Below are 288,358 nucleotides of genomic sequence, written 5' to 3'. Positions count from 1 at the left end.
AGCAGTATTTGTGCATTAAAAAATAAAAAAAATAAAAATTAGGCGGGAGGATCAAATGGGATAGTTGGCAGGCAAGACTTTATTAGGACATCTTTATTTTGCAGACAAGCACATTTTAATTACATTAATTTGCAAGTCCCATGCAATGTGTCTGTGCAAATGATCCTTGAAAGTGGTGGATGGTTTTCTACTTAAGTATGCGCATTGCTGTAAATGATTTTACATTGACATTTTTATCTGGTCATGTTTGACATTTTGCATTGTTTTTTATTTGCAATGCAATTTTATATATATTATACACTGATGTGCAAATTGTACTACTTATTACAATGTTGATGCCATTATTATTATTATTGACATTTATTTATATACTGCCAGTATACACTGCAGCTGGGAACACAGTTGTTCATTAATCTATTCTGTAGATTAAACATTGTAAAACATAGGTAAATACAGTCATTTTCAGGTAAAACAATATTACAATGAATGAAGATATATCTTTATATACTGCTTAAACTAAATAGTGTATTAATTACAGAGTTGGTGACCTAATTATTTTGCCCATTGTCTACAATTACCCTGTTGTACTATGATGGGTTTTAATTTATTATTATTTATTGAAATAGGATGTTGCATGTACTTCATAAAAATGCAGACCCTTGATGCATATGCAGATTTGTTTTTTATTATGAATGAGGCAGTTTATAATGGAAGTCCATGCGAGTCAAGATGTTGGCTAATGTGAAAGTTTGATAAATGTAGGCTACTAGCACTCACGTGCCTCCTATTGCATCCACGTACGGAATAAAGATATCAGGTGTATTGTTAGATTCTTAAAAGACCCATGACAAATGCTGACTACTTTCATAGCTAATTTCACAACATATGCCGGCACATTGTAGAATCATATAAACAAATATTTCACTTTAATTTAGCTAAACTGAAGTTGAAAATATGTGACTTTCAAATATCATCAAGTCAACCAAAATTGTTCAACCACACCAATCTAAGATATACTTGTGACAGGTTGGACCGCCTATGCCACCCTGTCTGTTATTACTGGGGACCGGCTGGGCTTACTTTGCCACTGTCCCATTTCGTTATTCCAAATACGCGCCTTTCCTGGCACTCAGAACCACGTTCCTTCTGGGTAACTGACGCTGCTAGTGTACCTCATTGCTGGTGTACCTGCAGGGCCGCCGAGAGGGGGGGGGGAGCGGGTACAGTTTACCCGGGCCCGGCCATGCCAGGGGGCCCGGGCCGGGCCCTCGCTGCTAATTAAATTTATTTATTTTTTTATTTTATTTTTCTCTCTTGCGCTTTTTTTTTTAAACTTTTTTTATTTTTTTTCCCGCGGGGGGGGGGGGGGGGGGGGGGTGGTCTTGGGTTTCTTGGGAGCTGTAAGAAGAAATTAATTAAAAAAAAAAAAAATACTCACGTGATCGCGCGGCGCCGTGTCCCTCCTGTCCTCCATTCACACTGACTGCCGGGCGTGACGTCATCAAGTCACGCCTGTCAGTCAGTGAGGAGCGCCGCAGCCAGCAGGAAGAAAGAAGACAGAAGAGGAGACAGAAGAGCAGAAAAGAAAAGAAAGAAGTTGACAAAAGGTAAGTAAAGAAACGGAGAGGCTAGGGGAGGAAAACAGGGAGGGACAGTACTATAAAGAAAGGGGACAGAGAAACAGAGGAGGAAAAAAAGGAGAGAGCCACAGAGTAATAAAAAAAAAGTGGGAGAGAGGAACAGAGGAGGAAAAAAAGGAGAGAGCCACAGGGGAATAAAAAAAAATTGGGGAGAGAGGAACAGAGGAGGGAAAAAAAGTGGGAGAGAGGAACAGAGGAGGAAAAAAAGGAGAGAGCCACAGAGGAATAAAAAAAAATTGGGGAGAGAGGAACAGAGGAGGGAAAAAAAGTGGGAGAGAGGAACAGAGGAGGAAAAAAAAGTGGGAGAGAGGAACAGAGGAGGAAAAAAAAGTGGGAGAGAGGAACAGAGGAGGAAAAAAAGTGGGAGAGAGGAACAGAGGAATAAAAAAAGTGGGAGAGAGGCACAAAGTAAAAAAGAAGGGGGAAAAGCAGCATGGAGGTCGCAGTGTGAGCATAAGGGCAGCCTATGGATGTGTGAAAGCACCTTGCGCACCAGAAGCTGTTGGTCCACGCTGACACTTTCCCCTGCTTGCAGTAGCTAAATTGGGGCTGTGAATGGGCGAGTATGGCTGGGGACCCATCCACCCTCACTATCACCTCAGTGCCCCAAGGGTCAGATATTTTGTATTTGTCTTACCTATCCACTCTCGGCACCCCTGAGTCCAAATTCTATAAATAATTTTGTTGGCAAATCAATACGGTTTGGGCAAGAAAAAAGTGATGCAGGCAGTGGAGAGACAATTGCACATCTGTAAGATTGTGTTTGCAATCAGTGTAGTTGTGATCAGAGCCGTAACTAGGCAGGTGCGGGCGGTGCCGTCGCCCAGGGCGCAAGCCCAAGGGGGCGCATTAGCCGCCCGCTACCTGCCTCTGTGCCCAGGCTCAATCACTGCACACAGCGCTCTTACATCCATCTGCCTCCCTGACAAGAAACAACCTATTCCCAGCATCGGACGCTGTAGCTGCGGCCGAGCGGCTTCCTGCTTTGGCATTTGGAACGCAAGTTTGCATTCCAAATTCCGAACTTCCTGTCAGTGGAACGCACATGCGTTCCATTGACAGGAAGTTTGGCATTTGGAACACAAACTTGTGTTCCAAATGCCAAAGCAGGAAGCCGCTCAGGAGCAGCTACAACGCCGATCACCGCTGATGACCACTGCTAGAGAAAAGTAATTTTTACAACAAACTGCTCTTATAAGAGCATAATTCTCAATTCTGTTCCATTCCACTACCATTCTCACTCATCCCTTCCACCTACCTCCTCCATACCCAAACTCCTATTTCAGCCCACTTATACACCACTTCCACCCACCTCTACTCCCACTGATCTCACCAGCACCTTATTTTATTTAATCTCTCTCTATTTCTCAACTATAAATTTAATATTAATTTCTATTTTATAATACACATATTTGCAAATTTATGATAATCCAAATGCATCAGAAATATAGATAGAGTTATAGATCTCTCTCTCTCTATATAAATAAATATTATATATATATATATATATATATATATATATATATATATATATTCATTCATGCATCCGGCTTATCATGTATTTGCAAATATGTGTAACAGAATTTTTTCAGTAGCCACACCCCCATATTAGGTTGGCCACACCCACTTGGCAAATGTCACGCCCACTTAGATGGGGGGCGCCGGTGTCCTGTCTCGCCCAGGGCACTAAAGTGTCTAGTTACGGCACTGGTTGTGATGAAGGGGCACAGTAATGTGTGTGATGGCACAGGGGGCTTGTTGCAATGTAGTGTGTGTGAGGTAGGTGGCGGCTAATTAATGGGCGCTATTTTGTTTGTAGGGTGATGGTGAGGCAATTTAATAGTAGGGACTATTAATTTAAGATGGGGTGGTTTGGGGGCTATTGAATCTTGGGATGAGTTTAGGGAGAATGAGGTCTATTTATTAAATGTGACTATGAATTATTTAATGGCAGTGATGGTTGCGGGAAATAGGTATTGCTGGGGCTGTTTGCAGGAAGTGAAATAGGTTTATTTATTAAATGTGAATACTATTATTTTAATGTTGGGGCTGGAGGAAGGCCTAATTATTAATCGTGAGTGCTATTGATTTAAGGCCGGGGCTGGCTGTAATTTTCTAAATGTAGCCATTTTTTTTTCAAAATAGGTCCTTCAACATTCCTGGATCCGGACAAGCCACAACTAAAGAAACCAGCAGCCACAGGTGGAGAAAGTGAGAAGAACAGGTAGGAGAGAGCAGCACAGTGTGTGAAATGTTGTGATTCTAGTAGGGACAATACCAATTTTTGGTGAATGTTGTGCCCAATGTAAGGTGTAGGCCAAGACTGAACTGTTTGTGTACACACTGCATTGTTTGTATACTACACTGTGGTGGTAGATGTCCTGAAAGTCAGGAGTGCTTGAACATATGTGACGCTCCGGCGAATTGAGAGCCTAGTGGTTTTTATGTTAGCCACGCCCCAATGGCACGTTTGCCACGCCCCCAAATGCATGACCACACCTCCCAAAATTTTTGCACCGCCGTTTGGCTAGCCACGCCCCTGAATGTATGACCCTACACATAAATCGTTTTGCGCCGCCGTAAGGCGGCGCAAAAAAATTTTGGGGCTTACTTGAATATGAGGGGGGCCCCATGAATTTGTTGTACCCAGGCCCTGAATTCTTCTTGGCAGCCCTGTGTACCTGGGCTGGTACTCCTGACCTCTTACTATGGATCAGGGTTGCTGTGGATGGATCCCCCCTGGCCTATCAAACTGACCAGGGCTGCATGGGTAGCAGGCAGAGCGGTGGTACTGGAGAGCTGGGTCCAACCTCAGAGTCAGCTGGAGAACGAATTAGATTTAGGGTCTAATCTGCAGGTCACAGGATTACAGCAATATTAAAGAAGTTGTCAAGCAGGACTTTGAAGCAGAGTGATGTTTGTTGTTCAAGTGTCCTGACAACGACAGTTCCACTGATTAGAGGTATCAGTGGTCAGGTCAGATGGAACATCAGAATGATACATTTCAGTGTATAAGTCAGTGCATTTTATACAGATTTGGACACAGGCTATTTTTAGAATCAGGATGTAACCCCATTTACCAAATCATAGATTTACATGCATCGCAAAGTGAACACTATTTACACTTATCTGTGGAATTCTAGAAACACTATGATGTCCTGCATCTTTGTTTTAGATGCAGGATATATAGCAGCACATTTTAAATTTAAACCTTCCTGTCTCCAAGTGAAACCTCACACATCAAAAGGCCTGATTAACATATGGGCCTTTTGTTCCAACAGTTGCAGAATACACATTCCCAAAGAAAGGTATAAACTTCTAACAAGTCATTTCCCCACATCACAATACGCAGCAGACTTTCTAAACAAAGGCTCATTGTATCAGATATGTACATTAGAAATAAGGTATTTCCTTTAGCAAGGGTAAAACAGAAAAAGCTAATTTTCTACCCTGGTCTCAGAAATAACGATTTCCTATCTCAAAATATACACAATATCAAAAGTAAGTGCATTGGCAACTATATAAATAAGTGGCCTGCACTGTTATCTTTAAATAAAAATACATGATCCAGTCACAATACTGATAATTAAGAATGGCTAGCCATTTTTATGGGACATTCAGCATTCAGACTTGGGGGTAAATTTATCAAGCTGCGAGTTTAAAAAAGTAATGATGTTGCCTATAGCAACCATTCAGATTCTAGCTGTCATTTTGTAAAATGTACTAGATAAGTGATAAATAGAATCTGATTGGTTGTTATAGGCAACATCTCCACTTTTTCAAACCCACAGCTTTATAAATTTAACCCCTGGGGGTAAATGTATGAACATGCGGGTTCTTCAACACCCGCGTGTTCGGCGATTAAATTTCAAGCGGCGCTGCATTGTAAAGGGAAACTTCCCTTTACAATGCAGCGCCGCTTGAAATTTAATCGCCGAACACGCTGAACACGCGGGTGTTGAAGAACCCGCATGTTCATACATTTACCCCCTGGTCTGTTAGTGTAATAATTATATATAAGATACAGAATAGAAGTAGAGTATGTCTAGAAACTTTTTTGCCTATAGTCCAGTATATAATACAATAATACCTTTAATACATTTTAAATAAATTAAAATTGAAAAACAAAAACAAGAGAACAGCTGCTGTATTTATGTATTTCCCTGTGTTTTCTCCTTTTTATGCACGATTAATTTCAGTAATAGAGCATAATATTGTGACAATTTACACAGTGACAGCCATATATGCACTCCTGATAAGACTTGTCTACTAATAAAACAAACAAATCCAAGTGTAAATATGTAACATACCAAACACCTACCAAGGGAATCTGTGACAGCAAGATAGTGTTTTGTTACGTGAGGGATGCTCCAGGCCGAGCTTTACTGCACAGAGTGACTCAGATATTTTGCAGTAGTACCTGCATGATCTCTTTTTTATGACAACGATGACATGGGGGCCTTTCAGGAGGGCTTATATTCCTAAATTGTGTTTCCATCCCCTCCTTTTCTGTCTGTGCACCCCTGTTCTACCCATTGCCCTTTCTACAATATTCTCCTTTCTTTTGTGCCTTGTATATCTTTCTCTATCTCTGATGTTCTGTCTATAAGCACATATTTTCTCTTGTATCTTGTCTATACTGCTTTGACAACTTTATACCTCCTTTCTGCTTCTTTTATCTATATTCTATATGGGCAGCACAGTGGCCTAGTGGTTAGCACTTCAGCCTCACAGCACTGGGGTCATGAGTTCAATTCCCGACCATGGCCTTATCTGTGTGGAGTTTATATGCCCTCCTTGTGTTTGTGTGGGTTTCCTCCAGGTGCTCCAGTTTCTTCCCACATTCCAAAAACATACTGGTATGTTAATTGGATGCTATCAAAAAATTGACCCTAGTCTCTCTGTCTGTGTGTGTGTGTGTTAGGGAATTTAGAGTGTGAGCTCCAATGGGGCAGGGGCTGATGTGAATGAGTTCTCTGTACAGCGCTACGTAATTAGTGGTGCTATATAAATAACTGATGATGATGATGATGATGATATTCCCTGTTTATTTGTATGTATCTCTTATCTATCCCCCCCCCCCCACACACACTTCATATATCTTATCTGTGGTCCTCTCTCTTGTGCCTTGTGTGTGTCTCTGCTCACCTAATCTAAATATCACAGAATAAACTTGTGTGTCCAATGAGTCTCCAGAGATTCCTCCTACAGTCAATTCAGTGATAACATACATGAATAAAAAAACAAATAAAATAAAATAGTGTAGTATATTGTGTATATTTAAACCACACCAACGATAGTGAAAAATGACATGTGTGTGTGAGTATTTTTGTTGTGTAAAGCCATGCCCTTCACATCAATAGAAGCCCCTTTTGCAAATGTGCATACAATAAATTACAACAAAAAACCTCATAATTAAACCCACTTTATTATAAACTTGTATCACCAACACTCAGTAAACACATCCTTTTGTGTGTCTGCTTACTTCCAATAGTATTTCAACAAGTGTTGAATCATGAAACCTTTAAGTGTATCCTCCTCTCACACGGGACCTCGATCTCCAAAATCATCCAATTGACAGGTGTAAAAAATGCAAATTAACACTTGTAGGACATTGTATTCTTTAACAAATTGAAAATTGCATAAACACGCATGCACTCTTATTGAAATAAATAATCAATTATAAAAGTCCTCCTACTGGAACCGAGTAAAACAAGGAAACAGAGTCTTTATTCAAACTCTTTAACTCAAGTTCCTTATCTTTTCTTCAGACTGGATTGGAAATCCTACAAATTAGCCCAGCGATGACCTTCTCTTACCTAATGTATTTTATTGTTACCCTTTCTGCTCTGTATTTTGTTTCTCCCCCAAATCTTGTTTTAATGATTTATCCCTTATGTCTTGTCTTTGTCCCCATTGCCTATGCCTCCCTCCATACCTATAGCATACTTGCCAACTTTTCTTCGTTGGCTTCAGGGAGATTCCGGGGGAGGTGGGCATGCAGGGGTGGAGCTTGATGAATCGCATCATTTTGGCACCGCCCCCTAAACCATTGTCACAATTTTGGCCAATTACAGCAGGGGGCCAGGCTAAGATGACGCGATATTTGCATCACTGAGGGCCCCCGCCACTTATCTATTGTGGGCGCGAGAACCTGGAGGTTGCCCTGCTCTCCCGGGAGCCCGGGTGGTCTCCCAGAAATGTGTGAGTCTCCCGGACATTCCTGGAGAGTAGGCAACTCTGCGTTAAAGAAAAAGCAGCTAATGAATCTCTAGAGACTGAAGTGTCTTTTACATTCTGTCTCCATTACTGAAGTCATGTTGTCTTACCTGTCAGTCTTTGATTAAATCTTGGTCTCCATGAAAATGGTCACCTCCATAGGCATCAATACATGGACATAGGACACAATTTCTAAACTGTGTCATCATATCACAGATGGCGAAGCCAACCACGTCTTGTACTGGCTCAGCATCAGGGAGAATGCCAGACTCTTCAGGGAGTGAGGGAGATCACCCCTATTTCAGGGAGTCTCCCTGACATTCAGGGAGAGTTGGCAAGAATGACCTATAGTTTGTCAATGACAACCTGAGTCTATGTCTTGTTGTTGCCTCCTTTATGTGTTTTGTCTATGGTCCATCCCTTCCTGTGAGGATTCTGCTTCTGTTATCTGTTTATGTTCTTTGTGTGTGAGAGCTGTTTGCTTATAATTAGTTTGAGCTGCAATTCAGGTGTTCTACCTACATGTAATAGGATTCTGTTATTAGATGTCAGGTTCTGCTGTATTTCCCTGTGTATAAGAGCTCTCTGCTTTCTCTTAGGCTGAGCTGCATTGCTGGTGTGTTTACTGCGTTATCCTGATTGGATGCCTGCACTATTTAAGGCCTGTCCTTAAACCACATATTTGCCAGTAATATTGTTTTTCTTCTAGCAGTAGCGTTCTGGTTATTGTGCTAAATTATCCTGTATTTGCTTTCTGATTATGATCCCTGGTTATGTGTGACTGCGACTGACTGTTTGTGCTCCTGTTACCTGCCTTGTTGCCAAATACTCAGTACTCCATTCCTGGCTGAGGTGGTGGTGTCCCGAGAAAGTCAAGACAGCAGTACCATTATCCTTTATACAACTGGTTCTGTTTGCTGATGTCTGTTGGTATATCTCTAAGGTGTTCAGCTACTTCACATAGATTCCGGCCTTCATCCTGACCATCAGTTGTGCAGCTCCACTCAATCCAATTGGATTGGTAAGATTTTGCATTGAATTTTATACTGCTTCAAGTGCTATTGTAGCTACTCTGGAGTTTGTTATACACTGCTGATAAGTACACTGTGACATTCTGCTGTATAAACTCTGCTGATTTGGTTTAATCTCCTGCTCTAATATTGGGACTTTCTGTATTCTGCAATTTTGCCTGTGGATTGCAGAGGCATCTGCATGTGATTCTGAACCTGAAAAATCTGCATATGATTCTGAACCTGATAGTCTGTACCTGATACTGTGCTAATCGATTGTGTTATTTAATAGACTGTCATTTTTAGCCACACACCTCGTAATTTCTGCTTCTATCTGTGTGCCTTGTCTGTTGTTTGCTCTCTTCCCTTCCTGTGTCTTGTTTAAAGTTCCCCTCTTACCTCTCCACTTAGTGCACCATTTCTATGGTTCCCTCTTACTGCTTTCTGTATTCCTTTCCAACTTTCTCTTATCTTATATGGTGTCCCTCTTATGCATTATACATGGTGCCCTCTGCCCTCCTCCTTCTTGCTTCTTGTCCACAGTTCCCACTCCCTCCTCCTATGCTTTTTCTGTAGGCCCTCCTCCCCCCTTTTTCCATCCATTTGAAGTTCGTCTCATTACTTATATGAGGCCCCCTCTCCCTCTCCATCTTGTGTCTTGTCTGGGGACACCTCACCCCATATCTGTATCTTGTTTCTGACCCTTATCCCCTCTTCTTGTGTCTTGTCTGTGATCCTTCCCTTTGCCTTGTTTGTGGTTCCCTTTCACACCAACCTCCTGTGCCTAATCTGTGGTGCCCCTTTCTTGTGTACAGCATGCAAAATCATACATTACTTGATAGCACATTTAGCTTTTGCACACCCTGCATACCTCTATTGGTTGGCCACAGTTATTACAAATTTTGTCTTCAGAACTTATACAAACTGATATTCTCTTTACCATAGTCTGGCACTATTATTATAACATGAACAAGTATCAGATACACACGATATGAGTGTGTTTAGAGCTGTGGTGGGATGAGAAGCAGAGAGGCAGCCTGATATTAGACTGCTCAGATGCCTCCCACCCCCCCCCCCCCCTCCTTCCCACTTTGCCAACTATTACTTATTAGAGTGCTGGCTACATCATCAGTGGGAGTCACCAGCTCGGACACAGTCTCCTTTTCTCCACATGGATGAGCCGCAATGTGAGTGGTGTGGACAACCACCTCATAGTCCTTCACTACAGGAGTGGATTCTTTTAGGGGGGCACAAGATAGAGATTAATCCTGACCAATCCCCTCTATGGTCTTGCTTCCTCTCCATTTTTTGTCCTGACTCCATTAACTTTTTATCTCCCTTCTCTGTAGACGTTTAGCCTCCTGTTTTGAAATACACTATTGTCAGTAAGACACTGTACATCTCATGTCACTACTACTTCACATGTCATCTGTCTCATATTGTATCATTTAGAAATCAATACTAATAAAAAACAATTAATGATTGATACATATGTCACAAAAACAATATACAATGCATTTGCCTTCAAAATTAAAAATACACCATACTTACCTACTTTCTTCAGCTCCCTTCCGGGAGCCAGCCAGTGGAGGGGGGCGTGAAGGGGCGGGGTGGCCGAAATCGCGTCATTTCGGCCCCGCCCCCTGTGACGTCATGACGCAAATTGCGTCATTTGACAGCGGGGGCGGGGCCAAACGCCGCGATTCACCGGGAATCGCGGCGTTTGGGATCTAATTCTGCCCACTTCACTAGGAAGTGGGGCACTTCCTAGTGAAGTGGGCAGAATTCGGGAGATTGCCACACTCGCCCGGGAGTCCGGGAGACTCTCACAAAATGCGGGAGTCTCCCGGACATTCCGGGAGAGTTGGCAAGTATGAAATACACCCTATAGTTATAACTTGTCAAAGCCTTATACTGCCAAGTTTTATTATTCATTGGTAAATAACTATAAATGCATCACCACACAAGGAACTGACATAGGACACATGCCACAGGTGACAGTGGGAGGGCTGCTGGGTCATGTCCCACTGTCCTTATGCATGCTCTCATAGCCCCATACATGCACAGATCTGGGGTCATGTCACACCTACCCCTTGCTGGAGAGACAGTGTCCACCCACATATATAGGAGTTTGATCACAAATTTGGTCATTTTAGATCAAACTAGACAGAAACTATTTCTCCAGGTCTAAAAAAATCAGTATAGGCAGTTTTAATATGGAAATTTATTTAGGCTTCTCTGTGCTGCCCCCTCCTTACTTATTCTAATCAACTAAATTATTAATTAAATTAATAGCCCAAAAACACCTAAGCATAAATTAAAGGTCTCATCACCCCACCTTACAATAATAGACCCACTATTAAATTAAATAGCTCCACCATCACCCCACAAATAAATGAATAGTACCCACCATTAAATTATCTGCTCCTACCAACACCCCATAATTAAATTAATAGCCCACCTCCCACCCACATTACAGTAAGACAACCCCTACCTTCTGGCAATAAATAGCATTTACATTAAATAAATATACCGATGATTCCCACAACCATCCTCAATAGTAAATAATTCATATTCTCATTTAATAAATAGCCCTCCTCCCCGAACTCGGCTTCACATTAAATAAATAGCCCCCAAACCACCCCAGCATTAAATTAAATGTCCCTTCACCCCACCTTAAATTAATAGGCCCCACTAATACTTTAAATAGTCCCACCATCACCCCACAAATAAAATGGCAAACATTAAATAATTAGTCCCCACCTACTCTCTACCATTAAATTAATAGACTACCTCTGCGTACATATGGGATGTCAGTGACAACGATAAGAGGAGGCCAGAAAGGAACAAAGGAATAGATCATAAAATCTGCAGCTACATGAAGGAAGGTGGCTCGTCCCAGATTAGGGCTCAGCCCCCAGGTACCACACTGTCCCCCGCTGGCACACCTTGAGAGTACCTATACTTGGTTGCACCATGGGAGAGGGGGACAGTGGGGGGCGGAAAATGGACTGCAGACAAACCACCAGCCCTTGCCTTGACTGCTCTGCTTCATTTGACAGGAAGCTGAGACAATCAGAGAGCTGGGGCTGTTCAGTATCGGGCAGCATGTGCAATATGTAATGTGGTGGCTGGTACGGACCTGACCAGCCACTAATACGTTTCTACAGCAGGTTGTAATCTGTCTCTCTATAGCATGGGGGTTACTAGGATGCTGTCACGGGCACTAGGAGTCTTTACCCAGGGATCACCAGGTGATAGGCTTACCAGAGCAGTATAGGTGGTAATATGGTACTCTGGTAGCAGGGTGATCACGGAACAGGAAATAGCAGATGATGAGATGCTCAGGAAAGTCTATGACTAGCAGCACTGGCAATATGGAGGTAGTAATACACGAGGAACTGTATGGACAAAGGACACGTGAAGGTAGTCAGTGGTCTGCGGTAGCAAGTTGTACCACTGCTATAGTGAGGAGGAATGTCCAACAGAAACGAGGAGGTGATGAGAGTCAGCGGTCTGCGGATAGCAAGTTGTACCGCTGTCTGAGTGAAGGAATGGAATGCAAGTGGAGGTATCCGGGGAGTCAGTGGTCTGCGTTAGCAAGTTGTACCACTGCTATGTGAGAGGATACTGGAACAGGTGAAACTGGAAACAGGGCTCAGTGGTCTGCCACTAGCAAGTTGTACCACTGAATATATATGTGAGGAGGTGCACGGGAAGAGACTGCAACACAAGATATACACGGGCACCTTGACTTTGATCCACAGTAATATGCACAATATAAATGTATATATGACTGAACAACACTGCCAATATAGAAAGTCTCTTGAAGTAATCCAGCACGAGATAACACAGTCAATGATGGCAATAGACTCAGCGGATAGCCAACTCCAGAGGAGAACCAACACAGTCCAGCAAGGTATGCAATACACAGCACAGTCAATGAGAAGTATGCATACTGTGGTTCAGGAGAAGGCAGTCAGACAGGAGTGCAGAGATACCTGAACGGCAGGAGGCCGGCAGGATGCAAAGTCCCTGGATGGGTGAAGCGGTGGTCTAGTAGGTGCAGCGCACAGGTAGGTAGACCAGCAGGGAACACAGGAAAGCGTGGAGAGCGGATCAGCAGTAGATGGATGAGTAGCGCTGAGGAGTAGCAGCAGCGGGTCTCTGCGGGAACACGGAGGTAGCCAATAGCAACCAGCAGGTGCAGTAACGATGGGACACGGGAGAGCAGAGTTGAACTGGAACTGTTGATCACGGAGAGTAGCGGGTAGCAATAGTGGCAGCAGACTCAAGGAAACACGGGAGAGTTGACAAGGACTGAAGACTGAAGCGCACAGAGGCAGCGGATAGGAATCAGCCAAACAGTCACGATGAAACACAGACGGGTTGCAGGTTGAAGACTGTAGTGCACGGAGGCAGCGGATAGGAATCAGCTAACAGTCACGATGATGAAACACAGACGAGTTGCAGGTTGAAGACTGTAGTGCACGGAGGCAGCGGATAGGAATCAGCTAGCAGTCACGATGATGAAACACAGACGAGTTGCAGGTTGAAGACTGTAGTGCACGGAGGCAGCGGATAGGAATCAGCTAGCAGTCACGATGATGAAACACAGACGAGTTGCAGGTTGAAGACTGTAGTGCACGGAGGCAGCGGATAGGAATCAGCTAGCAGTCACAATCATGAACAGGTGAGTGGATGTGAATGAAAGACTGTAGTGCACGGAGGCAGCGGATAGGCATCAGCTAACAGTCCCAATAATACATGGTAGAGTTGAAGTGGTTAGAAGACTGTAGTGCACGGAGGCAGCGGATAGGAATCAGCTCACAGTCACGATGATACACAGAAGGGTAGCTGTGGTATGGGAACCACAGTAGTAGAAGTGGTTTGGAAACCACAGAGGTAGAAGTGGTTTGGAAACCACAGGAATCAGCTGGGCTGAATAAACGAGGAAACACAGGAACACCTTCAGAGACTCATGGGGAATGAGACTCCAAGATCAGGCAACGTGGTGTTGACCACAGGTGCTTAATATAGGGAGGTTGCCTGATCTGCCAATTAAGTTAAAGGAACATACACTGAAGGTTTAGAAAGGGCTGCGCATGCGCAGTCCTTCAGGATGGAGGACGGCCACGGTTCCTAAATGTCCGGGAAGAAGCACTCACAGTCCGGTGAGTGACAGTACCCCCCCTTTTAAAGGTGGGCACAGAACGCCTGGAACCGGGCTTGTCCGGATTTTTGGAATAAAACTTCTTCAGAAGGGCAGGAGCATTAAGATCTTCAGCTTTGATCCATGAACGCTCTTCAGGACCAAAGCCCTTCCAATGAACGAGGAAACGGAGGACTCCTCGCGAAATTTTTGCATCCAATACCTCAGTAATCTCGAAATCCTCCTCCTGATGAACTTGAACTGGCTGCGGTGCTGAGGGAGGAGCCGAGAAACGGTTGATGATGAGAGGTTTGAGCAAGGACACATGGAAGGCATTGGAAATCCGAAGATTCTTAGGAAGAAGAAGTTTAACACATACTGGATTGATAACTTGAATGATCCTATATGGACCAATAAAACGAGGGGCGAATTTCATAGATGGAACCTTCAAACGAATATTTTTGGTAGATAACCAGACACGATCTCCAATTTTTAGTGGTGGAATAGCCCGCCTCTTCTTATCTGCGAAAGACTTATATTTGTTAGATGTCTTCTTTAAACAGGTTTTGACCTGAGACCAGATATTTTTGAAGGTCTGACAAGCAGTCTCCACAGCAGGAACTTGGGTGGGCGGGAGGGCAGGAAATTCCGGAAAAGACGGATGGTGACCGTAGACCACAAAGAATGGGGTTTTGGATGATGACTCATGGTACATGTTGTTATGGGCGAATTCAGCCCAAGGGAGCAATTCTACCCAGTTGTCTTGGTTGGCTGAAGAGAACATCCTAATAAAAGTCTCAAGATCTTGATTGACTCGTTCCGTTTGTCCGTTAGATTGCGGATGGTAAGAAGATGAGAGTGCTAATCGTATGCCCAAGGTTTTACAAAGGGCCCGCCAGAATCTGGAAACGAATTGTACTCCTCTATCTGACACAATCTCAGACGGACATCCATGGATGCGAAAGATTTCTTTAATGAAATGTTCAGCCAGAGTAGACGAGGAAGGTAAACCGGACAGAGGGACGAAATGGGCCATCTTCGAAAATCTGTCTACCACTACCCAAATAGTATTGTGATTCTTACTTGGTGGCAAATCAGTAACGAAATCCATACTAATATGGGTCCAAGGCTTGGACGGAATGGGTAGTGGTCGCAGCAACCCTGCTGGAGTTCTGCGGGAGGATTTGAATTGAGAACATAAATCACAGGAAGCAATAAACTCTTTGACGTCTCTCCTCATTGAAGGCCACCAGTAACTTCGAGAGAGAATCTCAAAGGTCTTGTGTTCACCGGCGTGTCCAGAAAAACGAGAGGCATGGAACCACGAAAGGATTTTCCTCCTCAGAGTAGGAGGCACGAGGGTCTTCCCAAATGGTAGCATTTTGGTGGATGAAGCAGCCAGAGAAATACATTTGGGGTCTAGAATAGCATGGTTGGGAACCTCTTCTACATCAGAGGACGTCACAAAAGCTCGAGATAGAGCGTCAGCTTTCTTGTTCTTAGCGGCTGGTTTGAAGGTTATAATTAATTCAAAACGGGAAAAGAAAAGAGACCATCTTGCTTGACGAGGGTTCAAGCATTGGGCAGATTGCAAATATGACAAGTTCTTATGATCCGTGAAGATCGTCACCGGATGGCGAGCTCCTTCCAACAAGTATCTCCATTCCTCTAATGCAGCTTTGATGGCCAGCAACTCCTTGTCCCCGATAGTATAATTTTTCTCTGCGGGCAGAAGACCCCGAGAGTAGAAGGCACAAGGATGTAATTTTTGTTGCTCCGAGCGTTGGGAGAGAATGGCTCCTAAGCCCACATTAGAGGCATCTACTTCTAGGAAGAAGGGGAGTGTCACATCAGGCTGTCGAAGAATGGGAGCAGACGAGAAGGACTCTTTGAGAATTTGAAAGGCTTGGAGAGCCTCAGATGACCATTGCTTAGTATTAGCCCCTTTCCGAGTTAGGGCCACAATAGGAGATGCAATGGATGAAAAGTCTTGAATGAAGCGTCTATAGTAATTGGCAAAACCTAAAAAACGCTGGATGGCACGAAGAGTAGTTGGCTGAGGCCAATGTAGTACAGCATTTACTTTGTCTGGATCCATCTTCAGGCCAACTCCGGAAACTATATACCCCAAGAATGGAATCTGGGGTAACTCGAATGAACATTTTTCCAATTTACAGAACAATGAGTTTTTCCGTAGTCTGGAGAGGACCTCTGCCACATGTTGGTGATGAGAAGGCAGGTCCTGTGAGAAGATCAATATGTCGTCCAGGTAGACAACGACACATACATATAATAAGTCCCGAAAGATCTCATTGATGAAACCCTGGAAAACAGCGGGGGCATTACACAGCCCGAAGGGCATTACTAAATATTCGTAATGCCCATCTCTGGTGTTGAACGCGGTCTTCCATTCGTCACCGGAACGGATTCTAATTAAATTGTAGGCACCACGAAGATCCAACTTAGTAAATATCCGAGCTCCCTTGATGCGATCAAATAGCTCAGTGATCAGCGGAATGGGATACCGATTCTTGATAGTAATGGCGTTGAGTCCACGAAAATCTATACAAGGGCGTAATGATCCATCCTTCTTTTTGACGAAGAAGAACCCAGCTCCAGCGGGAGAGGTGGAAGGTCGAATGAACCCACGCTGGAGATTCTCCTGTATGTACTCAGATGTGGCTTGAGTTTCAGGTAACGAGAGAGGATAGACCCGACCCCTGGGAGGAGTCTTGCCAGGTAGAAGGTCGATCGGACAATCCCAAGAACGATGAGGAGGAAGACGTTCAGACTGAGCTTTATCAAACACATTGGCAAATGAAGCATACTGAGGAGGGAGTCCCGGGGAGGAAGATGAGATGGAAGATTGCTGTACTTTAAGAGGAATAACTTGAGAAAGACAACGATGGTGACATTCAGACCCCCAAGACGTAACTTGAGGGGTGCGCCAGTCAATCTGGGGAGAGTGACACTGAAGCCATGGAAGGCCTAAGACAATCGGACTTGTCGTAACTGGAAGAATTAAAAACGAAATTTCTTCATGGTGTAGTACACCAATCTGAAGGGTTACTGGAGACGTACTCTGGGTGATGAGACCATTGATGAGACGTGATCCATCTATAGCCGTCACAGTAATGGGTGTTTTTAAAGTGATCACTGGTAGGGACCATTGATTCACTAGTGATTTAGAAATGAAATTTCCTGCTGCTCCGGAATCAATCAATGCCTGTGACTCAAAGGATTTGGTAGCAAAGGAAATCGTAACATCAAAAGCGCAGACTTTAGATTTCATAGACAATGGAGAGGACTCCAGGGACCCTAACTTCACCTCTCCAGAACTAGTTAGGGCCTGGCATTTCCCGATCTCTTAGGGCAAGAGCTGAGCATATGCGTGGAATCAGCACAATAGATACAGAGTCTATTCTTTACTCTTCGTTTCCTCTCCTCTGAAGATAATTTGGAACGTCCTATCTCCATGGGAATCACAGAGGATGGAGCTGGACGAAATTGAGGGTTTGAACGAAGAGGTGCTTTGACAGCCGTTGTTTTCTCAGACTCTCTTTCACGAAATCTCATATCTACACGATGGCAAAGAGAGATCAAATCTTCTAGTGACGAAGGAAGCTCTTGGGTAGTCAGTGCATCTTTAATTTTATCGGAGAGCCCCTGCCAGAAGGCGGCAACTAATGCTTCAGTGTTCCACTGAAGTTCAGAGGCTAAGATCCTAAATTGAATGACATACTGTCCTACTGTATGGGAGCCTTGTCGCAAACGAAGAATGCTGGAAGCAGCGGAGGTCACAAGACCTGGTTCATCGAACACACTTCGGAACGTGGAAATGAATTTGGCACTATCTTGTAGAATTGGATCGTTTCTTTCCCACAGAGGGGAGGCCCAAGCCAGGGCTTGTCCAGAAAACAATGAGATAAGATAGGCCACTCTGGAACGATGGGTAGAAAAATTTTGAGGTTGGAGTTCAAAATGGACTGAACATTGGTTAAGGAAACCTCTACAAGTTTTGGGGTCCCCGTCATATTTTGACGGAGTAGGCAGGTGAAGCGTAGGAACTGTAGACACCTGGGATGGCACTGGGGAAACGGAGGAAAGCACAGGAGCTTCAATATTAGCTGTAACAGTCTGTCCAGATGTTCCTTGGGAGGTTAACGATTGGTAACATTGAAGTAACAGCTGTTGGCGAGCATCCTGTTGCTCCACACGGCTGACCAGATGCTGCAGCATCTCTTTAGCGGTAGGTTCCGTATCTGGGTCTGTCATGGCCTGATCTTACTGTCACGGGCACTAGGAGTCTTTACCCAGGGATCACCAGGTGATAGGCTTACCAGAGCAGTATAGGTGGTAATATGGTACTCTGGTAGCAGGGTGATCACGGAACAGGAAATAGCAGATGATGAGATGCTCAGGAAAGTCTATGACTAGCAGCACTGGCAATATGGAGGTAGTAATACACGAGGAACTGTATGGACAAAGGACACGTGAAGGTAGTCAGTGGTCTGCGGTAGCAAGTTGTACCACTGCTATAGTGAGGAGGAATGTCCAACAGAAACGAGGAGGTGATGAGAGTCAGCGGTCTGCGGATAGCAAGTTGTACCGCTGTCTGAGTGAAGGAATGGAATGCAAGTGGAGGTATCCGGGGAGTCAGTGGTCTGCGTTAGCAAGTTGTACCACTGCTATGTGAGAGGATACTGGAACAGGTGAAACTGGAAACAGGGCTCAGTGGTCTGCCACTAGCAAGTTGTACCACTGAATATATATGTGAGGAGGTGCACGGGAAGAGACTGCAACACAAGATATACACGGGCACCTTGACTTTGATCCACAGTAATATGCACAATATAAATGTATATATGACTGAACAACACTGCCAATATAGAAAGTCTCTTGAAGTAATCCAGCACGAGATAACACAGTCAATGATGGCAATAGACTCAGCGGATAGCCAACTCCAGAGGAGAACCAACACAGTCCAGCAAGGTATGCAATACACAGCACAGTCAATGAGAAGTATGCATACTGTGGTTCAGGAGAAGGCAGTCAGACAGGAGTGCAGAGATACCTGAACGGCAGGAGGCCGGCAGGATGCAAAGTCCCTGGATGGGTGAAGCGGTGGTCTAGTAGGTGCAGCGCACAGGTAGGTAGACCAGCAGGGAACACAGGAAAGCGTGGAGAGCGGATCAGCAGTAGATGGATGAGTAGCGCTGAGGAGTAGCAGCAGCGGGTCTCTGCGGGAACACGGAGGTAGCCAATAGCAACCAGCAGGTGCAGTAACGATGGGACACGGGAGAGCAGAGTTGAACTGGAACTGTTGATCACGGAGAGTAGCGGGTAGCAATAGTGGCAGCAGACTCAAGGAAACACGGGAGAGTTGACAAGGACTGAAGACTGAAGCGCACAGAGGCAGCGGATAGGAATCAGCCAAACAGTCACGATGAAACACAGACGGGTTGCAGGTTGAAGACTGTAGTGCACGGAGGCAGCGGATAGGAATCAGCTAACAGTCACGATGATGAAACACAGACGAGTTGCAGGTTGAAGACTGTAGTGCACGGAGGCAGCGGATAGGAATCAGCTAGCAGTCACGATGATGAAACACAGACGAGTTGCAGGTTGAAGACTGTAGTGCACGGAGGCAGCGGATAGGAATCAGCTAGCAGTCACGATGATGAAACACAGACGAGTTGCAGGTTGAAGACTGTAGTGCACGGAGGCAGCGGATAGGAATCAGCTAGCAGTCACAATCATGAACAGGTGAGTGGATGTGAATGAAAGACTGTAGTGCACGGAGGCAGCGGATAGGCATCAGCTAACAGTCCCAATAATACATGGTAGAGTTGAAGTGGTTAGAAGACTGTAGTGCACGGAGGCAGCGGATAGGAATCAGCTCACAGTCACGATGATACACAGAAGGGTAGCTGTGGTATGGGAACCACAGTAGTAGAAGTGGTTTGGAAACCACAGAGGTAGAAGTGGTTTGGAAACCACAGGAATCAGCTGGGCTGAATAAACGAGGAAACACAGGAACACCTTCAGAGACTCATGGGGAATGAGACTCCAAGATCAGGCAACGTGGTGTTGACCACAGGTGCTTAATATAGGGAGGTTGCCTGATCTGCCAATTAAGTTAAAGGAACATACACTGAAGGTTTAGAAAGGGCTGCGCATGCGCAGTCCCTCAGGATGGAGGACGGCCACGGTTCCTAAATGTCCGGGAAGAAGCACTCACAGTCCGGTGAGTGACAGATGCTCTCTGTACACTATGGTGGTCACTAGTATACTCTTTGTATGGTATAGAGATCACTAGGATTCACTATCTATTGCTTATAAGTCCATAAACTGCTTTATTTATTGCATATCTGACACTAGAATGCTCTGCATATTACATGCTAGATTAAATGTAATTAGAAGAAGTAGATAGCCCACCAACTGTCTGTGTGGTGGCCACTAGAATGCTATCTGTATTGTATTGAGATTACCTGGATGTTCTGTGCATTGTATGGTAGTCAGTAGGATGATATAAATAATATTACAATGCTCTCTGTATTGTATATTTATCACTAGAATGTTTGTATTATATATAGGTAACTAGAATGATCTTGTATATCATATTGTGGTCACTAGGATGCTCTCTGTAATCTATAGAAGTCACTAGGATACTCTTTGCATTGTATGGTGGTCTTTAGGATGCTCCTTGCATTGTATATAAATCCAGGGTCAAAGGCTTTTATTGACAATTACATTAAGCTTCTGCAAAGAGTCAATATTTGCAGTGTTGACCCGTTTTTTTGAAGACCTCTGCAATTCGCTCTGGCATGCTGTCAATCAACTTCTGAGCCACATACTGACTTATAGCCGCCCATTCTTGCCTAATCAATGATTGGAGTTTGCCACAAATTGTGGGTTTTTATTTGTCCACTCGCCTCTTGAGGATTGATCACAAGTTCTCAATGGGATTAAGGTCTGGGTAAATCTGAAAACTAGGATCTTTTACAGATAGAGAAGTCTTCAGTAGCAGCTTACAAAAAAAACCAAAAACAGTGTTTAAAACAAACCAAGACTTTAACAAGAGGCAGACGGACATAGTCCACTACATTTCTTGCCACAAGATGGAAGGACTCATGTTCGGACCATTCACAGTTTGTGTGTGGGTCATTTATTATTATGCAGCTGAAACACTGCATTATTATTGGCCACCAGCACTACTATCTATTAGGCTACTCCTGTGAATACTTGTAAGGGCTCTTTCCTGATTGGCTACTTGGACTATTTAAGGCAGTGAGGACTGAGCCTCACTGCCGGTTATAGCATCCTGTTCCAGTACTGCTGCCTGCTATTTGTTCCTGTGTTTGGTGTTTAACCTGAGAATGATTACCCGTATATGACCATTGCCTGTTCATGGACTCTGAACCTGTGCTTCTGACCCTGATCTATTGCCTGAACCCGGATTCTGAACCTCTGCTAGTGACCCTGATTTTACGCCTGTCCCTGGATCCTGAACCTGTGCCTGTGACCTTGACCTTTCTGCCTGACATATCCTCTGGTGCCCGGCCCAGTCCGCTGACGTCTGGCCTGCCGCTACTCCGAGAGCTACCTCCTATACCTTTGCGCTACCGTGTAAGCATAAACTCATACTACTCTGAGCATAAGACCTGGGGGCATCTGAGTACCTGTGAGCACAACCAGTCTCTAAGGGAAAGGCGGCTGCTAAAGGTGAAGACCTCTTCTACCTGTTCTATGAGTTTATGCCGCACTGGTGGCCATAACACTCCTGCTGCTGTACTCTTATGCCCCTTTTAGCTCTTTTCCTGAAAAGTTTATAAACAGTGACCCAACTGATAAATTTCAACAGGATTCATGTGACGGTCATTTTACAACATAAACACTAATAAAGATTTTAACCACCCCAGTGGATATTCACATGGTACATGGTTATGGTACCGGGTACATATGCTATTTAGCCAACCCCATCCTTTTAATGTTAATTTTCTTGCTACTTTGTAAACTTTGTCCTTGCTAATATATCTTTTTAATAACTTAAATAAGTAATATTTTCAAATTAGCTGAAGCTAATGTACCCTACTGTAAGAGATATGGGAAAATAAACAAATCTGAAAGACAAATTGTAAAACTAAATCATAGAGCTAAATGTATGGCTAAAAGTAGAAAAAGAATGTATATGATAATATTAGAAAGGGTAAAATTGTACATCTTTCTACCTTTCTGTGAGGACAAGGCGTCCATGCTAGCAATCCGCATTATACACACATTAGAACCTTACATGTTTCTCTTTAGGTCCCAAATATATGGGGCCTGATTTATTAAGGAAAGTAAGACAAAAAAATTAGTAGGTTTTCTCCTGAACTAAACCATGTTACAATGCAAGGGGTGCAAATGAGTATATTATTTTGCATATAAGTTAAATACTGGCTGTTTTTTCATGTAGCACAAAAATACTTGATAGCTTTATTTTACACTGAAATTTATCTAGGACATGCCCTTCCCCAACTATAAATCTGTCCTCACATTTTAAATTTAGCTCCCCCCCAATGCAACATGGCCCATGGTGTTTATCTGTAGTAATGTAATACATAACCATACTTGTCAACATTCCCAACTGAAAAATTTGGACAGATTAGCCATGTCCTCAATCAGTCAATCCATGGCCAAACCACCTATAACATGTCCATTTTATTGAACCATACCCCAAATTGGCCAATCCATGCCCCATTCCGACCAATCAATGTGCATTTTATTAGGCCTAATAGGGCACTCCATGCCTCAATCCACCAATATTATGACTATAGCATGCCTCTTTTATGTGGTCATGCCCCTTTCTAACAGAACTTACCCCGTTTTGGAAGCCTAATTATGACAAAATAATTAGACTGTATACAGATATGCCTAAGTATCAGCAATTCATTAAACATACATATGAGGTTCAGCTCAAACATCTTGTATGTATAGCTGTCATAACTATAAATATAGTACCTGATTCTTTTTCAAAAAACAACTTGTACAAATTTTGTTTAAAAAAAGAGCATGGAATTTGAGCATAGTTCTGACAGTATACAAATCAAAGCCTATCTATACGTTTCGATTTCAATCTGGATGTAAGAACACTTTGTCTAAAGAGTACTTGCCTTATGTAGACAGAACAGACTGCAGGAATATGTGCAATATAAGTTTAAATCAAAACGCATACAAAAAATATTATATTATAAAATAAATGAACAACTATTAATAGTAGAATAAGTAATATAAACATGGATTTCCCAAAAATATTTGTAATTAATTTTCTTTTACATAAACAAATCATGTAGCTTTTAATGTGTCCTGTACATTGAATGCATTTTTATAGTCTATCTTACTTGCATACACATATTTTGTGCTAGCTAGTAGCACGCATACGTGTAGTTTTTAAAGCAAAGACTATGCTGTGTCAGTCATCACTTAACCCTTCAGGGCTTAAATTGGCGCATCTGCATTGGAACGCCCTTGGCATGCCCTTACTGTACATTGCCTACCTTAGTCCGCCTCCTTCCTTCCCCCTTTCAACCGCTCAAGTCATGGGTTGTTGTAAGTGACATTTACTTCGGACATGAATTGCATATCAATAGCATTCATTGGCGTAAGGTCCATTTCTGGACATGTGTACAGCAAGATATGGTGGGCAAATGGATGTACATCCGAACATGAATCAGGCCCATAGAGATTATAACTAGTGATGTGCATAGACCCCTGTGTTTTGGTTTTGGTTTTGGTTCTAAAACCATGTTCGTGTTGTAGTTTGGTCAAAAATCCTCATGTGTTTTAGTTTTGTATCTGTATTTAATTACAATGGTAAAAAAATAGATAAAATCATGTAATTTTAAGATGCTTTTGGTCCTACATTACTATTTATAGCATTAACATTCATTTACAGTCATTTACCGTCTATTTTCTAATGATCTCTTCACAACTGTGAAAATTTTCACCAATTTTAGCCAAAGGCTACTGTGAGCTGGCTAAAATTAGTAACAGAGCAGATGCTGATCCCAGAAGTGCAGATGACCATCAAGAGGATGCGGCGATTACCCAGTGACTATTCTCTTTCCATTTTTTTCTCTCTCTCTTGGTGGGGGCCCACACCAGTATATCGGTGAGTAGGGTATTCGGTCGAGATACTTGACTGTCCTGAATATCTGTAGTCCCGCGCACAGACCCAGACCAAATTAAGGTGTAGGTAATAGGAGTAGACAGAGACGTAATGAGGTCGGTGCGGCCGGTGCGACCACCCAGGGTGCAAAGCCAAGGAGGTGCCACGAGCATCCGCAGTTTGTACTATCAAACTCTATATAATATGCACTGCTAGCAAGCTTGCTGGGGGTGCTAGCAAAATCGCCCCCCATATCTCTGTACAATTGGCCGCATGCTGCCTGTTCCTGTATAGAAGCAGTATGCGACCACTCTCGTCACACAGGGGGCATGGCCTCTTCATGTGCACACTGCACAGGCTCACCCTCTGACCTCTCTGCTCCTCATCCACCTGATGCATGGTTCCTGCACAGTTTCCCCTACCATTCTGCTGTCTGCAGACTTCCACCCCTCACTCCCCACCATGTTTCTGTCTGCCTGTCTCTATCATTCACCTCCTCTCTCTTCTACCCTGTTATGTCTTTTTCTCTGCCTGCTCTTTTTGTATGTGTGGCTCCGCCCCCCCCTTTCTGTGTCTGTGCATCTATGTGTCTGTCTGTCTCTTTCTTACCCCCACTTTGTGACTGTCTTTAATTTTGTGCAACTCTGTGTCCCCGAGCCCTGTCTCTTCTCTCCTGTTGTGGTTTCCTCTCTGCAATTTTGTAAATGTGACTTTGCCTCCCCCTTTCTGTGTCTGTGCATCTATGTGTCTGTCTGTCTCTTTCTTATCCCCTCTCTGTGTCTGTCTTTAATTCTGTGCAAATCTGTGTGTCCCCTGGCCTGTCTCTTCTCCCCTGTTGTGTTTTCCTCTCTGTCTGCAATTTTGTATGTGTGTGTGTGTTTTTGCATCTTTGTCTTATCTGTTTGTGCATCTCTTACCCTCACTTTGTGCCTGTCTTTAATTTTGTGCAAATCTGTCCCCTTGTGTTTCTTTGCCCACCCTTTGTTTTATCCATCTCCCCACCTTCTTCTACCATTTGCCCCAACACCCACTTTTCCCCTATGCCCTTCTCAGCGACCCCTTCTTCTCCCCTCTTACTTTCTTCCTCCTCTTCTGCTGACGTCGATGGAGTCCTGGTGGCTGCCGATTGGAAAAGCTGCAGACAAACTTGAGTATGGCAGGTAAGCACAATCTTCTTATTTTAATAATTTTTCATGTATTATAGGGCAGATTCAATTACCCACGATGTTCTGTGAAACATCGCAGCTGCACATTTTTACCGTTACTGCAGTAAATTCTCTGCTGACTTTTCCTTACACCTCATTGGGGCACAAGGAAAAATCAGCGGAGATTTCTTGGAACTATTCCCTGGCCAATATGTTCTGAGAGACATGGCAGCTAAATGAATCTGTCGCCAAGGGTGCTATTCATTAAGCTCATAACCCCATTAGCACATGCACTTTTAAGACAGGGATTCCTCATTGAAGTTGTATGTACTAAAGAGCAGATTTATTAAAAGATGAAAAGCCCTATTACCAGCGAAAATGGGAATTTTTATTCATTTCACCCTATACATCAAAGGTTTATTGCCAGCTATAAACCTGACGGTGGTAAAATGCGCCAGTTTTTATATAATTTTTTAGATTAGCAGACTACTTGTTGTATTGATACATTTTAGCAATAAGATATTTTTTTATCACCGTAATAAGTGGCATTAAAAACTTTTTTTACACATCGCCATGAAAGGGCTGTTCGTGGTAAATAGGCCTCTATATTTTTTAATTGAATCTTTATTGCTTTTCAGGGAAAATAAAATTCAAGCTCCCTGGCCATTTGATAATGCTACTTTAGACTAGCCTTATCAATATTATGTTGATTTAAAAACACAAATAATCAATAAACATTGTTTTAAGTGTTGTTCTTGTGACAGGGGTCTTTTAAAAGAGTGAGAGATCTTAAAATATCAGACTTGTGATTACATAGCATATTTATTTTGTATAGCGATATAAGCTTCCGACATGGATGGACTCTGCTCCCCTGCATAGCTCTGGAAAAATCTACAAAGGAGAAGCAGACAGAGCAGAATACCAGCTGCAAGGTAAGTGGGCCTTCAGTCAATGACTTTTATCGGTGCCTCTGGCTCTTCAGTCTTGTGGAACTACAAAGCACAGCATGCCCTACCAGAGGGCAAGCTGGATCTTGTTGCTTGCAGACTGGTGCAGGTGGCTAAACGTTTAACTGTCCCTCCAATGCCATCACATGGACTCTTACCATGAGATGTGGTAAAAAATTTAATTCTGCTTGAAATGTTGAAGTCATCCTTATGGAAGCATAAATTAAAAACGTTTTTGCAGTTCTTGTATTGTGCACTAGTACCAACACTAAATTCACATACTCCAATTTTGACAATAATATCGCTAAGTGTTTCATAGCTACCGTAATGAAGGCATGCACAGGTATAGCTACATGGTCACGGGTATCGCTAACACCACACAGGCTCACACAGTTTGAAGTGTCACAATCATCTTGTCTAAAATATACAACAAGCTGACAGTCACCATGTTCTTTGGTCCACTTCAGTGACATAACTTTTAAGCTTCTTCTGGCTCCTTTTTTGTGAGACAAGAAAGGATTACAGCATGTTTTCTGAAATTCTTCATATCTTAGCAGCAGAAGCTTTTCATGATGGTAGGAGACTGAGGTTTCAGGATCATTGGTTACTGCACATCTCCAAATGATTGAGAAATTTGGCAAAGAGCCTGCTCCATAATTACAGTGTCTGAATCTAAAATATCAGACTCATATATAGACTCATGGATACTCTTAGGGGATAGTTAATAAACTGCGGGTTTGAAAAAGTGGAGATGTTGCTGATAGCAACCAGATTCTAGGGCCTGATTCATTAAGGATCTTAAATGAAGAGGATCCTTATTTCAGTCTCTTGGACAAAACCATGTTACAATGCAAGGGGTGCAAATGAGTGTTCTGTTTTGCACATAAGTTAAGTACTGACTGTTTTTTCATGTAACACACAAATACTTGATGGCTTATTTGTACACTGAAATTTAAAGTTGATATGTGTGTGTTACATGAAAAAACAGTCAGCGTTTAACTTATGTGCAAAACAGAACACTCATTTGCACCCCTTGCATTGTAACATGGTTTTGTCCAGGAGACTGAAATAAGGATCCTCTTCATTTAAGATCCTTAGGGGTCATTCCACATCAGATCACCCAAATGGTAGAAATCTGAGATGTGTGGTGGATAACCCTGGTTGAACTGACATGGAATGACCCATAATGAATCAGGCCCCTAGTTATCATTTATTTAGTACATTCTACAAAATGACAGCTAGAATCTGATTGGTTGCTATTGGCAACATCTCCACTTTTTCAAACCCACAGTTTAGTAAATATACCCCTTAGACTCTCCTCAGGATTCTGTGAGTGTCCAAGTTGTTCTTCAGCCTCAGTGTTCTTTTCATGCTGTGGCTGTTTTGGAGGTGACAGACTTAAACTCTGAGGTGGTGCATGGGAAGTTAAGGAAAATGCATGACCGTGTTGGGCACTCTGTTTTGCAATGGGAATTCTATTACCTGTACCATCAGTAGCAGGACCCCTACTAGCAAAACGTGGGCATGGTCTGAGCCTTTTCTTGCTACTGCGGGTGAATCACCACATTCATCAGAAACTTTTCTCTTAATCCTTACATCAGGAGCTGATGTTTCCTTTGAGATTGACAAACAGTGTTTTGATTTTGAGGAAACCTTCATACACTTTGTTCCTCCGTGAACTTTTTCTTACTAGTAGCGGTCGAAAAGAAATACTACTGCCAGTACTAGAACTGGGATCCATGGTTGACAAGGGGGTTATTGCTATTTGAAGCTGGAGCTACTTGTAACTGTCACCCCACCAGGTGAATTCCTAATGATATAGAGAAAGGAGGGACTGTTACCTTACAATTCTTCTTCAACTGGTCCACAATATAATTCAAATTTAGACAATTGATTTGTAAAATAAATAAATAATATATATATATTGTTTTTTGGGTGTGAGTCAGAATTAAAGAACACGTTTTTTTGGTTGCTTACAAAAGATATCTCTAACACTGACTCTCGCACTATATACACAGATTGAAACACTTGTGATTTTAAAAGCAAGAAATCTGTTTGTTATTTGGGATGTGCTGCTCAAAGTTATACAGCACTCTACCTTTCCCCACTAAATAGTTCATACTACTCAGTCTATACTATACAGTCAGGTCCATAAATATTGGGACATCAACACAATTCTCATATTTTTGGTGTAAAGAGCCCAAAATATGAGAATTGTGTCAATGTCCCAATATTTATGGACCTGACTGTATATTCTATACCTAACTGATCAGCACACAATTCTAGCAGACTGATCTCTAAATAAACGGCAGTAAAATCCCAGCGATTGCAATATAAATTGCCTCTTTCACCCTGTCCAAACCTCTACGAACATTTGGATCTATTGTATTTCTCTGGATTTGAACTGCTCATCTCTATTTATAACCCCTACTGTTTATTAATGAATATTGTTTTGTTCCATATACTGTAGCCTGTAAACAAAAAGGAAGCAACATTTAGCTGCTTTGAAATAATCCAGTGTACCTCAGTCAGCAGACATAAGAATATTTTTAAAAATGCAAGACAGTTTCTTAGCATTCACCTAGGTAATTCTAGGTCCTAGAATTATCCCCCTTGTCCCTGAAACCAATCAGCTTGTGGGAAGTATCAAACTGTCATGATGGCCCCCACTAACAACTAATTTACATTTTGCCTAGTTATCTCAGAGGCACAGGAGAGACCCAATTTTCTCTAGAATGGTATACTTGTTTTACTTGCAAATACCAAGTAGGCTTTAATAATGTATTATTATTAATTGATATTTTTGTTTTCAAAATCGGATGACAGGTAGACTTCACTGGTAACAGCCAACTACCATTATTTATGACATACCCTCAAAGCTCGCCTTTGAAAAATGGAACAATGCTATGTCAAGATTTAATGCTTTTCATCAACATATCATTTTTCATTGTAATCCCTGACCTGTTTAGGAGAGAAATAAGTAGCCAAAGGTTCTGTTATAATATGGTGTAACAGTTTTAGGATTATAACATACAAAGATTGAAACTATTTTCGATCACAGATTCAGCCAGGGATTTTTTCTTTAACGGTTATTAAATATAGTCATGCAACATAATAACAATGACATTTTTTTCATTAAATACCACTTGTGCTAATCAATGTCTATCAACTCCCGCGCAAGTGCTTGAGAATTACAGGTCTATGAATAAAGGGAGGGATCATCACCAAACAAAGTGAAGAGAGGGTAGTGAGCAGAAACAGTTCAACATCTTTGGAAAGAAGGATGAAGCCAGCTCTGAAGGTGAGAGTATAAGAGTGTATGGGCATGAAGAAGGTGTGGGGATGTGTATGTATTATGTGTGTAAGAGGGAGAGTGAAAGAGAGAGAGAGAAAAAGGGTGTGCAAATCAAATCAAACTAGAAAAAGCTAAGGACAGGGTATCCATTCCCCAGCTCCAGCCCTGGGTGGCCATACAGAAGACCAAGTTTTTGTTTTCAATATCCCTACATGAGCACTTGGTTTAGCAATAATAACTATGTGACTAATACTTCATTTGAAAATGTTAAATCTAACCTATTTTTGCCACAGCTGCTGAATTAAAGACTCACCACTAAAAGTATTATCATTATACTGTATAGTATAATACTCAGCAGCATTACTTTGTATAATATATGTAGTTATTTAAGGATAGACTGATCTACTGTCAGGTTACATAAATAAAGGAAATTTAACTCAGATGAGGAATTTCTATATCAATAAATTTGTATAATATATATACATTGTAGTGTGTATATATATATATAAGCTATATATATATATATATATATATATATATATATATATATATATATATATATACACTGTAGTATATATATAATATATGTATGCGTGTGTGTATATACATATATATATATATATATATATATATACTATTTTTTTATTTTTTATTTTTTTACAAGTATAGTGGTAGAAAATTAATTTGAGATCACACCACAATTTGGCCACCTACAACTCTTTAGCTGTTGTGGAGCTGAAAGTGTCACCATGCTCTTACCTATTGCCTGTTTCTTTACCTCAGTAACAGCTATAGGTACAGGATTACCTCTTTGTCTGTTTTACCCAGTTTGTTTATTAGTTTATTACGTTTGTCCCCAATTGTAAAGCGCTACGGAATATGTTGGCGCTATATAAATAAATGATGATGATGATGATGATGATTAATAGTATTAGTCTATAGTTACGAGCATTGCACAGTTTCAGTGCCGGATAAGCTTGCAATGACAAAAAAAAAATCCTTAATTTGTGACATTGCTGATACTGAGAACACAATTTACCTGTAACTTGCTATTGTGTGTTTTATTGCTACCAGGGCTGTTCTTATTATGAGGCAGAAACAGTCATCTCAAGCAGCAGGTTTTTTTTGTGGCATGTATTTAATTTTTGTTAACCGGAAAAAAAATACTAAAGCTATACAAATTAGGAGTACTGATTAACAAAATATATTTTTATTTTAGAATCTTGCACTAATCAAATAACATTGCTTATGCTACTTGCAGGCCCAGCAGCTTATTAGGAACATTTTAGTTAGAAAAAATTCAGGTGGCCCACTGACCTGGCCCAAGGCAGCACAATATAGGACTGGCTCAGGGGCAGATGCCCCACTGCCACCCAACCAGCCCCTGGGAACCTTCTTTAGACTATTTTATTACCAGAGAAATAAACTGATTGATGATTAGCCTTAAGCTGATCACACACAAATCTTTTTTCTTTTCTGAATAAACAATTGGGTTTCTACATAATCAGTATAGTTTGTCATCACTGAGCTACACTGAGGTTTTTTAGTGCTACCCCTGAAAGTCATCCTTTTTACATACAAACTTAGATAGAAAATATGTCTAAAATATAGACATTTAACATTTCAGGTACATAAATATATTTATCTCAAAAGTTAATAAATGTATCAAACAGATCTGCATGAGTAACGTTTTTTTTAAGAAAAATGGATGAAAGGACTTTGATTTCACTTACATATTGGTGGGATGATAATTTGTGTAACAATAAAAATAATATGTAATCTGAAGGCGTAGCCAAGAAGGCTGTGATATGTTTAGTATAAATGTAAAAGAGATATAAGTATCTGAGGAATATGTCCTGATGTGAATACGGCAGTAAATCACTTACGAGATGTAAATTGCACATAAGCGTAATTGATTTTTGTGGGATTTAGTACTGTGTTGCACTTTTTCACTACATGTATTTATTCCTAATTCACATCTGAAAGCACATGCGTGCATTTCCTTAAATTTCCTTATTAGTCCTAAAACACTGATGTTTCTTGTCAAACAACTGTGGCAAAGAGGCTTATTTGTCACACCTCTCCTATAGGGAAAGAGGTAAAAATCCAGCAAGTCAAAACCAAAACCATTCTATATTGTATGTTAATGTCCTCTCTCTCCTTACCACTGATAACTCAGAGGGACTACGCCAAGGATGGGACACGGATCTGGGTCCTGTACCTGACGAGGATTGGAGTTATATGTTGGACAGTGCTAGGGAGGCTACCTCTTGTACCCGATACAGACAAATTCAACTGTATATCCTACATAGAGTGTCAGGCGCCGTCCCCACACTTCTCTTAGGTGCCGGGGAACTGTCACCTGCTTGACTCTCTGCTCACGATCCGTTGTCTAGCAATGGGACTCTCTTTCGGATTTCGGCCTCCCCAGTGTGTGCATGTGCATTTTAGCCACGTCCTGTTGCAACGGGAAGCTTCCTCTGTGGCTCTGTTGGCGGTTAGCTCTGACCGCCGAAATCACTCTCCTCCTATCAGGGCACTCTTCCTCCTATTTAAGGACCTCACTTTCACAGGCACCTTTCCGGAGTATTGGTTCACCAGTCTCCAGCCTTCAGGTGTCCTGTTCCTTGTTCCTGTGTGTTGCTATTTGGATCCTGACCTCTGGCTTGTTTCTTGACTACCCCTTTAGGCTTTGTGATTCGGTACTGTATTGTCTGTTAGTTCCTGACCTCGGCTTACTCTGACCATTCTTCTGGGATTCCCCCTTGTACTTCACACACTGCTGTCTTGTACTCGTTCGTTCTGCTATCCTGTGTATACTCCATTGCACTGGTGACTAGTTGGGAGAACTGCGACCTGCGCACCTCACGCAGCCAAGCCCTTACCTCCTTGCGGGGGTCCCTGGTGAATACCAGGGACTGCATTAGACTCTGCTCCTCTTAATCTAGTTGTGTCAATACCAGTCAGTATTACCAACGTGACATAGAATATATTACTCTCCACTCTGGTTGCTACGGATGGGTGCCAGATTAGATACTAACTGCCCAAAAAATGCTGATGCTACTGTCTGGCACTTACTCTAGAGTTGCCATATCATTTGGGAATTTTGGTCGCGATTAGTGAAAGATATAAGAAATACAGGTATCAAGATCACATTGCTGTTACCCAGGACATGTATTGTTGGTCTAGGAGTGGACCTTTTGCTGGCTAGAAGCTCCTTATCCTGGCCAAAGTAATTATTGCTAGAACATGGATGGCCCAAGAGAGACCTCAATTTACTAGCTGGGTGGCCCTGTTCAATGAGGTTATAAAGCATGAAAGATTCACATCATTCACAAAATACCAAGCCAAAATACTTTGTCCAGATGGGCAAATTCAAAATTTGCGGTTCAATCTTTGTCCACTGACTTTGATCCAGGTTAAGCACTCCCACCACCCCCTGCCTCCTCCTCCTCTTCTCCCCATTGCTAAATCCATAATCATATATATGTTCTATAAGACTAAGCTATACTGAGACACTTGACTCATTGTCATTCATGTTTTTCGACATCTCCCCTCCAGGGCTGAAGGTACCCAGGATAGATATGCATATATCTCTTAACACATCACATTACAAATCTACTTTGATATTAATACAAGGTTTAACATCTAGAACTGATTTACTTGCTACACTCATTAAATGTGGAATACAATGTACAATGGAACTATATTTGTTATTTTGTTATTTTTATTTCTGTTTTGTTTAGAAAAAAATTCAATAAAAAATATTTGATTTAAAAACAAAACAAAAACAAAAAAACAGCTAGTCTACAGGAGCAGGCTGCAACCAGGGTTAAATTTTCCCTGGGCTTCTCTTTAAGCACATATACAGATAGGTGTTCCACATGGTTGTAATTGATTTGTTGTTTGCTGTGGCTGGTTTGTAGTGCTGGGGTGGATGATAAAAACACTGTTTATATTTGTGGGCGGGGCCACCAATGCCAGTTAGTGGCTGGCTAGTAGTGTGGGAACTACTGTCTAGCCAAACGTGGGACTGTGGGAGAAATTGTGATGAAACTGTTGTTTGCCCTATCTTACCCTCTGCTGTTGGTTTCCTGGAGAGAAGTGTTTTCCTTAACGGTTGTTGGGTCCATTAATAAATGTTCTATTCTTTATTCTGCTTGTCTTTGTGTTGAATCTCTGCTCTGTTGTAACAAGCAGGCTGTAAGCATATGTTATTACTGTGGAATAGCTTTTGAGAATTAGATCAATTTTTCAAGTCCCCTGCACCTCTACTGACGCATTTCGTCACAAGCTGTGACTTCTTTATTGATAGGTGAGCCTATAATGATGTCTCATTTTTACACAGTTGCTGTTCAAAAATAAAACTTACACAAATGTTTTTTAGAACATACTTTTTTAACAAAAACAATGAAATATCAAAAATTACCAAATTTTATAGAAAATAAAATTACAAACAATTGATTTTAGTTAAATCAATATATTTACTATTTTATAATTTTGTTTTCTATTTTTTAAATTAAAATGTGCAGGGGAAATTTTTACCTTCTGCATTGAAGATTTTGAGGGCCCCTTTGAATTTTCACATTAGATACAAAAAGATAAATACAACTAGCATACCTTCTATTTTTTTCAGGTTATGTGTGGGGAGAAAAAGAAAACAAAAACACATTTTATATAATATCATATTTAATTTCCATTCAGTATAATCAAGGGTGTAAAGTTATATATTGTTTTTATTAAAAAAAATAAACTTAGAAACAAAACTGCTAGGTTAATATATACAACTGCCTATATATGATAAAACATTTTTTTTAAAAATGGTCAATGGGCGTAGACAATCAAATGTGAAATGTGAAATGATAAAACTGCAACATTAATGATTATAAACTACTATCAGCTGGAGGGTGCAAAATGCAATCAGCCAATCAAAAGCAGCTAGATAGGACTGCAGATAGTCACCAACATCCAGTACCCACAAGAGAAAAACCTCCTGAAAGGTGTATTGTAGATGTACCCACTTCTAATTGTGTTACAATTATGTAAACACACCCTTAGTGGACTCAGTCTCTTAAGGATTGGTCATTAAGTGCACCATGTGGATATCAATGTTCCACAGTTACTCTTTAAATCTCTGTCCTGATTCTTTGCTTGTATTTAGCCACTGTTTACTTCATAAATAAAGATAAGCATAGTCTCAGTAGTTTATTATGAAATTATTTGAGCCATTGTGAATTCTGTATTCAGAGCTTCTTTCATGCAGATTCTAAGCATTGGAGCAATCCATTGACCCAAATATGTTTTGCAGCAGAAGCTCTTTAAGACTGTATATTAACAGCCTACTTTAAAAAATCAAATAATATCTTTGCCAAAATCCCACCCTACAGTGTCAATTAATACCTCCAAGCATCTAACTATTGGGAGGACTGGATGTTCCAAAACTTTGCCGCCATGTCAACCTATATTCCCAACAATTTCCCCTAGAAACCAACCTTTGCTGGTGCTATTTCTTCTAAATCTTCCTTCATAAATATATGTTACGTAAAGGTTACTAAAATATATGAGGAGGAGGTGATTGTCCCAGATTTATTTTAGAAGGCAGAAAGGAATATTTAAACTTGTAACAAAGCAGACTAAAAAACTTTTAATTTTTATAGTATGTTTATTTTTAATGGCCATGTATCAGAAGATGGATAATGTGTTCAGTATTGGTGGTTTTGTATTACTCAATATCTCTTCAATCCTTGTATTTATGGGTGATTAGTAGGAAGTAGTTGACAGTTAATCACTGCATTGAAGTACTTATGGCATAGGTTTCCTGGTAGCCATGCACAGCTGAGTTATTATGAGGGCCACTAATTGCCTGTGTGTTACCTTTAACATGCTTTAATTTCAGAATAGGAATAATGTTCCCACTGTTGTTGGGCAGGACATCAATGCTTTCTTTAGATCCTTTTTATCTTTAGCAAGTAAACATTTCAGCTTGGTATTGGTGGACAGCCAGGCAAAAACATTAGGTTTATTACACATAGGCTTCTTTTATTGTCATCTGTATTTTTGTTGAAAAACAAATCAAATGCTTCTATCTAATGAATGAGGAGAAGATTCATAAAGACCTGGGCCAAAGTGGTGCAATGGCAAACTGCGTGCTGCATACAGCTCAACCATTTACTGTGTAGGAAATGTATTGAGGGAGGATAGGTCAGCAGAAATTAAAGGCTGGAGGGAATCCAGAAGAAATGAAAAGTGAATAAAATTTATAAAAAAAGAGCAGCAGGGGTGTCCAGGGCCAGCGCTGGAATTTCTAATGCCCCCAATGCACATATGCCTACAAACAATGCTTTGCTCCTGCAAAGTTTGGCTGAGAGTGGAGGAAGCGTATGGGCTGCAATCAGGTGTTACTTGTCAGCCCCAAATGCTGAGATCTACATAGAAATCAGATGTTGCTACTCATTTCTGATTGCTGTTACTAGAGAGTTGTATTTTTGCAATTCTGATATCTCAGAAGCTGATGATGATTATGTTTATGGCGTGTACAATGGATTGGGAAGGGGGAAGCGCACTACGGATACTAATAAGTTCAGCAGCTGAATAACAGGAAAGTCCAACCTGGAGGCATAAATATAGAAACAAAATATTCTGCGCTTGAACTTAAATAATGAGGGAACCCTATTATGTCAGTTAAATCAATTTTATCAAAATTAGTAAGAATATATATTAGTGGCGTGCGCGCCAACCGTGGAGCGCACGCCACTACTACACTTAGAGGTACAGACTACTACGAATCTGCTGACACCTTTACTGGACACCTCATCCTCCATTGTTGAAATTACCCGCTTACCCACTATACCTGTACTAAACTGGACATCTCAACGTATAGGTGTACATCCGAGACCATCTGCAAGCGCAAGTATTTCATCACATTTTTTTGGACATTTATTATGCTGGACATCGCTCACTGTTTAGGACTGTTTATCTGATCCTCTTCTGGATATAAACATCCATCCGTTATCAGTATACCAGTATATATACTGATAGTCACGCCCCTTTGTGTATTGTACTGATATTTTCATGATATGTGTGTTTTTACATCAATGTTTTTATATACATCTGCTGTCAACTTATGTTTTTATATATATTCTTATTAATTTTGATAAAATTGATTTAACTGACATAATAGGGTTCCCTCATTATTTAAGTTCAAGCGCAGAATATTTTGTTTCTATATTTATGGCGTGTACAATGCTGCCTCCAGTCGATAATCAACTTTGCTTTGTATATATCTTATTGAGTGAAGAAGCAGGCTTTTCGCCACCACATGCAAAATTTGGGAGCAGGAGTTAGGAATCCTTGTCCCCAATCGACCCTAATTTACCAGATTACCCAATTTAGTACATTCTGTATAAAAGTTTGAGTTTACATATAAACTATTATCACAATGGTATAGGTGCTTCCCTGAATTGTACTCCATATATTCCACCGGTACCAATTTATGTTAGAGATTTAACACTGTGTACAGGTGACTGTAATGGTGTATGTTTTCTACACTTTGTGATGGGACAGTCCATACATGACTGTTGAAATTCGATTTGACAGGGTTAATTGTAAAGATATTTGCATGTGTAGTTTAGAACTCTGTTTAGATGAAGTTTAAACAGGACATGGCATAGTAATTAAGTATCTGTGCTATGGGCACAAGGAAAATTGCACATGTGCAGATAGCTTATATCAAGCCCCGATTGGCTTTTCAATGTAATTTCCCCCATTTCTGATTGACAACCCTCCTAGCATTACCTCTACAAATGGTCCAGTGAGTTCTATATAAACAGCAGAGACCACTGAAAGCGTGTGTTAATGTTCATGTGTTAATGTTCATGTTGCCCAAAAAGACCCTTTGCAGTACTAGTACAATAGATTTAGCCAGTGAAAATCTAAAACCCTCCCTGCAATGGGATTCTGATGGTCCTGTAAGCATCAGATAGAATCCTTAGGTGTGCTGTCTCACTCTTCTGAGTTGAAAGAGCTGTGTAGACCCTGAAACACCCTAATAAAGCCCTATATTTGTAAAGAGAGATTGTGCACCAATTTTGCCATAAAGCTCAGAACCTCATCACTGAGTGTGCTGTGACACACTGGTCATCATAATGAGTTCTACTTTATGTTGTTTATTCCCCACATCAACTCTATATCTAAATCATGTTACATACACCTAAAGAACTGTTAAAGTAATTTTATCGTTTTCAATAAGCATTGCCCAATCGATTGTATTGTGTTTCTAACGCACAAAGTGATTTATTTTAGCAGATGTAAATAGTCAACAATTCAATACATTATTATATTATGATACAGTACAGCCAATACCAAAAGATACATACATACCGCGCTCTTATCGCATTGCACTCGCTGCGCTAACCACGGGACCCAGTGGACAGTATATCTGTTAGAATACTGTGATCAGTGGAGACTGAGGGCCATGGGGGTGCAGCTATGATTATATACAGTACAGTGTTACACAGTGAACAATAGAGATGACGTAGATTATTTCTACAGGTCCAGACAAAGGGTGGCTCCAGGGTAAACAGGTCATAGGCTGATTCAATCTAAGGAATCCAAAGGTGGGGGTCGTCTCTCCAGGGGGCTCCTTTCATAGCCAGCATCATACAAAGGTTTATTCCCTAATATCAATAACTAAAGTATGCAATGTGCGATCTCTTCGCCGACTGCACCGGACAGCTGCTGATGAATAGGGGATCAATATGATATCAGGCATGACACCTTTCCTATAACCTAAACCTTTAATAACACTAAAATGTACATATAATCATATTCTATAAATGAATAATAAACCAAATACTATCTACTCATAAATTACAGTGTAACGGAACCAATATGAATATGAATTATATAGATAACTAAATGTTGTAATGCGAGTGTGTGCGTGCGTATTTTACCGTGCGATCGCACCACGCCACGTGTTACGTGGCATAAGGATTGCAATCGCACAGCTAAACAATATTAAACCAATATACTTTCGTTCATCCAATTATACGACTTCGACAGAACATTTCCAGAATACGCACATATCTGACACAAGACACCGCAAAAACATTAATTCATGCACTCATCATCTCCCGCATCGACTATGGCAATTCCCTCCTTACTGGTCTTCCCAAAGTCAGACTTGAACCCCTACAATCTATTTTGCACTCAGCGGCTAGATTGATTTTCCTTACAAACCGTTACTCCTCTGCTGAGCCACTCTGTCAGTCTCTACATTGGCTGCCTGTATTTCAATAAATCAAATATAAAATTCTTCTAATAACATAGAAGGCCATCAACAAAATTGCACCGACATACATTTCCTTACTTGTCTCGAAATATCTCCCTACTCGACACCTCCGTTCTGCACAAGATCTACGTCTCTCCTCCACTCTCATCACATCCTCCCATTCTCGGTTACAGGATTTTTTCCGGGCTGCACCCACTTTGTGGAATTCCCTCCCACGCACATTAAGACTTTCCTCTAGTCTTCAAACCTTCAAGCGTTCACTGAAAACCCAACTCTTCAGACAAGGTTATGATATTCCTCAACCATCCTCTTAATTTCCCTAGATTACCCTATTAGCATCCTCTACACTGCTAACGCAGGACAACAACCCTCTGACCAACATTGCAACACACACAGCCCACTCAATACTTTTACCTTTGCAGTCTGGCTGGTCCATTGTGCAATATGATGTAGCACATGCCCTTGTGTTTCTAACTCCCATTGTCCTAAAGATTGTAAGCTTTCAAGCAGGGTTCTCTTACCTCTCTGTCTGTATGTATTACCCAGTATTGTCTTATTAATGTTTGTTCCCAATTGTAAAGCGCTACGGAATTTGCTGGCGCTATATAAATAAATGTTGATGATGATGATGATGATGATACTTTATATACTCTACACTGACAATGGTTTTGCATTGTATAATTGTCACCAGAAAGAGGTCCACTTTGTATACCAGTCTCCAGAATGTAGTCTGCTCGGTACAAGTGGCATAAAATTGGCTCTGCTTTGTATACTGGTCTCCTGAATGGAGTATGTTTTAATTACTTGCCATCATAAAAGGTTCTGTTTTGTATATCAGCCAACCAGTTGGCCTCTGTATTACACGATACACTTTCCACAGATTATGCGCAGTCTGCTGGTCGTTTGTTTGAAAATTTGTGTTCACCATTTGCTGGGTGTCATCTTTTTTCACTGAATGGTAATGTTAATAATCTCTTTAGCTTGAGTACATAAAAGTGACTTCCTTATAGACCACTTTTCATGTTGCTGTGGAAAATGTAGTCTGGTAATGGCAGTTTATGCCCCAGTCATGCTGAAGAAAGAATCAATTAAACTATCGCTGGATAGCTAACAAACAGTCTGTGTTTGATCTGCACAAATAGTCTGTCAACCACCCACTAATACAAGGCTTGCATTGTAAATTAGCCAGTGGAAATGGGCTAAGAAAGGACTTAGTGGTGGATTTACTAATGTTTCCAAAAATTAAAAGTGGAGGGGTTGCCCATAGCAACAAATCAGATTCTAGCTATTATTTTCTAGAATGTTCTATCTAATTGATAGCTAGAACTGATTGGTTGCTATGGAAAACACCTCCACTTTTCTTTTTAGAAGCTTTAGTAAATCTACCCCTTGCTGAAAAGTGGGCATCTTACACATCCACTGAAGTCTGTACATGTTTCAAAAACAAAGCAATGTCAACATTTAAAGTTTTGTATAAACCTTTTTAATTTATTGCATTATTATTTGCTATCTAAAGTGTTATTTTTTTTAATAAAACACCTGCACAGCCAAACTTGTATGACTATGAATTTTAGGAAATGATCAGATGATACATAAACCCATCAGTGGTTATTATTACTGTCTTTTGTGAATATGTGTTATACCTAATTATTAACTATTTGTGAATATGGCCTGAGTTAATCACATTATCCTCTTGCTTTACAAGGTACTCTCCCTGAGGAGGAAACACAGAACAATTATCCACTGAAGTTTAATTTTCAGTCTTTCTCCAGGATAATTGCACTTTCAATATGACTGTAGCATATGTTCTAGGTAATTGGTACTTTTGAGCTGTTGTTCTTCTTGTAACACCAATTATTATCTTTTTTTTATTTATAAAGTGCCAACACATTATGCTGTACATTGAGGGTCTCATGACATAACACAAATTACATACAATAACATGAAAACGGAAAATAAAAATGCTGCCAAATGAGCTTACAATCTAAGAGGTGTACAGAGCACATGATACAGAAGATAGCGAAATAACACCTGGGAGTATATTTACTAAACTACGGGTTTGAAAAAGTGGGGATTTTGTCTATAGCAACCAATCAGATTGTAGCTGTCATTTTGTGGAATGTACTAAAAAAATGATAGCTAGAATCTGATTGGTTGCTATAAGCAACATCTCCACTTTTTCAAACCTGCAATTTAGTAAATATACTCCCTGGTGAGGAAATTGCGGGTAGTTATTGTTATATCAGTCAATTGTCATTTCCGTGCAGCTACCGGTGGTGCAGCTTTGTTGGAATGAGGATGTCAGGGTACCCAGCTCATCTCCACTTCCCCTCCAACCCCCTGACCGAGCACCCACCAATGGTTAAGAGCGAAAGAGCCAGGGGTTTGCCCAGGGAGGGAAAAGCACTGTGAAAATTTGACCCTGGAGATAAGCAACCACTCAAGGGGAGGAAGGGGTGTGCAATCTGAGGATTGACTCCTGGAAGGTGCAAGGTGGCTGGTGTTGAGTTGCTGTTCTCTACCAGTGGGCTACAGCTGTAGCTGTGAGAAATCCATGGGCTTTGGATTCTGCAATTTAGGGCAGCCAAGTGTAACTGTAACTCCTTAAGCTAATGGGGTAAGGGACAGATAATGTGGTAATCTTGCCTGGCATTTATTTTCTTTTTGTATATAAAATTTTAGTGATTGCTTTTATTACAATAAATGTATTGTTTTACTTTCTAACTGCATGTGCCTGAGTGACTATAGGAACCCTAAAAGGTACTGGTTAAGCTTTCCTGGCATAGTAAGGCACCCCTGGGTGGTGAGCCAGCGTGAAGTGGGTAGAATTAGGTCATATAAACCCAGTATCCTCACAACAGGTAATGTCTGAAATGCTGGGAAAACCACAGGAGGTAACAGCAGACACAGAATATGGCAAAATGATCAGAGCAACAGTCTAGACATTATAGGAGTTGTAGGCTTACCATCTTGTAGCAGAGGCTGGGTAAACACAAGTGATAGCCGGATATACCATGGTAGAAGTACACAGGAGGATGGTCAGTGAGCCAGGAGATCCAGAAGAGTACCAGGGGGCAAACAGGAGCATGGTCAAATGAAGCCAAGGTCAGGGTCACAGAAAAAAGATACTTAACGATTAGCCAAGCAGGAGAAACACAGAGATCAATCTGGGCAGACCACCACAGGAGTGCAGGGAGTATGACGAGCAACAGCAACCAAATGATTATATGGCACCAGTCTGCTGGAAAGGCAGTTTTAACAAACTTTCTGATCAGGATCCAGATGAAAAGATGAGAGTTTAACCCCTTGCAGACAGGATCTGGTATATGCAAAGCAGCATCCACAGGAGAGATGCTGAACTGCAGACAGGGGCAGATCGAAAGTACCTCCCTTTGAAAGGTGGATAACAGATGCTCAAAAAACAAGGAAATTTAGAATTGCTCCAAAAAGTTAAGAGTCCCATCCTCAAGCTTTTTGCTTTCCATGGAGCTCAGTACATCAGTTCTCTCTAGTTCGTCACCTCTCAGTTGGTATCCTGTGTTACCTGTTCCACAATCAAGACCTGTGGGATTATTGAAAAAACCTGGTGCCTCATCATCGGTCCTGTTCTCAAGCTATATGATTTCCAGGTATCTCAGTGCAAAAGTTCTCTGCCGTTCACCACTTCTTAGTTGATATCCTGTGTTACTTGTTCCACAAACAAGACCTGTGATATTGTTGCAGGAAACCTGTGCCTCATTATCAGTCCCTGTCACCGTTGGCTTATAGGAAATTGATCTCTAGGTTCTGCTGTACCTTGCTTAGCCCACCCACAGGCACAGAGTCTAACAGGCTGGTGGTTTTTGCCAGGAATCCTCGCAAGGAGGTATGGACTTTGCGGCACCAAACCTGCAGGTCGCGGTCCTGTGAGTCGGTGTACAGTAGAATGGTATGGAGGAACCAGGTGACACAAGCAGCTATAGATGAGGCACAAGGAGAGTAGATGTCCTGAGGTGCAACCAGGAGAAACAGAGGCTGTCTCGAGGGTGATAGGTAGAGGTACTGGAACAGCTGGGGTACAGCACTGGAATCGTGCCGACCACACGAGGAAGTGGAGATAGCTGGGAGATCAGGCGATGAGTCACCGAGGCAGTTGCGGTCGACAGTGGTAGCGGTCAGAGAACTGGGGCTGTCATGATGAAGTAAATGAGAGGTGGTATAACAGTACTGGAGCAACAATAGTTCAATACAGCAGGAGACTGAGAGCAACTGAAGTGGCCAAGGTAACTCGTAGCAACAATAGATGAGGTACAGTAGTAACGGCTCTGAGTGATAGCGGTGAGAGAACGGGAGCTGTTGCGATGTAGTACAGTTGAGATGGTAAATAGCAGTACTGGAGCAGCGATAGTTCAACTCAGGCAGAGACTGAGAGCAGACTGCAGCAGCAAAGGGTAACTCGTGGTAACAGCTGATGAGTCACAATAGTAGTAGCGGCTCTGAGTGGTAGCGATGAGAGAACTGGAACTGTCACAATGAAGTACACTGAAGATGGTAGTAGTAGTACTGGAGCAGCGATGGTTCAACACAGGCCACGAACTGAGAGCAGGCTGGAATAGCGGAGGTAACTCGTGGAAACAGCTGAGGAGTCACAGGTGTAATAGCGGCTCTGAGTGTAGCAATGAGAAAACCGGAGCTGTCAAGATGAAGTACACTGGAGATGGTAGAATAGGTACTGGAGCAGCGATGGTTCAACATAGGCCACGAACTGAGAGCAGACTGGAATAGCGGAAGATCCACAAGGAGCACAGGAACCAGAACCACAGGCTACAGGAAGTGAGCTTGAAGAACAGGCCTCAGACAGGTGAATCTAGGAGGTTTAAATAGTGCTCCAGAAATGCTCAGCCAATGAGAAAAGGAGGGAGGTCCAGAAGTGCAATAGATTTGCACCTGTGCCGAACTGAGTATAGCTGAATGAAATGAATTCATTTGTCTGACGCTGGAACATGGCAGTTTCCAGACCAATGACATGCGGGTAACGGAACAGGTACTACTTGCGGGACCGAAGCGTTACAGTCCCGTTCTCAGCTACTCACTTTCTAAAGACATCAACACTTCGGTTCACTACCGTTCACCTGAACCTCTGCATTCATCTTCCATCAGACCTGATCCACTCCAGGGTACCATCTCACCCCGCTCTAATCCTCCTTAGAGGACCACAACCTGTGGCTAGAGAGCAGCTAAGTCTATATACCCTTGCGGTGATTCCTAGTCCACACCTCTCTGGGGTAAGTCTATCTAGAGCGGGGCTTCGAGGTCTATTCCAAACTCAGGCTCCGAGACATCGTGGAAAATGTATAGGAACCACCCCTGAGGAAAGCTGATACCCAGAAGCCCTTTTCCTCTTCTTTTTTACTTTCCTTTTACGAGTCTTCTTGAAAATAAATGACTGCACAAATTGGACAGAACATATAGGCAATCCCAAGATTGAGATAACTGGAGATATTGAAGATGGCACAGATGAACCAAGTTGGAGCTGCAAGTGACGGGGCAAACTATTCAATCACTGTGTCAGCAAAAACTTGTAAACTTTAAATAAAGGAATCTCTGGTTTCAGTAAAAGGGTTTGCCCATTCCAAAGCTTGCTGTCTAAAGTTGAACAACAAAAAGTATACTTGCACACGTTGTTTATTAACAAGACCTGGTACAGAGGGAAAATAGCACAAATAAAACTTTATACAGGCACCTACCTCTAGTTCCTTCCCACACATCCATCCTTCCCACAGGAGTCCCTCAAGGATCTGTTATTTTCTCTGTACACCTCCTCCCTGTGTGAATTTATTGGTTCTTTCAGCCTCCAGTATCACCTCTATGCTGACAACACCCAACTCTAGCTTTCATCTACTGATATCTCCCTTTTCCTCCTCTCTTGAGTGTTATCTCTCTGCCATCTTCTTCTGGATGTCCACACATTTTCTCAAACTGTCTCCTTCTCACCTCTCTATCACTGTTGACAACACCCCTATCTCCTCTGTTCCCCATGTCTGTTGCCTGGGTGTCATTTTTGACTCCCCCTTCTCCTTCACTCCCCACATCCAATCTCTTACCCAATCCTGTCGCTCGTATCAGACCCTTCCCCTTTCTTATTCTCTCAATGATCATTTCTCACCTCTTCTACTGCAACCTTCTCCTTACTAGCCTCTCCCACTTCCATCTTGATCCTCTTCGACTTAAGGCGGTAGCAAGACTTATCTTCCTCTCTCGTACAAGCCCTCTCCAACTGCTCCCTACATCTCCAACCTCATCTCCATATATACTCCCTCCCACCCTCTCTGGTTGGTCAATGACCATCGTCTCACTTCCTTTCTGGTAACCACGTCTCACTCCCGCATCCAAATTTCTCTTGTGATACCCCTACCTCTGATCTCACTCATTCTATCAGACTATCTCCTAGCCTGCAAAGTTTCAAACACTCCCTGAAAACCCACCAGTTCATTAAAGCCTACCATTCCACCATTTAACTGTTCCTCTACAAAGTATTCCTCATCCTCTATAATCTTCCATCTCATCCACTTTTGCTTCAACCCTTCCTTTGTGATTTTTAGATCCACGTACACTGACCCACCCCCATATGTCAACCATTTTCCTTCCCCTTTCCCTTTAGATTGTAAGCTCTAGCCCTCTAGCAGGGTCCTCTTCCTTCCTGTTGCTCCTCTTTTCATTACCTATTTCCCTGCTCACCAGTAACACTTTGCATCTCCTCCTTGGGCTCTCTGCCCCTTGACTCTACTCCTCTTTTGTCTTCACGCTTCTGTCAGTGACTATGATCCTGTTAGTCGCTCCCATGCTCATGGGCACAGGCTTCACCTTGCTCTGAATATATTCTTGCACCCCATTGCCCGTTTAAGCTATTTTTAGCTGTGTTAAGAGTTGTATTGTTATTTGCTTACTCTATTGGCCTGTAATACCAGGTACTGTTTTTATGTTTGCCCTCTGTATGGCGCTGCAGACCTTTTGTGACAGCCTATAAATAAAGGATAATAATAATAATAATAATAACTACTTACTGTAACACAGGGAGTGGTTTTCCACAGGCCTTTAAGAGAGGAATGCAGGTATAGGCTGCAGACCGGGTTACACACAGGTACAGCAGTGCACCTAGGTTCAGAGATATACAGGTGTAAGACATGTGTGATAAAGTAAAATTATAACGTGTGATTTAACTTCCATGCTTTGGAAGTGTCCGTTCCACAGCTAATAACAAAACTGACAAGGTTTGTCTGCAATGAAGAGGAATTACAGAGCACCTGAAGAGATTTCCTTCTAAAGGCAAGATGGGAGTGTTGCATGTCTGTCAAGCTAAATCTCAACTATAAAAGACTATATATTGCACTTTTGCATTGCGACCAACGCCAGCTGGTGGCTGGTAACCAAAGAGGGAAACTTGGCTTAGCCAGTGTTAGGTTGCCTGGTGTCGTCCTGACGAAGTATATGCTGTTTATTGTGATGGAACAATAAAAGTACAGTTTATTTCAAGTAAGAAGTTGTCCATGTATGAATCACCTGAGGGTATCCTTGTCACACTATTCAACCTTACCAGTTCAACTGTTATCATAAAGCTGAAACAGCACTTTTCGGTGCATGACATCCCACAACAATTAATGACAGATAATGCAAAGCAGTTCATGAGAAAATAATTTATGGAATTTGCACATGCTTGGAATTTCAAGCACAAAACCAGTAGTCAACTATAACCTCCAATAAAATGGACTTGCTGAGAGCTCAGGGCATTCTCCCAAACATCTGCTTGAGAAGTGTAAAGTGTAGTGGCACAGACATATATGTTGCTTTGTTTCGGGAACATGCCAAGGGATAGTATGCCATCATCAGCACAGCATCGGATATCACATTGCACAAGGACCACAATTCCCATGGTCAAGTCGCAACTTCAATCGAGAGTGGGGACAGGGGTCCAGCAGATCATAGCCACAAAGAGGTATCAGAGAAAGCGGCACTGAAATAAATCTTCCAGATGGATGGCCTCTCACCCAGGCCAGATTGTGTGCATGCAGATTGTGTGCATGCGGGTATGGCCGGCTTATGTGGTGCAGGCAATACCTTCAGTTGCTTGAACAGGTGCCCACACTCAGCAGATGTGAAAACCCCATATAGAAACTCACAAACTTCTCCAGTGAAAACAGATCAAACAGTTCCTGCAACCTATGACCCACCAAACTCTGATAATGATAGCACTGAGAGGAAATCTCAATAAACTCCATTCAGACCAGATCTGGGAGGGTATCCAAACCCAAACCCAGGTTCCAAGACATCGCCAGGTAACTACTACAGACAAACTTAGCACTGTTACATAGTTTATTGTTTAAATGTTAAGTTTACATTACCATGTTACTTTGATACTACGGGGTACTATGGGGTTGTACTACGTGTTGTACTATGTTTAAAAGGGGGATGTGGAATATGTGTTGCTGTCTACATTTACCAGCATCCTCAAGGTACTGGTAAATTTTCCCTGGCCCCTGGAGAAATCGCACTACAGGAAAGCTTGAATTGAACACATGGAGGAGGGGCTCAATTGACGGGGATCCGGCACGAGGACATCGCGCCACACACATTGTCGGCAATTGCGGCAGAAATTTCTGTTCATTTTTCCTCACACCTCTATGGGAGGTGAGGAAAAATGAGCAGATATCTCTGTCAAATCTCCGTCACAAAGTGTCCTATGTACATTTCAAAAACAATTTGTGGCTAATTGAATTACCCTGGCTGAGGGACTGTTGTGTTGGTTACTGCACATTCCTAAATGGTGTCACGAGCATAGAGACATGGCATCATCATCATCAGCAGCTATTTATTTAGCGCCACTAATTCCGCAGCACTGTACAGAGAACTCACTCACATCAGTCACTGCCCCATTGGAGCTTACAATCTAAATTCTCTATCAGACTCAGACAGAGAGAGAGACTAGGTTCAATTTGATAGCAGCCAATTAACCTACTAGTTTTTTGGAGTGTGGGAGGAAACCGGAGTACCCGGAGGAAACCCACGCAAACATGGGGAGAACTCCACACATATAAGGCCATGGTCGGGAATTGAACTCATGACCCCAGTGCTATGAGGCAGAAGTGCTAACCACTTAGCCATCGTGCTGTCCATAGTCTCCATTGTATTGAAACCCTGGGCTTCGTAAATTCACAAATAATCACGGAGAATACGCTAGATTAAATTTATTTTAATCCGAAAAATGTTTCCAAGGCTTAGTTACAAAAAGGTTAATAACAAGATATACAATAAGTTGCACAAATAAGTTTCAGAAAATAAAATAGGAAATAAATATACTTACTAGTTATGACTTGGCGCGTGTGAGGAACACAATTGAGAAATATGGGACAGTTCAGTCTTGATAGACACCCCTCATAAAAATGCACAAGGTAATGTCTAAAGCAGAATATTTTAAACCCTTCTTACAGGCATCTTCCCCCCCACCTTAGGAATTACATTTTCAATGAAGTCAGATTGATTCCCAAAATGACACAGAGCTTTCCGAAGTGAGTTATGGATGTCCTGAGATCTGGAATGCTCCAGGACCTGAGTTCTCACCTCTGCTCGTTCTGCTTGGCTGGTTGGGTCCGCATCCTCTGCATACAAAAAAAAACTCCTCAGAGATGCTTATCTATTACTGGGTGTGGCTAATTTCAAAAGATTATTGACACTTGCATAGGTTTAGACTCATGTCATTTAGCAAAGCACACATTGAGATTACCTTACAAGGTTACATACAATATACCCTGTACGGCGCCGCACACACCTACTGGCGCCCTATAAATAAAAAATAATAATAATAATAATAATATACATTGTCATACCTAAATATTAACGGAAAATAACAATAATACATAATTGTCACAACTCCCCCTAAACCTAGTGCACAGAGAACTGTGACCTGTCACTGTCTCTCCTGCCCATTCATCACTTCTACCCCTTGGCGTGAGAGGCCTTCTGCGCCCTTCCGGTGCTGAATGGTGAAGATATATATTTGCGCAAAATTAAACTCCATCTTAAAAGCTTACCATTATCCCCAGAAACTCTATTTAGCCAGCTTAGATGATTATGGTCTGTAATAATGGTAAAATCCCGTCCATACAGGTAGGGCTGTAGCTTTTGAAGTGCCCATACGATGGCTAGGCACTCTCATTCAATGGTAGCATATGCCACCTTTCGGGGTAGTAGTTTTCTACTTAGGAAAATGATAGGGTGTTCCTCCCCCTGTGCTGTCACCTGGCTAAGAACAGCTCCTAGTCCACAGTTAGACACGTCAGTCTGTACTATAAATCTCCGTTTGAAATCTGGGGCCTGTAGCACATGGCCAGAGCAGATTTCAGAGCTGTAAATGCATTCTTACAATCCTCTGTCCAATTAATCACTTGTGGTAATTTCTTTTCTGTTAAGTCAGTCAGAAGTTTAGCTAGGGTGCTATAATGGGGCACGAACATTCGATAAAACCCAGCCATACCTAAGAAAGACATGACCTGTTTTTTCGTGGTAGGGTTCGGCCACGCAGTGATAGCCTCTACCTTGCCTGGCTCTGGGAGGAGGGTACCTCCACCTACACAGTGCCCCAAGTGGAAGGATGCAGGGGCATTTTTCATTCCAAAGGGCCTGACCAAAAACTCAAACAGCCCAAAAGGGGTGAAAAATGCAGAGCGCTCACGTGCCCCGGGTGACAATGGGATCTGCCAGTACTCTCTACTGAGATCCATGATGGTGATGTAGCGTGCCTGGGCAAGCTGATCTAGTAGTTCATCTATCCTAGGCATAGGCTAAGCATCAAACACTGAGGCGTCATTTAACCTCCTATAGTCTACACAGAATCATGGAGAATACGCTAGATTAAATTTATTTTAATCCGAAAAATGTTTTCAAGGCTTAGTTACAAAAAGTTAATAACAAGACATACAATAAGTTGCATAAATGAGTTTCAGAAAATAAAACAGGAAATTAAAACCAGAGTCACTACTTACTAGTTAAGACTTGGCATGTGTGAGGGAACACAATTGAGAAACATGGGACATTTCAATCTTGATAGACCCCCCCTTCATGAAAATGCACAATGTAATGTCAAAAGCAGAAGATTTTAAACCCTTCTGACAGACATCTTCACCCCCACCATAGAAATTACATTTTCAATGAAGTCAGATTGATTCCCAAAATGACACAGAGCTTTCCGAGGTGAGTTAAGGATGTCCTGAGATCTGGAATTCTCACAGGGCCTGAGTTCTCACCTCTGCTCGTTCTGCTTGACTGGTTGGGTCCACATCCTCTGCATACAAAAAAAACTCCTCAGAGATATTTATCTATTACTGGGTCTGGCTAATTTCAAAAGATTATTGACACTTGCATAGGTTCAGACTCATGTCATTTAGCAAAGCACACGTTGAGATTACATTACAAGGTTACATACAATATACATGTCATACCTGAATATTAAGGGAAAATAACAATAATACATAATCGTCACAGAGCACATAAGGGGGAATTCAAAATGTCCAGCTGTGCACATTGCCAGCTGATATAGTACAGAAATCTCTGCTCATTTTCCCTTGTACCACTATTGGACACAAATGAAAATGAGCAGAGATTTTAGTAAAAATGTGATATGTCTGTTTCGGAGAGACAACCCGCCACCTTGCTGCTTGTTACTGCATGTTTCTACACTACTAACAAGCCACATGCTATCTATGCTATTTCTACACTATTGTGGCGTGTAAGAATACCGACTTGCTACACCTGTCATACTTCTGGGAAAATTATACTGCTTTAGCACGTAAACATATTCATGTAAATATACCTTTCATAAGAGGCGGCCTGTCCGAACAGCCGTTAGACTGAGCGGCCCGGCTGCCCCCCTGCCCCCCCCGGTCCAGTTAGCCTCTGCCTTCATCTAATGTCAGTGATCTCACTTTGAAAAAGTTCATCCTATTTCTGCACTTTTCTGCAAAGCTGGAGCACTGCGGTTCCTACTTAGATCTTTACTAGGATTGCCGTCACTTTGGACAACTGCTCCCCTCAACTTGTGCCTTACTCTCTAATTTGCATAACTACATCCCTAAACATGCTAGGCCTGAATCATTAAGGAGAGCAAAGCAAAAAAAAGGAGTAAATGTGATCCTAGACAAATCATGTTACAATGCAAGGGGTGCAAATTAGTTTCTTATTTTGCACATAAGGAAAATACTGGCTTTTTCTTCAAGTAGCACACAAATACTTGATAGCTTTATTTTTACACTGAAATTTAAATTTGATCTAAGACAAAACTCTGCTCACATTTGTGTTCTAAATGGAACTTGCACAGACATGGGGATAACTGATCCCTGTACCTGCGAGCCTCTGATGTGCAGATGAACAGTGCTGGAGACCATGGTTTGGCACTACATACCATAAAATTGATGATTCTCAAAGTTTGCAGCAATTAATATAACAGTATACCTCTTTTGTTCAATAGAGCAGCATAATAGACTGCAGCTGATCCCAAAGCATGCATGTTATGCAGAGCAGTATGCTCCCACCATGTTCCATGTGGACAAAGTTTGACTGAACAGCCCCTTAGACTGTTGGCCTCTTATTCTTCTTTGTTCTAAAAAAACAAACCCATTAGCTAACTAAAGTGCCATTTAACCAAGGTCTTCTCACTGTATTTTATAGTTGGCAGAAATGTGGCATGGGTGATTGGCATTTTAGTCTCACAGCGCTGGGGCCATGAGCACTGTCTGCACAGAGTTTGTATGCTTTCCCCGTATTTGTATGGTTTCCCTCCAAATGCTTAGGTTTCCTCCCACAGTTCAAATAACATACTGGTAGGTTAATGTCTGTGTTGTAGGGAATTTAGACTGTAAGCTCCACTGGGGCAGGAACTAATGTGAATACTTTAACATTCACTTTATCACACTGGTGCTATATAAATAAATGCTAATAACAATGCTGACAAATTACCTAACAAAATCATGAACGATGCTGTACTACTGTATTTAATTAAAGGGTATGTCCACCAATAAGAATAGATTGTTATTGTTAATGTTGCTCTAACCTAGTCATATTGTACAATAAATTCCAACAGCCATTTAGTACCATTTATAAAGAGCATTCACAGTTGACTGCTTATCAAATGCTAACAGCAGTTCCTGTGGTTGAATGCAGCTCTCCACATCATCTGTGATTGGCATATTGTTACATGCATGGAGTGAGAGAGCGCTGTTATATACCCTGCGTAGAGACGTGTGAAAATGCAGTTAGCCTGTGTTCCGCATGCGAACCATATAATATCACAGTATAACTTATTGGAAGCCTTATATTTTGTACATCATATTAATGTATTCCCCAACACATTGTATGATGCAGTTGATTTTTAGTGTGGCTCTTCCTGCGCCTCCAGTGACATGGTTCTTGGAGCTGTCACTCTAAACAATGAAGAGATTACAACTAAATGACAGCCTAGGTTCTTCCAGATTCATTCAATAAGTGTGGGGAAAAAAGCAGTAATAAAAAAATAACAAATCAATGTATATGTTTATGGCTAGGCTGAATTTATTTGAGAAATACAGGGTCACTTCCTAAATAATTACCTATTAACATTTTTTTTAATATTGTCTACATTTTTCTGTCCTTAAAATCTGCTGCTTGAGACAGGTGCCTCTGTTTGCCTCAATATCGTCTGACTCCTGAACACAATTCAAGGAACCATTCGAAATACAGAGAGATAAATATGAATGGCAGCCTAAAAGCAACATTAGGAAATGTGTCTAGCATTTAAATATTGCAATGTAAAGTTGGTGTGATGAAGACAAAGCAAAATAGTTGGTATCTTTGCATGAAGCGCATGGATTTGTGAGACAAGACTGTGGCATCTGTGGGGGTAGATAATTATGAATCTTTTGTTTGCAGAGGCTATGAGGATTGGGCCATTGGGGCACCTAGTTATGCACCAACAAGCAAAACCTGGGTTTTCAGGGACAAGGAGAGGTCTGTGATATTTGGCACACTCTCCTTGCTCCTGCTGCCCTTGTCCTTTTCAGACAGGTAACATCTAATAGAAATATATTCCCCACTGTATTTGCGCATAAATTACCTACTAGAGCGCCTGCTACATAAATGACTAGATGACAGGATAGCTGCAGTGTCTTTCAATGGCTTTATATTGAACCTGTCACTTAGATACAGTGGAGGTATCCTTTTGTTGGCTGAACCAATATGCAACCTATCAATTTGCTACCAACTAGTGACATCACTGAGGCACTGTCTGACCAATATTCATGCAGTACTAGTTCCTAGTAAATTGATAGACTACATTATCATCAATATAAGTTCAAACTGCGTAGATGACCCACCTAGCAAACATCAAAGTGCACACATACTATTTGTTCTCAGACGAGTGTCTCTGTGTGTAGAGGCTCGCTGTGCAAAAGTGTAAACATTACATCAAATATTCGACCTCCTACCACTTTAACACATACTTGCCAAATCTCCCAGAATGTTCCTAGAGACGTGGGCAGGATGGTAGCCTCAATGACTCGATTTGCATTGAATCATAGTGGGGCCAGGGCCACAATGACACGATTGACCGTACCCCATTCTGTACTTCCACCATGCCCCCTGTCTGGCATCTCCCAGGACTCCACGGCCAAATGTTGGCAAGTATGCTTTAACATGACCCCTTTTCATTGCTATTAAATTTCACATTATTCTCCCAAAATATTGCTCAGTTTAGCCTCATTTATAGCTTAAATTAATGATGAGGGGACAATTTAAATGTGTTTATAACATTGCCACTTTTGTAAGTTTTAAAGTTGAACTACATTGGGTAAAGTGCACTTAGAAGCAAGGTTCTCCAATGAAGTGCCAGGGGAAGGCACAAACTGTGTAAACTTAAAAGTATAGGCTAAAACCTGATCGTAGCTGGCTCAGAGCTGGTGCAAAAAAACAAGTCCTTTTACAGAGTGGAAATTGTTGTGTTCTCTTTAACGCATTCTAGTAATCTTGCTTCGAAAATAAAATCTCATTTTTGCACTGCTCTAGAAGACTAGGTGCATCAGTGTGCTTACTCTGTCTGTTCTTTGTAAGCAATGCCTTAACTCTGCCCAATTCCTCCCATCAGCCAATGCAAACTGCTGCACCTCCACTAACGTAGCCGTCTTTCTCAGCAAACCCATGTACTTGCACACTTGGTCAAATCGAGGTCCAGGGCACCACTGGAGTAGTTTTTGCTTTGCACTTTGGCAGATTTTACAGCATAAGTGAGGCCTATTGTGTATAACAAGTCCACATGAATAATAAGAGGTGTGTTTTATGCATATGAATTAGTCTCCCTATATAATAACAACTTATCTCTAATATCCACAGTATTTGCTACTGAAACATTTACATAGACATTTACAAATGTTATTAGCAGCTACAGGTGAAATTCTCAGGTATGGGATCACTTATTATTATAAAATGTTTGGGGCATTTTTGTAAACTTGAGTACACTCTATCAACTCTTTTATCTAAGATAACTATGTTAGGCTTATTGATTATGTGAGATGATCTAACGGGAGAACCTGTTGCATAGAACAAGACCATAATGTGAGGTTTCTCTGACCCAAAAAGTTCTCAGTCCTAGTTACCAGAATTCATAATGAAAAAGAGCAGCATAGCAGGAGAGTGGTGAGAGGAGTGTACCATAGCTGCCAACAGTCCCCATTTCTGGCAACATAAAGGCAGTAACCTTCTGGTGAAGGGTGTGGTCTCAGCAAAATGGGTGTTGATTGGCAGATTGGGGCGGATCAGATGCGTGGCGTAGAATTGACCGGACTTTGCATTCTGGAATGTTGTCAGATGTTATCCACATATATATTTGAGTACATTTATAAACATGTTCTTGAATAACCAAACTAGAACACATATGTAATATAAAATTGTTTCAAAACTAGACATGTTAACAGAAAATTACACATCAGTGGACAAGTGTTACATATTGTTACAGCACACAAAAATGTTGCAAATCCGACTTATGGAGCAACAATTGTTTGTTTTGCTCTATTCTTCCATGAGTAGAACACTTTTTTATGTCCTAATCTTGCAATACTTCTTTGTATATTATGTAAATGCCACAATTATGCTGCTGAACTGTCACACTTCAGAATTTCACCACTTATTTCTATGGTCATACCAGGAAATAGAAAATGGTAGTTAGTAAATATAATGCAAAAAAGTTGAAAAGTTGAATAGACAACTTTGATACCAAAACTATTTTTTTATATATATAAATGTACCCAAATGTTTTCATTGCTTTCTGCTATGTTTGACAACCTATATCTCCACCCATGTCCCAATGCTTGAACTTGTAGTCCCTCAAGAACTGAAGAGCCACACATTGCCAGTCTATGGTTTCTTAGTTATACCGAGCTTGACTGTCAGAAATGCCACCAGTTTCCTGGTCTTCGTTTACCAGTCACCGGGAGCGTTCACGTGTTCAGCAGGCGGGCATACTGTCATGATGTGCTGTGGCCGGCAGGGGGGCCTTGTGTGTCATGATACAGTGTGTCCGGCAGGGGGCCCTCGTGCTGTCATGTTGTGTATGTGCATGTACGTGTGTGTGAGTGTGTGTGGGCGCCGCACGGACTTGTTGATGGTTAAAGTTTTGCTGAAAGGGAAGAGGCGGCTGTGGCACGGTGTGAGGAGCGCCTGTGAGTCCCGGGGGCTGCTGTGACGGGAGTATGAGTCCACTCTGCCGGTTGTGATGGGAATGCCGGTGCCAGGAGGGTGGCTATGTGGGTAGAAGTTGTGTGTCCGCCCTGCCGTTTCGTGTGACAGTGAATCCCCGCTGTGTGTGTAAGTGACGCTCGTTCACGGGAGCTGCCTCCAGGTGCATGAGTGTCTAGTTTCGTCCAGTCTTGTGGGGTGCGGTTGTGTGTTTGACCCGTGTCCCCCTGGTGTCTCCCGCTGGCGGGCCCAGCTGTCTATGAGCGCCCCCCCGGTGATCCGGCCGCCCAGCCCCACGGGCCCCGGCCTCTCCCTACAGATCCAGATCGGCCTGAGCCGGGAGCCCGTCCTACTGCCCGAGCCCGGGGAGCTGAGCCTGGGGGCCGTGCGAGAGATGGCCTGCTCCATCGTGGACCAGAAGGTGAGGCCCGTCTGCTTTCCTACTGAAACATTGTATCCACTGTTGCTGTTGTTCTACTGCTGGCATAACCCTGTACACTGCACTCTGTACAGCTGCTCATTCATACAGTCCTACAACTTCTAGTACAGTTCAAACAAAACAATTATACTCTTCTTAGAAGTGACACTGATGATATGTGTTAGCTGCTACATCACATACCTGGTTTCTATTGGGAAGTAATGTATTTTTATGTCACATTAGAAGTAAATAAACATTAGTCCATAAACTTGTGATGGACTGTATTCAATTTTTCTACAGCTCTGTACAGTAAACCCATTTGTTATTCTTTGTCTCAGTAGGTAAATGATCAAAGTTGTTTGGCAATGATGTTTTATGCACTGTGCCATATAATATGTAATTAGACAATTCTGATCATTGTGAGACCTAGATTAATTAGAAATTATTAGTGACTGGCCATCGTATTATACTGAGTTCATCCACTTCCTTAGACACAGTCATAGGTTTCCACATACTCAAAATGCACTTAGATGCATATATCTGAGCATATCAGCAATGACATTTTAAGATATAGCTAATTATGACTCCAATTGTCACCCCTCACGCAAATTGAACATACAAGAGGGTAGTACATTACTCCACAAAGCAACAACATGTAATTAATCTGTGTCAAGCAACAAGATTGATTAATCAAAGAAAAGCAATTGCTCTTTATTTTGGACAAACACATATATAGTCCTTTTATTGCAATATATCCCACTACACAATCCATGTAAGTAAGTGACAGTTGTCAATTATGTTCTGATAATGTGTAAAAAAAAATAATAATTACAGAACAATATATGTACAAGATTATTATATATTTTTTTAAATTCATGCAAAGGTGCTCCCATGTATACAATGTCGCATTCATGTGTGGTTTATTAATGTAATAGAGAAGTATATATAAACGTTGTGCATTGTTCACAGAATACACCAAACAATGTATATAAATCAAGAGTGTTTGATAAATGGCAAATTTCACAAACCGTGAACTCTATGAAAACCACCCCATTGCTATAGTGCATTTAAATAAGTGTAAAAGTGTTAATTGATAAAGGCTAATGAGCATTTACACTGAGGAGAATAATGATAAATACAATGAAACGTCATATATGGTTGACAATAATCCAATGGAAAAATTGAATGATAAATTTGAATAAACATGAAATGATGAAAACAATAGTTCCCTAGAGAAGCAAAAATCCGCAGTGAATGACACAACACGACTAGAGTCGGGACAGTCTGCTGTGAGAATATCCTGGAATCGCATGGACCCCAGTTGTGTATCATATGTTGTTCACATGCGCTGTTCAGTTTCTAGGGACCTATTGGTTTGGTTGTTCCATGTTTATCATTAATCCTTTTCACTTGTAACTGTGCTGTATGTGGCTTGTTGTGATCTCTCACTAGTAACCTTTTTTCACATCAATGTAAATGATCGTAAGCTTTTATCAATTAACTCTTTATAGTCTTATCTACGCTATAGCACTTTGGTGTTTGTCATAAATGTCATATATTTGGAGGTTGGCATATAGTAGATATTCTTGTATATTATTTATTTAGTCTATGTGAGCAGTTCAGTACTTGTAGTTAGTTACCACACATTAATTATTTTAACATTTTAATGAGGTTCTCCTATATTCATAATCATGTATTTGTCAGATTTTCCTATTTGGCTATTAATTAGATTTTTTTACAGTTGTGGCATTCATTGCATAACTGGGCTGTTTAACTGAGTATTGTGCAATATGGAAGTAAATACATTTACATAATAAGGATATTTTGTTTTTGTTTTATTGATACACTAATGATATTTGATGTTGTTTAAACATACACTAATGTTCTCTGCCGTTTAGTCCTTTGAGTGTATGTTCTGGGTGTTTTTCCCTTCTTTGGTATTTTTTGAAATCAATAGGTCACACCACTTCATAGCTAATATATGACTAGTCACACAAAGCAGCCTATTAGTCAGGAGAAAGCAGGTAGCCTGGATCCCCTTTTGTGTATTATGTCAGGGGAGGAGCATACAGAAGACTGAACTGTATGTAAAAACATGTGCGACTCTCTGAGAGACTTGTAGGAAGAGCTGTCTGTGTGAAAAGGAAGAGAGGAAACGTAAGAGCCGACGTATCTCTCTCCCAAACAGACCGAAAACAAACTGTTATTAAGTGTTCAGAGGAAGTGTGTGCAAAGCCTCTTGCTTCTCTTAGACATGCACTAGTCTGATATGAAAGTATGTTTAATGTATGTAACAACATGTGCAAGTCATTTTAAAACGGCAAAATATATGGTTATATATAATGGTTTTAAGGTTTGATTTGCCAGTGTGAGTTATATAGTATGTTTTTAAAAATGAAGTATTTGGTGGACAGCGCATTATATTTGTACCATTGATGGATGTAGAACTGTTCCCACCAGCCATTGTAATGATGTTGGGGCTGTATGACTACAAATTCCTTTACATGCAGCCCCAACAAGTACACTAATTCCCCCTTTTTTTTTTTTGTATGCTCCAAAGTTGAAAAAGGCACAGACCTGACAGTTAACATACACCCCAGGCATGGGGTATTAACAGAAATAATTCACCTACAGAAATTCAGAATGGTCTACAAATAATGGACAGACTTGCTCTGGAGACTGATATCATAAAAGTCCATTTCAACCTATGCGCTCACAGCAGAGTTTAGATTTGGTCTTACAACCAAAATAGTAGATGAAACCAATGAATGCCTCTGAATCGGAAAAGGGGAATATCACTTTGGCCATCTGGGTCACACATGACACCTGCAATAGCCTCCTACGGACCAAAAGCCACCTTGTGCCCATCAATGCTTTAATGGCCAACTATATTTGTGGCATTTTCTGGTTTATAGGTCAAACCTTGAATTTAAATGTTTATAGTTACTATTTTGTTGTGTTGGTGGCAGACTGTTATCTAAGCATTCACTAACCCATGCATGTCACATTGGAATGACAGAGGAAAGTTTGAGTAAACTTTGTCAAGATCTGCATTTGTTCTGAATTTGTTCTGAAGAAAATGTATTTGTTTTACCTTGTTCGTTCTTGCTATGTTTACATCCTAAATGGACAGGCTTTCAGCTGAGCGAACTTATGCTGAAATCCGCTAAACGTGGACCACATGTTGTAGTATTTGGCTTGGTATATGGAGCCTAGCTGTCAGTAAATTGGGATCCAGGGAACTGACCAGGAACTGTTATTTTATGATTTTCACTGAATCTTTCAGTACTGATAATAAGGAAGACCCAAGACAGGATTCTTGGTTAAAGAAATGCTTTTTTAAAAACCATAATACTTGTTTTAAATGATGTTATGGGACACGTAATACATTTGAAATGTACGCATTGGAATCTATGTTGACTTAAATCGTTTTAGTGCAGTCCTGACATGTAGCTGTCATCACTTAAAGTGGGCAGCACTAAATATATGCAGACAAAAACAAATGTGTATTAATGGATATGTTGTGCTGTTTTTCTTTTGTATGCCCGTAAGCTGTTAAAAAGGTCAACTTTACCATTCATTGACAAGGCAGTTTATTGATTTAATGGTAAATGAGGGACTTCCATCTAAAGGAAAAAGCTAGAGAGTAAGTTCTAGATAGACTTATTTTTTTTGCAATAGATCTGTTCTAAAATTCAAGAACGTAGTTTTCCCTTTGCTATAAAAACTTTGTTGTTTATTGGCAATGGTACCCAGGCAGTTTCCAACCATACAACTGCAGTGTCTATGCGTTTGAAATGTTACTGAAGTTGGACTTCATCATCATTTATTTATATAGCGCCAGCAAATTCCGTAGCGCTTTACAATTGGGAACAAACGTTAATAAAACAATACTGGGTAATACAGTCAGAGAGGTAAGAGAACCCTGCTCGCAAGCTTACAATCTATGGGACTTGGCATGGAGTTATCAATATTGTCTTCCTGTCATACAAAAGCATCACACCTAAAGCACTCCCCTATACCAGGGAAAGTGCTTCCCATTAGTGTCACTACAGAGGTATTCAGACATCCAGAATGCCACATCCTTCTGCTGTGAAAACAATGTCCTGAAACACCTGTGTGCCTTCACCTTAACACTGCTTACGTTGTATAATAAATTAGGTGGGAACATTTTTGCTTGAAGACGCATAGACCAAGGCCTCAAATTAGGATAGGCTTGGATGCAGCCCCAAAATTCCATGTTGACATGTTGGGCCTAATGGGGATCATCATATGAATATCCAAACAGTAACCTTGATTTTAAATTAGGCTCCAACCATTAATTGGGTTTCAGTGCTGCGTTTTTGATCTATAAAATTAAGTGTAACCTTTTTCAGAGAAAGCGTGGTCAGTAGCAAATAGAGATGTGTGAAGTTGCATCAAACTTTAATGCAAGTCATGGCAGAACAAGCAGTTTTGCAGAAGTGCAGAGATTTGGTGATACAATCTTCGAGTACTGCTTTTGCTTTGCCATTCTGTAATATGGCTTTCTGAATTTTGTGTTTTGTGAAGCTTTGGATGCTGACTACATTAATTCATTCTGCTTTGTGGTGTGGTTGGGGGTACGGCTGGGGTCGCCAGCTAGAACAAAAATGATAGGGTAAAAGGCTGGCCCTCCTGGCAACGCTTAAGTCCAAGTTCTGCTGGATATGTTTTTGCAGCCTGTTTGGTGATATATTGTGATATTGATGACATTCTACTTTCCATTTTGTAGCCATTACATTTCAACAGTTTTCTTGTTGACATGCAAATGAATAATTCTTTGGCTCATTCTGGTGACTGTGACTTATGGCCAGTGAAGAGTAGTTAGAATGATTATTTACATTTTGAGTCTGAAATGTTTTTATCCTTCAGTCTATTTGTCTACTAGACTAATCCACTTTGGTCATGTTGCCAAACAGTTGGAAACAGATTGTTCATGTCACACTTGTAGGGACAAACTGTTGCTTTTCGAGTTACGGCAGTGCTCATGCCTAATTTTTATAGTGTTTTGTTTCCCCCCCCAGCTGGTAAAGTGCAGCACTTCTACGTCTTTCTGCCTGTAATAAGGCACTCTGATGTGCTCAAAAATAATGGTGTCATAGGAGAGCATTTTTTCAGGCTCTTCTGAAACTTGTCCAAAGTACGGTTGACAGAATTTTAAAAATTGCACTTGTCAAACTTCATCTTTGTATTATGCATATAAATGAATTATTTTAATTTGAAGTGGTTACAAAAAAACACTGTACTTTAAACTTTTTCCATTCACCTTTGTGACATTCCTTAGTTTCTATGCAGTGTACTTGCTCTTATTCTGCAATAAAGGCATGAAAATCTTATTTACAACAAAAAATGTGAATTTGCCGTTACTTATTAAGATTCAACCTTCTTTAGTATGTGGATATATTAAATCCAAACTTTAGTTCTAGCAGTATATTTAGTTGATGAGCTTCTATAGGCGCACATTTTGATACTACTGGTAAACTTTTTAATTAGTTTGTATGTGCATTTAAAGATGGTTACTCGCAGAAAGTGGAGGCATCAATTATGTGGACTGAACCAGTATTGCAGACTACAAATTTGCTAACAGCTATTGGCATTATTGTGGTACTGCCTAAGGAAGGCCAGGTGCCCACAGGCATTGGGTTTGTGTTTAAATTGAATGAAATGCTTGTTGAACCCAAACATGTTGGCAACTAGCGTTTTCTTTAGTGTTTGCATCCCACAGTAGGCATACCCTTGTAATTGAATATGGGTAGAATAAGATGTGTATCAAAACTAAACGCAAGCCGATCACTACCACTAACAGGTATTGGAGATGGTGACACTAGACATAATGGTTTCTAGTGTCATACCCGTTTACATGCGTTGTATTCCTAGTAATATGCTTGTAACTAATGCTAGTAGACATGGGGCCTAATGTTTGAAGTACTGATATATAGTAAATTGATGGGCTGCATTCTCCTGAATATTAGTTCATCTCACAAATAGACCCTTCCACTGTATGTAAGTAACAAGATCACTTTATACCTGTGAGTTTTTTCTTGTTTTGTTTGTTTTTATGTGCTTGAAACATATACTGGCCCCTTTACTGAGAGTGTGTAGACACATGTATTCAGAAATGCTTCATAGCACGGCTATTACTGTGGGAAGTCGAATAGGTTTCTTGTTTTTGCTGTTTGTTAGTATAAATATGTCAGTTATGTTCTTTATTAACAGCATTTCTGTAGTGCGACTGTTTTGCAGGGACACGTCTAACTATTCTGCTGCCTGAGGCAGCAACTCAGAGACTACCTTTCTCTGTCATTATTCAATATGCTATAAATATTTGTATATGAGTCGTGTGCATTTTAGAGCAGGATTTGTAATTTGTAGGCATCATTAGACCCATCAGGTCTAATAATAACACAAATTTTTAAAAACCCCTTTATTTTATTGCAAGAGCCAGCGGTATTAGGTGACCACTTTATAGGAGCACCCTGTTGTTGCTTTTGCTATTTGTTTTGGGCCACATCAAACTTGCTGACCTCTTCGGAACAGCTGTAGTGTCCTGAAGATGGGTCAGTTGTTTAAGGTAGACGTTCTTTAAAAAAAAACATCTCTTCTTTTTTAAAAGCTTAACGTATCCCAGATAATACTATTCACACTAATACAGTGGGGGTTGGGACAGCTGTGTCTATGTAAGTCAGACTCACCCCAGTTGTTTCAGCTGTGTCTTCTTGCACTTAGAATGTAAGCTCTCTATTGAGCAGGGTCCTAATACCCTTTGTTTTCAACTCTGCACTTATTTTGTCTGCTTTGTATGTCCTTGTTTTATGTATGTCTTGTTTTCCCTACTGTACGGTACTGTGGAACACTCTGGCGCCTTACAAATCTACGATTATAATAATAGGGGTCTATAACATTATGCTGAGAAGTTTATATCTATCATTTATTGTGCTCTTTGTCTTTAGATCCTAGTTGGTAACCTTTCAGTCCTAACCCCTGGAAAATATGTAGCTCTGTGAAGTCTGGGTTGAGCTGGACTTATAACACCCCATCCACTGCAATGTGAGGATCAAAATCGCACCATAACTCTGTAGCAATGACAAGAATTGCTCATTCTGCTAGGTTCTGCTCCCCTCTTCTCCGTCTGGCCTGTCTTCAGGGAGATTACCAGACTCTTGGGAATTTACCTGCTATTTCGGAAGTTGGGCTTGGCATTTGGGAGGTATGCTTTAAATTTACAATGTATCTACCGAAACATACATGTGAATGAATGTGGCTACAGGAAGATTTTACATGGAAACCACGTGTCAACGGTGTAATGCAAAGCCTTCCAAAGAAATATTCTGTAAACCAGACTGTACAGGACTCTGCACACAGAAGTATATTTTGTGGTTTGCTATCTGTATATGGTAGTGTAAAACATATGATGGTGGAAGATCTGCTGAATCTCCAATTGGAGAATGGGATATGTGTATGTTAAGCTGGCAATTTTTTTTTTACTTAAACCACAATTTATTGTTCAGTTTTAAAGGAAGGGTTAAAAAAAACACATTGTGCTATATATGTTTCTAGTATTGTCATGGTTATTACTGCCAACGCCGATACGGAGTTCATTGGTCGTTCTGATTGGATTGCATAGTAACTTTATAATGCAGAATTGGTTCTTGTTGCCATAGGAACAATCTTGACCTTAAACGCAGTTATACATGTTTTGTTATATTGTTTCATTACACTGCTCTGGGTCAAATGCCAAATACACCAGTCCAATGTGTTTTGTTTTAATCTCTCCAATTGTCTCACTTTACACAAATGATTTTCGAAATGCCAACAGCCATAAAGACGTTTTTACTGGGAGCTCTAGGTATTGTGCATTGTTAAGTATTAACTGGTGAGTTGCCATTATGTTGTTAGTTTTATTTATTTTTAAACCCAGTGTTTAGTTCATGAACTTGGCAAGCATTTGCCTTTACTTTCCCTTTCCAGAAAGTCACATGGAGAGATTCCTGCATGCCTCGATATCACCGTAGATTTCAGCCCGTCCTTTTGTGCAGCTTGTTTAACAGGCAATTCTGAGTTTATGGTTTCCTGAGAACATTTTTTTCACCCACTGTTGAATCTTAGGACCTGTCACAGCATTCTCTCATGTTATACATTTACTCATGTGTGAGCTAGGTACGCAAAAACACTTTATTGTGCTTGGGTTTTATGCATGATCTTGAATAACCCACACTATCTCTGATGTATTACAAGATTTTATTGCATTGCAAATTTTGTTCATGCTATAAATAGCTACTCTTACAACATTTCTTATTTTCCAAATGAATTTAAATAGAGCTGGGCAAATGTAGTAAGACCTGAACTGTTAACTTTAACGTCACATTGCAATTAGCTATCAACATGAACAATAAATTCACATATACGCAGTTTTGCAAATTGGTGTATGGAAAATTGTGTAACCTGAAAGGTCAATAAACTAGTTTGCTTTTTCCAAAGTAATTTTTTTCATGCATCTAGGGGAGCTGTGACAGTTGTGCTTTAAGGATCATCAATGTGACAAAAAAGCTGCCGGAAAGGGAAGTACAGAAAGATTATTTATTCACACTGACAGATAACCTTTTTGCAGCACTTGCTTATGTGGCCACCAGTAGGATAGCCACTAATATGGCAGCTGTTTTTGAGCACAATGGATCTTTTTGCACACTTGGCAGAACATAAGAGCTTTATACTACAGGTAAACTTTGATGTCTATGCTGTTTTGAAATTGCTTAGTTCCGTTTTTAACTAAAACACATTGAGATCACAGTTGCAAAGCAAGAGGACATGCTGTATTCATGGTCTGTCCAGGGCTCCCTCTCTAGGCTTATGTGTTCTCTTGGAGGCTTCTCCATAGCTAAGCTGGGTTCACCAATGGGGCACACGAAGAGCATCTCTACATACAAGCCCAAAATAGTACATGCTGCATTTCTGGTGTGAACTGCTTATTACTGAATACAGAGTTTGCGTTACAATAGAGATCTATGACCTCCTACAGTCTAGCTGTCTTTGCTGTCATTGTTTGGGTGTATTGTCAACACTTCCATCATGGGGTACAGTGAACATTGTTTGCAATACCAGCTGAGTAACGTTCTCCAAGCTGGTCATACAGAAGTATTGTGAAGGTGTGACCCTTACACTTCTTATTACTTGTAGATTGTCACTTTGTTTATTGTTTGGGGGACTCTACATATATGTATTGTTAGTAAGTTTTCATTTTGGCTTTACACACTAGTGATACTATTTTACCTGTGACTGATTTGCACTGGTGACAGTAAGGTACATTGTTACCAACTTCAATGAACATCAGAAGGGAGGTTGAAGCAGTCAATGCAGATGCTTTTGATGCTTTTAATTGGATGACTACAGTCCATCTCTGATGGTCAGGGGTTGGCAAAATAATGTAGAATTAGAATTGCAGTCAAATCTAAGAAACCTATTTATATTTTATTTTTTATTTTCATTTAAGAAACAAAGATGTTCAAACATGTCTAAGGGGTGACGTGTTGGGGATTCCTACACGAAGTGGTTTTTCTCACAAAGTGTTTGGAAATGCACAGCAGATAACCGTCATTCTTCTCTTTTCATCTCCAGGCATGTTCATGAAGTACTACTCCTCTCATCCTCTGCTAATTTGAATCTCATTAATTTGTGTGTCTCAACTGTTCAACTGTGTGTGTTTAAAAGTATGCAACAGGAATTTGTTATCTATTATTTAACCTATGTTGGCGCAGTGTTCATTGAGGCATAATTTATGATAGGTGCCTGGCATCTTCTAGCTTAATAGTAGAATAGTACTTTAACCTCTCTACTGTCAAACTTTACCAAGCCTCCTCCTAGCCACAGAAATCTTAACTCCCTACAAACACCTTCTCTCCCCAGTCGCTACATTCTCCTCCGCTGATATGGTAATACCTCATTTTCACCAAACCGTAGCAACAGTCCTTGATCAAGTGGCACCATACGCCACATAGACTTCAGCTGTTGCACACTAAGGTAACACAAAATCTACAACTTTCCTATAAAGTAGGACTCCTATTGAAATGCTCTGGACACTGCACAACAAGCATACTTCCAACGCTCGTCTCGTCCAAGGCTTCTAATCCTTCTAACCCCAAACGCCTTTTCAACACCTTTAAATCTCTTCTCAACCCCCCCCCACCCTACACCCACTGACTACAATGACCAGGATCTTACTTCCCACTTCAAGGACACAATTGAAAAGATCAGACTAGAAATGGTCTCTTCTTCGACAAACAATCGGCTCAATTCCTTCCCAGCACCCTCTGACACACTCTCCATTTGATCACACAAATGAGGATGAAGTATCTACTCTCTACTCATCTTCCTACTCTACCGCCTGTCCTCTTGATCCTTCTCACAAATCAGAAGATCCCTATGTCCTGTGCTACTTCCACTCCTGACTAAAATCTCCCTCTCCCTCTCCCCCACACAGTGATTACTTCTATTCTGAGAAAAACAAACATCATTTTGGCACAAACTCTATAACATAACCTTTTCATCTCTCAGCTCCCATGCCCCTTCAAGCTTCTAGAGAGACTTGCCTGCATTCACCTCCAATGCTTCCTTTCTGCAAACAACCTATTGGATTTTCTTCAGTCAGGCTTTTGTTATAAACACTCCACAGAGACTGCGTTGACAAAGGTTGTCATTGCTTTATCACTGCTAAAACTAAATTTGATTGCTCTCTTCTAATTCTCCTGGATCTCTCTGCTGCATTTGACACTGGTGACCACTCTCTCCTCATAAAAACTCATCAATCCCTAGGTCTTCAAGTCACTGTTCTATTCTGGTTCTCATCCTCCCTATCTAATCGCTCTTTCAGTGTTAATTTCTCTGGATCCACCTCTGATCCGCTTCCTTTATCAGTTGGAGTACCACATGGCTCAGTCCTAGGTCCTCTGCTATTCTCTATCTACACCTGTTCTCTTGGTAAATAAATAAGCTACATTGGATTTCAGTATCATCTCTTTGCGGCTGATATATAAATTTATCCAACCTCTTCTGATCTCTCGCCATCAGTGTTACCTCACGTTACTGACTTTCTGCCATTTTGTCTTGGATGTCCTCTTGCCAACTCTAGCTCAATCTTTCAAAAACAGAATTAATAATATTCCCACCCACCGACAGAAGCTTCCTGCCTGGCTTCTATTTCTGTTGACAACATCTCACCCTGCCAACTCGCTGCCTAGGTGTTATCCTTGACTCACAACTATCATTTGTTCCCCACATCAAATCTATATTTACATCATGCTGCATACATCTGAAAAACATTTCCAGAATATGTACATATCTCTCACAAGACACTGCAAAAACTTTAATTCATGTACTGATCATCTTCCGCATCGGCTTTTGTAATTCCCTCATTACTGGTCTTCCCCAAATCAGACTCTCCCCTCTACCATCTATTTTGCACGCGGAGGTTAGATTGATTTTCCTTGCAAATCGTTCTTCTGCTGATCCATTCTGTCAGTCTCTACATTGGTTGCCTGTATTTTTCACCAAATTCAATAGAAAATTATTCTACTAACCTACAAGGCCATCAACAAATGTGCAACGAACATACATCGCTTCACTTACCTCCAAAATATCTATCAACTCAACAACTCTGTTCTGCACAAGATGTGTGCCTCTCCTACACTCTTGTCACGTCCTCCCATTCCTGGTTACAGGACTTTTTTTTTTTTTTGAGCTGCACCCACTTTGTGGAATTTCCTCCCTTGCACAATAAGACTTTCCTCTAGTCTTCAAACCTTCAAGCGTTCTCAGAAAGCCCACCTCTTCAGGCAAGCTTATAATATTCCTCAACCACCCTCTTAAACTTGATAGGTTATTCTCTTACCACCTTTTACACAATTCACACAAGACAACAACCTTCTGACTCCCTTACCAACATTGCTGTATGACTGGATCGTATAGCATACGAGTCACTTTTTACCTTTGCATTCTTGCTGGCCCGAAATGAAATGGGTAGACTTAACCTCATGTATCCATCTCTCTTTGTCCCATAGATTTTAAGCTTGCGAGCAGGGGCCTTCTTACCTCTTTGTCTGTATTACCCAGTATTATTTCATTACTGTTTTTGCCCCCAATTGTAAAGCTCTGGCACAATATAAATAAATGATGATGCATTAATACAAATAGCACACACAAGTTATGCACTAGCAATAAACATTTATATTGTCAACCTGGCTCCTGGGATTTGCCAGCTCTGCCTCACTTATTTGTAGGTACACTTCATAGTTTTTTGGGGGTCTGGAAATGAATGAGGAAAAACAGTATGTCCTATTTTATCATCTGGGTTGCAATTGCTGAAAACCTTTTTCAGGGATTTTCCAAAGCCTTTTATTTATTGCAGATGCCTGCATACACTCCATGCTAACAACTACTGATAATCTTATGGTACCCTTGTTTATTATGGCATGTTGCAAATGCAGAGTCATTATCTGCACATTTATGAGATCTCTCAGCATTCATCTTTGCACCATTTACTGGCTTTCAAATGCCAACAGTCTAACACAGTGACGTCATTGTCCGTAACTGGGACACAGTATAAGCTTTTACAAGCAGTTGTGTTTCAGCTATGACCTGTTAGAGTGACAACCAGAGGATGTGTGACATTTCTGCTGATGTCACTGGCAGTTATTCAAGTTATTCAAGTAGGCAACAGTGTAGATTTTCCATTTGGAGTGAAATTGCAGCATGAGATACTCTTAAACTCTGTTGCAACCTTAGTTGTACATATCTATATGGCTTCTTGTGTTGCGATTGTTTTGACATTCTGAATTTTTAAGTAACAGCTTATGATCTTGTAATGGAAACACAAGGACAGTTGCTTTTGATATCGCTAGATATTGTGCACACTGTTTGGAAAGTTTAAAATGGGAGTGTTAAATATTTACACCTAGATCTTCCACTCTATCTTATTTAATTTAAACTTTTTATGCTTCTTAATGCTCTGTATATACCTTTTTTTTGTGTGTGTGCGTTTAACAGATCATAACTATTGTCATTTAATTAGAAAAACACTTTATTTTTACAAAAGTTCTCCCTATTTATTGTTGTTTGTAATTTATAGTACTTTGCAGGTGCTCCTATTGTTGCCCATAAGAACTAATTGGTGAATAAAACTCTCAGTAAGCGGTCATGTAAAAAAAGATTAAACATAATTCAAAGTATGCAAATTTTTAAAATTGGCAGTCTAATTATGCCTACATTTATATACAAGATATGCAGTTCTGCACATAGCATACCTAGAAGCAATTTAGCATTTTGTGTAAGTATAAAGTTTGTGTATACTTGTACTTTGCACGTACTAAAAATGTTCAATAACCTTTTTTGACAGAGCAAATCTCAGGAAACTATTGGCCATATCTATCATCTGAGAGATCAGCTGTGAATGATTTTGATAAGAACTAGATGATTAAGATCACATACAGGCACTGAAAAGGGAAGAAATATATTTAGCTACTTCTTATTTTCAAAACCTGCACGTGCTTTTAATATTGCTTTCTAACTTCCTTTTGTTTTTCAGCCTTGTCTTATATTGGTAAAAACCATTTACTTTGCCCTGAAAATCGACACAGCTGTACTCTCTTCATTGAATACATTTTTTTCCAGAGTTTGTGAGGTGGGAGCCCCTTTACATCTTTCCCGACCGCTCTAAAGTATGTCTAAGTTCTGTTGCATGTACCTGGCTGGCTTTTCTACCCGCAACAGACTAGAAATGGGGCTGTCACTGACAGCAACTTGTTAAGGAGTTGTTTCTTTCATCTTCATAACACACAATTAGTAAAACCCCACACAAGAGCTGTGCCCCTAAGGTCATCCCTCTCCTTATTGCTAGTGATCTTAAAATGCAGAGATGCTGGTGAGACATGGATTAGGTCTCGCTGTACCTGGTGTGAAAAACATATGGTTCAAAAACCAAAATTGAATATCGAACAGTGTTTTCCAAACCCAGTCCTCAGATGCCCCTAACAGTACATGTTTTCCATATCTCTTTGCTGGAGCAGAGGTGTATTCATTACTGACTCATTATGAAAGATCCGCAGGTGGTATAATTATTTAATTTGTGACCTGGAAAACCTGCACTGTTAGGGGTACTTGAGGACTGGGTTTGAGAAACACTTATATAGAATATGAAGAAAAATGGCTGTCTTGTCTATCTTGTTAGTGCTGACAGCTGATAACATTTCAGCCACCGTCGGATCCAGCAGTTCTGCCGCTTAATGGCTTTCTTACCAATATCGAAATACAAAATTTCTGTGATCTGTGGGAATATTAATACTTCCCCTCTGAGATATACATAGCGCTCACTTTGAGGTCTGTGGCCAGAACTGTAAGTAACGGCTCCTGGCCACTTCCCTGGAACCGATGGCTGTTGAGTTATATAACTTATGCTCTGGCCATTTAACTTTTTACTAGGGATTACATAGGGTACACTTGTTTGGTAACACTATACTTGGGAGGACAAGCCAATTTAAATTTGGTAGTAACATTCTGGAGTTGCGCTAATTGTGTGAAAGTTTGGAAGAACAATGGAAGAGGGTGTCCTCTGTACCCCACACACACATTTTACTTTATTTTCCCTATTCAAAAAAAAAAACAACTCCTCAAGAAAGCCATAAAACAAAGCTTACCAGGCAAATTATGAAATCTGGTTTTGTCGTTAAAGTATGAAATTCCCTCTGTCATGAAGAGGATAAAACTGTTATGTACCCATATTGCTTAACCCTGGCTTTGCTGTGACCGTGTAGGAAGCTTGCACTGTGGTAGAGGAGAGTAACCGCTTTCAACCAGGACTTAAAAATCATCAGCAGTGATTCACAGAAATTTCTAGTTTGCATTGTTGATGTAAAATATTTAGGGCCTTCAATTCTTAAGATGTTTGGTTTATTCAATCTTGTGATTAGAGAATGTACAAACTAGTACTGAATAAGCTAATCATTGTGGTATTTCAGTGACCATATACCCGTTCCGAGGCAGTTGTTAGCAGACATACCTTTACAGCCAACTGCTCAAAATGTAATTGGCTACCTATATAGTTTATATGCTCGAGATGGCATTCTCTGCATTATAATATTTTCCCTTAATATTTATCACATTTGTTAACAGACCGCATGTTTTACATTTTTTTGTGGAAAGCTATAATGCTATTCACAGGCATACAGATTTTATGAGTTGCACACTGCTGTATGCTTACATTTATGTAATAGACAATCCGAGGAAAACCTTCCATTGTAATAGAATCTCCTTTGCACTCTGCACATATAGTACAGCCTACTTTAAAGCTACACCACAAGCCTAGTGAACACAGCTGTATTTTCCCCATTGCTGTATTAATTTTGTCTGTAATTAAATGCCGGGGGAGGGGATGATTGTTTATTCACAAGGGCCAATCATGGGGGCAGGGGGAGGAGCTTAAGCACTACTACTTTACTCTGGTACTAGGACCAACATGATATCATTCACTCCGCAAAATCTGCAAATCTACAGAGCTGCTATGTATATAAATATGTTGCCAAAATTTATAGGATTTTTCCAAATGTATGATCGTATGATATCAATTATTTATATAGCACCAACATATTCCGTAGCGCTTTACAATTGGGAACAAACATAGTAAACTAATAAACAAACTGGTTAAAACAGACAGAGGTGAGAAGGCCCTGCTCGCAAGCTTACAATCCATTGGACAATGGGAGTTTGACACATGAGGTTAAGTCTACATTTGCAGTCGGCCCAGCCAGACTGCAAAGGTAAAAGTGACTCATAAGCTCAATGATCCTGTCACACAACAATGTTGGTCAAGGGGTAGTTGTATAACAGGTGGTAATATAGGGTAATGTAGTGAGGTTAAGAGGGTGGTTGAGGAATATTATAAGCTTGTCTGAAGAGGTGGGTTTTCAGAGAACGCTTGAAAGCTTGTAGACTAGAGGAGAGTCTTATTATGCAAGGGAGATAATTCCATAGAGTGGGTGCAGCCCGGAAAAAGTCCTGTAATCGGGAATGGGAGGATGTAATGTGTGCATGAGAGACGCAGATCTTGTGCAGAACGGAGTTGCCGAGTTGGGAGATATTTTGTGACGAGAGAGATGTATTTTGGTGTAGGTTAGTAAGAGTATTTTATATTAGATTCGGTAGAAAACAGGCAACCAGTGTAGACATACAGAGTGATTCAACAGAGGAAGAACGATTTGCAAGGAAAATCAATCTTGCCGCAGTGTGCAAAATAGATTGTAGGGGTTTGAGTCTGTTTTTGGGAAGGCCAGTAAGGCGGGAATTGTAATAGTCAATGTGGGAGATAAGTGCATGAATTAAGGTTTTTGCAGTGTCTTGTGTGAGATATGTGCGAATTTTTGAAATGTTTTTTTAGATGTATGTAACATGATTTAGATAGAGTCAATGTGGGGAACAAAGGATAGGTGTGAGTCAAGGTTTACACCTAGGTAGCAAGCTTGCAGGGTGGGATTTATGGTCATGTTATCAACAGAGATAGAAATGTCAGGTATGCTCTTGTGGGTGGGAATATTATTAACTCTGTTTTAGAAAGATTAACTTTGAATTGGCGAGAGGACATCCAAGATGAAATGGCAGAAAGACAGTCAGTTACACGGGACAACACAGATGTCGAGAGATCAGGAGAGGATTCATAAATTTGGGCATAGAGATGATACTGAAATCCAAAGGAACTTGTTAGATTTCCATGAGACGCGGTATATATACATAACAGCAGAGGACCTAGCACTGAGCCTTGTGGTACTCCAACTGATAAAGGAAGCGGAGCAGAGGTGGCCCCAGAGAAATAAACAGTGAAAGAGCGATTTAGAAAGGTAGGATGAGAACCAGGATAGAACAGTGTCTTGAAGACCTAGGCATTGCAGCGTTTGTATGAGAAGAGAGTGGTAAACGGTGTCAAATGCAGCCGAGAGTTCCAGGAGAATTAGGAGAGAGTAATGGCATTTAGTTTTATCAGTGATCAGATCATTGACAACCTTAGTCAGCGCAGTCTCTGTGGAGTGTTGAGAACGAAAGCCAGACTGAAGAGGATCCAACAGGTTGTTTGCGGAAAGGAAGCGTGTGAGGCAAGTGTAGGCAAGTCTCTCTAGAAAATTGGAGAGGCACAGCAGCTGAGAGATGGGACGGTAATTTGAGAGAGAGTTTGGGTCGGAATCTTGTTTTTTTTTAGAATAGGAGTAATCACTGCGTGCTTGTATAGTGATGGAAAGATGCCAGTAGAGAGCAAGAGATTACAGATTTTAGTTAGAGGTGAGATGAGCACAGGAGACAGGGATCTACCAATTTGCGAGGGAATAGGATCAAGAGGACAGGAGGTAGAGTAGGAGGATAATAAGAGAGTAGAAATTTCCTCTTAATTTGTGGGTTCAAATGAAGAGAGCGTGTCAGAGGTTGGTGGGAAGGAATTGAGCTGATTGCTTGTCGAGGGAGAGGATACCAATTCTAGTCTGATCTTATCAATCTTGTCCTTGAAATAGGAAGCAAGATCCTGGGCTCTGATAGTAGATGGAGGGTTTGGGGTGGGAGGATTGAGAAGAGCTTAAGATGTCTTAAAAAGGCATTTGGGGTTAGAAGCCTGAGCATAGATGAGATTGGAAGTATGTTTGTTTTGCAGTGTCCAGAGCATTTCGATAGGAGCGGTAGATAGAAGTATATATGAAGAAGTCATTAGAAGTGCGAGTTTTACGCCAGTGACGTTCTGCTTTACGGGAAAGTTTTTGAAGATTTTGCGTTGCTGTAGTGTGCCACGAATGACATCGAAGTCGACGTATAGAATGTAGTGTCGCTGGAGCCACTTGATCAATGGCTGTTGCTAAGGTTTGGTGAAAATGAGGTACTGCCGTCTCAGGGGAGGAGAATGTAGAGATAGGGGAGGGAAGGTGTTGGAGAGAGGTGGAAAATTGTTGAATATTAATAAAATTAAGATTTCTGCGAGTATGAGGAGGCTTGGTAGAGTTAGACAGTAGAGAGGTTAGAGCAGTGGGGGTGAGCATGTAGCTGATAAGGTGATGATCCGAGAGGGGGAAGGATGTGTTAAGAAAGTTAGAAAGTGAGCATAGTCTAGAGAAAACAAGATCAAGGCAGTGGCCATCCTTATGAGTAGATGATTCAATCCACTGGGAGAGGTCAAGTGAGAAGGTTAGAGAGAGTAGTTTGGAAGCAGCTTTGGAAGGTGGGTTATCAATAGGGATATTGAAATTACCCAGGATGATGGTGGGGATGTCTGAAGATAAGAAGTGAGGGAGCCATGCAGAGAAATCCTCAATAAATTGTTGGTGTGCTCCAGGGGGACGATAAATCACCGCAACACGTAGAGAGAATGGATTAAAAATGCGAATAGCATGTACTTCAAAAGATGTGAACGTGAGTGATGGGACATTTGGTAGAACTGTGGGGAGAGAATTAGTCCAACCCCACCTCCTTGTCTGCCTTCAGGTCTGGAGGTGTGGGTGAGTTGGAGGCCACCATGTGAAAGTGCTGCAGGTGAGGCAGTGTCTGATTGCATGAGCCATGTTTCAGTTATTGCCAGAAGGTTGAGGTTTTTTTTGGGAGGAAGAGATCATGAATGGAGGTAAGTTTGTTACAAACAGAGCATGCATTCCAAAGGGAACATTTAAAGGACTTTGGAAGAGAGGGGAGGCAGGTAATGTGTTTGAGGTTTGCTATAGAGTGGTAGTGTTCTGATGTATGTGTGTGTGAGGAGTGTGGGGGACCTGGATTAGGTGATATATCACCGGCTAATAGAAGCCGAGAGAGAGAAAGATAGGCAAGGGGATTGTAAGATGTGTGACCTTTTATTTTCTGGCGACAGGTGGAGGCTGTGCTTGTTAGACATAATAAATAGGACAACAGTTCATGGGTGTTAACTAGAGGTGAGTGGAGTAATGAAGGTGCAATGTGGACAAATGTTTGTGTTGGTGGAGGGGTGAAAGTTGACACAGTCCTAAAAATAATGCCATGAAAAGAGACCAAGAAGAGCAATTTGTTAAACATTGTGATGAGAGTGAAAGCAAAAAAGTAAGGGGTTTTTAAAGAATCACCTCTTTGCAGTGTTCCGTATAGATAGACAAGTATTGCAGAAATAGACTTTGCAGATATAGCTTATTCCTGGGAGTAATCCAATGTAGTCCAATGTTTGTCTAACTGTGCATTTTCGTCCACTTTGTGAGAAAATCCCACTTAGTGTAGAAATCACACGTCTCACCCCACATACGTCACCCCATAGACTGAAGCTAAGATGTAGTCAGGCTAATTTAGGAACACACTACAGCTGTTCTAATTGGTCAGCTAATCAAAGGAAAAGAAATGGTATCCTCTTCCTCAACAAGCCATCAGCTCATTTCCTTCCCACTACCCTCTGACACCCTCTCTTCATTTGACCCCACAAATGAAGAGGAAATTTCTACGCTCTTCTTATCTTCCTACTCTACCTCCTGTCCTCTTGATCCTATTCCCTCGCAAATTGGTAGATCCCTGTCTTCTGTGCTCATTTCACCTCTAACTCAAATCTGTAATCTCTCACTCTCTACTGGCATCTTTCCATCACTATACAAGCATGCAGTGATTACTCCTATTCTAAAAAAACAAAACTCCGACCCAAACTCTCTCTCAAATTACCGTCCCATCTCTCAGCTCCCTTGCCCCTCCAAGCTTCTAGAGAGACTTGCCTACACTCGCCTCACACGCTTTCTTTCCGCAAACAACCTGTTGGATCCTCTTCAGTCAGGCTTTCGTTCTCAACACTCCACAGAGACTGCGCTGACCAAGGTTGTTAATGATCTGATCACTGCTAAGACTGAACGCCATTACTCTCTCCTAATTCTCCTTGATCTCTCGGCTGCATTTGACACAGTTGACCACTCTCTTCTCATACAAACGCTGCAATCCCTAGGTCTTCAAGACACAGTTCTATCCTGGTTCTCATCTTACCTCTCTAATCGCTCTTTCACTGTTAATTTCTCTGGAGCCACATCTGCTCCGCTTCCCCTATCAGTTGGAGTACCACAAGGCTCGGTGCTAGGTCCTCTGCTGTTCTCTATCTATACCACTTCTCTTGGAAATCTAATAAGTTCCTTTGGCTTTCAGTATCATCTCTATGCGGATGATACCCAAATCTATCTATCCTCTCCTGATATCTCGACATCTGTGTTGTCCCGTGTAACTGACTGTCTTTCTGCCATTTCATCTTGGATGTCCTCTCGTCAACTCAAACTTAATCTTTCTAAAACAGAGTTAATAATATTCCCACCCGCCAACAAGAGCATACCTGACATTTCTATCTCTGTTGATAACATGACCATAAATCCCACCCCACAAGCTCGCTGCCTAGGTGTAATCCTTGATTCACGCCTATCCTTTGTTCCCCACATTGACTCTATATCTAAATCATGTTACATACATCTAAAGAACATTTCCAGAATCCGCACATATCTCACACAAGACACTGCTAAAACCTTAATTCATGCACTAATCATCTCCCGCATTGACTATTGCAATTCCCTCCTTACTGGTCTTCCCAAAAACAGACTCAAACCCCTAAAATCTATTTTGCATGCTTCGGCAAGACTGATTTTCCTTGCAAATAGCTATTCCTCTGTTGAATCACTCTGTATGTCTCTACACTGGCTGCCTGTCTTCTACCGAATCCAATATAAAATACTTTTACTAACCTACAAGGCCATCAACAAAGCTGCACCAACATACATCTCCTCTCTTGTCTCAAAATATCTCCCAACTCGGCAACTCCGTTCTGCAAATGATCTGCGTCTCTCATCCACCCTCATTACAACCTCCCATTCCCGGTTACAGGACTTTTTTCGGGCTGCACCCACTCTATGGAACTCTCTCCCTCGCACAATAAGACTCTCCTCTGTTCTACAAACTTTCAAGCGTTCTCTGAAAACCTACCTATTCAGACAAGCGTATAATATTCCTCAACCACCATCTTAACCTCACTACCTTTAGCCTGTTACACAATTTCACACAAGACAACTACCCCCGGACCAACATTATTGTGTGACAGGATCATTTAGCTTATGAGTCACCCTACCTTTGCAGTCTGGCTGGGCCAAGATGCAAAATGTATACTTAACCTCATGTGTCAATCTCCCATTGTCCCATAGATTGTAAGCTTGCGAGCAGGGCCTTCTCACCTCTTTGTCTGTTTTACCCAGTTTGTTTATTAGTTTATTACGTTTGTCCCCAATTGTAAAGCGCTACGGAATATGTTGGCGCTATATAAATAACTGATGATGATGATGATGATTTGTTGAATAGGCTAGAGGAGGCCAGATACCTATCATAAATTAGGCATCAATAAAAGACTCTGGCCAACCTAAGTTTGAACAGATAACATCCTCACTTGACCTCTCCCAGTGGATTGAATCCGCTACTCATCAGGATGTCCACTGTCTTGATCTTGTTTTCTCTAGACTATGCTCAGTTTCTCAGTATTTGGTCTAATAGAAAAGTGGTCCTAATGGGAACGATACCTTTTAAAATAAACAAAAATTCCTTAATGTCTAACAATTTGTTTCTGTGTGTGGCTCTTTTTTTTTTTTTAGCCCTTTTGGTGCATGTAACAAAGGGAACCATACAATACACAATGAAATATTTAGGAACAGGCAATTCAAATGCTCTTGTTTTCTGTGTTTTATATGTATCTAGTTTGTGTGTCTGTTTGTTTTTTTTTAAGTTGCTAATAAGTTGGTTCATGTAACAGCTTTGCGATAGAAATGACCGTGCTCATGAATTATGCAATTAAATCCCTAAGAGTCATTGCTATGCAGTATTTCAAATATTTAGCCACAGACTGTAGTGCTAACACAGATTGAAGTTTCATTATAGTGCTTTCCCCCCCCCCGTGTGTGTGTGTGGCTATTCTCTTTTAAACTGATCTCCTTGCAAATGGTGCAGAGTGAATGGCCAATATTTTTGAATTTGTTATTAAAGTGCTAAAGTTTGTCAAAATTTAAGGAACATATTGTCTTCACTTGCTGTTTATGCTGCAGGGAGCAGAACAATATTATATAATGCTTGTATTCCTTTTTAGCTCGAAGAGCAGTGCTAGGTATGTCTCATCTTCTTATTCTACTCTTTTTTTTATTTTTGTTTTTAGTGCTACAATAATTTTTATCCTTCGAAGTTTTCCACTTGTGTCCTATGAGTGTCTAATGTCAAGCACTGCTTCCAGATGTGCCCCACCCCTCCTTCTGAATCTTCGGGAATTTAGAGGGGTGGAATACAGTTCATTTTACACTCCTCCCCTTCCATCCGGGATTTTAATCCTTTTGCTGCCAGAGGGCCTACTGCATTGTAGTGCAATGTACTGCTTGCTTACAGCAAAGCTCAAGGTGGTGGTTTATTTCAGAAAATATACACCTTCACCAGAGTCCTTTTTAATACATCCTCCAACTTTTCTTGTACAGCTTACTTGATGAAAAGACGGCAAATAAATGCAGCTTTTGCCTCTAGTGGATTACCTGAAAAATCTGCTTCAATTGTTCTTAAAAGTTTATAATTTGGAATAGAAGGAAACTTCATTGCATGTTTAGCTGAAAGGCAACAACTGCGTTCCTGGATGAAACAAGCCATGCTTATGTTCATACCGATTATAGTTAAGATTACAAACTGATCTGTTTTAGCATAGTGATGTTAATGCACTAAAACTGTTTATTGAAGGAGGTACAAGGGTAGAAAAGTTTAAATGTGAAGCTCTGCAATAGTGGAACTCCTGTGATTCTCCCCCTCTTTTTCCCAGCTCTGGGTTCTTGCCTTCTCTTTCTATGTATACAGTATTCTATCTCCCCTGGCTGTATTCTCCTTTCTGCTCCACTCTCTTGTATTAATCTTTCCTTTTCTGCTCCACAAACCCTTTCCCAGCAGTGATCATCATAAAGCTGTTGGTTTAATATTGTCGTTCTACATTAATATCGCGTCTAACAAATGCAGAGAGTTTCTGTAGCTCTTCCTTTCTCTGACACATCAGAATTATCTTTCCTGTGAGTTAATAGGACATTTTTGTCTATCGATGTTCCTTTGGCAGGAGTTCATTTTTCCTGTGACTGCTTCTTTAGATATTGGTGTGCTAAAATAGAGGTTTAACTGTTCTTTTTCTAATTTTTATTTTTTCCCCCCTGTGTTTCCTTTAGGCTTTGACTGTTACATTTGGTGCCATGCCACCTCATCACCCCACTTTTGTGGAAGGGGTACACTAATTGAGTGAAGAATACTGGCCTATATGCATTATGTAACTTCTGATTATGAATATTTTGCATTATCTATAAACAGTGTGCTATATTCTTCTGTGTTTTTTGCTCTAGCTTTGTGCAAAGACCTGTATACTGCCCCCTATGGAGGTGAATGTCTTTTTCTCTTATACTAGGTTACTATCGTTTCCTATAGTTTTCTAGCAACAACTATCTCTTTGAAGCTGTATTTCCTTCAATAACTATCAATAAAAAACATCTCCCCTTTACAGACGGCTCCACCCCCTCATCCATTTTGGCAATTTTTTAACCACTGCCATGATAGCAGATAGTGGAAAGTGCTTTCCACAGTGGGAGTTTGAGCCATTACTGTTATCAGTAATCAGGGCCGGATTAAGGGAAGGGAGGCCCCCGGGCTAAGGGTACTGTGAGGGACCACCACCCCCCCCGTGAACTCATCTCCCTCCGTTCCACTCCATCATAGTCGCACTCTCGCGAGATCTCCTCAGTAAGGAGATTACTGCGCGTCGCATAAGTCCTACAGTGACAGCAGGCAGCTAACAGCATAACATTTGCTGTTAGCTGCCTGCCATTTTCCTTGAACAGGTGACAGTCGAACAAGGGGCGGGGACGTCCCCGACCCGATGAATGCTGGCGGGCCCCCAGCCAATGTGTGCAGCTGCCGAGAGCTTAATGATGAAAAAGTTAATCCCAAGATGTACCTGACGTCGCCTACCCCTTTCCTCTTCTCCATTGATGTGCCTAATGCGGCCTCTAACCCAGAGATGGAACTAGCGAGCTGTGGATCCTGGTGCAGAGAAGCGGGGAGGAGAAACCAGAGCCTACAGCTCACTAGTTCCTTGTGCAGCAGGCCCTGTGCACCAATGTTAGTTCTGCCACTGCTCTAACTCTCACCTCACAGCTTCCCTTTACCCAGAATCTGCTTTGTGATAAAAATCCCCCAGAGATAGGTAAATTACATGCATGTGTCACACAGATATATTGATTTAGATATTCATTATAATTACGGTTACACATTCATAATGGCAATGTTGCATAACTCTAACTCTGCCTCTAAAATAAAGTGACCTGTGGGGGTGTTATGAATTCAATACCTCCGTCAAAAACCTCTATGGGGGATTGCACTTGTGTGTCCATTTGTAGCGTTTTATCCTCCTTTTCCTCATCTTTAATTAGGCACTAAAAGCAAGTGTTAAACAGACAACCCCTCTGAAAAAACCCCCCCAAAAAACCCCAACCAAAACTGTTAAAAGTAATGATCATGCCCCCAGCTTACAAGTCTAGTATAAAATAAACATAATTTTTAATGTTCATCATTGTGTGTTTAATTTAAAGTTTTCAGTTATTTGCAACTTATTAAATTAGCCATAAACTTAAAATTTTCATTTTGGCAGGGCAAAAATGTATCTCAGTAGATAAAGATGTAAATCTGTCTGTTAGAACATGAAGGTCATCCCAAAATAATTTAATTTTATATCGAGCACAGCAGTACAGTGGGGTTTGTAAGGTCGTTATAATCTTGCATGGAGACGACCTGAAAACAGCTAGCTGCATGCTGTGCATAGCAACGTGTCACATATTTGGGACGGTTTCATTTCAGTTGCTGTATCTGGAGTTCCCATTTAGCTTTTCCAATGCAGGAAAGAAGTATCTTTAAGATCAGTGAAAGTTGTATGTTTACACCTTATTTTGTTTTTTAACGCACTTTCCTTACCAAGGTCCTAACAGGCACACACTGTGTTAAACCAAACACTTCACCGGCAGCATAAACTTTCCATTTCCACATCCTGGGGAAAAAAAAAATCCGATAAAGAACAGATCGGCCAGTTTAGACTTCCCTCTGATCTGGAATATGCGGAGAATGTGATATCCAGCAACCTTATTTGCACAAAATTCTACATTCTGTATATATAGATACACATGAACACCATTGTAGTGACGGTAGTACAATTTTCTAGATTCAAGATTCGTATTAAGAGGCAAAAATGTTTTCAAACTTTAACAATTTTATAGGTCAACGTCCAATGCATTCTCTTTAAAATATACATTGTTACATGTGTACAATTGAACCTTACAATTTATTTCTGGAGAAAAGCTGTGATCAGAAGTAAGTTTCAAGGGGACATGCAAGGCTGGCAAAATGCTGCTCAGATCATCTACATATTTGAATTCTATATATAGATGTGAAATAACTGCTTGTGATTGCATGTTTTGTTATGATGTCCCAGCTCTTTAGTATATTGGGTATTAATCTATTACTTTTGCTATTCTGCACTATAAAGAGGAAGAGTTGATATCTAAATGCTATTTGTAGTATGAACTAGTGCCAACCATTCCACTATTAACAGGTTCTACTATTGCTTTTTAGGTTTATATTGGGTTCTGAAGGGTATCCCCAGCCAAAATGCATTTTTCTATTTTCAGGAGTGTGGGTGAAGTACATATTCTTTATGTTGTGGCCAGGGGCCGCTCACCTCCCACATGGTCAAAATGACTGCTGCATTATCGAACGGGTTAATACCCGATGTTGCTGTGCCGAATGGGTTAAACCTCAGCAGTAAGGGATTAAGGATGTATTAAAGGGTATATTTATTAATTTAAATGTAAATATTTAATATGTGGTGCTATGTAGTAATGGCGTTGGGTGTGTAAATGTATTTATTTTCTTTTTGTTCATGTATTGATTTATGAGGCAATGTGCCATGTTGAAGGAAGCTTGTTTTTGGAAGAAAGGAACGCCCATGCAAATTAAGACTTCATCTGATCAGCATATCTTTTTAGTCTGAATGCACAGCAGGGGGTTGTTGCCTTTCTACCCTATGTAGTTTTTCATCCTGTGTCTTAGAACCTGTCTCAATAATGGAACAGCAAGTGATTTGGGAAATGACAGATTGATGTAAATTTCGTTAACACAATTTAAATTTATCTTCAAGTCTGGATGTTACATCCTGAGGGTAAACATCAGATGTAATATCTCAAACTTTGTGATGACAGCTAGGATTAAGGGGCTTGGTTACCCCCAGCCAACGTGTGTCAAAACTGTATACAAAGAGCCCTGTTTGACTATGTTTTGTATTATGTCAACTGAGCTTCTGGAAATTACTTATTGAGCTAATAAATATCACTGCTTCAAGATCTTGCTTTTGACGCCTAATTACCTGCTGTAATTACTGTCATACTGATTAGACCACTCTAATCCGTTATCCGACTGCTCTGAGGTTGGAACCCAGCATTTAGTGGCAGCAGAGCCTCTCCTACTGCATTTAGAGGGGTGCAATTGGGATAGAGAAAGGGGATGGTGGCAAGCCAGGTCATTCCCCATCAACATGACTGGTTGGCATAGGTGTTCCATTCTGTCACAGATGCTCCCTACACTAAATAGAACACATTTTGGGTAGATATACTCTTATTTTAGTTCCTACTCACTTTACAAACGGCTGATATGAAAACCATATTTTAATGTTTACACTGTGTGCCGCTTCTGTTGTTTGTTTCATACTTTAATGTTTTCATACTATTATTATTATTATTATTATTATTATTATCTTTTATTTATAAGGCACCGCAAGAATTCTGCAGCACACAATACAATCAGTACACCATATAGGGCTAAACAGTACAGAACAATAGATGAATAATACCAAGACTCGAGAAGCTCCAGGTATAGCTATTATTGTGACGCTGAAGCAGAAGAGGTATGGAGAGAGGGAAGAGGGCCCTGCTCGTAAGAGCTTACTTACTAAAACAAAATATCTAGGATGTATGTAGTTACATTTCTTAATTTGCATACATATGTAAACTTATTAAAGTAAGTGTATTATTAATACTGAACAATGGGTTACAAAGCTTGAGTCACTGACATTTGTATTCCAGCCAGAAGAAATGTTTTACAACCCTTAGTTTATAACTTTTTGTAGCAAGCTAGCCACTTGGGGTGCCCACGTTGCATAAAGAAAGATACATTTTTCTCTTTTCGTGGGGGAAGTACTTTGGCCAAAACTGAAAAATGTACCGTGTGGTGTTCAATATGTTGAGATAAAATGTGGTATTTTTACTTGCCTGGGTTGGGCCGGTTGTATGATCTACCAGTGTCCCCAAAACTTGTAGTAGTCCTGCATGTGCACGCAATATACTATGCCTTCGCGCTTGTTTGAAACTTCGATCTTATTGATGCTTCTCCACTGTATATTTCCCAGTAGATGATGATCCACAGAGTTAAACATTGGATTCAAGCATAACTTAAGGAGCGCCTCTCACTACAAAACTTGGACTTCTTTAAATATGTGATTTTCTAGTAAATAAACTTTTTTTTTTTTTTGCCTGTGTTAGGAATTGTGTGTTATGAATTATATAACCTGCTAGTTTGGGGAGAGGCGTTTCAGTAAGAAAGTGTTCTTTAAAACCCGATCATGGAATTTCTTACAACGGATAAGATGGGTACACACTTCAGGTTTTTCACCCAATTGTCGTGCTCATCACACGATAAACGACTGTTGTGTCCTATATTACATTAGTGTGTATGCTCCCACAATCATGTATTTGATTTTATAACCGGTCTGAAAATCACTTAACGATGTCTGGCAAATTCTGAAGTGTGTACTCATTCACGACCAGCAGTGTAGGCAGGTCTCCATGAATCTCACAATCTTTTCAGCAGATGGTTATGACAGATGAAGAGCACAGATTGTGTAAGTAAGAATCGGCATGCTTATCGGGACTTTAACGACTTTACCAACGACTGAAAGATATCGCATTGGTTGAAATTTTCTGTAGTGTGTACCTAGCTTTAATGAGCTAAATTGTAATTTTTTTTTATAGACTTTCATCCAGCAAGAGAAATGGTTTTATTCTGTATAAATGCAGCACTGGACGTATGCATATCGTGAGAATCAAATCCACCATTAACAGAAATGGCACTACTCATACAGAAGGAATAAAACCACTGGTATACATAAAACTAAACTGTGATGTTGTCCATGCATATATATATAGAGCGCCCAGATCATCTTACATCGACAGTTAACAACAAAACAAAGTGTGTACCGTGTTGGCAAAATATTGATAGTCACATCCAAATGATTAAAAAAGAGAAGTGGTACTGAGCAGTTATCTAGGCATGCAAAATATTTTGCAGACTATGAGTAATAAAATGTAAGAGGATATAATTGCTTTCCTCAGTCAGAAGAGTCCTGCAGCATAGAGTTAGTGTCTCCCTCTAACCAGTGATTTAAAAACATCTGAAAACGGACAGGCATTTTATCCCAGTCAGTTCTTATTGCTATTCACATCAGTTCTGTTTGTGCAGAGAGAATTTTATTTATTAGAGGTTTACTGGTCTATTACGGCAAAATTTTTATACTGAAGTAGATGTATTTTTGCTGGTCTTTATGCAGTGAATCCATCTCTGAGTGTGCCACATTAATTTCCCATCACAATCCTATCGCCTACATTCTATGCTCATGTTCTGAGGTTAGTCATTAATTCTGGCCTTTCCTTCCAACCTCGCATAAGATTACTGACCAATCCTTGGCTCACATAAGCAATATCTCTAAAATATAATTTTTTCTGATGCACAATGCACTCGTTATATGTGAGCTTGACTACTCTAAACTACACCTCCACAGGCTGTCTCTACTAGACTCCTTTATGGATGCCACTGCCAAGCTTATTCACTTCACATGCTCTGCAACCTCTGCTCTTCTGCTCTCGCAGTCAGGAAGGACCAAGTTGAAAGTATAATATTTAAGCTGTGCAGCCATCCATAATTGTTCCCAATCCTACACTTTCAATCTCCTTTCACAATACACCATATTAAGCTTTAGGCTTTCAACCCACTAGGATTGTATTTTGCATCAATAAATCAAATTCCGTTGGGACCCGCATGGAAAAATCAATTGACAAGCGTTTCTTAATTGAGGATTGGGGGGGGGGCATTGGAGGTTACTTAAGCTTCTACAATGTGTTTACTTGCAGTAAGCACAAGTTGATGGAAAATTCAGTGTGTGGTGTAATGTCCGATGCGAATGATGTGGTTCCAATGTACAAAGATTTAATAGCAAAATATATCAAAGTATAACAAAATACAAGAAAGTATAACCGTTACATTACACTTGTACATTGGATCCAGTAACCGCTCATCAGTCCTGAATTCTGTTTTCAAAGGGAGTGAGTGATACTGTCCAGTGGCTTTTTATGCAGTTTGCGTTGACAGAAAAAACAGTGATGTCACAATATACACAAAGATAACACTTAAGATAGTTCTTCATTCATTCAGGTTATGATGGTCCAGTACAATGCAGGGCAAAGGTCAGTTTAAACGATGCTTCTTCAAAGGTGGGGGACAACTCGCTCTAACAGCTGTGTAAGTGTCTTGTCTCAAGGAGCTGCCGAAAATCTGGTTTAAACTAACCCATTAATAGAATATCTTTGAGAATTAATCTACTAATCATAACTTGCGACCACAATATGCGATTGCTTCTCCGATGGTACTGGATTCCTGATGGTGAAATGTGGAGTAATATCAGACCAAACACAATACCTTTTATGACCTGAACCATAAATATCTTTAATGTAGGCTTACCTTTATGTAATAAATCTCTAAGTCTTAATAATAAAAGAATGGGAGTTGAATTTCGTATCAAAAGTGAACTATTTAGAAATGTAAGTGTAATTACTGTGTTTTCCTGTGTTTTTTTGATTGTGTATTTAAACTTCATACGCCGATGCGTACAAATCGCAATCACACAGGAAAATATAAAAAACAATATTTATTAATTTAAAAAAACTGCATTAAATTATTTGACATTGGAAACCGGCCATGTACATTCCAATCTTATGAATACCATTAAAATAAGTACACGAGTACAATGCACTAAATTGATGCCAGTGGGTAGCTTTAAGTTCTTGCTGAAAACTTATTTCAGAGAAACTTAGTCTGACTCTTTGTAGTACAAACTTTTTTTTTTTCTTTCATTCCATTAACCACACCTTGTGCCATATTTTCCCCCCTTTTCACTGTAATGAGCAGGGTCCTCTTCATCCTTATATTAGTTTGCTTTTACTATGTAATACAAATTGTATAGAGCTATGTAATTTGTTTGCACTTTACAAATACTGAATATTTGTATAATAATAAAAGAACCTTCTCTGTGCATGATTAAATCTACTCCTATGGCGTAAAGAGTGATCGTGTGATCTTTCTTCAGCCTACTTGCTGATTAGTTTCGTTGATGAGTTTTTTGTTTTGTCCTTGGATATATTATGTAGAGTAATTCTATCTCCTCACAGGTGCTTGCTTTCTAGTATAAACGAGCCCAATTTGACTAGCATTCATGCACCTAATATTTCATACTGCATATTTATGTTTATACTTTTGTTTCATTTCTCGCAATTTAGCCCACCCACCATAATAAACAAACCTATTTATTATAAACCACTTGTTCCTTCTCGTTGTTAACCTGTTTATACAGTGTCTGTAAGATGAATACTACAGCTTCAAAATACATAAGCCATGTTCTATTGTATTTGCTTCTGGGTGCATAGAAGATTGCTCCAAATGAATTTATTTTTATTTTTTTTAGAATAAAGCATATGTGATGGAAAGCGTTTGTGCCCAAGCAAAGAGCCTTGGACTGTGTAAGAGAGGATCAGGTGTAAATCTATAGAGTAGCATAATGAAGAGCATCTTTTGTATGCAGACCATAGGGTAGCATAGCAACTGTGAGATGTATTAATAGAAGTGAGTACTCTATATCCGCTCCACAGAGCAGCACAGGCTTCGTTGGAGGCTCAACACAGGCTTCTTGTACAGGTCATGTGCTATGCTGACACTCTTACTACCCATAAAAATAATGGGCCCTTACAATCCTAAAATAGAAACAGCATCCTTCCATTTTCAACAGTTTCATATATAATGAAAGAATGCAGCTCAAATGGACATGTGGTAGAACTTTAGACAAGCTCCAAGCTGTGCTATCCTGGTATTGCATAAAAGCTGTCCTCCTAAATCTTTAGGCTATTGGATATGTTTGCAGCATGGTGGCTCACAGTGCTGGCTCTGTGTTCTTTTTTTGTGTGGACTGTATATGTTTTTATTTTTGTGTGGGTTTCCATCTACAATCCAAAGATATACTGGTATTTTAGAATTAGTGTGTGATGGTATTGTGGATAATTTAGACTGTAAGCTCCAGTGGGGCACAGACTTGTGTGATTAAACATATCCAATGGGGCAGGGACTGCTGACGAGAGCTCTCTTTACAGTGGTGCTATATAAATAGCCAATGATGATGATAACAATCTGGATCTTTTTTTTCCAATATATTAAGACCCTCCAATGAAACTTGAGCTGTAGCCCAATCATGCTCCAGGAAAAACTTATGTGGTCCGGGGAAATTGGGGTTCAGTGACAATGACAATTAGACAATGAATATTTTTATACACTGTTACATGAGCAGAATCTGGAAAAGTATTCATATGAAAAGTGTGGTGTGCATATCAGTGGTTTAGTGGTTAGAACTTCTGCCTCCCTGCACTGGGGTCATGAGTTTGATTCCCAACCATGGACTAATCTGTGTGGAGTTTGTATATTTTCCCCATGTTTGCGTGGATTTCCTCTTGGCTTCTAACAAATTGACCCTAGTATCTCTGTCTGTGTATGTTAAGGAATTTAGACTGTAAGTTCCAAGGGGGGCAGAGGGACTGATGAGAGTGAGTTCTCTGTACAGTGCTGCGGAATTAGTGGCGCTATGTAAATAGCTGCTGCTTATACTGTGTTGCGCAATATAATTTAGCAATTTATCCTGTCTGCTTCTGTAATCCTGAAGTGAAAGAACATCTCACTTATGTAGTAATTAAAGAAACTCATAAATAGGTTACAATCTCCAAACATGTATTTGCTTTAAGTTTTATCTCTGTTACACAGTACGGAATAGTTAACATTAGACTCTAAGCCAAAGTCTACAACCTATGGATCCGCAATCCAGAAAATGGGTCCCCATGCTATGAGTTATGTGTTTTCATGAGCCTCCTTTACATAATTGTGTACTAGTAATGAATACACTTTTATTTTCTTATGATTGCATAATTCAAAAGGTGTATTATAATGAAACCATATGTGTAGCTACCAATGAAAAAATTTAATGCAAATGCTAGATATTGTTTACAGAACCATGGACGTTGGCTTCTATATTCCTTATATATGTGTGTCTTGCATCTTGATGATTTTAATTTTTCACTTAACCTTTTAAAGCAACATTATAAAAATATGTTTTGGTTGTTACATTGAACATAGGATAAAATCCTGGCTTAATATGTACAAAATGCAACAAAGGTTTTTCTCCTCCTTCTTCTTTTTTTTTTTTTTTTTTAAATTCTTATTTGAAGTCGCTTTGTTTTTAGGTCCACTGTGTCTAGTCAAAAGCCCTGCACAGTAGTCTGGTCTCACCTAGCTATATCTCTTGCCCTGTCACTCTCACTAATACGGCTATAACAGCTACTTGGTCATAAAACTAGAGATGTTCACTGACCCCCCGTGTTCTGGTTGTGGTTTTGGATCTGGATTAACTTTTTGGTTTTGGCAAAACCGCCCTTGTGTGTTTTTGGGTTTGGATCCCTATTTTTTTTTTTTTTTTTTCTAAAATCACAAAATTTTGCTTTTTTTTCCCTACATTATAATTAAGCTTAGTAATACTAATTTCAAGTCATTTGCGGTCAATTTTGGCCACCTCACAGGTCACAATATTATTTTCATACACTTTCAGGCAAAGATTGCAGCGACCTGGCTGGATGATAAGCGACAGAGCAGTGACGCAAACACACGGCAGTTCATAGCTCATCTAGGAAACATTGCCACACAGCAGTGGCTGAAAAAAAAAAGTGGTGCAAGACTGCCCTTGGAATAAAACAGTTAATTGAGGTCCTGTGTCACCGTTACCAAATTCCATCTCGACACCATTTTAAAAGCAATTCCTTACCTGTACCAGGAGGTTACAAAAAAGAAAATTATTGGGCTACAAAATGCCATTCTACCCACTGTAAACTTAGCCACAGATATGGGGACAAGTGGAAATGGAGAAACTGAAGGTGATTTACCAACCCAGTGGGCTGTCACAATCATATAATCCTTATTCAGCAGCAGGAACAGCAGCAGCATCTAACAAAGAACGCCAGAACTTTCAAAGGCAGGCTACTCTGTGTATCATCTGCTTTACTAAGAGGCATACTATTATTATCAATAATATTATCGTCGTAGATTTGTAAGGCGCCACAGTGCTCCACAGCGCCGTACAGTAGGGAAGACAAGAACATACATCAAACAAGACATACTTAAAACAATAATAGGCAAGGCAGACAAAATAAATGGAGACATGAAAACAAAGGGTATGGAGGACCTTGCTCACTAGAGAGCTTACATTCTAAAGTAAAGAGGGCACAACTGAAACAAGAGCGAGTGTGGCTCAGTGTGGAGTTTGGGATAGTTGGGAGGGTGCATAGGGTTATCGAGGATAAGGTCACCTCTAAAAAAAGAGATGGGTTTATAAAATGTATCTAAAGATTTGAAGGCTGGGAGAAAGTCTGATTGAGTGTGGTAGGGAATTCCGTAAGTGGGGAGCAGCACGGGAGAAGTCTTGTAGGCGGGAGTGAAAGGTGGTTATCAGAGACGAGACAAGGCGCAGGTCAGAGGTAATACCGCTGACAACCTGTTTGAAATACTAAGGGATGTCTATGCAACATGGCTTATCCTGCTTGGACTCTGCTGAGGATATGTGATTTCTGATAACGCCACCAATATTGTTAGAGCATTACAGCAAGGGGAATTCCATCACATTCCCTGTTTTGCTGATACATTCAACTTGGTGGTACAGAACTTTTTAGAAAATGACAATGACATGCAGGAGATGCTGTCTGTATCCCGAAATATTGTAATTTTCCGCAATGGCATGTAGGAGAATGCAGCAGCTGCAAGAAGAATAGAATTTGAGGGGAATGTACTTTAGTCCAGCGCAGTGGAGAATACTTTCCGTGTTGTGCAAAGTGCTGAAACCACTCAAAGTAGTCCACTGTGAAGAGAGTGCACACAACGTTTAGCTTGAGTCAAGTGATTCTACTAATTAGACTTTTTGAAAAGCAGCTAGAGAAATTGGAGGAGATGCAACAAAGCAATTCCGCTAACTATGTAGGATTTGTAGATCAAGTGCTTTATTCGCTTCGCCAGGATGCAAGAGTTCTCAACATCTTGAAATCGGATCATTACATTTTGTCAACTGTGCTTGATCCTAGGTTTAAGAGCTATGTCTTTTCTTTCTTCACAACTGACCCAGATCTCAAGAGATGCAATGAGCTCCTAGTCGGCAAGCTCACAGCTCAAGTGGTACATGACACAACAGTGTCTCCTCCTTCAGTTTCTCTGGAAACTGCTGCAAGGAAAAAACTTAGCTTTCTCAAGACACCCAGTGGTGATGCAGATGAGTCTGCACAATGTTTTGACATTTGGTCTTGTGTAAAATAATTGCCCAAAAATCGTGACGGCTCTTCCGTACATTGAACTACAAATTCCATGAGTAATGCCATTAGCGGCAATTACATCAAAGTACACAAACTTCTGTGATGGTTGATTGCAATGGGGATGAATTAGTATTGTTTGAGGATGATGTACACACTGATAAGGGTGAATAGGATGACAGTGTAGATTGCAGATGCTGAGATCTAGCTGAAAGAAGGGAGCTTCCCTGACTTGAAACCACTATGCACTTGAACATAGGCTTTAGCACATGACGTAGAGGGATTAGTATCATCATGACTGAGACTGGTGAGTGACAAGAACAATGTGACTGAATACTGGAGAGTGACAAGGACACTACCACATCTCCTATTTATGGGTGAGCTATGGCACAGTACAATGTAACTGCAGATTTTGAAGAACACTGCCAACCCAATTTTTTCTAGCAATGACAATAAGCAATGGAGCTCTTATGAATGTCACTGGAGACTTTGAAGAACACTGCTACCCCTCCTCTTTCTTTTCTACCTATGACGCTGCCCAACTGCACTAGACTGCCAGAACCGTGCTACCCCTTCTGTGTCCCTCTGTGAAATGACGCTGGATCGCCTTGGAGGGCGGAGCTTATAGAATCCAAAACTCGCGAGATCCGACAACGTAACAATGACGTTTTGCCTCGTTTTCAATTCCGAGGGTGAGCGAAAGTATTTGGATCGCCGAAGTTCAGGTGTGCTCTGTTTTCGAGGGACGGAGCCTGAGCATCTCTACATAAAACAGCTAGCTATTGTTTTCCAGCATAGTGAAAACTGGCCAGCTATTGCAACAATAATGAAACCATAACACCAAATATTCCTTTGTTAGGTTTAAAAATGAATATGTAGCGATGAGCCACTAAACATCACAATGATCACAAGTTTTCTGCGTACTCTCTATGGGTTACAAAAAAAATATATGCAATATTACATCCCCACAATGTTTTTTTAGATATTTTCCCGCTGTCTGTTCCAATATAAATTATAAACAATTTTAATTATGGCATCACTTTAAAAAGTAATGCTTAGTAATACGTCTTATATATAAAATGTATTGGTTTATTTGTCTGTCCAGTTACGCATCTGAACGCTCCTGCACTGATTAGGATGAAACCACTTGGATCCTGGCCAGGTTTTAGGGGGGCTTCTGAGTCTTCCACTGGAATGATTTGGACGACAACTTCACAAACTGGGTAACAATGAATCCCAGAAGACATACTAAGGTGTTGGGGTCCTGGCCGGACCTCCCGTTTTTGTATGTTGGCCAGAACTTTGACCCGGAGAGCCTGTTCTGGGACTTCCACTGGATGGGTTTGGGCAACATTTAATACTAAAACAAAAATGACACTGGGCAGCCCCTGATGGTCTGGAAGAGCTGCTAAACTGATGATTAGTTTTAAAAGGTTGATCGTTACATTCAACCCATTGTAAACTTAATAAATTGAAGATTTGAACCCTTGAGTACTTCAGCTAGTACACTATATAAACAAGATATTTATAGCATATGTCTTTCAGACCATTTGAAGCAGCAAAAGACTTGAAATAACTTATGTCTGTAGAGGAAACAGTATTTCCATGTAATCTTCCTGTTCGACTCTAAATGAATTCTGTAGCTTTTTCAATTTTCATTGTTTTTTGGGGTGGAGGAAGATTGAGGGAGATGTTTGTTGGTTTATTTTATTGTTTTTTTTGTTTTTTTAACAAATTCAAAAAATACATTTTTTTTTCAGTATTAATATTCCAACATGGAAAAAAACTGCATATAATTTGTTGTTTATGCAAGGTTTACAGGGGACTGTGTATTACAGAGTGGGTCCCAAAGCACAGGCTGCCATAGGGAGTGTGCCAGGAGAAGAGAAGTATATTATATATTGCTCTCTCCATCTAAAATGATAAAAGAATAACCTCTGGTGTAATTGTGAAACTGGCACTAATGTTCTACTCCCACTGGGTATCGTGCTACCCCACACTTATCTCCTTGTTATAGGAGAGCACATCCTCTTACATTGTACATTGGTGTCTGAGCCTTGGCTGTATTTAGCCTTTTTGTGGAAGACCCTTGACATTTCCCTGGGATCCCCTCTATGGTTCTGATAGTTTTGCCATTAACCGTGCTGCTGAAACAGGAGGTGGATGCGCTGCTCCCCTAATCTAATTTGTATAACCGTGCAGTATTGGTTGTAGGAGAGGAACTTGCAAAGGTGTTTGTGGAAAATGTGGAATTACTTTGCATGCGTCGGGATGACCCTGACCGGCAAAGCACTTCACAGGGATTTTTTTTTCTGCCATTTTCAGTTATCCCCAGTTAAAATGCAATTGACGGACACAAACAGGAAACCGTTTGAACTGGCAGCCACTAGTACAAATGTAGTTAATATTTGTATGTTTGTGCTATTTGTCTTGACCAGCACTGTTTTTGTCTTATGCTCTTTGACTATATCTATGTGTTGAACTCCAAGAAACTGTGATGGAACCAGGGGGAGGGTTGACAAATTTTAGCCCTCAGGGCAAGACTCAACTCGGCAGCCTATTAGGAACATTTTAAAGGAAAAATAATGCAGGTGGCCCAGTGACCAAGCCCAAGGTAGTCCACTATGGGACCAGCCCGAGGGGGCAAATGCCCCACAGCCCAGACTGCCCCTGGATGAAAAAATATTTCTGATGATACAGCTTATCCAGTCAATAGCACCAGTGCATAATGAATATTTGATGATAAAATACATCGGATATGTCACTGGCTACTAATGAATTGATATGTTGTAATCCTCTTAATATTCGGTCAATACACAAAATCACTGGCTCTACTGTGTTTGTAGGGACACTTGAAATCATATAATCAAGCATTACTATTGCTTTACATTAATTATGTCCGAACCACCTTCTTAACCTCCCCTGGGTATTCTACCTAATTAACACCCCACAGTCAATAAAACTTTAATTTATTCTCTTCAATAGTCTCTGTGCCCCAAAAAAACCTTCCTGTGTGACGGGATCCTATAGACCCACTAAGCACATTTCGCCCTGCAATATGGCCTGTCCAATGTGCCGTCTGTGGCACTGACCCTCATGTATCAATCTCCTTTTACCCTATAGATTATAAACACACGAGCAGAGCCCCCTTTCTTCTTTGTTGTTACTGCATTTGTTTCCATTTGTAAAGCGTTGCAAAATATGCTGACAATATATAGATGCATGTTAATAAAGTCCTACAGTATAGTAATCTGAAGTACATTTTGTTGATACCAGGAAAGCCTAATGTGGCCCATTGCATTCAGGGCACAAACAAGTTCAGTATGATGAAACTTCCTGCAAGCTGACCAGTACTCTTGATTCAGTGCAGGCCTTGCAGTGTGGATACAATTACTTTGCTTAACTTCAACAAAAGAGAAACTGTGAATTAACCTCATCCTGAGGGCCATTCTCCCAATTCCCAAGGCAGTAACTTCTATTCCAGCAATGCAGAATGTTTCCTGCATGGTTTTCCTTTTTTTCTTCCAGTAATTGTAGGCCTATAGCCCTTAACAGAAATTTGATTACAACTATATTTTCTAATGTGTACTGAAATACCATTGGGTAATTATTCATATCACACTGGCTGAGAGAAAAAAATATGGAAGAATGCTGTAGCATTGTTTGAACATGCTTCTTCAAATTTTAAACTTTTTTCTGTATTGTCAGTGCGCTTGTGTAAAATATTATGTAAATTAACAAAAATACAAATTTAGTTTTGGGGGGAAAAAAACAAAGGCAGCCATTTTGTGGGTTGTACCAGTAGTCCTGAAAATACAGACTATACACTCCCTTCAAACATTGGTAAGGCATGAGTAGAGGTCACATTATTGTTAAATAAAAGAATATGACAGCTATGTGACCTGAAACCATAAAATGCACTACATTGAGTAGAAAATGAAGTGAAAACATTATAGGAACCTGTCTCCGCTTATCTTTTTAATTTGGGTGGATACATTAAAGAAAGTGTTGTGAATTAAAGGTGTGGGGTAGAAATAAAAGGGGCTGTCCTGGACACCTCTGAATCCTAAGCATAAGGCACAATTAGATCTCCAGTTCCTGGTAAATAGATGGTCTGAGTATTCATTGGGGATATGTTGCTGTGGCAGGATGGACCTCCTATGCCACCCTGTCATGTTGCTGGGTATCGGCTGGCCCAGCCACTGTCCTCTTTCTTTAATCCAATTGCGCCCCTCTAAATGCAGTAGGAGGTGCTCTGCTGACACCACTAGGCTCCTTCACTGACACCTAGAGCTGCTTTCTTCTGGGTTACTCTCGCTGCTAGTGTTAAACCCTTGCTGGGCACCTGGGCTGGTACCTCTGACCTCTTCCTTCAGATCAGGGTTGCTGTAGATGGCTCCCCCTGACCTATCGCACTGTCCACTGCAGATCATTGGTCCTAAATGCTGGGTCTCGACCTCAGAACAGCAGGATTAGATTGGTCTAAACTGTAAGTTACAAGATATACAGCAGATAAGATGTCAAAGCAGTGATGGTTATTGGCTCTAGGGGTTCTAACATAACCGTTTCACACTGAGGTACTAGTGATCATCCAGAAGTTACATGTGGAATAATACATGACATGATCAAACAGGGCTCTTTTTATACACTTTCTGAAACATACGTTGGCAGGTGGCAATCCAGCACTCTTCCTAGCAGGCACCAGAAAGTCTACAATATTACATTGGATATTTAGCATCTGGATGTAATATATTCTCTAATTTTGGATTTAACAAAATTCAAATCGATCTGTGTTTTTCTAAATTACTAGCTGGTTGCGTTATTTATGTAGTTTGTCTATATTTTTAAAAAGACAGGACAAAAGGTAAAGACCCCCTGCTGTGTGTTCAGGCTAAAAAAGGTATTGGCCACTAGATGAAAAGACTTAATTAGCATGAGAATTAATTTAGAGAAGTTTACAAAAAAACTGATTTCTTCCAACATGGCATATCGCTACAGTTCAATTACAAAAATACAACACAATATCAAAAATCAGTACATGTGCAATGATATACAGCGGCCCACTGTGCCACTAATTGAAATAAATTTCTACAATACATTGTTTCTTTGTGATCCTGCCACAGTTGCTAATTAAATTTGTAGAGTTTTTATGCCAAACTGTCAGTCACTTTTTATTGTTTCCATTCGAATTCACTTTTTGTCATTATTTTTTCCATATCGTGAAGATTCCACAATGGTTATATCATGTTGATGTAATGCAATTTGATATTTTGTCTCTGAAGTCTAGGTCAATGGATATTTTTTTTTTTTATATAAATAAACTGTCACTTTATTTACAACATTTTTAAACATGATTTTCCTTGGTTTTTTTCTGTAGCTTCAAATGAGCCAGGTGGTTCCTGACATCTATTCCCAGTTAATGATACCACACCTATCACATACACTGAGTGTGGCTTGTGTTGTAGATGCAGACTTTCTTCGTTTGCATTCTCTCAGGAGTGCTGCACATTGATGATCATTGCACAGTGCTTCTGGTGTAGAAAACTTACAACTGTTAAACAGGGAGTTCTGGTGATTTTGCAAAGAAATTGAAGGAACCATGCAGTCCTGGGCATGTACCTTATTACCCTTGGCTGTGGATTGTACACTATATCTGCTCTATTTCACTTCAAATATTTCTGTCAACCAGCAGCTTACACCTGGGCTTACTACAAGTGTCCTATAACTTAACCTACTTTGATTTGACAAATCGCAGTAAAGGAATTGAAGCAGAGGTGAAAGGGAGGCATCACTTTCTCTGTCTAGGTCTTCGTGATTTGATTGATCTTGGCAAGTACATGTGATAACAATTGGAGGTGCAAGAAAAATGCTTGGGGGGAAAAAAATAAATAGAAGTTTTACCAGTTCCTTAGCCATTGGCTAATTACAGGATCACATGCTGACCAGTGATAAATGTATCTTCATATCTAAGAGTGCTTTGCCTTTACTGACAGTGTGTTTATTATGGAACACTCTCCAAATGTTTCATGTGACACTACTGTAGTACAGGGTTAATTTAGTAGTTGCGCACACACACACACACACACACACAGGTCTGTATAGTATTTGCCTGTCTTTAGAACCTAAATACAGGGCTGTTTTGTGTGTCTGCTGACTATAGAGATATATGTACACAAGTCTGGTTTATCTTTTTTATTTGTGATTATTATAGAATGTCCAGATTCAAAGCTGTAACCTAATATTAATTTTATTTAGGGATCACTCCCTTTTAATTACATATCAACAGAATAACATGAGAGCGAAAGGTTCTTCTTGCCTTTGGTAAAGCACACCTACAAATACAACATGCAGCTAGTCTGTAAACGAAATATAAATGTTTCTAGAATCCTAAAATAGTACTAGTTGCCTAAAGGCCATCACATCATTGTAACTTCACGATTATTTTTAGAAAAGCACTTCATTATAAAATCCTTCTCGTGTGGGTGTTCTGTGGTTTTTTTTTTTTTTCTACTTTTCTGCGTAAAAACAGCTAATTCAGTTTATAATGACACTATATGCTGTTATCCTACGTAATTTGGACATGCACATAGGGGACCACAATGTACAAGACCTGGCATGTTGCTGGATTAGTTCCGGTATCACTGGTGTCTTGGTATGTTTGGAAGATGACCACACAAGCCAAAGGCAGTCCTTCTGGCTATATTTGCCATGTGTATCAGGTGCTCAGGGCAGAATTTTTAGTATGAAATGGAACAAAAACACTGTGTGTCTTCATAATTACATTTAATTCCTGGCATTGAGTGGTCCTTAGGACAGTTTTGTAAACTGCAGTTGGGTTGTTATCCCGTCATGATCCCCTTTGTAATCACTGATACAGCTGGTCATTGGAAGTGTCATCGGGCTGGGAAGCTTTGTAAAGTTAAATGTACTGTTTAAAAAGAAACCTATTCAATAAGACATTTCAGTACATATTTATTGTAAGTATTGGTGTCTGAAGCTTGTTATCCAAAGGACAATGTTTTGCTTATTGTATTATATTCGTCTGTGTGCAAATGAAAGTCCACAAACACATGCAGCCAGACATGACCTCATAACCCATGCATGCAACTCTGCTGGGAACTGAGAGATAGCTGTGTGATGACAACAGCACACTGCATGAAATAGAGAGCAGGAAGGGACTGGGGATTATACAGACGGCTATGATAGCCTAGTTTGGAAGACTGTTGACATGTACAGTGAATGCTTGGATGGGAATATGATTTGGAATAGTGTTCGGAAAATGCATATATGAAGGACTGATGCAGACTGCAAAGTAGTGTTTACCAATAATAGTGTTGTGACTTCAGTAGAAGGTAAAAATGTTTACTACGAGTATTAATAATGCTTCGTGTTTTAATAAGTTCTAGTGCAGCACTGTGATGTTAGGTGAAGTCCACCTCTTGGAATGTTTGTTTAGAATGACCTAATATACAGTCACTGCTATCTAGAACATGATAGTCGTGTTTTATCCAGTGAGCCAGTGCGGGGGGTTTGTGTAAAGACCTTTTACGTGTACGCGTTTTACGTACCTGAAATGCTGAACACACAGAGGAGCTTATATAGAGTTGGACATTTGTCTGTTTTTTCTTTTCCCTGTAAGATACACGTACACTTCTGTACTGCATATGTGCACCAGAAATGTAACGCATATATCTGTGTATAGTGAAGACTTGCATCTCTTAATACCCATTCAGGGGGTGGGGAAATGTAGAAAAAGTACAATAAGGGCATGTTCCCGTAATTGTGACACAATTAGATGTATCTGCATAGAACGAGGCCTGCCTCCTGCAGGTACTCCTTTTACAATGATTTGCAATGAAGTTGCTGTTTTATTACTTAATTGACATTTACATGTGGACTAGTGTGAGAGAGAACATTTCCCCTTTAAAAAAAACCCCACAAATTTCCCCTTTAAAAATTAATTACATTTTATAATGAAAATGTGGCTTTACTATTTATTTTTACTAATTCTTCCCACTGTCCTCATTATTCTCTCACTCATATAGCACTTTATTACATTTTTCAAATGTCGGGCAATAACTCTATCTAAACGCTGTTGTGCAGGCTCAGTATACACTCTTGTACGCCTGACCTATGCTTGGCAAAATGATTCTGGCTTAACAGATGTTAATGCTTAATTTTGTTGTATTTTTTTTTGCTGTAGACTTGTTGATTTCTTGTTAATTTTATAAATGGCCCCACTACTTAAGGGTTTTCCTCCTCTGCTTTATATAATTTGAGTCACAAGTAAATATTTAGTAAGATCAACACCCAAATCATTGGTATGACTTTGTTCACCTTGTGGCCATTCGGTTTAGTATTTATATGCTGGTGGCCATGTGTTATCAACATTCCCATCTGATCCATCTTTTCTTGCCATCATAGGTACTTAGTTATTTCCTGCCAATAGAGTTGTTCCATTTTGCTTGATTTGATTAGTCCACATAATACTGCTGTGTGAATATTCTAACGTGACCTTTGTGTATGTATGGGCCAGGATTTTGAGGTGGTGTCCTATTGAAGTTAATAACTGACCTGCAAGCCTGAAAAGCAGGGAGTGTCTTTCCCAGCCAGTGAATCATACTGAAAGCAGTCAGGTGTGCTAGGCATGTGAGCCACCCATAACTCACCAACTCTATTTCACTACAAATACTGTTGATGCCTTATTGGTAGGGAAGGCCTGATTTGTTGTGGAATAACTGGTTTTAATCTTCTGTGTTTGTTAAATTAGCCAAATGGACAAATGATGAGTATCCAGGGATCTGTTAAATCTCATAAACTTCAGAAAGAAGATGTTCCTCTCTTCTGCTATACATATAAATCTTTCGGTCCTAAATGCATACTTGCGTAAATAAAGACACGACACAAGTATTTTGGCGAAATAAAGGTCACAGTTTATTGAAATTATATTGACTTAAATGGTGGAGAAGAAAGCAAATTGCGAGGCAGCATGACCAATATCCGAACCAAACAGTGTATGGCCATCTGGCACTAATCACTGGACCCAGGACCAAAGTCCTTTATGATTGTCCAGTGCTAAATCTGGCATCCCACCCCTTCTTCTACCTTCAAAGAAGGAAGTGACCGACGGCCAATCAGCGATAGCACCGTGTGATGTGCCTGCTCTGTAAAAGGAAGGAAAGTGTTAAATACACACGTATGCATATACCAATTATAATGGGAGGGTGGGAGGGATTTACAGCTGAGGAAGAGGATCCAGAATGCATTACCAGGAGATTTAGACTAACTGCTAATATACTCCCCTTTAAAATCCCATTGGCTGAAATAGGCAGTGAACTTACAACCTAATGGTAAGCATGAAAGTTAACCCTATCTTATGCGTTTAAGGGCGTGCAGCTTATGGCTTCACTTTTCATTATCAGAAGTTTCAGTATGAAGACTTTACCCAAAATAAGGAAGAGGTGGAAGAAGATTCTACTTTACAGTCAGGTAATGTGCAAGGTCTACGATAGTTTCTGTTGATAGGAATTAAAAGTTATCTCCACGTTCATGTGGTGTTTATTTAATTTGTGGGTTATACTTGCTTTCCACTGTCTCCTGTGGTACTCCTTCAGTCCTGGCTTCCATATAACACAGACTGCTGGCTGAGTTTATGTACCTGTTTCTCTGAGTAAGGACATCCTGGTAAAACCTCTTGCTTGAGGCAGATGGACATCAATATCATTGAATCTATTCCCTGTAAAGTTTTCATTTGTGATTGAACAGTTTGCAAGGATGGGGAGATATTTAAACACTGTTAATTTGGAAAAGGCCCATGTTTGATGATTGCTGTGACGTACTGTTGGAGCTTTCCAGCTTTTGTTTTTTCTCATCTTGGAGAACGAAGGAAAATGAACCCTGTCATTCTAAGTATGGGCATCTGTTTTGTTCTAGGTATCCATTTAGTTTTTTCAAATTATCATTGTGTTTTTTGTCAGTTTAGATTTATCTGTCAAAGTGCTCTTTCAACACTTGTTGCCATCAAATCGATTGAATGTCTAAGATATGCCATATCACTTCAAAACAAACTGTAGTCACTTTCTCATTGAAATTTACTTTTGAGCAGAATTTAAAATGCTCTTTAAGTGCACAATTTATCACATTTATTTAAAAAAGTGGGCATTCATTTTGCATGACAAATGTAAAGTTAGTGACTTATTTATAAAGGTCAATTTCCTATTATTTTTATAAGACACTAAATATCCAGTGTCGTAAAATGAAGCGTTTCAAACATGTTTGCATTCATAGGGGTATATTTACTAAACTGCGGGTTTGAATAAGTGGAGATGTTGCCTATAGCAGCCAATCGAATTCTAGTTATCATTTATTTAGTACATTCTACAAAATAACAGCTAGAATTGGATTGGTTGCTATAGGCAACATCTGTTCTTTTTCAAACCCTCAGTTTAGTAAATATACCCCATAGAGATTATTTGAGGAGATCATGACACAAAAAAATAAATTTATAGCGTTAATCCAAGTGAGCTGAAGCTTGGAACATATCTGGTTAAGGGGTCCCTCTCCGGTGTCACGAGGCTGCAGCCTTGTACCTAAGTTTAAGCTGCAGAAGCGGGAATCATTTCTCCAATGACTTGTTCCACAATATGTGTAAAATCCGTGCGATAAACAAGTGAAACTGGTAATACAAGAACATTGTTAATATGAAAGTGAGAATCCCTATGATCATCCTTGGATAACTACAACCTGAGTAAATCTGTTTTCAGTGCAATACATATTCTAGCTGCTATGAAGCTATATCAAACCTGCCAAACACTTAATATAATTATTTATCCTTGTTCATTAAAATGCCAACATTCTACATCACATTTGGCTAATTAAAAGGGCCTGCCCTGTGAAAACAAGGGCACATGGGAGCCCTGACTTTTAAAATTAAATATGGGTGCAGGGGCGTGAGGCACACAATGTAGCGTGAACCAGTCACACACACATTCAGGTAAGACACAAACAAAACTAGCGTCAAAAGTAGCACATTTAAAAGACAATACAGAATGCCTTAACACCTGTCTACTGGGGGGGGGGGGGGGTCTTTAGGGAGTTTCAACTTTTTTTTTTTTTTTTTTTTTTTTTGTCTCTCCATGATCTCCTTCACACTCTACTTCACTATCCTGAATATCTAATTCCTGGGTGGGCATTAATCACGTCTCTCTTCCAGCCCTCCCCTATGTGGTTGAATTTTGTTCCCGCTCCCACAAAAATTACTTTGTGATTGAACAGCAGCAAATACTACAGGCAGCGGTGTCAATCATGTGCACATTCGAATACTACCTTAATAACAAGCTTTACCTGGTTTTCTTTAACAATGAAATGTTAGCAACATTATTTAAAACTTAAATCATCCAATCAGTCCAAACATGTATGTCTGTATACCTCTAGATACAGTTTTTTCCTGCTAGTCCTAGGGCTATTGAATGGAATCCTCTGGCAGCTGCTGAAGAGGGACCTCACCTAAATGCTGTTGATGGGCTAAATCGGCTTCAAATGACTGATATTTTATCTTTTTCTCTAAAACAGCTCCTACAGTCTGTGCTGGACTTTACTCACTCCGCTCCCATTCCACAGCTTTTATACGCCACCTCCACAGCTGGTATCTGTAGATGTGTGTAAATGATAATATAAGTACTTTGAATATAAGATGTATTGATAAAGTTATGCTACAGAATGGTTAAACTTGTAGTGTTATTTGTTTACTGTTTTGTATTGTTATACCAGGTACTGTCTTGTTGGTTTCCATTTGTGCGGTGCTGTGGACCTCATGTGGTGCCCTATTAATAAAGGCTAATAGTAACTTAACATACCAGTAGACCTTCTATGTAAGTTGCTTGCAATATTCACAAATATAATTTCTTTTAATTGTGTTAGCTGAGTTTTTTGTTTGTCCCCCCCCCCCCCCCCAAACTTTCTGTAAATTTATAGAGTACTAGCAGGGTAACCTTGTTTTGCCTGTGTACAATTTGTAGCAGTTTTTATACAGTACTGTGCAAAAGTTTTGGGCAGGTATGGAACAAATGCTGCAAAGTAAAAATGCTTTCAAAAGTGGAAGTGTCAATAGTTTATTTTTATCAATTGACAAAATGCAAAGTCAATGAACAGAGAAGAAATCTAAATCCTATCAATATTTGGTGGGACCTCCATTTGCCTTTTAAAACAGCATCAATTCTTCTAGGTACACTTGCACACAGTTTTGGAAGGAACTCTGTAGGGAAGTTGTTCCAAAGAACTAACCACAGATCTTCGGTGGATGTAGGCTTACCCTTCTGTCTCTTCATGTAATCCCAGACACTCGATTGATGATGATGAAGTCAGGGCTCTGTGGAGGCCATATCCTCACTTCCAGGACTCCTTGTTCTTTTTTATGTTGAAGATAGATATTAACGACATTGGCTGAATGTTTGGGGTCCTTGCCCTGCTGCAGAATACATTTGGAACCATCAGACGCCTCCCTGATGATATTGCATGATGAAGTACCTGCCTTTATTTCTCAGCATTGAGGACACCATTAATCCTGACCAAATCCCTATCTCCATTTGCTGAAATGCAGCCCCAGACTTGTGTATGCAAGTGTACCTAGAAGAATTGATGCTGTTTTGAAGGTAAAGGGTGATTACACCAAATATTGATTTGGTTTAGATATCTCTTCTGTTCATTCAATTTGCATTTTGTTAATTGATAAAAATAAGTCAAATATCACCAAGTGAGGGGCCATCTTTAAAGCTGCCAAATCTTACGTTATTTAGTATTGAAAAAGTAACCTATTAGACCACATAGCGACAAAGCAACAAACTTTTATTTTTTAAAAAGCATTTTTGGTCCATTTACCTAAATAATTTGCTAAAATACAATACTGTGCAAAAGTTTTAGGTAGGTGTGGAAAAAATTCTGCAAAGTCAGAATACTGAAAGAAATAATCAGTGATTCCACATCCATGAAACAGGTGAAACATTTTACCTGCTATTCTATTGTTGGTATTTGTGTAGCAATGTACCTTATATTTAAAGGCAACAAGCAGAAAATAAGCATGATAGTGTTCCTTGAAGAATTTTCATAATTTTCACTTGTGACTATCCTAACATGGGGGGAGGGGTGTATTTTAAGTATAATGGAAGCTGGTAGTATAGTTAATTCAGTGGTAAGTGTACTGCATGTTCCATAGAAAAAGAATTTTACTCCAATCTACTACATTTATGTTGGTAAATCTATGGTAAATCTATGGTGAATCTTTAGTGACTATACCGATAGCTGTAACCTCAAGAAAGGGATGAAAGTCTACTATGGGGGTAACCCTTTTGCTAAATTCTGAGACAAACTTGTTGTATAGAGTTAGTGCTTACTCTGGGGCTTCTAATGTAACAGAGTACATATTTAATTCTATGAGGAGGGTTGCATGCGACCCATGAGTCCACCCCTACCGGAAGCCTACCAATAATAAATGAAAGTCTTGCAATGATTAGGTAATGCAAGGCACAATTTCCCGTGGAGAAATAAAAGTGATCAAACTGACTTGCAACTTGCTTGTGCACGCACATTATTTTATGCCGGCTTACGAATTCTGAAAAGAAAAAAGCTTATGATCACATTATTAGGATTTTTTCTAATGTAACACTACATTTGAGGTTTTAAAATACTCTTTTCACATACAGTTTAGAAACCATCAATTGCTCCCTTGGGCTTATCATGTGCAATAGCATAGATAATTTGTGAGCTGTGGCATTGCAAGGATTAAGAATTATACCGCACTGCAGTAAAATGGAGTATGGATACAGAGAGGCTGCTGTGTGTTATGAATAAGAGTTTATGTGATTGTATGTATAATAACAACACTTGTTTTCTTTTATATGGCAGCATAGAGCTTGATAGAAGAAAAATGCAGTCTCTGGCTTTTGACTTATTTTTTTTTTATTGTAAATTTTAGTGTGTGTGTTCTTAGTGGGTAATGGATCACAGAGAGTCAGGTTCTGCTGCCAGTATGCATTGTGGGTAAAGTGTGAGAGCAGGATTTTGTGTGATGTAATCTATGACCTTGGGTTTAAGCTTGGGTAGTTTGTATGTTTTTTTTTTTTCTGTCTGTATCTGCCAGCTTCACCGCTGGAGTAAAATATGCACTAGTTTTTTTTTGTTTTTTTTTTTTGCTAAAATCTTTACAGACCTTATAGACATTAAAGGAGTGTAAGGTGCCAGCCAGTCGATATTAGGTCTTGGCAATAAATAAGCCTCAACTTCTCACTAGTCTCTAGTTATGTTTTTATAGCAGCAACACATTTAAGTACATAAAGGCAGGATTTGACAGCTTGACAATTTCATAAAGAACAGAGCTGAATACCTGAGAAAATAAAGTACATACAGCTTTCATTAAAGGTCCATGTGGAAGATGGAATAAGAAGCCTGACTAATACTGCAGTGCTTAAACCGTGGTGCTCATTTGATGTAGCAATGGAAAAACTTAGTTCACTAACATTTTTTCCTCTCTCTTTTTCCAAAACAATTTCACAGGAGGATTGTATAACAAAAAATGCTATGTGGATGAAAAACGTAAACCCTTGTGATTATTCACAAGCTTTAATTTTATGTAAAAAAAAAAAAAAAAATTCTCCACTGACTGCTTTTTTCAACAGTTTAAATACAATGTGTGAAGGTAACGATCTGAAACCATGCATAAAAATCAGTGTGTACTCTCTAGTAAAAACGAGCACTAATATATAGAAGTGTTAACAGGGCCACGTGATACCATCTATTTATTTTCCTCCTAAATGAACAGAAGCTATAGATGAGTAAATGGATTTGGTCAATTGTGAAATTCATCCGAATTTCAGCGTTTCACAAGTTTGTCAAAATTCGTCCAAAATTTCTGGAATCCTTTCTGGCCACTGGATTATCGGGCCAGTCACGACTCATAGATCTTGGGGAAGCCAATCTGCAAATATGACATGTTTATTAACCTTGTAAAAAGCACTATCAATCTCTTGAACACAAATTCTTCTTAGTTTGTCCTAGGGAACAATGTGGATGCGATTAATGACTTGTGACATGAATGGAAGCTATCATTAGACTGACTATTCACTTCTGTGCTCTCCAAGGAGCTTATTTACAAAGCACATAAGGGTCAGTTTGTAGTACAAAATTCGATTTTGATCCTGACATGTGCTTCGATCCGCACAAGTGCGCATAGACTTATGCCCACACATCCATAAGATTGAGTTCCACTTAGCTTGGTGTCGGGCATTTTGAACACTTGCGCTTTTCGGCTAGAAAAGCACTACGGTTCATAGCGCTCAACTCCGTGCTGAAATATTATAGTGAACAGAGTATGCTCTTCCTCTGTCACATGGAGCGGCTGAGCTCTGCGGATGCTGTATGCAACAGTAACTGAGAGTTAGGTCTACTGTGTGACATAGGATGAGGATATCCCTTTAATTCCAATCTCAACACAGAGCGTTTTGGGCACTATAAATGCTAGCGCTTGTCTAGCTAAGAAAAGGGCTTGTGTTAAGAGCGCATGTCTTAACGCAAGCCCAATTGTAAAATTAGTGACAGACTTATGTACTTATCAAAACTGGGTAGAGTGAATCCCAAATATTGCACCTACAAATCAGCATAATTTGCATATATGTGGGTAGATTTTTGAAAATGCAAATTTCAAGCAGAAATACTTGAATCATAGCAAACAGAATTTCTGGGCTTTTGTATACCTTGTAATGTAGACTACATATTTGGGAAGAAATAGTGTAACCATTTAACCCATTACACAGTCATTTGATTTTAATAACATTACTATTATCATTTATATCGCACTGATCATATTACCCAGTGCTGTAGAGAGCATAATTAATCATTCACAAAATTCCATCCCCCCCACCTGCATACAAGGGTTCATTTTGACCGAAGCCAATTAACCTGTGGGGCAGAAACCGGAGTATCTGAAGTAAACGCATGCAAATACGGCAGGAACATACAAACTCCACACAGATAGGGCCCTAGTCGGAATTGGACCAACAATCTGAGCGCTGCTAACCACTGTGCCACCATGCTGCCATGGTGGTAATGTAAACATAGTAGTCTCCTGCATGTCTCAAATCTCTTTTGGGCCACTTTCCCGGGAGACACAGTAAACACAAACTAATACATTTTAAATAGCTGCATTGTCTTCTAGAACTTATCGTATAGAGATGATCTTTCAATGAGGACCATCATGATTAAAAAGTCATAAGAAAACTTAATTAATTACAGCACAATAATTGCTTTTTATAATTAGCCCACATAAAATCTATTAATCGGACGGTTATAAATCCTTATTTGCAGCACACAGCATATTTGCCTTTAGCGTTTTGACAATGCTGCTGGTTTATGTTTTATAACTGATAATCCCACTCAATGCCAGGACTGAGTCCTGGTTAGTGTTAGATCTGCTTAGCAGATGAAGGCCTATAATAAATAGCAGGTGATGATTTTTTTTTTTCCCCAATAAACTTTTATTTAACTTTTTTACACTCATTCAGCATAACTGCCCTGGGGACTATAAGGCACAAGTCCCTTCTTGTGGTGGTTGCTTCAATACTGTAACCTGTGGGGGATAATTGTGTTTTGAGTGAGAGTGTAGGCAGAATACAGATGATAGATCAAACAATCTCTGCTGCTTCTTTTGATTTGTATTTTTGAAAGACCCTCTGTTCTCCCACTGGCTTTGAAGACTGTTATGACAAACACTCTTAATTCAGTTGCAGCTCTATTGTGTACACATTAGCCGTCAAATAATACCGCTTTCATACTGCCGCCCCGGCAATATCCCAGGTTTTTCAAGCCGGGTTTTTGCCGGGGCTCGGAGCGTCCCAGCTCAGAAACACCATTCATACTGCACCTCGGACCCGGGAATTTTCCGGGTTGACCCCGTTCATACTGTACAAGTCTGTGCCCTGGCAATTTGTGGGAGTCATCACCAGAGCAGTTTTCATTGGCTGAAAAATGGTGATGTCATTGAAAGGTGACTGGTTTTTTGACGCATAAAGATGATGCAAAAGTGGGTGGTGATTGTTTACCAATCAGCTTGTTTTCTGTGCAACCCGGGTTGAAAAACCCCGGTTGCACCATTCATAGTGCAGGCAACCCGGGTCCGACCCGGGAATTACCCCTCGATAAATCCTGGGTTGAAGACCTGGGTTTTTAGACCCGGGATTTTTGACTTGTACCATTCATACTGCACCAAGACCCGGGTCGTTTGAGCTCGCCCCGGCAAAAACCCGGGATTTTGGTGCAGTATGAATGGGGTATTAGAGTGTATTTGGCAGTATGTTTATGTTTAGAAATCCATATTTTATTGCTCAGAAATGCTTCTTTAAAAATGTCATTGGTAAACTTGCATATTAATGGTAATGGTTATCATTGTCGCCCTCTTTTTTTTTTTTTCTCTTTGTGTAGAGACAACATTGCTTTTCGGTAATCCACAATACAGCTTAGCATACATAACCATCACAAGAGTAAAACAACAAAAAGTGTGTGTACTGCTGTCAGTCCTAGGGGAAGATTTGCTGAAGCTTCTAGAACGGAAAAGTGCAGTTGTTGCCTATAGCACCCAACCAGTTTCTAGCTATCCCTTTCTAGAACTTGCAGCCCCAGTTGCTTGTCGCTTATCTAGAATGTGCTAGGTATGCACTACAGTGTGTTCAGCCAACTATCGGGCCAGTCACCCGATAAACAACCGTTCGCCCCAATATCGCATTAGTGTGTACACTTAGGCTAGGTACACACTGGAGCTTTTTCGTCCAATCATTGTGCAAAACAGCTGACATATGACCGTATGTCACCTTAGTGTGTATAAATTCATGATGGTCGAAAGTCGCTCCAAAGTGCCAATTGTCGGTTCATATGGTTGGTTGTACAGTTAATAATCTCCTTCCAATCACCTTACGATTATGTAATGTGAGTAAATTTCCGGTCGATTCATGACCAACTGCAGATAGTTCCTCCAGCTGCAACTCCTTTGGGGGCATGTGTATGTAAATTTCTGATGCCTGTACTTCTCCCAGGTGATGTGGTGTCTGCACATCAATCAATTTGTAATTGGGTGCTTTTAATGGGAAAGTAATAGTAGCCATCTACTGCATTGATGTGTATAGCTTGACTGCTTGTTTAATTATATACCTTTGTCAGTACAGTCTACAAGAAAAGTGCATAGCTTTGCTTTCTGTATATGTGTATTGCATATGTCTGCCTCTATAATTATGCCCATTAGTCACCCTAGTATAGAATAAAGACACATACATTTGAAATACAAAAGATGTGTATTAGATTTGTCTGCCTGCCTAATTATACAACTTGTGTACATGAACTATATAGATGTGTATTGTGTATGACTGCTAGCATATTTATACACCTGTGTACATAGCAATGTATCTTGCACGTGTTTTATAACCCTGTATGTGTATATTTAACATTTTTTTATACTTGTGCCTTTATATGCTTATTAATACATATATAGTACTCTAAAATACACAAAGTAAATTGCACATTCTTTATCCAACAGATTTATTGTTGAACATTTTTTCCTTAAACGGGATCATGGGGGTAACTAGTTGGAGCATATTCATTCACAGGAAATTCCTGAAGTCATCAGGGTTGTTGTTGCATATCTCCTTCAGCAGGGGCATATGAGAGAATGAGTCTCTCCTCTGGAACCACTCTTTGGTCCAAGAAGACCGATTCTTTGTCCTTATTTCCCTTTCGGTCTGTACTTGCACTCTTCTTGCCATAGTGAGTAGCAAAAGAGGAGTAGCTTGCTGTTCTTCAACAGTATCCATAATAGTAAAAGAATATGCTGCTGTGCGGTTGCAAACGAATGTGCTCGGCCTATTTAAATTTCTTGCCCGAGCGATCGGACCTTCAGTCATTAGTAAAATCGTTGTCGGAAAATTCTTCAGTGTGTACCTATCCTTAGACGATGAACGATAGTCATTCCAAATCACCGATCATTGTTTGATTTGAATGTTCAGCAGAACTAAAAATCTTGTTCAGCTATGTAATGACATTCTGCATCCTGATCATGAGTTTACAGAGTCATGATCTTTTCAGTCGACCGTTATGACAGTTGAAGAGCACAGATCTGAGGGCAAATCTTTTAACATGTATAGTGTGTTCACATGATGATCAGGACTTTTTTTTTTTTCTCCTGTTGTTGGTACAGGTGGTAGTCAGCATATCGATGCTGACTACCCTGACAACACTTACCCCGACATGATGACACCGAAGGGCTCCTCGCCGACGAGGACAGATGACGACTGTTGTGGGAAGCAACGTAACCAATCCTGATGAAGCAACAATTCGCTGCGACTTTAAGTCACTTACATCCGCAAAGCTGTTATCGCTGCTGTTAAGGGGGTAATGTATAGTGTGCGCCCATGTAGAATGTACTTTACAAAGAGTTGTACATTCTACATGGGCGCATACGTTACCTTCTTAGCAGCGATAACAGCGTTGCAGTTGTAAGTGACGTCATCAAGTCGCATCGGATTGTTCCTTCATCGGGATTGGTTCCAGTCGCTTCCCACAACAGTCGTCATCGATCCTCTTCGGTGAGGAGCCCTTTGGTGTCGTCATGTCGTAAGTGTTGTCGGATTAATCGGCGTTATTATAACGTACCCCACCCATTGGTACAATCGTTGTCGATAACACATTAGTGGGAAAATTCTGCAGTGTGTACCCAGCCTAAATTGTAGCTAGAATCTGATTTTTGATAAGAGTAATGCCTCAATTTTTTTTATTTTTAGAAGCTTTTGGCTAGATACACACTGGAGAATTTTCCGACCAATCTGTAACCTATGACGATTGTACCTACGACTGAAGGTTCGACCTGTTGGGCGATTTATGCATACACACTATGCACGATTTACCTTCAGATCTGTGTTCTTCATCTAGTCTTATAGTCATTTAGAGAATGACAGCACAGTATGCATTCATTCATTCCTATCACACTAATTAACCACTTTGTTCTAGCTATCCTTATGTCATAACAAATTTTGTTAGCTTCTGTGAATCTGAAAAGAAATATTCAGCGTCAGAGCAAATAAATTCAATCTACAGTACTCTCTACATTCAGTCACCAGAACATATTCATTGCTGGCAACGGCTGAAAAGATCATGACTCCGTGGAGATCGTGAGTGCATACACACTACATGATTGGAAGGTTTTTCGAACGATATTATTAAACCGTACGACCAACCAAATGAAATGACAATCGGTACTTTGGAACTATTGTTGTTCATCTTGTAAGTGTATACACCAGTGATGGCTAACCTGTGACACTCCAGGTCTTGTGAAACTACAAATCCCAGCATGCTCTGCCAGCTATTAGCTAGCTATCTACTGGCAATGCATGCTGGGGATTGTAGTTTCACAACACCTGGAGTGTCACAGGTTAGCCATCACTGGTATACACCAATGCAATATGTGGCCGAGCGGTCGTTTATCTGGTGATTGGCCCGATCGGCTGAAAAACCTTCAGTATGTACATAGCCTTAGTATATCTACCCCCTAGTGTAGGACATGCAACTTTCGGGTCCTTTGAAATCTGTTCTTAGGAGAAAATTAACAGTGACAGAATAACATGATAATTCACAATGAATATATCGACACAAAACGCATGTATATATGCCCGGAGCCTATGTCAGCACTGTTGAGCAGCAGGAATTGTTTAATGGTTTTTTTCTATACCTAGCAACTATTGATTAGAACCATGTTGTCACAGGATCACTATTTCATGACACATTCACTTCTATTGACTTTGGATAGCACAAACCCAAATATATACTGTAATATTGTTCAGCATCAATAATAGAATAATGAGGACTGCACAAGTATGTTGTGAGCTGTCAGCTGAAATTACTCTTATTTAGATCTATAATGTAAATTTGTGGCAATGCCCTTGCTGTTTGTGAATAAGTCATTTGATTTAAGAGTTGAATCCATTGTTGTAGTGGTCTCTCTGTCTTGGCTTGTGTAAAGGCCAAGGGCTGCTGGTGTCTACTCCTTTTGAGGGGGTTACTTAGTGTCTTGTGCATCTTTAAAATATCAGTGCCTGAACTCCATCTATACACAAAATGTCACATCTATTGGCTTTCATCATTGTCTTGGGTTTTTACAGATCTTTCCTTTCTTTCTCTGCTGCCATTAAATGACAGGCTTTCTGCCATAGGTTTTGCGTGATTAAATGATGTGAATGTTGGTTAGCACCTAGTGAAACGTATTCAGGGGCAGCAAACAAAAAGATAAACATCAGCAAGAAGATTAGAAGTTTGTCCCACAATGTCCCTAACAGTCCAGCTGCTTTTACAGCGAACTCACAAATACTCATCAGAGTTTATGTGCAACAGTGCCAGTGAGGTTTATCTATATTACTGAATTAGGTGTAATTTATTAGGAGCGAGAAACACCTGATTTGTAAAGCTGGGTACACACTACACTGTTTTCGTCCAATAATCGGCTCAAACAGCCGACATACGACCGCTCGTTCAAAAGTCGGGTCAGTGTGTACAGTTACACGATGGTCGAAAGTCTGCCCAAATGGACGATTCTCGCCTCATTTGGTTGGTCGTACCGTTTAATATTTTCGTTCCAATCTCGTTACCACTGTGCAGTGTGTATGAACTTCCGACCGATCCACGACAATCCTCCGATACTTCCTCGACCTGGGGGGCGTGTGTATGTCAATTTTTATGTCAATCCCAGTCCCACGTGGTGCGGAATCTGCATCACTGTGTTTTGTATCGATGTATATTGCACCTGTCTGGCTGCAGACCATTACACTTGTGTAAAGCACGTGTGTTATTACCCTTTGCTTCTATGTATTAATATTTACTCTTTATACACTTATACCTTTACAAGTTAACCCGTGCATGATACTCATGCATTCTAGTCAAATCAAGCTACTTAAGGTGTTAAAAAGGTTCTTGTCATGCATTTGGGTCTAGCCCAGGCCTCCTCAGGGGAAGCGCGTTACTTCCCGACGCAAGCTCCCTTTTTTAACGTGGTTTTGTCCACATGTCACCACCTCATCATTTTTCTCCATCACCTCATCTTTCATCTTCATCAAGCTACTTAAGGTGTTAAAAACTCCCCACTGTCACCCCCGGCAACCACCAACCACTCCCAACTGTCACTTCTCCTTCAAGAAATATATAGGTCAGTGTATAACTCTGCCCAGCAGGTGGCGCTGCAGCTTGGGGGTTTTTTTCCCCCCCACAAACGCCACTAGGCATTTATATAGTAGATAACCTATTACATTTATATTAACCTTTATTAACCTATAATTGTGAATTACTCAGAATTAACCACACCGTGTTCAAGCAACATTTTTATTGCAAGAAAAAGGTACATAAATTGTAACACACAGCAGTCAGAAAGATCCGCATGAGAAGTGAGCGCGCCCATACAAATCGCAGAGCTGAATACTGCAGAGTATTATGTTTAAGTTATTTTTAAAGGTGCTACTGGTTTGTGGCAGAACAGGTCTTGATGTCGCTTCTATTCCCTTTGATTTCTTTATCTACGAAACAAGGAAATAAAAAATGTTTATCATTTAACTTCTATATCTGTAATTTGTAATCTACGACATAAATACTCTAATTTTCTCACCTTTCACACTGCTGGAGATCAGTTTATATCTATATTTTGGTCCCTGTGGCGAAATAGCAACAATAGCGGGCTTAAAGACAGCATAAAGGGGCAGAGCTTTCACTATAGTTAACTCCCAAAACAGCATAAAAACAGAAGGCTACACTGTCTCTTCATTCCAATTTATAAACCTACAATGGCCACAGTAGTACAAGAACAAGCAACTGCACACAAAACACAAGCCTGTGATGTGCGGATACTGCACCACGTGGGACTGGGACAGACATCAAAAATTTACATACACACTCCCCCCAGGTCGAGGAAGTATCGAAAGATTGTCGTGGACACTGCACAACGGAAACGAGATTTGAACGAAAATATAAAACGGTACGACCAACCAAATGAGGCGACAATCGTCCATTTGGGCAGACTTTCAACCATCGTGTCACTACACACACTGACCCGACTATTGAACGAGCGGTCGTATGTCGTCTGATTGAGCCGATTATTGGACGAAAACCATGTAGTGTGTACCCAGCTTTACATGGCTCCATATCTTTCATGATCATCCTTTTTATTGTCCTGTTATGTTCCAAATATTCTTATAAGTATCTTACAACTCTAGCATGATAGAAGCTCAGGAGACCAAAGACTTCAGTGGCTAACACTGAAAAATTGAGACTCCAGTGTAACTTCCATGGCGGGTATAAATAGAAAAATGTTATATTCCCTATGACACCTATATTTTCAACCATAGCCTAATCTGAGCTATGTTATCATCCACTAGCAAAATCTAGAAGTGCTCTTGGGAGAGATTGTAGATGTCTCCCACCTTTTGGACCTTACACAACAATCTGGTCTCTCACATTCTTTAATCTTTACTGTTCCTGCTCTAGGTGCGGGTACTGACAAGTTTTTCATCTTTTTCATCTTTTTCATTGTACTTTATGTGTTTTTATACTTATTTTAACACATTTAATAGTCCCTTTGATAAATATAGCGAGCAGGGGAAGGCTGGCAGACTTTAGCCCGGGGGGCAAACACACAGCACTGGCCCATAAGTAGCGGCCCATTCTTAAAGGGTGGTTTTTTTGGTACAATATATGTTTGTCTATATAAAAAGAGGCTATTTTAGTGTTGCTTAATCCATATATATATTTTTATGCCCAGTCCTAGAGTTGGATTAAGGCTCTGGGGGGTCTAGGCACTTTAGACAGGGTAACTGTGAAGATACCGGGTTTATCTGGCCCAGTGCTACCCAGTACCTTCTAGGATTCGTATGGTCACTCAGGCAAAATGCAGTTATAAAAATACAACAGTGTATTTATTGTCATACAAACAACACTAGAATATTATGTACACACAGTAAATAAATGCCAGGCAGATTTACCACATCATCTGTCCCTTACCCCAATAACTTAAGGAGATATTGTCACCTGCTGTCCAGACTTCATGACCCATGGATCCCTCTCAGCTGCATATATATACTCGAGTTAGAAAACGACAATTCAAAACTCCATTTTGCACCTTCCTGAATGAAATCCAAGCATGAACACCCTTCCCCCCTGGAGTTGTTCCTTATATATCACAGGTCTAATTTCCACAGTCTTTCCCCTCCCTGGGCAAACCCCTGCGTCTATTCTACTTAACCATTGGTCAGTGCTGGACTAAAGAGGGGGGGGGGGGTTGGACAGGGGAGTGAAGATGAGCTGTCCTTTCAGAGAACCTCCCCTGTTAGATGGCCTGTCTTGACTAGCCTGGTGAGAACAATGGACACTAATTAGTTTTCCTACTCAGGCACATGGCAACCTGATCCCTACCCATAATCCCCCTGGCTTTACTTTAAATACAATGAATAGCAACCTTACTTCAAGTTATCAATATACAATAAACAATATACATATGTACACTGAACTACAATGTCCCCTTAGCCACATGTTATTGGACAATGCAGTTATAGTCTGGTGAGCTGGGGAAACAAAAGAAGGCTATAAAAAGTATTTGCTATAATTCACATATCACACTCGTTTTGTCACAGTAACGCCCTATGATGTAACATGGTTATCATTTTAGACAAATACACAGGCAATACTGTGAGCACTACTGTTAGGTGCACACAGTTCTGCCTTCACGAGCAGTACACAGTGAAGCGGACATACCTCCCAACTGTCCTAAGCGAAATAGTCACCCAAATTCGGGACTGTCTCACCAGATTCAGGACAGTTGGCAGACTGTCCTGCTCTCTCCTACCTGTTCTTGTCACTGTCACCATTTCTGGCTGCTGGGTACTTTTAGCTCATTTGCTGGTTGTCGGGATCCTGTAATATTGGAGGCCCTATTTAAAAAAAAAAAAAAATCGGTACATAAAGTTTAGAAAACTCCAGCCAGTCCCAGTGTTAAATCAATAGCACCCACATCTTATAATTAGGCCTCTATCCAGTCACAACATTAAAATAATATTCACATTTGCTAAATAGATCTTTCTCTCCAACCAACCCTGACATTAGATAGCATACACATTCAATATAAAACCTATTTCCCTCACTCGAAACAGCCCCAACAATAATTCAAATAGCATTTACATTTAACAAATTTTACATTTCCCACAACAATCACAGGCATTAAAAAAAAATAGATCTCAATTTCCACAACCAGCCCGCAATCAATAAATAGCTGCCAAACCACCCCAGCATTAAATTAAAGGTCCAGCTACTCCATTATAAATTCATAAACCCCCACTATTAAATGAAATTGCCCCACCATCACCCCACAAATAAAATAGCACCCAATAATTAGCCCCCACCTGCACTCCACAATTAAATTAATAGCCTATCTCCCACACTGTGTGTGTGTGTGTGTGTGTGTGTGTGTGTGTGTGTGTATATATATATATATATATGTATATATGTATATATATGTATATATGTATATATGTATATATGTATATATATGTATATATGTATATATATGTATATATGTATATGTATATATGTATATATATGTATATATGTATGTATATATGTGTATATGTATATATATGTATATATATATATATATTACGCACAGTATGCTGCTGACACACACACGCTTAATATACCACCCCCGCACTTACCTTGTTCTATCCGCTCTGCAGTCTTCTGACATGGGGCGGCACTAATCACGTGGTGCGCGTCCCAGCCGGCCAAACGTTTAGTGGGAGGGAGGATGGGCTTTCGGCCGGATCAGCAGGCCAACGAGAAGATGGACGGTCCTGGGGAAGGGGCCAGCCACAGAGTAAGTGAAATTAGGGCCGGCCCAAAATAATGTTTTTGGGTCCAGCCTGGGGGGCATCTGCCCGTCCCTGCTAGTGAGGCAGTTTTTGTTTCTGCAGATAAAACACTCTCCTTCCAAAACATATACCATAAACTACAATCAGTCATTCTTTACCAATTGTGTATTCTTTTACCCCTCCTCACCTTCTCTTCACTATTATTTTTTTTTTACCTTTTATATGGGTAAACTCAGTTTTTATTAGTTTGTTATTCTATTCCAAAGCAAGATCATACTGTTCATCATCCAAACCCCTCCCGCATACGTTTTTTTTTATTATCATTATTCTTCATACAATATTCCATTTTTAATTCAGACCTTGTTTGCTTTGAAGCCCAACAAAAATGTTTCAGTGTGATTGCAGTGCTTAAAGTAAAACAAGTTGCTTATTATTGCTGTACATAAACCTTTCTCATTCTCCACAGCCCTCCCCCTCCATTGTCTCCTTGGATAGTAACAGTGAGTGATGGATCTCTACCTTATGCATGAACACTGTTGCTATAGCACCTGCTCTGTCTTGCTTGCATGCTGCGCAAATGATCCCTTCTGTGGACAGGTCCATGCTCTCTGCAGCACAGTAACTTCCTAAGCCAACATTCTTGTCCTTTATAACCTTGAATTTCATATTTAAAGTAACAGAGCAACGTTATTTTCCGCTTTTACTAAACCCCTCTGTATATAGCTTTTGACAGATCTGTCTCCACACTGCTGCTATAGTTACTACAGTCCCTCTTCACTGCTATACTTACATAGACCACATTGTTTACATGTAAAAGCCAAGGATTTTTATTAGCCAGTTGAAAAAGAAATACCTTGTGTGCATAGTTATTGTTGCCTGTTAGGTTGAAAGTGTAAAAACTTGATTTGCTCCGGTGTTGCTGGAGGATTATTAAAACAAATGCATGAGAAATGCATTTTCAAACATCGTTGCTCACTAAATCCGTGCAATATAGGAAGCCCCAGCAACATATATTTCTTACTATTTAGACCTTTCCCTATTCTGTTTTCTACAAATGATGTTTAATCTTAGCTTCTCCCACTTAAAATAAAAGGTGTTTTTTGTTCAGAATTGCATTTGCAGTGTATTTTACAGAACAGTATGAGAATTAGCAAAAAATATTAACTAAAAATGGGGTACTCATAAAGAACCACTAAAATTAAAATGTTCAGATATGAACCATGGAGGTTAAATTCATGTTAACCTGACATTCCACTGCAGCTCAGTATTACCTTCACACTCACACAATGATAGGAAGCTGCATCACTTGCCATCTCTTTGAGGCAATGTCCTGATGGGACCTGATACAGGTCAAAATGCTGAGAATGTTACAGCAGCTCAAGTTCCATCACTAGTCTTCTCTATGTATGAATCAACCAATGTACACACTGCATTTCCACAGACGGAAGTCTACCATGCTGTCAATCACTGTCTATTTACAGTTGCACCTCCCTCCAAACATAACCTTAATTATGTTACCTTGTGTCCATCACATTTAGTTTGATAACATGTTTATTATTTACTTTTTTTTCTTCTATTATTTTTGTACTGGTCATGCAAACCTGTTTATGCTGTTTATACAGGTTCTATTATCCTGAATTATTGGTAGCTTTCTGTAACTTCGAGTGCCATACCAAAAATATACTAAATTACATTTTGAAATGTCCACCGTCTTTCCTTACAATGCCATAGACCTTATATCCTCATTAAATAGTTTAGTAGTGCTTCTCACAATGACTGCAAGAAGCACTAAATGAGCATGTATGTGTGTTTTGACATGATCACCAAACACCAGCAATGATTTACTTTTCAATACGTATTTCTGGTTCTCTGTACTTTTTGGATAACTGGATTCCCGATAAAATATATAAATCCCATATCTGTAATTCATTGCATTGGTAAGTACAGTAAAATGTGCTGTATTTCATATGTTAAATACATTGCATTCCTTTCTTAAAAGAATGTTCTTCCATATCATTGTCACACTTTAAGGAGATCTATTTAATTTATTAAACATTTTTGCGCCCCTCACCCTAATTTAAAACTTTTTTTGCCTATTGAAAAATAACTTTAGCTGCCAAAGGGACAGGTTATGCATGGCAGAGCACAAAACTGTGTAGGTTAAAGATTACCTGAACACTGTTCTCCTTAACCTTCCTTACTATAAATAAGGTCAAATCTATTCTCAGGGTTAGAAAAATATCCATGAAGTTCACCAGCCAGAAGGAAAATCTACTAATTGTAGTTTTTACTTCCACTTCAGTTATTAATTTATAGTCGTGGAAACCTTTACTTAACTTTTGTTATGATTGTGCAAGTTGGCAGAAAACTGTTTATAATACATGGAATGAGACCCAAATAGTGTTTTCCCTGGACAATTCTGTTGTCCCTTTCTTTGTCTTTTACAAAACTACTGTATATTACAAATTAATAAAATAGTTTTCAATCATGTTAGTATTAAGTATAAATGCCTGGTTAGTCATGTTTTAATGAAAAGTAATGTTCACCTTGTAGCCAACAGTAATTAAAAAGAAACCCCTTTAAATTAAATTCCAACCGAACATGAAATTGAAGCACTCTCCTCTCCTCCAACTTTCATAATAGAGGTGGTCTGGTGTCCCATTTGTGTGTTAGACCACCAGTGCCTCTAACCATCACTTCTGCTCCTGTGAAGGGGAAAAACATTTTAAATTCCTGGTACCTCACTGATGCAGCAGCAACGGTCCAATCATTGGTTGGAGTGCTAGACTTTTTCCTTTTTTAGATTTCCAGTGGCTTTGGTCTGGTGAGTATCTGATAAGCGGTTGGAGATCTCTGACTCAGACCTAAGCTGTACTGCATGTTGTGGTTACCATAAAGCAGATTCCAGAACAGTGTGAAAACAGATCATGCTCTACTGTCCCTGCCTCATTATTCTCTTTAGTGAAGTGTGTGTGCTCTGCTCCAACTTCTCTCCATGCATATTAGTGACAGCTGAGATTATCATTTTTTTCCCTCTGTTCAGCTGTCAAAAAAATAAATGTGAGAGAGCCAAATTCCAAGGAAGTCTTGAACACCTAGCCTCACAGTCATACCTTGTTCTCAGAATTAGGCTAACTTAGAATTTCTAAATAAAATAGTACATATGAAAAGAGGTTTAATAAGTAAACATACAATGTATGCAAAGCCTCAACAGATTTATTTTATATTGTAAGGAGATAGGTGCCAGTTTAGCTCTTTGTACATTTGTAATGAAGGGTGGGACAGTCTCTTTACCATTTATTTTTCTTTAATGTTCCATTTTAACACTCTATTGTTACACCAGCTAGTTTGAGGTAAATACTCAAATACTACCATAGATTACAAAGACCTGGTTGCTGATGTAAGCATGTATGTGCTGCATGCTAGCACTATATTCCATGTTTGGAACATACAACACTTGACTAATAGAAGATACCTAAGCTATGAAACACCCACACAAACATCCAAGCCCTTCCCTTAAAATACAACTTCTTATGTAGGATAGATGGAAAGCCCTCTGTCACTAGAGTGGAAAAGAAATCCATATAAAAAATACTTAAAATTGTCTACACTTCCATATGGACCATGCCACAATGCTTTAATAAATGGAAATATGAGATCGATAAATAGAAATGAATAGGGACATAAATTTATGTTCCAGCTCTGCTCTCATCATTTCATTATTTTGGAAATCACACCAGAACATACCAAAGAGTTTATATTTTGACAAGTCTTTTCCTTATTGTTAATCAAGACTTACATAAAGCTGGGACATACAAGGTAGAAAAAATAAATAGACATGAAACAAATGGCAAGGAGAGCACTGCTGATGAGTGCTTATATTCTAGTTGGAAGCGGGCACAGCTAACCAAGAGCTGAGTGTGTGGCTCAGAGTGGAGGTTGTGGGAGTTGACAGTTGCTTTAGTGTGGTCAGTATTGGGGTGAGTGGGGTAAGCTGTACTAATGATATGTGTTTTCAGAGAACGTAAAAGATTTGTGTCAGAATGGTAGGGAATTGAGAAATGTGTAACGTGCGTAGTGGCAAGGGAGAAGTCATGTATTGCGGGTTTGAGAGGTGGTTACCAGAAATAAGGCACGACGCAGGTCAGAGGTAAATTGAAGAGTATTAACGTATATTGAGATGAAATTTGAGATATACAAAGGGGCGGTGGTGTTGAGGCCTTTTGTAGATGAGGATGAGCAATTTGAATTGGATAGTGGAGGACACAAGGGGCCAGTTTGTGGATTTGCAAAGTGGTGGAGTAGCTAGAGGTCAGTCTTGCTGCTGCATTGTAGCGGGGACAAATGGGTGAGCGGAATGCCAGATTAGTGAAGGTTACAGTAGTCAAGGCAGGATATGAGAGTGCATTAGAGTTTTAACAGCATCCTGGGTATGAAAAGGGCATTTTCTGGCAATATTTCTAAGTGACAGGACTGAGAGAGAGACTGGATTTGAGGGATAAAGTAAATGTCGTAGTCAAGTGTGACACCAAGGCAGCGTGCCTGGGAGACTGAGAATATTGTGGTGTTAATGACGGTGAGGGACATTTGAGGTGAGGTGGAGAAGGAAAGATAATGAGCTCTGTTTTGGCATTGTTGAGCTTTAGATAGTGTTGAGATATCCATATGGGGTGACTTGTTTGAAAGTTTGGTTTCTGCCAAATCAATGAACTCATAATATGGTGCCTTCTACATAGCTCACAGTGTGAACAATGGGCAAAAGTGTGTTTCTTGTTTTTTATTGTTTGTTTACAATAAATAAGGTTTAATATGCAAAATGTAAAATGTGGTCAGTTACGTTGAATTTCATTTACTCCATTTCTGTTGTAGATGAATACAAATCCAAGAAATCCTGCCACATGCCTTTGTTTTAGATACTATTAAACATGTCTCCACAAATGCAAAAAAGAAATTATCTTACTAAGGCGCAGTAATAATTAGGCAATTATATATATATAGATTGAGCTGCTGACTGCAAAACTCCTCTCTTTTTGAATAAATACGATTTATTTTCTACTTATCGCTGTATAAAAGAATAGTTTTGTTTAGTTGTGCCTTGGGACAGATGGGTAATTTTTTAGCGCTGCAGTTTGTTTTGTTTGTGTTTCTATTAAACATGTCTTCTTTAATGAAAGTGGTGGTTCTAAATAGATATGAGGGAGGTATAAACATGAGGTATATTATTATTTCATTCAGTATTACAGAGACTTTAATTTCATTTTTGAACTAGCTTGTTTACTTCTTATTTCTCATCCACTTTTTATTTTGATCTTTGTTATGTAAATTTTGGAATACACCTGATGTTAAAACAGGTGAACGCATCTTTTCTTGGAAGACCCCTAAAAAATGGATCAGTGGGAATTATGTATTTATGCTACTTTCTGCATCCACAGGGCCAAGTGAGTCAGAATCCGTGACGTCTGCAGTGACATAGTGACTGCAGCATTTGCTTTTGAGTTCAAGCTTCTCATGACATATTTCAGTCAAACAGCATTGCTGCACGATCAGTGTGTTTTTGTGCTACAATACTTTAAAAAATGTTCACATGCATTCTGCAGAACTGAAATAGACGCCTCACTCTGTAATAAGTAACGAAGTGTCAACTCCTCTTTGGACCTTTACTTTGCAGTTGTTCTTGTAGACTTGTGAAACCACAAGTCTGTGTTTATCAGACACATCATAAGAAACAATATTATGGAATACCAATGCTTGTCTATGTCAAAGATTTTGTTATATTTCGTGTCAAGCTTAATTGCTTAATTTATGATGACTCAAAAATCTATTATCCTGGTGCCTCTTTTCTACACCCACATGACTGTACTCCCGTTTCTCTTCACTATACCTGTCCTCTGCCGTGCTTCACCACTACTGTCTCTGTTAATTGACTGGCATATCTGTTCTGGAATCCATTATTATGAACAACCCCCTCAATAATAGAGCATAAAATGGAGTAATGCATTCACTAAACATGGATCCAATATATAAAGCATATAACACAGGCAATGGAAGAGACCTATATAAATGTAAACTTCTTCAGAAATTGATAATATTGTAAAAAAAGCTGTCCACAACTCACCGATAACTGATCTAAAATAGGCAGGCTAATGCATTTCATTACAACAAAGTAACTTCATCAGAGGGAACCAGATTTCCCTCTGATGAAGTTATTTGGTTATGAAACGCGTAGGTTATTTTACTATCTTAGTGAACCTATTCTGAATTGTGATCTGCAAGCGATTCCACGAGGCAATTGGATTACTATCATATACAGCCTTTTGAATCCTATTTCTGATTTATATATAAGTGTGTTGTTCGGACAATTTCAAATCATGAGCCCGACAATCCATTGGAGTTATGAACAGAGGATACATCTCGCTGTTGCTGGCCAGCTAGTCTCATCATTTCAAATATGCACATGGATTTTATCAGTGCTGGGAGCATTTTTTCAGTGAGGACAGGGTCTACACTACGGGTCTTTCTGTGACTCAAAGGTTTATTTACATTGGATATCGGCGTAATAGGGATCTGAGTGAATTTACCGGCATGACACAGGGGAAAAAAACGTACGGCAGCTCTTACCTGAGTGGCCCCCGCTGTTTCGTACATCTTTACTTACTACCTTCCATATGCACTTTAAGACAATTGCTCCTGTCATATTTGTTTACCACTAGCCTGCCTATTTTAGATCAGTTATCTGTGAGCCCCTTGGACAGATTTTTTACAATGCTATCAATTTCCGGAGAAGTTTACATTTATATAGGTCTCTTCCATTGCCTGTGTTATACACTTTCCTATATTGGATCCATCTACTCCTATTTTTTTTTTTTTTTGTCTGGTTTGATACATTTATATCAACCTTCGCTTGGGATAAAGATTGTTGCTACTTTGAACTGAATGCCTTTTTTTCTGTGGGCCCACAGTGATATACCAACAAGGATTTCCTAGGTATTCCATAATTATTTGGTAGCATTCTATCCCTTTCAGTTTTATTATAACGTAATCCAGACTGTTTTTATATGTTATCTTTTTAGCTTGTTTTAGTTTTGATTCGCTATATATCTTTGTATTCATTTGATACAATAAATTATTATTATTTTTATATTTATTCGACTGTGTGAGACTATACTTTAATTAATCATCCAGGATGTCAATATTTATAGATGTTTTTAGCGCTGCATTTTTTGTTTTTGTTTATTTCCAAAGACGTCCCTAAACTTTTCGTACTGCACATTATCTGACCATGTTAAGTTTCACCCTCGGTATTTCATGTGATTTTTGATATTAAAGTACATCCGTTTTAACTGGAATTTTCACTGGAAACAAATGCTGTCATCAACAGCTGGGTTCTGGATATGAGACCATGCACTGTATTGAGGTAGTGTTTAGAGGCTGCACCTCTGCACAAAGCTGGTTATAGTGATTATAGATGTATATGATGTTTCTGAGCTTTTGAGTGTGTCTACCTTTTTATTTTCATAGTTGTTAGTGAGTATGTTGTAGTGAAAGCTTTGTTGTTTGACCTGTTTTTTTTATGTTGCTCTGTATAGTTGTCCTATGGCCCAGACCAGTTTGATTTCATTAAGACATTTGTTTAAACGGTGTGGGTTTTTCTTTTGTTTGTTTAGCCATGCTTTATGGTCCTCTATACAAACATTTCTAATTGCATTGATTCCACTTGGCAAGGGTTTTTTCATTATGAATGAACTGTAATGCAGGTAATAAAGAAAAAAGGTTGTCCTTTGCTAACCCAGATTCATTGTCCTAAAGCTTCCACGGTGTCTGGCAGACTGGTAGAGATTAACTATGTACAAATCCTTAAATGCAGAGGTTGGTGCTGCTGGCTTTATAGACAGATCAGGAGAAATAAGTATCACCCTACTGGGATGTAAAGAAAAACTTCTGTTTACGTATAGATAACCTTACTCAAAGTGAAGGTAGATTAGAATTTTAAGCATAGCTACAAATCCATTACCTGTGCCAGACCTTCAAGATTTCATGCCTCAAACTTTACATATGAATAAGGACAGCATCCTAATCAGTGGTGATGAATTTGGTGAAAGGCAGTAGATAGTGTTCAGATGTTAGCTGTGCCTCGCATTCTCTCTCCGATATACCTGTACTGGTATTGGTAATTTAAGTCTATTGTTGCTACAAACAGATGTTGGCATCAAAGTAGCTTTGTGAAAAGTGTGGGGCTTTTTTTTTTTTTTTTTTCTTTACCAATGCCTCCCAGAAGGCATAGCCTAGCTGCCAAAGACCATACTTTGCAATTGTCTGTCTTTTTTTGGTGGTGGTAATTATGTCATAGTGTTAATCCCAATGAAAGAGTTAATTAATCTCCTCCTTTATTATCTTTCCCGTCATTTCCCTGACCTAGGACATTGTAATAAGATTTTATCTGCCTCACAATCACGTCTTGCCTTTCATTTGATGAAGTGGCGGTTACCCCCATACATACCTTTTGCCTGCAGCCATGGTGACGCACACTAGATGCCTGTCCGCTGTCATGGAGACCCTTTTCTGTCCAAAGGATGCAACTCAAGTGCTATTTATTGCAAGAAGAGCTCTTGTTAAGAAGAGGCAGCACGATCCTCTTTTGGCCAAAAACAAAACTACATTAACTCTTAAGCTCCTGCCAAAATGGGTCACACAAAATCATAATAACCCTTATGTTCATATAATTAAGGACTTCTAATGCAACGCTAGGTGTTCATTATACATTGAGCATTTGTATTCTGAAATGTGGTATTGCTAGATGAGTTATTCCTAGCCAGATGAAAAAATGAATAAGGTAACTGGAGAAATGTTTTAAAAGTTATAGTTGACATATAATACACAGTGCAAAAGTACATATCGGCTATGGTTTATTTTAAGAAAACTATTTTGCATCTGTTCCTTTGGGACCTCATGCTGAATTGAATCACCCTCTTTGTGTTAACTAATTCACGTGCCAGATAGGCTTGGTCTTTTGTTTTATAAATGCTACATTTAAAGCAGATTGTTTGGCTTACAGTAATGCTGATTAAATTTGGTTGTGATTGCTGTTTGATAACTGAGGGAGTAAATGAAGACTTTCTAAGCATGTCCGCTCTGAACTGAATCTTCGTGGTGGCAGAGATGTTTGGTTAATAGTGAGTGTAAGAGAGAATTTTGTGGGAATTTTAGACCGTCTTAAGCTCTTGAAATACTACATCAATTCTAGTGGGTGGTTTTATCAGGTTGGTAAATCTGGGAGAGTGAATGAACTGCACTGAGCCAGCTAATCAGTACAACTAGGCCAATGGGCAAGGACCTTTTCCTCAAGTGCAGTTCATTTCCCCCTGGTTAGTCACGAGGACAGACAGTATGTGATTCTCTGATAACTGCATATGCCAACACAGGTTTGGTTCATCAATGGGGTAGCTGCCACTGCTAGCAATATCCTGTCTCGCACAATCACACAAACATGCTCTACATCAGAAATGAGAACCTTTAATACATTTTCTGTATTTACAGTAATAGACAGAAGGCACACTGTGCCATCCATAGAACTAAATGTTTACAATAAATTATTCCTATTTTTTGTGTGGGAGAAGGTGGATCCAGTCACATGTAATATATAGCTGTTCACAGTGGTCAAAGTAGACAATTCAAAGTGGTAGTATGAAAAATGTAATGGGTACGGAAGTGAATGGAATTTGATGAAGGCAGTAAGAGAAGTGATAGTATGGCATACCGCCACTTCGGCCACTGCCTGTTCATTAAAATCACAAAGTTAAACAGACATCCGCTGTACCACCTGCTTGATATGTCCACATATGGAGATCACAGCAACGCAACAGGTTTATAAATAGTAGAATGAGTCTGGGGGGAGCTGGGTAAAGGAAAAGAAACCCTCCAAATGGATCAAGTGAATGATTTTTAATTTTAATAAAAATATAGTAATACTCACAATTTGTAGAAAAGCATTGGATGTTGCAGTATTTAAGTCTGCTCTTCACCACATGAAAGAAAAGACTCAATCTATTAGGGACAGTCTCCCAGCTAAGCATTTCTGGAGTGAATATCTCTTCCACAGGCTTTCAAAAGATGTGTATGAGATACAGAATATATAATCTCCTAAAAACCAGAATATATTGTGTGCATTCTTAAAACATGTGTCTGGGAGACTGTTTCTAATAGATCGTCTTTGCTTTTACTTTGATGTGGTGAAGAGCAGTCTTAAATGGTCTGTCAAATGCTTTTCTACAAATTGCATTATTCCTATGTCTTTATTAAAATGAGGGGGGGGGGAACAACTAATTTGATCTATTGGGATTGTTTCCTTTCATCCATTCAACACACTCTAGACTTCTAAGATTAAGTTTAGCCAACCTGATTTCACTATAGAAAAATGCACCATGAATGAATGGACTCTGTAACTGAGCTGAAGCAACATGGACCTTCGTAGGATGGGACCAGTCAAAATCACAAGGTGACAAGCCGCTTACACAGCTATGGCATTATATTGCAGAAGAGCTAGCCAGGTTCCACTAGACCCAGTAATATTTGTGAGCACATCTGTATTTGCAATTTTAAAGAGGTAGTGCAGTTGAGAAAAATATGTGAGTAAAGGGGTGTTTGTCATTAGCCTTGGTAAACTAGTAAACTAAGATACAGGTTGTGCATTGATGAGCCTGTCCCTAAGCACACCCATCAGACATGCCACAAGTGATTTAATCAGTGCACCAGTACAGTGAACAACACAATGCTTGGTGTGAACAGAAGTGCATCATCTATGTATCATCTATACATGCATAGGCAACGTTTCAATTTAGGTCACACTCTGTGCTGGAAAGAATAAAGGTGTAAATTTGCATGTTTAAATAGCTGCCATAAAAAGTATCACCTGTAATGTAAATTAATTTTCTATTCTTCTAAATCTGTTGCTGATTTAACATTCACTATGATAAGCACACCACATAATCTGAGGCTGTAGTGTAATTTATTTTTTATGTGCCACAATTCCCACAATCTGTCTGGATGCAAATAATTACACTTTGTTTGTAATTGTGCTGTATTTTACTTATGCTTTTTTGTCTCATTCAGTTTCCAGAATGTGGATTCTATGGGATGTGCGACAAGATCCTATTGTTCCGTCATGACCCAACCTCGGAAAACATTCTGCAGCTGGTGAAATCTGAGGCAGACATTCAAGAGGGAGATCTCATTGAAGTGGTGCTGTCAGGTATAATCCCCACTCTTACCTTGTCTCTGCAGTTGTTTATGCATGCAGTGGTATAGTGTCTATTATCCGGAAGCTCATTGTCCAGGAGTTTCCAACAGCCAGAAAGAGAAAAAAAAAAGTTACATAATTGCTTCTGTTTCAGACATGATCACCAAGTGCCTTTTACCACAGTTACTTTGAGGGATCACGGTTAAGCATTTTATTGAGGAGCGGAATTTTTAAATGCATTCCATAAAGAATGTCCCATACCTGTGTGTGTGTATATGTATGTGTATGTATGTATGTATGTATATATATATATATATATATATATATATATATATATATATATATATATATATATATATATATGTGTATGTATGTGTGTGTGTATATATACTTCTCTTGTGGGGAGGGCAGCCTCTCCCTAAAACCAGTGATAATCCGGTATTGCCGCAGTTTACAAGAAACCTGGCCCTCCCCTTCCATCATAAGTTCTGTTAAATGAAATATTTGTTACCCTTATATTGTCAACTGAGAAAAGTATACCTATAATTTTTTCAAAAATATATATATATTTTAAAGTAAAGTAGGTGCTTTGTTTTGGGGGTGTTGTTTTTGTTTAACGATTTTATATAAAAAAAGGTCAGTTTTAAGCCCTACTTATTTGTCTTTCTGCTTTAATTAAATTTCTCTTGAATTAAAAGCAAACAAAACACAAATGTTCATATAATGTGTGGAAATAACTGGTACATTATTGTTCTGCTACACAGTATTGAGACAGGAAGCATTACATGCATGCAAGTGTACAGTGATTCATAAAGGCTCTTTTATGTTTGTTATGATGCTGTCAGTATCAAATCAATTATGTAGCCTCTGGGCTTTGTCACAGCATTCGCTTTACATGATTCTGAGACCGCTGTAATGTTTAAAGTTTAAAGTTTAATTTCCTATCATACTGCAATCATTGTGAAAGCATAGTGACAAAATGCACTTCTGTGTTTTTCTGTTCTTTGAAGAGCTAAGCCTTAAATAGAAGTGGAAAGCCTGAATTTGAGCTCATACATCTGGTGATTTATATATAAATAATATTAGAGATAATGTACAGCAAATTATTTGTATTTTCGGTGTTCTCTATATACCTGTACAGTACTACTACTTCCATGATCTGAGAACCTCACTTGACACAATTCTAGGGGCAGTACCTTAATGTGTGTTTTTCATCTCATTATACATTTGTGGGGGACTTCTATTTATGCACACTGCTAGTTTATCTTCTCTACAGCACCACAGACCATAACCATGGTCTTCTCTGCCTTTTGGCTAAGATCAGGTGTAGATGCCCATGCACGCAGTGATGGGCTTAAAGGCGCCCCCTGTAGGCGATGGGTCGTCATCTGGTCCTCTGGCCAAGAGGCCGGCTGCCTGGAGCCAGAGGTGCTACATGCCCCCGGTGCTGTGTGAGCTGGGGGGTTGCCCAAAAATGCACAGTGAAGGAAGGCACCGCTGCACAGAGTAAGGCACTTTGGACTATGCACCTTTAATTTTCAGGCAACGCAATTTTTCCTTTGCCCTAGCCTTGTGGCCGGGTGCAAGGACAATTTTTATATTCCGTCTGAAAGGCTGGGGTCTTATGGCACCTATTTATTAGAACACATAGCACTTGGCACTGAAGCACTTTTTTCACCTTTTTGATTTAATGTTTATTTTTTGCATGTTTGTAGGGGTTTGGGTATAGACCCTTATGGCGACCCTCTCTCCCCAAGTTATCTGAGACACCCTTCTTCTGGGGGGAGCTGAAGAACCAGTCCTCCGGGGAAGCTTTGGCCAACCCTGGGCTAATGGGACCCTCCGTAGCTTCGGCAAAGGAGGGCCTGAAGATTTCCTTTTTTCCCCCCTCTGGGGCCTTCTGGCTCGTAGGGGATGGGATAGCACAGGGCCCTATCCCTTTTGGGAAGGGTCTAAAGCCCCAAGCCCCCAGCACATTATTGCACTGCACTGGGTGAAACCAGTGACACACCTTGGGCTTCAAAAAAACAGACCATAACCATATTTCACCTCCATGGTTTTGCAGAATTCTGATTGAGAAACAATTAAATGTCTGGATACTTTGCACTTTCATATAATGTCTTATTCAGTGTTTGTACCTGTCTTATTTTCCATGATACAAATAACTTGCTCATATAATACAAGCAACACATGATCATGGAGATTGTCTATGTGCCACACAGTTTTACATTGAAAGCTACTCTAGCACTGTCGTGTTAAGTAGTGTGAGTAAAGCCACAAATTGTGAATATAACTGTATTAGAGGTGGATCTGTCAAAATGACGCATCCAGTTATGATACCTCGTCCATGGGTAGAGATTCTGAAAACTTAATCTGTTGCTTGGGCAAGGTGAACTTATCAGTATGATCAATGGCTGTTAATGAAGATCAATCAGAACATGACAAAACTCTTTACTAAGTTGCACCTGCTCTCCCCGAAGGGACAGTAGAAGACACACAGGCCGATGCCTCCAACCAAAATCGCTGGACTACCAGACAGTCCGACAACATGTGCCAGAAAGCGCTGTCACACAAACCACATTTCTGGCATTTAGTGTCTGCTCGAACACCCATCCTGACTATAGAGACCGGGGATAGGTACACCCTATGAAACACAAAGGCATCTCTGTCCATTGAGACCCGAGGAAGATGTATATTATTTAAATAGGAGTCAAGGAAGGAGTGGGTAAACAAAACTTTAGTCCCATACAGTGTCCTGTAGCAGCGCCGAAAGTTCTGGGCGATATGTTTGGTGTCAAAGTGTTTATAGCAGGAATGGCTCTTCTAGCTTACTCCCCCCCATGTCTGCTTTAGTATACTAGGAGTGCCAAGAGAATAGAATGAAATGTTTAGACATATCGTACAAATGGTCAGATCAAACTTGCTGAGAGTGGAGCCCATTGAGTCTGTCTTCCCTAGAAATATACCTATATTCTAAATCTCTACAAATTTCTTGATTTCAGCCAATCGCTTAATAAGTATGCACTAAGGAAGACTTTAAATACATCCCATAAGTGAGGCAGCTGAGGTGGAAGGCGATGGGGCCTGTTCAATTGCAAAGTGAGACATGAAGGCCTCTTTAGCAAAGGCCCCTGGTAAGCCGCCACTCCAGGAAGATTTCTGGATTGGTGTTATCAGCCCACTCAGAAGCCCTACAAATCTAAAATTACTTCTGTGTAGGCTGACATCTTCAGCTTCCATGCATTCACTTGCACCACCAGATCGGCCACATCGGGCAGCACAGTGGCTTAGTGGTTAGTACTTCTGCTTCACGGCACTGGGGTCATGATTTCGATTCCCAACCATGTTCTTATCTGTGTGGAGCTTGTATGTTCTCCCCGTGTTTGCATGGATCTCCTCCGGGTACTCCTGTTTCCTCCCACACTCCAAAAACATACTTGTGGATTAATTGCTACTATTACCTAGCTTCGCTCTCTCGCTCTCTTTCTCTTTGTCTCTTTGTCTGTCTGTGTATGTTAGGGAATTTAGACTGTAAGCTCCAATGGTGGCAGGGACCAATGTGAGTGAGTTCTTTGTACAGCACTGTGGAATTAATGGTGCCGATGATGATGATGATCTACCTTTATGGGAGCAGTGAAGTTCTCAAGCGCTGAGTTGCTGTGTTCCTCACAGACTCGATCACTCATCAGTTGCATATAGTGTCAGATGGATTCCCCGATCTTGTCCGTATCTCACAGTTTCGGAGGCAGTGAAGGCAAGGAGAACTTGTTGAAGGGACGTACTGTGCTCTCCAGTCATTGGCTGGAGCAGGGCTAGGAGGATAAAGTAGCATCTGTGGGAGTGGAGGTAGTGACATTTGAAGAACCTGCAAACTGCTCCAGTTTGGCAACTGTTGGAGCTTGATCTTCCCATTGTCAGCCACAGAGAAGATCTGGAGTACACAGGTGGCTGTCAAGGGCAACAGGTACAGGCACACAATGTATGTCTATGGCAGGAACAAAATTAGCAAGGCACGTTGCAGCTGTTAGAGGCCAGGCAGAGTGGTATAGGTACACTACCAAGCAGAGACACTAGATGACATTGTAACAAGGAGACTCTTTTGTGGCTGCATAAGAAAGCAGTGATCAAACATCGATTGCAGGGTAGTCAATTGTTGTCTTGTTCCAGGGTAGCCCCAGATTTTAGAAATACGTTGTGTGGGAGAGACTCAGTCCATGCTAGATGGAAATTTCTTCAAACCACACCTAGTAAGTTAGGAGGCAGTGATATCAGCGCTGGTCAGGCAGGAGTTGGTGAAATGCACTTGATCCCTCCACAACCTCACCAGTGAGCCAGAAAAGATGGCGGAGGGTAGGGCCAGGGAGTTTCACGAAAGCCAGCAAAATGGGATCGTCAGCAGATAGCAGACATGTCCACAGGCTTGTGTCTCCCTGCATTGTCAAGGGAAGGTTAATGTCAACATATAGGGCAAACTAAACAGCTGCCGGCACCCAGAGTATAGCGCAGTACGGACGGACAAGAAGAGAGTACCAGCCGGAGTGTCAACAGGCGGAGGCGAGATTGCCACCTGGAAGACTGGAGATGATGCGGTAAGCAAGAGAGCTCTGTGGAACCCGCTGCAAATGTTACAGGTAAGTGGTGCTACTGAACACGTGCTAGGTAGTCTCCTACCTTACTCAGGCTCGCAACAGTGTTGCCACTTGGACGTTCAAGAAGAGTGGAACTTCTACGGATGTTCTCCCAGCCGTTGTGGTTAACACTCCACTGACGCTGGAGGATAAACACACTGGCCTGGGGGGTATTCCACAGCTCTCGGCGGCTTCCCGCAATCGACATCACAGTTGGTGGGAGTCCGCTCAGTGTGTAAGGAAGTGAGCTTGTCGGCCGGTCTGTGATTTCCCCCACTCGGTCACGTAGGCCTGGCAACCCAGGGAGGCAGCAAACACAATGGAATCCCCACACAGCAGAGTGGGTGAGATGCCCTGTAGAGGGCTGTAAGGGCACTAGAAACAAGATGATTATTCGGATTTGGCAGGAGCAAATCAGACTTGCAGCCTACTCCATGCTGATCCGAGCCACGCCCCAATTGGATGACTTTTTGCTTAAAATATGATAGCATGGTAACTTATTAAAGCTCTCAATCTAAAGCATTGGAAAGAATGTGCTTATGACCGTTCTGAAATTCCACAATACCCAAAAGAGGTACATCGTCCCTGTTTTTTACATTTTCCAGTAGGTGCCTAGATTTAAGAGTAGCTTCTGAAATCTTATTTGTTTACATACATGACTTGGAAATCCCAGTATGTTAGTGGCATTCTAATTTGGAACATACATTGAAAGGAAATGCTGCTGGCACTCTGAGCAGATAATGGGGTCATAACATAGTCCAGCGGTAGCTTGAATGAGGTCAGTGACATTATGCTGAAACTCACTCCAGTCACAGACTCTGTGCTAATTAAAGCAGAGAAACCAACCAGTGTTTAATTACTCTGGTGTTTTTAAGTTTTTGCCTACAGCCTGTAAAACAAAAGAATTTCACTGCCAGCCAAGGGCACATTCACCTCTGTATTTTAATGACATATTTATACATAGCTGTGTACTGAACGCATTTTGTAAGTTGAGGAAATTTTGTTTGTTTTTTTTTTTTAAAAAATATTTTGACAGGTTTAATCTAAAACCTTTAGTCACAGTGACTACACAACCACTTCTCAATATATGTGCACCATCTCCAACTTTTTTAATGTACTTAATTCTTAAATTATGGGCCTTGTTTCATAACTGTCATAGATTTTGCAGTTTTAGCGCATTTTTATTCACTGTGAATAATTAACCACCATCATTTTGATGGTTTGATATAGTGTCAAAATATTCAGCACTACAATCCAGGAGAATAAATTTGAACAGCTCATAACAATAGAATAACAAAAATATACCAGACGAGAGGACATGGTTTGCTAGAGCTTACATTATAAGGAATATGTGGGAAATGAAACATCAGGCCAAAGTGCTTGTTTTGTGCAGTGTACCATATGTAGATATAAACTGTCAAGATCTAAATTTGTAGGATTTGATTACTTAGCTAGTTTCTATGTAAGCATAGAGAAGAAAAAAATGGTGGATGATATAACAAGGGCAAGGAGTTTGTGGTGTTAACCCTCGTTGATAGTGGTACTAAGTTGGTTTAGTAGTAAAGGTTGACGTTGGCGAATTAAAGGAACAAAGTTTAGAGTACTTGAACTGCTAATCTTCCCTGGTGATAGGTGTATTCTGGTCACAATTAATTCTTTGAAGGTTAGGGGTTTCTGATTGGATGCTGTGACAGGATGGACCGCCTATGCCACCCTGTCTGTTGTTGCTGGGGGCCGGCTGGGCTTACTGTACTACCGTACCCTTTCTTTATCCCAAATGCGCCCTTTAACCGCAGTAGGAGAGGCTTAAGCTGCTACCACCACGGGCCTCCTTACTGGCATCCAAAATCGGGTTTCTTCTGGGTAACTGTCGCTACTAGTTTATCCCCTTGCTGGAGGACCTGGGCTGGTACCCCTGACCTCTTCCTATAGATCAGGTTTGCTGTGGATGGATCTCCCCTGAACTATCGCACTGGGTAGCGGGCAGAGTAGTGGTACCGGAAAGCTGTGTCCAAACCTCAGAACAGCCGGGAGCGGATTAGATTTGGGTTTAATCTGTAGGTCACGGGAATTTAAGCATAGAGGAAGTTGTCAAGCAGGTCTTTGAAGCAAGTGATGTTTATTTAGCTTCAGTAGTCATAAGAAGGACAGTTCACATCTGTTTAAGGTACCAGTGATCAAGAGGTCAGAAGAAACAAGAATGATACATTTTAGTGTACATGGGCTCTCTTTTTATACAGTTTTAGAGACTAGTCTTGGCAGGTGGTAAGCCAGCCCCCTGGTCAGATGGCTCTGCACAGACTGTAATATTTCATTGAAAGATTAACATCAGGATGTGAGATATTCTTTAAACATGGATTTTAAATGCATTTTATACTTAACAAAATTTGCAATAATCTGTGATATCCTAAATAACATTGATCAGAGATTTACTTTCACTTTAACAAGGGTACGACTCCCTGCCGGGCCTTCAGGCCAGAGCAGGCATGCGACACTTCACATCAAAAGACTTTGTTAGCATTTCCTTCTATCAGCAAAACAGACTCCCTCCCCACATATATGTCTAATTGGAGATTTCTTCTTGCAAAGTTACAAAACCGCAAACAAGACATTTAAATACATGACACATCCCACTGTAACAGGATAAGTGCATTTGCAATTATACATTGGTGCCTGCACCAATAATTGAAATACACTTCTACAATAAATTATTTCTACATGATCCAGCCACAGATGCATTAGTACTGACCTCATTATACATGCTGCATTCTTTGAGGCAGGCGTGGCAGGTGGTAAAAGCGTCGACAATAGCATTTAACAGACGAGTCCGCATTAGTAGGGAGATTAGAGATGTAAGAGTGTGCAACATTGTGGATGGGTTTGTTTGGGTATACACTACAGGAAATTGTATTAATTAGCACTTTAGTCACCGACAGGGGGAAAAAAAAAAAAAGTCCAGATCAGCATGCCGATTCATGTGTACACACTATAGACCATTTCCTTCAGATCTTTGCTCATCACCTGTCATAACCATTGGCTGGTAGTCCAGGCAAGGCAAAGTGACAGCTGTGCGATACAACCCCCTCAATTAGCCCCCCCAGGCCCATTTGGAAATTTTCACTTTTAAAATGATGTGATATGTGATGGGTGGCGAGGACCTCCATCACCTCCCCCAAATGTAAACGGAACATGATTGACAAACACAGGTCATGTTAATAGGTAGTAGTTTAGGTAATTGCCACCTGTCCCATTGGTTCTGGAGTAGGTGAAATAATCCCAACAAGGTGCTGATCTACTCACTTTCTGCTGTTTTGCAGTGGCCCTGGTGTCTCAAACCATGGACATTGATCCACCATCAAAAAAAAAGGCAAACAAAAATACAGTGTCGTGAACATAGAGAGCTTGCAGTTATTTATAACGGATAATTCATAACTGCAGTGTAAATAGGTTATATCAAATAAATCCATTGATAAGTTTAAAGTGTAAAATTTAAAGACAGAGTCTGATGTAAATGTGTTTGATGGCTTTGCACATCCCAGTGTGAGAAGATAACCATGCCACCTCTACCAGCTTCAAAGATCTCTTACTGTTAGTCTTAGACATTTGAATAGACTTTGTGGGGCCGATCACAGCTGGAGATCCTGGTAGGCAGCATGTTAAAGCCTATACAGGTATATAGAAATATAAGGTGCCAAAGGAAAATTCCTTCATAGTTCATATTTTGGGGAATCCAGGTGCCACTACATACTGAGGAGGAAAAATCACACCAGGGTTGTAAATGACAGGTACGGGTGGTATCCGTGAACAGCTAAAATCACATATCTTTGGAAAAGGTATGTCACGTTGTCATAATTCCATCATGTTTGGTATTTAAATGTACAGGAGATTATGACTGGTTTATTGAATGGGGAGTTATGTCGCTGGGATATATCTGTGAAAAGCTAAGACAGGTCAACACTTAGGAATCGTTTTGAACAGGCCTTAGGTGACACCCAGCATTAAACACTGCCCCTGTGAAGACCATCCCATTTCATTTTGCTTACAAAACCTGTGTTGGGAAGGGGCAAGTGTCAGTTTCTTGGGGAATCAATCTAATTGAAGGACTGTCCACCTTTTCTGCCTACCCCCAGGCATACAGATTATGATAAGTAAGTTATGCTCTCTACTGTTGTTCCTTTGTTTTTATAACGGTTTGCCATTATTTATTTCTATGTCAAATCTTTATCTAATTCTTTTTATTATCTGTAAGCATTGTACTTTTTGTTTATTAAATCTAAAATGTAATAGTTCTGTCCTTATTGCTCTAAACAAATTCATTGCCTGTTTAGAAGAGATAGATTGCTCAACCAAGTTAACCCTTGAAATATCTGTGTGTGATTTGTTGATACATTTGATTAACAAGCTGTGTGTGCTTGTATTTACATTTGTGTAACAGTCTGGAGGTGTGAAGAGGTAACCCTTTGTGTGCTGGAGTGGGTCTTGCTAGTTTGTGGATAACTAGAAGCCTGTGTGCCAGTGTGGGACAGTGTATTGGGATCCTATTGCCCGTATTCAATAGGTGGTGGCAAACCTGAAGTGTCCAGGGGTGTGAGAGCGTTGTGTTTGGGGGTGATTCCGTAGGTCTATAACCTGTGTGATAGGTAGAGAGAGACTGCGGGCTGAAATCGTGTGTGACCTCATGCAGCGTACACCCCAAAGTCACGGCAGCTGGGAGCGTGTTCGTGACAAACAGCAAGAAAACCATATAGATGACACAGGTCTTCACCATACAACTTCCATCATGTTGTTGATTGAAAGATGGTATAATAATGTCCAGTACAGGATTAAGTGCTTTGCAGGGGCGTCTTATAACAGGTGCTCTGCTGTCTGTTTACAGTTTTGTCTCTCCAACAATTCTTTGGGGCAGGCAGCCTTGCAGCTCTCTACACTGCCCTTCGCTGCTCTGCCCACTTCTGTGCAGCTAAACACCGGTCCAATCTCGGAATGCAGGTCATAGGCGACCACCTCGTAGAGCACACACTCGCGTTCCCCGATATAAGGCAGCCCCCCCCCGGGTCACCATCTGCCACAGAGTGACAGCAAATTAATAAATGTCTGCCTTGACAGTGACAGGCTCCCCTCTGAGATGCTATGGTGGGTGTAGGTGCCCCCTAATTGACTGAGTTGGGTGCAGCAGGGGTTTCCCCCATGTTCTCCATCCTGCAGCCTCTGCGAGCAGTCGAAGTCTCCTATCTTTTCACCTGGGACTAGTAGCCCGTTTGATCCCGTTCTTGCTGCATAAACCCTTGCAGCACGTTTGGACCCCTGGGGACCAGCTGTGTGTGTGTATATTACAATTGGCACACCGGGGTTTGAAAATATTTTTGTTAGCGCACTGATACAAATAGGTTGCTGACCCCTGCTCTATTGTATACTACTGCCAGATCCTGTTTATCCAGTAGGTTGATTAGGCTGCATCTTAGGGCGCGAGGCCTAAATGAAAAAAGGCTTCTTATACAATGTTCTACCAAATAGTAGGTGGGGTGAAAATTAAGTTCTATAGTAACTAAAAAGTAAGAAATCAGCACACAAATAATTTTGAACCAAAAAAAACATGATTTTTGAAATAGGGCATAAGAAGAATTGTAGTTAAAAACAAAAAATATGGCCACAGTTGCTTTTCCCGTGCTATGTCACTGGTAGAGCCCTGGTGCCGAAACTGTTAGCCTTGTATGGTAAAAAGAGGAGCCCCTGTGTGCCTGGTAAGCTAAGGATTCAAGTGCAAGCCAAGGATGGGCACCTGTTGACTATAATTGTTATGGGCTACAGCCAAAATGTGGTTACTCTAGCCACATAAACCTTTTTTCTGTGCAAACTTGTGATCAGCAAATTTTGTTTTATTTACAAACTCGGGTTTGTGTAGGTACCTCAAAAGTCTAAATAATTTGTTGATCAACTTCACCAGTGTTAGAAATGAGTAAATCACCTGGTAGATCAATTATTTTGTAAATATAAATAAGGTTCTACAGCATGCCGAAGACTTTCCCCCAAAAAATAATAATTTAAAATTAATACAAAAAGTCTTCCAACGGAGTCTGAAATATGATCATAGAGCGGCTCAAGGCATTGAACATCTTTCCTGAGCTCAGTGCAGTCCCTTGTACAGAAGTGGATAAAGTTTGAAACTACATACACACTGCCTACATCAAGCCTAAACTGGGAATGGGAAAATATTACTCCATCACGATGTTAATCGTTAATGGCACACTTGCCAACTTTGCAAGTTTGCCTGCGGGAGATGCGGGGGGGCAGGTAGGCATGCGGAGGTGGGGCTCGGCGAATCATATCACTTGGTCTTGCCCCCTAAACACACATCATCAGTTCTAGCCTATTATGGTAGGGGGCGGGCCACAATGAGGCATTATTTGCGTCATAAGTCCTGCCCCCAGCGTGTGTCCAGGAACCGGGAGGTTGCCCTGCTATGTTGGGAGTACATGAGGATTATCAGAAATTTGTGAGTCTCCCAGACATTCCGGGAGAGTAGGTATCTATGGTTAATAGAGACTTAACCTCAAACCAAAATACTGACTTTTTTTATTTTTATTTGTCTTTTGTTTATCTTTATTTTGGATTATGGGAAAATGCTCTGTGGAGATGAATGTGTGACTCATAAATAAAGAGTCTCATTCTAACAACGAGACTCTAGCTGTGAATATAAGCATGTAAAAGCTATGGAGACTGAATGCTTTTTCAAGAAACAAAATATATATATATATATATATATATATATATATATATATATATATATATATATATATATATATATATATATATATATATATATGTGTGTGTAATTGTTTGTGTTTATAAGTTTATCAGCAACATTCTCCTCTCTCCTGCTGACCTGGTCTTTTCTCAGAGAGGCAGCATGTTGTTCTCCAGGCAACATTCTACCTGTGGGACATCTAAATAGGTTAATTTTTAGCATGGAGTGTAACTTCTAAGCTTCCTAAAACCAAATTTTCAGGGTTTTGGGTGGAATTGCTCTCTTTTATAACGTGACCTTTTTGTTTTGTGGGATATGTGGTTGGTCCATGTGTGGGATATGGTCTACGAATGGTTGCAGACCACAGGAAAACTGTTAAAGTCGACACTTTGGTGAATCGTGTTATTTCTTGGTTTTTAACACTAACAAACATCAACAAAATATTAACCCTTTGTGTGATGAAAAAAATCTGTAAACCACAGAGATCCACAATGTACCTAAATGATATGCTTTAAGTTACACAGAGAGAGCCAAGTTCAATTCAGTTTGAAGTTAAGTGACAGGAGGGTAGAGAGTGTTAATAAACACTATGGGCATGACAAGACTGCAATGGTTTATGTTTTAGCTTCCTGGAGTTAAACTTCCCCCCCTCCTATCTGCCGGACAGGAAGGATGATGTGATCTCACAAACATGGTGTTCTGTCAGCAAAAATATTTAGCTGCATACTACTATATTGCTGTGTTGCTGTTTAAACAAAACAATGCACGCTAAACATTTCACAAAACAGACAGTACGTCAAGAGTTCTTTCTTATTGTTTTTGGCACCCAAAAAAGGGTGTTCAGAATAGAATATTCCGCATGTCTGGTAATTAAATTTTGATTCTGTAGTTGGAGTGGCGGTGATCACCATTGATTTAATTAGGTGTGGTATGAATTTACGGCAGTTATAATTCCAATCACGATGACTGTAACAGCGACCAGATGAAAATATCCACTGACCGTATAATAGGCTGCCAGCATATCCGGCACTTCAAATCACCTGCAGACCTCAACAGCGACTTTCCGAAATATGTACACTGAGAAATCACGTCACTACTAATGGGCAGACTGAAAACGTTGCTTTCAAAGCGGCAATGGGAGGACCCACCACCTGTATAATGTAAATGAGTGTAGGACCAGGCATTGTTGATTTGAAAGCAACGTTTTCAGTCTGCCCATTAGTAGTGACGTGGAGGGGGGATATTCAATTGTCAACGAGTTTTTTTTTTTTTTTTTTTGACCATGTCAAGTCATTTTAACGCTGTTTTTTTTGTTATAATTTTCGAGCAGGTTAACTTTACCCGCAATTCAATTCCATTTTTAACGCTACGGTTTTTTTCATCAAATGGTCCTCTCGCGCTCCAGTAGAAGGTCTATTGAAAGCATAGGGTGTGCGAGAGGCAGCCGCGTTAAAAGCTATTGAATTGTTTTTTGACGCGGCGGGTAAAACAGGAAAATATGCCGTTTTATCTTGCACCTCCTTGGGGTGTGTTACAAATAAAAAACCTCTGAAAAGTATTTGAAATCATGTAAAAATGTGGAAAAAAAGTTAAACTGTCTAACTTGTGCAAGTTGATTTCCTTGTGAAAAAATGAAATAAATAAAAAATAAAATCACTAATTCATTATATTTATGTATGTTTTTGGTACAAATATGAATATAGTAATGTGTTTTGACATGGTATAGATCAGGGGTGTCCAACCTTTTAGCTTCCCTGGGCCACATTGGAAGACGACGAGTTGGTTTGGGCCGCACATAAGATACACTAACAAAAAAAACGATAGCTGATCGTCCAAAAAAAACATAGAAAACATAGTTAACATATATATATGAGAAAAAAAGTTATATATATATATATCTATATATATCTATATATATCTATATATATATATATATATATATATATATATATATATATATATATATATATATATATATCTATATCACTTTTTTTTTTTCAAATCCCCCTATACTTACCTTTCAATCGCCCTGTTCAAAAAATCCTCTCTAGTTATTATACTATAATCACTTTTTGTATTGTTTCGATGCAATATCAATAAAGTGCATTTAAGCCAGGCATTGTATATCAGGGTGCCCTGACCAGGCTTGTGGCACCTGACATATACACCACTGTGACCCTAAATTGTGACCTGTTTTGCTAATTACACCACTATGTTAGTTAAGGGATAACAACTTATAATGGGCCAAAGAGAATAATATATAATGCCCCATTAGTATTACAAGTAGAAGTATGTAGCAGGGAGATAAGGTCCATGAAGCTCCAGGACCAGGTGACTTTTATTCACTGGTCAGCGTCCCTTGAAATAATAAAAAAAAATCCCCTTTAACCTACCTTTTAATCGGCTTGTTCTCCTGTCCTCTTCTCTTCTTTTCTCCAATTCTGTGCTGCTGATTGTTCTTCTCGCGTGGGTAACTCCTGTGCTGCGCTCCGCACTGGATGTTGGGCGTGATGACATCACGCCCGACATTCACTGCGAGCACCGCACGGAGGAGACAAGGGAGGGAGCCAGAGTACCAGCTGACGCGACCGCGTGACCGCAAGGTAAGTATTTTCTTCTTTTTTTTTGCAGGATTTTTTTTTTCCATTAACAGTGCTGCCCCCTTGCCACAACCAAAACTCCTTCTGGGCCACATTTACAGGTGTACTGGGCCGCATGCAGGCCGCGGGTTGGACAACCCTGGTATAGATGATTGTATGGTAAAAAATAGTGCTAAAGAAAGTACTGTAATGTAGATATTATCAATGTGTAATGCAATCTAATGTTGTTTTTTTGTGTTATACATGACCGCGTAAAAACTCCCCTAAAATCTCGCGAACACAATTTTTAACACGCAGGGGCAGCGTTTCCTCTTTTTCAATTGAATTGCACGAGTTTTCCTGCTGTGCTAACTCAAAACTTTCGCTATTGCCGTCAAAACAATTGAATACCCCCCCTTGTAATCTGTTTGACTGTACAGTGTTTATTTGCAAGCACTTAAAAATGGCCGAAATCAAACATAAGCAAAATGATCATATACTTGAATAAGTTGCTAAGCGGTGTTTATGTGTATACAGATTTGTATTTATTTATTTGGAAAGATTCCATTGCACGTAATTAGTTTATATGCATGTTATAAATTTGTTATAATCTGAAAACTTGGAAGCCTATTTTGTCCAAATGTTATTAGATAGCAATTTGCTAACTTAATATATATGAGCTGCATAGAAAAAATAATTAGAGGTAGGACAATGTACAATGCATCTCTTGTACAGCATATCCATTTAGCAGATTATACTTTTAAATGCTGCCATTACTATTATACAGTTTATATGGCTATCTTATAATACTAACCTTTGTCCCTTTAACCCACTGCACCAGCCTATCTTATCCATGTGGAATGCACTGGCCTGTGCCTCCCTTTCATCCACCCAGATTATGCCAGCCTCTGTAACCCCCTTATCCATACAGCGTATACCAGCATGTACACCCTCCCTTCCCCCAACCACACACACACACACACTATCCATGTAATATCTCCAACCCTCTCAACCACTTAAATACATTCATAGATGGACATACCTGGGTAATGAGGGACACCAAGCATATTGAAAATAAGTAGGAAAAAGAGCCCCTATGGCGCTCAAAGGTGATTAAGCTTAAAGTATGGTCAAAATCCTCTTAAAAAAAAATAAATAATAAGTGGTACCCCATGTAGTATTCCTTACTCTCCCCTTTTTACCCTTCCACCCTAGCAACCTTATTACCTGTTCATATAAGGGTACTCAACCTCAATATTACGCCTTATTCAAGTGACTGACACTGTTCATCTTACAATGTATACTGAGTTACCAAAATAACACACAAGATTGTGCAAGTTATATTTTCAAAGTATTTTATTTATCAAATTGAAGAATTAAAAAAAAAAAAAACACCCACCTGCTTACAGCAGACGGTCAATGAAATTGACTGAGAGTAACCAGGACCCTTTCACCACTTGTGATTTGCTGGCGATGAATGTCGCTGCTAGCAAATCCACTCTTTCTGGTCATTTTGCAGCTATTTTACTTTGAGCGCATGGGTCATGTTTTGTTATGGGGAATTTTCAAATGTTTCTCCCATTTTAAAATAAATCAAATCCAAAGAGAATTATATTTTTTCCCCCCTTATGATCCCCGGCAGCCTTAAGGAATGGTTAACTATTCAACTGAGCTGAGACAGGATATGTAATATAGCTCCTTCTCCTCTTCTGTGTCTCTTACCCAGCTAGATGACTGAGACTAACCAGGATCCCCTTCACCACTTGTGATTGACTGGCAGGTGCTAGCAAATTTGGTCTCCTTAAAAGAATAGAACCAGCCCTAATCTCTGCCAGGAGATGCAAAAATTGGGTTGTAGGAAAAACTTTCAGAAATATGCCAGTTTTCAGTAAGTAACTTTTAAATATATTTTGGGCTAAACAAAATTGTACTGGCATTTAAGCGAAAGTAGAATAGTTAATTGGTACCATCTTCTTATATATTTCAAAACATGTGCTTTGGGTGTAGTTTAACTTTAAGAGGATCATAAGGGCTCACCTACTAACCTTGTATTTACATGCAAAATTTTCACTGAACCATAGCAACAATTTAGTTTAATTGCATACCCTGCATTAGACAGAGAAAAGGTTCACTGCAAGTTTTGCATCTCAATGCACAGCTTTTAATGTGCGTTAATGTCTAAGTTTCTGAGGGTTGTACAAAGGCAGCATAGAGAGGAGGATACCAGGGACCCTTCCATCAGAGCTGACTGATGGGAAGCTCTGATGACAAGATACTGGCAGATGGGTTTTTGGAGTACTTTCTGATTTAATGCATTTGTGTATTTCTCTCAAGGATCAGGTGCACCGAAAGATATTTGTCAAACTACCTCTGAATGTGAAGGCATATCCTGCTGATGCATCCCAGCCACCCCATTCTTCATACCACACTTAGAATATTTTACAGCTGTGTCCCAGTATACAATCTCATGTGTCTTATTGGAAGTAATTTCCAGTGTGTTATGTTTTCACAAGTCTGAAAGGCCATATTATTACATCATAAGGTAGAGATGAGATGAAGTTTCTCATTGTCTGAAGCAGCAACATATTGTATACCAATGAAGACTGGTTTACTTACTGCTTGGGGATGGATAGAAAATGATTGATCATCCAAATGAAAACTCTGGTTATGGCCAATAATGACTGCATAATAATATTTCTTGTAGAAATAGTTAATGTAACAGATAAGTCCATCTGTGGCAAAAAAGGGTAAATATTGTAGTATTTGGTTATACTTATTACCTTTACTAAGTAGGTTCTTAGAGACAAAGATCCAGAAAGCTTGTCATAAAAAATAAAATAAAAAAAAATCTACAAATCCTGCTCTACTCAATCTGTTTTAGTTGGAGACAATCGGAAGAGTTTAGTTGCTTCATACCTTTAGTTTTGCCTTCAACCTGGAAATTAAACCTTTTCCCTCCCTGGAGAACAATATGGTGCTGTCAGTACATTAAAGACTCATACCAATCGCATCTGTTATCAATTTCAAATGAATCATCCATTAGACACATGAACATTCATACATCATAAAGGTCAACTAACATAATAATCTCTTTTTTTTTTTTTTTTTAAACAAATTCTTTGTAAGCTCTTGGCTACTATTATAGTTTTCTTAAAATGAGTGTGTGTGTGTATTAAATGTGTATATATATCTGTGTGTGTATTAAATGTATATATATCTGTATATGCATAGGTGTGTGTGTATGTATGTATATGTGTATAAAATTATATATATATATATATATATATATATATATATATATATATATATATATATATATATATATATATATATATATATATATATATATTATGTTGTTGAGGTACTGGGTTTTCTGGTCCAATTCTCACTTCACTCTGGCTGATCACCCACGGGTGACATCCTATGACAGTGAAGCCTACCCAGTACCTTCTAAGGTTCTTATTAGTCACTCAGGCAAATGCAGTTAGAAAAATACAACAGTACATTTATTGTAACAAAAACAAATCACTAGAATATTATGTACACACGGTAAATAAATGCCAGGCAGGTTTACCACATCATCTGTCCCTTACCCCACTAGCTTAAGGAGTTAGTCACCTGGCTGTCCAGACTTGACGACCCATAGATCTGCCAAAGTATTTCACCAGCCAACCTGCAGCTTCCAGTCATCAATTCCCAGAATGAAGATCACTCTTCCCCCCCCCCCCCCCTCAATCTCGTTTTGTCACGTGTGTATATACGCAATGTATTGTGTGTTCTAGAGTTGATCTTGGAACTCTTGTATTCACAGCCTCTGCAACATTTGAAGATTTCCAGATCCGCCCTCATGCACTGTATGTCCACTCGTACCGTGCTCCGGCATTCTGCGACCACTGTGGAGAGATGTTGTGGGGTTTAGTGAGGCAGGGCCTCAAATGTGAGGGTGAGTTAATAATAAGAGTATATTGATTTTGAACTTGTACTACAAAGAGACTACCATATAACTGTGTACTGTAAATAAAATGCAGTATTGACTGTCGCTTTTTGTTAGATATAGAGTCGGTCTTCCTACTCCATAGGTAGTGGCACTAAAGCAAAGTGCACACTATAGAAAATTACTTCAGATGCGATTTCTGTAAAGATTTTACCAACGACTGAAAGTCCTGATGAGCATGCAGATTTACCTTCAGATCTGTGATCTTCATCTCTCTCTCATAACCATCTGCTGAAAAGATGACTTTGTACACTCTATAGAGATCTGCCTACACTGCTGGTCATGAGTGTGTACATACGTCCACAGTTGCCCGACATCTTCCGTCGTTGATCGTGATTTTTAGGAAGTTTATAAAAGCAAATCTACAGATACAATGAGCGTTGATATGATAAAACATGATCGTGGGAGCTTACAAACTAATGCGGTATCTTAACAAACTATTGTTTATCATGTTTAACATCTACACGATAATTGCATCAGTGTGTACCCAGCTTTAATTGTACTGATGTAACATTGAAATGTTTAAAACTTGCAACTATAGTTTTTCCTGTAGTACATCTGCATTTTTTTTAATTGGCTTTGTTTAAATGTCCAGTCACAAACAAATGGGTTTTGTTTTTATGGACTGTGATTGAACAATGTAGATTAACAGCCACGGTTGTAGCCAGATAACACTGTAGTACCATGTGGCCATGGCCATGAAAGATGCCATTCACCTTTTTTTTTTTTTTTCCTGCATAGAAACATTTCTTATGACTACTATATCTTATGAATAAAGCTTTAGTTTGTAGTAAGGGTACTTCTGTTTTTCACTTCTAAGTAAAATACTACTAAATGTTTTAAACAAATTGTAAAGCAAAGGAATTTAATTTGCATAAGAATTGACCACTTTTTGTCTGGCTAACAAAAACTCATTGGATCTGAAAGCCGTTAAAACACCTCCCAGATGTATTATGATTTTTGTTGCATGAGAGGTTGAGGTGGTTTAGTAAGAAGGCTTCAGACTGTCTGTTATTTTAATAGTCCTAACATTAGAACACATTAAAATAAAAAATGGCACAAAAAAGTATCCATCTGTAGCATGATGAAATATAAAACAATAGTTAAAAGCCTTTCAAAATAAGGGAAAAAAAATATAGAGTAGGATCATGTTGGACCCTTTCTTGGTAACTGTTGAATTCCGGGCAATATTTATCCCATGAATGTGGAATAAACTACCAGCTCAAGTAAAAAAAAACAACAAAAAAAAAACAACTAAACACAATTCCTATTTCGCGAATATTTCTTTATATACCACATTTCTGGTGTATATATCTTCTCCGAGTCTTTTTTTACCAATTTCCTTTGTTCCATGCCGCCAATAATTTTGATTTTTACGTCGGCAGGTCGCCATACTCTGGATATTGTCACATAAAGTTGACCCTTCGCTGATTGTTCTATAGCATTGACATATTACCTCTGTCCTGTTCGCTCTTCGATTGTTTTCTCTGTGACAGGCAATTTGCTGAGGAGTCATATTTGCATCGGTTTAGTAGGAATCACTAATATTACTAATGCAGAGTATAGGCAGCTATTTTGCAGGCTGAACGAATGCGTCATTTGAATTCACAAGGGTCTAGTGACATCACAGAGTATCTTAGAGATGGCTGCCTCCGATATCTGTATTTATTGGAGACACTTAAGTTCATTTTTACCGTGTCGCATATTGTTACTCTGAATTTTTCATGAATGAATGTTTATAACTTGTGCATTGTACCACAGTAACTGTATCTTACTCTACTTGTATTCAGAGACATCCTAGCCATCAGTTTTTTTAAGCATATTTTATTAGATTTTAATGTATACTATTTTTTCCTTGCAGGATGTGGTCTCAACTACCACAAGAGGTGCGCATTCAATATTCCCAACAACTGCAGTGGGGTCCGAAAGCGCAGATTGTCAAATGTGTCGCTGACTGGATTATCCAGCATGCGCACTGTGTCTGCAGAACTTGTGTCCTGCTCCTCAGAGGAGGCATTGCTGGTATGTAAGAGCTGGGAGACTTACTGTGCCCACATGAGGCAGAACAATCTGTAGCCAGTTCGGCATAAAACTACCTAACTGTCTCGCAAAACCACAGTGTGTATGGGATGCTTTAGTCATTGTACAATAAATGGCAGATTCTAATCTCACAACGTATGACGGAGCTTATCTCTCTTGTTTGTTTATGTAATTGAGCTTGTAATAATGTTCTCAAATATGTAACTAGTTGCTGTTCTGCTTGATTTTTAGGTTTAGTGGCCCTTTTATGGTTGTTGTGTTAAAAAATGTCCTATGCAATAATATACCAGAAGATAAATATATCTACACAGTTATTGCGGTGGGTTCTTTTGTTCAATCCATACTAGTCATTCTTACGTAGCCATTGTGAGAAAATTGATCTATATAATGTTTATATATTAACTGACAAAATGCCTTCTACAAAATGTTTGGTGTGCGTGCCTATAAGCCTGTGCCCAAGGGCATTCCGCACTCTTCTCTTCCAAGGCAGCACGTGTACAAAGTGCTCAGTGATCTCACTAGCTCCTAGTGAATGAATAGGTTGCATTCTCAGTTAATAATAGGTCACTCTCAAAATGGCTGCTTCCACTGTGTGCAGCCGACAGGAACAGTTTTTAATTTGCACTCTTAGGTTCAGTACATTAGAGGGGTTTAATCCTTGCATGTAGAGCTTAGTTGCGTAGATCAGCTTGCCCTTTCTGTCATTCCTCTGTGTTTTTTCTGTCATCCTAACCAAATCTTTCATTCTTTTTGTTTGCCTTTTTTTTATTTTTAACATTGGGCTTTCTTCTGTTCCCTGGTGCTGCCTACTTCTTCCTCTGTCAGTCTCCTCTCAGTCCCAGCTATGAGGTATGTGATGTCTTTGAATCCTATTCTCCAACCAGCATCATCCTTCTGTATGTCTGCCTGGTGTTTCAGCAGGGGACTCAGACTCTAGCTGGTTAGTGCACTGTTAGACCTGAGCAGAGATCAGTGTAGTGTATTGACTCTTCTGGAATGGGGATCACGGGTGAGAACTGTGTTGAGTGAGTGTGAAGTTTCCAAGATTTCCTAGAAACACATCTTGTCAGAGTCAAGAGGGATAAATTGCCAGATAATGTTGTGTGAAAAAATGTTTGGATTAGTAAAAATGGGGTTTGCCGAGCCACATGCTCCTGTATCAGATTTTGTGTCCGGACCTAATGTTGGTTTTCAACATTTCCTATATTCTTTCACAGTGGGTTAGTGGAAGATGTGCATACAGTTAGAATACAGAGTGAGTAAAGAGGATTGTGTTGAGTTCATGGAGTATTTGGTTTGTACAGTATGCTGCTAGTTTGTATCAAGGCATTTCTAATTTGCGAATACTGTGCTTTTTCCAGAGAGTGTATGGTACGATTTATGGTTATTTAAAGTTAGCTGCAATATTTTCCAAGGCTGCACCCCCTCCCCCTAGTACAAACACCAGGGGTTACTTCCCGCAGCTCTTTTCCAGGGGATCCTCCTTTCTCAGGGCCCTGGGTGTAAATTGTGTGTGGGGTGCGTTTATAAAACCTGAAGACCAATCTCGGGCATTTAGTCCCCCATCTCCCCCTGCCTGTTCTTCAACCCCTCCCCTCCATTGTGGTGATTACTACACAATGCTGTGGATGAAATGAATAAGTCAAAAACACTTTCATTTTACTGTTGGAACCATCTATTAAATTGAATAAAATAGTGTAACTTCTTGTGGCTTTGGTTTAATTTTCTGAAATATGTTAATTATGAAATCCAGGATGCAGTTCGGTATTCATTTGGGTTTTTAGCAATATTTGAATCTGCCAAGTCCTGTTTGTGCTTCTTTTTTTGTTGTGCAGGGAGTATAATTATCACTTCCAGGTGCTATTCACAAAATCCATTAACCACTTTGCTACAAAGAACAACTTGTACTTTTGCTTCTGAGATTTTGAGTGAAGGTTATATCATAACAGTACTTTTATAGTGGCAGCTATATTGTTTTGCCCACCTCGTTAATGTGAACATCATTGTTTTTAAGCACAAAGCTTCCAGACTATGGAACTGGAAGACCTTACTGAGCAATATGGCAAACATAAGAGTAAGAGACAATTGCAGTTTCCAGATGTGCAAAAAGACTTATAGCTGTAACTGCAGCTGAAAGTGCTTCTACCAAACTAAGTTATGTAATATATTATTCTAACTAGCTGCTTTGCAGCAAAAAGATTACAATAGTCACTTTCGCCCCAACCATCAAAAAATGCTTTTTATATATAATTGTTTATGCTAATTCCACTCAGTTTGTAGCCAGTCTAATTTCAAGGGGCAGTTGAGGTTTTTTAGATATTGGGCAGGAAATTTTTGTGTCTGAAAATGTCCCTTATTTTCAGTATTCAACTGCACAATTCATCTTGACTTGTATTATTATTAATTACCGTTACCACTATCTATTTTCTTAAAATATTAGTACTTATAAAGCTGTGACATATTACGCTGCGCTGTACTTAAAGGGATAATAATACAAATGACATATAATGATATTATATAGAAGGTAAAGATGGCCCTACCCAAATGAGTTTACAATCTAAGAAGTTTAAGTTATTTTAACTTATGTATATTGAGTTTACATAAGATATAGAAATACCAAATTAGTGACTGGTAGAGAATAGGGGCTATAGTAAAGCAGTAGCATTATCAGCTGTCAATAAGCATTTTGGTTTTTTTAAGTTTAATATTTATTAAAATGGAGTACTTAAAATGCAATATGTTACATTATAACCAAGTCCAGTAAACACATCACATTTGTATTTGTAAAACAACAAGATGTGCCTTAGCAGTACATTGCATGATGTGCTTACATGCACCTGCCCAGCAGCAAAATATTGCTGGAAGTAATGTTAAAATGTTGATGTATAGTAGAATCGACCATAAATGTCTGCTTGTTTGCTGGTATACTGTTATGCACTGAACATGTCTGTTTGCAGAGACAAAGTTTAGGTTAGGGGGTTTATGCATGAGCAGAAATCCTGAGATTATTACAGGAGACTGTGTGTGTAAAGAAGGGGAGGTTAAGCTTGTTCTAGCATAAGTTGCTGTTTGGTTTGGCTCAGGTCTAGTTCCTGCTGCTGGCTGAGCTCTACACCTCACGATCGCACCTCGCGCATCTCCACACTGCATCCTCTCTGTGTTTCCTGGCTGCACAAAAGTCTCTTAATCCTGAGCTGTCAGTCCGATGTGCAGATTGATACGCTTATAGCCCTCCTGTCCTGCTGTACTGCATTCATCTTAACCCGTTTAAGGGCGCAGTGTTTAGTAAACGATAGAAAGGTTACAGGTGGGGGAGAACACGTCTCCAGATGTGAAAGTAAGCATCTGGAAAATAACCTCAAGTGTCAGTTTAGCTCAAGTTTCATCCCAGATACTCTTTGCTGGTTAATAGATGCTTATGGCTTCACTTTGGAAATGAATGGGTTATGGCACCTCTCACTGAGCTCCCCATCAGCTGCAGTTTCCATCATGTAATCTGGTTTTAGCAATCATTTCCTGGAGCAATTCCAGCCAGAGCTCAGTCTGGAATAAAAATCCTTTGGAAATAGCCCACAGATCAGGCTTACAAGGCGGGGAAGCTGTTGGTTCCTCTTCTCTCTGCAGAGGCAACCAGAGAGTGCCTACCCTGCTGCATTGACACTTTATTTTCCCAAGAACATTGGTGATAAACCCTGTGGACAGCTTAATAGCTTTTATTAGGAGACAATCTATTTATTTACTTTCAACCGTTATGGGTTATTTTGATTTTACAAACCCGCAATCAATTTTCAGATAGATATTATGGTTAGATTAACATACAGTATATACTCTTGTATAAGCCGAGTTTTACAGCACATTTTTTATGCTGAAAAAGCCCCCCCTCGGCTTATACTCGAGTCAATAAATTTTCCGTAAAATTGGGTGCCTCGGCTTATATTCGAGTATATACGGTAACTGCCCAAGTAAAAGAAAAAGAAAGTATATGTGTGTGTGTGTGTATGTATGTATGTATGTATGTATGTATGTATATATATACATATATATACACACACACATATATATGTATGCGAGAGAGGCAGGACTTGTCTACTTATGCACATTTGTAGACACATGTATACAAATACACACCCCTATATTATACCGTTTTTAAAGGAAAATATTGTTGACACCAAGTGGTAAATCCTTTTTGAAGGATTGTAGTATACGGTTATATACTGATTAACAATAATTCACAGCGGTGCATAGTCTATTGAATAAGTACATATCTGCAGTACATAAAAGTGCAGTTAGTCGACACCAGGTAAGCAAGTGCCCTCTTTCTAATCACATTCTCAGTTTGTCTCCACAGTCTTCCTAACCATGGGCAATTAGACCACATGTGAATGAATGCATTTTGGGTATATCTTCCTCCATAGCAATCAGGAGACATAGTGAACTGATTCTCCCAGATGTTATATACGCATGATGAAGAACTTTTGTATACCGTTTTGTGTATCTAACACTGAATTTTATATTTAGCTACTCTATTCAAAATCACCACCTATTTCTCATCAGTGAGTCTCCTCTAGCATGCATTCCTACTGTTATTTAAGACTAACTTAAGTTTCTTGTCCTTTTTTGCACAGCCTCTGCTTATTAAGCCTGCCATAAACCCCACATACTCCTTGCATGCAGTCTGGCGGTAAACCACCGTTACCTATATTCTGCAGTGTCTGATAGCGTATATAGGACAGTATTGTCCTATGTGGCAGAATATTAACTGTCCTCACTATGATATATTGCTGCTCATGCTTTGCTTTGTCTTCCCGTAGAGCCAGGAGTTTGTATCTCCCACCCAGCCGCTCTGTATAAAATGTTAAAGAATAATATCGTTTCCAGGCTGATCTTTGTGTGGGGTTTTTGTGTTAAGAAGTTTATTCACTTTTTTTTTTTTTTTTTTTTTTTTTTTTTTTTTTTTTAAACCTTACACCTCCCCATATTTAACATATTTTAAGCATTACAACTGTCGTAAGTTTCCTAGTTACACATTCCAGCACCAAGTCTGATGCACTACACTACATTGTACTGTCCAGGTTCAGAGCATGCTTACAGTATTTCTTGTAGTTTCTTCTGTGTTTTGTGGTCTCCCCTCTAATCAATAACTTATCATGTTATAGTATTTGCTATACTATTACAGTAATAGTACTTAATAAGCCAGGTATTCAAGATTATTCTGCATCCAAGGGCAGAGCCTGCAATGTAAGCAAGTTACCAGTAGAAAGTTACTACTAAGTTAGTAACAGTAAGCGTGCTTTAAACCTAGGTGGAATAGGCACATTTTTGTTGGGGGTGGAGAAACTCCTTATATAGATGCAGCTTCAGGAATTTAGTTGTAGTCTTTTGAAGCACAAATAATTGCAAAATATTTAAAATATGACTTCGTCCATTCTGCCTGCAGCAAAAATCTCCATCGGAGTCCTTCGTGCGGGAGAAGAGGTCCAGCTCCCAGCCTTACTCTGGTCGTCCGATACAGCTTGACAAGATTCTCCTCTCCAAGGTCAAAGTGCCTCACACATTTGTTATCCACTCGTACACCCGGCCGACAGTGTGCCAGTACTGCAAGAAGCTGCTGAAAGGTCTTTTCCGGCAAGGGCTGCAATGCAAGGACTGCAAATTCAACTGTCACAAGCGTTGTGCAACTAAAGTGCCTCACAACTGCCTTGGGGAGGTTGCCATTAATGGAGGTATGTCACTCTCTGTGTGTTGTGTTCTTGTCTTATTATTGTCTTTTCATTTTTATTATGCTCTTTTATGTGAATTATGAATGTTGTTCCATCAACTGTCAACTGATGGATTTCAATATTTCCAATACGGTCCTCTTTTCCAGACTTGCTGAGCCCAGGAGCAGAGTCTGATGTGGTGATGGAGGAGGGAAGTGACAATGAGAGTGATCCAAGCAGCCGGCTGATGGAAGATATAGATGAACCCCTAACCCCAGACTCTGAAAGCATCTTGGCTGGCTACCGAAATGAGAATGGAGACATGCAGGACCCTGACCAAGATCAGGACACATCAGACCGTATGATCAGGTATGTAAGAACATCTGAGTTGTGGTGGTAGCAAGCAAAAATAGGGACCATATAATTCATATTTCTGCCTAACAGTCTTGTCAAGTCAAAGAGATTGATAAAAAATAACAACGTTTTTATTAAATTAATGTAGAACCATCTGAGATGCACTGAATAACTTTAAACAGACCTGGCCATGGCTTAGAAAAGTGAAATAAGGATTTTAATTTACCCAAGGACATCCCAAAATTGGGAAATGTGGGAAATTGCAAGTGCCTGGACTGGAGATGAGGCAAAAGTGACCAGGGTTGTGCTGTGCAATTGAAACATTATATGTATGTTTTCAAACCTAAACCACTAATCTAATTTTGGGATGTAGCTGCCCATACACATATACGTGTGGTCAGCTACATCCTAAAACAAGTTGCTGCATGTAGGCCGAAAATGATTGGCAATCTCAATCTACACCTGATTGCGATTAATCAGATGACAACTGTTACAGGCAGACAAAATGTTTCCGGTCATCAGTCAACCACGAGAATTGTGCCCGTTTGTGTTCGGTCTTAATCTTCTCATGTGTTGACTGATTGGACATAGATCTGGGCAAATGGCAGACTCTTCTGGATCTGCCTGTGTATTGGCAACTTATAAGAAAGCATGTCCCTTTCATATACATTTCTAGTAGTAGTAGGTAGGTACTGTTACCATATTTGTGATGCTTTGCCTTGGTGGAGTGGAACACTAACTGTCCATGCACATCAATAGTAGGGTGACCGAATTATCACTGACATTATCAAGCGATAATTTTTTTAATCTTTTTTTAATCAGATCGTAAATTGCTAAGGAAGAGGATCCATGACGAACATATAGGTCTTTTAATGACGGCAGTTTTTAACTTTCTTCATTTCAGCCCTTCAGCCAGTAATAACATTCCCTTGATGAGAGTGGTTCAGTCTGTCAAACATACAAAGCGGAAAAGCAGCAGTGTTATGAAAGAAGGCTGGATGGTGCATTATACTAGCAAAGATACCTTGGTAAGAATTAAATTACAGCCAGGTTGTGTTTTTTCTCTGTTAGTACTGGGGATATGAAAAACTCTTAATTCTAGCCTAGTTTTAAGACTTTATGGGCCTGATTCATTAAGGAAAGGAAAGTAAGGCAAACAAAGGAGTAAATTTTCTCCTAGACAAACCATGTTACAATGCAAGGAGTGCAAATTTATTTATTATTTTGCACATAATCTAAATACTGGCTGTGATTTGACGTACACACATTATTCATATCTGTATTTTTACATTAAAATTTTAAAATTGATCTCGGACATGCCCTACCCCAGCTATCAATCTGTCCCCACATTTTTAATTTACCTCCCCCTCCAGTGCAACATGGTTTTGCCAAGGTGCAAAGTTACTCCTTTTTTAGGTTTGCTCTCCTTAATTAATCAGGCCCAACGTATTCATTTTTTATTTTTATTTTTTTCCGTTTATTCTTATTACTTCTATGCCATTTTGGTTCTTTTCAATCACAGAGAAAGAGACATTACTGGAGACTGGACAGCAAGTGTATAACCTTATTTCAGAATGATACTGGAAGCAAATACTACAAGGTAAAAAGGCAACCTCAAGCAGTGGTACTGTAAAGGAGTAGGAACTTGTGCTTGTCAGACTACAAGTTACTAATAGGAAAAAGTACACTGTGCACCATGGGCATATTGCAGGTTACATGCCGGCCACGCTCAGTTGATATAGTCATTATTAGGGGCTGCACTAATATTCATGAGGCTGCATCCTATCAAATCAGATAGCACTAACAACATCAGTGAAGCTTGTCACTGGATTCTTGTGAATTGATAGACTACAGTCTCGACATATTATGATTCAATGGTCTAGTGGAATGTTCAAGACATTAGAGAGAGGATTATTCTTGTTTTTCCTATTAACTAAAATAAAGTAAACAAATTTTTATAGTGAAATAAAACTATATATTAAACAGATTTATATAGTGAAAACACATGTTGAGGAATCCATCAACATTCTTGACTCATATTTTTTATTAAATTTGTTGGTAAATTAGGTTTCAGACCTGAGATTGACGGCCTCATAGAAGTTGTTTAACCTTTGCTGCACCAGAGTGCTTTGTTCATATCAGCATCTTTATTTCTGTGTCTACACTAATATAATATCTCACTTTATTTCTTGGCAGGAAATCCCCCTTTCTGAGATACTATGCCTGGAACCTGCTAAAAACCTGACTCTGCTTCCCCCTGGTGCTAATCCTCATTGTTTTGAGATCACCACTGCCAATATTGTCTATTATGTGGGGGAAAGTTTGCCCCTTCAGATAGTACCCGAGATAGGAAATAATGTGGTTGTGAACAGTGGCGTGGGAATGGATGTGGCTTGTATGTGGGAAGTCGCCATACAACATGCGCTGATGCCAGTGAATCCTAAGGGAGCAAATGGAGGAAGCAGCCAGCACCGTATGTCCTCTTTCCTTACTATAATACATATATATCACTATTCTTTTTCATTTGTATGCTACCTGTATGAAGGATTACCATATATCTAAAGTCCAAAGCAAGTTGGATGTATGAATGTTGTTTAATATAAAACCACAGCCTGACTCCATGTATAGCCTCACATAACAATGCTTTTGTCAAATGCATCCCTGCCTTCCCTCAGTCATACCACTGGACAGGTCACTGCCTCTCGCAAGATCAGTACACTTGTCTCATTACATACTCTGTGCTGCTGTGAGCACTTTGATTATAGAATTGACCATAGGTTGTCCTATGCCCACTAGTTCCACTAAACCAAACACATATTGAAAAGGTAGGTGATGAAGGCTGAGCTGAGCTCTGATCTTAGTGACACAAGACTTAAAAAGTAAATTCTGCACTGAAATAATCTATTTGGGGGAATTGCTCAATCCTTACAAGTTATATTTCATCCTGAATCGACTAGTCAACTATGTGTAGTCCTTTCCATACAGAGGAGATCCGCAATAAACTACAATACCACTTTTTGGCGCTTGTGAGAAGTGCTATATTCACATTTTTGATAATCATTAAAAATAATTGTTAGAAATGGCTTTTATACTAATATATATCGACTTAGATATGTGCGTAAACCAAAATCTTTTAGGTTATAAAGTAAGAAAATGTAGTACAAGTTTCCATTTTCTTGGCTAAGCTTGGTAGTATGGAGTGTGGATAATAAATGTTTTAAACTATTTGCAAGGTTTTGTGTGTATCAATTTAAATCCGTAAACTGTTTCATTTTTTTAATTATATTCACTATATATCACTTATAGGTAATTTGAAGTCTTTCATGAAATACAAGTTATTCCCTTGTTCACTATTTTGAGACTGTACTGATTGTTTGGCATTATTATTCTGAAATAATAATAGCTTCTCAGTGAATGAACTGTCTCCTAGGAAGACACTCGTGGTTAGGCAGGTACTCATCCCCTCCAGTTCTGTATTGAAGACTTCTCTTAGTCTGACAGCTGGGAGCAGTTTGAAAATAAATTCTGCATTGTACAGTTTTCAGCACAGCTGATTGGTGAATGAAGTGGCAAATGTCCTGCCGCATTGAAAACTTTTAAATGCATTGAGTTTACATTTAAACTGTTAAGCACTGGTGAAGGTATATCCCAAACCGTGGTGGTCCCAGACTTATGACCAGTACAGTTCTACTAGTGTGTGCTAGGTTTTGGGGAAACTATTATATACATGTAAAATTCTCTATTAAATTGTTACATTATTCCAGGGGTCAAACAAAAAATGAATAGGAATATACAGGCGCAATATAAGGAAAAGCCGCCCTTTCTATTAACAGTGGTTTCACCCCCACGTAATAAGATATATGTACAAAAAGAAATAGAAATTTAGGTCCTAACGTCAGCTAATACTTATAGTAAATAAAACGACATAAGAATGGTATATAATATTATTGTCCAAAACAGTGTTTCAACCTGTTGATCACAATATAACTCACATATCCTTATAGCCAATAGACAAAGTTCCCATAAGTGCCAACTCTTCAATAAACAAAAGACGTTTAAAAGGAATATCTTCTCTTGTCGGTAGCACCTACGGAAAGTCCTTCAACCAATGCTTAGTACTTTGAGATTCTCCACTACAGGTGCGTAGATGATAAATCTCACATCCATACATGGGATAAGAAGAGAGAAAAAAACAGTGTGTACCCGAAGATTTCGCTAAAAACAGATGTTTATTGTACTGGTATGCACATCGCAGGTATAGAAAATTAATTACAATCCCTCGCACAAGTAAAGTAAAAATCCTACCAGATGTAATAGGGTAAATCGCATTCAACATGTAGTCAGTCCCTCCCCGGAAAGGAAACTGCTGCAATCGGAGCACTTAAACTTCTCAGGTTTTACTGGTTAAACACAAAATATCATCCCCTTCCACACACCAACGCGTTTTCCTTTCATTTATTGAAGAGTTGGAACTTATGGTAACTTTGTCTATTGACTATAAGGAAATGTGATTTATATTGTGGTCAATAGGTTGGATCACTGTTTTGGACAATATTATTGTATACCATTCTTAGGTCGTTTTATTTACTATAAGTATTAGCTGACGTTCGGATTATTCCAGGGGTATTCATATCAAACATCGGCATGAGTGTATATACAGTGATTCATTTGCTCACATTGGAGTATAGTTTACTCTGACTCCAGCTTTGGAATTAATTTGGAATATGAATGTAAACAGTACCGGTATCCGTTTAATCAGTTTGGCTGTGGTGTCTAATTTCAGGAGATGTATCAATCAGCATCTCTGTGTCCAATTGCCAGGTGCAGGAGAACGTGGTGAGTATGCAAGAGGTTGTCTGTGTCTCGCTACAAACCATTTATAGAAAATAGATGATATTTGTACCATTCATTTTTTTGTTACTTTATCGGGGTCTATTGCAGACCACAGAGTTCCATTGACCATTGTGTCTGAAGTAATCCGGACGCTAGTTCATTTTATTTATATCTCAAACACTCATTGACAGCGAAGGTGATAATGATAGTAGTTATGAATAGGAGCCTTTTGGTTATAGGCCTAATATTATCATATCGGTCATTCAATGTCCGTTCAACTAGGGTGGTCCACCTCCCATCTCAGATTTCTACGAAAATTTTTTAGTTGAGAGGATGTCAAAACAATTATTTATGCCAAATATCTCGACTGTTTGACAATTAGTTGATTAAATATTGATTTTTCAATTTATTAAATTTATTAATCGCGGCTTCTTTATCCAGTTTGACGTATGTGGTGTTTATTAAGGAATCGCCACAAAATTTGGAACCCTGAGGTAACTCTTCCTCCTGAATACAAAAATCCAAACCAAACCAAATTACTTTATCTGCCTCATGTTTTGCATTATGGCTTTTTTCTAATATAATTAGAAACGCTAGGTTCAATTGACATTAGGGATCCTCTTTTTGGGGGGGGGGGGTGTTTAAAAAAGGTATACATTACTACCACAAAAAAAATCAGCAGGGTACTCCGTTTCATAGTGGAGAAAAAAATAATGAAGTTAATGTCCGATTACTGTTGTACCGCATACATAATTTACACATTGTTTAAAAACCATACCAAAAAAGTGAACTAAACTAAACTGAGGCAATGGGATAAAACTCCAATACAGGAAATGAAACGCAGACACTGATGGAAAGGGGATTCCCTTTACAGAGACCAGAGAAAGAGAGAAGGAGACACAGAAAGAGTCAATCATGGCAGCTGCTCATTTGGTAGTCTTTTAAATATGGACTGCCATATTACTATCTACTCAAAAACCATTGGATTACATAGCTGGGACCACTTTACAGATGAAGAAAAAGAAGTGGACCAAAGAACATGGTGGCTGTCAGCTTGTTGTATATTTTAGGCAAGATGATTGTGACACTTCAAACTGTGCGAGTCTGTGCTTTATTAGCGATGCTGACCATATAGCTATAACTGCATGCCTTCATTATGGTAGTTATGAAACACTTAGCAAAACTATTGTCAAAATTGGAGTATGTTTACTACTTTATTGATGGTGCTAGTGCACAATACAAGACCTGCAAAAACTTTTTTAAATTATACTTCCATAAGGATGACTTCAACATTCAAGCAGAAATAAATTTTTTGCCACATCTCATGGTAAGAGTCCATGTGATGGCATTGGAGGGACAGTTAAATGTTTAGCCACACGCACCAGTCTGCAAGCAGTGGAAACTCATCACATCTTGACACCTTTCGACCTAGGCAAATGAAAATGTACATGGCATAAAGTTTTTTTACATGTCACAAAACGAAATACAAGATTGCAAAACCAAGCTGTTGTTGCCGTCTAGAAACGGCAAACGCTGCGGCATGAACACGTTCTCATCACAGATTTCGGCCTATTAGTTATGATGTGCTACAGATATATCGATTGTCATCAGACGACGTAAAGACAGGAGGAACCAAAGTTAGTGTCACTATGACCACAGTCACATAAAAGTGAACAAAAGTGATCTGCAACCTGGAACATACAGAGCAGCAGTGAATGATAATATCTGGTACATTGGGTATATCATTCAATGTAATGAGGAGGAACAAGATGTGCTAATACATTTCATGAAACGAAACCAATCAACAAATATGCTGTTCTGGCCTTCAAGAGATAAGTGTTTTGTTCGTTTTATTCACGTTCTCTGTGTAACGGAAGGGCCTACTATCCAAGGAAGTACTGGAAGGCAGTATATACTTTCTGCTGACACTTTAAGGAAAATTACAGACTATTACAACAAGTTCCAAACAAGGGAAAATAATGAGATTGTTGACTCAACTTCAGTTAAGGACTTAAGTTATGTTAAAGGTTTTCATGGTTTCTTGTGTTAATTATGTATGCGGTACAACAGTAATCGAACATCAACTTCATTATTTTTTTCCTCCACGATGAAACAATGTGGAATGACCCTTATATTTATTAAGCACCAACTTTTGTCTCTCTATTAAAACCATTACATAATGTTACCAGCATGGAGACTCAGTTGGCATTCATGTGTGGCTTCGTGGCATCTTACAGCTAACTGATAAGTGGTCTATTTAATGCACACAAGTTTTAGAAACAATGCAATTTTTTTAGCTAATTTATAGTATCTAATTTAATTGATTTTTTTTACATAAAATAGTGAAAAAATAAGTTCACCCAAATTAAGGAACATTGCACAGAAAAAATTCAGTTGTAAAATATTAAAAATCAAAATTATATACTAATAAAAATATGGCAGTTGAAAGACCTTATTCAGCTGATAAGGAACAGTCTTGTACAAAATGTTGCATATCATGCAGTCACCATAATTGGAAAAATATTTATGTTCAATAAGGCCAAATATCAGAGATGATGTGACTAAATTTGTAGAGTATATGTTTGATAGCCTTTTCACACCAAGACATTTTCCTAGTGGTTGTAATACTTTTTTTTTTTTTAACACCTTTCGTTAAGCACTTTGTCTGCTCTTGAGAAGAGTTAACATTAGTTAACACTGTCTGTGTTCTCACAGGATATTAGTTCTGTGTATCAGATTTTCCCAGACGAGGTTCTTGGATCAGGACAATTTGGAATTGTATATGGAGGTATGTTTCGCATTCAATAGTCAAGTGTGCTATATTGTACCACCCTATATATTCTGGGAGTCTCACATAAGTACTAGCTATTTCTGTCTTTTGGCTCCTCCTCCCATGTCCTATATGTAAAATATATTGTTTAATTATTCTAGGGAAGCACCGCAAGACAGGCCGGGATGTGGCTATAAAAATAATTGATAAGTTGCGTTTTCCTACAAAGCAGGAGAGCCAGCTGCGGAATGAGGTTGCCATTTTACAGGTACTGGATCACATGCCTTGTGATTTTACTGTCATTAAGATTCGTATACTTCACTCATCCATCTCTACACAAAACAACTCATGTGTTTTCGTAGCATCAAAGTAAACATTTTGAAAGAAATTTATTAGAATTTAAAAAGATATTTGTTGAAGTCTATTCTTATTTTCAAATAGGTGAAATATCTATATGACGCTGGCATTAGGGAGGGGGTTACAGAAAACCGTAGATGCACTATAGTGGACTAAAGCGGTGAATAACAACAATGAATGGCAAAGATGTTTAAATGGTGGTAATACTATTGGAGCATAAAATATTGGTGACTTTACTTTTACAGCAATGTCTACAGAATGTTATTTTAAAGCCAGGTCCAGATTGTGCAATATGTCCATGTGTGACACTTTACTACACATGAAATCACTAGAGCATCTTTTTCTATGTTCCTGTTTTTACAGTTGGCTCTTGTAAGCTCAGTAATATTCAACTAATTTTGGCACTTGAAATAGCTAATTGTGATACATGTCTTGCATATGCAATCACTTGCATTGCATTTTATATGTGACAGCGCAAAGCGCTCCACTGAGAGTAAGGTCCAGTGCTGAAAGGTAGCGTGTTTGCAGTCTAACAGGTGTAAGACAATACAATGCGATGCCAAACAGGGTTTTCTGATAAAGTTTGATACGTTTAATACATTTATTTACTATGCTGTGGGTTACCTTATTTGGGATGAATCTGTGGTAACTTGGCTTGCACAAGGTACGGAGCTTGTCATGCATAGTTTGTACATTACAGCTCAAGTAGATGATAAATAATTATCTGCATGATAGTTGGAAGCTATAGATGCAGCCACTTCCGTGTACACTGGCCACAAAACCATCAACCACAGCACATGAAATGCTTATTCTGAAGCAATGATTTGTTCTCTAGTAACTGTTGTCAAAGACTGTCTTGTGTTTTGAAGTTCTGTTTTTTTGCGTGGCTTACTAAGAATGCACAATCCTATTCTCTCCATTTAAACTGAACAAGGTTTCCATTTCTGACTAGCATCTCGGTTGCATGGTAAATGCTCGATCTTCCATGCTACTAGTAACATAATAACGTTCTTTTTATTTGTGATCAGCATAATAGGCAGTGAACGAAGTAGACAAAATGAACACTATTCTCTGCTATCAGTTGTATTCTGTAATCATCCCCTCCTTCCTTCATCACAGAAATATTTATAGTATTTAACACTGGAACCAATGACTATAATGCAGTCCAACCTATGAAAGTATAAAAAAAGACCAAACAGTTTGATCTCCGTTATATACCATCTACAGTAGAATGCAGGGAAACTCCTAGAACCGAAGACTAGACTTCAGTGGTTGTAATAAAGAAATAGTTGAGGTAGTCAAGTAATAAACAATTATTTTTGTCTTTCCATAGGAACAATATCTTTAAGTTTTTTCAAAATTTTTTATTCTCAACATATGCAGGTATACAATTATAAATAAAGGTTAATAATATTGGTAGGATTTATTTAAACTTTGTGTATAATTGTTTAGTCATTCTTCTTTAATGGGAATTTTAAAATATAACGGTCACCTACTCAGTAGAGACGGACAATTTTTGGTCTGAATTAATATTCTTTAACATAATTAGTGCCTCATGTCTCAGCATTGTCACTAGTTTCTAGTGAATTATGGGTCACAAAATGGTTGACTCCAGAATGTGCAGGTACACTTTCATATTGGCTCCAACTGACCAGTGCCCCAAGTGGTGAAAAGAGGGAAATGGTAAAATGCGAATTTAGCTTTTCCAAACAGTAACTTTTGTATATGTGTTCGGTAACAGCTTCTGCAAGATAATTTATGTAAAATAGGGTGTTTTAAAATTAGTGCTTTGGTATGTCCCTTTAACAAAGACACCTTTTTACTGCAGGATCCTCTTAGCGATTGTATCATAAATAGCGTGTTTTAACTTGATACCGTTCTTAACTTCTTTTGTTTATATGCATGAAGTGTAATGTTCTAGAAGAACAAAGAATGCATCTGTGCTATACCTCATTTTCCAGTCAGGCTGGTCATCTGAATACCTGTTACATTCACAATTTGTCGACAGCTAATGACAGGCTTTTTAAACCAGCTTACACACCTGCCTTGTGTTATGCGATAGCTTCATTTGTGGCATAATAAATGGTCATCATTAGTTTATGAATGTTTGCACCAAACCTGTGTCTGACTGGTATGTTATGACACTTCAATTGTCATAGTTGTGCTCTGCATACTATTATGCAAGGGTGGAACTCTTGCTGCAATATAATGCAGATGAGTTGTGCATGCGTTAAAGCAATGGTCTGAAGTGTACGGATTAGAAAATGGACATAGAACAGACATTGATGGACTCATCCAGTCTGCACGCTGTCTCTGGAACAGTAATGTTCTAAGGCCTTGTCCATTTTTTCATGAAAGCAGAGTGATCATTTCTTGTATACTTTTACAGGTGAGAAAGAAAGATCAGTTCTATCGCACTGATTATAGGGAATACCCTCATTAATACATTATCCCCAGATTCATCTGATGAATTGCATGATTGGTGCTACCAGAAACTTGCATATACAAGCATCAAAAGGAGGAAGGCTAGATGTTTATTGAATAGGTGCACTAAGATTTCCTAAATATGAGATCAAAATAATTGATTGAACATCAATATTAATTAAAATGTAACTTTTTCATTATTTATGTTAAAATGTTGATTAAAATAGCAAAATATATGAGTGCTTGTGAATAAACAATGTGAATGATGTATAATAAAATCACTGGATGCACTTCTGATAAACTCCTATATAGCCATATTTAGACATGTGTTGGCTGAAGCTAGAAAGCATAATGCATTGTAGGAAAATGATTCAAGTGGAATTATCCTTCCCTAATTTATTCTTGGAAGTATTCTCAGAAATAAAGAGTAGTATGTAACTTTGTTCCTATAATATATTTGATATAACAGAGGCTATCTTGCATCCCCACTGTTCAGGGGTCTAACTATTACTAATAGTAAATTTGGTCCACTGTTAGATGAACGTGGGATAAAACCCACTATCTAGCTCCACTACGATTTTGAGTGCTGTTAGTTCTCCTACTTTGGCTAATCTTTGTATGCATAAGTAGGAGGTAAATCGTTATCTACCTATAATTGCTCCATACTAATTGGGTTTGAGAAGCCAAGTCTAGTTATTCTATTGTATTAGGCTGAGTTTAGCATGCATCTAGAGAACCACTGACGTGCGTTTCGCTATGCTTTTTCAAGGACCTTTTTTCAAGGAGTTTACTATACACCAATTCACATTGTTTATTCACGAGCACTCATATATTTCGCTATTTTAATCAACTTTTTAACAGAAATAATAAGTTACATTTTAATTAATATTGATGTTCAATCAATAATTTTGATCTCATTATATTTAGGGAATCTTAGTGCACCTATTCAATAAACTTCTAGCCTTCCTCCTTTTGATATTTTTACAGGTGTAAGATCTCTTTGAAATAGCTGTTTAATTGCAAGTAACACAAAGATTGTCTGTTGCAAGAGTGAAATGAATTAAAGTTTACCTGAATGTCTTATTTAGGCGTGTATCTTCTCTCTAGAACCTGCACCACCGTGGAGTGGTGAACTTGGAGTGTATGTTTGAAACTCAGGAAAGAGTGTTTGTGGTGATGGAGAAGTTGCATGGGGACATGCTGGAGATGATCTTGTCCAGTGAGAAAGGAAGGTTACCAGAGCGCATCACCAAATTCCTGGTTACACAGGTGAGTGTGGGAAAGGTGTATTGGGGAAACTAGCACATATCTGGTAATGCAGTGTGACTTCTTACTCACTTGTTTGTTACATTTAAGATCCTGGTAGCACTGCGACACCTTCACTTCAAAAATATTGTCCACTGCGACCTGAAACCAGAGAATGTGCTGCTTGCATCAGCGGATCCCTTTCCTCAGGTAACACACAGTTATGCAATACGTCTGTTTCATAATTTCAGTTGTCGTTAGGAAAACCTGTATATAGGGAATAATGCACCCCTTACTGTAAAGTATTACAGATATTAGAAGTCCCTTAAGACATTGGTGGAACTACCGTTGGTGCAGCGTATAAGGACCTATGGAGATAATGGGGCCCGTTGCATAGGGAACTAGCGATCTGTGGGCCCCAGGTCCCTCCTCCCCACTTCCCTGCACCAGGGCCCAACGCTTGCTAGTTCCGTCTCTGCCTTAAGACTTCTATGACCTGTACAGTAGTGTGCCACCTACAGCCATTTTATGGTCACAGCACTCAGTGACTGCTAATATCCATATCATTTCAAGTAAGGAATGTATATTTCCATATCTCTCTCCACCTTACTGACAGTAGGCTTTCTGGGATCTGTGTTTTGTGGCACATTTTGGGGCTCTATCGGCACAAAACAAGCACTACTACTTTTTGTTTCTCAAAGAGACCAAAGGGGGCTGATCAGAGGATACAAGACTATCTACTAGCCTGTTCTTAACATTACAAACTGCTGGACAAGCCTATTAAATAAATGTATCGTATTTGTTTGTCTTCTGTAAATGTAAATTACAAATGCAGTGATAGTGTCTCCTAGTCTTTGAATGACTGGTAAAGGTGCTTGGGTTCTAGTATTAAATGCACCAGTCTGTTTTGAAGCTTATGTACATATGATGCAGAACTAGCAATACTTTCAATACCTCTTTACTGCAGATGTGTGCATAAAAAGTATTTTATTGTCGTATAGTACATCTGTGCAGACGTTAGAATTTATGAGGGGAAAATTGATGTGTTTGTGCCCTGATATTGCTGCGTGTGTTGCCTGAAAAACTACTAAGATACCTGGTTAGTATTGGATTATTATGTGGCATGTTGTTTAATAATGTGGTTGGAGGAGGACAGCCTGTGTGTCTGTGATCTGCTTCTGACCGCATTTTTGGGCCACAGTCCAGAAGTGATCTGACCAGTAAGCCCAAAGGAAAGGTCTTTGTCCAATTTGGTTGTTTCTGTGTGTGCATCTATAGCAGAATGGTCCCATGTGTTACCAGCTTTTTAGATGTCGCCTGAAAAGGTCCGTAGTGTGACTCTATGCTCAACAACTTACAGCAATGAAACACATTTCCAGAGACGAATGGGGGGGGGGGGGGGTTAGTACATGATATGGATGCATAAAAAATAAATATATTGTTATTGACATTCTTTAAAACTTATATACACACCATAGGTTAAGCTCTGTGATTTTGGCTTTGCACGTATCATTGGGGAGAAATCGTTTCGCCGTTCAGTAGTTGGGACTCCTGCCTACTTGGCCCCAGAAGTGCTGAGGAATCGAGGCTATAACCGATCTCTGGACATGTGGTCTGTGGGGGTAATCATATATGTCAGCTTGAGTGGAACTTTCCCATTCAATGAGGATGAGGACATTCATGACCAGATCCAGAATGCAGCCTTCATGTACCCACCAAACCCCTGGAGAGAGACCTCCTCTGATGGTGAGTGCTGTCTGCCAGACATACCGAAAATTAAGTCATTGTATTTAATACATACACACACCCACACATTTATAGGTACATCCAAAAGTATAAATTATTAACAAAATACATTGTAAATGTTCATTTTTTTTTTTACGGTATTTTAAAGGCCTGCCTAACCTTAAAATACTATTTGGTCTAGGCTGAAAGGATTCTTATAGCATTCAGAAACCTATATATGCAAGTTCCCATAACAATGCAGAATCTAATGTTTGTCAGTGCATGTATTATTCTTCTTGTGTAGTAGAGTGTATGTCATTGCACATTATTCACCATCTGGTATGCATTAAAAACGTTTGCCCATTTTCATACCTGAAATGTGTTCAGTTCTAATAAGTTCCCAAGATTTTTGCATGTATTTAAGTTTGTAATACTTTTGTAGAAAACAGCCAGCACTTTGTGACCATTTGTAACTGATATTGTTTGTTGTTCGATATCTGTATTGAGGATGGTGATGAATCCCCAAAACTGATTTTTTTAAATCTCTTTGAATGCAAACCCACTATTACTCCAACATTCCGTATGAAAAAATCAAAGCACACCTCGTGGAAGAAGTGCCCCTTCAAATGCAACTCTGTAAACGCCAAAATTTCTTGGCTTAAATAACATGCTGTTAAAATGGACAGTGTCCCATGTATAAACAGCACTAATTAATTAATATGTTATATTGTTAGATGTATTAGGCTGTCACACAGTTCGGTATGGTATATTTCAGTTGTGGACAACTTGTGTCCAGACACTGGTAGGGGTAGACTGGAAAATATTCAGCTGTTAGACTGACTGAGAGCAGACGCATCCTGTATCTTGTGCAGAGAGGTCAAAGACAATCCAATCAAGGAGAGAGTGTGTAGTGTGCTCTTCCTCCTTCCTCTATGCGGCAAGTAAGGGGCATGTAAGATCTGATTAGCATGTGAAGAATCTTATGAGCATGTAAGGAGATGTGATGGCATTTTGGGAGATCTAATGGAATATGTCTTTCTGTAGGCATGTGGGAAGGTTGACTTGCATGTATGATGTATGGCGCAAATGGGAAGGTCTGATGGCATGTATGGGGAATTTGGGTAGATTTGATGGCAAATGGGGCGCTTGATGGCATTTAAAGGGCATGTGGTGAGATCTAGTGGTACGTTGGGAGGATTTTATGATTATTCTGAACATTTTGGCAATGTGTTGGATATTGTTTTTTGTTTCGCAAGATATTGTAAATTGTTATATTTTCGATATGTGTGTACGGTATTTATGCACATGTTTATAGTGGGTACATGTGTATATATATACACGCACATATAAAAGGTAACGTTGGCTCTTTGGAGGACCTATAGATATTTTTTGGCATTTGGTCTCTTACTGGTTGGCCACCCATGGTATATTTTATTGCAAAATGAGACTGGTTGTCCTTATACAGATGTAATATTTTCAATAAGATTATTTTTCTGCGAAGTTTTGTCCTAGGTTTTTTTCATTTAAAGAGCTAAATTTTGTATTTGTATGTGGAAGTGGATTCCTACCTCAACTGCGATGATAAATATCAATGGGGATAGGCAACTCTTGACAAACACAACTTTATTACAAGCTCTATAACTATAACTCTATCTTTCCTGTCTGTCCTGTTTCCTAGCCATTGACCTCATTAACAACCTCCTGCAAGTGAAGATGAGGAAACGCTACAGTGTGGACAAAACCCTCAATCATCCTTGGTTACAGGTGAGCATTTTTGCGTAATAAAAATGTAGCAAATTGCAAACAATACGACATTGGTCTATGACTAAGCTGATGAAAGATTTCTGAAGATTTGCACCTGAATGTTTTACTGGCTTTACGACAACATGAATGCAAAACAAAGGGACATTTCTAACTACAAAGATTTTGTGTAACTAAAGTGCTGCAACCCTACCTCCCACCACCACCACCACCACTCCTCCTCTATTGAGAATGCTCAATTACCCGTTAAGCTGTGATGCTGATTTTCGATGCTTAATGAGAAAACTAAAAGTTGGTTTTGTTTGACTATTATCCATACCCACAGTAAGTGCAAAATATTGGTGTTTGGGTTGCAATATTGCTTAGCTGAAGAAATTGTCCTATTTGCATTGTAAAATCTTTGAGGGGGGGCATCTGTCAGCCTTCACTTCCTTTTACTCTAAAAGCAATGTAACATTTGCATGCAATAAATTCAGCATAAGTTCCATTTTAATGCCCTCTAATATCAAATACAGCAAATGCTGGTAGATTTTCAACATACAATTTTAAAATTAGACATTGGTATACAGGTTGTACTATTGCAGTTTTGGTTCTTAGATTCTTTATTTTTTCAATTTAATTTCTTAATGCAAATGCCTTTGTAGGATTACCAAACCTGGTTGGATCTTCGCGAACTGGAGTGCAAGATAGGAGAACGCTATATTACTCATGAAAGCGATGATCCCCGCTGGGAGATGTATGCTGGGGAACACTGTCTCCAGTACCCTCAACATCTCTTGCCTCCACCATCCGTTGAACCTGAGGATGCAGAGATGATGGCTCTAGGAGAAAGAATCAGCATTCTCTGACGCTGCAAAGCTGTGTCACACTCCATGTTTAGTCCTCTCTGCTAAAAGAGAAGAACAATAGGAGATGAAAGGCAGATTTTAGATGTTGAATGTACAGTATTCATCAATCCAATCTGACTGTGTGCATCACTCCGCAAGTCTTAACGATACCTCTGGGCTGTATCCCTAACCCCATCCCCACTAGTAAATCCTTTCAGAAGAGCCTAATGAAGACACTCCATTGGAGCAGTGTTGAAGAGGCCTCCCCTTGTGTAATGAGGACACCTGAAGTTCTGTGGGTTTGACAGATTATGCGTTGTAGGAGATGTTCCATTTCTATTATAATTGTTCATTACATTGTAAGTTCTGTACTGTTTGTAAGGCCTGCAATGCATTGTGGTCCAGCTCTAGTTGGCTGTATTCTTACGGCTGGTTCGAACCTCCGTTTTTACAGATTGGGTGAATAGAGCATAGATATGTGTGTGTGTGTGTGTGTGTGTCCACATATACAAAACAATTATGTAAAAATCTAACATACAACTGTTGAGAAATATTTAGTCACTCACAAGGTCAAAAGGGAATCCTGTCGGACAGATGACGAGGAATGAAGTTGTAGTCCACAGAGACTTGGTAATCACTCCATTTTGTAATGCAGGCACAATGCGCAGTGCAGGGGTTAAACCTGTTTGTCACAGATGTGCGTCTTTTTCTCTTTTTTTTTTTTTTACTCCAGAGGAATCTGTGTGTTGTTTTTTATTTAATTCCTAGCCTGAAAGATGACCTTGCTTGTGAGGTGAGATACTCTGCAAGGGTCAGCAGCTCCCAGGAAGTGCACACTGAATATCAGTCTTAGAGAACGCTGGACAGAGCAATTGAAATGCATACATTGAGACTCTGTGTAATGTACGTGCACAGGAATCATTTGTGTTTGTCCAGTAACAATATATTCACCAAGGACCAGTGCGCTCTGTTTTGGGGCTATTAAATGAGGTTTTCCCCAGGCTTCACCTCATATAGTCCCTGATTTGGTTTTGTTCTCAATTTTGCTTAATTGTATCAAAAAAAGTTACTAATATTTTTTCTAAAGGTCAAATACAGTGTATTTAGAAACTTTTGTCAGTATGTTCCATATTATACTCCTATAGCAGATTTTAGACTATATTCTTACATTTCTATCCTGAATAAAACCAAAATACTGTGTTATTAATTACTTTTTTTCTGTGCTTTTCATAGGGTGTTATTTTTTGTTTTTATTTGTACTTTATTTGTACTTTATTTGTACTTTTTTTGCTACGTCCTTTCAGAGTCTGAACTGAAGGTGATGCTGGTAATGGTGTTTTTCCACACCAAATGACAGAAGGTGGAGACAAACCAAAGGATACCTGTTTTAATGTCCTACTCAATCAAAACCAATTCTGCCCTGTCAGTGAAATGTGCACTGTGATTGGACTGAAGTTGGGATCAAAATGAGGAGCATGAACTATTTTGTGCTCTTTCAACACACGTTCCCATTTGTCTGTCAAAAGTATTTTGGGAATTGTAAATAGGCAATATCAGTATTATTCTGCAGTATGTCTGTAACAGGTAAGTTTATAACTTTCCTGGCATTGTCTGATGCCTTTCTACTTGAGTTGAGATAGGGGCTTTGTGGGTGAAGGTAATTTACAAAGGACCTTCACAGAAAACTGCAATTTGTGGACATCACTACTAAAAAACTGAGATATGGTTGCTATTGGTTAAAGCATTTTCCATTACACATAATATTTGATAAATGTCACCCATTGTGGGTGTTAAGTGCAAGTGCTCTCATCATTTGAGGGAATTTCTTAATGTTGTGTATGGGAACAAAGGAAGCCGCTTGCTAAAATGATTTTTGTTTATTTTTATGCTGCTACAGAATTCTCTGTTGCCATATAGTGGAGGAAAAAATGCAAAGCACCAAAAGACAAAATACAGAACAAGCCAAAGCACAATACACAACAAAAAGTAAAAGTGTAAAAATAGCAAACAATGTAGCATAATACTGTGTGTAAGACATAATGGGCAAAGTTACATAACAATCAAGTGTTGTACAGAATATCCAAAAGCCATGACACAGGGGTTCTCATGTGTCAGTAGCCAAGAAGTAGAATGGTCCCTATTCCCAAGAACTAAATAATCTAATGGGGAGAGTGGGGCTACATGAACTGAGAATGTGGACAGCTGGGCCAACGTGAGTGGAACTAGGTGGGAGACTGGTTGGCTTTCATGAATATTATGGGGTTTTAAGGAATGCTTAGAACTTTGGAGGCTGATGGAGTGTGATTTGTTGGGGAAAGGAATGGGAAAAGTCTTGGAGGTGGGAGGGAGATGTTATCACTTGGCAATTGTAGAGATCGAGAGGGGGTGTGGTGTGAGAGGTGGGCGGAAATATAGAGTGGTGGCTGAGGGCTTTAATAGGGGAGGGTGAGGAGTTTGGGATGTAGGTGGCGGGAAGCCAGTTTAGAGACTGACAGTAACAGGAGAGGAAAACATGTCTTGCTTGGGCATTGAGGATCTGCCAAAGCTGCACCCAGGACATGACAACTGGCCCACCCCGGAAGGATAAGCAGCAATAGAGTTTAGGGGAAATGGAACCTAAGGGTCACACAGTTCCCCCCCCCCCCACCCCTCCCCCCTTAGATCTTCGAGGACGGAGCCCATGAGGGCATGCCCGCACTCCTAACATCCGTGAAAAGAAAAATTGAAAGTGAAACAAAAAGGTGTAATAGAAAAGCAAAAAAGTGGAGAGTGGCTATGGCCCCAGCCTTATGGGCTAGCTATAAAAAAAAAATTCTGTCCAGCCATAGCCCTAAGGCCCATGCAAAAGGAAGGCGAGTGTGTAAAATGAAAGTGGTATAATGTGCTAGATGCCAACAAAATCACGTGTTTAAGGTGTAACTACAGTGACTTATGGCACCCTTGGGTCGAGCCTCCGGGCACATTAGTCCTGGCATCAGACGAAGCTTTCCCATATCTTGTCAGGGGGGCTCCAGTCCCCTTATTTGAACACGTACTCACTTGAGTTTAGCTAAAAGGCCAAGAAGCGACCCATCAGGAGGAGGTTGCAGTAGTCAAAGCTAAAGGTATTGCGTGAGTGGATGAGCGTTTTGGTAGCATCAAGGGTGGGAGAGTCCTATACATGGCAATGTTCCAAAGATGAAAGACATTGGTATGGGCTGTGGGTGACACTCAGGAGGCAGACATGATGAACAGAGGAGAGTGTAGTGTCCATGATGAGATTTGAGAGGGTTAATGCACGTCCTGAAGGGAAAAGGATTAGCTCCATTTTAGACATGTTGGGCCCGAGTCATTAAGGGACGCACAATGTGTGTTTGTTTTAAAATGCATGTAAATTGTGTATACATACGCCCGATTTCAACAAAGAGATGATGTGAACATATGTGTGATGAATACAGGGGTAGGTGTGCGCTACAAGACAGGACACTGCAGGATACTTCCAATATATATGTGGAATTTAGATGCCCAAAAGAACGCATAGAGAATTAAAAAAAAAAAAAAAAAAAAATTCAATTAATGTTCTTTTGAGATTGCCACGCCCTTTACTGAAGTATGACTACGGGCAAACGCCCCTTACCCCCCTGCAATTCATAGGCAGTAATTGTCCTTTGTGCTTGAAGATGAGTTCAGTGTTGCAGCATTCTGTGGCATATGAGCCAGTTCTGGGCAGGTGCAGAGTAACTTTTTCTAATTGTATGCTCAAAATTGCCGTTTACGTGCCTTAATGGATTAGGCCTGTTGAGTTTGTTAGCATTTGGACATACGTCATCATCATCATTTATTTATATAGCGCCACTAATTCCACAGCGCTTTACAGAGAACTCCTTCACATCAGTCCCTGCCCCTTTGGAGCTTACAGTCTAAATTCCCTAATATAGACACACATAGAGTGACAGACAGAGAGGGAGACAGACAGACTAGGGTCAAATTTGATAGCAGCCAATTAACCTACAAGTATGTTTTTCGAGTGTCGGAGGAAACCGGAGCACCCGGAGGAAACCCACGCAAACACAGCGAGAACATACAAACTCCACACAGGTAAGGTCATGGTTGGGAATCGAACTCATGACCCCAGTGCTGTGAGGCAGGAATGCTAACCACTAGGCCACTGTGCTGCCCATACATGAGGACATAGCAGAAAGGCAACACACAATAAAGCAAAGAGGGGGAGAGGAAGATTTGTGTGTTATCGTAGAGATGGTAATGGGTGAGGAGGTGTAGCATGTGAAGATGAGACGGCCAAGGATGGAGTCCTTGTGAGACTCCAATAGCTAGAAACAATGATCAGCTGGAAAGCTAGGAAATGAACCAGGAGGAGAACAATGTCACAAAGTCTAATGGAGTGGAGGATGTATAAGATGTGGTCAATGATGGCAGAGATCCATGAGGATGAGAGAACATTAAAGTGTTTGTGACTTTATTAATTGTAGTAGTCTGTAGGTTGAAAAGAACATAAACCCGATTTGAGAGGGTCAGTGAGACAGTGAGTGGGGATAGAACTTAGAAGGCAATTATAGACAAAGCAGCTCAAGGAGCGAAATTGTGCTGCAGTTGGAGAGACAGTCAAGATAAGCTCTATTGAGGATGGATTAGATGAGAGAATGTTTGCAAAGGAAGATGTGGTACAGAGGGACAAGTTGAAGACGTGGGTAGTTATTGAAGGAGACGGTGTACAGTCATGGCCAAAAGTTTTAAAAATGACACACATTATTTTTCACAAAGTCTGCTGCCTCAGTGTTTATGATAGCAATTTGCATCTAATCTAGAATGCCATGAAGTGTGATCAGATGAATTGCAATTAATTTCAAAGTCTCTCTTTGCCATGACAATGAACTTTATGCTAAAAACAACGTTTTCACTGCATTTCAGCACTGCCACAAAAGGACCACCTGACATCAGGTCAGTGATTCTCTCGTTAACACAGGTGAGAGTGTTGACGAGGACAAGGCTGGAGATCACTGTCATGCTGATTGAGTTGGAATAACAGACTGGAAGCTTCAAAAGGGGGGTGGTGCGTGGAATAATTGTTTTTCCTCTGTTAACGGCAAGGAAACACAAGCAGTCATCATTGCTTTGCACAAAAAGGGCTTCACAGGCAAGGATATTGCTGCTAGTAAGATTGCATCTAAATCAACCATTTATCGGATCTTCAAGAGCTTCAAGGAGAGAGGTTCAATAGTTGTGAAGAAGGCTTCAGGGTGCCCAAGAACATCAGCAAGAGCCAGGACCGTCTCCTAAAGTTGATTCAGCTTCGGGATCGGGGCACCACTAGTGCAGAGCTTGCTCAGGAATAGCAGCAGGCAGGTGTGAGTGCATCTGCACGCACAGTGAGGTAAAGAATTTTGGAGGATGGCCTAGTGTCAAGATGGCCAGCAAAGAAGCCACTTCTCTCCAGGAAAAACATCAGGGACAAACTGATATTCTGCAAAAGGTACAGGGATTGGACTGCTAAGGACTGGGGTAAAGTCATTTTCTCTGATGAATCCCTTTTCAGATTTGTTGGGACATCTGGAAAAACGCTTGTCTGGAGAAGGAAAGGTGAGCGCTACCATCAGTCCTGTGTTATGCCAACAGTAAAGCATCCTGAGACCATTCGTGTGGAGTTGCTTCTCAGCCAAGGGAGTGGGCTCACTCACAGTTTTGCATAAGAACACAGCCATGAATAAAGAATGGTACCAAAACATCCTCCAAAAGCAACTTCTCCCAACCATCCAAGAGCAGTTTGGTGACGAACAATGCTTTTTCCAGCATGATGGATAACCTTGCCATAAGGCAATAGTGATGACTAAGTGGCTCAGGGATCAAAATTTCAAAAACTCTCCAGACCATAATCCCATTGAGAACTTGTGGTCAATCCTCAAGAGGTGGGTGGACAAACAAACACCTACAAATTCTGACAAACTCCAAGCATTGACTAGGCAAGAATGGGTGGCCATCGGTCAGTATGTGGGCCCAGAAGTTGATTGACAGTATGCCAAATTGCAGAGGTCTTCAAAAAGAAGGGTCAACACTGCAAATATTGACTGGTTTGCATAAACTTTAATGTAATTGTCAATAAAAGCCTTTGACACTTATAAAATGCTTGTAATTTTACTTCAATATACCATAGCAACATTTGATAAAAGGTCTAAAAACAGTGAAGAAGCAAACTTTGTGAAAACCAATACTTGTGTCATTCGCAAAACTTTTGGCCATCACTGTAGGTAAAAGGGGATAGAGTAAAGGGAAAAAGAATGATAGAGTGTAGGCCTGGTTTCAAGAGATGTGTGAGAGCAGATGGGGTGGGTAGAGGAGGAGATGTGCTTACAGCAGGTGGGGCTTGACAGAAGGATTTTTTTATTTTTTGTGGGTGAAGTGAATGGTAAGGTTGAGGGCTGGAAAGAAGAAGAGGTAGGCAAACATGGCTGGTTAGAAATGAGACTTCAAAGTTAATCAATCAGAAAACATTAAAGTGGTATGAAATAAGTGTTGCCAGGGACATTATTTATATTTGTTACCTTAATTACCTAAACTTCAGAGTAGTGAAGATCCTATCTTTCATTGCATGAAGGCGGTCCTGGTGAGCACACATCGCTGGATGAGGCGGTGGTAGTCTCTTCGCGATTGCTGATAAATCCAGCGCCGAGGACACCTGCAAAAGAAAACCGATTTCGGAAGAAAACAACAAGGGAATACACAGACTTACCTGATCAGCGACTGTCTACATATCCGATCCTAGCAGAACACTGACAGGAGCTTCTTCCCAATGCTCGGGTGTCTGGCAGTAGTGTCTGACGACAGTGCGCTCTCAATGAATTTTTATTTAAAGCGGCAATGTCTGGACCACGCAGGTTAACTGTTGAGAGGGGTCCTGACATTGACGCTTTAAATTAAAATTCATTGAGGACGCGCTGACGTCCGACACTACTGCCAGACACCTGTGCATTCGGAAGAACCTCCTGGTAGTGTTCTGCTAGGATCGGATATGTGGACAGTCGCTGATCAGGTAAGTCTGTGTATTCTCTTGTCGTTTTCTTATCAAATCGGTTTTCTTTTGTAGGTGTCCTCGGTGTTGGATTTATCAGCATCGACAACGCCTACCCCACCCGGATGAGGAGCATGCCATCTTCATAAAGGGTATATGTAACAACCATAAATGCACCATTTGGTTTGGGCATCGCATGATATGTTAGCAGTGAACTTTATAATTATAATTGTCAGGTCATCCAGAGTTTTGTGGTGCCTTACAAATAAACTATGATGGTGAGTAGTTCTCTCACTTACAATCCATATGCTTGATACTGCTAAATTATAAGTCATGAAACGTGAAACTGAGAGAAGGCTGCAACCATAAGAAGTCAGGTTTATCTCAAATTACAGGAAGCCACAAAGCAAATCAGAAATGCGTCAAATCCAGGGTCTTATAAATTTAACACCATTAATGTAGGCTGCACTTCATATTCTCTCTCTCTCTCTCTCTTAAAATCTAACATAACTACTAGAGTGTCCATGCAGAATGAAAGCAAAAGCCTCCAGAACCAGAAAACGATGGAGCTTTAGTTAAAAGAAAGATTTTAAGATATTTTTAGATTTCTGCAGTGACTGGTTCATGTTTTATGTCTCTACTCATTCCAACCATGATGCTCAAGTGGTAGCGACACGACTGCCAGTTGCCAATGACCGCTTTACTATTTGTGACTGATAATGCTGCTACCTTACAATATCGCCACACGCTTTTTCTGACCAGCAGCTACAATTTTCATTCCACTACCTTATGTATCAAGTGTTGCCCACACCTCTTACATTGTAAGTTCATTTTGGCAGGATTTCATTGGATTGTATATAATTTGTGAGATCCCCTCAATGTACAGCATTGCGTAATATATTGGTGCTTTGTAAGATAATAATAAAGCATGTGACCCCATAAGCTCCCTGGGCATTTACCTTTCCACTTGCATGAACAGATATGCCATGTGTGCAGAGCTGAGAACAAGAAAGTTGTCATTAACATTTGTCTCTTGGCCAGTTGAGAGCTTTTATATCGTTTGCTCACAACACATTTGGATTGGAATATAAGGAAATTCATTTACTGTGAATATAGAGCAGATATTGGGATATTCACATTGGAGCCTACAATCGTCTGATTTTTACATGCACAGCCCTATTTTGTGGGTCAAAACAAAATGCTATAAAATTATGCAAGCTTCAGTGTGTTCTGTGGTTTATACTGCCACCCATGTGAATAGCAGAGCTGTATAGGCACTGGAATCCGTAATCCTGGATGCACCATTGTCTCATAGACATGAAGCACATACGTAATAGGGCATATATAGAATTTGCAAAGTGATTCTTTTCCGGCATGGAATTGGGAGGTTTTGCAAAAAGGACCTTAAGCACTAAATCATCCCCTACCCCAACCCCCTACCCCCCCACCCCTGTCAGTGAGGTGCAACTTCACCGCTACTCTCCAGTGGTGCAGTGAACTGGACATACGTCCCAACACTCCAACCGGTGTTCGCAACAATCGGAGAGACCCCTCAAATTGGGTTGATATGGCCTAATTCGTAGCAGTATAAAGGTACGACTAAAATGCCAGCATCCAGTGGCTCTGTCAACTATGTCATCACCCCTTTCCCATCCTGTTCAACCCCTGTTTTGTATTTTATAAATTAATTGCAGTTACGTTTTTTTTTTTGTTTTTTTTTTATGTATTTTTGTTTTTTTCACATTTTTACTGAGACCAGTTATTCCCTGTTGTCATGCTCTGTAAAGATAAAACCCTTGTTCGGAACCAGTCACATTGTTTTACATTTGAGTGCTATCTGTGCAGAGTGCTATAGCCATGAGAGAAATAATGTTCCATCATAGGCAATCTGCAGTTTTCCAGCTATTGAGGAACTACAAGTCCCAGCATGCTAACATATAGTTCCATAATAGCTGGAAGGACACGAGTTGCCTCGTTCTACACAATGTTTCTTGCATTCTGTTTCTCCCCGCCCCTTAGGATCTAGTTAAAAGCACAGTTTGGGCTACTGGACTGTATCTGATCAAGAACAGTAAACCAGAGAGTTTTGCTAAAGTGCACTTTTTTGGCGATTTTATATGTGGTTTAAAATCGCCATCTTGGGTTTTTTTCCAATAGCAAATATACAAATTGTGTGCTTTAGTAAGGTGCACTTTGCAAAACCGCACGTCAAAGCACCAGAAAAAGTTAAGGGTTTTATTTTTTGTTTTTTTTCTAGATGTAGTTCTGATGCAGTCCCTTGCATGCTGAGGAAGCACTAGCAGGTGCAGTGTGATAATTTAACGGGCAAGGGATGTGTGTAGAGTGGATTACATTTGTTGCCCATTTAATATTTATAATATGACACACACACATAATATCTACTGAGTATTTGGTACTTATTTTGTTTGTGAATATAATAAGTCTGCAGGTTCCTCTGCAATATTCATCCTGGAATGTGTAGTATGCATGTAAACTATGACTGAAGGTTTATGTTACCGTTAAGCTGGATTTAGATGACCATGACCTTATAAACAACAAGTAACAAAGCGTTACTTTATAATGATGTGATAATCACAATAAAAAGTAACACTTTCCATATGCCTTAACATTTCTTTGCACACATCTCCGTCATCTCAACACAGAATGCTTGCCTGCGGACTACATTACCAGTTTTAAAACACTGACCTGTTCCCATCAGACGTGTCTCCTGCATCACATTTTTGCCTCTCAGCTGATTGAAAGCTCACATTTAATCTCTCCTTATAAAGATCATTGCATGCTGCCAGTTGCAGTTGTATTTTATCTTTGTTTCCTCAATCTGCACAAACAAATGAGCCTGGAATCCATCTACCCTGGCAAAACTGTTGCCCTACAAATCGTAACGTAGTCCACATAGACAAATCACATCAGTTTTTACTGCTCAGTTATGCCAACAGAATAAACCAAACAAACACTGATCAATTCATGCACATAAGAGATTTTATAGTGTGAAATAACCCCTGAAATTCATCCTGCAAGCATGTTTTTGGACGGATCCTGGCCTTGCCTTGGACCTTCAGGAAGAATAAAAAGGTTATCGGTCTTTCTGACATCCTCTGTCCTGGAGAAATACACAGATATTTCTTTGATCAAATCTAGTGTATACAATTTTCTCTGATTTTCCTTAGATGGTTCTAACCACAAATCTGGAATTGCAATTTTTTTTGTTGAACATGAAACTTGGAAACTGTTCATATTCTTTCTTGTGACACCAATGCTTTGTCTCTCACTGGGTCGATCTGTACTCCCAGGAGTTGGGACAGTACAAGATGACTCTAGATGAAGTTTATGGATCCAGTCATGGGTCTATAAAAATGCAGTTGTCTTGTGCTTCTTGGTGTTGGTACTTTGCTCTGCTTTTCATATTACCAAAGTGTTATCCGTGTAGGGCAGCACTGCAGTTCCATGTTTCATGAAAGCTGCCATCAGGGCCACCAACACCTTTGTGAATATTCTGAGAGAGGTTTAGAGCACAAATGGTAGGCATGTAAAATGAAAATGGTGTTCCATGCTGAAAATCTAAGAAACCAATAATGTTGTGGTGCAAATGGATTGTGAAAATACATACCCTGTAAATCTATTGATGTAAATAAATTTCCTCCTCCTGATGCTATGAGTTTACAGACAATGTGGAAATGCCTTGCTTTTAAGAACTGATTGATTCTTCTTCGTTCTAGAACAGTACAAAAGTCTACTGAAATTTTCTCTAAAAGCCCCCTCTGATTGGTAGCTACTGGACAACTTACTTGTTTATGCAACAGTGTTTGTAGACTGCTGTAGAATACCTTCTATTGCACCAGAAATTATGGGCTCTGTGATCTGACAAAAACATTTTTCTTGGGTGCTTTGTGGCATTCTATTTTGTACCTACTGCTTACAATATTCTAGACACAGTGATCATGTGTAGTAGTCCACATACATTGCCACTACTCCTGCCACTCACCAGGGTAGTTGGAGACTGGATCAATCCACAGTCTCTGTGGATTTTGAAAGGAACAAAGGGAACTCTTGAATGCCCACATAGTGTCTGGTATACTGTTTGTCTGAATAAGGTCCGAGTTCCTTGAATTGTTGCCTCGAGAAAGAAACTATTTTTTTTTATTTTTACTAGTCAAAAGATCTCTGATGTAATTTATTCTCTGTTCCTTTTTGAATCATTATGTCCAGTTCTTTACCAAACAGAAAACCACCTTCAAAAGGGAGTGCAGCTAAGCATCTCTTAGACTGCTGGCCAGATGTCCATGGATGCAGCCATAGGGCTCTTCTGGCCACCACTGTGGAAGCTAAACGTCTAGCTGATGATGTTACTTTATACAGTGATGTCTGATATGGAAAACCAATTCCTTTCCTCATTACCTCCATATTCATTTGCATCTTCATTGTCTGCTCAACTTTTCTTGTGTGCTAGCATACAGATTATTTAGATCCAGATTCTGATTGTCCTGGAGAAGGAAGCCATTGCCACACCTGTTTTAATTGTAGTGGCGGAATAACCATGCAACTTTTTAAAACATTTTTTCATTTTTTTTAATCTACATGATCTTTAAATGAGCCTCCATCTTCTAAAAGTATAATAGTTTTTACGGATAAGTTTGCTTCTGCAGAATTCACATTCGCTACTGAATTCCGCTTATTAGTCTTAGCCTTCTGAAATTGACACATGGGGGTAAATGTATTAACCTCCGTTTTCTTCAACTCCCACGAGTTCGGCATCTTCGGCGCTTAAATTTAAAGCGGCGCTGCCTTGTAAAGGGAAACTTCCCTTTACAAGGCAGCGCCGCTTTAAATTTAAGCGCCGAAGATGGCGAACTCGTGGGAGTTGAAGAAACCGGAGGTTAATACATTTACCCCATGGTGTCCAATCTTCTCATATTAGATTGTTGTTTCTCCAACTGATCCCATTCTTTATTCATAAATTCTTTATTTACACTATACACTATGAATAACTTGTGTTTACGTTGTTTCTCCCCAAAGGCATCATCCTTCAACAAAGATGGCTTTAGTGACACCTGTATCCACTACTTCAGGATTATATGTCCCAGATGATATTTAGCTTCCCCTTCTTCAGTATCAGATGAGTTCGCCCTGCATGGCTCCATAGATTCCTCTGAAGATAATTTGTGTACCTCATCCCAGTCTAAGCCCATGTGGGATCCTGTCCTTGTAAGCTCTTGGGTTGCTGGTAAGTTTTCAGACATAATGTTCTTTCTCATTAAATTCGTTAATTTCTAAAATTGTCTGGGGACTGTACTGGACTATTTTCCTTAGATATATAATCCATACATAAGGCCTCCATATAATCATTGGAAAATTCACAAGCTCCATACACACCATTATATAATTTCCCAGACATCATTTCTTCTACAGACTTTGTAAGAGTGCTGAAAAGGAGATAGAATTTGAACTTAAAATAACAAACAATTTAAGGGCTTCCAACACCACTTACTAAGGCTTACCTAGGACATCCTTTGGCTTTTTAGGGCAGCTTCCGATGATTTCCTTATCGGCCTATTGTTTCCCACTGCCAGCTGTAGAAAGGCTATAATCCAAATCAGAGTGGTCACATGGGATTTATTTTTTGATCCTTCTCTGTATGAAGATCTATTGTCCTCTTATTTAGTGCAATCCAAGAAGCGCGAACCCGAAAAGAACACACAAACCAGCATATTGAATCACTGTTTACTTGCTTTGTAAACTGTAAACTGACTCTCCAAATTCTCTTTCTTTGAAAAAGTTACACTTGCCTGGCTGACCAGATACATATATTTTGAATTGGCTATAGTAAAATAATAATTCTCCTTCCAACCAGTGTGTAAGTGATACATTGGTGCAATACGTATAATGAGATCAGTAAGTACCTCTTCCACTAAAGAAGAGACGGAATGTGTCCAGATAAAATGGATATCCTGCTTTACTTGTCCTAGGACTGAAATACAGAATTGGGATTATTACATGCACCTCTTGAAGCACAACAATATGCAATTAAACAGACAAACGGACAAACAGATTGCTAGAACACTAATGCAGTGATCTATGAAAACAGAAAAAAAATACCACAACGGTTGCCCCTTTTTTTTTATTTTAAACATTACCTAACATCATTTGAAAATCTAAAACCACTAACCAGAAATATAATAAAACTATGTACTTAACAAACAATAAGCAATAGTACAGCTTATACAAACAACCATACATATATTTAATAAAATATGCAGCCAACACAAACAACTATATCCATATTTAATTAAAGTTAGAGTTAATACATATATTAAAATTATACAATACTCGGCTAAAACATAATTATTTTAAATTCCCTACATAAACACAAAATCTATCAAAAACATGCAACTAAATGAAATTAATGATCTTACCTGTTTATATGCAGTAAGTGGGTCAGGAAGTTGGGAAATATCACTGTGACGGGATGGGCTTACTTTGCCACCCGGTCTGTAGGGGGAAAGTAGGAACAGAAAGAAGTAGTTCCTGCACAGTTCTTTCTCACTGTCAGCAACCGACTGTTACTGACCACTTCTACTGGTGTCACCTTGTAACCAGACACTCGCCGACTGCAAATGCCAACTATGCAATAATTGTAGGAGACCCTTGCTGTCACTACAAGGCTCCTTTGCAGCACCTAGAGAACTGCTTACTTCTGGGTAGCTGCTAGAGGACCTATTTGCTGTGGGTTGGCTGGTACCTCCTATGGATCAGGACTGCTGGGTAGCATGCAGAGCATTGACACAGAGATGCTGGGTTCAACACAGGACAGCTGGGGAACAGATTAGAGTGTAAGCTCTTATCTGTTGGTCAAAGGATACAGCAGGCAATAGGCATAAGCAGAATCTTCAAGCAGTGATGTTGTATTGCTCAAGAGCCCTGACAAGAACTTTTCCGCACTAGTTGGAGGTACTAGTGATCACCCAGAAGTATAGATGGAATACTACCACATTACATGGTCAAACAGGACTCCTTTTAATACAGTTTATGACACACATGTTGGGAGTGGGTAACCCAGTCCCCCTGATCCTAGATGGCACCCCAGTGGCTGTGATATTACATCCACTGTTTACCCTCAGGATGTAATATTCTCTAGACTTGGAGATAATGCAAAATTTACACCATTCTGTGATTTCCTAAATTACTTGCTGTTACATTATTCAGACAGGTTCTAAGACACAGGACGAAAACTACACAGCATGGAATGCTAATGTGCCCCCTCCTGTGCATTGAAGCTTAAAGAGGTCTTGGTCATCGAGATGAAAAGACTTAATTAGCATGCGATTAGCCTGCCTTTAGAAGTTACAAAACAGATTTCATCCAACATATAGCTACAGCCTCAGAAATCAATACATTTCCAATACAGAATTACAACACAATATAAAATAATCAGTGCATTTGCAATATATACAGTAGTGCACCACACCACTAATTGAATTACGTTTTTGCAATAAGTTATTTAAAAGTGATCCAGGCACAGTCACCTAATTACCTCCTGCATAGCAGACCAGCAGTGAATAGGTGTTAGCAGGAGAGGTATATATGACTCCTCTTTCTGTCTTTGAGTAACCTCCCAAACTGTCCTATACACAGGGGCACAACACATTTTCCTGACTGCTTACCCCATCCTGTCCCTCAGTGCGATCTCCACCCAGGTTCTGCCCCCTCCTCCCCTATCTGTCCCTCCTGGCTGGCACTCACATTTAACCCGGAGCTCCCCACGTGCTGTGACTGGACTTGGGGAGTTGCCGTCAGAATGCCCCAAGACGATACCATGAAAGCAGGTATCACCCACATCTGCCTCCTGTTTTGTGCTGCCTTCAAACTGCCTGACTTCTGAACAGAGGTGATAATCATGGAAATGGGGTTATAAACCTGGAAGACCTATGTGATGGTGACATCTGAGTGAAGAGGTTATTGAGAGTATTTTGGGGAGGGATGGGAGGTGAGTCACAATGTTGGGAGTATTTGTTGGAGTGGGAGGAGCAGGTTTATAATAATAATAGTTATAATATGTGCTCCCTTTCTTTGCTTCTATAAATGATCCCACCCAATACTAATCTAACATCCCTCTTGTTAGGAACTCCCAAGTCAGTACAGTGAAACTCGGGAACTACTCGGAAGGCCAGGTGTTCGCTGGAGCCCCTAGTGGTGGGGACAGACTGGGCTGCGGGCCGACCGAGGGTCGAGTAACGTATACTGACTTAAAGGAGTTCCCAGAAGTGGAGTGATTGGTGGACTGTAGTATAAGAAGAATCCTAGGTCAAAAGGTCACAGGCACAGATGCAATATCCAAAGGCAAGCAAAGGGTCAAACTCACAGGCAGAGAAGCAAAATCTGAATTTCCAGGCAAAAGGTCAAGGTCAGAAGAGAAGGGTCACAGGTCCAATAACAAGCAGAGGTCAAAACACGGGTAGTCAAATCCAAGGTAGCAGGAACCAAAACAGATAGCACAAGCAGGAAGCAGGACTGAGGACAGAACGCTATAACCGGCAATGAGGCTCAGTCCTCATTGTCTTAAATAGTTCAAGCAGCCAATCCGAGAGGAGCCCACACAGGAGAAGCCTAATAGATAGAAGTGCTGGTGGCCAATCGTAATGCAGTGCTCAGCTGCATACTAATAACTGACTCCTCTACAAGCTGCCTCCTAGGCACCTGGACAGCCATGGCTCTCACCTAACTGGCCCTGTGCGCGCGCGCCCGGCTCTTAACCAGCTGGCCGGGCGCGGCGTCAGGGAATCTGTAGCGTCCCGGTTGTTGCCCAGGCAACCGGGACGTGGAAACCGGAAGTGACGTCCCGGTTACCGTAGCAACGGCCGGGACGTCATTGGAGGATCCTGGAGAGTCGCGGCGGTGCCCGAGGCCGCCGCGATCTCTAACAGTACCCCCCCCCCCCCTTGAGGAGGGGTCAAGGAACCCCGACATCCAGGCTTAGTAGGAAATTTCTTGAAGAATTCCTTCCCTAACCTCTGAGCATGGAGCCCCCTCTGTGGTATCCAACATCTCTCTTCTGGGCCGTAACCCTTCCAGTGTACTAGGAATTGCACTTGGCCTTGAACTCTCCTTGAGTCAAGCATTCTTTCAACAATGTATTCGTGGTCTCCATTGATAATCAAAGGCTGAGGCCTATTATATGAAGACTGACTGAGTTTGCTGGGAGCCACAACTTTCTTAAGAAGAGAACAATGGAAAGTAGATGGTATTTTTAAAGACGGTGGGAGTTTCAGCCTGAAAGCCACTGGATTTACCTTTTTCTCAATTGAAAATGGTCCAATGTATCGGGGCCCCAGTTTCTTGCAAGGTTGCCTCAACTTGATGTTCCGTGTGGACAACCAAACCCGATCCCACCTTCAGAGAACATGCACACAATGGTGGTCAGCGAAAGCCTTGGATTTTTGAGAGGCTTGATCCAGTGCAGAGTGCACCTTTTTCCAGATAGATCTCAACCTGGCCGTAAAAGCAGGTGTTCCAGAATCCCCACTGGGAACAGCAGTAGAGAATGCGTTGGACTTCGGATGAAATCCGAGGTTGCAGAAGAACGGAGATGTGTGTATTGTGGAATGGCAGGAATTGTTGTAAGCGAATTCCGCCCAGGGCAAGAGAGAGGACCAGTTATCGTGAAATTTTGAAACATAGATGCGTAAAAACTGCCTTAAGGACTGGTTGGTTCTTTCTGTCTGTCCATTCGACTGCGGGTGATAAGCTGAGGACAGACTGATACTGATCCCAATGGACTTACAAAAAGATCTCCAAAATCGTGCAATAAACTGAGATCCTCGGTCCGAAACGATGTCTTCAGGAAGACCATGGAGACGAAAGATATGGGTCAGAAACAAGGTAGCCAGGTCCTGGCATCCGGTAATTTGGGTAAGGATGTAAAATGTGCCATCTTACTGAATCGGTCCACGACTACCCAAATGGTGTTATGGCCTGCAGATACTGGAAGGTCAACAATAAAATCCATCGAAAGATGGGACCAAGGTCTGCTTGGAGCAGGCAAGGGTAGCAGTAGACCAGAAGGGCGGTTTCTAGCAGATTTGTTTCTAGAACACTCAGGCACGAACGTAAGCCTCCACATCATCCGATAAGGTGGGCCACCAAAGCCAGCGAGAAAGGATTTCGATAGTCCTACGAATTCCCGGATGACCAGCAGAGCGGTTGTTGTGACCCTCTATGAGGACAGGTTTTCTTAGATGAACCGGGACAAATAACTTGTTGAGAGGTGTCTGAACGGGAGCAAGTTTCTGGAAGTGTTGGATAGTGGCTCCCAGATCCTGAGTGAATCCGAGATGAATTGAAGTTGAAGGAATAATAGACTGCGAATCAGGAGACTGAGGATGATGGGCCAAAAAACTTCGGGACAAAGAATCAGCCTTAATATTTTTTGAACCTGGACGAAATGTGATGATGAACCTAAATCTGGTGAAGAATAGGGCCCAGCGAGCCTGCCTGGGATTCAGAGTTTTTGCAGTCTGAATATATTGGAGGTTTTTATGGTCTGTGAAGATGGTAATGGTGTGTGCAGCTCCCTCCAACCAATGTCGCCATTCCTCCAATGCCAACTTAATGGCCAATAATTCACGGTTTCCGACGTCATAATTACATTCTGCTGGCAGAAATTTTCTCGAGAAAAATGCTTTTTACTCTGTGGGTCCTTCTGAGAGAGAATGGCACCACCACCGACATCCGAAGCGTCCACCTCCACAATAAACGGAAGTCCTGGGTCAGGGTGTCTAAGGACTGGAGCGGAAATGAAGGCAGCTTTGAGAGCTGAAAAACTTGCCAGTGCTTCTGCGGACCACTCCGCTGGGTTTGCTCCTTTTCGAATGAGGGCAGTGATAGGAGCCACTAACGAGGAGAATGAGCCAATAAACCTTCGGTAATAATTGGCGAAGCCAAGGAATCTTTGGATCGCCTTCAAGTTAGTAGGTAGGACCCAGTATTGAATTGCCTGTACCTTGGCGGGATCCATAGCGAATCCTGATGAGGAGATGATATAACCCAGGAATGCCACTGTGGACACCTCAAATTCGCATTTCTCCCGTTTTGCATACAGATGATGTTCTCGTAATCTCAATAACACCTGGTGGACGTGCTGACGATGCTGAGATAAGGATTCAGAATAAATTAAGATGTCATCCAAATAAACAACAACTGTTTTTCCCAAGAACTCACGTAATACATCGTTAATCAGGTCCTGAAAGACTGCCGGAGCGTTGCACAAACCGAATGGCATTATGAGATATTCGTAATGTCCCGAGTGGGTATTAAAGGCAGTCTTCCACTCATCCCCCTTCTTAATTCGGATAAGATTGTAAGCCCCTCGGAGGTCAATCTTAGAGAATTCATTAGCTGTTTTTAGTTGATCGAACAGGACAGAGATCAAGGGTAAAGGATACATGTTCTTAATCGTGATGCTATTTAGTCCACGGAAATCGATGCAAGGCCTCAGGCTGCCATCTTTTTTGGAAACGAAAAAACAACCTGCGCCTACCGGAGACTTAGAAGGGCGGATGAACCCTTTCTTCAGGTTTTCTTTTACATATAATTCCATGGCCTGTGTTTCAGGAAGGGATAGTGAATATAAACGCCCTTTGGGCAACTTAGAACCGGGTACCAATTCAATTGCGCAGTCGTATTCCCGGTGTGGTAGAAGTGAATCAGCTTTCTTCTTGCAAAAGACATCACTGAAGTCCTGGTAGGGTACCGGCAACAATTCTGGACTAGGCTGTATAACTCTAAGAGGCAGGGTCAAGCAGGACGTAGAGCACCCGGGACTCCAACGGACAATCTCCCCTGTTTTCCAATCAATAAGGGGGTTATGACTGCGAAGCCAGGGATACCCCAATATCAAAGGAGCAGAGGGACAAGTGATAAGATAGGAGAGCTCCTCCGTATGGAGGACTCCTACAGACAACCGAACCATTGGAGTCCTAGCGAGAATCCTTCCCCCAGGCAAGGGGTTACCATCCAAACCACATGTGGTGATGCTTGATCCTAACCCGATATGTGGAATATCAAGTGTCTGAGCCAAATGTATATCCAGAAAATTACCAGCCGCACCACTGTCAAGAAAAGCTTTCAGGTCCATGGATCTCTCACGGAAAGTTAGACGTCCAGGGACTAATAAAGAATTGTCTGAAGAGGTAATCTGAAAACCCAAGCGCACCTCTTCACCTGCACTTAGGCTTTGGAGTTTCCCAGCTTGCTGGGACATGAACAAACTAAGTGGCCTGGTTGACCACAATACATACACAAGCCTAGTGAGCGTCTTCTGGAGCGTTCCTCCGGAGGCCAACGATAAGCGCCCAACTGCATGGGTTCAGAGGAATTGGGCAAAGTGTTATCAAGTTTAGCGAAAACGTCCATAGGAGCAGAGGACTCCCGTTCAGCCTTCCTCTCTCTGATCCGACGATCAATTTTTATAACAAGTTGCATCAAACTCTCCAGCGTGTCGGATATCGGATACTGGACCATCGAATCCTTAATCTGCTCAGTGAGTCCTAAGTGAAATTGACTTCGCAATGCTGGATCGTTCCAGGTGCTATCAGTGGACCATCGTCGAAATTCCGCACAATACTCTTCCACTGAGCGACGTCCTTGCCTCAGCGTACGGAGATGAGACTCAGCTGAGGCTACCCTATCCGGGTCATCATACAATAGCCCCAGAGCTTGGAAAAAGGCATCCACTGACTGTAAGGCTGGACTTGTGGAAGGCAAGGAGAAGGCCCAAGACTGAGGGTCACCCTGGAGTAAAGAGATGATGATCCCTACCCTCTGTTGTTCGGAACCAGAGGAACGTGGTTTCAGACTAAAGTACAACTTGCAGCTCTCTTTGAAATTACGGAAGGCTGACTTGCTTCCAGAGAATCGGTCAGGCAAATTCATGTTAGGCTCCGGTGTGTCACCAGCAGGAACTTGCTGGAGCTGTAGGTCTCTGGAAGCCCCTTCTTGGACTACCAGGCGCTGGGATAAATTCTGCACCACCTGGGAAATCGCCTGTTTCTGATTGGCCAGAATCTGGGCTGGGGACAGATTCGACTCCTCACCGTCCATGGCCGTATGATACCAATCTTCCTTGGCCGGTTATAATGTTAGGAATTCCCAAGTCAGTACAGTGAAACTCGGGAACTACTCGGAAGGCCAGGTGTTCGCTGGAGCCCCTAGTGGTGGGGACAGACTGGGCTGCGGGCCGACCGAGGGTCGAGTAACGTATACTGACTTAAAGGAGTTCCCAGAAGTGGAGTGATTGGTGGACTGTAGTATAAGAAGAATCCTAGGTCAAAAGGTCACAGGCACAGATGCAATATCCAAAGGCAAGCGAAGGGTCAAACTCACAGGCAGAGAAGCAAAATCCGAATTTCCAGGCAAAAGGTCAAGGTCAGAAGAGAAGGGTCACAGGTCCAATAACAAGCAGAGGTCAAAACACGGGTAGTCAAATCCAAGGTAGCAGGAACCAAAACAGATAGCACAAGCAGGAAGCAGGACTGAGGACAGAACGCTATAACCGGCAATGAGGCTCAGTCCTCATTGTCTTAAATAGTTCAAGCAGCCAATCCGAGAGGAGCCCACACAGGAGAAGCCTAATAGATAGAAGTGCTGGTGGCCAATCGTAATGCAGTGCTCAGCTGCATACTAATAACTGACTCCTCTACAAGCTGCCTCCTAGGCACCTGGACAGCCATGATTGGCTCTCACCTAACTAGCCCTGTGCGCGCGCGCCCGCCTATTAACCAGCTGGCCGAGCGCGGCGTCAGGGAATCTGTAGCGTCCCGGTTGTTGCCCAGGCAACCGGGACGTGGAAACCGGAAGTGGCGTCCCGGTTACCGTAGCAACGGCCGGGACGTCATTGGAGGATCCTGGAGAGTCTTCTTCAACTGCCCCTATACAACTATACTCTTTCCCAATACTTATCTCCCTATGGTCGCTGAGAGTGATACAAAAACTGGAGCCCAGGTTTGTCTGGGCACCTAAGCCTGCTTGTGTGGTGGTCATGCCCCCAACACAGTGTGGCCGCAAATCTTTCAAACTCTGTCCTAATCATCTATTGAGGGAGCACCAAGGAGTTGCTGTACCTGGCGACCCTGCCTATACAACATAGACCATAGTGAGGGGAACATATGGCTGCCATGGAGTATCAAAGAAAGGAAATTAACGGTAATAATTTGCTTATTTCCTTTTCACGCCATATCAGGTATCCACTAATAGAATGTACCCAAGCAATATATGAAACACAGGTTTAATAGTTGCAATAAAAAATATTTTTAATGCGTAAGTGTTTGAAGGATATCCCTCCCAAACTGAGTATCCACAGAAGATTTTACTTCTAGAAGATATTGTCTGGTAAAGGTATTAAGAGGGGAACGCCCTGCATGCCCAGGAGTTTGCCATCACTCTTGTATAATGTGCCTTTATTACTTCTGGTGTATGACTGTTCCCCTTGTAGGCCTGCACAAATTACATATTTGAACAATTTTGCAGATGTCTGTTTTGTTGGCGCTTAATCGTGACCAGATACTGCAGGAAGAACAAACAGTTGATCTGTTTTCCTGATTTTTCTGATTTCCTGACTATCTGCAAAGATATACAGAATTGATCCATGGTATGTAACCACTTTTCCTTATTTCTGGTTGTTTTCAGACTAAAGGAAGAATAATTATATTCAGGACAGGGGTTTTTTTTACACCATAAGGCATGTATGTCTCCCACTTGAAGATCAAACGTGATTGTTACTAGGAACAACATTTTAAGTGTAAGCCATTTAATAAAAACCTCTTGTCAAGGTACAAAGGGTTCAGATGTTAAGGCGTTTAACACTATATTATGATCCCATGTTGTGAATTAGGATCCAACAATTTATCTTTGCACCAAAAAATAAATGTTGTCTAAATTCTATAGTAGAAGAAGAGTTTTGCTTTCTAGCTTTAAAAGGTACCTCAATTCGTTTGTCAGTGTTTTTTTATAGCAACATCCTCTCCATGCTCTCACAGACTGAGTATTTGGTTTGGGATGGAGTATCTGTCCTTGATGTAGAAGATCTGACCAAGATGACAGAGGCCAAGGCTGTTCCAGGATCATTCACCAATCCTCTGCAAGCCATGGGCAGTGTGGCCAAAAAGTAAGCACTGCTATGACTTCTACTGCTTATCTCTTTATAGTCCGCAGTTCTTTTAAACTTTGATTTTGCTACCATATCTGAGATTTTTTTGTAATTTTTGTAAGCTTGATCAGTTTATTTAGTGATGTTGGGTTGTGAGCTCACTGATTAAGTATATCTAGTTTGAAGTCTCTCATACACCTTGCCCAAGGAAGAATGCCTTTTGTGGACCAAACTATTCTAGGAGACATAGACACTTTCTTATCGGCACCCTTTGCTGAGACTGAAGCTGATAAGCTAGTTAAGCTAGCTAATTTTGACAAGTCTCTTTATTTTTTTAAAAAGATAATGTGTTCTTTGCTATGTCTATCTGAACTACCATTGTTTTTTCTGTATTGGTTATACAACCATGTCCCTGTAAGAAATTTATGATTTGGACTATTCTGTATTTGGTAGTGATTTTCCAGTTCCCAGAATGGTCTTGTCTGGAAGAAGACAAGGCCAAACCATGATTCCTTGTTTTCTGAGAGTAACAATAAGAACCAGCTTTCACCTTTCTGAAGGTTCTTGGAGAAGTGGACATTCTGAATGGGAGACATGTGAACTGAAAATGGTGTCCCGCCACAAAAATATCTGAAAATTTAGTATATTATAATAGTATTATTATTGTTTATTTATAGGGTTCCACAGCACTATACATGGCAGTAGTACAAACAAGGGATTAGTAGTGCAACCAGGTTACATAAACAAACTAACGGTCACAAAATGTACAATGCACAATTAGAAATGAAAAGTATGGGTAACAAATACAAGTAGTAATTCAAGAAAGGTAACATAAATTAAGTGATATTATAAAGGGCAATTCCCTGGCAATTACAAGGATGGCAAGGATATCTGAAGGTGACAATGGAGGTGTAGGAAGCAAGTGGTTTTAGTCTTTCATTCACTCCTCACATCCAATCCATTTCCCACTCCACAGCCTCTTCCCTCTTAAATCCCTCCTTAACACTGCAGCAAGAATGGTCTTTCATGATGCTTATCTTTCTGCTATCACCTCTGTCAATCCCACCACTGGCACCCGATCAAACTTCTACAAAGCTGTTACCTGCTGCTCTCCTCTCCTACATCTCCAAACTAAACTCCCTCTCACCCCTTCTGCTTTGCCAATAACCTCCACAAGTCCTCCCCTCTAATTACCACTTTTCTCTCCCACCTCCCAAAATTTTCCTACATTGCTCTCCATCTCTGGAACACTCTGTCAGACTCTCCCACAGCCTCCAATGCTTCAAACTCACCTTCAAAGCTCACCTGATTACCAAAACCTACCAAATCACTACGTAACCCCTCCCTACCATCCCACTCTTTCTGCTTTATGTATCACTTCCTTTCTTCCACTTCAACAACTCCCATGTGCAAGGCCCTCCTATCTCTTGTTTCCGGTGCTGGTGGAAAGGGAAAGAATGAAGAGGAGGGCAAAGTGGAGACAAACATTAGGGGAGTGGGAGCAGAGAAAGTGGACGAAGTAACATAGTCTGATGGATTACATTTTTTGCATTTGTCTCAAGTTTATCCTACAATAAAAAAACTCCCTAGTTTATCCCAATTACTGCCTCAGCTTATGATTGCCCTGTCTGAGGTCTCCGCAACAGAAGCTCAGGAGGCATCTGCAGCTCCTGCTTTGGAGTCCTCAGACTCTTCACCACTTTATTTCAACAGAGACATTACACTTTTTTTGCCCTATACAACAAAATCTTCACAATTTAGATGCTGGACCAACTTTTCATGCAAGTTCATAGGATCAAATGGCCATAATGCATAGACTTTTAGAGGTCAAGTTCTAGCATCATCAACACCCCTTATTTAGACCAATGACCCTATATTTTATGACACCACTGCTTTAATCAATAGTTTGCTAAAAGATTTGGCCCACATTTGAACATTTCTACAGTTCCTGTGTGCACACTGGGACCTGCATCAACTCCTAGTGTGGTGAAAGTGGTTAAAAGGTTTGTGACTTATGACTTATTTTGTCGATAACATACATAAAATGATCCATGTTATTCACATTTCTTTGTGCTTCATATGTCTAGTAAAAACCTGGGCTTAAATGTATTAAACTGCAAATTTCCAGCGGGTTTGAAATGTGGAGATGTTGTCTATAGCGTCAAATAAGATTCTAGCTATCATTTTGTAGAACATACTATATAAATGATTACCAAAATGATTGGTTGCTATAGGCAGACTGTCCTGACTTTTATATAGTGCTATTATCTAGCTACAGGGCTCCTTAGGCAAGACATTTCTAAAATTGTATTCCACAGTGAAGCACCTATAAATTTATATTTATAATAAACATTTGTATTATTCTCTTAACATTTATTGTTATCTATCAATCATTGTAATCTCACACAAAGGATAAGACTTAATGTCCGTCTTGTGATGTTTGGTACCAGATGTGGCATTGCAATTGATAACAGACAAAATTCCTACTATTAAAATAGTTTTATTGCACTGCTTAGCATTTGTGCTGTGTTAGGGATAGTTTATATATTGTGTAAAATATGTAAAGGTATTAGACTGTTGTCATTTGTTTAATTAGGATGTTTAAGTGGAAAAAATTGGGGAAAGAAAATAAAAATGCAAGTCTACTCCCTTCTTGGGTGTCTAGATTGTTTACCCTGGGCTCCCACCCTTAATGAGTGTAATAAATATGTTGCACCGATACTTTTGGCAGATCATCACCCTGCCACTATAAGATTTGTCTCAATATAATACCATTGAAAGGAAGGCTGCTGCAAATGTAGGGTGGATTTGTGAGCAAGTACTACAATATGAGACAGAGCATATGGAAAGTGCAGAAAAGGAACTTTTGCAAGATATGGAGCAGCCAACATACGCTCCGCTGGATCCAGCTTACAGTCATTCAATCCTGAAGTCTGTGGACAAAAAGACTGTATGCTGGTTCCAGAGAGCAATAAATATACATTTAGTGTTACAGTAAATATAATACAGATGACTTGTCATGTTTCCATAGCTTCAGGCTCCTGGACAGTCCAGTATAGTGTAGTTCATAGGTCAGTTCAAACAACACCCTCTAAGGGTGGGGGTCAGCTCTCCGATCAGATGCATACTAATTTTCCCGTCGAAAACTAGTTCAAACTGGTCTATTTACATTATACACATAATACCATCCTGATAATTAATTTCCTGTATTCCATAACTAGCATACACAAGGTGGGATCTTATAGCTGATGGAACCGAATCACTAAGGATAAATAGGGGATTAGAATGACACCAAACATGGTATGTTTCCTGTAACCTGAACCTTAGATCTCACTAAAGTGCATATAACATTATAATATCTAACTATAAACTCAATAACATCTGTTCATAAACGACTGTGGGTTGGAACTATTATAAAGTGAACTATATACAAGTGAATGTGTAAGTTTATGTGTGCGCTATTTATCGTGCAATTGCGTCATGACACGTGCCGTACAGATCGCAATCACACGTTAAAACAATATTAATCAATATACTTTCTTTCATCCAATTATTCGACTTTGATATTTCCTTCTCCGGACAAGCGTTTTTACAGATGTCCCAAACAATCTGAAAGGGGATCCATCAGAGAAAATGACTTTACCCCAGTCCTCAGCAGTCCAATCCCTGTACCTTTTGCAGAATATCAGTCTGTCCCTTATGTTTTTTCCTGGAGAGAAGTGGCTTCTTTGCTGGACTTCCTGACACCAGGCCATCCTCCAAAATTCTTCACCTCACTGTGCGTGCAGATGCATTCACACCTGCTTGCTGCCATTCATGAGAAATCGCTGCACTGGTGGTGCCCCGATCCTGCAGCTGAATCAACTTTAGGAGACGTCCTGGCGCTTGCTAGATGTTCTTGTGCGCCCTGAAGCCTTCTTCAGAACTATTGAACCTCTCTTCTTGAAGTTCTTGATAATCCGATAAATGGTTGATTTAGGTGCAATCTTACTAGCAGCAATATCCTTGCCTGTGAAGCCCTTTTTGTGCAAAGCAATAATGACTGCACATATTTCCTTGCAGATAACCATGGTTAACAGAGGAAGAACAATAATTTCAAGCACCACCCTCCTTTTAAAGCTTCCAGTCTGTTATTCTAACTCAATCAGCATGACAGAGTGATTTCCAGCCATGTACTCGTCAACACTCTCACCTGTGTTAACGAGAGAATCACTGACCTCATGTCAGCTGGTCTTGACAGAATCAGAAGAAAATTAGGAGCTGAAAATATTGAGTGCGCAATGCACTAGAGATTGGGCCAACTGAAAGGGAATACAATTAACACACCTGAGATATTGTTGCCACATGTCAATTAATAAACTATATAAAAGACCTGATGGGTGATGTAGGCTCTATACATCGAGGAAAAGCTGCTCGATAAATGTGCAAAAGGATTTTATAGGACCACTACCTACAGGAAGAGGTGGGCTCAAATATTGTGTTACAGCTGTTGACACATACTCAGGAATTGTTATAATACATCCTTAAAAGCATCTTACACAAAGGTGATGCATATGTTATTACAAGACATAGAGTCTGTAGTACTCCTATGGAGGACCAAACAGACAATGAAACTCATTTTACTGGCTATCATATCAGAAAATGGGCAAAGGATGAGGGATTATATTGGGTGTATTATATTCATATAAAAAACACATGGTCTGTTGAAATAGCAAGTTAGGAAAATGACACCACATCATACATTGAGAGGATGGGAAAGAAAGGCAGTGCCGAAAATTAACCAAAGGATAATAGGAGATTAAACTAATTTTCAGTGAATGACGACTGCCCCTGAATGATGACCCCCCACCCCCTTCAACAATAATTTTAAGTAAGAAACAACTGAAAGTACAGAAACATACGATTGAGGTAATGACTCTTGAAGAACTACAGTTTAAAGACCCCCAATAGATAATGCATTCAGATAGGGATATTCTCGACTCCAAGTACAAAGTAGCAACAGATATATCAAGTTTAGAAAATAAATCTTCATTTTATTTTATACCAACCTCAGAGGTGATAGAATGTTGTTTATGGGAAGAATAAGCTACATTGAATGGATTGGGGGAATATTGTGTCACTTCTTGGTACGCGGAGAAGGGAAAATATTTGGACCTTTGGTAGTGGTACCTGATCCAGTTTATGTAGTAGTGAATGCCAGTGAACATCAGATAAGATGCAAAGTATGGGTGACACCGATGGGCCGATAGGGACATACAAAGGAAATCTGAGTAGAATAGTAGCTTTAGGCCTAGGTGATATATATTTACTGTTACTAGAAGGTACTGATAATCCTGTCTATTTTTCTTATCACAGGTCAATTCCTATTGCCTGGAAGTGTGCCCTCTTTTAGTGATCCTGTGATTTGAGTTTCTACAAAATACAATGATGCAGAAAGCAGAGAGAGCTACATAAACATTTAGGAGTTAACTGGTATAATGTCATTATAGAAATGTATTATCGATCTGCCCAACTAGATAAAAATTCAAATGTCTGGATTTGTACCTATTCACCAATTTCAGACGGAATTCCTTCATATGTTGCTATACTGATATCCCGGATGAACTGTTATTACAAGACACTGAACAGTGGCCTGAATGGCTAAGTTGGGTAAACCCTGCTAATTGGTTTTATGGGTTGGGAGATTGGTTTATGTTATTATTTATAGTTTGTTATACGTAATTATTGTATTAATTGTGATTTATGTAATTTTCAAGATTGTAACCAGTTGCTTTATAAAATGTTGGAAAAAAAACAAGTAAGGTATAAATATACCTTTTTAAGGTATATTATCAATAGTTTGATTGAGTCACAGAGTGGAATATGGTGGAAATGGTTAATAGGATTATGACTTTTCAACGACCTTGTAGAAAACATACTTACAATGATATGTGCTATACACATTCCTTTGTGCTCCATATGTCCAGTAAAGATCTGGTTCAGCGTGTATTTTGTAGCCGGGAACATTGGAGAAGGCTATGTCCAGCAAAAAATTCTGATATTTACTGAGTACAATCGTCAAGCAATGGGGTTTCTCAGACAAGACATTTTTCAACAATCAAATTGTATTGCACAGCTAAGTACTTTTTAATTTATATTTATCTTTTATAATAAACCTTTGTATTATCCTTTTTTTACAATTCTTGTTGTCTGTCAATCATTGTAATTTCACACTTGAATATAAGAGGCAATATCTGCCTCTATCAAACGTCTCCCCCTTTCTTCCTCATTTGGCCTCACTCAGTGGACCTCTTTCCCCACTCACTGTTTTGGTCACTCCCTTGACATTGTTTTCTCTCATCAATATGCTTTCTCAGAATTCTCTAACTCTCCCTTCAGACTCTCTGACCACCATATCCTCCCATTCCCTGTGTCCTCTTCCTCGGCCCCCCCCCTCCTTGACTAAATTTATCCTCTCTAGGTGCAATCTTGTCGCTCTAGACCCTACTTCATTCTCTTCCTCTCTGAACTTTCCTCTTCCCTTTTCCCACTCTGGCCTGCTCTGACCAGGCGATCTCTGTCTACAACCACTCCCTCACCACTGCCATGGATGCTGCTGAGTGCCTCTGGAGGAAATCTCGCTCCCTGGCCCATCTTCCTTAGTTTCAAATTTATCCCCTCATCCTAGAGCTCCACCCTCTCCCTTGGTAAACAATCCTTCTTTAAGTCCCTCATTTTTTCTCAGTCCTCCAATCCCTGCCGCCTCTTTGCTCCATTCAACTATCTCCTCTTATCCTGCCCTCCCTCTCTGCTACTGACTTTTCTTCCTTTTTCTCCTCCAAAATTGTAGCCATCAGACTTTAACATTGCCAAAACAGAGCTCATTGTCTTCGCTCCTTCTAGATCTTCATCCCATCTTGATCGCTCTATCACTATCAATAACACCACCATTTGTTCTGTTCCCCAACTTAGCTGCCTGGGCGTCACCCTCGACTCCTCCCTCTCTTTTGTCCCACATATTCAATTGCTTGCCCAATCCTGTCACTTACAACTTCGTACCATCGCCTGCATCCAGCCCTTCCTATCTCAGGATGCCACCAAAACAATTATCCAAGCACTCATCATTTCCCATCTTGATAACTGATATCAAGATATCTTATATCTTGATATCTAATATCTTGATATCTTCTCCTCACCAGCCTCCCTCGGTCCCACCTCACCCCCCCCTTTGCTCTATACTTAACGCAGCTGCAAGACTTATCTTCCTTTCACCCGTTCTTCCTCTGCCTTGCTTTACACTGGCTCCCCTTTCTCTACAGTATCCTATTCAAACTCCTCACCCTCACTAACAAGGTCCCCTCCCACTCCACTGCCCCATACATCTCCAACCTCTTCTCCATTCACACACCTTCCAGTTCTTTGTGATCGGCCAATGACTGTCGTCTCTTCTCAACTCTTATTACCTCATCCCACTCTAGAATCCAAGATTTCTCCTGGGCTGCCTCCCCCCAACCTCCCACACTCTATCCGACTGTCCCCTGACTATGCACCTTCAAACGGGCATTCAAAGCTCATCTGTTCCTCAAAGCCTACCAGCCATCCACCTAACCATCTCTTCTTGCTTGATCTCCTCACCTCTCTCTTCTACTGAATGTTAATCACTCCTCTTGCACTAGATCCCCTTTACTGACTCCCCATTGTGCCTGCTGTCTGTTTTGCCCTCCCTTTAGGATGTATCTCTTATGAGCAGAGTCCTTTTTCCTCCTGTCTCTATACCTATTCTTCTACTCCAACTTCACTGTATTAGCTATGTTAGGAGTTCTCGGAGTCCTGGTATTATCCGTTTATTGTTCTGTACTGTTATACGCTGTATTTTCTACTGTTTGTATTCTGCATGGCGGTACGGAAATCTTGTGGCACCCTCTAAATAAAGGATGATCATAATAATAGTAATAATAATAATAATATCCTTCTTGTAACACCTTGGCCAGTGTCCATATTGGTAGGTGTTTCTATTCCTGATACAGCCCTGTGCCTGGCCTCAGTGGTGCCATCCACTTCCTCTAGAAACAAAGCTGCAAAGAAGAAAAGCCTCACTTGCACTATTCAAGAGTGTACAAACACCTGCCTTACTATTTGGTACCCTGACCATTGCTACTGATTTTTTATCTGGCGAGCCACCAGTGAAGCACAGTGCTCAAAGGTAAATTGTCTGTACTGACACTGGGTCGAGGAAAGAGAAACCTCTACTGCCCCTGGACTTGAATTCTGAGTCTGATGATTAGTTTATTGACCATAAATTGGATCTTGAGAAATCTGGGACTGAGTGTGTCTGGAATCCGCTCATGAGGAGGGGAGTTGTGTCACAATCCTGTGCTTGTAAGAAGAAAAAATAAAGCTTTCAGTGTTCTTCTTCTGATTCTGGAGCATGCTCAATTTGTATTAGAAGTAGAGATTTTATAAACTATTTACATGAACAGAACTCCAGTGTGTTTGTTAGCAGCTCCTGCAACTTTTGTTCCTTTATTTTGTTTCCTGCGTGCTCCTGTTTTTGTTACCTACATTACAATCTCTAAGCCTGGTCTTGTATTCCCCCTTGATACCTGTAAGCTTGTACTTTAGCTTGTTCCTGAGCTTATGGATGATTGGAGCCCTTGACTGCGGCTTATGCTCAATTCCATGGTTTTATCTGACTGTTTTGTAATTGCGCAGTTTATTTACTAGTACTACTTGTGTATAACCCCAGAACAGCACTGTCTGTTTACTGCAGGTATTACCTGTGTGCTCTGGTGTACTTCTCCAGAACCAACATTGTCTAGTCTGGCTTACAGCCATTGAGGTACATTTTTATGACTTAATTTATCACTGCTCTGGTTCCTGTGACTGTTTATTCTGTATTCTTGTTTCAAATTAATCATACAATAAGAAAAAGAATCCTGATTTAATTCCAGCTACTGTCTTACCTCTTCTGCATTACACAGTTCTAGTTTTCCTGACACTAAGCTTGCCAGACACATATCTCTAGAAGAGAAAGGACTTCCGTCTAGAGAAGCTTCTCACAAAAGGCCTATTTTTTTAAGTCCCTATTTTTTCTTAAATCCTATTTATTTAACTGATCTTGTGTATACTTGTGAAGGATCACCATCCAAATTCTGTGCTCTAAAAACTGATGCAATAGCTACATTGGACTTAATGTTTGTTCCTGAAGAAATATGCATTTTCATTAAACGGTTCTTAATTTTTCCTATCCATGAGATCTTTAAGTGGACCACCGTCTTCAAACGGAATAGTCCTTGTAGATAAACCAGCTGCTACTGTATCAATTTTAGTCATTGAACACCATTTGGATGCTGCTTCATCCTGAAAGGGATACATACGGATATGTTTTTAAAGATTGAACTGTCCTTTATCCATGCAATCCCATTCTATATTTATAAAATCTTTAATCACCTAGTGCACTATACTCTGGGTATCCTCTATTTCCATGGGTTTGTTAATTTGTTGGATCTTCCCCAATATCTGCTGTCCTTTGATGACAAGACCAGATCCAAAAGGGACCACTGGGATTCACTAGCACCTGAGGTACCAGGCATCTGTAAACCCCACTGAGGGAACTGGGATCCTCTGATCCTGTATACTATTTAAGTCCTCTTTAGAGACAAATGTGTCCTGTATTCAGGCAAGTACCCACAAAATGATTTCTTTAATCTGTTCAGGGTGATGAGCCAGGGTTTCTTTAGCATTGGACACAGTTTATACATATATGACATGCATCATGCTCTGGTAATGCTACCTCACATATTCCACACACACATGGTGATGCATTCAAAAGAGTACTGAGAAGAGAAAGATTTAATAGGAAAACGAACTGTGCTAGCAGAATCATTTTAAATAAGTTACCCCTGAAAAGGGGCTTACCTACACCCAGGGCCTGATTCATTAAGGAAAGTTAAGCAAAAAATTGAGTAATTTTTTTTGCTCAAGTTTTCTGGACAAAACCATGTTGCAATACAAAGGGTGCAAATGAGTTTATAATTTAGCAAGTAAGTACAATACTGCCTGTTTTTTCATGTAGCACACTAATGCTTGATTGCTTATTTGTACATTGAAATTTAAAGTTGATCTAGGACATGCACTATCCCAACTATAAATCTGCCATCACATTTTAAATTTACCTCCCCCTCCAATACAACATGGTTTTGTCTTACTTGCTTACTTTTCTTAATGAATCAGGCCCCCAGTGTTCTTCAGATTTTTAGTAAAGGACTCAGGTCCTGTGGCTGCAAAACTCATGCTTCTGGTGAATCTGTTTCCAAGCAGCTAGGGTCTATAAAATAAGTGGGCTTACTCTCTGCTTGGGTCTTCCATTGATCAGCATGACCTGGTGGCATGACTCGGAAGTTGCGTCACCTGCACCAGGCTATTTTGTTTTTGAGGTATTGCTTACTCTTTGGCACTCTGCACAGAACTAGTTTTCCCGGCACTACATATGAGATTTTATGGGATGTGATGTGTGCTAGAAATAACATGGTGCTCCAGAAGTGCTAGGCATGGCCCCAGGTTGTGTATACATGTCCCACTTTGACTTGGACACGCCCCCCTTATATACACGCCTATGTGCTGATTTTGTGAAGATGGCAGGTGTAGTGAGTTTTTAAAATCTTCTCTAAGATCAGTGACCTGTGAGTTAACATTAGTAGAGGTGACATTAAAATAGAAAGGACATACAAGGGGGAATTTAATTAGCTGTGATGTTCCGTCGAACATTGTGGCTCTGCACATTTTCAGGTACTAGCTTGGAAAGACACGTCTTTGGGGAAATTGAGATGATATTTGCAAAATTCGGGATCGAGAGCCACAGATACTGATTAATATCATTAGGATACAGACAAGGATATATAGCCAGAAATTAAAATTTGGTAACATTGGGCAGAAACACAAGCAAATTTAAAAGGACAGTATAAGGACATGGCAGGTCAAAATGTCACCTAAAGAGCTCCAGACAGCTCAAGTGCATTGGATAAGTGAGATATTCTTCCTCAAAGTTGTTCTCTGTTCCTACTTAAATACTGTATAGCTAACAACCAAGCAGATTCCTGCTTGCCCCTTCAAATCGCTCCAACTATAACCACCTCTTTAAATATGGAATCCATGAGATCCTGGTGGAACATTAACAAGATCATCAGCTGAGAGACCCATGGCCATGTTATTGGGTCATTATGTCATCATAGTTCTTAATGTTATATGTATGTCCATGTGCCATCCAACAGTATGCACATTAAGGTTCCATGGACCCAGTGAGCATCTTGGAAATCAAAATGGTGGTTTTATATAGCCAATGCAATATATGGAAAGCCTGTTATGTCAAAGAGTTACAAATACAAAACAATACCACCTGACTAGTATTCAATGTAGAGAATATGCTAGTGACTGATATACAATATATGTTGAGTTCCAGTGATCTCTATACAATACAGAGATCATCTTAATTACTCATGTACAGTTCAGAGTCCATCTTAATAAAAAAAATATACAATACACAAAGCATGTTAGCAAACAATACATAACTAGGAGACCATTCTAATGATTCTATACAATACACAGAGCATTCTCATGGACACTACACAAAAATAATGTAGAGTAATGAATATTATTCAATGCCAATCCTGTTCTGGAGGCCAATATGGAATGGAGACCCACAAATCTCTGGCCTTTTTACAACGCCAGTCCCCCAAATCTGTGTCTACTTTATAATGCAGACTACGCAAAGTCTCTGGTGGCTTTACTATACAGACCTCAGATTTCTGGTGGGTTCATAATTCAGACTGCCCCCAATATCTGTTGGCAACAAGATGCAGACCCCAGGCCTCCGTTGGTGACCCACGTGAATGACCTTTTCTGTGGTCCCACGTGGTCTCTAGACGTGCTGTAGTTTGGCTATTCTGGGATGCCATCATTATGTGTGAGTCTCTCAACACTCTATTTGAAGCCATTTACTGACCACTATCATATCCAGTGACTGCACTTCTGCACAGGACACTCCCCCATTCCAATTTGGAATCATTGGTGAGCATCTTCAACCAGCATCCTGGCTGGCGGCCATGTCCATGAACTGTGTAACTGCAGCTGAAGTGGTCCAACGCAGTTCAAATGGAACCAAGACAGGGGGCAGATTCCCTGTGGTTCCCCTGCCAAGCTTTCTTCTGGTTCCTGGTTAACCTCACTATAGCACATTTTATCAGTAAAGAGAATAGACCAGGCTAACTGAGAATTGACGGGTTTGGGCCTTCCACTTCCCTTTGTTCTCTTGCTGTCTCAGGCTTCTCATAATTTGCTATTTTCAATCCAATACCACACTAGCAGGACAGAACAAAAGGGTGCACTCCCCCAATCTATATCAACATTTAATTGAAATGGTAAGCATCACCTCCTCATTTAGTTACACAAACTCAATATTGGAAAAATATCTCATTGTGCTTAGCCTTCCAAACAGTTGGAGGCCTCAACATTCTTATTGCTAAAATAAGTCATTCTTAAGGAGGCATTATTAGCACCAAATCTAATGGAACACATGCAGAGTATAAGAAAGATGAATAGCTTTCCATTAGGTAGGCTAAATACTCTCCTGGCTAACAGACCACCACTATTCCAGTTATCTTCCTGTGAAATCCCAGCATTTTGGGTCCTCCTTTTAGCATCGGACAAGAGGTCATCTCATATGCGCATATAAACTAACTTTGACTATTTTGCAGCTTTATTTTTGGTCAGATTTAGCAATGGATAATTTTGGCAGGTGTATTTCTCATCAGTATGAGAATGGAACATATGAATCCCCATAGATGCTTGGCACTGACACTTGGCAAGATGCATTTGATTCACTTGGTTGCTCTGCATGGTTAGTAGTGGATATTTCTCTAGTGTTATCTAAGCCAATGAGGCCCTCCTACTCACCTTGAACTAGAATTCAGCATGTGGTTACTGCTAATACTGCTTGCAATCTACTCTTCACATACACTGTTTGCTTTTTTGAGGACCTTACCAGATGTTTTCCATAAAGTAAATAACACTGGAGACTATGGATAATGGTTAATTTTGCTTATGCCATGCTACGATGGTATTCCAAAACATTGCTTCCATTATAGCATCTCTTTACCAATGACAGGAGAGGGGTGGAACCAGCAAGCTATCTTTTTCACTCCCAACATTACCCATTGTCACGTTTCCTGCCACCAATGAACTCCTCCTGTGTCTGCGGTTATTGAGTGCTTGGAGCCAGTGACTAGCACAGTGGCTGTAATCACCAGCTTTCTGGAAATAGGAGCTAGCACAATGCCTGTATTTACCAAAATGGCCGTATCCAGGAAGTAGTGATGTACCTGCAATTACCAATTGCCTGGTGCCAGAAACAAGTACAGTTTCTGTAATCGCCAACTGCCTGGAGACAGGAACTAGCACTGTACCAGCAATTACAAACTGCCTGGAGCCAGAAGGTAGCACAGTACCTCTGATCATCAGCTGCCTGCAGTCGGGAACTATCACAGTGCTTGTGACCACCAACTGCTTGACGTCAGGAACTAACACAGCACTTGTATTTACTAACTACCAGGAAGTGGCACTCTGCCTGTGGTTATCAACTGAGCAAGGAATTAGCACAGCACCTGTATCCACCAACTGCCCGGAACCAAGAACTAGCACTGCACCTGTATCCACCAACTGCCCGGAACCAAGAACTAGCACAGCACCTGTATCCACCAACTGCCCGGAACCAAGAACTAGCACAGCACCTGTATCCACTAACTGCACGGTACTAAGAACTAGCACAGTACCTGTATCCACCAACTGCCCGGAACCAAGAACTAGCACAGCACCTGTATCCACCAACTGCCCGGAACCAAGAACTAGCACTGCACCTGTATCCACCAACTGCCCGGAACCAAGAACTAGCACAGCACCTGTATCTACCAACTGCCCGGAACCAAGAACTAGCACAGCCCCTGTATCCACTAACTGCACGGTACTAAGAACTAGCACAGTACCTGTATACACCAACGGCCAAGAATTTTCACAGTGGCTCTATTCACGGACATCTATCCACACCAACAGCTATCAAGTGTACCTCACATCTCCTAGACTGTAAGCTTATTCGGGCAGAGTCATTTTTAGATTCTCTTTAACGTCATTGTATGTTGTTTGTTTGTATCATGATCCACTCAGTGTACAAAGTTGCTCTCAGGAAATGCCTCCACAAAGTAGAAATGTGCCTATGGGTGTGGAGAGGTCGAAAAATGTGGAGAGGCCCTGTGTGCAAAAGTGTAAGTGTTACATCAAAGTCCCACCACCTCCCACTTTAGAACCATCACTTTCATTAAAAAATACATTCTTCTCCTCAACTACAACTCAGTTTAGCCTCATTTATGACTTATAATTAAAACATCACTAATGATTAATTTATGTGTCACTTTTGGGTGTGAAGCTTTTCATTACATTGCTTGCAGCACTCCTATGAATGTGTTTTTCTGCTTAAATACAACATGAAGGCACAAAATATGTCCAATTACAAGTATAAGATGAAACCGGGATATTGGCAGAGCTCTGAGCCAGTGCAAAATTGAAATATTTTTGCAAAGTAAAAATGACTGACCATGCACCTATCTGCACAAGAGGGCATACCCCTAAAATCTTGTCCTCTTCAGCCCTAGATCTTGTTTCAATAGTCTTGTTTCGTAAAATGAAATCTCGTGATTGTATGTCACTGTTGACCATTACTTAGCAAGGTGCGTTTTCACTGCTTCTAACTGTCCCTCTTGGCCCGTGCAAATACCAACATATTACTCCACTAACTCATACCCTTTGGTGAAAAGTCTGGAACACTTGAGCAAATTGAAGGGTAAATAACTTCCAATATGTATGTGAGTGCCTTCCAGCATACTCATTTGATTACTGTCTTGTTGCTCCATTCATTATTAATCTTGCTCCTTCACTATATAGTTGGCCTACAGAAACCTACACCTTTGCAGGATGTATTAGCACAAATCCCTAAAACTGATACCTGCGGGGTACAAGAAAGAAAAAATAAAAGGCTCAGGCAAGTTATATGAAATTGCACTATATTTTTTATGTACTTTGGATAATGGATTAAAGTAGGATAATGTTCATGGGAAGCTGAATTGTTTTTCATTTAGACATTAAACAAAAGCAAATTGTAGCTTTGTTTAAGTAATAAATTGAAAAACAGAGGGCATACAACTGTACGTCACTACACTTCTGTTACCAAAGGAGTAATTTCATTACACTTCTGTTATCAAAGGACTTATTTCACACACTGTTGGCATTATAGGGGCTAGAGGAAATGCTGCAATTAGCGTGGGAATTAGAAAAATGTGCAAAGTTCCATGACAAAGCTAGAGATTTGCATATCACTGCAACCTCCACATGCCTGCATTGTATGACACCTTGTGGCTACTTTCTGAATTACAGCACTATACTTTTAGGTCACAATGGACTTTTTCTGATAGAACAGACATACTAACCCCTCCCATTCTATAAACGTATTGTGATGATGATTGACACAATCAAGTCCAGCATACTACTGAAATCTGACTTTATTATGTTATTTTATGCATAAGCTGCATCACAAAACCCATCTTTTTTATTTTATATCTAATTTTTTTTTCTGTCTTGTAATATTTGTCATTCCCTTTTGTCCTTATCTAGTCCATATTGATAATTCATTAAAAAAAAAACAACTATATTTAAATCTATTTTAAAAAGTGATCACCTTATACTTAAATATTGCTCTATAAAAATTCATTTCTTAACGGAATCACCATAGAAGACTAGCTCAGAAGTTAAGGGCACTGTCAATATACACCAAATTCAGTCAAAGACGATGAGGTAAGATGGCGGCTTGTTTGTTAAACAATGTAGTTTAACAAAGCTCCTACATTGTACATGGCTGCATACTTACATTACCCCTCTAACAGTGATGATCGCGTCAGCAGGGTCAATGACGTCATCAACGGAAGCCGCCATCTTACCTCATCGTCATTGACTGAAGTCAGTGTGAAGAGCAGTTGTCATCGGTGAAGGTCGGGAAGCAGCCATTCGGAGTCCTCAGATCGGAGTCTTGTCGGGGTTCTCGGCATCGATATGCCGTAGCCCACCTGTAGAACCTGCACATAATGAGGTGCCCTTGACGATAGGATCAGGCTTAAATGTTTTAATCAAAATATGAACTAATACCTCATGTTTTCCTTTTGCTAGATACACACAGATATGCAGTATAAAGAATAAGCAGGATAAGCAATGACAACTGTCTTTTTGTTTTGTATACATATTTTAACATTTATATTGCCACACATCTGGTACCATATACCATTTTTAACTGCATTTTAATGGTGTTAAAAGCATATAGGTCAGTGTAGGGCCTGCATATAATGAGGTGCCCTTGATGCTGGGATGCAGACTTAAATGTTTTGATCAAAATATAAACTAATACCTCATGAGGGCAGCACGGTGGCTTAGTGGTTAGCACTTCTGCCTTACAGCACTGGGGTCATGAGTTCAATTTCTGACTATTGCCATATCTGAGAGGAGCTTGTATGTTCTCCCCGTGCTTGTGTGGGTTACCTCCAGGTGCTCCGGTTTCCTCCCACACTCCAAAAACATACTGATAGGTTAATTGGCTGTTAACAAATTGACCCTAGTCTCTGTGTCTGTCGGTTTGTCTGTGTGTGTGTATGTTAGGGAATTTAGACTGTAAGCTCCAATGGGGCAGGGACTGATGTGAGTGAGTTCTCTGTACAGCGCTGCGGAATTAGTGGTGCTATATAATGTATTAATATATTATATAAATGGTATGCGTGGGTTTCCTCTGGGTGCTCCGGTTTCCTCCCACACTCCAAAAACATACTGGTAGGTTAATTGGCTGATATCAAAATTGACCCTAGTGTCTCTCTCTCTTTCTGTGTGTGTGTGTGTATGTTAGGGAATTTAGACTCACAAAGGTGGAATATAAAATCACAAATGAATGCACAGAATAAAAACTATTCCCATAATATCACCTGCCTATAGTATAGCCATTGATGTTAAAACATTAAAAAAGAAAAAATAGTGAGGTTTATTTATTTTATGTTTACATGAAATTCAGTGATTCTGTTAAACGTAGTGATAGAAGCTGCTGACAATGTGAATTGTGGGCCATCACTGAATAAAGTAGCACATGGAGAGCTAGACCTATGTGTAGTACTAGTTTGATTTACAAGCCCTAGATTTGTCTACTGAGATGGACAATTTTCCTTCAAGGACATTATTGTTAAAGTGACAGATAGTATGTAACATTAATACAATTCCTACCGATAGATTTTAATTTTCCAAAGCGGACATTTCTCTTTTGAATAGTGACAGAACTACTGAGATATTCACTTTAATCTGTCTTCTTTCTGAGTGTCTTAGAAATAATTCTGTTATTACAAATGGAAAAAGTATGTTTCAGAAAGTCTATGGCATTATGACTATTATGTGTCAAAATTAGATAAATGTATTGGATAAATGTGTATATGGGAGTGACTTCCCTATCCAACTGAAAAAAGATAAGACACCAGATTTGTGCCATATGTAGAAGAAATATCAATTTAATAGTAGAAAATTATAATGGTGCCTTTGTGTTCTGAATACTTGGCGCAACTATTTAATTAGTTAATAGTTAAAGTATATGCTATATAAATAATCTAGTAGTTCTGCTACTAAATTGATTCCTACATCTCTCTATTGAGTAACATGGCGCCACACTCTCCGCATGCACCCATGGCAGTACCAAGAATATGAAGGACACAAACGATAGTTAAAAGTGAAATAATTGTTAGTTAGATATAGCAAAATAACTGATAACAGAAAGCTGGTGAAGGGGCATGAGAGATATTATGTTGTGGTTGCTGCAAAATGTCAGTGTAGCTAGTGCTCTAAGGAATGGACCCCAGTGGCTGGTGCCAATGCAGGGGTCAGAAACAGGAGCGCACAAACAGAAAGAGATTATCACAGTAGGTGAAACTAATTGTTGAGTATCCTCAGTATTGAACGTCTATAATCAAATTGATGTCAGCGGCTTACCGCCAGAAAGCAGGATAACATTTTTTTTAGCAAGTAGTGTACTATGAGATGTGAAGAGGTGTCGGCTATTAATGTTTGAATGTAAATTCCCCCTTCCCCTCTCCCTCCGTGTAATTCTGTCCCCATTCCACCCCTTGTGTCTTTGGTATGTCTGCCCTTCCCTTTAGATTGTAAGCTCCGTAGAGCAGGGTTCTCTCTCCTCCCGTTTCCACCACTTTTAACTTTTCTCTCCAGCTACTCTGCCCACCTCCTTCTTGGGCCATCAGCCCACCGACTCTTCTGCTTTTCTCTGCACTTTTCAGTGGGTCTTTACGCACTAGCTGCCCCCTGACCAGGGGCGGACTGGGGCGGGGGGCAGGGAGACATCGGTCCCCGGGGCCGCTCCGTCTGACCCCTGTTCGGGCCCCCTCCCCATGTGAATGCACTTTTTTTTTTTTATATTTCCCTGCGGCCGCATCGCAAAACATGTGATGGGGCCGCCGGTGCGCTGACGCGGCCACATCACATGACAGGTGATGCGGCCGCATCGCCTGTCATGTGATGCAGCCGCCTGTGCGCCCCCCCCGGGCTGAGATTCACCAGCCCGCCTCTGCCCCTGACTCTTGGGCAAAGGTTTCCAGCTTGTGTTGAATATCCCTCGCTCTCCCTCACCCTTTCAGCCTTTCTTTCTAGCTGTGATTTGAGCTACCTGAGTTATAGTGTTACTTGTTTATTATACCGTGCTGTTTTACCTTCTACTGTCCTATTGTTTATTCCTGTGAAACGCTGCAGACTTTTTTTTGGCACCCTATAAATAAAAATTAACAAAATTAATGATAATCATAATAGCAGCTGTACTCATAGTTAATTCACAAGATAAGGGTCTGAGGAACCAGGTCATCAGGATGTGGCAGAAATCCAGATAGCAGATCTGAATACAGTGTTAGTAAATGCTGGCCTATTCAGCATATACATTATTAATAATATAGGTACAATAATAGTGAACAACAGGATCACTCAGAATCTTAGTCAGGAACAGTCCAAGGGTCTGGTACTCTATATAACATTCGGAGCAAAGGAAAGGTTAGAGATGGTGTCAGACGCACAATAATCTGGCAACCTGGCTGTCAGGTTAATATAGTGTCTAAGGTGCGGCTGACGGCAATGAAGATGCCAGCATTGGGAATAAAAGAAGGTCTTCCTGTCACCTGTTTGTACAGCCTGCAAACCAATCGCTAAAATGTGAGTGACCTATACTTCATGGCAAGATATTTCAAATGAAAGGTTTTGAGAGCAAATCCTATATAACCATGTCTGTCTTACCGGGGTTTGCACCAAGGTTGCTGTGGTGTGTGACATCTTAAGATAAGTACATTTAAGATAAGGGTTACAGAAGTAAGTCACTGTAACATTGTATGATAAAAATAAGGTACAGTGAAAGATGAGATATTGAATTTAGAAGTTTGTGTTTCACTAATGTTGCCAAGCCCATAGATAATGAGGTGATTTCTTTGAACTATTTTTGTGAAAACTGGAATAAATGGAAACCTTTACTTATCATCTAAAATGTATATATGGCCTGTATTTCAGAGGCTGTGTTTGTTAGTCATTCCACCATAGTTCCACCAGTCATTCCTCTATCACTCACATTTATAACAGATGTGAAATAGATAAATAAATGCATGACCTGTACTCATGTCAATCATAAGGCAAATATTTCTTTGTTCCCATGCTACTGGAGTAATCTTTCTAATTACGAGGTAATTCAATGCAGTGCAAGGTCCGGTAGGAGCGTCTTCACACACTTACGAATATACCGGTATCTTTAACTCATAGCCGGATTAAGGGGGGGGCACAGGGGGCACGTGCCCCGGGCCCCCCTCTCTCCAAGGGCCCCCCGCCGCCGCCGCATCACCTCTACTGATTTTTTTTTATTATTAATTTTTTCTTAATAGCGGGGGGGCCCTCGGAGAGAGGGGGGGTTGCGCTCGGGTTCGGAGCTCCCTGCGTTGGTGGGGGGAGCAGGATAGTGAAAAATTTTTTTTAGATGCTACTCACCTCATCGCAGCGCCGGCGTCCCTCCTCTCTGCACTGTTAACACTGAATGACAGGCGTGACGTCATCAAGTCACGCCTGTCATTCAGTGAGGAGCAGCACGGAGAGGACCAGGAAAGAAACAGGAAGACAGAAGAGAAGAAAGAAGCTCCAAGAAAGGTAAGTAAAAAAAAAAAGGGAATAACGAAGAAAGGGACACAATGTAGGAAAAAAAGGAGAAGAAAGGGACACTATGTAGGAAAAAAGGAGAAGAAAGGCACAGTATGGAGGAAAAAGGGGGAGAAGAAAGGGACACTATGGAGGAAAAAGGGGGAGAAGAAAGGGACACTATGGAGGAAAAAGGGGGAGAAGAAAGGCACACAATGGAGGAAATAGTGGGAGAAGAAAGGGACACTATGGAGGAAAAAGGGGGAGAAGAAAGGGACACTATGGAGGAAAAAGGGGGAGAAGAAAGGGACACTATGGAGGAAAAAGGGGGAGAAGAAAGGGACACTATGGAGGAAATAGTGGGAGAAGAAAGGGACACTATGGAGGAAAAAGGGGGAGAAGAAAGGGACACTATGGAGGAAAAAGGGGGAGAAGAAAGGGACACTATGGAGGAAAAAGGGGGAAAAGAAAGGCACACTATGGAGGAAAAAGGGGGAGAAGAAAGGGACACTATGGAGGAAAAAGGGGGAGAAGAAAGGGACACTATGGAGGAAAAAGGGGGAGAAGAAAGGGACACTATGGAGGAAATAGTGGGAGAAGAAAGGGACACTATGGAGGAAAAAGGGGGAGAAGAAAGGGACACTATGGAGGAAAAAAGGAGAAGAAAGGGACACTATGTAGGAAAAAAGGAGAAGAAAGGCACAGTATGGAGGAAAAAGGGGGAGAAGAAAGGGACACTATGGAGAAAAAAGGGGGAGAAGAAAGGCACACTATGGAGGAAAAAGGGGGAGAAGAGAGGCACACTATGGAGGAAAAAGGGGGAGAAGAGTGGCACAGTAAGTAAAAAGGGGGAAAAGAGAGGCACAGTAAGGAAAAAAGGGGGAGAGGAGAGGCACAGTAAGAAAAAAGGGGGAGAAGAGAAGCACAGTAAGGTAAAAAGGGGGATAAGAGAGGCACAGTAAGGTAAAAAGGGGGAGAAGAGAGGCACAGTAAGGAAAAAGGGGGAAAAGAGAGGCACAGTAAGGAAAAAAGGGGGAGAGGAGAGGCACAGTAAGAAAAAAGGGGGAGAAGAGAAGCACAGTAAGGTAAAAAGGGGGAGAAGAGAGGCACAGTAAGGAAAAAGGGGGAGAAGAGAGGCACAATAGTGGGGACAATTAATTTAAGATGGGGTGGTTTGGGCGCTACTGAATGTGGGTGTGAGTTTGGGGAGAATGAGGTCCCTTTATTAAATGTGCCTATGAATTATTTAATGGCAGTGACGGTTGCGAGAAATAGGTATATTTCTGAAATGTAAATACTATTAATTTATTGCTGGGGCTGTTTGTAGGGAGGGAAATAGGTTTATTTATTAAATGTGAATACTATTATTTTAATGTTGGGGCTGGAGGAAGGCCTAATTATTAATCATGGGTGGTACTGATTTAACGCCGGGGGTGGTTGTAATTTTCTAAATGTACCCATTTTTTTTTTCAAGTAGGGCCCCTAACATTCCAGGATCCAGACAAGCTGCAACTAAAGAAACCTGCAGCACAGGTGGTGAAAGTGAGAAGAACAGGTAGGAGAGAGCAGCAAAGTCTGTGAAATGTTGTGATTCTAGTGGGACAATCCCAATTTTTGGTGACCATTCAATGGTGTACACAACAATGCAGTTTTTTTGTCTGTAGGAAGGTGGCCTGGCCATGCCCAATGATGCATTATCAATGGTATTTTAATTTGCGGTATCATTGCTAGTTTTAATGTGCATTATAAATTTTATTTTTAAAGTTCGGTATCATTGCTAGTTTTAGCGTGCGGTATCATTGCTAGTTTTAGTGTACGTTATCAATGGTATTTTTAATGTATGATATCATTGCTAGTTTTAATGTGTGGTGTCAATACCCATTTTAATGTGGTGTTTTGATGATTGTTTTAATGTACAGTATTTTAGTTTGTGGAAGCAATGATTTTTCTTATGCAGACAACCTAAGCGAGCCCTCAGGGAGAGCTGTAAGTGTCATACTGTGGGCTGTAGGTGATGTAATGCAGGATGTGTCACTATGCCCTTAATTTTAGATCTTAGGGCCCCCCCTGCCTTAAGTGCCCCGGGCCCCCCGAAGCCTTAATCCAGCTCTGCTTTAACTCTATGAGGTACAAGCAAAATTCATCAATGTCTTAGGTACCAAACACCCCATGGAGATGCATTATTATTATTATTGCCATTTATTTATATAGAGCCACTAATTCCGCAGCGCTGTACAGAGAACTCGCTCACATCAGTCCCTGCCCCATTGGAGCTTACAGTCTAAATTCCCTAACACAAACACACGTCAATTAAATAGCAGCCAATTAACCTACCAGTATGTTTTTGGAGTGTGGGAGGAAACCGGAGCACACACGGGGAGAACATACCAGCTCCTCATAGACATGGTCAGGAATTGAACTCATGACCCCAGCACTGTAAGGCAGAAGTGCTAACCACTTAGCCACCATGCTGCCCACCACACCAGGCTCCTACAAAACTTAAACTTTATTATGATTTTCACTGTTCATGCTGCCATTTATTTCATACATGATTATGTGACATCATTAAATCTTGTGACCTCCTTGTATTTAATTTTGATATATTCTGTAATGTGTATTCCATACTTTTTGACCCATACAAAGGGCATATTATGGTCCAAATTGTGACGTAATGTGCTTCCACCATCATTAACATCAAACACTGCAGAATCATTTGTATTTATTTTTGAAGCATAAGTCTTCGAGTGTATCCTTATTACTACTCATAAAAATGTGCATGGTGCCAACTGATGAGGTGCAGACATTGTGACATAAACACTACTTGAAGTGTACATTACATCACAATATTGGAGTAGTTTAAACTAAACAATCATATTACATGGTTCAGACTACAAAGGACTCAAATACACAACAGACAGATTGTTAAGGACACATCTGTCTAGATAGCAAGCTCATGGGGCGAGTATTTACTCTGCATTTGGTTTGTTCTTTTTGGTACGTTATAAACACAAACAGAAAGTGTTTCATCCCCCTGTGTGTGCTGCTCACCTCTGGTAATGTCTCTCATGGCTGTTGCACCTGATCTCTGTCTCGGAGGATCATATACCTGCTGTTTCCTAAGTCTTAAGATTGCTGGAGAAGTTGGTGCATTGTAGAGATACAAACAGTCTGCAAAATATAATTGCTAAAGCATTTCAAATATTTGTAGTCTTAGTTAATAAAGTGTTTTGTTTGTTTTACAGTAAATATGATGCAATATTATTTGTTGCCAGTGATATTGCAAGTCATGTTTGTCATTAACCCGAATGTTATGCTTCTTTGTAACAATTTGCACGCTTACTGAATCAGGGGCGGATCTAGACTTTATGTTTAGGGGGGGCGATTTTGCATAATCACGCCCCCTCCTTCCCTCTGATTGGCTGGCCTGCGTTAACCCCGCCTTCCGCCCACGATTGGCCCCGCCCCCTCCCGTTGTGGTCGCCGGCTGGGACCACTCTGATTGGCTGGCCCACATTTAGCCCCGCCCCCCGCTCACGCTTAGCCCCGCCCATCCCGTTTTAAGTTTTAATTTTGCTGCTAGGGGGGGGCGAATGCCCCGATCGCCCCCCCTGGATCCGCCACTGTACTGAATAAAGCATTTAAAGGCAGCTCTGCAATTTGAAGTCAGCACCAATCAAATATTACATTTTGTTTTGAAAGTGTAAATACATAATTAAATATTACCCTTCCTCCCAAAACATGTCAGTATGTGTTAGAGCAGACTTATACAAACTGGTGGAGGTCTGTCCAGTATGATCTAAGTTAAAGTCTAACATCATTGGTAGACGCCAATTAATGTGCCAGTATGTTTTTTAGCTTTAAAATGAAGCACGCATGCAAACACGGGAAGAACATACACAAATAGTACCATGGACTGAATAGTTTCAGTAACTCTTTGAAAGACACCTACAGGTTTGTTTAGCAGTATATTTTATAAGGATGAGCGGGCTCGGATTCCGCTAATCCGAGCCCACCCGAACAGTGTGGATCCGACGGGATCCGAGCACTGTTCGGGTACTTCCACCCGGGAAAAAAATCCAACACGAGGCTATGACATCCAAGTCTCGCGTCGGATCTCGCGAGACTCGGATGTCATAAATTCGGCTTGCGGCCGCCATCTTCATTTGGGCTGTGATCTTTGAAGAGGGAGGTTGTAGGGTAGTGGTGCTCCTGCTCCTGTGTGATCAGTCCAGTGGTGCTTTATTCTTTTGTCCTGTGCTCTGTCCTGCTGAGTCCAGTGGTGCTTTGGCCAGTGCTCTGTCCTGCTGAGTCCAGTGGTGCTTTTGTCCTGTGCTCTGTCCTGCTGAGTCCAGTGGTGCTTTTGTCCTGTGCTCTGTCCTGCTGAGTCCAGTGGTGCTTTTGTCCTGTGCTCTGTCCTGCTGAGTCCAGTGGTGCTTTGGCCAGTGTCTGTCCTGCTGAGTCCAGTGGTGCTTTTGTCCTGTGCTTTGTTCTGATAAGTCCATAGTAATTTTATAATTATTAACAAATCATAAAAATTTTTTTTAAAAAAAAATATATAATTTTTTTTTAAAAAGTATAAAAAAATTCTAGAGCAATATATTCTTGCAGTCCAGAAATATTAGTACCAGAGATTAAACTACGTTCACTGTTCCTGCAGACCAGAAATATTAGTATCAGAGATTAAACTACGTTCACTGTTCCTGCAGTCCAGAAATATTAGTACCAGAGATTAAACTACGTTCACTGTTCCTGCAGTCCAGAAATATTAGTACCATAGATTAAACTACGTTCACTGTTCCTGATTGGTTTGTTAAAGTGCGAATGTCCTATTTCAACAACATCAGGGTGGGTGGGAGGGCCCAAGGACAATTCCATCTTGCACCTCTAGCAAACTCTTGCAAACTGCCATCCTGTCTGCCACTGCACTGCCACTCCTAGATGGGCCACGTGTTTGTGCCGCCCACTTGTGTCGCTTAGCTTAGACATCCAGCTACCTCGGTGCAACCTTTTGGACTAAAAACAATATTGTGAGGTGTGAGGTATTCAGAATAGACTGGAAATTAGTGGAAATTAATGTTATTGAGGTTAATAATAGTGTAGGAGTGGAAAAAAAAACAAAAATATGGATTTTAGCACTTTTTATGCATTTTTTAAAAAAAAAATCAGAACCCAAAATCAGAACCAAAACCTTTCGTGGGGTGTTTTGGCAAAACAAATCAGAACCCAAAACCTCAAGCTAATCAGAACCCAAAACCCAAAACACCAAAAGTGGCCGGTGCACACCCCTAATATTTTATACTTTAAAGAAATCCATCCTAATGTATATACACTTCCTGGTCAGTGGGAGAACTACAGTGGGTACATGGACATTGCTGGTACGGAACCTGGAGGTGAGGCTAGCCCTGTGATGTTGGGCGGCTCCCTCATATGAGTGGAAGCCTCTTCTGCTGGTCTTGCTCATACAAAACAGCAGAGCGGGCAGCCCAGGAGGGTAGAGCAGCATCATTGGGCTCCTACACAAATTTGGTTATGGGGCTTGGAGATGCATTGTACCTACCCTACTCCTGGCAGCAGTCAGTATGTCCCTCCATCAGCCTTGTGAACTGGAACTGAGTTGTCTGTTACAAATTGTTATTTTTCAGTCTACTCTGTGCATGTGTTTACATCCTCTTGGAAGCGATGTGCCACCGGACATCCCCGCGATGTCTGGATGCGCACATTGCCGGCCAATATGGTACAGAATCTCTGCTCATTATCTCCTCACAACTCCATGGCACGCAAGGAAAAATGATCAGAGATTTGAGAAAAAACTCAGTGGACTGTTCTGGAGAAACATTGTGGCACCTCACGCCAAATTAAATTCCCCCCTTTGTGTCTTATACAGCCCATAGATTGTAAGCTTGCGAGCAGGATTCTCTTACCTCTCTGTATGTATATCTGTATTACCCAGTATTGTTTTATCAATGTTTGTTCCTGATTGTAAAGCACTACGGAATTTGCTGGCGCTATATAAATAAATGTTGATGATGATGATAGATCTAAAAAGCACAGTGCCCTCTAGTGTCAACGCATGTGTCTAACCTTATGTTGCAGCATTTTAATACAAACCTTCCCTGTTATTTGGTAGTGGACCGTAAAAGTCCAGTTCCCATATATGATATCAGAAATCGCATAATACAACTAGGGGTATATCTTGTAAGTTAAACTAATTGTGTTGAGGGACATGGAAAATTGAGGAAAACTGTATGTTTTTTTACTTTTGGATAATTTTCTCTATATATCGCAAATAATTTCAATACATTTACTGAACCGTGGTAGTAAAGAAATCTCTAAATGTCTTGAATAAACAATATAAGAGTTGCTTAGAGTAAGAAAACAAAATTCCATTATAAATGGGGCAGTGTTACATAAGTCCAAACAAAGGAGATGGGATCTGTGGAATTTAGCTAAATGTAAATTTGCATTTGTAAATAAACCTATTAACTTTTCACACAAATTGTGCATTATTAAAATTGAGATTCAATTCACTGAATACAAATTGTACTTAATGCATCTAATTTGTTGGTAAATTCAATCGTCTTAATTAATCATTTGTTTCAGAATTATATTAGTTTTCACTTAAATTTAGATTACAAATTAATTCTTGTGAAAATTATATGCTAACATCTATATATTTTTTACAAAAATTAGCTCAGAATAGAATACTTTACCCACTCGCTGATGAATATTGCACTGTACCAAAACTTTAGTATCCTTAAATGTGTTCAACTTAATTTAAGAAGTGATCAGTAGTTGAAATGTAAACACTTTAGACAGCAAAGTTAACTTTTTTGGTAGGATTAGGATGGGAGGTTGTTGAACAGCAATGTGGGACGACACCACTTGCAGCCACCTGCCAGAAGATGGCACCATTCACAAGGTAATTATGGATTAGTTATAGACAAAAGTAAAATAACCATTAGGGTTTAGGTGAACTGGGCTAAAAGGAACCAAAAAGCTCTTCACTGTAAAATAATAATAATAATAATCAAAATAAACTTCCATCTGTTTACAGATATCTGCTATAAAATAGCAGATATCTGAAAACGAAAAAATATGAATTAAATCCTTAATCATTACATTTAAGAAATTGTGGGTGAAGACGTACAAATCATTACTTAAATGTCCACATAGGCCATCTATACATCCAAAACGGCTGGATTACAGATGCAGATACAGTCAAAGCTGTAGATCCATATATTCAACCTGCATACATCGGTCTCCAGCTTATTAGTTCTCATCAGAACAATATATGGAACACTGATTTATAGACTGCAAGTCTGGTAGTGGTCAAATAAAGAACATCCATTAAGGCTGGGGTCAGGTGTGCTAAAATGAGTCAAAAGCCACTGTAAATAAATGACAGAACTAGACAAAAAATAATTGGCACATTAATGAAATAATGAATCAATGAGCAGCCCTCAGCATTGGGCATCTCAAGAAAGCTTTCAAATACAATCTATTTTGCATACAAAATATCGGTATTACAATGATTTCTAAATACTTAAGTGCATTTGTTTATTTTGCAAGATAAAGTAACTAAAGTTGTACTAATAATATAGGAAGTTTTCACTACATGGTAAATAAATAAAAACTGGTGGTCTTCGTGTTCCTGGTGAAAGCATATTTGTAGCTTAACCATAAATTACATCACTGTATCCATTTGCAATCTTCATTTGTGCACTTAAAATCAGGCTGTTTATTCTGGACAAAGTTGCAGCATATTGTGCCGTCCATATGCATCCATGATTCAAATAAGCTTAGGAGTTTAGATCGGTCATGGGGTTTCCCTATGGGAAATCCAATGCATGGGCATTTATCACAGCTGTGAGCAACAGGAAAACTAATAATTGTATCCCTCTGTGTCTCCCCCATTTCTTCAATGAAAGACTCAGGTTGAAAGGACCAGTGACAAGGATTTGTGAAAAGTCTTTGTTCACTGAATGATTCACCTACTAAAGCACTTTTTCCTGGAGTTCCTCCAATTCGTGTACTACAGCACCTGCAAATCTTTATTGTTCAACACTTTAATATGTCTGGAAGTATGAGCAGGAGGACCGATAATAGGCGATCCTATTGGTCCACATGGTCACACCCCTCCATGTGTAGCCTTTGGGTGGGGGTGTGAGATGAATGATGGAGCCCTATGAAAACAGCTGTATGGAGCAGTACCCAAGGCTCAGGAGAGGGTAATATGTTTTTAACCTACCTGCAGGGCCATCTTTTTCATTAGGCACGATGGGCAGCTGCACGGGGGCCCCACGGGCAAGGGGGCCCCATAGGCATGGCTCTTAATGAGAAAAAATAATCCTGCAAAAGAAAAAAACCTGCAAAAAAAACCTACAAGGGTCACTGAGCAAGTAAATCTTTCTATCTCTATATATCTATATCTATATCTATATCTGTATCTGTATACATCTATATATCTATATCTAGGGGCCCCGGTGCACTGCTTTGCCCAGGGGCCCGTAATGTTGTTAAGATGGCCCTGCCTACCTGGGCGTGCAGCTTTAAATGAGGGTGTGGGCAGTTGGGTGACTGTCTTTGAACTGGAATAATTATCTATGCCATTGACAGATGTGAAATGACCATGATGTTTGAGAGTAAGATAAAGCTTAGATAGTTTTACATAATTAAATATACATTACTGGGGAGGCCATTTTTCACTTGGCACCTCCTTGACTTGTAATGGAGCTGTTGCTATCTGCAAATAAAAGTTTGTGTTTGAATATTTCAGAGCCATATTTGTTTACAATATGGGGGCTACTTTAATTTCACAGTGCAAATACACTATATGGACTAAAGTATTTGGCCACATTATTGAATTGAGGTGTTTCAATCAGACCCGTTGCCAGAGGTGTATGAAATCAAGCACCTAGCCATGCAGTCTCCATTTGCAAACATTTGTGATACAAAATGGGTTGGTTTGAAAAGCTCAGTGACTTCAAGTGTGGTACTGTGATAGGATGCCACCTTTGCAATAAGATGGTTCATGAAATTTCATCCCTGCTGGATATTCCACAGTCAACTGTAAGTGATATAATTAGTAAGTGGAATTATTTAGGAACTAAAGCAACTCAGCCACGAAGCGGAAGACCATGTGAAATCACAGAGCAGGGTCAAAGACTGCTAAGGCGCATGGTGCATAAAAGTCACCAAGGCTCCGTTTATTCCATAGCTGAAGAGTTCCGAACTTCCACTGGCATTAATGTAAAAACTGTGCGGCTTGAGCTTAATGGAATGGGTGTCAATGGCCGAGTAGCTGCATGCAATCCTCTCATCACCAAGACTAGTGCCAAGGGTCGGATGGAGTGGTGTAAAGCACACCGACACTGGACTGTGGAGCAGTGGAAGCATGTTCTGTGGAGTGACAAATCACCTTCTTTGATTGGCAGTCAGAAGTGCGAGTCTGGGTTTGGCAGATACAGTGAGAACGTTACCTGCCTGACTGCATTATGCCAACTGTGAAGTTTGGTGGAGGAGGGATAATGGTATGGGGCTGTTTTTCAGGGTTTGGGCTAGGCCTCTTATCTCCAGAGAAGAGCAATCTTAATGCTTCAGCATACCAAGTCATTTTGGATAATGCTATGCTTCCAACTTTGTGGCAACAGTTTGGAGAAAGTTCCTTTTCTATTCCAACATGACTGTGCCCCATCGCACAAAGCAAGTACTACAAAGACATGGTTTGATGAGCTTGATGTGGAAGAACATGACTGGCCCACACAGAGCCCTGACCTCAACCCCATCAAACACCTTTGGGATTAACTGGAATGGAGATTGTGAGCCAGGCCTTCTCGTCCAACATCAGTGCCTGATCCAGTCCATGTTGGTGTAATGGTCAAGTGTCCGAATACTTTTGTCCATATATTGTATGTAGAAACAAGCTGGATTTGTGGAAAGCCCTGCACATTAAGCCCCCTTTTCACATCATCACTTTGTACTTTGCATACTAATTACCATTCACGTTATTGGATATACAGTGTAAACGCACTCACCACCTATCCTCTGCGTGCTACTTGGGTATAGAGCAACCTCCCTTCTCTACTAGATACGTATATAGAAAAAATCCCAGTGCACAGCAGTCCTAATAATAAAAAAAATAAATATATGTTCAGATCAATGTCTCATTTATTAAAATCAATTAAAACAGTATCCTTAATGCTATACCGATAAAACATAAATATAGTGTCTACACGGTATTGCTCCAATGTAGAAGATCAATAGGCTGCCTTGTTGATATATGCAATGATCTAGAATAAAATATACACACTGATATTATATTGCTTGAAGGGTAATGATACACTTTTATACAACTAAGCAATTACAATGTTCTACACACCTACTGCTAGAGCTGATGATAGAGCCCACCTCCTGATAATATCATTGGTATTACCGTGTGCACCACTAGAAGGAATGAAGGAATGTAATGTACAGGTATGCCTTATGCGCTATTGACAGTATATATAAGAGCACAATACCTCGTTGCAGTATTGCAATCCCGAGGCTCATTACATGGAGCCGCACCACCGCCAATACAAAGTACTGTGGCAAGATAACGGTTAGCCCTTTGACACGAATCGGGTATGAACTCCGTGAGTGTTGCAAGCAATCAGTACTGCTGTTAGGTCCTGTAATCCAGTAGTCATGTGACCACAACTCCGATGCACCACGTGACACAATAGTAAATTTCCACTCGCTGTGGCCATAGCGCAAACTACAAAATATCAGTCAGTGAAATCCCGTGTGCTATTAGTAATATCCGCCAACGCGTTTCATCCTATAGTAAGGACTTTCTCAAGGAAATGAGGTGTGTTGCATACCACTGCCTTTTATAGCATATTTATGTTTTATCGGTATACCATTAAGAATACGGTTTTAATTGATTTTAATAAATGAGACATTAATCTGAACATATATTTAGTTTTTTTATTATTAGGACTGCTGTGCACTGGGATTTTTTTCCATTCACCTTATTGAAATATAATGAGTTTTGGATTATTATTTTGCATTTATTTAATATAGATGTAGCAAGGCTTATGGTGGTATTGGTCAGAGGATATATTGGTTGATGAATGGAGTTAAGAGCATTATTCCTAGTGACCTAAGATAAGGAATTTGCAGTAAGTTGTACACAAAAGACTATGAAGCCACACCAAGGAAAATTGGTAAATCATTATTTAATCTCTACAGTTTAATTTGGGTTGTAGTGGTTGAAAAATCACTCGTGTTAATAAGACCGAAACTAAATTGATTATTTGTAGCACTAACAGCTAGATTTGGCAACCATTTGCTTGCATAATTTACTTGAATCAAAGCTATTTTACTTTATTCTTAATCAGACAAATTTCCGTCACTGCAGCTGTCAATTAAACTGTAAAACTGAAAGCTCAAGCAAAGTAGATGTTATTATGTTTGGATTTACAACACTGTTCTCTGTAGTTTGTCTGTACATAGCACCTCATGTTGTGATGCAACAGAAAGTTGCCTTTATGTTTTTTTTTTTGTTATATAGCTAAGTTGCGAGTGGTTTGTGTGACCAGACTTATTTGATCGAATACTCTACATTCTGACAGTGCCATTGCTGCAGTTTAAAGACATGACATGGACCACATCACCTGGGCAAAATGCAAATTGGTTCGATTGCATACAGCTTTAATACAGTTTTATAATGGCTTGCATTTTACTTTTAAAATTAAAATGGGAAAAGGGATATATTAGGTGTTATGTAATCAATTAGCATTATAAAGGTCAGCAACTCAACCAAATACAGGCTATTCTTAAGGATTAAAATGGAATCCAACCTCAAACAAAAAAAAATGGCATTTCGGATAAGTAGCCAGAGGGAGGAGAAGTGTTTGGCCAAAGGAAACTGAAGACAATTGCTTAGAGGAGAGATGTAGTAATTAGTGAACTGTTGATTAAGCCCATGCCTCCTTCAGGTGAATGCACACCTGCATGGAGCCCCAGGGAATAATCTTTAAGAGAAGGACCGCTTGGCATTGTTACTAAAATACATTCTATGGTATCTTGTCAGAAGTCATTGGATCACACTGACAATCTTTTCACCTATCTTTCTGTTGCAGTCTAAATGAGCTGAGAGGTGACTCCTTACAGACGCTTGTATGATATTATTTCCTGCACGGTAATGGGCTGAGAATAGGTAGGACTATTACAAATACATGTTTAATGATTATAATGGAGAAGATGCACACTACTCTCTAAACTACCTGAAAATAACTCCTACATTAGTTTTGATATACCATAATTATCTGCAGTATAGTTCACCCGTTGACTTTCAATGCCAAATCCACATATATGCTCATTCTTAAGTTTTCAGGAATTTATATCACATGACCACTGATTCTACAACATCATGTGACATCTGCAGCCTGTGTAACCCTTCCACTGCCAGGGTTCCATGCCAAAATTGCGACTCAGTCAGCTCCACCATTGTTAGCATTTTTGAGTCCCCCAAGCAAATTTTATATAGATTTTCTGGTACAGATAGACAAGTTTTGGTACCATAGTCGAGTAAATATATATATATATTTATATTTGGGCACTATATGTAAGGAAAATGCATTTTTTTTGTGATTCCTTCGTTATTTAATTTCACAAAATTAATGAACCCTACAAAATATTCACCTTATTCTGCAAAGATTTTTACAGGGATACAAAATACATGTCCTTTACTAAATAGATGGTGAACATTTTGGGCCATAATAAAATGTGTATGACTGTTTTTCACTTATGGGTATTGCAGAAGATCAGCTCTTTCATACGATAAACACTGGTATTCATGTAACCAGTGCTACTGGGGGTGCAAATATAGCACATGAGGACAGCGGTCTCTAAGGGACTGTGTCCACAGGAATAAACCCAATCATTATTTCTATGTAAATTAGATGTCTCCCAACTCGCTGTTCTAAACTGTGACCAGGGCCGGACTGGGACTAAAAATCAGCCCTGGCATTTAAAGCACACAGGCCCACCTGTGTTCATGAGCAGGGAAAAAAAGTGCGCCGTTGCGCCGCCAAGGGCGTGGCTACATTATGTTGGGGGCGTGGTCAAAATGGTGTGTTGATACATACATTATAATAAAACATTACATATATCAGGCCTTCCCCATTCACATCACGCCACCCCTTCAGACACATTATGACACCCCCAGTCCACTGTACCTATCTATGCTTCTGATCCGTCAGGGTGGGAACTTCCTCTTAGTCTCACGAGATTAATAAATCTCATGAGACTTAGAGCTCCTCAGCTTGCTCTGCAGTCTGTGCCCTGTCCGGGACTGGGAGCACAGATCCCTCCTGCTGACCAGAACTGGATTAAGGCTCGGGGGGCGAGGACACTTAAGGCAGGGGGGCTCCTATGATGTAATTTGGCTATTAGACACATTTAAGACAAATACACAGGCAATACTGTGTGCACTACTGTTAGGTGTACACAATTCTACTTTCACAAGCAGCACAGTGTGAAGCAGGACATATCTCCCAACTGTTCTTGTAGTCAGACCAAATCCTGACTAAGCGGGACAGTCACCCACCAAATTCAGGACAGTTGGCAGACAGTCCTGGTCTCTCCTACCTGTCTTGTCATTGTCACCACTTGTGGCTGCTGGTGTCTTTACAGCAATTGCTGGTTGTCTGGATCCTGGGATGTTGCATGGCCTATTTGGAAAAAAAATGAGTACATGAAATTTAGAAAACTCCAACCAGCACCGCTGTTAAATCAATATAGCACCCACATTTGAAAATTAGGCCTCCCTCCAGCCTCAACATAAAAATACCAGTATTTACATTTGATAAATACATCTATTTCCCTCCAACTAACCCTGACATTAAATTAATAATATTCACATTTAATAAATAAACCTATTTCCCTCCCTCCAAACGACCCCAGCTAGAAATTAAATAGCATTTCCATTTAATAAATATATCCATTTCCCACAACCACCCCAGGCATTAAATAACTCATAATCACATTTAATAAATAGACTTCCTTTTCCCCAAACAGCCCCATATTCAATTAATAGCTCCCAAACCACGCCAGCATTAATTTAAAAATCCAATCAATTTAAAATCAACTCCAATTAATCTTAAATTGATAGGCCCCACTATTAAATTAAATTGCCCCACCATCACCCCACAAATAAAATAGCACCCAATAATTAGCCCCCCACCTGCAATTCACCATTAGATTAATAGCCTACCTCCCACATTATATTAAGACCCCCCCCTCACACACACACATTATAGTCATACACCGGCCCTCACACACACACACACACATTCTAGTCATACACCGGCCCCCACACACACACACACATTCTAGTCATACACCGGCCCCCACACACACATTATAGTCATACACCGGCCCCCACACACACATTATAGTCATACACCGGCCCCCACACACACATTATAGTCATACACCGGCCCCCACACACACATTATAGTCATACACCGGCCCCCACACACACATTATAGTCATACACCGGCCCCCACACACACACACTATAGTCATACCCTGTCACACACATACTATAGTCATACACTGTCACACACATACTATAGTTATACTGTCACACACAAAACATACTATAATCATACCCTGTCACACACAAAACATACTTTAGATACACTGTCCCACATAAAACACACTTTAGATGCACTGTCCCACATAAAACACACTTTAGATGCACTGTCCCACATAAAACACACTTTAGATGCACTGTCCCACATAAAACACGCTTTAGATGCACTGTCCCACATAAAACACACTTTAGATGCACTGTCACACAAACTACCCTCCCTCACCTTGTTTGCTCTGCTCCGCGGCGCGCTCTGTAGATTCCCTTAACATATGGGACGGCACCGATCACATGGTGCGCGTCCCATGTGATACTGATCGCAGAGAGCTGATTCGGAGGGGAGGCGGGGAGGCGCGGCCACAAGGAAGTTAATGTAGGACCGGCCCCATTGCTCAGCGCACAGGCTGTCATGCTGGAATTCGGCATGACAGTCTGTGTGCTGAGCAGTGGGGTCGGCCAGCTAGTAACCGGCCCATCTGATCATCGGCCCTTCTGGCATTTGCCAGAACTGCCAGATGGCCAGTCCGGCCCTGACTGTGACCAAGGGCCTGATTCATTAAGGAACTTAGGCAAGAAAATGAGTAAGTTTTCTGGACAAAACCATGTTACAATGCAAGGGTTGCAAATTAGTTTTCTGTTTTGCACATAAGTTAACTACTGTCTGTTTTTTCACGTAGCACACAAATACTTGATAGCTTATTTGTATATGTGTATCTGAAATATAAAGTTGATATTTGTGTACTACATGAAAAAAGCCAGTATTTTCCATATGTGCAAAATAATAAACTAATTTGCACCCCTTGCAGTGCAACATGGTTTTGTCCAGAAAACTTACTCAATTTCTTGCCTTAATGAATCAGGCCCCAAAAGTTACTCTTAGAATGTCAAGGGAACACCTGTTAACATAGGATTTACATTACTTTGTAAATTATGGGACATGTATCACTGTAAATCTTTGATGGCGGTGAAAAGGTTGAGAGCAGGTTATCACCTTTAAAACATATTTTTGAGGTGATCTAGTACAGGTATAAGATCTTTTATCCAATAACCCATTATACAGAAAGTGTTAAAATCAAGAAAGTAAATTAAATAAATTACTGCTGCTCTGTGATATCACAGATATGACCAACCAGTATTTCCACTTAGTTAGGCTAGGAACACACTACAGAATGTTCCGACCAATATGTTATCTACAACAATTTTACCTACGAACACTCTGACGGTTCATAAGTACACACTATACACGATTTACCTTCTGATCTGTGCTCTTCATCTGGTCCAAGAGAAGTTCAGTCGGTCATTCCTGTCACACTTATTATAACACACTAAATACACTTTTGACTTTTCCACAATGTCATTATAAATTTCATTAGCTTCTGTGACTCTGAAACTAAATATTCAGTCTCTGAACAAACACATTAATCCACCTACAGCACTCTCTACATTTAACAACACAGACACAGTGACAGGTTCCTACTCTCTCTCTGGGCAGACAGTCGTGTCAGTGCATACACACTGCAGGATCGGAAGATGGTTGGAGCAAGATTTTTAAACAGAACGAGCAATTAAATGAAACGATGATCAGTACTTTGGAAAGACTGTTGTTCATAGTGCAAGTATACACACAAATGCGATATGGGGCCAACCGGTCGTTTATTGGGTGTTTGGCTTGATAATTGGATGAAAAATCTGTAGTGTGTATCCGGCCTTACTATGAGAGACTCTGCTCAACTCATTAGTGTGAAGAGGAACAACAAGGGCAGTGAAGAGAAATTAAATGTAATTTATTATATTTTAGGAATGGTGTTTGAAAGGATAGAAAACACCTGTTTCCATAAAACCCCAAGTACCAAGCCTGCCGAATAATAGATTACACTCTTGTATGCACTTTATAATGTGTGACATCATTCAAGCAAATGGGGCCTTTCAATGAGTACATTGGCTCAAATAGATAAAGTGAAAGCAATCAGATCACCTTGTCCATGGCAAGCAATTTCTAACCCTTAATAAAAATATAAGATTAAAGGTGCCACCTATAGTACACTGCATGTTAAATATAATGCATGTCTTTAAATCACTTGCAAATAGATAACATGTTTTAATTGGGGTATTACCTTTGAACCTAATCTTATAACCAGTATGACTTTTTATAGTGAAAATGGATATTTTACATAACTAGCACTAACCCTGATTTGCTAATCATTAAGAGTAGTGCTTCCCAACTCCAGTCCTCGAGAACCCCCCACAGGTCATGTTCTGCAGCAGTTCCACCTATATGCTGCAGTTGCTGTACAATGAAAGCACTCACCCATGTAAACTTTACAATTTCAAGCAGGGGTTTCATACCTTAAGTCCAACAAACGCAGCAGGACACACCTGTCACAACATAGCGAGGTGAGAACTCCCACAAATTTCAGACTTTAAGTGATGGAAGGGGAGAGATGAAACATGAACTGGTAGCAAAAAATCTCTATTCACCCTCTCCAGGCTTCAACTAAGACCTTTTGTTTAACATGATTAAATCCTCTTTGTTTCATTACAGACATTCAGGCAAAACAAACACTCAGCTTGAGATAAGCAGCAGGCCTTCTCATAGGAACCTCTTACCTGGCTTGTGTAAGACTGATGGTATCAGGAGGACAGGTGTGCAGGTAAAGGGAAAAGTGTGAACTGCTTCTGTTGGTGATAAGACTGAGTGATGGCTTCATGCATTCTACTGACCTCTGATGTGGAAGTGTTTATGCAAACAATAGCCGGGATTTAAGTCAGCGATTCTTTAAACAATACCACGAATCCTAGAGCAAAGAACTAGAATATCACTTCTAGAATTCCGGTGAACCATTCATTTGTTTATTGATTTTAATATGCTCACCTATGTTATTGCACAGGGCCAATTGTATGACTTTGCTAGAAACTATAGCGAGGACTGTGCCTGCTTTATCACAAAGTCGCAAGATAGTTAAATGCGACAATATTAAGTAAAAGTAACATTTATGAAGTATGTATTTATTGTTTTCTAGAAACTCAACTACTAGTAGTAACTGGTAACTTGTTCATTTGGTGCCATTGAGAATTACCCAGGAGTTTAATAGGAACTATTACAATAAATTGAGGGACATTTACAACTGGACATCACTTTTTTTTGGCATTGTACCTCCTTTGTGTGTTTGAGTGTCTTTGGTCACTCTTGATGTATGATTCATTGTACTGTTTTCTGTGGCTGTTCTGTGTCTTGTGATCTGTTACTCCTCTGTGTATGGGGTTGTAAGGTGAAAAAGTCAGTTCAAAGCACTTCTGCTTATACGGTTGAAACTGAACCAATACTAAATGTAAGGTTTCAGGATTGCTCTTTTAATTCAGGTCTTAAATAATCCATGCAGGTAAGAGGATATCATCACATATTTTCCATATTTGTGTATGTTCTTTTAAATACATTGATGATATAATAGTGTCTTGACCTTTTTGTGCATCTATAGGAGAAAAGAGTATTCACATTTGTCAAGAGTCCTTGCATTCTGCTTGGTAATCTGAACAAATCCAATGGAGCATCCCTGCTTCCTGGATGAAAATGAACTCCCCACAAATGTTATCCAAATCTCCAAAAATCCATTGCATAAGGACTCAGCAAAGGTGTATTTACAGTGTGTAACTAATAACATTATGTATTCAGATATTCTCTCCAATCCAGGACATAAACTAAAGATAGAAACTAAAATACACTCCATATGTACCAAATAATCAAATAATTAAAGGGCTATGTCCACCTGGTAATGGTGAGGAATCAGCCTTGAATCATTCACCATGAAAATTCACATGGCCATTCATGGAATAGGAATATGCTGAAACTAGAAAAATATATGCATAGAGGCTGATGTAGAGATGGCCACAAAATATGAGTAAATTACTTTTATAAATGAAAGCACTGAAAAAGTAAGCTGCATAAGCAATATATGCGCTGGCTTGCGATAAGTACTCATCAACAGTGAGTATTTGCACCCACCCTCTAGCAGGTGCAAAAGATGCTCCTCCTAACAAGCGTATATGAGTGTTATGGCAGATCTGCATGAGCCGCATTTGCCTAAACATGCCTGAACTGTACCCTGCCAACGTTACACCAACCCTCTCCACTCCCTCCCTGTCCAGCCATAAGTGCATATGCCTGTGTTGACTTTCTGGACATGTGCAGAGCCATTTCACACTTTGAAAACTGGTGTATGTCACACTCTGCATCAGCCCCATAGTGTGTATTGTCATTACCATTAGGAGAGTTCATAAAGTGATCAAATAAATGCAAAACCAACATCTTGTACAAGGCCTTTCAATTAATCTTTGATGTGTCTATGGGGGCAGGGTGGGCCCATAAGCCACGTGGCTGATGTGACTCTTCCCTGACTTATGAGCCCGTGTGTACATTTCACACCCTGCACCCATTGTGGATATGTCGATGTGGGTAGAGTATTTCATTTTGTGTGGAACGTCTAACAATTTGCTTCAAGCAAAACATGGAGCATTCTCACATGTTGGTTTGAAATCCGCATCGGGAATAAAACTCTGTGAGATCTTTGGGTTTGCTTGGAAATGCACATGGTGAAATGAGTAAAAAAAAAAAGTTAAGTCTACAACTACTTTACCACAACTACCACTTTCATTAATTTCAACTCTTCCATTTTTATCTTAAAATACAGCTCAATTTAGCCTTACTTATATGAGGAATGAACAATGTTTATTACATGTGTTGCTATTTTACATTTGAATGGTGGAATTACATCAATAAACATGCACTCTCTCATTTAACTGTGCACTTGTAAAGAGCAAAGTTGTCCCATTGGAAGTATAGGCCGAGACCTGATTTTTACCACCTCAAAGGACATTTAAAACAAGTCGCTTTTTAGGATAAAGGGCTCTAAGGCTGTGTACAAACCAGATAATGTAAATGTCCCCTCTCCACCTCTTCAATCTCATTGAAATACCTTGTGTCACAAAACAATGTGAGGTTTAGTTGTAAAATGAGGTGTCCCAGTAGCCTAGCGCCTTCCAATTTTGGAGCCCCAAACCGCCATATTAGCCTGTAAACCTATGTTTTTTCCCCACATACATTGGTACATTTACGTTTGTAGGAACAGTATGGGAGTGGTGTCCATTCTGCACAGATCATGTTGCTTTATTATTATGTTTTATAGGGTGTTCTTGCAAGTTTTGGAGTCTATATGATCAGATATTATTTGAGATATTATATATTGTTTCTAGTGGTATAATCATATCTTTTAATTCCTGTTTATACATATGAGTGGTTGAGACTTACTGAATAAATTGATAATTTGCACAAGCATATGCTATGAACTATTAACAACTAATGAGGAACTTGCCATCATTATCATTAGGGGCTAAAGAGCATTTGTGCAATTAGTACTTTTATGCTAAATAATCTAATTAATATTATACTAATTCATGCCATGTTTTTTTTATCAGATCCAGCTTTACGTTTGTTCCACTCTGGGGTACAGACTGGCAGATAGTCTGGCTGTACAACAGCTAGGCTTTGGGATGACTGTGGTGCTTGTTTGAAAAATCCAGTATTTTCTTGTAAGAGCATGGGTTGCCTAGTATATATAGATATGTGTTCCATTCCCAGGAAGTTAGATAGTGGAAGTTATGGTGTAATTGTATGGGACCCACAGAACCTAAAGTCACTGCTTGGATTATCTCTTGCTGTGGTTTTCTGATAAAAGTAAGGTTCAGGTTCCAAATTGTGTTAACATGTATTTATTATGTATTGTTACTGATAATAAAGTATATTATTTTGTGTTTTCCATTTAAAAAATGTATTTGATAAGAAGTTACTGATTTGCTCAATGTAATCCAACTATTAAGTTGTATGGTGTTCTTAAGGGCTAAGTATTCCCTATATCCCTGTAAATTGCCAGTTTCGCGTGAATGTTAAAATTTTTTGCTATCTAGCATAAAAAAAATTTCTTTGCTAACCTCTGGCTACCATATTCCCTTGTAAAATAAACTTTTTGGTTCTTTTTAGTTTCAGATTTTGTAACATCATTTCTTTATATAATTCACATGAAATGAAATGTCATGATAATAAAACCAGGTTAATTTATCATAATGTTACATTTTTTGTTCTTAGCTGTTATTTGCATCATAATGAGCGGAAATTGCTCAGTTTGTCGCTTGGTCATGTAAATGAGAGTTGGTGTTATGAAAAGTAGATTTGTAATTGATCAGCATGGTGTCACAAGACAGTAGTAAATTGAAAATTAAGCCATCTGTCCAAATTTTTCTTGCACTTGTCTGGTGTTGAAAAGCAAAAAAAGTTGTGCACAGTTATCACCATTAACTGACATCTATTAGAAGGAATCTTGTTAGAGATGAAACATCATTAAAAAAAAACATTTTTATAAATTGTTTATTAAAGAAAAATGTATGTAGCAATTTTAGAAATCAATTTCAATAAAGACAATATGTATTGTAATTATATGTAACATTTTATTATGGAGTCTCATAACAAACCTTTAAAAGTGATCTGTCGGTCATGCAAGACAAAGGCAGAGGTGAAGAATAAGGGGACACCAGGAATGGACTGGTCATCTGGCAAATCTGGCAAATGCCAAATGGACTGGTGCCCTGGAGGGCAGGCTGACATTTGCAACTTTATTTGTTGTATATTTGTACTGTACTAATGGACCATGAGCTAACAATCAAGCTGAGCAGCTGTTTTTGACCTTGGCCATCCCATCATTGCATTAAATAAGCTGGTAGTGGGCTACTATCAATGCAACCATGGGACCACGGCAGGACCTTATATAGTCATCTGCTGCCCAGTACAGGTACAGTCCAGTCCCAATAAAATGCTTCAGAGGGGCAGGTCAGCTGTTTGAGATGACAACTGTATGAGATGATATGCAGGCTGTCTCCAAGAACTGTTAGGTTGGGGGTAGGTGCATCACTGCCATTTTTCTTTAGTTCCCCTCCCTTCTTTTTGACTGGTGATAGGCTTTTAGAAGGTTTCATAACAAAGGGATGCTTTCTATACACACGCAGAAAGTTGCGTCTCATTGCTAGGCAATGGGCCGCGCACCGCTGGCAATTCAGGTGTCCGTCCTGCCATAGTTTTATTTTTTAAAGATAATTTTTTCTTGAATTTGGCCACAAGACAGGGAGCATAAATCTCATTAGCATCAACTCCAGTTCTTTCTTCAGGGCCCTTACCCTTCCAATCCATTAGAAATTAAAGTCCTTTGGAAATCCAGGAATCCAATAACTGTTTTTGACAAGCTCTTATCTGAACTGTGTCTCGATAGGAGGGGGACAGAAATGCTCTTTAAAGTCTTTATTCAGCACCAGTGGCTTCAACAAGGAAATATGGAATACATTGTGGGTTCTTAAGGAAGAAGGTAATTCAAATGTGAAAGTATAATATACTTCCAATCTCTCATCTCTGCTCAGGCTTTTAACCCCAAACACCTTCTTGTCACATTTAAATATCTTCTAAACCTTGCCACCCCAAACCCTCCGACTACCATCAGTGCCCAGAATCTTGCTTCTTATTTCAAGGGCAAGATTGAAAAGTTCCAACTTGAAATGGTATCCTCTACCTCGACTAGCAATCAACTCAATTCCTTCCCAGCACCCTCTGACACCCTCTCTTCATTTGACCCCACAAATGAAGAGGACATTTCTACTCTCTTCTTATCTTCCTACTCTACCTCCTGTCCTCTCGATCCCATACCCTCACAAATTGGTAGGTTCATGTCTCCTGTGCTCATTCCACCTCTAACTAAAATCTGTAATTTATCTTTCCATCACTATTCAAGCATGCAGTAAGTACTCCTATTTTGAAAAAACAAAATTCTGACTCAAACTCCCAAATTACCACCCCATCTCTCAGCTCTCATGCCACTCTAAACTTCTTGAGATAATTGTCTACACTCGCCTCACACGCTTTCTTTCTGCAAACAACCTACTGAATCCTCTTCAGTCAGGCTTTAGCTCTCAACACTCAACAGACACTGAGCTTACCAAGATTGTCAATGAGTTGATCACAGCTAAAACGAAAGGCCATTACTCTCTTCTAATTCTCCTGGAACTCTCTGCTGCATTTGACACTCCTGACCACCCATGATCCGAGCTGCCCGCACCCCCCCCCGCACTTACCTCCTTCTCCAGCGCGCTGTACGCTCTTTACTGAGGAGATCTCGTGAGAGTGAGACTCACGAGATCTCCTCAGTAAGGAGACTACAGCGCGCCGGAGAAGGACCGCAGTGAAAGTGCTCAGCAGCACTGATCGCGCCGGGGGCGCCCCCGCCCCAGACCGATCAATACTGCTGCTGAACACTTTCAAGGGCCCCCTGGATGCCATAGGCCCCTGGGCTGTAGCCCAGTTAGCCCTATGGTTAATCCGGCCCTGTACAAATGCTACAATCCCTAGGGCTTCTATGCTGATGGTACACAAATTTATCTATCCTCTCCTGATCTCTCACCATCTGTGTTGTCTCACGTTACTGACTGTCTATTTGCGATTTCATCTTGATGTCCTCTCGCCAACTCAAACTCAATCTTTCAAAAACAGAATTAATAATATTCCCACCCATCAATAGAAGCTTTCTCACTGACATTTATATTTCTCTTGACAATATGACCGCAAATCCCACCCTGCAAGTTCGCTGCCTAGGTGTAATCCTTGACTCACAACTATCCTTCTTTCCCAAATTAACTCTATATTTAGATCATGCTTCATACATCTTATGAACATTTCTAATGTTTCTAATGAACATTTCCAGAATACATACATCTCATGCAATGACAATTGTTATTCCCTTCTTACTGTTCTTCCAAAAACTAGACTACAATCTATTTTGCATGCAGCGGCTAGATTGATTTTGATTTCGTTCTTTCTCTGCTCTATCACTCTCTACATTGGTTGCCTATTTTTCAATTAACCCAATATAAAATTCTTCTACTAACATACAAGGCCATCAACAAAATTGCAGCAACATACATCTCCTCACTTGTCTCAAAATATCTCCCAACTCGACACCTCCATTCTGCACAAGATCTGCATCTCTCTTCCATTCTCATCATATCCTCCAAATCCTGGTTACAGGACTTTTTTCGGGCTGCACCCACTTTGTGGAATTCACTCCCGCACACATTAAGACTTTCCTCTAGTCTTCAAACTTTCAAGCATTCTCTGAAAACCCATCTCTTCAGAGAAGCTTATACCATCCTCTAAATCTCCCTAGGTTACCCTATTGCCACCCTTTGACCAGCATAGTTGTGTGACTGAACATACAGCCCACTAAATACTTTTTACCCTTTACATTCTAGCTAGACAAATATGCAATTTGATGTAGCACTTACCCTTGTGTATCAAACCATTGTCCGATAGATTGTAAGCTTGCGAACAGGGCCCTCCTACCTCTCTGTATGTATTACCCAGTATTGCTTTTTACTGTTTGCTCCCAATTGTAAAGCACTATGGAATCGGCCATAATATATTTAAATATATGTTGATGACGATGAACTTGTGAGATGCGGTTAGGCAAAATATAATGAGAAGCCAGTTTCATGGTAGGAATCCAGAGTCTTAAATTCTTGGTGGATAATCAAACTCTGTCTCCAACTTTATCCTGATTCTCAAAAGTGAAAATTCTCCAGAAGCATACTCCCTTTCTGTCTGCCTGTCATGGGTCATTGGTGAAGTGGGACCCTCACTGCCTGCTTGGTTTAGCGCCACCTACAGGGAGACATGGAGTCTATCAGAACAGAAGGTGTTCACCAGTGACATGATAACTGGAACTGGTAGGTGTCGAATTCTGCAACAAGGATACACAGAGGTCCAAGTATGCTGGGTAGCAGGGTGGCTGGATCGATGGTGATGTGAGAGGTAGCAGCAGAGATACACAGTGGTCAAGGTAATGCTGGGAAACACAATGTAGAGTTCTGCAACAAGGATTATTATTATTATAATTATTATCTTTGACTTATAAGGCACCACAAAGGGTCCGCAGCACCGTACATTACATATACAGAGAACCAAGACACAACATGATACAAAAATATATACAAACACAGGTGACAGGGTAAAGCAAATCAGATTATTTCTGTGACAGATAGTGAAAGGGAAGGTAAAAATCAGCGAGAAGAAGGCCGAAGCTTAAGAAAACAGGGAAAACAGGGCTAGCAAAGCAGGCCAAGAGGTACAGAGGGTAATGGAAAAGTAGAAGGAGCACACAAGGAAAGAGGGCCCTGCTCATGAGAGCTTACATCATAAAGGGAAGGGGGATTCACACCAGCTCCAAAGAAGCTGGGTTGCAGGATGGCTGTATCAGCAGCGAAGATAAGTAACCAGACGTAGACACATTCTTTCAGGTAGAGAGACTAAAAGAACTGGCACAGAATGAATGAACCAGGTGCTTTAAGTAGTCTGGCCATTAGAGTGCAGTGTCCATTAGGCAACAATTGGACTTTTTAAAAGATGGGTCTGCACATGTGCAGACCTGAGTTCAAACACGGCACAATACAGAACATTCCCACACTGAGGAGGAGGGTGCCGAAGGTAAGAGAACTTGAGCTTGACAAAGCAATCAGCAAGTCCGGTGATACTGCCTGTTCAATATGGGATGAGAGCCAGAGCAGAAGTTGAGTTTAATACCTAATTCCTAACATAACCGAGAAATTAATTGAACCCCACCAGTCAGAAATGACCACCTGAGGCCAGCCATGAAGACGAAAGATCTCTCTTATAAAGAAAGTGACCAGGGTTAAAGTGGAGGGTAATCCTTTCAGTGAAACAAAATGTGCCATTTTGAAAAGCGGTCAACCCTAAACCAGTCTGTGTTAATGTAACCATATTGGTGTTATCTGAAGCCGAGTAGATATCCAGCGAGTAGTCAGACGTTTGCCGGACAAGCAGGCAGTCAAAGATCCAAGAAAGTGTAGCAAGTAGCGGGAGCTGAGCAGGCAGAATACTCAAGCACATGTCTGATCCAGAAAGTGCCTATTATAGGCCCAAAGAAGAAATAGGATCCAAGATTTTTTCTCCTTAATGCCACTCTGGCCATCGTAGATAAGGGCAAGTTTACAAATACAGAGACCTCTAGTGGTCGGAGGTGCATATATCAGAGTAATTCCTTACAGTATTTCCCCATTTCAATAACGTCCTTTGGACGGTGCTTTGCTGGGTTTCTCTGGGTATCTTTGATGAAATTCACGTAACAATCAAGGTGCATTGACAGTCTCTTCTGGTTCCCATGAATTGTCTTCCGAACCATATCCCTGACATTGTATCATATATTGAAGTTTATTTCTAAATATTTGTGAATATAATATTTTCTCTACTAGAAATTCTTCATGCTCATCAATTTGAACAGGATACGGAGGAGGCAAAGTGCGACCAGGAAAAGGATTTGAAATTACTGGCTTCAGTAAAGAAACATGAATTACAGGATGAACCTTCATAGATTCTGGGAGTTCAAGTCGAGAGGCAGATGAACTGACTTGTGCCAAAATCTTAAAGGGACCTATATATTTTGGTCCGAGTTTAGAAGTAGGCACGCTTACTTTCAGATTTTGTGTGGAAAGCCAAACATAGTCTACAGTGTTTAAAACTGGTGCAGCTTTACGTTGCCTGTCTGCAATTCTCTTATAACTGTCCTGAGCATGTTGCAATGTCTCTCTTAATACTTCAAGATTATTTTGTAGTGATTCTAATCTAGATGCAACAGCAGGAATGGAAGAATCCTGTGTGAAATTGGGTAGTAGGTTTGGATGATACCCCAAATTGGCATAAAAAGGACTTTGTCTTGTGGATGAGTGTTGCGAGTTGTAGTATGAAAACTCTGCCATAGGCAAAACATTAATCCAGTCTTCCTGCAGATGGAAAATGTAGCACCATAGGTATTGTTCCAGTGTCTGGTTGGTGCGTTCTGTCTGTCCATTGGATTGGGGATAAAAGGCAGTTGATAATTTAATATTAAGAGCACTACAAAACTGCTTTAAAAAATGTGACGTAAATTGCACTTCTCGGTCGGAAACTACATCATCGTCTATTCCAGGTAGACGAAAAACTTCCCTCATTAGTAATTCTGCTGTTTCTTTTGCAGAAGGAAGTCCATGACAGGGCACAAACTGAGCCATCTTTGTGAGTCGAAATGCAACCACCAGAATTATAATCCTAACTTTGGACAATGGTAAATCCACAATAAAATCCATGGATACTGAACCCCATGGACAAGAATGGACCGGCAAAGGCTGTAAAAGTCCAAGTGGAGCGATGCGTGGAGTCCTAAAACAGGCACAAATAGTGTAGGATGATACAATTTTTTTAACATCCTACTTATATTTCGACCACCAAAAGTAACAAGATAATAATTCATCAGTCTTACAAGCACCTTTGTGGTCTACTAGTCTAGAGTCATTAACAAACTGCAGTTCTTTTAATTGTGCAGCTGCTGGTATATACAAGTGGTGTTCATACTTCCATATGTTATCTTTATAGGTTAAGTACAAATCTAAAGGGGGATTTAAAAGGATCAGATTTGTACTGTAACACTCATTGATGTCAGACAACAGCTCCCCAGTGCCAATAGCTCCCAGGAAATTTGACTTAGAGAGCACTGTCTCTACCTGTTTTGAGCCTTCCATGTATGCTCTGGATAGAGCATCAGCTTTCCCATTCTGGGATCCAGGACTATAAGAGATAATAAAGTCAAAATGATTTAGGAATAAACTCCATCTGGCTTGTCAAGGAGAAATTCTCTTTCCAGATCAAACTCTAGATTTCGATGGTCAGTAAGCACGTTCATTTGATGTGCAGCACCTTCAAACAAATGTCTCCATTCATTAAATGCAGCAACAATGGCTAATAGTTCTTTATTCCTTACATCATAGTTCTTTTTTGAAGCAGTCATTTGACAAAAGAAAAAAACACATGGATGTAGTAGCATGTAATCTCCTATTCTCTGTGATAAAATTGCTCCTACTGCTGAATCTGAAGCATCTGGCTCTATGATAAAGGGAAGTTTTCGGTTGGGATATATTAATATGGGATCTGTAGTAAACTTTGTTTTAAGCAAAGAGAAAGCCATTTCAGCTTCTGGAGACCAAAGGAAAGATAATCTTTTCTTAGTTGAGTGGTTGGTGTCACAAGCTTGGAGAAGTCTTTAATAAAATGTCTATTGAAATTGGAAAATTCTATCAACCTTTGTACCTCTTTGACATTTTTTGGGGTTGGCCAATCTACTATAGCCTTGACTTTGCTAGGGTCCATTCCCAATCCTTGAGGTGAGATGACATAGACCAAGAACTGAACCTGTGTTTGGTGGAATTCACATTTTTCCAACTTGATGTACAAATGGCGTCTGCAAAGTTGTTCCAGTACATTTTGAACCTTTTGTTGATCCTTTTGGGAATTAGAGAAAATTAGTATGTTGTCAAGATAGGTCACAACAAATTGGTCAATTAAATCTTTAAAAATGTCATTCATGAAATGTTGGAATGTAGCAGAGGCATTGCACAGTCAACAAATGTTCAAAATGTCCATTTTTACTTTGAAAGGCAGTATTCAATTCATCACCAGTACGTGTGCGAATTAAATTATATGCTCCTCGTAGATCTAATTTGGTGAAAATCTTTGCTAAGCAAAGCCTCTCCAGTAATTCTGCAATAAGTGGGAGCTGGATTCTTGATTGTCGCTTTGTTGAACGCTCTATAACTAATACATGATCGAAAAATAAGTCCTCAAGATCTCACGGAAGTTTCCTGGAAGCCAATTCATCCTAAATCCGGCCAGTTAAAGCTTGCCAGAAAGCCATCACTAAAGCCTTGCTATTCCATCTCACCTCAGAAGCAAGTGTATGGAATTGCATGGCGTACTGGCCCATCGTCATGGAACCTTGTCGGAGTTTCAGTGAACTGGAGGCGGCTGAAGAAACTCTGCCAACCTCATCGAAGATTCGCTTGAACATCTCGAAAAAGGTAGTGGAACTCTGTAAAATAGCATTATTGCATTCCCATAAAGGCGATGCCCAAGTAAGAGCTTGCTCGGTCAGCAAGAAAATCATATAGGACAACTTTGCTCTGAATAGTGCATATATTGAGGAATTCTCTGCATCTCTGGGGATCCCCGTTATAGTTTTCCAGAGTGGGAATGCGCAAATTGATGGCGGAGGAATCCGCTACCATTGATAGAGGTAGAGGAAGCTTGTACTGGTGGAGTCAAGGTGTCCTGAATGGTATCCTGACGAGTCGCCAATCCTTATTGGCATTGCAGAAACTGGGACTGATTAGACTCTTGTTGATCCACCCAAATCGCAAAGTGTTGAAGAAGCTGGTAAAGGTCCCAGGGGTGTAAAAGGAGAGAGAAGGGTAGACTTTATTTACAAGGCCTAGTCCGGGTCTTTTGTTCTGCCTGTCTGACACCGGCTGATTGGTTGTTGCCCCTGTGAGGTGTATTTGAAAGGAATGTCAGATCAGTCTCATTCTCTCAGACCTGGGGAGAAGGTTGGATGCTTCCTGGAGAGACTCTGCAAATAATGGCCAAGTAGCTCTATATTTTATACATGTGTGTGGGACACAAGGACCTTCACATGAGAGAGGGTGTTATTATGTGTTTAGTTTCTGCCAGAGAGGCAAAGTGTTTATTTTGAAGCCAACTTGTTTTTTTTATATTTAATAAAAACTGTCTGAGGCCAGTTGTACCAAAAATCTTGCACTTGTGTGACTTCTCTGCTGCTATTCAATATGATTTACCCCAGGAGATGGCACCTGTTCCTCTAACCCGGTAAAAACTTGTGGAGTATGTGAGCAAGGGATCTGCACATATTGAGAGAAGCAGCAGCCTTGAGAAACCAGCAGGATGCAGTGTGTGCTTGAAAAATGTAAAGCGACAGACACAGTGTAGAAAGACTTAGGGGTATATTTACTATACTGCGGGTTTGAAAAAGTGGAGATGTTGCCTATAGCAACCAATCAGATTATAGCTGTCATTTTGTAGAAAGCACTAAATAAATGAAAGCTAGAATCTGATTGGTAGCTATAGGCAACATCTCCACTTTTTCAAACCCTCAGTTTAGTAAATCTAGCCCTAAAGGCCTGTGCATGTTATGTGGATAACAGCAACCTAAAACTGGGTTGTTTGTATACCGCAGCAGTGGGAAGAGGAGAACCACGTGGATGCAAGTGACAAATCCTACTATGAAGTAATTTTTAAACAGAGTGCTTACTGCATGCAATAAGATTTGAAAGCATTCAGTGTAAAGAGATTATTTATGTGTTGAATAGTAAATGTGTTTGTAAAACCAGTCAGCAGCAGTTAAAAAATTTGTTTTTGTGCTGCAAAGAAATCAAGTATTTCATGGACTCAGTTTTGTGGATTGCTGTAAAGCAGATCTGCTCAGTAAGCCCGTAAAAGACTGTAAAATAAGGGGTTTAGAGAGAAAATCCAAATATATTTTTGCTAGAAAAAAAAAATGTGTGAATGTGCAACACACAAGTTGGGTGTGGTCTGGACCTTAGCAAGGCAGGTAAGTAAATATTTAAAAGAAAAATGTAAGCTTTAAAGTCAAGTGATATTGTCTGCTCTTCAAGAAGATTAATGAGTTCAAAATAAAAAGATTGCATACAGGTATATCAAACCCTCAATATGGAGAAAGACAAAAAACAGGACATGAAGCACATTTGTGCTGTGATGAAGTATGACCCTTTACAATATGTTGTTTCTGAGAAAGGACCAGATACCAATTTATTTGGATTTGGGAAAAATACTGTGTTACAGTGCCCTAACATGGAAGATGCAGTTATAGCACTGCAATAAGCTACCAGAGTGCAGCAGGCAGCCACTAGGGTGCAGCAGATAGCCCCTGAGGAGCCCCAGAGGCAACAGCATCAAGACCGTGAATCCCTCAGTAAAATGGTGAGCTCTGTTCAAGAGCGAGCTCTCATTGTGTCTTACAGTGAGGAAAGAAAGTCTCAGGAGTAAGTCATAGAAATTCCCAGATTCCTGAGACGAGAAAAAGAAGTTGGTGAAACCAGATTTGAGGATACACAAATGTAATGTTTAAGATACCAGCAGCACATAGAGCACATGGGGAGAGAAATAAATGAGCTACAACCCTGTTTTATTTTTTTTAAAATTATTGGAATCATCATAGATGACGTGTACATTGGAACTTTGTGTTTCCTCAAGCTCTTTTCAGACAGTTTAGTGGTCACCAAGGCGCGTCAGCTGTTTAAGATAAACATCTCTGTGCACAGTGTAACCTGCTACTGTGAAGGATAAGTACATTGTTCATATTTTCTGCAGTATTATTTGTGTGCTGTGATCTGTTCCCATATAAGCAAGGGGTTGCATGGTGAAAACTGAATGATTTCTACTGATTGAGGATTGTGAATTACCTATTTTATTGAGCTTCATTTGGATAGAATATCTGTATGTGCACTGCTTGTTATTACTGATAGCTCATTTGTGCTACACTTGGGCTACATTGAGCTATATTTGGAGACAATATTTATAAGTGCATTATTTGTTGTTGCTGATAGCTCACCTGTAATGTATCATTCATTTTGAATGTATTGTGGCTAATGAGGCTAATAACGCCTAAATATTCTATATGGTGTTTTAAGTAGTTTGGATTTTTTAAATAAAATATTATCTGGTATCAGCACTCTCTTTTCTTGAGAGCTGCAGTCCAGGTAAAGCACTGTTTATATGAATGATATATACTGCCTAATTTACCTAATTTTTTGTTAGGCACAAAAGTTGCTTGAGAAAGATGTGAGATGTTGGAAGGCCCAAACACAGCAGCTCTTTGAAGAGATTGGAAAGTTAAGAAATGGTATTGCAAAGGTAAATGCAGCCCATGTTGTTAAATTTCAACTGCAGCAGTTGAAGGGGCCGAACATTCAGTTGAATCGGGAAACTGAGTTCCTGTCCTCGTCTATTGCTCCGCTGAAAGCGATGCAGACAAAGTATGTGTCAGCAGAGGAACTGATGAGTACACTTTACCAGCCGCTAGTTACACCACGGTGATCTCCAATGGATTCTGGTAAGACTGCTCCAGGGGAAAAGGGTGCATGGCAGTAGAATGAACTGAAATGTACTGAGACTGTAGGCTCAGAACCTATAAATTGGCCAGTTATGCCAAGAAGTTTCCTGCCTTGTATGAGTTGTGATAAATATGTGATCAGATGTTTTAGATGTGATGACTTAAGCCATATTGCTGCTAATTGTCCACTTATCTTTGAATCTATGCAATGTGATAATGTTTATGTAAATCATAGAGTATCTTTATTTGCCCAGTTAGTGTGCGCCACAGACTGCCAGATTGAGCCAGACAAACAAATGTGTAACATTACAGTGGAAGGCAAATGGGTAAAGACTCTGCTAGATTCTGGTAGTGTGGTTTCTCTTGTTAAAGCAATGTTTTGGTTTTTTTTGTTTTTGTTTTTTAAAAAGTGAACCCCTTAAAACTTCAAAGAAAAACTGTTTGGGCAACCTATATACATGGGGATATTAAAAAAATGTTTTCAATACATAGAAACACAGTGTGGTCACTTGGATTAGTTCTTGGCTTGGGTTTTGAGGCAATATTGGGGAAAGATTTTTCCCACTTCTGGAAGCTGTAAAAAAAACCAAATTGATTGCTAAAGTAAATAATTCAGACCTGCTTGATAATGTTACTGATACAGTGGCAGTGGGGGTGTTACCCGGGTCTGCAGATTCTAGTTATCATTTATTTAGTGTATTCTACAAAATGACAGCTAGAATGATGATTGGTTGCTATAGGCAACATCTCCACTTTTTTAAACCCGTAGTTTAGTGAATATACCCTTAAGAGTCATAGAGATAGTGAGGTTAGGCTGAGAGCTAAGAGATACAAGAGACCTTTCCCCCCACAGACATAGTGAGATTACTGAGAGACAGGCAAGAGAGAGTATTACAACCTTTAAAACTATAGTGCCCAGATTAACCAAGAGCTTAAGAGATCCTGGAATACAGGAGGCTTGTGTAACATGTGACTCAAACCCTTTAACCTTGTTGGCACTCTCCTACAATATACAATTAAAAATATTGGTTCATGTACAGTAAATTTAATGACACTCTTCACCATTAATATAAATCAAGTCATGCATTTATCATGCTAAATAACCAACTTTTAGCGCTTTCCTCCACCTAGCCTAGACTTGCAACATTTATTCAGGATGTCCTGTGGATTAAATATCAAACAGCGAACAACAACGGAACCATGGATCAATTTTGGTTTATATGTGACTTATGGGAACTGTGATAGTGTTCCCTGAATTCTCTGCAGAGTTGAAATATAATTGTCTGTCTGCATTATGGCTATAGATTTCCTCACCCCCTAACCTCTATAGCTCTTCAAGATACTTATGACACGTGTTATCTGGATTATGACTATGATTTTGTTATGACATGGTTTCTTTAGATTTCTCTAAATCATGGTAAGATCATTATTTTTGATATTGTTGGTTGAGTTATGTTTATATTTATGCTACTATAGTATTGTCCTTAATTGTTTGTAAACAAAAAACAAGCAAAGAAAGTGAAATAAAAAGTTAAAATAAATAATATACCTAAATTAACTGATGTGTTTATAGTTAATTAAATCTTCAAAGAATGCTGTTAGTTCTATCGCTTAGAGAAAGCTGACATTACTTCGGATGGGTTGTTTCTTTATCTTGCAACATTGCTAAATCACAGCTAGTGCAGGACCTGATTATCCAATAGTTTGACTAGGCTACAGTCTAGGGTGCAAAACTCTTGGGGAGGGACGGGGGCACAACATGTAGGAGAAGTTAGCATGGCAATAGGTACAGGCGTGGCAGACCCCTCCACCTTCACATTTTCACTCTCGGTAGCGCTAGTTCATGTCTCCATTCTGCCCTACAGACAATTTGAATGAAAATGAAAAGAGTGATAAAGATTGCCATGACCCTTTTGAAAAGCCAATGGAGCTGAGTTTTAAAACATAACATAAACATTGATGGGGAAGTGATGCAGGAAGATAGATTTTAAATTAAGGATGAGTTTGTTTCTACCTACCACATACTAGCCTAGCATGGAAAGTGAGGGGACACTAGGAGCGTATTAATCTAGGGTGGCTTGAACCCTTAATTAGGCCCTGAGCTTGTGTGTTGACTAACAAGTGTCCAATATAACAGAAATGCTCTGTACAGGTTGTAGATTGGTGGATTCATACACATGGGCACAGGGCCATCCTAACAACATTATGGGCCCCCGGGCAAAGCAGAGCCCATATATATATATATATATATATATATATATATATATATATATATAGACAGATAGATATATAGATATAGTTGTGGATATATATATAAATATATATATATATATATATATATATATATATATATATATATATATATATATATATAGTTTATTCTAATTAAGAGCCCTGCCTATGGGGCCCTCCTGGCCGTGGGGCCCCTGGGCACCTGCCCATCGTGCCCAGTGGAAAAGATGGCCCTGCATGGGCAGCACAAGCGACATAATAGCGAGCTCAGTACTTTGCACTCTTTATTACAAGATCTCATTATGACAAAGGTGTCCATTTATTACAGGGAGCAAAGCCCTATCTCCAGAGAAAACTGCCTTGCTATTGCCGGGGTAACCCCCACCGGAAAAGAGTGTCATTGCAATTCTCCTTTTGCCATCTGAGGATGATATGTGAAAAAAATGATTTCTTTAAATAAAGCATGTTTTCATATTTTAATATTATAATAATATTATATTTTAATATTATTATAATATTTATTCTATTTTATATAAAATGTTCAGAGCTAATACCTTTTATCATTGCACTTATACCTTAATGTTTGAACATTTAATACCTTCTTATCTAAAAAAAACGACACGGACACCAGATATAAGTTTGGCAAAAAGGCCGTATTTATTTAGTGGAAAATTTTTATTTTAAAACTCTGAATGGCGATGAGAGCGAAGCAGTCAGCTAACGACTAAACTTTAAACCAATACAGCATAAGGTGAAACTCAATACCGCTGTCCCAAGACTTTACTGATCCCAAGTCGGTACTAAACTTGGTGTCATCGTGACTGCCCCCTTCTGGACTCACATTGTCGCATATGACAGGATATCCTCCGCCCTAGAGGCCAAGAGTCAGGTTACTGCAAAAGGGGCAGTGATGTGCGGCCAATTAAACGGTAGTACCTTCGATTAGTCGCTGACTGCATTGCTCTCCTACCCACTGCGCCTTGTCATAAGACAAGGACTTAAATTTAGTATAACCAGCTTATGCCGGGCGGGAGGGAGGTATCTGACATCCAGGACTAAGAGAGAGCCAGCCCACAGCTCCAAGGTAATTTATGCCCTCTTGGAAAACAACTCCCCCTGGAGTGATAGGCTGGCTGCCACAAATTGTTTAACCCCTAATGTCAGTGCAGATGAAGTATAGCACAAAATTTTAATTGCCCTCAGCTTAGGGCTTCACTTAAACTAATTTTTGTATTAAATTGTTTTCTATAAAAAGGATCTGGAAGCCAAAGTTTGGGCTTCCAGTTCCACTGTGGATGCGTTAACTGGCCATCATTGCTATCGGTCAGTACTACTAAGGCAGGCACTGCTACATCATCTTAGGAGTGATCTTAGTTGGTAATTTGAAGATGAAACAATCTATTGTCCTCCCAAATGTTACAGTCATGCAGCATTATATATCACATCATAGTTTGTGCGACTAACTTCTGAATATACAGCTACTGGGGGACAGTTGATCGTGTTTATAGACCTCATGGGCCTCCAAATACTAAGTGAAGAGAGGAAAATATTTAAATTAGGTACATTTACTTGATTAAAGGGGTTATGTAAATTAGGTAGATTTGTGTATATATATTTTTGCAGATATAAGTGTGTAATGCTAACTGATTTCTCCCTTTATGTAACCAATAAATGCATTGTCCATTATTGATTAAGTTACAGGTATGTCACAACGTGAGTGTTGATAGAGACTGAAATTGTCGCTGTACAGTCAAGTTCAATTATTTCTATAAGATGTTTAGAAGACAGCTATGCACTTTTAAATCAGCCAGGGCCAGATTAAGAGGCATATGGGCCTGAAGCTGAAAATCATCAAGGGCCTATTGTGAGAAGTCCCGTCCTGCTGGAGGTTGGGCCAGTTGTGTGTGGGTGTGGTCCTCACCATGGAGGGCATACCTAGCACTTCCCTCCAACCACATACATCTCCCTCCAATCTTCCCTTATATAAAGAGTGTACCACAAACTGGTCCCAACAGCATGTATGTAAAGTAAAGAGTGGGAATACATTCCCAGTTGCCCCTCATCCCTGGGGGCTTAGGTTAGTTTGCTAAAATGAGGACTATCCTAATGGAATTGGGACAGTTGAAAGGTAAAGATAAGCATTTTTATTGATGAAGTGCTTTAACAGAAACATACATGAAAAATGCTCATTTTCAGGTTGTAACATTGAACAAAGTATAGGGTGCATAACATGAAAACTTAAAAAGAAGAAATTGAACTTGAATATATATATATATATATATATATATATATATATATAGTGGTGAAGAGGCATATTTGTCACACTTCCCCCATAAGAAAATAGGTAAAAACCCAGCTAATCTGCAGCAACAGGCTGCAGACAGGGTTATATTTTCCCTGGGATCCTCTTTTAGTATATACACACACAGGTGTTCCACATGGGTGTAACTGGTTTGTAGTGCTTGGTTGGAAGATAAAAACACTGTTGGTATTTGTGGGCGGGACCACCGATGCCAGGTAGTAGTGAGGGAACTACTGTGAAGCCAGACGTAGGGTTGTGGGAGTAATGTGATGATTTTACTGGATGTTTCTGCTGGAACCAATGCTGAAACTATTTAACCCATCCTGACAACTGCTAATAAACAGTGAAATGGTTCAGCCAAGCTGTGTGAGATTCCAGTGAATGCCGTGCTTTGCTACCGGTTTTGCTGCGTGAAATGTTTTTGTTTGGGATCTGGATTTAATTAAAAATTGTGAAAAATAGATAATTTTGAGCTGTTTTTGCTCCTATATTACTATTTATAGCATTAACATTCATTTACAAGTAATTTCCAGTCTATTTTCTAATGATCCCTTCACAACTGTCCCAATTTCCACCAATTTTGACCAAAGTCTGCAGCGATCTGGCTAGCTAAAATTAGTGACAGAGCAGTGGTACAAATATATGGCAGAAATACATGACAGTTTAATAAAGGAAACAATACCTAGACTAGGGGACACAATAGATAATCTGGCAGCCTAGCAAAAAAAAGCACTTTAGAGATCATAAGTACCTTTATTAATCTTCCCAGATGTGATTCAGGAAAGAAGTAACATGCATTATGTCTTTTAGAAATCAACTAGGCAAATTAATTGATCTCATTAAGACCTCTGAGACTATGCAACTGTCAGTCGTTGGCATTGAGAACAAACTCTTTGATGCAGCTAAAACAGAGCATCTATCATAGACACTTATGCTACAGAAACATGCAGTGTTCATTGGATGGACAGTGGTAGAATTAATACACTAAAACTAAATAGATGATGTTGTACTGCACCCATAATAAAAAATTAAAAGACTATGCACACTAGTAAAGATTTAATAGCGATTTAGAGAAGTACACAGATACCCACTTGTAATGTGTAACGTAATTTGATGGCGCTATATAAAAAAATTTAGATGATGATCGACAAAGGTGGAGTGCACCCACAATAAAAAAACTTCAAAGACTAGACATGCAATAAATTTGTAATGTAACAGAGCATTCATCACCTGCACCTTTATCTGTTTATTTGCTATGCACTTATCGTTGGGTAGAGTATACATTGGGAGCCCAGAGTAGAGCTTTCAAACACCTTGTTAAGTTCTTTTTATGGTATGAGTAAGGTAGATCTGACTGAATATAAATTAGTATGTGCCGAAAAGCTTCCCTTGTGAATCAAACAAGAGGACCCATCACTCGTATATGTTTGCAGGTATATAAATATGACACATATAAAATGTCATATATAGCAATAACATATATTAATTTGGAATTTATAAATAATACATATGTTATATTAGTGAAGTGTAAAAAATATGTAAACCAGACAGTTCAGATTGGGCAATAGTTGGCCTTGCCAGAGTATGTATAACTCAGATTTGGTTGCTAAACATCTGTCTTGACAAGACAATACAATTAAAACTCGAAAGTCCACATTCTGAGAAACTAAGAGAAAGAATTTGGCATATTGGTCATCCAACCAGCACTTAGTTGACAGTTGGCAGCACTAGTAACATGCTGAAAACAGTTAGGCATTGCAATAAGTTACAAAAAGCCAACATAAAAGGGAATTTTAATGCAAGAATGTACTACAACGAAGGCTTCGGAAGATTCTTGGGGGAAAAGTGGAAATTCATGCAAGATATCCTTAGGAATATGTTGAAAAGGAAATGCTCATAGGTTACCAGACCAAGCATTCTAGCAACAGGCACTGTCCCTTTTGTAGCTGTAGTGCTTAAATTGTTTGGTCCCCCAAACAAGCCAACATTTTTGTTGTTGGTTGTTCAAATGGAGATTAAATATGGATGTTAACAAATGAATCATGGGCATTTGGATAACAGTGGTCATCTTCCTCAATGGTAACCAATTATCACCCTCATCCTCATTGAAGATGTCTACATCAATTACATTTTCCTTTGAATACAGAAGATACACCAAGTAGGTACCTGTTGGGCAGCATGTGTGAGTGTGACACATTAGAGACCTTCAGCAGCAAATACAATGGAGGGAGGACAGCAGTGGCAGTATAAGAGCTCATTAGACAGACAGCGTTGGCATCAGAAGACATTATTTAACAGATGATGAGACAATAAGTGCGTAATGTTAACTTGTGCAAGATGGCATTTTATTTGGGGCCACCCACCTAGGTATGATACATACATGTGTTCAACAGCTACAGGATTGACATAATATGATTGGTGGGCAACAGAATAGACAATGTTATTAAGTTGACAATATAATGACATTAACAGTATTATTCAGACAGCAACTGAAATGTAGACAGTATTTATTAGGTTGACAATTCAAATGTAGACAATATTATTTCTAACTCTATCCCTGTCCCTATCCCTAGACCTTTCCCTATCCCCAACCCTGTCCCTATCCGTGTCCTTAACCATATCCCTATCTCTATCCCTAACCCTATAAAAATACTGTCAACATTTGAATTGTCTACTTAATCATACTGTCTATCATGTGAGTTGGCGACCTAATAATACTGTTGACACCTGAATTGTCGACTGTTACATAAGCTGATAGACCAAGGCCAACATGTGAAATAGTGCAACATGGAATTGTTCTTGGGCCCACTCATATTTTAAAAAGGACATGCACATAGTTTAACAAACCAAGCATTACAGAGACAAAGGCTTCCACTTTTGTGGCTGAAGTGCTTTATTTGTTTGGGCCCCCACAAAAGCGAACATTTTTAACATTTTGCTTGTTGGTCGATGAACTGGGCAGAGTTGATAGCAGTTTCATTTTTTGTTTTTTTTACAAATTACTAATGGTTATTTGGCTAAGAGGGGTCATCTTCCTCTATGCTGATAACCATGTCATCACCCTCATCACTGATGTCATGATCATAATCATCACACAATATTAATTCACCCCACTGATATCTACCCATTCTGTTGGTAATTGGCGACAAGAATGGCATTCATCATACAATTTGTAGTTCATTTTGATGCACACCAGTTGTTCTACATTTTTGGGAGTTAGTCTCCGACGATCACTCACAACGTTTCCGGCTAAACACTGTTTTCGAGTATACACTGGAGGGTAGGCAGCTTAAGTACACCATAGCTAGTTTGTACAAGGGGCTCCACTTTTCCTTTTTCCCTATTAGGATTTAAAGTGACTGTCTGAGATGTTAATTTCTACTTTATCATTGAAGTAATCCTCCACCATTCTACTAAGACAAGTTTTTTTCTGGCAGTAGCATTTAGAGGAGAAGCTGAAGCTGGGAACGTGTCACGTGTGATTTGAGCCGACAGATTGCTCACAATGAGCTGTTTACATCTGTGAAGATTTGTGTAATTCTGAAAGAAAGTCATGATATATGACTTAAACCTAAGATCAAACATGGTTGCCAAAATGTAGCGATGCAATGTCAAGATCCCTTGGGTCTTGGCAAAATGAATAAAGAACTTAATCCATAAGGCCAACATACTTGCCAAATCACTAACTTTCATCTCCTCCTTCAGCTTTTCCATCTGCTTTTCCAGTAGTTTGATATGGGGTATGACTTGACTCAGGCTTGCAGTGTCTGAGCTCACTTCATTTGTTACAATTTCAATGGGTTTCAGTAGCTTGCATAAAACAACAAGGATTGTCCAAAGTGCTGGTGTAAGATATCATGTCCCCCCTCTCCCAATCTCATGGTTTGATGTGTAGGTCTTGATGGCCTGTTGCTATTGCTCTAGTCACTGAAACATATAAAGTGTGGAATTTCACCTTGTTACTACCTCTTGGTTCAGTTGTTGACCTGACAGTCACTGCAATGTTCTACATACGAACGCAGAATGTCCAAAATGGCTGGAAATTTTATGGGCCACAAACAGCATTTCGTGCACTGACTTTTCATTTATTAAGATATTCTGCACCGCCAAATGTATTGTGTGTACAAAGCACGGTATGTGTTAAAGTTCACCAAGTCATATTGCACACACAATGTTGGTTCCATTATCGGCAATGAGGAATCTTGAGGAGAGTCTTAGCGGGTTGAACCATTTTGCTATCACATTCCTGAGTTTTTCCAAAAGATTGACACCAGTATGTTTCTTAGTGAAACCAGTGATATGCAGAGTAGTTTGCCTGTAAATTACCTGACATTGAGTGCAAGGTCTACTATACAGAAAAGATGAGTAGGATGATGGTGAAGCTACCAACTCTGCTGCTGCTGATGACGATAAACCTACCCAGTGAGCTGTCATGTTCATATAGTCTTTGATTTGACCAGGACTGCTTGTCCACATATCTGTAGTTAAATGGACTGTCGGTACAATGGCATTTTCTAAGGACTGAATGACTTTTTGCTTAGCCTCACAGCACAGCAGAATTGATGTTCTGGAGAAATGGAATGGAGATGGAATTTCATAGCGTAGACACATGACCTCAACTAATTGTCTAAAACCTGATGCATTGATGGCGGAAATTGGACACACATGCAATGCTAACATAGCTGTCATGGCTTTAGTGATCTGCTGTGCAACGGGATGCTGACTGTCATACTTGTTTCCTCTTGCAAATGCTTGATTCACAGACAATTGTGTAAATGCTTACTCGTCTTGCTCCCCTTCTGTATAGAGTTCTCCTCCTCAGCTGCAGCAGAGGCAGCTGTAGCATGCAAGGATGTGTCTTGGGAATTGTGGATTGCATTAGTGGAGCTAATTGGAATTTGATATTTGGCTGCTGGACTAGTACGTACTAATAATGAGGAGGTTGAAAATGAAGCTGTTGACACCAGTGAGGATTGCAACTGTTTGTCCATACAGCTGCTAGCTGATGCTGGGCTGCTTGCTACTATTCACAATCTGCCACTTTCGGACACACGTTTTGAATGAACTTGCTGTAAATGACGTATCAAAGAGGAGGTGCCTAGATGATAAACATTCCTACCTTGATGAAGAGTATATAAATAATCTATTATTTTATAACATAACATATGAACAGATTCAGCCACAATTGAATTAGAAGGTGACTGGGCACAAAGCTCTCCCCCCCTGTTACTATGGAACTTGAATAACCGAGAAACAAGTTTTGAGCAGTTGGTTAATTTAACATGTGAAAGGCTGTGGTCTGTTTCCTGTGGCAAGGTAAACTCCGCCCACAAGAAAGGTTTTTGATACACGTTACATGAAGAAGAAACTTCCTTTTCCTGCCCTGCTCCCAAGGTGAGAGGACTTAGCTGATGGAGACTGCAAGCTTAGTTCTGGATATATACATACTTCTGTGTGGTTCTTTGTTGGTTTAATGTTGTAATGGAGTTTTGTTAGGTTATTTGAATGGAATTGTCTCAGTTCAAATAAAATGGAGTTGCTGAAGACTTTGGTTTGGTATGGATAGTGTTACATAAATGCATGCCTTGTAATAGTATTACATATGATGTGTAATAGAAGTGTATGAAAATGGTTGTGCATAGTTTGTTTGTTAGATAGAATGGTGGTGTTGGAAAAGTATTTCATGGGAAAGTGAAGAAACCATGTAGATGGTATTGGAAAGTCTGCTATGCTGCTGTTGAAAAGTGTGGCGGAAATTAGGATTTAGATGTATAGCAAGTGATTGGATTGTTCAGGAAGTGGTCAGATTGTCCAATATAACGTTTTGTTAGACTGTTGTATTAAAGGGTAGTTTGTACCTCTGAATCTCTGACATAATATGGTTTATTGCTGGAAATGTTGATGTAGTTTTTGAGGACGCTTTCGTCAACTTTCTTCCCGCATGACCCTTTTTACTAGTAGAGGTTGTACCAGTAGTACTACTGGACTGCTTCTCATCTGTACAGTGATCCACGGTTGCCAATAAGAGAGTAATGCTACTTGAACAGATTGGAGCTACTTGTAGATGTTTGCCACCACACCAGGGGAACACTCAATGAGATAGGGAAAGGAAGGAATGTTATCTTACAATTCTTATGACACTGCTCCACAATATACTTCTAAAAACAATGTTTATATTTTATTGGGGGGGTGGGTCTGCTGCTCTGAGTCAAAAACAAAATCACCATCCTTATTTTTTCGGGGTGTGCAGCAGCGTGCTGACTCTCACACACAAATTCCCTTTTTTAAATATACATTTCATTGAAGAACCCTTTCAAAATTGACAAGTATTAAAAAATAGAAAAGTTTAGAACATAATACTCAATGCATTAAAGCATGAGGACATGGTCAAACATTACAATTGTTGTTCAGACCAAACACCGGAATGGAGAAGAAATGTGATCTAAATGTGATCTGATTTACTGTGGAATGATTGTTGGTGCCAGACGGGTTGGTTTGAGTATGTCAGAAACTGCTGATCTCCTGGGATTTTAACACACACAAGTCTAGAGAGTTTTCAGAGAATGGTGCTCAAAACGAAAAACATCTAGTGAGCATCAGTTTTGTGAGTGGAAATGCATTGTTAATGAGAGACTTCAGAGGAGAATGGCCAGCCTAGTTCCAGTTGATGGGAAGGTGATAGTAACTAAATTAACCATCGATGGTTTGCAGAAGAGCATCTCTGAATGCATAGCACATCCAACCTTGAACTGGATGTGCTACAGCAGCAGAAGACCACACCGGGTTTCAGTCATGTCAGCTAAGAACAGCAAACTGAGGTTACAGTGGGCACAGGCTCACCAAAACTAAACAGTTGAAGGTTGGAAAAACATTGCCTGGTCTGGCAAATCTTAATTTCTTCTGCGACATGCTGGTGCTAGGGTCAGAATTTAGTGTAAACAAAATAAATCTATGGATCCATCTTACCATGTGTCAACTGTGCAGGTTGCTGGTGGTGACGTAGTATTGTGGGGAATGTTTTCTTTGCGCACATTAGGTTCCTTAATATTAATTGAGCATTGTTTAAATGCCACAGCCTACCAGAGTATTGTAAATGACCATGTGCATCCTTTTATTACGCAGTTTACCAAACTTCTAATGACTACTTAGAGTTGGATAATTGCCATGTCCCAATACACACATTGTCTGAAGCCAATCCAAAACATGACAATGAGTTCCGTGTCCTCCAATGGCCTCCACAGACACCAGATCTCAATCCAGTAGAGCACCTCTGGAATGTGGTGGAACAGCAGATTCACTGCATGAACAGACAGCCGACAAATCTGCAGCCACTGTCAACATGGACCAGGATCTCAAGCTTTTCTGGGAACAAAGCAGGGTCCTACCCAGTATCTAAAAAGTTTACCTAATAAATTGGCCACTGAGTCATACATATATAAAGGATACATATAATATATAAATACAGAGTGGCAAAATAGAAATTATATTATTTTAATAATACTAGTCTGGTAACATATGTATAGATATCATGACTCAAACATCATCAGGTCACCAGTTTTAGACCAACACAGTCAAGATGCGAAAATTGACACAGGCATTGGTGTGCCATATAGATTGCAATAACAGGCAGCAACCCATTAGGCCCACAGAGAAAAGCACAAAGATCTTTGTGCAATCATAAAAGAAAACCATGTTAAACTTCAATCTCAAAGATTTTCATACACATTTATTAACTGACAAGTTCTTAGTTATTCAGTAGTATTGCTGTAATAAATTGGCACTGCAGGATCCGTTTGACACATTGCGCACAAAGTGCATACTATAGCACCCCCCTCCCAGCACTTAACCAAGCCTGGGGAGGGGCGTGGTCAGCATCTGGTGCCAAGTTTAAGTGGGGAAAAAACATTATTTGTTCTCTAACAAAATTCAGCTGAAAGAAAATAAAGTTTTCACTTATGTCAAAAATAATGTTTGATCCCTGCTCTTTATACCTCAGGTTGATTCTCACTGTTCTGAAGTTCTGTAGAGAGAGGGTAAGATTGGAGATGATGAGGAGGAGTGATGGTGGCTGGGAAGAGGTGAGTAAGATGTAAGTTAGAAACACAGAGGAGAATTGACAGAACATTACAGACGGATGAGAGATGGAGGACAGCAAGGGAGAGGGGGAGAAAAAGAGCAAAAGAGAGAAATAAAATTAAGAGGGCTAAAGAACAAGATTGTTGGTGGACTATGCCATTCTTTCCTACCTGTTATTGTAGCTTGCACAATGTTCTGCAGCCACTGTTCACATAGAAAGGTCAATCAGCTAATGGAGAAGTAAAAAGGAATTGTTTTAATATTCTCATATCGCCTGTTGTTCCTACCTGTTGTCACATATCCCCAGTTGTCATATATCGCATGTTGTCATATATCCCCTGTTAACCTGTCCCTACCTGTTGTGTTGATCTTGAGGCGCCGCTGACCCCCATGTGGGTGGGAGTTGGGTACAGTACATTCACAAGCTGCTCACAGTCTTATAAGTAATTCCGCAACCCTCACCCTGAAGCCTCATGGTTTGCTGCCTGTTGCTCTTCAAAGATAGGACTGCCCCTTGGCAACCAAGGACGCCGACAGCAGGCGGTCTGCAACACCACCCCGCACCACTAATAGCCCCCCCCCCCTCATATTGGGTGTCCACAAAAAATATCAAAAAGAATAGTAAAAGGTAAAAATAAAATAATAATAATATCAATAAAAAGAAATAAATAATGATTCCTCCTAGCTGGCCTGACCCTATTTCTGTGGAGAGTCCTGGGGCTGCAGCCCCATCAGGCCCATTGTTAATTCAGCCACGCAGTCAGCAAAAATAATGAAAGCAGAAGAACTTAAGACAACTTACACAATTTTGCCCATCTATTTATACATTTTCACCTAATTTGATATTTTCATCTTATTTATGAAGCAGGTATACAGTGCACATTATACAATTGACATCACTTTGTTTATATGTAGATGGGGATGAAACATGCACCTGTTACATTTATCTTCAATTAGCAAACATTTAAACTCAGAGAAACAAGACTGCTACACAACTGAGCGTGATCATAGTGTTTGCTGCTAAATATAAATGAACTTAAGCATATTTTTGTATATATGACTTAACTATATTGAAAGCACTCAGCCAGCTTTGCAACCAGGGGGTAAAAGGATTACCTCTCTAATTAGTCTATTTGCATTCCTACCCTCGGACCCTTGCATCATTTTTTTAAATAACCCACCTTTACACGTTCCACTCTTGCCTCATACATTTTATTTTGTATGTAAAGTACATGGTAGTATGCAACCTGTAGACAAACTTTTATGACCCTTATTAAATAAAGCCATGCAGTACTAGAGGCCAAAGCCACTAAAATAGCAATGTTTTGGTCTTTTGTCTTTCAGAGTTGAGTAGTAAATGTTAATGTTAATGAATCAATGGTTTCTGAATGAATTAGACCTAATTAGATTAATGTGAAAGTGGTTTGAGAGAGCTTGTGTGAAGGTGTTACAGAGTGACTTGCAGTGAAAGAACGTCCAGTTCATTTAAAGTTTCAAATTGTACAAAGCTACGTAAGGTGTTGATGCTTTAAAACTAGTGGATAATAATGATAATGTTAGTTATTGGGGACGTGCCCTTGACTCTTTCGTTCAGGACTAAAGTTATGTTTAGGAACCATAATGGTATAGGAGAATATTGCATAAGTTGGGAGATACCAACTAAAAGTAGGAGTAAACTGATGATTCTTCTTCCTAGAGCTCACTTCTGTCTGTCTAGAATATGTTTTTTTTTTTTCAAATGTTATTTCCTCTCTCTCTGCCTGAATCCTTACATTGCTATTATGATAATGGGGAGCCAAGCGTCCATTAATACTAAACCATATGTTAGCTGGCTTGCTGAGAAATAAAAGGACGTATATTATCCCTGTTGCCATGGCAACATTTTCATTCGTTTTGTCAGGGTTCGGCCCGATCATTTAAATTGCCAGTAAACAAGTGTCCTAGCGTTGCCACATGGGTAATATTTACAGCGTCTGTGTTGCTAAACAATGACAAAACGAAGGATTTTTTTTTATCCCATTTTGTTCCACTTCAATAAGACACAGTCTCTGGGCTTTGTTCTGCTTGGGGCTTCAGGAAAACTACATTGGTTTATTGTTGCATAGTAAACCAAGCCATGTTTTGTGCATGTTCAATTCCATAGGCCATAAATAGTGGTCAATGCACAGCAAATTGAAATGTACATGCAAGTGTCATTGGATATTTAGGATATCACATTTATCTTTATTCAATTGCCGGTTACCAGGATGCTGAACTTATTACTACTACGTGAGTGTAAATGTAGGCAGGCACTGATGCAGCTTAAATGTGTAAGCGTGTGAGTATGCTAATGTGTAAGCTGCATTGTAAATGATGTGAAACAGAAAGTGGGGAAGAGAGTCACAATGTGAGGGTGTCTGCTCTTAAGTCAAGTCTGAGTTCTATAACGTTCTGTTCTGATAATGTGATTTACTGCCTTCTAATGAGGTGGCAAAACGGATGTAATTTGTAAAGTAACGTAATGCAACCAAACGATTGTGCTGGAGAACTGAAATGACTGTAAATAAAATAAGTCTACCCTCTTACCCATAAACGCATGGCTTTACCCAAATTACGTGGTCACCAATGCTCCCCTATTTATCACAGTATCAAGATGCCTGCATTTTGACACACCTATGTGATTGGGCCTTTCCTCAGGCCTCCAAGCTGTGTGTAGGTATTGAAAAGGCTTTGTTTTCCGGCTACCTCCTGACCGACCTCCTCTGGACCCGTAAGTCTGCCCATCCCTCAGAGGCAAATAGATTATTGTCCATCTCAGATGCCATGCAGGTGTGGGATAGGTTAATTATGCTTCATACAGAGTTTGCACTCCCAACCCATAATCTCTCCCAACAAGCTCTATACAGACAAATTCCATACTTGAGACAAAGGACTCCATTCAGGGGCAAACACAAGATTTCCATAGGGGGCTTCCAAGGAAAAGGTTTTTTTGGGCAACGGAAATACCCCCCCTAACTGCACACCTGCACCTAATAGCATACAGGTTACGTCCACACATGAATCAGGCCCATGGTCTCCAGCAATCCAAACAACATTATACATACTCCCTTCTTAAAACAGTGCTCCTGCATTGTTGAACGCCACCAAATTAAAGATATTTCCAACGCAGACTTCCTTCACTATAAATTTACACTTTCATCTTATAACACTGCTCTTTCACTTGCCAAGCAAACCTTTTTCAGTTATATACTATACTATATAACTAATTTTTCTGTCCACCTGCATCACCTCCCATGGCCACCTTTTTCAAATACAAATTTAGCATGATTAAACAGGATTTCTCATGCCAGACCCTACATGCCTCCCTAACCTTCTCACACTGTGAATCCTCAGTCTATTCAGGTACATAACTGACGGCAAAGTCTCTGCATTCATCTCATTATGTTACCCCACAAACTGCATCCTCAGAGTGGTAGTTAGAAATGAGTCTGGGCAATATATGGTTTCTTTAAGATTTATAAGATGAGTGCATGTTTAAAGGAAGATGGGGATATACCATGAAGTGGAGGAGAGGGAGCAGAGAAGTCAGGAAGGAATAAGGATAAGGATATCCTCCCTTTTGCCTCCAAAATTACATTAGCTGCTTGTGAACAACACATCTCACTCCCTTTTTCCTGTGCATTAGACTTTAAACCTTACCGTTCTACTTAAAACAAAAATCTATGAGTCACTTTTCCATTCTCATCTTCCTGGACCTCTCTGCCACCTTTGACACTGTTGTTCATCCTCTTCTCATGCAAACCATTCAGTCCATTGGCCTTTGTCACTTAGTTCTTTCCTGGTTCTCTTCCTACCTATCCAATTGCAATTTTAGTGCCTCTGGCACATCACCCTGTCTATTTCCATTATATGTTGGGGTCCCACAAGGCTCTGATATTGTTTTTCTACTTTCCCCACTATACAATTAATCTTGGTGAACTAAGTTGCTCATATGGCTAACACCTCTATGTTGATAACATCCAATTCTATCTCTCCTGACCTCTCCCCTTCTCTATTGTCTTTAGTAACCTGCCAGAGCCGACACTATCTCTCAAATCTCTCTTACTGTTCACTACAAAATTTCTTCAGTCTCTCAAGCCCACTGCCTTGGAGTCACCTTTGAATCTGCCATCTGCTTTGCTCCTCATATCCAGTCTCTCTTACAGTCCTGTCACCTCTACCTCTATAGCTAGAATACACCCTTTTCTTACCCAAGGTGCAACTAAAACTCTTATCTATCCTCTCTTCTCTGGCTTAGCTACAGCAACCTTCTTCTATCTAGCATTTCCCTTACTCTCTGTCCCTGCTTCAATCCATCCTAATACCACACCAAAACTGAACTTGCCCCATATCAACTCTGCAAATCCCTACAGTGGTTCCTCATAGCCACCAGAGTCTATTTGAATTAGTCATGTTCATCTACTTTGCTTTCAATAACAGCATCTCTTTATACATCTCAAACTTCAACTCGATATATTTTGCCTCATATCCTCTGAGATATGCCTCTGAGCTATGCTTTGACTCCTCAACTGTACCTACAAGACTTCTCCCATACTGCTACCTCCCACCACACTCAATGAGACTCCAACAGCCCAAAAGTCTTTAGGAGATTTCTGAAAACTGATCTATTTACTAAAACCAACATTACTCACAATTATACTAGAAACACTGGTACTCCATTGCTACCGTGCCAATCGCAACTCTGAACCACACCTGCTCCTCTGGTCTCGGCTCTACCTTTTCCTAGCTAGATTGAAAATTATATATACCCTTTGTTTTCACATCTGCATTTATTGGGCCTGATTCATTAAGGAAAGTAAGGCAAAAAAAGGAGTAACAAACCATGTTACAAAGCAATGGGTGCAAATTAGTTTATTATTTTGCACATAAGGAAAATATTGACTTTTCATGTAGCACACAAATACTTGATAGCTTTATTTGTACACTGAAATTTGAAGTTGATCTGCAATATGCCCTATGCCAAATATAAATCTGTCTCCACATTGTAAATTTACCTCCCCTCCAAAGCAACATGGTTTTGCCAAGGTGCAAAGTTACTCTTTTTTTTATCTTTCCTTTCCTTAATGAATCAGGCCCTGTATGTCCTTATTTTATGTATGCTCTGTTTTCCTCACTGTTCTGGCTCAGTGGAGAACTGATGTGTCTTACAAATCTAAAGCAATAATAATGTTGCACACCATTTCTACAGGTGCTTTACAATATACAAAATACAGTAAAAAAATCCAGAGATTCAATACTGTCTACTATAACTCATTATCATGTTGTGTTCAGGATATATACAGGTGAATTAGCCAATCGATTGGTTTACTAGTATTAAAGTAATTGTCTAAGCGATTACTTGTGTTTCCAAAGCACTAAATAATTTATTTAGTAGATGCAAAATTTAGCAGTTCAATACATAATTAAAATACAGTACAGCCGATACCAAAGATACATACATACCGCCGCGATCGCTGCACACTCTGCTGGATCCAGCTAAAACAGTACTTCACTCCAGAATACTGTGGTCAGAGAATGACTGGGCTAGCTGGTCCCAGGGAGCTGGTATATATACACACACACTCAGTATTACAGAGAAAACAATACAGATGATGTGGCTTGCTTCTGTTGGTCCAGGCTTCAGGAAGGTCCAGTGTACTGCAAGTCATAGGCCAGTTCAAACCAAAATATCCAAAGGTGTGGGTCATCTCTCCAGGGGATGTGCTCCGACTTTCCTGCCAGGAATCCAGTTTCAACAAGTCTATTTGCATTTTACAGTCTGTATCACTTTAAACATTTATTCCCTAACACCGCTAACTAGAGTATGCAATGTGCAATCTCTTCGGTGAATGAACCAGACAACTGCTGATGAATGGGGGATTAAAATTATACTAAACATGACATAGTTCCTGTAACCTGAACTTTAACTATCACTAAAGTGTACATATAACCTTAATATATATATAACAATAAACTAAACACTATCTGCTCATAAATCACTGTGGAATGGAACCAATATAAATATAAAATAACTAAATGCGAGAGTACGAGTGTGTGCGTATTGTACCGAGTGATCGCGCCAGGCCACGTGTTACGTGGTCTACTGATCGCTATTGCACGGTAAAACAATATTAACCAATATACTTTCGTTCATCCAATTATACGACTTCGACACCAGTCATTCTGAAGTTGTTCAGTTGTGTCAGTGTCTCCTCATTCTAGGATCTAAAGTGTCAGTATACCATTGCCCTGGGACTTCAAAAAGGCAGCTCCTAACAAAATATATTGCATATATGACAATCAGGGACTCCCAAAATCATATTTTGGAACCCACTTGAGGTTCTGACTCATAGGTTGCACATATCTGGTTTAGACTAATAGCAAATGGTTTACAGCATTTTTTAATAATGCATCTACATTAGTATAGTACCATAAATAAATCTGTATGTGTGTATGTATGCATAAAGTAAGTGCAAAACTGAACGGATGTTGTAAGCTGTAAAACATTATATATATACTGTCACAACAATATTCTTTTGTTTCACATGTCCTCTGTTTCCCATCTAACAGATGCAGTCCCCTTCAGCTAATATGCCTTTGTATCTGGATCGCACAGTGAACTGTGAAATTCACACAGTAAATATACTTTTACTTGTGAAAAATCTAAGAAATTATGTGCAGATTTACTTCATAGTGTTAAGAATCTTTTTGCAACATATCCAGCTCTTCTTGCATTCTATATCTTCTTAATATTCTACATCATATTATGCATTTTGTCATCTTATGTTTTTATAAATGCAGGTCATAGCAATGGTTATGTTTTTAACCTTTCAGATTCCCAATTCTTGATGTTCCATGATTAAAAGATATAAATAATATTACTGTTTGTTCTTTCATTCCAAGTAGAAAAAATAAATCAAAATCAGTCTTGAGGTCTTACTGGGCGGTGGTAATCGCCACAATTCCGACAGTGAGGAGACCTACAAATAAAAAGTGAATTTAGGAAAAACTGATTTCAATCTAAATAGATTTACCTGAAAACCGGCTCTGCGCAACTCCGATGCACCAGCATGCTGACCGCAACATCTTCCGAGCGCTTTAAATTAATATTAATAGAAGTCGTGATGACGTCAAAGAGTAGTGCTGGAGAGGTCTACATTTGTAAGAAGTTGCGGTCAGCATGCTGGTGCATCGGAGATGTGCAGCGTCGGTTTTCAGGTAAGTCTATTTAGATTGAAATCGGTTTTTCCTAAATCTGTTTTTTATTTGTAGGTCTCCTTGCTGTCTGAATGTTCAACTTCAAAAACTGTACCCAATCCTTATTGGGGATAGATGTAGGATTAGGCTCATTAGACCTGTGCTTAGGAGTAGCACAGCATGAGGCATGAATCTCAAACTTTTTCCTTCTTCTTTAGGAAAGGACAATGAATGGGAAAGATAAAATGTTGTGTGTAAGAACAAGAGTGGGTAGCGGATGGGCAGGGACTCAAGGTGCTAAAGGTTGCATACCTAGAGACTCTAAAGGGTATGGTAATAGTGCTCATTACCACTGTTCATACAGTAATTTCGACTAGAGATGCTCAGGCTCAGTTTTCTGAAAACCAAACCCACCCAAACTTAGGGGATCCGAGTAGACTCGCAAGCCGTCTCAGTACGTTCGCGCGTCCTAGGATCTGAATCGAGGCAAAACGTCATTGCTGCATTGTCGGATCTAGTGGGTTTTGGATTCCATAAGTACCTCCCTCCCCAGGAGATCCGGCGCCATTGCTCACACAGAAATAGGGGTAGCAGTGTTCTTGTCACTTACAAAAATTGCCGGGAAATGACTGCAAATTAATGTTATTGAGGTTAATTATTGAGGTTAATAATAATGTAGGAACAAAGGAATGTAGGATAAAAGGGCCAAATTATGTGATTTTAGGAAAAAAAATAGGGATCCAAAACCAAAACCGAAAGCTAAACACGTGAGGACGGTTGCCAAAACCAAAACACAAAGTTAATCCAGATACAAAACCAAAACCAAAAAATGGGGGTCAGTGAACACTCATTTCAACGCTGATCTTTGCTCGCAGTGAATTGAATACCCCCTAAGTATGTACCTAGTCTTGTCCTGTTCCATAAGTTCATCTATCTATCTATCTGTATATGTATATTTTTATTTATTTAATAAACTGTACAAAGACATTGATCCTCTGCACTCACAAACTGTGGTGCAAGAGGTGTTTGCGCACATTCTATAGAAAACATTGATTGTCTACACTTACTAATTAGACCATTCATGCTGTTCTAACTACTTCAAACTGTACTCTGTGTTAAAACAGGGCATGTTGATTTCACATATTGCAATATACACAAATCAGCCACAACATTAAAACCACTGATAAGTAGAGATGCCCAGGCTCAGTTCCCGAGAACCGAACACACCCGAACTTAGCAGATCCGAGTACCGTTCATTTGCACGCCCTGGAATTGAAAACGAGGCAAAACTTCATTGTTTCGTCAACTTTGGATTCTATAAGTACCGCCCTCCATGGCGATTCAGCGCCATTTCACAGAGGGACACAGAAGGAAATGCACAGTTCTTGGCAGTCTCTAGTGCAGTTGGGCAGCGTCATAGGTAGAAAAGAAAGAGGAGGGGTAGAATTGTTGTTCAAAGTCTCCAGTGACATTCAGGAGGGCTCCCTTGCTAATTGTCATTGCGGGCTTGGTCTTCTAAATATGCAGTCACATTGTACTGTGTTATAAAGCTAACATACGAAGAGGAGAGCTCCATTGCTAATTGTTATTGCTGAAATACAAATAATAGGTTTGGTAGGCTTGGTCTTCTAAATCTACAGTCCTTGTTTGAAAGAGTACGAAAATAATATTGTGACCTGTGAGGTGGTCAAAATTGACTGCAAATGACTTGAAATTAGTGCTATTGAGGTTAATAATAAAGTAAGGGGGAAAAAATCAAAAATATGTGATTTTAGCAAAAAAAAAAAAAATATCGGGGTTTTAGAAAAAAAATCAGGAACCAAAGCACGCAAGGGCGGTTTTGCCAAAACCAAAACCAAAACACAAAGTTAATCCAGATCCAAAACATAAACCAGAACATGGGGGTCTGTGAACATCTCTACTAGGAAGTGTCAGTTCTGAAGTCAGCAGGTTACCACTGGAACGGAGGTGAAGTACTGAGGTAGAGTGTCAGCTCTGCGGACGACAGATTTCCACTGGGATGGCAGCAGGAACACTAGGAAGTGTTAGCACTTAAGTCAGCAGGTTCCACTGGAGTGTAGGTGAAGCGCAGAAATAGAGAGTCAACTCTGTGGTCAAGAGGTACAGGGGAGCCATGATTAACACCAAGAAGGTAACTAAAAGAACATGAGCCAAACATCCAGGGTTTAAACTTTGGAGCCAAAATCATCAATCAAAAGGGGAGGAGCAGAGAAAATGAATAGGACAGGTCTGCACATGCGCAGACCCGAAACGGAGATGGGAGTGGCAGGTGAGAGTGCCGGGGATCGGGTATGCAGCCCGATCGCCCGTCGTGTGACAGTCAGGGAGGGGAAGGTGAGAATGTGATAGAAAGTGAGGAGATTCTGGCGGTGCATGATGGATAGAGTGAGGGAGAAAATGCTGTTGACCTGTAATGGCTGCATTAGTAGATGAGCACAGGCGACGGATCCCCAGATCCCGTCTATACCGCACACAACGGTGGCTTGATCAGATACTATTGAAGATAGACCCAGTGGGATGGATGGACTTTCGCATGGAACAGAGGATATGCAATAAATATGTAATGTATATAAATATGGATTGTATATTAATATGTATGCAATGTATGTAAATATGGAATGTATATAAATATTTTATACTGTGTACAATACTTATCCAAAGTTTTAAGCAGGTGTGGAAAAAATACTGCAAAATAAGAACGCTTTTAAAAATAGAAGTGTTAATAGTTTATTTTTATCAATTAAAAAAATGCCAAGTGAATGAACAGAAGAGATATCTAAATCAAATCAATATTTGGTGTGAACACACTTTGCCTTCAAAACCGCATCAATGCATCAATTCTCCTAGGCACACTTGCACACAGAATTTGATAGCATGGACATATGATCTCAGCTAACTGTCTTTTCCTTAATACTTTCTGCATAGTAGAGCTAGCACTCATGCCAGGTGATTAACAGACAAGCTACTCTTTAGTTCACCCCAAAGGTGTTCGATGGGGTTGAGGTCAGGACTCAGTGTGGGCCAGTCATTTTCTTCCACACCAAACTCAACAAACCATGTCTTTGTAGCCCTTGCTTTGTGCACTGGGGCACAATCATGTTGGAATAGAAAGGACCTTTCCCAAACTGTTGCCACAGAGTTCTAAGCATAGCGTTGTGCAAAATTAATTGGTTTGCTGATGCATTAAGATTGTCCTTCACTGGAGATAAGGGTCCTAGCCTAAACCCTAAGAAACAGCCCCATACCATTATCCTTCCTCTACCAAACTTCACAGTTGGCATAATGCAGTCAGGCAGGTAACATTCCCCCGGCAAACCCATGCTCACATATCTGACTGCCAAACAGAGAAGCGTGATTCCTCTTTTCACAGAACACATTTCCACTGCTCCACAGTCCAGTGTTGGTGTGCTTTACAGCACTCCATCCGACGCTTGGCATTGGTCTTGGTGATGCGAGGCTTGCATGCAGCTGCTTGGCCATGGACACCCATTGTATCAAGCCCCCGTCGCACACAATTTTTGTGCTTACATAAATGCCAGTGGAAGTTTGGAACTTTCCAGCTATGGAATCAGCAGAGCATTGGCGACTTTTATGCACCATGCGCCTTAGCATTCGTTGACCCTGCTCTGTGATTTTATGTGGTCTTCTGCTTCGTGGCTGAGTTGCAGTTGTTCCTAAACGCTTCCACTTTCTAATAATATCACTTACAGTTGACTGTGGAATGTCCAACAGGGATGAAATTTCACAAACTATCTGATTGCAGCCTATCACAGTACCACGTTTGAAGTCACTGAGCTCTTCAAAACGATCCATTTTGTATCACAAATTTTTGCAAATGGAGAATGCATGGCTAGGTGCTTGATTTTATTCACCTCTTGCAACAGGTCTGATTGAAACACCTCAATTCAATAATTAACAGGTGTGACCAAATACTTTTGTCCATATAGTATATATTAAATCACTTAAATAACACAAGAGATGAGTGGCTATAACAGCTCTGTCATTAAATGCTAGCACATAAATCTTCTTTTCACATGTAAATAAAGACTCTCGATAGCACAAAACACGGAATTGAAACAGTTCTCTAACTCTGGCTATCTAAAGCAAGTAATATAGTCACAAACAATGTGACTGTCTGACATTAAATAAGTAGTATTCAGACGTCTGGTGGGTAGTGCATCACAAATAACCACATCTTACAACAGCTACTTCTACTAACGTGGCATCTGAACATATATTCTCGTCATTTGCCACACCAAAGGCTTGATACTGACCTAACCTTGTGAGGGACACTGTCTGGTACAGCTTGGGGCTATATAAGCTGCATGGATCAACTGTATTTCCCAGAAAATGGCACCTAAGCAACTTGTTGGCTCTATACGGTACCCAGTACCTGATGGAACGGAGACTTGTGGCACTTACACAAAGAATGACGGACCGAGCACACGTTTTCTTCTTGGGACCGCACTTCCTAGCCAGGTATTCAAATCCTTCAGGTGATACAGATGCTTCCATTCAGTCTGTTCACCCACATAGTTTCCCAATGGAGCAGTAAGAGAGTGCTAACTCCTTCTATCAAAACTGAACTTAACTGGATCCAAATTGAACATCTGAAGTTATGTGTCATACGCTCCTTGACACTTTACTTTCTACTCGTCATACACATATTACACAGCCTTATTGGCACATGCCTGGGCATCAGTTACCTGACTCAGGAACCTATCATGGCCTTTATTGTGAACACCATGGTGCGCTCATCAGTTTCAACAGCAATATTAATCATTTGTGCATGCCTGAAAGCGAACACACGAACCATACTTATGTCATCTTCATTAAATTTGTATGCTTTGAAATGTGTGCCTTTGTTCCTATGTTGGTAACCATTACATAACAAGTCTGTCCGATAACGTCCCCGCAGTTCCGCTGCTAGTGGGGATTGTCGCCTGACTTGTTCTTGCTGCAAGCATCCTGTTGCTTAGCAACAGGTCAGAGCTGTTTCTCCTCTCGGTACTCTTCAGCGTGCATGTGCACCAGCTGCTTCACTGTTGCTTAGCAGTGCCGACAGTTCAGTTTTCCTGAACTGTCGGCAGTCAGTGACATCACTGACTGCCGACAGACATCACATGACTGCAAGGATCTTCCAATCAGGAGCTCCCTCCAATTCTCCCAGCACCAATGTGGTGTTTCCTGCCTCTATTTAAATCTGCCTATGGTGCTAGAGTACTAGGCTCACACCTGAATCCAATGTCCCTCTTCCTAACACTCTGCTATCCATTGTGTTCCTGGTTTGACTCTGCTTGTTCCTGACCTTGCTTTAGATCCTGGTTTGGCACTATATCCCTCTCCTGGCATTACCTCGACTTCCCTGACTACTCTTGTCTTTTGATTTGTTAGCTCCTTGCCTCGCTGGTGTGACCCTGGCCTGTCGGACTTTCCGCTGTTCACTCCTATCTTGTCTAACTGTCTTGGAGAACTGTGTCCTGCACACCCCTTGTGGCTAGACCCATACTCCCTTGTGGGGGTCCTTAGTGAATACCAGGTGTGTGTTAGACTCCGTGCCTCACTGTACATTGATGCTAATACTGGCAGATAACCTCCATCTCCTATTCATTTGTGACAAAGCCATGTTGTCCTTTATTATTGTAACACCCATTTTTCTGCCCCAGTGTGTGTGTACAAATTTGTGTATTCTGTTTGTAAATAAACTTTTTCCTTGTTGCGAAGTGCCTCTATCTTAGTCTAAGCACTGTAGAGTCTTCATGGAGTAATGCTCTTGAAATAAACAACAACAGAGGGAGACTGGGTACACACAACAGAAAATTTTCCTAATGCCATATCGTTACCGATTTTACCAACAGCTGAAAGCATGTCGATTCATGCGTACACACTATACACATTTTACAAGATTTACCTTCAGATCTGTGCTCTTAATCTGTATTTGGTAAACTCTCCCACTTTCCACTGTAAAATCTTTACCACTCTCTTGAGTGTCTCACTCTCTCTTTAATCTTTCTGTCTCTTAGACCTCTCAGACTCCTGCTATTCTCTCTCTAATCTGCTGTAGGACACTCCCTCAGGATGTTTGTCTCCCCGAGTGCCTCTCGGAATCTCCACCTGCCATTTGTAATGGTTCCTTCACATGCTGACCCTCCCCACTGCACTCTGGGAGATGTAGTTCTCTGCCAGCAGGTGAGCTATCTAAAGCGGATGTGCAGCCCTCTCAGATCACTGGCCCTACACTATCACCTGAACAACATATTCCCTGTAACTTGCTGTAAGCAGGGTACCACAGAACATTGGGGTAATTCTTGATTTCCACCCCCCAGATTGCACACACTGTACTAACTGAACTATTTGAACATGGTTGCGCCTTAATACTCAAAGAGATTTTTGTACTGGCTATGGTGACTGTTCACCGCCATCTTGTTTCTCTTAATGAGTTATCAATAGGTGCATACATTAGAGACAATCCTTAACATAAACATGTGACTATAATGTTCTGTGACTAGATGATGTTTCACTTCTGACTTGCCTTAACTATATTCTATGGACAAATATTTTGGTAAACAACAAACAAGCAAAATGGAGAAATCAAAACAAAATACCCCCAAGCTCCATGCTTACAAAGGTTCACCTGACTTGCACACATTCCTCTGAGGACTCATATTTGATCATGTCACAAATACTCCCCTACTTAGTGAATAGAAGCTGCAAAGGAGAGGTCTATGATTATAATGCCATTCGCTGAAAAAAAAAAAAAAATAGACGGCATACATGCTTCTATTAACTCATTGGTTACCCACATAGGTCCAATACTAAAGGTTTAATAGAACTGGAGAAAAGGGTAAGGGACAGTGAGGATGCCATAATTACCATGCAAACTTCACTGGACATGGAACAACAAACCATCCATGATCTAAGAGACAAAGTTGATGACCTGGAAAAATGTCCAGACTAAATGATCTCATGTTTATCAGCATATCCGAGACAATTTAAGGTCCTGACTTAATTGATCTGCTGAGTGTTGACTTCTTTTGATTCTCACTAGATCAAAACTATTTGCTAGGATACTTAAAACCCATACTGATAACATTATAATTTCTGTTCATTCTCCCATCTACATTAACAGAAGGTTTCCCACTAACAAGCACTGCTCCTGGCATTTCCCTTCTTATCTTTATCACAATGAGGACCTTAAGGCAAACCTTAAACTTCATTGGCTGGAGTATGTAGGTGACATTGGGAAACCCCTGTTTAATTTTAAGAGGTGTCAAAAGTGTTAATGAGAGGACATATTATATCTTATTTAGCAAAAAAAAATAGGGACCATAAGAAGAAGTTTTGCAATCTTAGAAAATGTAAACAAATACTGGAAACCTTCCTCCTACAGGAGGCGCAAAAAAAGAAATACTTCAAATTAGGTGGTGAGGCAGGAAGAATTTTGTTCTTTTTGGTCAAAAAACAAAACAAAAGAAATAGCATTATATAACTAGAATCAAGAACCCACTCACTATCAAACTTGTACCTCACAATCTGAGATTGAATCACATTTTGAAACATATTTCTAATGACTTATATACAGCTCCTGCAAAAAATTCTTCTTTAGTCAACTCCCTACTATCTGAAGCTAATCTCCCAAAACTTACATTCTAACAAAGAGAACTTCTTAATGCAGGCATAAGGGAACAGGAAGTTAATCAGACAATAAAATCATTGCAAATTAACTATTTCGCAGGCCCCTTATAAAATGCTACCATCGAACTTTGTTCCGACATTAACTATTTTTTTTCTTAAATAAAAAAATAAATATATTATATATATATATATATATATATATATATATATATATATATATATATATATATATATGAGAGAGAGAGAAAGAAAGAAAGACAATATTCCATTCCAACATTATAATGAGGCACTCGCGATACTCATCCCAAAATCACATAAAAACACTGCTCTGATCCAATCATATAGGGTGATCACACTCCTTAACCAAGATTTCACAATACATGCAGAGATATTAGCCAATAGGTTGTAATTCATGATACCGTTCTTACTTAGTCCTAATCAATTGGGATTTACACATGGTAGATATTCAGTACAGGGGATCAGGACAGCACAGGTGGAGATAATAGCTTCTTTCAACGATCCAATATCAGAAAATATGCTTCTCAGTTTGGACGCTGAGGAAGATTTTGATAAAGTATCCTGGTCACACCTACAGTGTATTTTTGAAATATGGGAGTTTGGGTCAACAATCCTGGACTAGTTGCATGACAGAACTAAAAAACTGCTCATAACTATAGTTGTCCTAGTTAGGTAGGGCTAACTTAATTAAAATGGTAATATTCCCCAATATTCTCTACCTCCTACAGGTACTACAGTTATTCTTAGCAACAAAGATTAAGAAAAACATTTGTGTGCCGCAATTCGTCAATGTATTTATAATGGCAAAAAGCCTAAAATTAGTTTAAAAAATTCTACAAAAAAAATAAATTAGGAGGGGGAATACATTTTTCCTCACATTGCCTTATTTAACCAGTCAGCAATATATTTGATATGTTATATCAAAATTATATTAATTGAAACAACTTTACGCCAATGCAGGCATAGAGCCACAGTTTATACCAAAATTACATTTAATACACTTCTCCACATACACAAAGGGGAGATTCATTTGGAAATCTCAGATAACCTACAGTGGATGTCAGCATGCTTTGTCTGGTATAAACTTCAAAACAAATGGGACTTAAATCCCTACAACTCTTTATTTCTTCCATTACTGTAAATGTGGATTTCAAGCAGGGACTCTTTTATGAAATAGGAGAAATCAGGTTTTATATCAAATCAGCTGCTGACAGACCCTACATCTAAAAAAAAACCCTAATCCTACTCCCAAGTGACTCCCAGATTGTATTATTTACCCACATAATTTAGCCTTCCTCCAGGTGCAGCACTACACCAGTAGGACATTATCCTTTCTTACATCGAAAGATTGAAATAACAAATTGGATTCTCTACTCCAAAGTCATTCCATGAACGCCACATCTCTATTCTATAAAATTCTACAAATTCGTCTATTTTCAGGAACACATAGAACCGGGATACTCCGCATCTAAAACATACCACATTTGTGACAGTCCTGTCACAATCAATTCCAATATTAACCTCTACCACTAATAGGGAAATTAGAGTATAGAGGTTTTTTTTTTATAGAGGATACCTTTCCCCAGATGTCAATCTATTGATATGTTGCATACGGCCCATTGCACAAAATGCACCAACGTACCTGCCTCATTTCATTCTTGTTTATGGGATTGTCCTATGATTAAAAAATGTTGGCTGCATGTTAGAGACTATGGGCTAGATTTACTAAGCTGCGGGTTTGAAAAAGTGGGGATGTTGCCTATAGCAACCAATCAGATTCTAGCTTTCATTTATTTAGTACATTCTACAAAATGACAGCTAGAATCTGATTGGTTGCTATAGGCAACATCCCCACTTTTTCAAACCCGCAGCTTAGTAAATCTAGCCCTATGCCTCTGCAGAACTACTACATTTTGTACCTCTGTCCGTTGAGTGGGCTATTTTGGTAATCCCTGCAAACTCTGTAATATTAACCATAATAAAAAGTTCTTCATATCATTTCTACAGTGGCCAAAAAGTGTATTCTTCAGCAATTGAGACAAACCTCTCCACTGACTCTATCAATGTATAAAGAAAACCGATTTTATTTACTAAAATGGATTGGCTTGACATGGTTTTACATAAGGAACAAAAAGTAGGATAATTTCTCGTAATTTGGCTTCCTCAAAACAAGATGGTATGAATTGAGAATATTGCTGGACTATCCGCCAACTCAATTGAAAACTTATCCAGATTCTCACGCAAGGTCTCTTCCCCTTGTTAACCCCCCCCCCTTCCTCTCCTTCCCTACTTTTCTTCCGTTCTCTACCTCTTCTAAAGTAGATAGAGTATTGTCAGGGATGGCCATCTCTAGCCACTCCCTGATTTAATATCTTATCATATAATTACACAGTCAAACAATATACCACCTGTATTTTGTCAGGACACCGCTCCTGACCCTTAATCTGTCACAAACCACTGCACTCGTAACTTGGAAGCTTACTTTAAGGGAACACACAGGATCCCAGCCTAAATCTCGCACTCACCTCCCTCTACAGATTTAACTGGTCCCTTTCCCGCACAGACACATGCTTCTACACCTCTCCACAAATGCCACCAGCTACGTATAAGGCCCCATAGCAAACATATGACTTAATTACCCAATTGCACGCCCTCTGTGCTCTGGAAGCTAAAATAGTTAACACTTCACACACTGGTATCTAAAGGGTTAACACAGCCACACAATCTATCTATTCTAAACAAGCAGTGAATTTGTTTAGAGCAATAAGGACATCACTTATTAAATTTTAGATTTAATATACAAAAAGTTACAAGTTATAAGAACAATTAAGATGACATACATAGCAAAACATGTAAAATAAAATATACAATTCAGAATAGGAACATACTTACACCAAGGAAAATTGGCTTGGAAGATGGACACTTATCAATGATGATTGATTTTCCAAAAGACTGTCAATTTCTTGGAACTGGTCTCATCTTTTTAATGACACTTTTACACATTTCCCCACCTCCACGGTGATACTGTGACACAGTATTACAGCCATTTACATCTCTGTTTCATAGCCCATGTTAAAATGTAACATAACTTTCCTAGGGAGTGTCCCACAGACCCAATTTTATTATGAATAAATCCAATACAAATTTACAAGTCCCCAAATATCAAACATCAATATGTCCACTGTGTTGGGGGAGCTCATTCTCCTTCCTCATATTTCCCGGAGTGACAACTATTTTCAACGTATGGGCTGCTCTTCATCATGCTAATTTTAAATATGGGGTTGCTCACTAATTTTATTGTTTTTAGTGGTATTTTGGAAACCGCTCCCGTGGAGCAGAAGGGCTCCACGGGAGGTTTCTGTCCTCCCTGATCTCGCCTTAGAACACATGCGTTAGGGTTTGACAGGTGTACCGCCCCAGTCAAACTCCCCACCTGCCACTGTCTTTGGAGAGGGAAACTTCGGCGTGAACCAGCTACTAGATGGTTCGATTAGTCTTTCGCCCCTATAGAAAATATAGCAAGCATCATGTGGTCTCCTTGTGTAATACAACATGCTGAGCTGCTCCTAAAAGTGTCAAAACCCCATCCTATACCAAGACATAAGCTCACCCCAGGAGGTCTTTGAAGCTGCTCAGCTTTCCCTAAAAGTGATGTTGTTACCTTTTAACACAGAAGTGAGCAGAGTCACCAAGTAAATGCACAGCAGAATCTCTGGCTTCACATCTTACACCTTAGCATTCAAATTATCAAGCTGAAATTATCAATTTATTCATTTGAAAAATAATATCTACTCTGCAGTTATGATTAGGCTTTATTACCCACAATTATGTTATTTGTTAATCCTTATAATCGTAATTCCTCCCTGTTCAAGTATGTACAAAAAATGACATAAGAAACCAAGTATACTATAACATAAATTAAACGGAAACAAAAAATAGAAAACAAAAAAGAAAACCGATTCAAAATGCATACCCTATTTTTTACCTCTTGGAAACTTGTATAGATGATTAGGACTGTATATGCCTTTGTTTATTTTGGATTCTATCTCTCTCATTGTGATGTTTTGAGTCATCAAATATACATGTTTCTTTTCTTCTGGTTCCCATATGTAAGAAAATATTTTTTTTTATATTTCCTTTGCTTGTTTCAATAAAAACATATTTAAAAAAATAAATAAAGTAGAATTCACATTTGATAAAATCCCCTATTTCTCCCTAAACTCAGATCCACATCCAATAAATATCCCGAAAACCACCCCAGCATTAAATAAATATTACCATCACCCCATTTTAAATGAATAGAAACTAAATTAAATTAATATCCCACCCCCATTACTGTAAGAGCACCTTCCCCCCACTTTATCTTCTTTCAGCCGTTGCTGTGCTGGAGAGACAGACTCCTCTGTCTGCCTCTTGGGAGTGGAAAGGTACCTCACATGAGATAGGATATCTGCACACGCTGTGGAGAAGGTAGGAGAGAAAAGGTCTACAGATCCACTCCTTTGTATATTATGCTGCATTGCAGTGTTGTGACTCTTGGGGGGTGCACTCCTAGTTGATCAGTACCTTGGAGCTGCCACATTGCAGGATAGAATTAAAAAAACCAAAAACGGGGAGGGCGGGCATATCATGGCGGGCCTCTAGTCCATTTGGGCCCTTAACCTGTCCTCCCTGTATCCCCCTGGTGGCTTCCCTATCTGTAGGGGTGGGTGTTATCATAACAAACAAATACAATGTTAAAAATATGTTTTCGTATTAAGCAGTATCTGCAAAGCTAGTGATTTGGGGCCTAGACTGTATACCAGTGGTTGGCAACAGGTGGCCAAGGAAAATAATGTGGCTTCTCAAAGTGATCACACATGAGCCTTCTGATCAGCATAATTTCTCTTCTCCCATAGTCCTCTTTCTATTGGCTCTGATGCCAGGAAGTGAACACAGTGCATTTACAGATATAAGGTTAGCCCTTGATTGGATTGTGATGTACTCTCATAAGCATTAGGTTAATGTCCCAGTTCTGTGTGAACACTACATGCTGATGCTCTCAGTCTGTGGCTTCCCACTTGCAGTCCTCTGCCTGCATCATGCTGTTGCCCCAGTCACATCATGCACTCCTGCCTGTACTTACTTCATCACACAAATGGATAGGTTTCTGCATTCTATAAGACCCAGAATCAGCCCACTTGTGCAGAAATATGATGTGCTAGGGCTGCAGTAAACATTCAGATGATCTGATTATCTGCAGGTTGTTCTAGCCTGCCCAGATCAAATCTAGTTACACACAGACATATATACATGATATGAAGACTGAATGCAATAGCCACTCTATCCCTAATGAAAAGCACCTAAAAATAGACATACATTCTGTACTGCTTGCAGTCATTTCTAGGAAACAATGACGTAAGGCAAAACATAAATACGATGTCCATAGAGGTGAGGATGGACAAACTCTCTGAGTTCAGATATCCAACTATGGTTACTAAAACTTAAACACAAGAAACAGAACATCAATACAGTAGGTAAAAAAAAATGCATAAAATTAATTAATATATCTCATCCTCTTAGACAGGATGATTTACTGTTTTCAAATAGTCAAAAGCCAGAATCCACAAATAGACAGATGTAAACAAATATCAGCATTGCAACTTTTAACTTGGATGTTTTAAAGTAGACTTGTCGTGAGGTCCTGTGGTGCTATTTTTTGCTTTATTAAATAAAGCCTTTTGTACTATGTAGTAAGCAAAAGAAACAGGGCTCCCCTGGAACCCTGGTCACCTGGCAGAGGGCATTTTCTTAATTTATTAATTTATATAAATACTAACAATGGTAAGAAGGTATATGCAGATCAAAATCACAAAATAAGGGTTTGAACACATTGCATAAATATATATCGAAAAATATATATTTAAATTCAGTGGTCGAAGTGGGTTGGTATACGGTGGTACAACATACCGCAACTTCTCCTACTGCTTTCATTGTAAACTGTCAAATCCCCGCATCCAACCTCTCTTGTACAACTGTTTGATGATGGGGATTGTAGTTCCAACAGTAGTAGTGACTATTAAAAATAAGTAGATAATGATTTAAGTAGCAGCCCAAACAGCAATAATCAATACAAATGTGAAAATGAGAGAAGGAGCAATGGTTTCAATAAACCTGGGGGGAACCCCCCCCCCCTTATTTTGCAATTACTAGCACTAGGCTGGCAGTACAAGGGTCAATAGTGTTTGGAGTGGGGAACCCCACAATTTTTTTTAATTCAATTTTTACAACTTTATAGAGCCTGCTTTACAGAGGCCCGACCCACAGGCTGCTTCAGGAGCTGACAGGTGTGAACGTATCTGCAGCATCCTCTGTAGTAGAGCAAGAGCGGTTTAAAAATACACCCGTAGTCAACAAGGGACACGTCTATTTGCAGCCAGGAAGGCACTTACGTGCCTTAATGACTCAGGCCCTTCATGTCTAGTTGTAGTTGTTTTTTCATCCAAGATATTTATTTAGGGTGGTACAAGAAACAAAAGTGTGAAAACTAACAGCGATAAAATCCAAGGGAAGAGGGTACATAATGGGGAGTAGACACAATAACATACATGAAACAAAATAGGCATTAATGCAAACAGAAAAATGGAATAAAAATGTATAAAAAAATAATGAAAACATCACATAGAGGCATACACTAGAACCAAGGGAGCTACTCATATACAGTAAAAAGAAATATCAATGGAGGAATCTAAGGCGAAGGGGACCCTGAGGAGAGCGGATATTGAGAGAATTTAGCTTTGTCGGTAAAAAACTCTTGCCAACTCAACCACTTCATTAAAGGCCTAGAATTCACAGTGGAGTAGGGCCCGTCCAAAGTCTCCATGCCAGAGCTAAACTGGACCTTTGTCTCCATGCCAGAGCTAAACTGGAATTTTTAGTGCCTGGATGGTAGGTCAGGATCAGGTTGAAATGTGAGATAAATAGAGAACAATGAGCCTGGTGAGGATCGAGGCATTCTGCAGTTTGTAAATAGGTTAGATTTTTGTCATCTGTCATAATAGTAACTGTGTTTTGGGCCCCTTCTAAGAGACAGCGCCACTCCTCCAGGACAACCTTGATAGCCAGAATTTCCTTCATCATCATCATTTATTTATATAGCGCCACTAATTCCGCAGCGCTGTACAGCTAACTCATTCACATCAGTCCCTGCCCCAATTGGAGCTTACAGTCTAAATTCCCTAATATAGACACACATTCACACACAGACAGAGAACGAGAGATACAGAGAGGGAGAGACTAGGATCAATTTTGATAGCAGCCAATTAACCTACAAGTATGTTTTTTTGGAGTGTGGGAGGAAACTGGAGCACCCGGAGGAAACCCAAGCAAACACAGGGAGAACATACAAACTCCACACAGATAAGGCCATGGTCGGGAATCGAACTCATGACCCCAGTGCTGTGTGGCAGAAGTGCTAAACACTAGGCCACTGTGCTGTTCCTTATCTTCTATTCCATAATTTTTCTCACTGTAAGAATTTTTTTTTAGAAAGGAAGCCACAGGGTTCAAGAGCCTTGAAGGAGGATATCTGAGATAAAACTGCCCCCAACCCAACCGAGGAAGCATCAAATTCCAGAAAAAAGGGTTTACTAGGTTCTTTGAGTACAGAGGCAGTAGTGAAGGCATTCTGTAAGATATTGAAAGCGGAGACTGCGTCCTGAGGGTGCTATGAGAGTAGAGAACATTTAGATAAACTGGCTATAATAATTTGCAAAGCCAATAAAGTGTTGCGTGGGTTTAAATTCTGTAAGTTGAGGCCAATTGAGGATTGCTTCCACCTTCTTGAGATTCATATCTTGGAATTCAAATATCCAAGGAAGGATACTTGACAAGGTTCGAAATGACATTTTTCTAGCTTGCAATAGAGATGGTTAACCCTGTAGATGATAAAGTACATCCTTGACATGGTTGCTGTGGGTGGAAAGATTGGGAAAAATGTCATTAAGATAAACTACCATGGATTGTTAAAGAAGGTCCCAGAATGTCTCATTCAAAAATTCTTGAAAAACAGAGGGGATATTTGAAGGGACTGAAGGACATCACCAAATACTCTTAGTGCCCATCAGGAGTGTTGAAAGCATTTTTCCACTCGTCACCCTGACAAATGCATATTAAATTGTCAGCTACTCTGAGATCCAATTTAAATAAAATCCAGGCTCCATGAATATGGTCAAACAGCTCCGATTTGAGAGAGAGAGAGGATAACGGTTTTTGACTGTGATGGCATTCAGATGACGGTAGTCAATGCATGGTCTTAAGGACCAATCCTTCTATTTAACAAAGAAGGAACCTGTGCATGCAGGGGAGGCAGATTTCCGAATATAGCCCCTGTGAAGATTCTCCAAAATGTATTTAGACATAGCCTATGTCTCGGGTAAGGATAAGGGATATTCTTTCCAGGTACAAGATCAATGGAACAGTCCTATGGTCAATGTGGAGGTAATTTCTAAGAAGCAGTTTTAATAAAGACATCCAGGAAGTCAGCGTAGATTTCTGGAAGGGCGACTTGAGACGAGAGAGAGAGAGACAAGGTATTTAGGTCCTGGTGTGTGGAACTTCAGAGAGACAGTGTTTGCTGCAGAAGGAACCCCAAGAAATGACATGATCCTGGTGCCAGTCAAATTGAGGAGAATGTGTCCTCCTGAGCCAGGGTAACCCCAGAATGATAAAGTTAACAGATTGAGAAAGGATAAGGAACTTGATCCACTCAACATGGAGAACTCCTACCTTCAACTGAACTGGTCCATTAACACAGGTAATAGAACTGATGGCTACACGATTATCATCAACTGCAGTCAGTACCAGGGGTTTGCGGCAATGGATGTAAAGGCAGCTGGAGCTTGGAAGCTAGAGTTATAGAAATGAAGTTCCCAGTGGAACCAGAGTCCACAAACGCAGAACACTTAAGGGGACCATCCAGAGAAAAGAGGGTTACTGGCATGAGGAAGATAGAATTTCTTAGAGAGCAGGGACCTGGATCCTAGGACGACCTCCCTGTCATCGTCTAGGAGGTGGCCTCTTGGAGCAAGAAGACAGCAGATGCCTGGCCTCTCCACAATAAACTCAGAGATGGTTCTTAATGTGGCGCTTTTGCTCCTCTTGAGAGAGACAAGAGCGACCAATCTGCATGAGTTCGTCAACCAATGAAACCAGATTCTGGAAACAAGGAGCCAAATGTGGAGAAAAACAGCAGACATGATCCCTCTGACAATGTTCACTATGGTGAATGTCCACCCTAATACAGGGAAATGATGTAATTCAAGTTAGTGGGAAAATGATGAGAAGCTAGGTCGTCCTTAATACAGTCTGATAACCCTTGACAAAAAGTGGCTACTAAGGCTTCACTATTCCACTTAACTCAGAGGCTAAAGTTCGAAATTGAACTGCATACTGTTCTGCCGAAAGGGACCCTTGGTGGAGAGCCAGGAGACTGGTGGCAGCAGGCATAACACTACAGGGTTCATCGAAGACCTTCCGGAAGTTCTTGATGAAGTCCAAGGAGTTATGTAAGGTAATTGTCACTCACCAGACTGTGAGTGCTTCTTCCCGTGTGTTTAGGAACCGTGGCCGTCCACCATCCTAAGGGTCTGCGCATGTGCAGCCCTTTCAACCCTTCAGTACATGTTCCTTTTAGTTAATTGGCTGATCAGGCAACACTCCCTATTTAAAGCACCTGTGGTCAATACCTCGTTGCCTGATCTTGGAGTCTCATTCCCATGAGCCTCTGAAGGTGTTCCTGTGTTTCATCGTGTATTCAGCTCTGCTGATTCCTGTGGTTTCCAGACCACTTCAACTCTCCTGTGGTTTCCAGACCACTTCAACTCTCCTGTGTTTCATCGTGACTGTATTAGCTGATTCCTATCCGCTGCCTCCGTGCACTACAGTTATCAACTCACTTCAACTCTCCTGTGTTTCATCGTGACTGTATTAGCTGATTCCTATCCGCTGCCTCCGTGCACTACAGTTATCAACTCACTTCAACTCTCCTGTGTTTCATCGTGACTGTATTAGCTGATTCCTATCCGCTGCCTCCGTGCACTAGAGTTATCTACTCACTTCAACTCTCCTGTGTTTCATCGTGACTGCACCAGCTGATTCCTATACGCTGCCTCCGTGCTCAGCAGTTCCAGCTCATCTCAACTCTCCCGTGTTTCATCGTGACTGTATTAGCTGATTCTTATCCGCTGCCTCCGTGCACTACAGTTATCAACTCACTTCAACTCTCCTGTGTTTCATCGTGACTGCACCAGCTGATTCCTATCTGCTGCCTCCGTGCTCAGCAGTTCCAGCTCATCTCAACTCTCCCGTGTTTCATCGTGACTGTATTAGCTGATTCCTATCCGCTGCCTCCGTGCACTACAGTTATCAACTCACTTCCGTGTACCTGCAGTGTCCTGCTTGCCGCTACCCTTCAGTTCTATTCGTGTCTGCAGCCAGCTGATCCGCTCTCCGTGCTTCTACAGTGTTCCTGCCTGTGTCAACTCGCCTGTCTGCATCGGATCAACGCCTCGCTGCTTTCATCTCGTCTAGACCATCTATACACTTCAGTGTTCTCCAGGAGTCCAGTTCTATATACTACTGCTTCCTGAGTATTTGTTTCGATCCCTGCTGGGCTACCTACCTGTGCGCTGCACCTACTTGATTACTGCTTCTACCCTCCTGGGACTTCGCATCCTGCCGGCCTCCAGCCGTTCAGGTATCTCTGCACTCCTGTCTGACAGCCTGCTCCTGAACCACGGTATGCATACTTCTCATTGACTGTGCTGGTGTATTGCATATCTTGCTGGACTGAGTTGTTCTCCTCTGGAGTTTACTATCCGCTGAGACTATTGCCATCATTTGACTGTGTTACCTTTTGCCCGGATAGTTCCTGTGACTTTGTATTATTGTGCAGTGCTGTTCAGTCATTACTATATTGTGCATATCATCGTGGGATCAAGTTCAGTGTGCCCGTGTATACTCTGTATTGCATTTCTCTCCCCGTGCTCCTCCTCACATATATATTCAGTGGTACAACTTGCTAGAGGCAGACCACTGATCCCTGTTTCCCGAGTCACCTGTTTCCAGTATCCTTTCACATAGCAGTGGTACAACTTGCTAACGCAGACCACTGACTTCCCGGATACCTCCACCTGGATTCCATTCCTTCACATAGACAGCGGTACAACTTGCTAAACGCAGACCGCTGACTCTCATCACCTCCTCGTTGCTGCTGGACATTCCTCCTCACTATAGCAGTGGTACAACTTGCTACCGCAGACCACTGACTACCCTCACGTTTCCTTTGTCCATTCAGTTCCTCGTGTACTACTACCTGTTTATTACCAGTGCTGCTAGTCATAGACTTTCCACGAGCATTCTCTACCATCTGCTGTCTCCTGTTCCGTGATCACCCCGCTACCAGAGTACCATATTACCATCTATACTGCTCTGGTAAGTCCATCACCTGGTGATCCCTGGGTAAAGACTCCTAGTGCCCGTGACAGTAATGTTGTTTCATTCCCATAAGGGTGAGAACCAGACAAGGGCTTGATCAGGAGAGAAATTATGTACGCCATCTTGGATGTTTGAGTGGAGCATAGGTTTACAAAACCTCCTCAACCCTTGGGAACACCTTCATACTTTTCAGGTGCAATAATATGCAGTCTCCTAAAACCAGCAGTGTTAATGGTAGTGGTGGAAAACGTAGAAGAGGCAGTGATAGCTGGAACAGTCTGTTCAGTGGTCAGGGATCCATGAAGAGAATTCAGACAGGAAACTACCCCCTGGATGCACTGGAGCAACTGCGCCTGATTAGATTCTTGTTGCTCGACTCGCAGAGCCAAGTGAAGTATGAGGTCACGAGCAGAAGGTTCACCTTGTCCATCCATGGGACCAGAGTATAATGTCAGGATTGAATACTGGATGGAGTTATTTGCTGGTATTAACGCAACTGAACAACTAACGCACACCTAGTATTCACCTGGGACCCCTGCAAGGAAGTTTGGACTTGACTGCAAAGGGTTATACCAGGAGAGCTAAAATATTGCCGAAGTAGCTATCCAAGTAGTCAGAACACAAGCCCATAAGATGCCACAGGAAACAGAAATGCAAGATACAGGGGACAGAAGCACAAGGCAGCAACACTGGAATGCTGGAGACAGAATATGACCTGATACTCCGGCACCCTAGCGGTTCCAGAACCTGGTTCATATATAGGCTGGAAAACCCTGATAGGCTGGGAAGTTTGAGCGGTCAGTGACGACACTGACCACTGACAGGTAAAGAGAAGAGCGTTGCCTAGCAATGGGATGCGCAGGGGAGTCACGTCACTGTTGTCTACAAGCAGGATGCTCCTGCCCGGAAGCGACAGGCGGCCGTCCCAGCACCATGGAGAAGATGTGAGGGTCATGCTTGACCTAACCTTTTGTGAGAACAATTTTGGTTTTGAGATCACTGGAAGGATGGGATTTGTTAAAGGACTTGAGGGAGATAGGTTTAGCCTCCAAATCCTTTTGGAGATGAAGACTAGCCCTTTTAATACATGTACACATCTGAATGGCTACACCGCTGACTACAGCCTTCAAGAAACACCGGAAAGTAAAAATAGAAGTATCCTCCTGGCGGTCAGTGAGGGTGTATAAATCCAGGCCTCTTTAAGCGCTGTTTTAGCTTCCAGTATTGTGAGCAAATGCTGGGATAAGTTCCATGGGCCAGGATGAGTAAGTGGACAAGGGAGCTTTCAAATCCACAACAGGGAAGCATGGTCAGACCATGACATTGGGAGGATCCAGACTGCTAAATTATTTGGTAAAGTCCATTTATCAGCCAGATATAAAACAATATGTGAATACGAGTTATGCATGGAGAAGTAATATGCATAGACTCTCTCCTTGGGAGCACTTTCCCTCCAGACATGATAGAGACCATACTCTGCTGGGAGCTTCACAAATGCCATAAAAGGGCCACAAGGTTCTAAATCAATCTGGAGTGCAATGTGGAGGACCTGTACATTTTGGGGACTGTGATAATATTAGCATCGCCCCCAAAATTGTTAGGGGTGCAAGAGATTATTGTGTCCCGGACAAGGGAGAGGACCAAAAGGTGGTAAGGGGGGGGGGAGGTCCAGCAAAATAGGTAACCTGGGGTACTTGGCTTAAACAGATGCAGCCACCACCCATACCTAAAGTATAACCAAGTAAAAGCTTTGCTACAAAGAACTAACATTTCAAATTGAGAGAGAACAACGGTATACCTACAAATGTAATATCAGTGAGATTGATACTAAACCGAAACCTAAATACAGAGGGATAAGTAAAACATATATGTAGATCCCTAACAGTAAACAGTTTGAGTTATCAATGTGGAGCCCAGGCACAACATTGTCCGCAGACCAGAAAACATGGGTAAAATGCTCAACCGCAGTCCCAACTTGTAGTAGATTTGTCATTAAGCCAGATACTTGAAACAGGGATCAGCAAGAAGGAATGCATCTGTAAATGAAGAACGTAGAAGAGAGTTAGGACACCTGAAGTTCATAATCTAGTCACTTTCCAACTTTTCCTGCAAAGATGTGCTCTGGGGGCCGTGTCTGATTAAGGGATCTGGATATTTCAGGACCTTAAAAGTTGAAGTCTTTCCCCCACCTCAGCAATGATACGAGTCAAGTTGTTACATTGGATAAAGATTTTAACAAAAAAAACCCCATTGATAGATGAACTCATACTCCCGCAATGCCTTACTTATGGCGTTGTAGGATCACCGTTTAGCGATAGTGATGACAGAGACGTCTGGTCATAAGCTGAAGGAAGTAATTTGTGGAATAGCTCCTTTGCAAAGTCAGACAGTTTAGAGGGAGAAACAGATTCCAGAACACCTCAGTATTTGATGTTGTTTCACCTAGAACAATCCTCCATAACCACTAAATTGTCTGTTAAAGTGTGGACTTTTTGCTCAAGCCTCTCATAAGAGGTGATATAGTCATTATGGGAGGCCATAAGTTCTTGTTCTTGTTCATGTTGCTCCCGATGTGCGTGGTTCTGTCACATAAAACAGTAACTTCTAAGTTAATTTCCCATATGAAGTGTCAGAGCTCTGAGGTTTTTTGCAGATCCCCTGCCTCTACTATAGAGGATGGTGGAGACAGAACACAATGATATTCTCAGGATCAGTTCACAGCTTACAAGCATCAATAATAACACAGGAGAAAGTAGTAGTGCTGCAACTTAGTGTATTGAAGGTTTGTACAACAGGAATGGAAGGAAATAGATATATATATATATTGGCAGAGATGAATACACGGCAATTCGTAGTAATGCAGACACAAATCACATATGCTACTTCATAGTCGGTAACCCTTGGCAACAGCATGAGATGAGATGATATACAGTTCAACGCAGTGATGATAAACAAGAACACGAGGATCCAATAGAGAACCACACAGCAGATGAATGTGAATCACTGGTACAGCTTACAGTCCAAACAGAGTAGTATATAGAACTTAGCTGATCCGAGAGTATCAGCTCAACATAGTAGGTGGTACTGGAAACACTGTGATTCTTATTAAGTAGAACAGCAAGCGTTAAACATCACCCAAGGACTTGGATCAACACTGACACGTGCAGTAGTAGAAATAGCAGAGACGTCAGTAGTATCTGAACCATGCATGGAACTACAGGTAGCAGGATTCGTTGTAACTGCAATGGTAAGTTCACTGTAGTATGAAGCAAATGAACAGAGACACATAACTTGAGCCCAAGTACTAGCCACCGGCACAACAAGTAGTTCACAATAACAGTCCAGTAAACAGGTAACAGCAGAGTAAAGATAACCCGTGTCAGACGTGGAACTACAGGTGACAAGTAATTTTATAGTAGCTCTTACAGCGAGATGCAGCGATCTTAGCCAGCCAGACGTAAAGGTAAACCAATAGATAAGGCACAGGTTTAGCAACAACTCGCGATACTCGTTCAGCGTGCAGATGAATAGCAGAGAGGAGTTCCAGCTTGCAGGTGAACAGCAGTGAGGAGTTTGCAGCTTGCAGGTGAACAGCAGTGAGGAGTTTGCAGCTTGCAGGTAAACACAGGGCCGATGCTAGGGTCCTCGGCGCCCTAGGCACAATTTCAAAATCCCTCCCCCCCAGCACACTGCCCCGTCCCCTGGGCCTCAATGCGCCCCTCCCCCCCCCATTCTAAATGTTCCCCTCCCCTCTCTTTCCTTACCTTAAAGGCGACTCCATAAAGATGCTCCTTGCTGCTGGATCCCGTCCCTCACTGACACTGTCGGGCCGTGATGATGATGTCATGCCCGACAGTCAGTGAGGGGAGGGGGAGTGGAGGAGAGGAGTCGGAGGGACGATACGCCCCATCAGCTGTTGGAGGGGAGGGCAGTGGTCGCGATCCATGGCCCCTCGTCCCTCCCTGTGGATCTATCTGAGGCTGTGCAGCGGCCGCAGAAGGTATGCTCAGCGTTCGCCGCACAGTATTAAAGTACAACAGTTATTAAGTACCATACTTATGTTGCGCCCGCCAGAGCCTGGCACCCTAGGCAACTGCCTAACCTTGCCTAATGGGAGCGCCGGGCCTGGGTGAACAGCAGTGAGGAGTTTGCAGCTTGCAGGTGAACAGCAGTAAGGAGTTCAGTCCAGAGAGCAGGTAACGGACACACGGAAGGAGAGGTATATAGCCAGATCCAAATGCAACCAGAGTAACACGAAGAACAGGCAATGAGCCCATAACCTTGGGAGGTTAATATAGTGCTCCAGGACCAATGAGGTTCAGGAGGAGGTCCAGATCACAGTAGCCAGGAACACCTGTGAAAGTAATGTCTCTGAGGCAGAAGCAAGCAGAATCAGGTTCTTAAAGGGAAAGTCACAGCGCCGGCACCTAACTATGGGACCGGCGTGTGACATGGAGGACTTCATGTCCGAGACTAGTTCCAATTTGACGGAGGTCTGCATCATCTGCATCGTCTTGATGTTGATGGCACCATCTGGATCTGAGTGTGAGAGAAGAAAAGCAGGAGAAGAAGAGTCAGGCAAATTCAGAGAGTCGCCACCACTATTATAACGAGAATTCTTGCTCTTTGAAGATCCAGCGGGTAATGAAGAAACCTGCAGTTTGAAGAATTGAACAGAGGAAGCAGGTTTGGTGTGTTCAAGTTTCTTTGGAGCCATGATGGACACAGCATTGGAAAAGCCTGCTACACATCGAAAAGTGTCCAGACAGGTGGGATGTTGTAACGAATGTCTCAGGAAGAGAGCCCTGGGGTTATGGATACATGTGTGACCAAACTGAGGCGCGGAGTCTAATGGGAAATCTGAAAGCAAGTCAGCTAGGTGAGGACTGGTACACTGGCGGTAGCGAGGTACAAAATCAGTATGTAGAAAAGAAGTTCAATAACAGGCTGGGATCTGGTACACAGACAATAGCGCAGTACAAAATCAGGATCTGATAGCTTGAGAAAGTCTGTTCCTCAGACGAAACGCGTCACTTGTTTTATGCTGCCTCACTATTTCTGAACTTACCAACTACGGAGACACTCTGTTCTAACGGAACTTGTCTGTGTGAAATTGTTATATATCCGGATTTTTTTGGAGGTGCGCACCGAAGATAAGTGGTTCACACACATGCTGATTGAGCCGCTCTGGTGAAGAAAAGGCAAAACCTTTTATCCATTTTCTGTTTGGGACAATGTGCAATGCTGATGAGGAGTCTGATTGAACATTCCCAGAGACATTTGGTGGTTCTTCAAAACAATTAGCCGCTATAGCGGTAAGAAGTTAT

The 288,358-nt window shown here is 40.2% G+C and overlaps 1 protein-coding gene across 2 annotated transcripts; it reads left to right on the top strand.

Moving 5' to 3' along the window:
• Positions 1–55,420: 55,420 nt before the first annotated feature.
• On the top strand, positions 55,421–171,144 carry PRKD1 (protein kinase D1). Of its 2 annotated transcripts, XM_075192595.1 has the most exons (18): positions 55,421–55,996; positions 127,830–127,968; positions 145,720–145,851; positions 147,764–147,924; positions 148,768–148,791; positions 153,380–153,665; positions 153,809–154,010; positions 154,900–155,023; positions 155,518–155,595; positions 156,192–156,468; positions 158,779–158,831; positions 161,544–161,616; positions 161,760–161,866; positions 165,487–165,648; positions 165,736–165,834; positions 167,103–167,370; positions 169,028–169,113; positions 169,755–171,144. In XM_075192595.1, exons 1-18 carry the CDS (start codon positions 55,835–55,837, stop codon positions 169,956–169,958), a joined length of 2,637 nt encoding a protein of 878 aa, XP_075048696.1. In that variant the 5' UTR covers positions 55,421–55,834; the 3' UTR covers positions 169,959–171,144. The 2 variants fall into 2 exon arrangements, with proteins under 2 accessions (XP_075048696.1, XP_075048697.1); XM_075192596.1 differs by lacking the exon at positions 148,768–148,791.
• Positions 171,145–288,358: the final 117,214 nt, after the last annotated feature.

This window comes from Mixophyes fleayi, chromosome 12 (genome assembly GCF_038048845.1).
Source record: "Mixophyes fleayi isolate aMixFle1 chromosome 12, aMixFle1.hap1, whole genome shotgun sequence".
NCBI classification, from domain to species: domain Eukaryota; kingdom Metazoa; phylum Chordata; class Amphibia; order Anura; family Limnodynastidae; genus Mixophyes; species Mixophyes fleayi.
Note: the sequence above shows the minus strand (reverse complement) of the source record. Positions and strands in the feature narration are given on the sequence as shown.

Coding starts and splice junctions, on each gene's coding strand:
- PRKD1 (XM_075192595.1), top strand. CDS start 55,835: ATGAGCGCCCCCCCGGTGATCCGGCCGCCCAGCCCCACGGGCCCCGGC. Junction 165,835..167,102: donor CAGCGGATCCCTTTCCTCAG/GTAACACACAGT, acceptor TACACACCATAG/GTTAAGCTCTGTGATTTTGG. Junction 169,114..169,754: donor TCAATCATCCTTGGTTACAG/GTGAGCATTTTT, acceptor ATGCCTTTGTAG/GATTACCAAACCTGGTTGGA.